The sequence below is a fragment of the Phodopus roborovskii genome, unplaced genomic scaffold (assembly GCF_943737965.1).
Source record: "Phodopus roborovskii unplaced genomic scaffold, PHOROB, whole genome shotgun sequence".
Lineage (NCBI taxonomy): Eukaryota > Metazoa > Chordata > Mammalia > Rodentia > Cricetidae > Phodopus > Phodopus roborovskii.
The window spans coordinates 21,914,401-22,198,073 of NW_026126434.1; the positions used below are offsets into that span (position 1 = coordinate 21,914,401).

The 283,673-nt window shown below is 45.0% G+C and overlaps 13 protein-coding genes across 18 annotated transcripts in view; 7 read left to right on the forward strand and 6 right to left on the reverse strand.

Moving 5' to 3' along the window:
• Nucleotides 1–11,911: 11,911 nt before the first annotated feature.
• Mif (macrophage migration inhibitory factor) lies at nucleotides 11,912–12,763 on the reverse strand. The gene is made up of 3 exons (XM_051186922.1): nucleotides 12,601–12,763; nucleotides 12,239–12,411; nucleotides 11,912–12,100 (listed from the first exon to the last, which is right to left on the reverse strand). Exons 1-3 carry the CDS (start codon nucleotides 12,706–12,708, stop codon nucleotides 12,034–12,036), a joined length of 348 nt encoding a protein of 115 aa, XP_051042879.1. The 5' UTR covers nucleotides 12,709–12,763; the 3' UTR covers nucleotides 11,912–12,033.
• A 23,769-nt stretch (nucleotides 12,764–36,532) lies between these two features.
• Nucleotides 36,533–39,356, forward strand: Derl3 (derlin 3). Of its 3 annotated transcripts, none has more exons than XM_051186926.1 (7): nucleotides 36,533–36,819; nucleotides 36,946–37,011; nucleotides 37,097–37,170; nucleotides 37,286–37,379; nucleotides 37,907–37,979; nucleotides 38,387–38,477; nucleotides 38,582–39,356. In XM_051186926.1, the coding sequence occupies exons 1-7, from the start codon at nucleotides 36,727–36,729 to the stop codon at nucleotides 38,652–38,654; spliced, it is 564 nt and encodes a 187-aa protein (XP_051042883.1). In that variant the 5' UTR covers nucleotides 36,533–36,726; the 3' UTR covers nucleotides 38,655–39,356. The 3 variants fall into 3 exon arrangements, with proteins under 3 accessions (XP_051042883.1, XP_051042882.1, XP_051042880.1); XM_051186925.1 differs by having other exon boundaries at nucleotides 36,537–36,819; nucleotides 36,949–37,011; nucleotides 37,784–37,979; XM_051186923.1 differs by having other exon boundaries at nucleotides 36,540–36,819; nucleotides 37,784–37,979.
• A 903-nt stretch (nucleotides 39,357–40,259) lies between these two features.
• On the reverse strand, nucleotides 40,260–61,045 carry Smarcb1 (SWI/SNF related, matrix associated, actin dependent regulator of chromatin, subfamily b, member 1). Of its 2 annotated transcripts, none has more exons than XM_051186928.1 (9): nucleotides 60,872–61,045; nucleotides 57,308–57,419; nucleotides 55,582–55,711; nucleotides 50,977–51,114; nucleotides 49,848–49,975; nucleotides 47,834–48,000; nucleotides 46,252–46,442; nucleotides 40,860–40,991; nucleotides 40,260–40,573 (listed from the first exon to the last, which is right to left on the reverse strand). In XM_051186928.1, the coding sequence occupies exons 1-9, from the start codon at nucleotides 60,962–60,964 to the stop codon at nucleotides 40,534–40,536; spliced, it is 1,131 nt and encodes a 376-aa protein (XP_051042885.1). In that variant the 5' UTR covers nucleotides 60,965–61,045; the 3' UTR covers nucleotides 40,260–40,533. The 2 variants fall into 2 exon arrangements, with proteins under 2 accessions (XP_051042885.1, XP_051042884.1); XM_051186927.1 differs by having other exon boundaries at nucleotides 57,281–57,419.
• Nucleotides 61,046–62,927: 1,882 nt separating this feature from the next.
• Mmp11 (matrix metallopeptidase 11) lies at nucleotides 62,928–71,902 on the reverse strand. 2 transcript variants are annotated; one of them, XM_051186929.1, is made up of 8 exons: nucleotides 71,749–71,901; nucleotides 67,898–68,127; nucleotides 66,855–66,998; nucleotides 66,634–66,767; nucleotides 66,266–66,507; nucleotides 65,932–66,148; nucleotides 64,937–65,194; nucleotides 62,928–63,777 (listed from the first exon to the last, which is right to left on the reverse strand). In XM_051186929.1, the coding sequence occupies exons 1-8, from the start codon at nucleotides 71,869–71,871 to the stop codon at nucleotides 63,644–63,646; spliced, it is 1,482 nt and encodes a 493-aa protein (XP_051042886.1). In that variant the 5' UTR covers nucleotides 71,872–71,901; the 3' UTR covers nucleotides 62,928–63,643. The 2 variants fall into 2 exon arrangements, with proteins under 2 accessions (XP_051042886.1, XP_051042887.1); XM_051186930.1 differs by lacking the exon at nucleotides 66,855–66,998 and having other exon boundaries at nucleotides 71,749–71,902.
• A 3,232-nt stretch (nucleotides 71,903–75,134) lies between these two features.
• Nucleotides 75,135–76,885, forward strand: Chchd10 (coiled-coil-helix-coiled-coil-helix domain containing 10). Its single transcript, XM_051186932.1, has 4 exons — nucleotides 75,135–75,262; nucleotides 75,482–75,689; nucleotides 76,479–76,626; nucleotides 76,718–76,885. Exons 1-4 carry the CDS (start codon nucleotides 75,222–75,224, stop codon nucleotides 76,735–76,737), a joined length of 417 nt encoding a protein of 138 aa, XP_051042889.1. The 5' UTR covers nucleotides 75,135–75,221; the 3' UTR covers nucleotides 76,738–76,885.
• Nucleotides 76,862–79,010, reverse strand: CUNH22orf15 (chromosome unknown C22orf15 homolog). The gene is made up of 6 exons (XM_051186931.1): nucleotides 78,864–79,010; nucleotides 78,391–78,477; nucleotides 78,177–78,302; nucleotides 77,884–77,958; nucleotides 77,644–77,810; nucleotides 76,862–77,347 (listed from the first exon to the last, which is right to left on the reverse strand). Exons 1-5 carry the CDS (start codon nucleotides 78,979–78,981, stop codon nucleotides 77,671–77,673), a joined length of 546 nt encoding a protein of 181 aa, XP_051042888.1. The 5' UTR covers nucleotides 78,982–79,010; the 3' UTR covers nucleotides 76,862–77,347; nucleotides 77,644–77,670.
• A 4,712-nt stretch (nucleotides 79,011–83,722) lies between these two features.
• On the forward strand, nucleotides 83,723–86,381 carry Vpreb3 (V-set pre-B cell surrogate light chain 3). Its single transcript, XM_051186552.1, has 2 exons — nucleotides 83,723–83,867; nucleotides 84,578–86,381. Exons 1-2 carry the CDS (start codon nucleotides 83,825–83,827, stop codon nucleotides 84,895–84,897), a joined length of 363 nt encoding a protein of 120 aa, XP_051042509.1. The 5' UTR covers nucleotides 83,723–83,824; the 3' UTR covers nucleotides 84,898–86,381.
• A 3,047-nt stretch (nucleotides 86,382–89,428) lies between these two features.
• Nucleotides 89,429–121,529, forward strand: LOC127224118 (sodium/glucose cotransporter 1). Its single transcript, XM_051186934.1, has 14 exons — nucleotides 89,429–89,569; nucleotides 92,799–92,903; nucleotides 93,325–93,384; nucleotides 98,138–98,242; nucleotides 99,473–99,578; nucleotides 100,785–100,865; nucleotides 106,646–106,866; nucleotides 108,388–108,523; nucleotides 110,497–110,604; nucleotides 111,861–112,011; nucleotides 112,471–112,639; nucleotides 117,163–117,378; nucleotides 119,446–119,548; nucleotides 120,994–121,529. The coding sequence occupies exons 1-14, from the start codon at nucleotides 89,435–89,437 to the stop codon at nucleotides 121,317–121,319; spliced, it is 2,022 nt and encodes a 673-aa protein (XP_051042891.1). The 5' UTR covers nucleotides 89,429–89,434; the 3' UTR covers nucleotides 121,320–121,529.
• A 22,324-nt stretch (nucleotides 121,530–143,853) lies between these two features.
• Nucleotides 143,854–154,516, forward strand: Znf280b (zinc finger protein 280B). The gene is made up of 2 exons (XM_051186935.1): nucleotides 143,854–143,919; nucleotides 149,778–154,516. The coding sequence occupies exon 2, from the start codon at nucleotides 149,844–149,846 to the stop codon at nucleotides 151,419–151,421; it is 1,578 nt and encodes a 525-aa protein (XP_051042892.1). The 5' UTR covers nucleotides 143,854–143,919; nucleotides 149,778–149,843; the 3' UTR covers nucleotides 151,422–154,516.
• An 11,211-nt stretch (nucleotides 154,517–165,727) lies between these two features.
• LOC127223865 (solute carrier family 5 member 4A) lies at nucleotides 165,728–206,899 on the forward strand. The gene is made up of 15 exons (XM_051186553.1): nucleotides 165,728–165,889; nucleotides 166,605–166,676; nucleotides 168,598–168,702; nucleotides 171,219–171,278; nucleotides 174,581–174,685; nucleotides 185,756–185,861; nucleotides 186,915–186,995; nucleotides 188,527–188,747; nucleotides 192,688–192,823; nucleotides 195,475–195,582; nucleotides 197,206–197,356; nucleotides 200,217–200,385; nucleotides 201,270–201,485; nucleotides 205,373–205,475; nucleotides 206,603–206,899. The coding sequence occupies exons 1-15, from the start codon at nucleotides 165,761–165,763 to the stop codon at nucleotides 206,815–206,817; spliced, it is 1,977 nt and encodes a 658-aa protein (XP_051042510.1). The 5' UTR covers nucleotides 165,728–165,760; the 3' UTR covers nucleotides 206,818–206,899.
• Nucleotides 206,900–211,873: 4,974 nt separating this feature from the next.
• Prmt2 (protein arginine methyltransferase 2) lies at nucleotides 211,874–238,194 on the reverse strand. Of its 2 annotated transcripts, none has more exons than XM_051186936.1 (11): nucleotides 238,038–238,194; nucleotides 236,842–236,957; nucleotides 229,772–229,897; nucleotides 228,690–228,872; nucleotides 225,576–225,737; nucleotides 224,551–224,715; nucleotides 221,263–221,438; nucleotides 215,257–215,386; nucleotides 214,293–214,429; nucleotides 213,097–213,268; nucleotides 211,874–212,450 (listed from the first exon to the last, which is right to left on the reverse strand). In XM_051186936.1, the coding sequence occupies exons 2-11, from the start codon at nucleotides 236,896–236,898 to the stop codon at nucleotides 212,418–212,420; spliced, it is 1,341 nt and encodes a 446-aa protein (XP_051042893.1). In that variant the 5' UTR covers nucleotides 236,899–236,957; nucleotides 238,038–238,194; the 3' UTR covers nucleotides 211,874–212,417. The 2 variants fall into 2 exon arrangements, with proteins under 2 accessions (XP_051042893.1, XP_051042894.1); XM_051186937.1 differs by having other exon boundaries at nucleotides 236,842–236,953; nucleotides 238,038–238,173.
• A 7,833-nt stretch (nucleotides 238,195–246,027) lies between these two features.
• Nucleotides 246,028–253,012, forward strand: S100b (S100 calcium binding protein B). The gene is made up of 3 exons (XM_051186938.1): nucleotides 246,028–246,191; nucleotides 249,309–249,454; nucleotides 252,277–253,012. The coding sequence occupies exons 2-3, from the start codon at nucleotides 249,317–249,319 to the stop codon at nucleotides 252,415–252,417; spliced, it is 279 nt and encodes a 92-aa protein (XP_051042895.1). The 5' UTR covers nucleotides 246,028–246,191; nucleotides 249,309–249,316; the 3' UTR covers nucleotides 252,418–253,012.
• A 2,762-nt stretch (nucleotides 253,013–255,774) lies between these two features.
• The window catches only part of Dip2a (disco interacting protein 2 homolog A), a 72,792-nt gene continuing 44,893 nt past the window's right edge, over nucleotides 255,775–283,673 (reverse strand). Inside the window, exons 17-39 of the mRNA XM_051186939.1 lie at nucleotides 283,503–283,617; nucleotides 282,080–282,219; nucleotides 280,719–280,855; nucleotides 279,741–279,821; nucleotides 278,966–279,093; nucleotides 275,342–275,456; nucleotides 273,510–273,711; nucleotides 272,666–272,775; nucleotides 272,506–272,586; nucleotides 271,045–271,168; nucleotides 268,838–268,959; nucleotides 268,586–268,697; nucleotides 267,144–267,253; nucleotides 266,304–266,434; nucleotides 265,429–265,597; nucleotides 264,914–265,084; nucleotides 263,624–263,653; nucleotides 262,592–262,653; nucleotides 262,291–262,348; nucleotides 260,346–260,420; nucleotides 259,058–259,232; nucleotides 258,190–258,313; nucleotides 255,775–257,576 (exon numbers count right to left, since the gene is read on the reverse strand). Of these exons, the coding sequence (XP_051042896.1) occupies nucleotides 257,324–257,576; nucleotides 258,190–258,313; nucleotides 259,058–259,232; nucleotides 260,346–260,420; nucleotides 262,291–262,348; nucleotides 262,592–262,653; nucleotides 263,624–263,653; nucleotides 264,914–265,084; nucleotides 265,429–265,597; nucleotides 266,304–266,434; nucleotides 267,144–267,253; nucleotides 268,586–268,697; nucleotides 268,838–268,959; nucleotides 271,045–271,168; nucleotides 272,506–272,586; nucleotides 272,666–272,775; nucleotides 273,510–273,711; nucleotides 275,342–275,456; nucleotides 278,966–279,093; nucleotides 279,741–279,821; nucleotides 280,719–280,855; nucleotides 282,080–282,219; nucleotides 283,503–283,617 (2,825 nt within the window). The 3' untranslated portion in view covers nucleotides 255,775–257,323. The remainder of the gene's footprint in view (nucleotides 257,577–258,189; nucleotides 258,314–259,057; nucleotides 259,233–260,345; nucleotides 260,421–262,290; nucleotides 262,349–262,591; nucleotides 262,654–263,623; nucleotides 263,654–264,913; nucleotides 265,085–265,428; nucleotides 265,598–266,303; nucleotides 266,435–267,143; nucleotides 267,254–268,585; nucleotides 268,698–268,837; nucleotides 268,960–271,044; nucleotides 271,169–272,505; nucleotides 272,587–272,665; nucleotides 272,776–273,509; nucleotides 273,712–275,341; nucleotides 275,457–278,965; nucleotides 279,094–279,740; nucleotides 279,822–280,718; nucleotides 280,856–282,079; nucleotides 282,220–283,502; nucleotides 283,618–283,673) is intronic.

Below are 283,673 nucleotides of genomic sequence, written 5' to 3' on the forward strand. Positions count from 1 at the left end.
CCTAGGGGTGAGGGGGTTCCTCCAGGGATAAAAGCACCTTAGAGACAAAGATAAGCTGAAGACAGAAGAAAGACCTCCCAATCCCACAGGAGCAGTGTAGTGGTGTACGCTCAGGAAGGCTGAGGATGGGACAGGAAGGCTGTCTGCATGGGCCAGGATCCAGTCATGTCCTAGAGATAGGAAAGTGCTGGGCAGCACCTCTGTACAGTGTAATATTCAGCGTACTGCCCGTAGCAGTCTGCTCTTTACCTTGGTACACATATGTGCCTTTTATGTTATGAAGTACGACATACAAAAGATAAACGGTTCAACAAACACAAAACAGGCATAAGAACAACAGAGGGGGGAAATACCATATAGGCTAGTTTTGGCACGCACCTTTATTAGTAAGTAAAAGAGACCTCTGAATTTGAGACCAACCAGGGCTACATAGTGAGACCCTGTCTCATACACACACACACACACACACACACACACCCTCTCATCAGTGGCACCACCATCCTCCTATAAAAGATAACCCTGTTCAGTTGGGTCATAGAGAATGAAGCTAACACAAAAGTGCCCTTCAGAATGAGATTAGGAGAGAGAGCCTTGTGACCATGGGTTACTATGATCTGGTCTTGAGGTGGGAGAGCATTAGGAAAGATAATGCCCGGAGAGGAGTTTCATTGGGTAGGATAGCTTAAAGTGAGAGAATGAAGAGAATTAGTTGCTATGTGCATGATGGGGGCATGAAAGGATTCAGAGAAATCCTTTGCACAAAGGAGAGCTCATGGCCTTCATAAGTTTTGGGGGATTCCACACCATGTGATTTAGTCTGGCTTAACCTACCTGTCAAGGAATGAGGTGCTGGGTAGTCCTGTAAATTTATAAATTTATCTTGGAGCTGTGAAGGGGAGGGGCTGGGCTTCTTTCCACTCCTCTCCTCCCCAGATTAGAGTTCACATCAGGAGCCCAGTCAGCTGCCCACAGAGGCTGGCATGTGCTGGTTCCTAGAGGGGAGGTGGGGAAGGACAGTCAGAGGGGCTGAGATGTAGCTTGCACCCTTTCCTAACTTCGTAAACCTTAACCACCTGCACATGGACCTCTGCACAACGTAGCTTGAGGCTGCCTGCTTTTGAACTTTAAATGAATGGGATCATGTTATCCAAGCCCTCAAGTTTTCCTTCATGTTTGCCTGTCATATCATCCATAGTCACCAAGTTTCTTGTTTATTTCACTGTTATGTTCCAGTTCATGAAGAAATGTACCCACAATTCCTCCAGTATCCTTTTTGGCAGTTACCTGGGTTGTTTTCAGAAACCAATTTCTCTAGTGTTTCTAGACCCTGAAGTGAGCATTTCTTACAACCAACACGATGGGTGCTTGTAGAAGGCTCTTGTGATGGGTTTCGTTCAGGTTCCTGGTTTTTAATGTGGTTGTTCCAAAGTCCTTTGCTCACCTTTATACAGTTGCTGTATAGGCTTCTATAACTGACAAGAACTCCTGAAATATTAACTGTAAGGGGAGAGGCTTTTGAGCGTACAGCTCCTGAGATTTCCATGAATGCTCTGAGTTGTCCTGCACAGTTCCAGAGGGTTCAGCGCAGGACTGCATGACCCCACTGCTTTGAAAGGTCTGTGACATTGTGATGATGAGTATGTGGCAGAGCAAAAGTGTGCCCAACTCCTGGTGACTGAGAAGCAGAAAGGACAGAAGGAACAGGGTGTGGGGGAATCCCATGGGGTCATGATCATGACTCTACTGACCACTCACAAGGCCATTAAAATCCTAAAGGGTCTACCATTTCCTAACCTCCACCAACAACCGAGCCTGCAACACATGAACTCAGGGAGGGCATTTAAGATCCAAATCATGACAGTTGTCTATTAGCAATTTGTTGTTTATGTATTCTTGATGGGGGCCTCCAGTCACTTATGATATGAATTGTAAAGTACAGCAGGTTGTCTTCTTCTAATTCTGGTGTCGATTTTCTTAGCAATATATTCTTCCCGTATCTCATCTAATAAATCAAGATGCTATTCTCCTGACTGACCTTTCAATTCTTATGGTCTTTTTGCTATGTTTTTGGGGGGTTGTTTGTTTGTTTGTTTGTTTGAGACAGGGTTTCTCTGTGTAGCCCTGGCTATCTTGGAACTCACTGGGTAGCCCAGGCTGGCCTCAAACTCAGAGTTTGGCTCTGCCTCCCCAGTGTTGGCTCTGCTTACACTCTTCATGGATTTTAGTGCTGCCTGCTCACCTACCCACCTATCGAGTCAAGGGGCATATTTGATTTTCCTTCCACTGATCTCATTTCCGCCTGTATAACAATTCCACATTTTATTTGGATTATGTAGCTTTATAACCTGCCATGTTTTAAGGAATGATTTGGTGGTTCCTGGTCATTTGGAATTTCATAAATGTTAGAATAGGGTTTTTTAAAGGCTTTGGATAGGTTCCAGCACTCAGGAGGCAGGGGCAGGCAGATCCCTTGTGAATTCAAGGCCAGTTCAAGGAACATAGCAAGTTCCAGGCCTGCCAGGTCTGCGAAGTGAAAGAAACCTTGTCTCAAAATAAAGAAATAAATACATAAATAAAGATTGGAATTTTGATTGAGTCTGTGGTGACTCCACAACTGACTGCCCTCATGACATTGCCTTCTATCCACAAACAGGGTCATCTCTTATTTAATTTGTAATGACCTCAAGTTGTCAGTTTTCTCTCTATGTAGGGCTTTTCTGGGACTTACTAGTATAATAAGTATAGGACAATCTATACTTCTTTCTTCCCTTATTTCACTCCATTCCTCCCATTTCACCTTTCCTATATGCATGGTCATATCTTATTCTGGGAAATGTCTGTTTCTGCGTGTGTGTGTGAGTATGCATATTCTCTTGCTTGTCTAATTCATATTCCACATGCTCTCCCCCTGCCTGTTCCTCTGTTCTCCTTTGACTTTTATTTACTTTTAGAACTTAGGAATACATGTTAATATACATACCCTATGCTTTAAAAATTTAAACACATGCATATTTAAACTGTACAAATATAGGCTTTTTAAAATTCTGCCCCGGGTTGGTGAAATGGTCCCCGTTTCCTCCAGGCCACTCTAAGGTTTGTGTTTGCTTTGATGTTGAGTGTTGACGCTTGCACCTGCTGTAGAACTGATGGTTGCTCTCCATCAGGTTGTGAATGCACATGTGGACCTGGGGAGAATGCACACTTAGCCCCGAGATCAGTACTGCATTCCCTGTGGTCTGATCCATCTGCATAGTTTCTTGTGGAAAAAGAAATGTACTATTGTGATGACCCAAAACTAAAGCTCTAAAGAATCACAGAACAGATGAGGACCAGAGCTAGAAGGCAGGGAAGCTTCTGTCCTTCACAGCCCCTTTGCCCATGGGGCAGGTTCAGCTATCTGTAGTGTTCCTGAAAGCACAGCATCTGTGAGAGAAAAATAGCTAAAATCACACAAACAACTCTTTTTGCAAAATGATTGTTGGAGCTTCCCTTACAGCTTTAATTTACACCTTGTTTCTGAGCTTGAGAGCATTCTGGAATTTATTTAAAACCCTATGAAGTGCTCTTTCCAGGTGAAAACTTGCTTTGATTTGAAGGCAAAAGAAGGATTGCTCTTTGAATAATTGCACTCAGCTGATGACGTATTTGACCATTAGACAGCATTGTCATTAAGCAGTTTAAGTTGTTAATTGAGAACACCAGTGCGATACCTCAGAATGGCTCATATTTTGGTGCATCACAACAAGATGTTACAATAATAAACTAACATAAACTGAGGAAAAAATTCTGCCCTGGGGTGTATAATGTGGAGTGCCCAAAGGATCAATAAAGAATTACGTTATTTAAAAAATTCTGCAAAATGGACTCTATGATCTACCATCCGTAATGTCATGACATCTATAGATGAGTTTTGCAATGTTTAGCTACACCTATAGAGGGATTCTTAAAATTGTGTTTTCGTTCTTCCTTGGCTGTGTTTTCTGTTTTGCCCAGAAACAATTCACTAAGAAATTGCCTCATATCATTCCTGGAAATATCATGTATCCTTTTTTTATTTTTTTATTTTTTCATACTTTGTGACAAGAGGAGGAGTTCTGTAAGTGGATAGGAGTCAGTAGCTAAGGAACATACCTCGTTCATTTGTTTATTTATTTATTTATTTTGTTTCTCTGTGTAGCCCTGGCTGTCCTGAAACTCTCTCTGTAGACCAGGCTGGCCTTAAACTCATAGAGATCTGCCTGCTTCTGTCTCCGGAGTGCCAGGATTAAAGGTGTGCACCACCACTGCCTGATGCATTCTCTCTCTCTCTCTCTTAAAATGAGAAGTTTTGGGGGGGCTGGAATCACAGACAGTTGCATACTTTCCTTGTGGGTGCTGGGAATTGCACCCTGGTCTGCTGGAAGAGCAGCCAGTGCTCTTAACCACCAAGCCATCTCTCTAGCCCACATGCCTTGTCTATTCTAGAGAAAACAAATGTTGGACCAAGGGTTATCTGTCAGACTGCATGAAGAAAGGAGGGGCAGGACAACTTCCGCTACCTCTTGCTGGGCTGCTTCCTCTCTTTTCTCTTTAGTCTGGCTCCTATAATTGAATGCTCAGAGCAACATCAACTGAGTACCATCAGCAGCACCATGCTGAGCTAGCAGGTCCCTTCGTATTCTTCCCAAATCTGTGCACCACTAGGAAGGGTCTGCTGCTGTCACAGACCCAGAGCTTCCACCTCTGCTTGGAAAAGGCATCGGGACAGGAAGCCAAGGGGAGTTGTCACACACAGTGAAATTAGAAGCAAAAAAGGTATCCACTGGGAGTCACTCCCAAAGCCCTGACTTCCTGTTCCCACACAATGCAATTTCCAGCAGGTAGCAGAGCATATTCTGGAGGGGAAATGCACTACCACCTCAAGGGTTGGGGATGACCCTGCATAATTGCTGCATGGCAGCCTGCTTCCCATGTTAAGGACTTGAGGCTTAACTCTTTCCTGGGTGGAGGTTTTAACATTGGAACAAAGAACAGTTTGCCTCTCAGTCACTGACACATGTTCCTGAGGGAAGCTTGGAGACTGCTGTTTAGAGACACAACTGTAGGGAAATTATTAGAAAGACAACTTTCTCTTGAGCCTCAGGGCCATGAAGGAGAGGAGCATCTTGCAGCCTGCCTTTCCCACCGCACATGTTGACTCCCATAACCTGCAGTTTCCCTTAAGATCCAGCAGTGTGGGTGGTCTATATTATAATAAGCAGAACAGGAAAGGACAGTTGTAACAGAGTGAACTTCCAGGGCGCTAGAGGGTCACTTCTCTATGGACAAGAAGGAAAAGGGCTGATCGTAGAGTCAGAGTCCCTGCTTGCAGAATGAAGAATTTTCCCTGAAGAAATGCTGGATAGCTCCAAAGAGTTCCACTTGGCTTCTTTCTGGATGGAAGCCCTGATCTTCTATAGCTTTTTTTTTTTTGTTTTTTGTTTTGTTTTTGTTTTTGTTTTTTTTTTTTTTTTTTGATGGGCTGGGCTTAATATCCAGAAGGTAGAAGGACCACTGATGCTGACAGCAAAATAGCATGTGGCTGTGAAACAGCATAAGGTTGGAATAAGCAGAGACAGACTCCTAAAGCAGGAGGCCTCAGGCCTAAGCCAGCTTTGGAATGTATCACAGCTGCCTTTTTGTTCCCGGTAGCATCCAAGCACTGGCGAACTGCTTTATTTACATGAGATACAGCTGAGGCCCCTGCACTCTGCTAGACTCGTAGAGGCACTTTAGGAAAACAGCACCGGAAGGGTGGGCTTTCACCAGGTGGAGTGGAGGTAGGCGGTGAGAGAAAGTGAAAACAATAGGGAGCAATGAAATAGAGGGTTTGTGGTGGGGTGAGCAAAGCCTGAGTTGGAAAGGCCCCCACGGGGTGATAAACTTTTCACGACCACGGTGGAACCAAGGAGGGGAGGCAAACTACCTCTGCCAACTGTAACTCCAAGGTGGACTGATAAGGAGAGCATTGTCAAGAGTTCAGAAGTAGGCCCAAGTACAAAAGCAGGGGTTAACTTGGGATAAAAGGAGTGTCTTTGAGCATGGGGGTTTAACAAATGGCAAGGGATATGGGTGGCATCCATAATAATAGACGAGAGAGCCATATGTCCCCACAACGAGGAATTCTAGACAGCAGGTCTACCTGTCCAAACAAAATCATCTTAAGTCCTAAGTGGTCTGATGGAGGAGTTTGTGTCCATTGTAGAGGTAATCAGGGAAAACACTGGTTGGCAGGAACTAATGAGTGGTGATAGTGTCCTGTCTACGCAGTCCTCCTTCACAATCAAAGTCCCATGACCATTTCAGAAAATAGCTGCAACTAGTCAAGACCTAAGTCCTTGGATGGATAAAGAACTCTTAAGTCAAAACAATCCAGTGGGAAATGGGCATGAGCATTTAACCAAAATGGTGAGAAAAGGTCTGGCAACCCTCTGGATAAGTACCAACCCCCCAGGAGAGAGACAAAGCTTGTGAGAGACAAGAAGTTCCCCAAATGACTCATGAGGATGGGGGTGGGGGCTCCTGTGCCTCTCCCAGCTGGGCTACTGCCTCTGAGAGGAAAGCAGAGCCCTGCAGAGAGAGCATCTCTCTGAGCATGCAATTTTCTGAGTTCCACATATAGCAAATGGCAAAGGCTGAAAATGTCCTGAACATGTCACTAGGTTGACTCTGTGGCCTGTCCTGTATGGGGGAGGGAGGGAGCTGGCAATCTTCAGGCATCAGAGTAAACTTTTAAGTTAAAAACAAAACAAAACAAAACAAACAAAATAAAACATGTGTTGTATGACTGTCCTACAGAGAGTGAAAAGAAACATTGATTCACCTCCCCCCCCCCATAACAAGGGCCCAGCAAATCAAAGGATGATTCTGACAAATCAACTTTGGCAAAATAAAATTTCAGATTATTTACAATGGCATGGGCTACACTCATGGATGGCTGTACCACTGAAATGCCCACCCTAGCTCACCAAGCTTTGCTTTATGTGCTTGTCCATCTGTCCAGCTATACCCAAAGCAAATGCAAATCTTGGGTCAGAGTGCCCCCTAGTGTTGAAGCAGCAGAGGTGACTGACTGCAGACTACACAAGCAAAGCTAGATCTAGGAAAGACACATTTTTACTACTTATGCACTGTTCTTGTTCTTATCAGGGATTTTGCTGCCTCAGCAAATATGTGGTAGTAAGGATGGCCTATTTTTGCTGCAGTCTGGCACATAGAAGAGCTAAATATCTGGCCAAATTTTAAACAAGTGTGCTATTTGTGAAGAAAACTGGTGTTGGATGGGTGTGAAGGTGTGAGTGGTATGCATGAATTTAAGCCTTCTCTGTAGAGGTCTGAGATAAGAACCACCGTGGGGTGTGAGGGAGAAGGTGGGAGGGAACCTTTTCTCTGGGGCTCCTTGGCACCCAAATTTTGGTCTCCTAAACATATTACCTGCTAACATGAAAAGGGAGTTCTTCTGGGATGGGCCCCGATACATTATCCAATCCCTAGTGGTCAAGCCTAAGCACGTGTACATACCACCAACACTAGAGTGTCTCATCGGGTTGCATTTATAAATGTATGCATATATATGTATGTGTAAGTCCCTCCAGGCATTCGAGTAGTCAAGCCCCTCCCCTGAGAACTTTCAACGGCCAAGTTCCATTTACAGAACACTCTAACTGCCCTAACTGCCCTAACACTCTACAGCGGGACCCTGCACCCACCCTACAGAAAAGCCCAAGCTCTGGACTTGAAATCCCACCAATCCCCACCCTGGAAATATCCACCCTGGAAAGCTCTGTGCCCTCCCCCAAATGCTATATAAACCCTGTCTTCTTCTCAGTTCTCTGTTGCTTCTTGCCCCGAGCAGAGGCAACCACCTCCTGGGTTTTTCCCCTCCCAATAAATCTCTTCTGTAAGGTTTGTTTTGTGGTAGTCCTTGGCTCCTGACTTTTAGAATACATACATACATATATATATATATATATATATATATATATATAAAGAGAGCATGTACATTACATATATACATACATAATACATGTGTATATATGCAATAATAGCTTGGCATACACACATATGTATACATGCTCTTTTACTATGGGAGATGAAACCCTGATTTAAGAAAGCCAAAGAAAAATTCAAAAACCTTTTTCCTTTTAATAATTTGGCCAAAACTGTAAATAAATCCATTTTTTTTCACCAATTGGTTTCCTAAAACCTCTTATATAATACAAAAAAACTAAGGTGGTAGGTTATGAACCCTAGTGTCCAGTTTAAAACAAAACAAACAAAGAACAACAAAAACTTGAGAAACACTCCTAAACTCTCCCAACAATCGAGGCATTGCTTTGGAAGATCCATCCTGTTCCGTTTTTATCCACTGCTTTGAAGGCAGTGAAGCAGACTGGTCATGCTCCCTGACAGCTCAGAGTGGCAGACCCTTCAGCACTGGGCCAGCTGTTGTGTTGGCCCCTGGTAGATGTTTAGCCCTGCACTCCATCCAGGTCTGGCCACCGCATTAGGTGAAGCTCTCTAAGATGTCCCACTATACACATCTCCAAATGCTCATCAAGGCTGGCACACCACCACTGGAAGGGGTTGGGGGAGGGGTTTCACAATTTATCAAGACCCGAGTACAGGCACAGGCAACCTGCGCTATAAAATGTTCTCATCCATCTTCAAGACTGGGTGAATATGGAGAAAAGACCTATGGTGAACCCCGTCATTTCACAGATGGGGGAAACTGAGGCCCAAGGTGGGGTAAAACCAGAGAGATGACTCCCAGGTGAGGATTGGGGGTGGGAAGGGGTGGTGGTCCCTAAGGCTCCAGTTCTGGAGGAGGGTGGGGGTCTCTGAGATGCAGTTGTGCCTGATAGGAGGGCAGGGTTGGAGGGGGTTTCTGGGGTGAGAGTATGCACTGCTGGACAGGCCCTGAGAGGTCCTAGGGCAGCAGTCAGGAAGGCCAGAGTAGGGAGGAGCCCTGGAAATCCACAACCCATCTAAGAGGCTTGGGCCAAGACAGAGGCATTTATGAGTGTCTTCTGCTCCAGAAGGGCACGCATGGAGTGGGCCTGAGCAACTCCATGGGCAACAGGAGCAGGAACAGCACCTGAGGTGGGAGGCCACCGTATAGGCTGACAACCTCATTAGATGGCATGACCCTATTGAACAATGGTGGGAGAACAGCATTCTCTGCCCAACTTTGCCTATCCAACTTGGAGGCTTGAGGCACCACTGGACATGTCACTTAGCTGACACTTGGAAAGCTGACTGGCCCATGTGCCTTGGTTTTGAGAAGGAACCGGCCTCACTCAGTGGGTAGTGAAGGATCATGCTTTGGGGGAAGTGGGGCTGGGCAGAGCTGACTGGGATGAGGGGGGGGGGAGACACAAGCAGCTGCTTCCTGCAACCCATTAGGCTGGCCAAGAAATGTGGAGGGCCGAAGTCACAGGCCCTTGTTCCAAGTTTTTTTTTTTTTTCTTTGCATACTAAAGGTGTGACCACTTTGTAGATGCTCCCACTGGTTACAGAGCCATAAACATTGCGGCTTTTTTTTTTTTTTTTTTTTTTGAGGGAGGCGGCTCCTCTGGCTCACATGATCCCCTCCAACTGTGCCTCGTGCGCACACACTCACACAGCAGGTGTTCAGCTTGCCTCCTCTGCCACAGAGACCTCAATGTTAGGTTCCCACGTGGCCCTCAGGCCAGAGCTTGCCACAGAGACCTTAACTTTAGACCCACATGTGGCCTTTAGGCCAGAGCCCTTGCTGAGGAAGTGGAGCAAGTCCATGACTCTGCCCTGGGAGACAGCAGTGAGACAGCCACGTACCTCAGGGTCAGGGTCCTCATCTGTGAAATGAGGGAGTTGGACTAGAGGCCTGAGACCTCCCTTTCTCTGTGTAGAGCAGAAGGGGGGAAGTCTTGCCGGAGCACACAGGTGGGGCCAGGTACAGCAAGACATGAGATCAGCAGAAATAAGAGGTTCTGAGTTGGGACTCAGGAATTTGTATAAAGTCCAACCTCAAGCCCAACCCTGTGGTTAAGGGTACAATGGAACTAAGGGGATGTGGCAAAGGCCCCGGGCTGAGGACAGAAGGTAGCCTACCACATCAGATTCAAGAGGGCTGCTCCAAACTGCTACTATGGTTGTAGCAAGGGTGTGCCTCCCAGCTTGGAGGCAGTGAGGTGCCTTCATGAATGCAGAATGAGATGGAGGGAAGCTGGAGACTCCTCTCAGGTTATGGTAAGCTAGGAAGGGTCTTGCTTTGGGACCTCCAGGGATGGCTGGCCTCCACACTGAGAAGGGACCTGTACTCCTGCAGATTCAATCTCATGAGCTTTGATTCTCCTTTCTAAACATCACCCCTCCTGCCCCTACTTCTGTCCTGATCTAGTGCTGGGGGCGGGGTGAGGATTGTGTCTGGTAGGGGCCTTCCCTTCTCCCAGGGTCAAGACTGCTAAACCTAAGCACAACAGATTAGCAAGCTGCCTGGGGACAAATATCCTAGGTAGGCACAGCCAAGGCTGCAGCAGGTGCCAGTTAGGAGAGGGTGTGGACCTAAGCGGCCCACGATTTATTTGGTTTCAAGCCTGGTTTGGTGGGTGTTTATTCCACTAATGACAAAGTACAACGGGCAGGGACCCTGGCAATCCTGCCCAGGAAAGACTCTGTACCCACACTAGGCCTGTCACAGTTGTCAGGCTCGGTCAGGCTCCTCACTCCCAGGCAGGAGTAGAGGGGCTCCTGTTCCCAGGCCCCCTCAGCTTCCAAAAGCAAATTTGAATTCTTACCAAAACAAAACAAAAAAAATCACATTTCATCTGGAATGTTGATACCTGGACTAGAAGCTGAAACCCGCAGGAGTCTACTGAGGCAAGATGCCACCTTTCCTAAATCAAGAGTCCCTTTTCTAGGGAATGTCAGACTTCTCTGGAAGGGCAGTCAACATGGGCAGGGTGGTACAGGCTCCTTTTTTGTTTGTTTTTTGAGACAGGGTTTCTCTGTGTACCAGTCCTGGCAGTCTTGGAACTTGCTCTGTAGACCAGGCTGGTCTTGAACTAAGAGATGTCTGCCTCCCTTCAGAGTGCTGGGATTAAAGGCCATGTGCTACCACCACCTGGCCCAGCTCTTTTCTTCAGGAAAGACTCAAGCCAGCCCTGACAGGTTAATCTCAGCTAGGCCTCCATAGCTGGAAGGCCCTCACACTAGGAACCACTGAGAAATTTCTTAGGGAGCAGCAGTAGGCTCCTAAGCAGGGATTCTGCCCAGTCCCACCCACTGATGTCCCTGGTTTGGCAGGAAATACCCCAAGAGATCTAAATCACATTGGACCTTTGCCAGTGGTTTTGCCCTAAGGCAAGTACCTTTCTCTCCTAACGAACAATAACAGCATATAGAGTACCTCCCTCCATCTTCATGCATTTTCCAGGAACTGCAATGGTGGTGGTGGTGCAAGGGGCTGTTTGCCTGAGCAAAATGTTGGGAGTGTGGTCTAGGGAGAACTTCCTATCAATTTAATCCCCATCCTTCTGCCTGAGCAACCTACCCACTCTCCCATGAAAGAACATTGCCATAGCCCTTTGCCGCTCTGGGAAGAACACAGTTCGGGAAGGGATTCCCGCCCAGAGCAGAGAACCTGTTTCAGGATGCAACAACTGCTTAGGAAGCTCTGATACAACTCTTGGTCTGAGGCCCCATGTGATAAGTCAACCTCTTTTAGTTGTAAGGCCACTCTAGGAAAGACTTGGACCAAAGGACATTTAAACCAGTTTTTGGGAGAGCCAAACTGGCCAACTCCTAACCCACCATCACAACCCACCCCACCTTCGCAGCCTGGGCTTCCATTCAATGTCCCCACCCTGCACCAATTCCTCCACAAGTCAAGGAAGCAGACGCCGAGGCAACCGTGGTCGGTAAACCATTTATTTCTCCTGATCGGAAGGTGGGAGTCGCTACGGGTGGATGAAAACAGAACGCTGCGTACAGCAAGGCTCCAAGAAGGGCGTTGCAGGTAAGTTAGGCCAGCACTTAAGCGAAGGTGGAACCGTTCCAGCCCACGTTGGCCGCGCTCATGTCGTAATAGTTGATGTAGATCCTGCAAGAATGAAAGCCTGGCTCAGCCAAACACGCCATCTCGGCGAGCGTGACGTGACGGTGCCCTGTGAACGTCGTCCCCCACCCCCACCCCGACTCCCGCGCCGACCTCCCAGCGCCCCTCCCCCTCCCCACGCACCGGTCCGGGCTGATGTGCAGGCGATCAGCCAGCAGGCCGCACAGCAGTTTGCTGTAGGTGCGGTTCTGCGCGCCGCCGATCTTGCCGATGCTGTGCAAGCTGCACAAGGCGCAGGGATCGCTAGAGCCGCTAAAAGTCATGAGCTGGTCCGGGACCACGTGCACTGCGATGTACTTCGGTGGGAGGGGGAGATGGACACGCGGTTAGCCCGCCTGAAAGACCACGGGGCCACAGGTCTCCCAGAGACCTCCAGCCGCCACCCGCCGGCCGCCCGCCTTGGCTCCCAACCCCATTCTTCCTCTACTCCGCGGTCGGGCGGGCCCGGGCCCTCCCCTCTCTCGTCCTGTACCCTCCCTGCAAACCTGTGCCGGCTTGCCGGTGGCCTGCGCCAGCTGCTGGGTGAGCTCGGAGAGAAGCCCCTCTGGCACGGAGGCGCGGGGAACGTTGGTGTTCACGGTGAACATCGGCATGGTGGCGGAGGGGACTGCACGCGGACGAGGGGACAGTGAGGCGCGGGATGTGGCCCAAACCAGAACCAGGGACCTGAGCTACGTGACCCACTTCAGTACCGCCCCAAGCTGGCTGCGGCTCCTCCCCTCGCTCCGCCTCCGCCGGCGTCAGGCTACGTCCCAAAGGGGACGTGACTGTGCTTCTGCGCAGTGCTTCTGTTGCGCTTGGTGTGCATGGGGTCCTCTAGGAAGTGTATTTGGCTCTTTGTTTCCTACGATAGAAACGAAGGATGCATCATTTAGTAAGCCAGGTAGCAAGGACTTGACTCTAGGAGTAAGTTTGTAGAGGCATTCCGGGTAGATGCTGCAGATTAACAGTACACCGGGAGCAGGTACAGGTCTGAGAAATTTTTGTTTCTGAGGAAACTTCAGCCCTTGATCGGTGATATGCTGTCCGTATCCCGCCAATGGGCCAGAACCGACCGATTCGACTAGTGAATATGATTTAACGTCGAAAAATGAGCCAAAAGCGTGGTGTTTGGAGAAAGAACAGTCCTTACTTGCCTTAGGAACTTGCTCTAAAGCTGTGAACCTGGCGGAGCCCCATCCCTTACTGTTTTGGGCTCTCTGTTATACCAGCAGTCAGCCTTCGGTCCACTGGCTGAGTGCCACCTTCAACCCAGTCACTTTCAATTAAGACTTTTTGTGTGTCCTGAGCCCCCAGGACACGTGTCCACAAGGCTACCATTCTGCACATGTAGGTCCTTCCTTGTAGATGGGGAAGGAGGCATAACGGAGTCATCACCCAGTTACTTCTCTACACCCTTGCTGTTTTACGCAAGTGAGTATACTTGGAGATCTCCAGGGGAGGCACAGGGAACTGGCTGTAAGCCAAAGGTACCAGTTCTGCTCCTCCAGGCCTTAAGGTATAATCCTAAACTGGGCAACTGTCAGCCCTCACAGAAGCTCTGCTCAAATTAAATCCCAGCAATTACCCTCATCAAAGCCCTTGGTAAACTTTGTATAGCTTTCTCATGAACAAGCCAGACATTCAGCAGGTGCCCAGGAAAGTCACTGGGTCATGGTCTCCCTTTGTTTTCCTAACTTTGTTCTTTTCTTTTTTTCTTTCTTTCTTTTTTTTTTTTTTTTTTTTTTTAACTTTTCCAACGACCCAAAAGGATGCTGTGTAGGCAATGACAGTTTTGTCTGTGTCGTCAAGGTTTATATGAGGTTCTGTAACGGTTCTGGCAGAAATGAAGATGTTCTAAAGAGACACTTGTGTTCCTCCTTTTGGCTACCAGACTATTGAAACAATGGTTCCCAAGGAAATGGAATTTCCTCAGGGGTCTCAGGCTGGGGAAAAAAGGAAGGCTGAAGGCAGGTGCACCAGAGGAGGAACTTGTCTCCCTGGAAGAGATTTCACACAGCTCTGGAAGCTTGTCAGACCACCCTGCAGAAGGGACCGGAGCTGAGACAATGCTTCTAGGGGGACCACACCCTGACTAGGATTGCTTAGCTATGCAGTCTTCGTGCTCTTTATGTAAACTTCCTATCACAGGGCCGGAAGATGAGCGTGCGGTGGGGGGGGGTCACTGGGTGTCTTAGTTAGGGTCTCTGTTGCTGGGAAGAGACACCATGACCAGGACAACTCTTAGTTAAGTGAGGTTGGCTTACAGTTCAGAGGTTTAGTCCATTCTTGTCATGGTGGGGAGCATGGTGGCATGTGTAGCACTGGAGAAGGAGCTGAGAGTTCTAAGTCTGGAATTCTACAATCGGGAAGCAGGAGAACTGGCTTGAGCTTCTGAGACCTCAGAGCCCACCCCCTGGTGATGCACCTCCTCCAACAAAGCCACACTTACTTCACGAGGTTAAGTAGCCTTCACCAAGAGGCCTGAGCATTACTTTCATCCCTCTCCAGACTTCATTGTCATAGCAACCACTCATGATTTACCATCAGCTTTGGCCTGTTTCCTCCTTTTTTTGTTTTTTTAAGGTCACACTTCTTAATAGTGCCGCTCCCAGCGGACCTATGGGGCCTTTTTCTTTCAAACCACCACATTGGACTTGTATTTGTTCTTCTTCCCAATGTGGCCACATTGAAATAAATCTCCGTTCTCTGCTTTTCATTATTGTCTCTTTAGTTGGACTAATGAGGATGTGTGCCCAAGGGTATGGTGTCAGGCTCTAACCCTCAAAGTTCCGGAAGCACTGATGGTAAAACGGACAAGTCTGAGACCAACTAGAGCCAAAGTTTTCCTTATTCCGAGGTCACTATCTGGACTCTGGTCCAGGGAGTCCTTGATCTCAGGCTCTCCCATGCTCTTAGGAGGAGGACACTTGATATTTGGGTAATTTTTACTTGTCAACAGTTATCTGCCAATGGGAGATCTTGGTAAGACGGATTTTTTTTGGGTGGGGGGAGAGCACACCTTTCATTTCATTCTCTCTCTAGTAGCTTTAGCTTCTTGTTCCTTCTGTTTGTCCTTTAGATATTGGTTACAGAATTTGCTGTAATTTTGTTTGGTTGGTTTTGGTTTTTCGAGACAGGGTTTCTCTGAGTAACTCTGGCTGCCCTGCAACTTTCTCTGTAGACCAGGCTGGCCTCAAACTCACAGAGATCTGCCTATCTCTACCTCCCAAGTGCTGGGATTAAAGGTGTGAACCACCATTGCCCAGCTAGAATTTGCTATACTTAGCAGGTTATAGATGTTAGGTTTTGGGTTAAGGGCTATTGCTAATTGCCATGGCAGCCTTTTTCTCAGGGCTTCCTATACCAGAACTGACAAGTGCCCTACTGGGAGCCTATCTGTGATTCTGTAACCTTTTAACTGCCCTGGAGTCTGGATTCCAGAGGATTAGCAGGTACTATAATTCTCAACTCCCCAAGGCAGTTTACAGGTCAGAGTACTAGACTCCAAGACATCAAAAGGCAGGCTGCCAGGGACAGCTCCTCACCCACCCACATAATGGATACACCTTAACAAAATGTACCTTTCCTTATCCATAATTCTCAGGGCAACATACTCCTCCCTCGGAATCAGGGACAGCCTGACTACAGGCCTGTTTGAGAACTACCCAACTGTACGGCAGGAAACCTACCACCTCCTCTGCAATCTATAAGAAGGGAAACCACACACACCTGCCTGCCCCTGTGTAGATCTGAATGCTTCTCAGATTTTCCATGCTGTTATCTATGGCATTAATACCTCTATAACCTCCAAAGACAATCTGCTTCAATCTCCCCCTTGAATCACAAACCCAGTAACTTTCTCCTCCCTTCCAAAGTTATGTATGTTTTTCTTGCATTATGTATATGCATCACATATATGCCTAGTACTCTGAAGCATCAAATATGCTGTAACTGGAGTTACTGATGGTTGTGAGCCAGCAGGTGGGTGCTTTGAATTTAACCCAGGTGTTCAGCAAGAGCAAGGAGTGCGCTAAAACACTAAACCATCTCTCCAGCCCCCCGGGAACTTTCAATTAATGGAATTGTTGGATTCCAGTGACAACTTTTTGCAATTTACTTCTGAAGTCTGGAAAATTTTGTTCCAGAGAAGGTTTTCACATTTAAAGGAAGGATAAGGTATACTTTTGGGGGCTGGAGAGATGGCTTAGGGGTTGGGAGCACTGACTGTTCTTCCAGAAGTCCACAGGGAGATCTGGTGCCCTCTTCTGGCCTGCAGGGATACATGCAGGCAGAACATTGTATACATACTAAATCTTTAAAAAATAAAGGATATACTTTTATGGGAGATGGTATTCAGCAGATAAAGCCACTTTTCACCAAGCCTGACATCCTGAGTCCCATCCCCAGAATCCACATGATGGAGAGTTGTCCTCCAACCATGGCATGTTCATGCACTGTGTGTGTGTATGTGCACGTGCATGTGTACTACTAAATAAAAGGTTCCTAAAGTGTACTTTTGCATGTCAAAGTTTCCCCACAGAGCCCAGCTAGTACAAAATAAGTGTCTCAAAACACAAGGAATCACCAATTTGCGTGTGGTAGTACCACCTCAATCTGATATAATGAAGTGACCTCAACACATGACAAAAGAATATGCTTAGAAAAGACTCTATGACCAACAGCCAAATCACAAACATTTTTTGAAAAGGGCACAGATGCACACAGTTCCTGAAGCACAAGCAGAGCAAGAGCCAGACCAGCTGGCAGATGGCTCACATAGAGTTCTTGCTGCACCTGCCTAAAGACCTGAATTCAGTTCCTGGAGCCCATATAAACGTGGAAGGAGAGACATGAGTCCATAAAGTGATGCTCTGACCTCCATACATGCACTGTGACATCTGTGTGTGTGCACATTCACAAGTGACTTGAAAGTGACCTAAAACCAAACACACCTTTAATCCCAGGATGTCCTATTGTCACATGCCCTCGATGAGACAGAAAGAGCTGAGTCCTGGCACACTGCCCATCAAGGCTAGCCTTCAGTTTTCTGAATGCAGTCTTGGTCCTGGGCTGTAGCCTACCCATACTCCTATCACCAGTAAATCTCATCCCTGTGTGCTCTGGCTCAGTTAGTCCTACTTGTGCCTTACATCCATCTACCCTTGTGAGTTAATGCTTCATGTTTAAACAGGCAGAACGCCCTGTGGTGGTGGTAAGACACTCCTTGATCCTTCAACATCAGGCAGATGACCCCAGAGTCATTCATACCTCAATCCTAGAAACTATGCCTATGCAGTGTTCCATGGCCCTACATAATTAGGGGTAAAGACCTTAAAAGGGGGGTGAGCAGAGAGTGGCTGGGTGGGTCCAGTCTAGTCACATGACCCTTAAAACCAGAGAATTTCTTCCAGTTAGTCAGCTGTGATGTCAGATTCAAAAGAGAATGGGAAATGACATTTGTTGTTGGCTCTGCAGATTTACCACTGGTAGGAATGGAAATCTGCTAGTGACCCAAAGTTCAAAGTGAATTCCTCATTAGTGACCTCAGACACTATGACTCATATGAGGGCTTACTCTGAGGACCCCGATGCACAGCAACTGAGATAACACATGGGTGTGGTTTTAAGAAGCTGACCCTAGGATGATACGCTGGGCAAATTTTAGAACTCTGCCATTGCTAGACTCAAATAACGCTGCCAATGAACATGCCCAGGAGGAACCTGCAGATGTAGCAGCTGGCCTGCACTTAGTGCTCACCGACAAGCATCATCCAGGACCCATCTGCTGTCCCAGAGTACCTGGCTGTCAGTATTGCACAACGTCTGAGGTTTATGGGCAAGTTGCTGACCTTGCCATGGAGGCACCATTCTGCCCCAATCATTTACTCTCCTCTCTGTCTGGAAGCTGCACATGGTCTTGGAATGCACAGAGGTATCAGGGAGCCATGAGCTGATAGGGAGGATAGAAAATTGTTTGATGCAGATGACCACAGGCCAAAGAGCATCAGAACCCCAGAGTGCTCGCACAGGAGGACCAGTGGAGGGTGGATTCACACTAACAAAAGCTGTGACGAGCTCTCAGCTACCAGTTCCAATGATGGCATACTAGACTTTCTTGGCCAGCATTCCTGCCCCCTTGGAACATCAGGGAAGCAGAGGCATACTGGGTTTGGGTCAGTGGAGGGGCAGCTCTGAGGCTAAAACCTCACATGACTCCCAGCTAGTGAAAGTCTCACCAGAGCTGAGAGCAGAGCAGAGCAGGAACCTCAGGCATGTCATCCTTCCTACAGAGCTCAATGACACTGCTCAGCACCACAAGGCTGGTCACCAGCCTCTACAGGGTACAGTCCTGGAACAACTTCCATGGGCACCATGCCTGGTAGTCCTGGCACACAGTCTGCTTCTCTTGCATCTCTTCTAGCTCCTTACCCATGTCCCTTGAAAGTGCTGCAGAGCTGAGGTAAATTGTGGGGGAGGTGCAGAGCCTCCTCCAAGCTGAGCTCTGGACTCCACCCAGAGATCTCCCTATCTCCCTCCCTGTCTGCCTCTCCCTTTGAGTGCTACCCACGTTTGTTTCTGCTACATTTTTGAATGCACAAAGGCTGCTTGTTTCAGACCCTGGTTCTGTGTGTCAAAGGCATACAGAAAGCCAGGCGTGGTGGCACATGTCTTAAATCTCAGTACTCCGGGGACTGAGGCAGGTGGATTTCTATAAGTGCCAAGTCAACCAGGGCTATATAGTGAAACTGTCAAAAAAAAAAAAAAAGTGGAGAGAGGGAGGGAGGCAGAGAGGAAAAGAAAAGAAAGAAAAAGGTCTATAGAGCATTAACGTAATCTTTCCAGGACTTTAAGGTTCACAGTGTCTGGGTGGGTGACGCTCTGGACCTTCTGGAGGGACTCAACACACTCTGCACAGGCAGAGACATGCATGACTAGATAATGGCAAATGGTGTGGAGCACCTTCATAGGTCCACCTTATTGGATGTGTGTGTCTTTGACTTTTCAACTCCTACCTTTGAACTCAGAAGCAGGCATCCTTTGGCCAATGGTTAGTGGGCTACTGGTTGAGAGAGCACTGTGCTCTGGTGTGGATTCTCACTCTGCCACCACCACACAAGAATGCCACCACCACACAAGAACATTTCCAGGCCAAGTGATCCAAATCACAAGGGAAAAGACATGTTTCTGCATTATTGACTCACTCCAGCCCAGCCCTGACTGGCCTTAACCCCTAGTGCCATGAATACATAGCTGATATCAACAGATCACAGAGCCAACCCTGATAAATGGGTAAAAGACATGGTAAATGATTGTTATTTTAAGCCAGAGGTTTTGGGATGCCTATAATCCCAGTGTTCAAGAGGCTGAGGCAGGAGGATGGTGATTCCATGGACAAGCTGGGCTATAGAGCAATAGCCTGCCTAAACCCAGAGAAACCAGAGTGATCGAAGGCAAGGGCAGTCTTTGTGTGTGTGTGTGTGTGTGTGTGTGTGTGTGTGTGTGAGAGAGAGAGAGAGAGAGAGAGAGAGAGAGAGAGAGAGAGAGAGACAGAGTGACTGTGTGTATGTGCGCCTGCGTGCGCCTGTACCTTAGTACCTCCCTGGGCTCCCTGGCTAGAAGCAGATGAGGCTGATTCATTCCACTGTTATCCCTCCCCCTCCCTCCCTCCCTCCCTTTCTTTTCTTGAGACAGGGTTTCATTATGTCACTGGCTGTTTTGGAACTCACTATGTAGACCAGGCTAATCTCAACTCACAGAGATCCATCTGCCTCTGCCTCCCAAGTGCTGGGATTAAAAAAGGTATAACACCACACCCATCCCAATCTTTTCTTAGTAAGAATAACAACTCAAGAAGCGAGGACCCTCAGCCTCTGGTGATAGGTACCCCAGTTCAAGGGTGGCTTGGGGATCCAAACTCACCTGCCCAGCAGGCTTCAGTGTTTCCACGGTCAGTGAGGAGGTAGCGTGGAATGAAGCAAGAGTAGAGAGGCACTCCAGGCAGTAGGCAGCTGGCTAACAGCAGAGGGGGCCACCCAGGAGCTCCTTAGAGAGCAGAAGACAGAACAGGCAGTGTGATACCGCCTTAACCAGTGTTACCAGTTTCCCCCAAGCCTCCTACCACCGGGCTTCCCTGCTCATAGAGGGTCACAAAACCTTCTGCTTCTGTCCCCCAGTATCAGCCTTCCTTCAGCCAAAGTTGGGCACTGCAGGAGGGCAGGCCCCTGCCTTCCTCATCCCTAGTAAATCTCCTCCCCAGGGATCCTGTTCTCTTCTCCCCCATGGGATTATCAGGACACACTGCCCTTTAAAAGTCCACATCTTTATTCTCCTCTCAGGAAACATATTTCATTCCCAGTCCTGGGAGAAGGTGATTTGCATGCCCCATGGTTGACTAATGTCCTTTTTTGTTGTTTGTTTGTTTGTTTGTTTTTGAGACAGGGTTTCTCTGCGTGGCTTTGGAGCCTGTCCTGGAACTCACTCTGTAGACCAGGCTGGCCTACAGAGATCCACCTGCCTCTGCCTCCCGAGCGCTGGGATTCAAGACATGCATCACTACAAGCCAGCTGATTGGTATCCTTTTTATATCAGACATATTGATGTATTCAGGCTTCTAATTGCTTTGTGCAAAGCTACCACCAACAAAATAATGCCTTAATTCACTTGGCAGGTAGGTGAGAATTTTATGGATAAAGAAGGTCTTGTTGGGGCTGGAGAGATGGCTCAGAGGTTAAGAGCACTGGCTGCTCTTCCAGAGGACCTAATTTCAATTTCCAGCAACCATATGGTGGCTCACAACCACCTATAATGAAACCCAGTGCCCTCTTCTGCAGGAATACTGTATACAGAATAAATAAATCTTTTACAAAAGAAAAAGGTTTTATTGGCATCCTTGAAAACACCTGAGTCTAACTACCTGTCTACCATCAGTCACAATCCCCAGGGATGTGAAAACAGTTGTCAAGGAGCACTCCACAGCTCCTTGAGGACACTCCCTCCTAGGTTCACTGGCTGGATGTTCATGCTTACACTTGGACATGTGCACATCAGGAGACATCAGTTACCATCAGACACTGTGACACCTCCCTTAGCACCTCTCAGCCTGGAGCCTGACACTAAGGGGCCACTCTCACCCCATACCTTGTGAAGAGTGAACTAGACTCCCCCCACTCCTCCCACACACACACCCCAGCGCAGCCCCTCTGGACTTCATTAAGGAAAGAATTTCTCAAATCAGCTCCCATCACAGCCCATCATCATAGCTCCATATGTCCATGTGCTCTCTCTAGGTGTGAAGGTCTCTTGCAATGGCTTGAATGCTGAGTGTATTGTTTGTGAGAGGTGCTATGGTAGAGATGGAGGCTTTTGGGGAGGTCTTGTGTTAGGGGTGGAGGCTTTGGGGGAGGTCATGTGTTCACAGCAGCTATGCCTTTTTAAGGGGAACGTGAAACCCAGGTCTCCTTCCTGATTGCTTCTGGTTTGCTAACGGAGTCCTTTTCTCTATACACTCCTACTGTACCACGCTGTTCCTCTATTCCATCTGGGGCTGAAACTCCCAGAAGCAGTAGTGGTACTTTTTATAAGCTCATTGCCATAAGTATTTCTCTATAGCAACAGGGAGCTGACTCTTGCAGTCTCTGGAGACGGGTTGGGAAGAGACAGGCAGGACCACATCCCAGATGTTCACCAATATCTAGGCTCTTGTGACTACCACAGCTGCAGGTTCTCATGTCATGACACAACTCCAGGCGGCACATGACACCCACATAGCCTGCGGGGAGTCAGGGCTGAAAGTGCCCTGATGCCTATCTCAGATGGTGACAAATGGCAAAAGCTGAAGGTCATAGGGTTTGAGTGGTTAAGGTCTTAGGCATAGTAGTATTTGAAGACTGGATTCAAGGAGTATAAGGAGAGGGTAAACAGGCAGATCTCCCAGGACCTGGCCCAGTGCCTCCATGTTTCTGTTCATCAGAGCCTCTGGCCAATGGCAGGAGAGGTTACATAATCTCACAGGCCAGCCAAATCTCTCTCACTCTCTCTCTGTGCATGACATTCAGCTGCCTTTCTCAGAGTCTGCTCCATCCAGTCACAAACAGAGCAGGAAGGGTAGCAAGAACAAAAGACGTGCATGGCTTCTACAACAGGTGCTGCCTAACAAACCCGCTAACCTACATAACTGTGTCAAGCAACTTTCTATTACTGTGGCCAAGTACCTGAAAGAATCAACTGAAAGTAGGCTCTAGTTAGCTACTGGAGAGAAGAGCTATCCTGGATCCCTGCCACTGTGGATGACTCAGCAATCTGATGTCATTGAAACAGGCACAGGTGCAGCACTGGAATTTTCCATTTCTTTCGTTCATCTAGGGAATGAATGCCAGTATCGGTAAATGTTCAGACAGCAACTACTGCCTCCTTCCTTTTTATAGGAAGTGCCCCACTTTAGTTTGGAACTGTACCCCTACTCCCACATGGTTTAGATGTTACCCCAATAATGTAACCTATCACTGGGGGTCCTAATCACTATACTAGTGCTATGTTTTAAATATCTGCACCCTTATAAAAATTCATGTTGAAACGGAATCATCAGTGTAGTGGCATGAGAAAGTGAGGTCTTCAAGAGTATTATGTAAGCCATGGGGGCTCAGACTCGTTGATAGAAAAGGGCTAGAGGCAATTAGAGAGATCCTTTTTGCCATTTGCTTATTTATTTGGTATTGGGGGATTAAACCAAGGGCTCGATCCATGCTAGTCACAGGCTGTGCCCCTAACCTCTAACTAAGCTGTACCCCAACCTCTTTATGCCTGTTGTTGTGTCACCCCTCACAGTACTGACCCGACCCTTCCTGACATTTGAGCACGTGGCCATCAGGCACCATCTTAGAAGCAGAAAAAGTAGTCCTTACCAAGCAACGAATCTGCCAGTGCCTTCATTTTGGACATCTTAGCCTCCAGAACCATGAGAAAACAAATGTATGTTCTTTACAAAATCCCAATTTTTTTTTTTAACAGCCCTGGAACTTGCTTTGTAGACCAGGTTGGCCTCAGACTCACAGAGATCCACCTGCCTCTGCTGGGATTAAACTCTTAAGTATTTGGTTCTAGCAGCAGGAACAAACTAAGATGGTGGGTGATCTGAATGAGCCACATCCCCCACAGGCTCAATTTATTTGAACACTTGGTCCCTGGGTGGTGGCGCTGTTTGGAGAAATTATGGAACTTGGCTTTTAGCCCCCATCCCCAACACAAACTTTATAAGGTATCTCAATCTTTCCAGTTATAGTAATTTATTTTACTTCACTTTTTAATGTTGTGTGTATGGAACAAGGGTCAGGAACCCTTTTCACCACTATGGTGCAGAGGCCACGAATGAAACCCCTGCCCATCCCAAAGCTAAAGCTAAGAAGGTGGCACTGAGAGGCATGCCCATTCCCCTATCTGCACTTCCTTCCATTGGCTTTGGAGGCAGCACAAACCCCCTCTCAAGACACACACAAACAAGAATAACATAAAATTCAAAAGGGCAATTTCCTTTTGTTTCCTGCCTTATTATAAAGATACAAATCAGGAACAGCCAGATGAAAGAGACACACAGGGCCAGGAGAGGCTAGTGTCTGAAGTTTCCATCTTCTCTCTGGTCACATCACCTTCCCAGCACTTCATATATTCACAAACTTGCAAGCTCATTAAGTCTCATTATTCAAATAAACAAAACCTTCCCTTCTCTTCTCCTCTTTCTCCTCCCCCTGGGGGGGGTAGGATTTAAGACAATATCTAATTATATCCCATACTGGTCTTGGAATCTCAATCCTACCTCACCTGCCTCAAGAATTGTTTTCTGATTTTTAAAAACAGGGCTTAATGTTCAGTTTCATCTCCTTCCTAGGGGCCAGGGGGTGGGGAAATTCTGACCCTATCACTTGACTTTTCTGTTGACTGGTTCCATTCTGTGGCTGCTAAGGGCTTTCAACCCTACCTAATTCACATCACCAGCATCAACTCAAGCATGATCAGAATGGATCATTCCAAAGAACAAGAAATAGTTCCGTCACTCAGGAAATCCCAAGGATTTCAAACATCGCAATGTCAGCAACCAGGAGCAAGGAGCAAATATAGTGCCAATTACACATCCTCCAAGGCCACCACCTGCTGTCCCCCCACCCTGCCTCTGCCTTGGGAATCACCTTGCAGACTGACTGGCTTTCCATTGGTTCCTCTCAAGGAACCTTGGTCATATGGCCATCAGGTAATGATACGGGGGAGGAGGGGATAGAACTAGTTAGTTTTCCAGACTGCATGACTACCCTCTTCCTTGTGTGTTCTTGCCTCACTTAATCCTTTGTGAATCGTCCTTTGTGGTACCTAAAATGACTTGATGCAACTTGAGGTTCTATGAGGCTCTGTCTGGGCAAGCTCTGAGGAGTGTTATTCCCTTGTAGTCACAGGTTCTGAATCTGTGAGTTCAACTATCTGTAGATTGGAATACTAGAGAAAGAAATCATACATGTGCTGAACATGAACACTTTCTATCACTGCTTCCTATAACAGCTATCTACACACTACTTACATTGTCATTAGGGTATTATAAGTAACCTAACAATGATTGGAAGTCTACAAAAGGGGCTGAAGAAATGGCTCAATGGTTATGGGCACCAACTGCTCTTCCAGTGATCCTGAGTTCAGTTCCCAGCAACCACAGGGTGGCTCACAACCATCTATAATGAGATCTGATTCCCTCTTCACATTAATAAAATAAATATTTTAGAAAGGAAAGGAACAAGGGACACAGAATTCTTGGGCCATTCATATACATAAAATAAATAAATAAAAGGCGGGAGTTGGTGGCACATGTCTTTAATCCCAACACTCAGGAGGCAGAGTTCCCGAGTTCTCTGAGTTCGAGGTCAGCCTGATCTACAGAATGAGTTCCAGGACAAGCTCCAAAGCAATACAGGGTAACCCTGTCTTGAAAAACCAAAAAGTAAATTAAATAAATAAATACTAAAAAAAAAAAGTCTACAAGAGAATGCATATAGATTCCATGCAAAATTCATACCACTTTATAAGGGACTGGAGCATGTACAAGGTTCAGGGCTTACACAACGTCCTGAAGCCAATTTCCTGTGGGTATGTGAGGACAGCTGCATTTTATCCAAGTATTACTTCATTACTTTCCCCTCTGTTTAGACCAGGAATTGGGCTCAGAGATATAATATGAATTGGCATAGCCTCAGGCACAGTCAGGCGGCATACAGGTAATTCAACTTCCATAGAGTGCCACCCCCAGAACTGCCACTTGAAGCTGGTGACTGAAAGCCATGAGGAAAGACCACATGGTGAACGCCTGGACACCCTTTTGGTTAAAGATGAAGTAATAATCTTGGGCTTCCCTACAAGGAGTGATGGAGGGTGGTGGATTCAGATGTAGGGCCAGTCTCTCCTATATCTGTTGCCATGGTTCCCCTTGAATTAAAGTCTTCCTCACTGATGCCTTAATGACCATAACTGATTTTTTAATTTCTTATTTTCTTTAATAGAATATTTCCTTTTTTTGAGGGGGGAGTTCAAGACAGAGTTTCTCTGTGTAGCTCTGGCTGTCCTGGAACTTGCTCTGTAGACCAGGCTGGCCTCAAACTCACAGAGATCCATCTGCCTCTCCCGAGTGCTGGGATTCAAGGCATGTACCACCAACGCCGGTAGAATATTTTATTTAATGGCATCTAAAAGATCTGGGAAAGCCTTGGTACTCGAGAGAGTCTCAATGCTGAAAGCTGGTAATGGCTCATGAGTGCCATCTGATTGGGCCTGCCATGGAGAAAGCCCTCCTTAGTCTGTTGAGTCTATAGTGAAGTTGGCATGCAAGTAAATGCCTGTGGGAAGAGAATAAATAAATGGTGGTATCCTGTGATCCTAGCACTGGGGACCTGGGGAGGCAGAGAGGAGGCAAGAGGACATGGGCTCAAGACAGTTTGGATACACAGCAAGGCCCCATCTCAAAACACAAACAGACAGGATGTGGTGGTGCATACTTGGGAATGGGGACTGAGGCATCTGGAGGATCAGGAGTTCAAGGCCTTCTTCCCCTGCTACATAAAGATCAAGGTCAGCGTGGGCTACATGACATTCCACCTCAAACAACTCATCTTGATTGGAGGTCATATGGGTGACTGGGTCTATCCTCCATCTAGTCCTTTCCATTATGCTGACTCAGCAGAGCGTGATGGGGCATGGCATCAGGGGAGCTGCACCATACTGCTAGGCCTCTCCATGTGCCAAAATATACACAATTACATTGCAGCCACACAAACGAGACTTGCATATATTGGCAAATGGGACCTGCAAGTTAAATTCACAACAGTGCAGCCACCATTGAGCCCTCAACAGTTTCCACCTCATTAAAGGAACATTCTCATTTTGACAATGCCAAGTGTTGGGGATATGACCTGGAGCCCCCAGAAGAAAAGGGGGTGAGCGCACTAGTGTTAAAGATTCTATGAGGCCAAATGACTGAACTTGGAGATTATGGAGTTAAAACCTTGCAAACCCAGAGCCAAATTATCTTGGCCTCTTTTAGACCCTCTGAAAGCCTTCATTGTCTACCCCATGTTTGACCCAACATCTTGGCAGACCACTAGCTTTCAACAGTCCAAAACCTTAGACTGTCACCAGCTACTATCAGAACTGTTCCACTTTGCTACAAACCGACCTCCAGCCTCCACCACAGTAAGTGCTTTGATTTATTGTTTCTTTGTTCTGCAACTAATAAAGTTTCCTGTAACCATGTCCATAGTTTAACATGGTATTAGTACAAACCTAAATCTTTGTTCCCAGACTGTATAACTCAGATTTGGCTGCATAATAAACTACCTCAAGTTCCCCGTGACATGAGGACTGTGGTTTTGTGTCAACAGTAGTAACTGGCTGAAATTACTGCTCTTCTCCTGACCATGGAAACATAAATTGGCACAGCAACACAAGACAGAAGTTTGGGTGTTGGCAAATAGCTCTGGCAAACAACAACCTCAGCAGGTCTTTGGTTTGCCTTCGAGAAACTGTAAGTCCTATGTTCAAAAACTCTTCACAAATGTAGCATTGTTTGTGACATAAGAAAACTAGAAACAATTTAGATGTTAGCAGTCAAGCAAACAGAAGAAATAAATCTTGGTGTATGATAGAATAACCTCCTGCTGGACTAGAGGGAAAGTATGGGCCTGGGGAAAATCCTCATGCTGCCATATGCAGAAATAAATGTTATTTAAAGGGGTATTAAAGTTGGAAGGCAGGCATGGTGTCACACACCTATAAACCTGAGCAGCGGAGAGTGAGCACAAGAGTTCAAGGTCAGTATAGACTATATGAGACCTTGGTTCACAAAAACAGTCAAAGAGAAACTTGAAGAGGAGGTTGTGAAAACGAAGGAGAAACAGCAACATCGTACACTCTTACATTATTGTAGGAACTGCACTATTATAAGAGCACACACACACACACACACACACACACACACACACAAAGTGAAAGAAAAGCTCCGGAGGGGCAGGCATGAACACTTGTCACATTCCCTGTGTCCATCACTGCTACAGGGATAGCTGCTTTCCTTGGTTCTCCCTGAGATGCTTCTTGGGCACTGGGAACCCAGCCCACAGTGTCAGGGGGTCTGATGTGTGCAAGTCCTTTTTCTCCAACCTCTCACTGAGACATGCAAGGTTCAGCCTCAGTAACATTAACTGATAGGGATGTTGAAGTCAAAGTCTTTCTAGCAGCCTGGCACTCACTTCTGCTCTTTGGTTTCTAATCCTCAACTACCCACATGTGGGTGGCTCTGCCTTTTGTGTAGAAAAAAGGTTGAAGTTAAACACATGCCTACACTGCCTCCACTGGTCAGAAAACCGGAGCCAGTCTTATCCAAATGCCATATCCAGCCTGGAAACCCAACTATGCTGTGAGAGCAAATATATGCTGTTATAATAAATTGGCCAGTATATCTATGAATTTGATATATTTAACATTACTAATATTGATAGCAACATAATAATATAGTTAGTTGTACCCCATTAATTCTTCCCTTGTAGGAAGAAGTTCTGTTACTTTCAGCCCTAGGAGTTTGAATCTAAAACAGAAACACCCTAAGTTGAGCTGGCATGGTGGTACATGCCAACAATCCCAGCACCTGGAAGGCAGAGGCAAGAAAGTTGTCATAAGTTCAAGGAATACCTGATCTTCATAGTGACTTACAGGCAGGGCTACACTGTGAGACCCTGTTTCAAAAGAGGGTAAAGACATTTGCTGAGCAAGCCAGTTCCCACACAAAGGAGGAAGGAAATAACCAATTCCAAAAAGTTGTCCTTTGACCACAACCAAAAGTTATAGCATGTGTTTACACACACACATACACACAAATAATAATAATAATAATAATAATAATAATAATAATAATAATAATCAATTGATTAATAGGCTGTTGAGATTGCTCAGTGTGTTGCCATGCAAGCCTGGGTTTGATCTCCAGAATGGCTAATGGAAGGACAGGACTGATTCTAGAAAGTTGTCTTCTTACATGTGCACCACGGCACAGGCACTGGATATGTGCAAATACTAACAAAGACTCCCACTCAACAACCACTCTGACAGGAACGCTCTGAAATAACAGTTCACAAACTATGGTCCTTAGTGAGGGAATAGCTAACAACAGCTCCACACAGACCAGCAGCTGGGAGCCAGACCAAAGTGGAGATTCAGGCTCCAGAAAGTTTGCCAAACTGAGAAGCAAAATGGTCAGTCGGGCACAAAGGCCTATACTGATGCATGGCACAGATTTGGATGATTCCTCTCTTGAAAATGGATGTTCTTAGGTCCCATATTTAGCACCAAAGTTGTCAAAGCATAGCTCTCACCCCAAAGGGAGTGAGGGATTATTCTAAGTCAACTATAAATGACCATGCTTTGGAACACAGATTCAGTTTTCACGAAGTATGTTCTAACAAGAATCTGTTCCATATGTGGCCAGGAGGTGGTGTCACATGCCTTTAATCCTAGCACTCAGGAGGTGGGGGAGTGGTTGGTGAATCTGAGTTCCAGGGCAGCCAGGACTACACAGAGAAACCCCGTTTCAAACAAACAAAACAAAACAAAACAATAAAACACCAAAAAAGTAATAGGAGGAGAAGCCCCCACTGTTTTCTGAACATTTGTAGTGGGAGAACAGAGTCAAGACAGTCATTAAATGTGTTTCTGGGGGAGGCAGATACGCAGGCATTCTCTAACGCTATCCTCCCAAGTGTAAGAGAGCAGCAAGATTACTTGCAAAAGACCCTCAAGACAGAGCCTGTGAACATTCCATCAAAGGAGAAGTTGGGGAGGGTCATTAGACCTCAGCTGAGATTCTGGCCACTTCTATGTCTCTCATCCCAGCTGTATGTAATTTTGCCCCAGCTGTGTGCAGTCTTGGGAGGTGATATCATACATAGGACATGGAAGGTTTTCTGAAGGGGTCTCCATCTCTGCAGCTGTGGAGAAGTTGTCACTCATACTGAGGTGAGACTCTCCAGTGGTCTGGATGCTGTGGGGTCACTATACACTAGTCAGAAGCCCTTCCTCCATGCTCTGTAAGTCAAATGAACTCATTGGTTTGCCCAAATGGGACTCTGATAGGATCTAATTTGGGTCTGCCATTGGTGCCTATCTGGGAGGAATAGACATTTGTTCACATCTCCCTGGAAAGGTTCATGCAACATGACTGGGGTATCAGGAAGTCAGGTCTATGGAAGTTAGCGGTTTGACAAAAGTCATTCTGAAGGGTTTACCTGATAAGAGCTAGGCTAGCCACAGAGGTAAGCAATGGAAGGCTAGTAAAGGAAAGAAAGATAGCCCAGGATAAAAGAGTGCATGAACTGGTTTTTTGAGCCCATTCCCTATGGAGGGACACCTTACTCAGCTAGATATGGGGGGGGGAGGGCCTACCTCAAATGTGAGACTTTGATGATTCCCCATGGGCGGCCTCACCCTCTCTGAGGAGTGGATGGAGGGGGGGAGGTGGGGGGAGCACAAGGACGAGGGAGGAAGAAGGAACGGGGATCGGTATGTAAAGTAAGATTGTTTTAAAAATTAAAAAAAAAAGCCCAGGATAGCCTTGCCTCTAGATGTACAGCTGTTCAAATTCCCATAATCACCAAGTTCTGGCCAATTAGCCTTGAGGAACTGTGGGCATGGGAGAGTTCGTATGCTCAGTATATTATCCCCAGTGCAGCTCCAGCCTCACCACCTCCTCACTCCTCACAGTCTGCTCCATCTTTGTAGTCTGACCTGGCTGGCATGGAGGAGGTGCAGAATAGCAGTCTGTGGCTTCGGGGGCTCAGGGTGCTGGGGCCCTTCCCACTTCAGCCTTCTGTTTCCCCCCACTCAAGGCCAAGATCCTGTTAACCAAGCAGGTGGGGAGCTACCTTTAAGCCTAGCAGGCCAGCCACAGGGCTGGCTGTGGCACTACCAGTGGGGTTCCTACAGCTCTCATCAAAGCTCTTTCTAGTCTGACCTCTGCTCACCTGGAAAATAGGGATGTTGTAAGAGTTGACTGGCCCCATGTGTTGTGATTTTAAAAAAAAAAAAAAGCAGCCCACAAGAGAAAGATGCTATGCGGCAGAGCTTGCTTGGGTAGAGGGTTTCTTTATTGGGGGAAAGTAAATGGGAAAAGGGGGGGGAGGAAAAGGGAGACCGGCCTCTTGGGACAGGAGCAGCAGAAGAGAGAAGAGAGGGGAAGGAGAAACAAAGACAGGCAGAGAAAGAGAAAAATGGGAGGTGGGCAGGGCCTCTTTAAAAAGGAACTTAGTGAGTGTGCACAGGAAGTGTCTTTAGTGACTGCAGCTGAGGGTGTGTCTTGTCAGAACCCCAAGAACAGGCCAGTACAGATACCTGAACACTAACACTGTACAGATGTTATGCCCTCAGGTCCCTATGTGTGTCAATACCAAGCCTTCTGTCAACACCTAGCCCCCCTCATGCCACACTCTTCTCAGACAGACTCAATCCATGGATGTTAACAGTTGTTAGCTTAATCCAGAATGGAGACAGCCATGGCCAAAGCCTGGGGCACCTCTGAACCCAAAGTCAAACTTCCTCTCATCCCTGGGCCTGGCAAGTGTTCACTCAAACTGAATCTTATTTTCAAGTTAATAGCTTAAGGAAAAAAAAAAAAAAGAAAGAAAAAGAAAATAAACTCAACCCTAAGGTTGAGAGACCCTCCTGGCTGTTCTTTGATATTTGCAGACAAAGCAATCGGGCTGATTGCAGAAAGATTTGAAACCAGCATAATTAGGAGAAGAAATGTGGCCTGGCTGTGGTGGTGCACGTCTTTAATCCCAGCACTTGGAGGGTAGAAGCAGGTGGATCTCTGTGAGTTCCAGCCTAGCCTGAACTATATAGTGAGTTCCAGTTAGCCAGAGGTACACAGAGCCTCTCAAAACAAGAATGTCAAAAAGGGATGGGGGATGTCTGAAGGGACACTAGCCCATTCGAGCATGTGGCTTTGGCAGGCCTTGCCCTTCTCTCCCATTCTCTCTGCCTTGCTAAAAACCAATAGATTACATTCCTAAAGCTAGCCACCAAGGTCCATCCCCTTATTTGGCCACTTCCTCCTCCTGAGACTGACTACCAAGGCCCAGCTATTAAAGTGTTGAAGTTCAGCAATCAGAAGCCTCCTTTGTCTCACCTGATTAATGTGCCCAATTAAAACTAAACACCTCATTCTAACTCGGGGCTTCCTTTTTAAACCACCATGTGCCTCTGGGCTGTGTCTATCTTCTCTCTATCCAGAGGCACTCCTTTGTCCTTTGGGACAAATGCCCCTATCCCTTTCCCTTGTCCCCTTCCCCTTCTCCCTTGTCCTCTATCTCTTGTCTTTGTCTCTTATTCCCTGCCCTCTGTCCCTCTGGGGCAAATGAATCTTTGTGTTGAGTAACTTGGTCTTGAGGGTCCTGAACTGATACTGTTTGTTTCAATATCCACTGTGGGCTGTTCTAAAACTACAACCGAGTTTACAATTGGAGGGAGGGGTGGGGTACAGGGACTTGGGATGGCAGTTACAACATTGTCTGTCTGAAGTCCTCAAGCCTACATTCCTGAGTGAGTAACTTCTCTCATCAGACTCCCCAAGAAGAGGAGGAGAATAGGGAAATGGCCAGTTCTGTCACTTGTGTGTGATTGAGGCAGGATAGAAAGATAGGAAAAGTTAAAGGGACATTGGAAGGAAAGGAGCCCTTTAGGCTGGAATCTGACAAAAGCTTTTCACAGCTGATAGTCAACAATTGTCGAATAATTAATGTTTGCTACGAGAGTGGTCACTGTCATAAGAAACACTATTACTTTTTTAAAAATATCTATTCATTTATTTTATGTATATGAGTGCTCTGTCTTGATGCACAACAGAAGGAGGGATCTGATCCAATTGCAGATGGTTATGAGCCACCATGTGGTTGCTGGGAATTGAACTCAAGGACCTCTGGAAGAGCAGACAAGGGCTCTTAATAACTGAGCTATCTCTCCAGCTCCCACAATATCACTTTTATATAGAGCTGTTTCAAATGAGGATGTTAAATAGCAGCAACCTCGCGATTCACTGATGTATAGGCCTTCCTCACCCACAATCTTTTTAAGTATCTCATTGGAAACCCATACACAGTAAAAGACCTGTCTTAACCCATTGAGCAACCTTTGTGGCATTTCTGTTTTGCTTTAGATAGTCTCAACCCCGACTGGCCTCACAATCACTACACAGCCGACAATCATCCCATCATCTCAACTGGGAAAAAAGGGAGAGAAAGAGAGAAAAGGAGTTTCCTAGCAATTGTTTGGAATGTGGCTTGAGAGCCATTGAAATTTATACATGACTGCAGCTAAGATGCTGAAGCCTGTACCTATGCTTGGGCATGTCTTCTCCCGAGCATCTTTCCATCACTTCCTGTTCTGGAGCTGCACCTGTGTCAGAGTCTACATAGCTGACCAATTATGATAGTGGAGATCTGGGGTATTGCAGATCGGCAGCCAAGTTATCTTGAGCTATCTTTAGCACATCTCTGTGTTTGATCTAACAATATTAGATAAGTTCTTCTTGTGGGGTAATAGCCCACTGAGTCAGGCAGTAGCAGGCAATAGCCACTAGCCATAAAGAATAGCTTAGTACCGGCCTGATGGATCTGCTCCACACATGGAAATAATATGCCTGGGTGTGGAAAACCCACCCTGTTTCCAGTCAAACTCCCACATATATATCTATATCTATCTACATTATAACTATATTCATATATTTATATCTCTAGATATCTATTCTATCTATATCTATAATTATCTATGTATCTAATCTATATATCTATCATTATCTCTATAACTATATATTTATCTATAACTATATCTAATATATAACTATCTATATCTATCTGTCCCCAGCCCCTCCAAGTGTTCAGTCTTTATCCTACAGAAAGACTAAGGCCCCTCAATGTTCCAATAAAGCAGTTTTAGCCTGTTGAGATCCAGTCTGTCTGCATCTCTGTCTGCCTCATTTTTCTTACATCTGGTGCTGAGACCTGGGACCCTTTTAGGGTTCTCAGGACAGAGAGCCCTCCTTCTCCTTTCCCTGATGTTATTTCTACAGCAGCAGGAACCCCTATATTATAAGGCTCACTATGTAGGCTAAACAGCCACCAGTTCAACCTGACGCCTCTGGTCTTTTGTGGCCTCTGCCTCAATCAGTAGTGCACTCAGTTAATGCTTACTGAGTTAATCCTAAAGAGAGACACTTAGACTCCTGTTATGGGTGTGGATCAGGTTCTGGAGGCTACCCATGGGATTTCCATGTCTTTTCCATGAGGGTGGTTGACTGGCCACACATACTTTTGTGTGGCATGTCCTGATCCACCCTTGGCCTTGTTAGGCAAGTCCATCAGCACAGGGTTTTCTGGTGGGAGAGAAAGGCCTACAAAATCTTTGTTTCAAGCTGCCAGGCTTCTGTCTCAAGTCAGGAGGGTGAGGAGGAAGTCCACCCTCTTGGAAGTTTACAACCTTTATTACCTGGCCACAGCCCCTGTCCCTATCTGTCTGCCTACCAGGAGTCTATCTAAGCCCAGTCTTTCATTTTTCTCTGTCTGTTGCATGTGTTTCCTCACCTCTAACAAACACCTTTGTTGAACTGTTGATTCTTTGTGCACTGTTTGAGATTTCTCTGCTGCTACCTTTTATGTACAAGATCTCTCCTGCCTTTAAAATTCTCTCTTTTTTAAATGATTCATTTATTTTTATTTTATGTGCCTTGGTGTTTTGCCTGCATGTATGTCTGTGTGAGGGTGTCAGATCTTGGAATTATAGACAGTTGTTAGTTAGCTGTCATGTAAATGTTGGGAATTGAACCTGGGTGGGTCCTCTGGAAGAGCAGTCACTGCTCTTAATGGCTGAGCCATCTCTCCAGGCCATCCTTTTAATTCTTTAGCTGGTAGAGAAAATAAACCCAATTAAGACCCCTAGACTGCATCACCAGGATCACCTACCTGTTCAGGAATCCTTATGGAGGCACTTTCTAAATTAAGATTCTTCCCAGATGTCTCTAGCTGACATAAAGCTAGCCAGCACAGGGTTTTTGCATAGGCTATTCCTCCTCCTACCTATATTACCCAGAGGCTCACACATTCCTGGCAAGTCTGGATCCACCAACCAAGCCCAGAGGGACCTGGCCATGTAATGTAACTGGCCCTGAGGCCTAACTGGCTCTATAGACCAGCCTGGCCTCGAACTCAGAGATCTGCCTGTCTCTGCCTCCTGAGTGCTGGGATTAAAGATGTGCACCACCAACGCTTGTTGAGGCCCAGGTCTCAACCCAGCTTACTTGGACTGTATGCTGCCTTTTCACTCTGGTCTTGTGTGCAGCTGTTGTGCAGTTTCAGAATTTGGTACTAAAAATACTTTGTGGGTTAGAAGGGCCAACAAGGGATCTAGCTACTTGTGGGTGGGGCTAGTTAGGGCTCTGGTGGAGGCTCACTTACCATGTTGGAAGGGGTAGGTCCTGTACACTCAAACACTGAGAAAGGGAAGCCCTCTAATACACAGGAGGGACTTCAGGGAGTGGGGACATTGCCATCACCTCCGTTTCTTCACAGGGCCCCAGAATAAGTGGTCGTGTGGTGAACATCTATTATTTCATCTATTTGGGAGGAAGGTGGGGGGGCCTAGTATGAACCCAGGAATTTAAGGGTGGCCAGCACTGCTTTTGTCCCTATGTCCCTAGGACTTGGGGTTTCGAGAGCTTTCCCTTACCAATAGCTCTCCAGGTAGAGAGTTATTGAACGGGCCAGAGGTGTCTGCTTCAAGCAGTCCAAGAGCGCAAGCCTAGAACCTGCCTCTGCCTCCAGAGTGTCGGGATTAAAGTCATATGACATTATGTCTGGCAAAAGTAGCTCTTTAAGTTCTTCTGGGTAGACTTGCTAAGGGTTACATAGTAATTCTATGTTTTAAGCTTTATTTAAATAAAATGAAATGATTATTATTTTGGTTTTCTGAGATAGGATTTTGTTATGTAGCTCAGGTAGCATGACATAGAACTCACTATTCTGCCTCCAGTTTCTTAGTGATGGGGTTTTAGGCCCATTCGTAATTTTACATTCATTTATTTAGAGACAGGATTTCACTATGTAACCCTGGCTGGCCTGGGACTTTCTATGTTGATAAGACTGGCCTGGAACACACAGAGATCTGCCTGCCTCTGCCTTTAAAGTGCTCGGAATTAAGGCATACAACAACACATCCAATGACTGTTCCACTGTAAATACTAGCTTTACTGTTTCCCATAGTGGCTATGGAAATCTAAATCTGACATGACAGCACTTGTTACTGCTTTGTTTGTATAACCTCCTACTGAGCACAGGCGCTGCCTAGACAGAACTAGGTCACTGTAGTACTGATCTGACTGGACCATGATGGACAGTGTCTTAGCGACAGGATTCCCAGCATTTATCAGAATATCCAACACACAGTAAGTCCTCAATGAATGGTTGATTAATGACGTTTCTCTCTTCTACCAAAATTTCAAGTCCCTTTCTAGTCTGCACTTTTGCTGCAGCCTGGCTTAGAACCCTTGGCCGGGTCCTCCCCACAGCACACATCCAGAAAGATCACCACAGGAGCCCGTACATGTTAGCTGGACTCTGGAACTTTTTAGGGGCCTGTGGGTGAAGTGGGCCTGGGTTCTCAGAAGCTAAAGGGGGCGTCACTAGCAAACCTGTAAAGGGTCTGAGGCTGGCCCAGCATCTCGGGCCTCCCCCTTGCGGATCTCTTTGCGCCTCTTTTCATAGCGCCGCCCCCACGGCGATCTCGTGGGCTCTTGCTATTGGTCCTTCTCTAGATGCTGTCAAACGACAATTTCTGATTGGCCACAAAACCTCCCACGCCTCCATAGCAGCCACAACAACCGCCATGTGCTCTACCGTGGGACTTCCTCATTGGCCAGCCGTCTCCATACACCTAGACTTCCCGCTTCCTCTTCCCATTGGCTTTCCAGTCCCAGACTCGGCTCACCCGACGCTGATTGGCCACCGGGCAGTGAGGCGGGGCTTGGGCGGGTTAAGAGCGCGGCGCTGACCGCGCGCGCGCCTAGCATTTTCAATGGCCGGGCAGGGGCTGGCGGCGGGCTTCCTGCAGGTGCCCACGGTGACGCGAGCCTACACCGCGGCCTGCGTCCTTACCACCGCTGCAGTGGTGAGCGGAACGGCGGGAGGGCGGGCGGGCGGGCCTGGAGGCGCCATGGTTACAGACCCTGGCCCGCCAGAGGGGGTTAGGGAGGTCGCCGGTCTCTGGCGTCTTACACGTCTCCCCATCCTGCAGCAGCTGGAACTCCTCAGCCCCTTCCAGCTCTACTTCAACCCGCACCTGGTGTTCCGGAAATTCCAGGTGAGGTGGCCCTGGCTCTGGCACCTGTCAGCCAGGCTCTGGCCCTCCAGCCCCGGGCCTCACCGCCACCCCCACCTCTTTGCAGGTTTGGAGGCTCATCACTACCTTCCTCTTCTTTGGGCCACTGGGATTCGGCTTCTTCTTCAACATGCTCTTCGTGTATCCTGGGCCACGGGGGTGGGGTGGTGAGGTCGGGCTGGGGGGGGGTGTGTTGGGCTCGGAGTGGGGAAACTGAGGCCCAGTCGACGTGGCACTTCCTATACCAGTGTTGCAGGTTCCGCTACTGCCGCATGCTGGAGGAGGGTTCCTTCCGGGGTCGCAAGGCCGACTTCGTCTTCATGTTTCTCTTTGGTGGTGTTCTTATGACTGTATCCTTCCTGTAGGCTCAGTATTATTGGGCCAGGGGACACCTCCGTCTAGCCTGCCGTGACTCTGGGGTCTGACATGAAGTGCCCAGGCCAGGAGGGACAAACTTTCAGGGCCTAGCAGCTCTGTAGCCTAGATGCTCCAGCTAAGATCTTCAGTGTCCCTGCAGAGCACAACAGGGAGATAACAGGATAGACTGGTAGATTACAGGGACTCTGAAACATGAATGCAAGAGCCAAAAGAAACGAGCAGGTATAGGGGTTGATGGAGACTGGGTACCTGGAAGCCGCAGACAGGGCTTCTTGATATGGAATAGACCAGGGATATGAGGGAATCCGGTTAAAGAGTCTGAGAGGCACTGTGGGCAGCAGATGGCTCACTCCAGAGCGCCTTGACTCTGACCCAGCTGCTGGGATTCCTGGGCAGCCTCTTTTTCCTGGGACAGGCCCTCATGGCCATGCTGGTCTATGTGTGGAGCCGGCGCAGTCCTCATGTGAGGGTCAACTTCTTTGGCTTACTCAACTTCCAGGCTCCATTCCTGCCCTGGGCCCTCATGGGCTTCTCGATGCTGCTGGGCAACTCAGTCCTCACAGACCTGCTAGGTGAGCCTTGCCCACCCTTCCCACTCACCCCAGGGCAGCTGGGACACACACATCCCTTCCCCCTGCACCAGGCCCCTCTCCCACAAACATCCCAAACTCCTCCTGTCCCAACTCCTGTTCTGTCCTTAAAGCCCTTCAAGCAATCCAGCTGGCCACAGGATTTGCATCTGTGGTTCACCTGCAGATATTAGCATGGGTCCTGCCTGGCCATGGTTAGTTTCTGCTTCCTGGCTGCTAATCACACAGTATTCTCAGGCCCCTAGTCCCTCCCCCCCCCCCCCCTTTATGCCTTTCAAAGCCAGTTCTGATCTTACCCTGAGCTGGCAGATAATGGGACTTGTGCTCTGGAACCTGGGGTTATCCTGAGCTGTGACAGATGGCTCTGCCAGCCTTTGCATTTCTTTCAGGGATTGTTGTGGGTCACATCTACTACTTCCTAGAAGATGTCTTTCCCAACCAGCCTGGAGGCAAGAGACTGCTGCTGACCCCCAACTTCCTGTGAGTATTGGACAACTGTTTTCCCTCCCTCAGGAGGTAGTCTACCTACTCCAGGGGGGAACTTGTGTTTACCACAGCTCAGTATAATTGTCCCATCCCCACAGGAAGCTACTACTAGACGACCCTCAGGAGGACCCCAATTACCTGCCCCTTCCAGAAGAGCAACCAGAGCCCTAACTGCAGCTCTTGGAGCAGTAAGCCTACCTGGTCAGCCTGAGGCTTCTGGCAGGGCTCTACCTTCTACAGCCAAACAACCCATCTAGAAGGCTGGTCCCAACGATGGGTGCCTCAGCCAGCAACACCCTCCACTCCTCTGTACCATCTCTCTGCTCACTGTAGGTGGTAGGACATGGGGCCCAGAGTGGTTGACTGCCTACGGATGCCTAGCAGAGCTCTAACTCACCAACTACAGACCCACAGTTCTCATTTTCATGCTGCCAGTGCCTTGAAGGAGCACCGGAACATGTCCTAAGCATCCACGATCATGCCCAGCCTACAGGTACCCTGGCTGCGGTACCTGTGGGCAATGCCCATCCTCCTAGGTTCTGTCCTCCTTTAAAGCAGGTCTTCATGGTCTTCTCTGGGCTCAGATGCAAAGAACAAGTTTGGTCCTCTACTGCTCTGGGAGCCCAGAACCTGAGCTCCATGTTACTAGCACCCTGTGTATAGAGGAAGTTCTGGGACATTCTGTTTGCTGAAGGCCTGAGAGTCCTTCCTACCCGCATCTCCTCTGAACCGAGGATGTCAATGTGGCCAGTTTTCCTTGATGCTCTACATGTGCCCCACTGGGGTTTACTCCTTATGCCCAAGAGCATGGGAGTTCCCCAAACCACTGCCTATTGTTTCTATGGTAACAAAAATGTTTTCTACTGAGTCTGATTCAATTTTGTAGTGAAACCTGGTGGAGCCAAAGCTGTGTTGCTGTGTGGAGTGGAGAAGTTTACAGCAGGCAGGGTCTAGGGGTATGGGGGGGAGGGGCGGGCCACTCCTTAGGAATGACCCACTAAGAGACAGCAGCAGACTGTAGCTGGGGTGCTGGGATCACTATCTTTAATCATAACCTGTATGCCCAGTTTGCTTGGTTTGTGCAGACCCATAAGCCACCTTAATGGGTCCTATGTCCATCCTATACTATACCACACACCAAGGACAAAGGGAATGAGTAGCTTATGGAAAGCACAGCTTGGGGGGGGGTGGAGGTGGGAGGGCAGAGGGCTGTACCTCTTCTCCACATACTGCCAACTTACAAGGATGGTGCACAGCTGGTGTATTCTTTCTCTATCCCTCACTTTGGGCTGGGGATGGAGAAGCTGGCCCAGGCCACAGTGGAGATGAACTTAGATAACCTTTTTTGGGTTGCAGAACTTTGATACAGAAGACTTCCTGTACTAGTGATGCCACTGTCCAGGTGCTACCCACATGTGACCAAGTCCTCTAAAAGGGATACCAGAGCAAGGTCCCCTCCAGCTGGCAACAGCCTGTCTGGATACAGCAGGACCAAGGCCAACAAAGGAAGCTCTGACACACTCCTGTCAACCTCTACAAAGACTTGCTGAGCACAGAGGGTCACAGGGAAGCTGGAAGACACAAGAAGGAACAATGACTGGGCTCTGCTTTGGGGTCCTCGTGGCTGGTGTGGAGACCCAGTGGTCACCATTTGCTGACTTGAGGATTTGAGGGTGAGAAAGGAAGGACTGGCACATCAACCTTGGCCACACACCCCTCCCATCCACACAGGTTCTACCTCCGCTCACATTTTTATGCTATCAATACCAAAGAAACTGAGCTTGCTAGTTTTTATTTAAAAAGTGTTACTAGCCCTGTGTGGGGCTCCTATACAAAAACAAAACACAACCCAAATGAGGCTGCTTCCTGACTCTAGACTTTGGGGATGGTGCTGGGGCTTAGCAAATGGAATGTGTGCTGAAGGAAGGCACCTGGGAGGCCCTACCCCATTCCTCAGGATGGCACCAGCTGTCCCTTTGCCTCTCTTTACCAGAGGAAGGAAAGGCAGTCTTTTGAGATGCTCCGTGGAAGTTGAGCATGGATGACTTCATCACCAGGCTGGGGCAGTGTTGGCAAGACGCCTCATTCGCCTGGAATAGGAGAACAGATGGTCAGCTGGGGCCGGCCACAGGTCTGGGTGGCTACCCTCCTAGGTATGTTACTTTCCTAGAGTAGCTAGGTGTGGGGCCCATCTAGAAGGAATGGTCTCTAGCCTTTTCTTGACCTTGCGAGTCTGCTGCACAGGTCCTGTTTATAGAAACCCTGAGACCTGCTAAAGGATGTTGTTTTCTTCAAGGAAATGTACCTTGGGGCCTGATTCTCCCCCCCCCCCCCCGAAACTGCCTCTGCTAGGGAAGGTAGGTGCCTGTGGTGTACCTTGTGTTCCGATCTTGATCCCGGATTTTCTTCTCCATCTCAGCATCGGTCAGGGTCTCCAGCAGGGGGCACCACTGGTCAGCATCTCCGGTATTTCGGATGGCAATCTCCACTGTGGGAAGTGGGTTCTCACTGAGGGAAGGGAACAAGGAGAGGAACAAGAGCTAGTTAACAGAATGGCAGCTCAGAAGCCCCCCAGAAACCACTGGTTTCTACTCTGCTGTCTCTTAGGAGATGGCCAGGGCACAGCAGGAAGGCCCACCTCCTTGTCCCAGCAGCAATGCTGGGGCAGCTGGGGGATGACTTTTGCCAGGACCTGTCCAGCAGGAACAGTACTACCTCCAGCCTGGACAGCCTCCCTTCAGAACCAATTCTCAATAAGAACCAAGGATCTGCTGGCTATGGAGGTAGTTTTTTTTGGAAAGAATAGCATCTCAGGTTCAAGCCTTTTGCCAAACAGACACAATGGTGGGAACAAAATGGGATGAAGGCTATGAGGGTACAAGTACTGGGGGGGGGGGGGGTGGCTGTACCACTCTGCACCTTGGTTTCCAAGTTGGTGAGGAAGCTAAGGAGGTATCCAATATATTACATACAGCTAACCCTATCCTGGCAGGAAGCCTCACATCACGGTTCTAACCAGGTCCTCTCCTCCCTCAACTGTCACACTGGCCTTCCAGCAAGGCAGCCTCTCTGTCACCTGAGGCCAAACTCCCTACTCTACCTACAGTCCTAATCAAGTGTGTGCCTACCTGCTGTCCTGCAGTATCTTATCAGCTCTGAGAAAGGAGGAGGCAGAGGCCAGGTGGTACTTGGCAGATGAAAATGGGCTTTTTCAGTCTTTGTCTAAAATACAGGAGCAGAGTTTACTATCTGGAGGCAGCCAACATTCATTGCAGAGGCCTCTTCAGAGCCAGACAGGTCCTTACACAGCCTTTCAGGCTTCAGGGATGTGGCCTTCATAAAAGCAAGACCCTACACCAGATTCGACAGCAGAGTTGCACCAAGTTAGTACAGGCCAAACCTCACAGCTGACAGCTCACCGTAGTCCAACTCAGAAAGGCTGGGCTAGAGCCAACTCTTGGCACAAGGGTTTCAGGGACCTTGAGCCTGGATCAAGGCCAAAGTATGGGTGAAGCTGGTTCCAAGGACCAGGGATACCGTGGCTCCTTGGCTGACACAGGTCTGACATACTACTGAACCTCAGCTGACAATATCCATACCCACAGGCCCCACACAACCTGGAAGTCCAAACTCCTGCTAGTGACTCAGAGGCCAGGGACCAGTCATCCCCAACCCTGTGGTCCCAGAGCCAGCCTCTTCTCAGCAGCCTCATTTGGAAATCCAGGAACAGCCCTGGCAGACTCATCCTTCATCTATCTTCAGGTCATCTCCCTTGGGAGGGCAGACTTGAAAGGCGCCAAGCACAGGCAGAAGGAAGCAAACATGTTTTTCTCTGAGCTGGCAAACAGGCCCCTTTGTTTACCTCCCCTTGACACTGGGAAGATTTCATACCATGGGTTTGTTCATAAATAGAACTACCAAGGCTGACCATGGAAGGATGGGTGCAGAGCCAACACTAGCTGCCTCAGCTTTGTGGAGACATGGAAGCAGAGATGCTGCCCTGAGTCCCAAGTCTGTAAGCCAGCATCCATTCTTCCAAGGGAATTCCTACTCATGAACTTTGAGGTCAGGAAGGATCCTGGACACTCTCCTACCATACAAATCACTGTGTAAGGGTGTTAGAAGACAACAGTGAGAGGAAAGACTGATGCTAATGGGGCATATTTGAGTTTATTTTTGATGTAAGGTTTTTTTTTTAAGATTTATTTATTATATATACTGTTTTGCCTACATGTATACCCTCACACCAGAAGAGGGCACCGTATCTCATTATAGATGGTTGTGAGCCACCATGTGGTTGCTGGGAATTGAATTCAGGACCTCTGGAAGAGCAGCCTGTGCTCTTAACCTCTGAGCCATCTCTCCAGCCCTTTATTGTTGTTTTTTAAGACAGAATTTTCTATGTGTAGTCCTGGCTGTCCTAGAACTCATTATGTAGACTAGGTTGACCTCAAATTCAGAGATCTACATGCCTCTGCCTCTCAAATGCTGCAATTAAAGGTGTGCACCACCATGCCAGCCCTGGTTTTCTGTGACGTACAGGCAAGCTAAGAATTAGTTACCATTCTCCCTCTATAAAGAAGAGAATGAAGACATAAGAAAGAAATGACCTGCCTAAGGCTGCTTAACTGGAGGAGAGGAGACCAAATTCAACACTCACCCTAATGTCTGCAAGCCTCAGCTGCCATGCCCCTTAGGAAAGGGCAATCTGCAGGCAAGCTGCTGATACAATATATCTCTGCATTAGCCAATGCTTCCTGACATGTGATACAAACACCTAAGTATATGTTTGCATACATGTGTGTTATCGACTAAGTAAAACAACCAGATGAACTGGACTGTTATTTCATCAAAATAACAACTTAGTGCTGCAAAGGATACTAACAGAAAAAAAAATATTTATAAATCTTACATACTAAACAATGTGTATCCAGATTATATGGAGAATTCTTTCAAATCAAGAAAAACCAGTTAAAAATACAGGCCAGTGAGAGGGCTCAGTGTGAGGTCCCAAGCTCCCACAAGTGGAAAGAACAGACTCCTAAATTTGTCTGACCGCCACACATGTACACCCGAGGCTGGGGTGAGGTGAATGACCTCACAAACACAGAGCCAATAATCACCAAAAAGATACTCACTAGGAAACACAACTCCAGCCTATAATCACTTGTCACTCACCAGAAAAGCTAATCAGAACAGCAAGATAAGCCCTGGCTTGGGTGCAGAGCTCAGACCCACAGCTCTGATGGGTTCTGAAGGATGCTGCAGCCACCGGAAAAACAGCTTAGCAGTTCCTCAAATGCCAAGTGTGACAGCTCATCATATAATACAGGCTTATAGGAGGCTGGGTCAGGACGATTGCCATGAACTATATATTCGAGGCTAGCCTAAGCTACAAAGCCAAGATCCTGTCTCCATAAAACAAAAGTTAACCAGTTACCATATAATCCAGAAATACTATTACTAGATAGAGCCAAGAGAACTGACGAGTGTTTAAACACAAACAATACAAATGCCCTTAGTATTATTTACTATAGCCAAAAAGTAGAAGCAACCCACAACAGAATGGATTAGTCAGATGTATATATTTAACCAATGGAATATTATTCAGCTATAAGACTGGAGTTCTGATAATGTTTTAACATCAATGACCCCTGAACACATTATTCTAAGTTAGTCGTCATAAGTCTGTCCCTCTTTTAGGCTCAGCTGCCAAGCCCTCTGACCAAGTATACCTTTACCTCTCTGCCCAGCACATGATCCTGGCAGGGCTGTGGGTATAAGCAGCCTTATGGGTCAGACACTAATGACCTGAGCTCTACAAAGAGCTTGGAGAGGGCATTCAAACATCTCCTTTGCCCTTCCTGCCCCAACAGCTTCACCTTGGGATCTATGCCCATCCCCACTTAGAGTCAAAGCACACTGGCAGCCACACATAACACACTTGTCTTTCTCCTATGCCAGACAGGATGTTATTTGCTGGTCCCTGGCTTTGGAGCACAGGGACTGGCTCAGGAGGAAGTTATTAGTAATTTTGCTGTAGGCAATTCTAAGAGCAGCAAACTCCCTGCTGCCTAACCTAGCTCTCTATTCCTCATCAAACCCATTTCACCATATTTGTCACAGCTCTTCTTTTAAAAAAAAATTTTTTAAAATCTGCTTTATTATAACTTTATGTGTAAGTACTTTGCCTCCATATAGGTATGTGTACCAGGTGCACACGGAGACCAGAAGAGGGCACCAGATCCTCTGAAACAAGTTAGAGATGATTGTGAGCCACCAAATGGGAGCTGGCAATCATCCTGGGTCCTCTGTAAGAGCACCGAACTATCCCTACAGTCCTTGTCATAACCCTTTTGTCTTCATTCTGGTATGAGATGTCTGTGTTGCTGTATTTCAGTTTTGTACTCAGGAGACTGATGGAGCCCCTTACCAGTTTGTCAACCTCCCCCCCCCCCCATGCTTCTTGTTCCTGCCCTGGCCTTTATCAGGACTCCATCCCACCCCACCCCCCACCCACCCACCACCCCTGGCTTTTCAAGACAGGGTTTTTCTGTCTAACTGCCCTGGCTGTCCTGGAACTCACTTGTAGGCCAGATTGGCCTCAAACTCAGAGATCCACCTGCCTCTGCCTCTGCTGGGATTGAAAGCATGCACCCAGCATCACTGCCTGGCCTTTATCAGGCCTTCCAATGCACAGGCATTGTGGTCTTGCTTACACATGCCCTGTGACCAGCAGCTTTCTCTGCTACTCTGTGTACACAACCAAAGGCCAGGGACTATGGGGTAGGTTTGGAAGGGTATGGGACATGGACATGCAGAGAATGGCAGACTGGCTAGAAGAAACTTAGTGTGCTTCCAACATGAAGTGAGAGAGGCTTAGAACTTAAAACTCCATTAAGAGGTCATGGAACTCAGTGCCTGTCATATTCTGTGCATGGCAGAAATCAGATCAGGGCTCCTTTTAGCAAGGAGGACCTACAAGGATGGCAGGGACAACAACCCTTTCCTTGTGTAAGTGGTTGAGAAATCCCTACTTCCACACATCCATGGGGGAGGCACCACAGTGCTGAGAAAGCAGGGAGCATCAGGGGTTCTGGCTGCCCCAGGCCTCTGCACTTTAGACTCTGATTCTCATGTAGCCTGAATGTCACTGTCAGGTCTTGCAGTATGGGTAGCACCCCAGCTGAACAGATGGTACAACACATAGGACAAGTGTTGAGAGATCAACAGGCCTGCTTGGCTGGGAAGATAAAGTAGCACTTTCTGATTCCAAAAACAAGTGCTTAGGACGTATTCCAGGGATCCAGGCAGATCCCAACAAGCAACTCATGTGCCTACTAAGCACATCAAGGGTTGGGCTGAGGGGGCTCATACCCTTTTGGACAGGCCTTATTCCTTTTCCCTCAAAACATTTTTGTTATTTTTATGTGCGTGGATGTATTGCCTAAATGCATGTCTGCATACCCCTTACATTCCTGGTGCTCAGAGAGTGTTGGATTCCTATGAAACAGAAGCTACTTCTCTCCAGCCCCTTTTCTCTTGCTTATATGGACAGAAAGCCCCAAGGAAGCTGATTCTTGGCACATCTGGTAAACCTAGCTGAGTCCAAAACCCACTAACAAACTACCTGAACTGTACATCTTTGTAAAAAGCCCTTTGTTCATGCTTTTGGTAAGCATTCCAATTCAGTGAAGTCTTTTTCCAACATAGGCAAGAAAGTGGATAAAAATGTGAGACCAGAGGGTAAGATGACCATGGATCCTACCTGAAGGCGTAGGTCTTCTGGTGCCAGCTCAGTTGTCCCCGGATGCTGTATGCAATGGTGGTAACAAACTCCCCACCCAAACCCAGCTCCGAACACAGCTTCAGGGCAAATTTCTCTGGGGAGTTCTCCTTCTCTGACATGTCCCATTCAAACTGGTCCACCAGGGAGATGTTTCCCACATGGATGTTCAGCTGTGGCAAGAACCAATAAATACAGGTGAGGGCAGCCCAGGAATGCTGTGAGGAAGTGGGGACGAGCCATTCTCAACTGCCAGATCAGAATGAATTCTGCTCATGACTCAGGAGCTAAAAACCAAGGCTAGCCCTTGTCGTCTAGTCCCTTGTTTACAAAATAGGATTGCCCTCACACACCTCCTAGCTTGTCACTAGACACTGAGGTTCTGGGCACCTGATCTGATCTTAGCCTCTCTTCTCATCCCCCTCTATCTCATGCTGACCAAGTGTCTTCTGTGTCCTGTGGTAATCAATTTTTATGTAGCTATGCTGACTATTTAGGACTCAGCTTGCATGCCACTCTTCAGACTGTTCCTGAGTCTGTTTTAAGCCACTGTCTCTACCCTAATGTCACTGCTTTACAGTCATCTTGCCAAGCAGCCAACAGGTACACTTGCCCTATCTACTTCCTTGCCCCTTAGAAAGATATGTCTATTTTCAAAATCCAACTCCACAAAGTAGTCCTCTGCCCTCCATTTATCGTGACACACACATACTAGTAAATAGTTAAAAAAAATTCAACACAGCGAGACACATGCATCACAGCATATACACTAATAATAAAGCTAAAAACACTGGGCAGTGGTGGTGCACACCTTTAATCCCAGCACTCAGGAGGCAGAGGCAGGTAAACTTCTGTGATTTGAGGCCAGCCTGGAACACAGAACTAGTTTCAGAACAGCCAGGGATATACACACAAACTCTTGTGTTGAACTGCCCTGCTCCCCCCCCCCAAAGTAATAAAACAAAATATATTTTTCTAAAAATCCAACACAGTAAGATTACTTTATACCCATTAGGATGACTATTATCAAACAAGGAAGTAAGTAAACAAGAGATGAAGCAGAGAAGGGAGGTAGGCAGGGAGGGAGGGAGGCTGATAAAAACAGCTTTTGGTGACTATAGGGAAATACTGGAACCTTTGTGAATTGTTAGAGGGAATACAACTGTTGTGCAAGTTTGGTAGGTCCTCCAAATGAAAGGGTAGCCAAGTGATGTGGGCTTTTAACTTATGAGTAGAAACCCTGAAGAGCTGGAAGCAGGAATACTAGCAGGTGTTGGATCATAAAATATTTCTGGTCCAGCACCTAAGAATATCACACTGATACTGCACATCTCAACTATGGGCTTTCATACATCCTCAGCCACCAGCCACTTTCACCTTCTAACTCTGGGATTGGCTCAAAGCACTGGCTGCCCTACCCACAATGTGACACTTTCCTCTGAAAAGTCAGCTCCCCTTCCTGAGGACAGTCAGGTTGTCCCTGAAGGACACCCTCCCAGAAACTGCATCCCAAGCAAGAAACCCTGATGGACTTCCACCAAGGGCTGAGTCCTCTTGTACCAACCTTGATGATGACGCGCTGGTCAGATTGGTCCTCCAGGATGCTGTCTGTGGGGTAAGACTCAATCTGCTGTCTAATGGCAGAGGCGATAGCTGGTACAAAAGTCAGCGGGTTCAAATCCAGGTCATCACAGAGGATCTCTGAAAACATCTCAGGGGTCATTAGCTTCTCTGAAATCAGAAAATGAAAATATCCAAGCTATTTTTAGTGCCTCATCTCATGGTGCCCACACCTGTCCTGGCTTCTCCCTTGTTCCCCTTTCTCCTTTGTATGTTTACTTTTTAAAAGTTTTTACAACTTGTTCTTTCCCAATTTCATACAAATATGTCAAGTACCTTGGTCACATTTCTATTCCCTGCTATCTTTTTCTTTTTGAGATAGGGTCTCCTTATGTAGCTCTTTATGGCACCTCCACACCTGGCTGTCTTTTTACCCCTCAGACAGGGTCTTTTGCAGAGCCAAGTTTTAGTGTTTCCTGCTCTGGACTGTGCTGCTGGTGCCTTGAGATTCTTTGTCTGTCCCCAAACACTCAAGATTTTCTCTTACACTTTCCCCATCAAGTTTCATGGTTTTGTGTTTTATATTCCAGATTCTAGAGTTTAATATTAGGTGTGAGATTAGGTCAAAGTTTATTATCTTTGGGTATTCAATTGCTCCAATCAACTGAATTTGCATCTTTTTGTTAAAAATCAATAAGGGGTGAGGGTAGAGGCACAAGAGCACATATGTGGCCTTGTGACATTAGAAACAGTGCCCTACAAGTTGAGAACTACTACTCTAGAGCTAACCTGAAATTCCATATTACCGTCATCGTTTTTGTTTATGTTTTATTTGTTAGAGGCTCACAAAAGCAGCCTAGACTGACTGTGCAATCCTTTTACCTTCCCAAGTCCTAGGATTACAGGGACATGACACAGTGCCTGATTTTAGATCACGACATGTTAGCTGGACTATGGAATTTTTAGAGGCCTGTGGGTGAAGTGTGCCTAGGTTCTCAGAAGCCAAAGGGGGCGTCACCAGCAAACTGTGATGGGCCTGAGGCTGGCCCAGCATCTCAGGTCTCCCACTTTCAGATCTCTTTGTGCCTCTTTTCATAGCCCCGCCCCACAGTGATCTCATGGGCCCTGATTTTAGAAATGCACCCTTTTTTTGTTTATTTTTTTTGACACAGGATTTCTCTGTAGCCCTGGCTGTCTTGAAACTCACTCTGTAGACCAAGATGCCTTGAAATCACACAGACTTGCCTGCCTCTGCCTCCCAGTGCTGGAATTATGAACACAGGTTCCCACCTCAAATATAAAATAATGTTTCTCCATGGCTTGTTCAAACACCCTAAGTGTTGTTGATCCCTTTTCCCTCCCTCTGCCTGTTTTGTTCTATGCTGTTATTTTATTCCATCCACATTCTATGTTGCTGACCAGATCAAGCCAGCCATTAAAGCCATGCACAACCACACATTTTATTTGTTTGTTTGCTTGCTTATTTAGTTATCAACAGCTGGAAGCACAAGGCAGTGCTTAGTTTTTGGCAGCTGGGAGCTTACGATAGTGCAGGTAAGCCCAGCCTTCGCTAATGAGTGAGTACCCCTTCTTGTTACGTTGGTTTCACTGCTACATAGGCAGACTGTCAGTGTGTCCTCGTTTTTCTCTAAGTAACTTCATTTCTACTTTTTGCCATGAGTTGAAGCAGTGTGAGGCCTCAACAGAAGAAAACCATACTTAGCAGCTGAACCTTCAACTTTCTGGCTTTCAGACACATATCAGAGGGAATCGCTTATATTTATTTATAAATTGCCCAGGTATTGGGTATCCTGTTATATAGCAAAAGAGAAACAACTAAGATACATGCCTAGTCCACAAGGAATAGCGCCATTGGCCAAACAAGAACCATGTTTCTAGACTTAAGAACCATGCCATAAGGCTTCAAATGTCAAATAGAGAATCTGCCTGACAGGCAGATGCTTGGAAAGTGGGCCATTTTCATATAAAGCCCAGGCAAAGCTGACCCATCCACATACCATTCATGTTCCAGGTAAAGGCATCCCGCAGCTTCTGCCCATCAATCTCCATGTCCAACCGGATGGGTACCAGCACCTCAGGCTGGGAAGCATTCTCATGGATCACAGCTGGATCATGGTCATCAAAGCTGAAAGTGACACCACAGCAGCTGTCAGTCAGGGCTCCAGGGTTTCCTATGTCTAGGTCTCCAGGGACCAAGTTTCTAGCTTACCTTTGCACTGTGGGTTACTGTAAATATGGTTGGAAGGGAAAGGCCATTTCATGTAGACATTTGTCATCTAACGCTGAGACAGCACAGAAGATGTTATCAGGGGTCCCAGTCTAATGGGAGTGCAGAGGGGCAAAAAACGACAAGCTCAAACATGTCTAGGGTTAAGTTCTGTAACAGGGTGGGGCAGTGTGCTTCATGAATGCATCAAGAAGAGCCAGGAAGTTCTGCCCAAGAAAGAAACCCTAGACATGCTAGCAAGGTCTAGTAGCTCATGCCTGTAATCCCAGCACTTGGGAAGCTGAGACAGGAGAATTGCCAGCAGTCTGAGGTCATTGTGGGATACAGAGTGAGATCCTGTCTCAAAACAAAAACTACCCCCTTCCCCTTAAGGCTCAGCAAACATTTCAGGAGAGGGGTGGGAAAACACTAAGGCTATAGGTCAAAGCTTAACGAACCTCTGAAGGGAGCAATGCCCTGCCCATACCTTGGTTTTGGCCTGTGAACCTCTTCCAGACTCTGAATTTTAGAACTAGGAAAAACTAAATCTGTCACTACAGTGCTTCGTTTCAGCAGCCACAGAGAACTGACAGAGTGGGAGCCACATGGCTATTACCTAAACCCCCAGATTGACTGCGGGCATCAGATGAATCATATAGCAGGGAAAGACCTAGGGACTGTGTCCCCAAGAATTACACTGAGAGATTAGGGAAGGGGGTGAGAGAACAGAGCAGGGAGCCAGGGAGGATGGGGAAGGCCAAGAATGACATCCTGGAAGAGAACAGCATCCGAGGCAGTGTCAGGGTAGCAGTTGTGAAACACAGGGTCACTGAACAGTGCCTCTCTGGCAGGAGACTACAGAGCGCTGGAGGAAGAAGGGGGAGTCTGTACAGAGGCTAAGCATAGCAGCGCCTACTCACCACAAGGGGAAGGTTCTCTTCTTGTCCCGACCCATGCGGTTCCTGTTGATGGTGGTAGAACATGGCACAGCATCCAGATGATGGGAGCTGTTGGGCAAGGTGGGTACCCACTGACTGTTTCTCTTGGCCTTCTGTTCCCTGGAGACACACAGAGAGAGAGAGAGAGAGAGAGAGAGAGAGAGAGAGAGAGAGAGAGAGAGAGAGCAGGAGTCATGTTTGCTCACTCAGACTCTACTCATGCTCAGTGGGCACTACTGTGACCTGGGCAGGTTCCAAGCTCCTGTGGAGGACATGTGGACATTTCTTACACTGTGGGACTCCTCCTGGCACCTAGAGGCATCTGTGTGAGAAGAAGGGCACAAAAGTATTAGATACAGAAGGGCATGGTGGTGGCACGTTTTTAATCCCATAGCTCAGGAGGCAGATGGATCTCTGTGACAGAGTTACACAGTAAGACACAGTCTCAAAAGACAGACGGACAGATGACAGATGGACAGACAGACAAAAGAAGGAAGGAAGGAAAGAAGGAAGGGAGGGAGGGAGGAAGGGAGAAAGGGAGTGATACAGCCAGGTACAAGCTGGTCTTAACCATGTCATGATGTACTGCACTATAAACTAGAAATGGCTTGTACAAAAGCACATTATCTAATTAGGGGAAGAAGAATAAGACACAGACTTCCCAGAATGTCCTGGAAAGAGGAGTTAGATGCTGAGTCAGGGCTCAGTGGGCAAAGATCTGCAGAAAAGAGACTTGATACGATTGGGCCAAACTGCTACTCTAATTCCCTCCCTGCTCCACCCTCACTCAAAATGTGGTGATGCTGTCAGACAAAGCTGGGGGCAGCAAGAGCAGCAAGAGTAAGATGTAAGCAGGCTTAGTTAAGGGCTCCTGACTCCCTGGCTTTGAATTAAGCCTTCTGAGAAGCTGGGACTACAGACCTGGCTGGTTGTGATTTTAGATGTGATGGCCATTCCAAAATGCACTGTCTTCTAGACACTAAGCTTACAGAACTATAGAAGCGAGGAAAATTGATTGATACATATATTCTAGGAAATAACACTGGAGATAAATAACCCGTGCAACATGAAAACTTTTTTTCCCCAAATTCCAGGTTATTCTTACTTTTGGGAAAAGTCCCAAAGCTATTTCATACTGAATAGCCCCTGCTGAGTTAGACAAAGGAGAACCCCGGGGAGAACCCCAGTGCTTTGCTGGTTTGTCTTCCCTAGCCAGACCCTGACTAGCAGACAAGAGCCCCTGTGTGCTGCCCACTGGGCTAGTTAGCTTTAACTTTCTATTTGTCACAGCCCAGAATCACAGGTGAGGAGAATTTCCATGAGGAACCCAGATCTAGGCTAGCCTGTGGTCATTTTGTGGGGAATGCTCTTGTCTGTTAGTTGCTATGGGACGACCCAGCCCACTGTGGGCAGCAGCATTCCCTGGGCTTGGCATCCTGAACTGTATTAAGAATGGAGAAGCTAGCTGACCTGGGTGTAGTGGCACACACCTTTAATCTGTGAGTTCCAGGCAAACCAGGGCTACAGAGTGAAATCCTGCCTCAAAAAATAAATACATAAACAAATAAATACAAGAATAAAAACCAAGCTATTGATGGAAGCAGGCAGCATGGGTACATGTTTCTCTTCGTTCTTGACTATGGATGTGAGGTGATTAGCTGTCTGAGTTCCTGCCCGGCTGTCTCTCAATGGTGAACTATAACCTAAAACTAGAAGTCCTTCCTCTAAGTTGCCTTTTGTCAGGGTATTTTACCACAGCAGCACCAATGACAGAACACATACCTTTATACCCCACCACACGGCACTCACAGCTCCTGCAGCAACTGTCTACTAGCGTTCAAAGTGAGGCCAACAGCACGTTCTAAGACAGGTCAGGACTTTGTCTTTGGGGCAGAGCCTTTAACTATAACCTTTATTCTGAAGAAAAAAAGCTAAAGTCTGGGACCAGATGCTGGGCAAGGGTAGTAGGGGCAGGGAATGAAGCAGTTTGGCCAGGACCTTACCAAGTCTGCAACACTGTAGGCCTGGCTCTGACCTTAAGGTCTGCTTTCACCTTTGAGACCTGGACCATAGCCCAACAACTGGGGACTAATTTGCACAGGGCTTAACAGCTGGGGCAGCAAGACCAGTTTCCAACTTGGTCTATGTGGACAAATGGTTCATGAGTATGTGAAATTTTAAGTAGCAAATTCCTAAGCCCCACTCAGATTAAGTGAGTGTCCATCTCTGGAGAGGACTGGCATTCTTTGCACCTTCCAGACAATTCCAGGGTAGTTGGGCTTGTATCTGGAAACTCCAGACCTTTATTATTGACTTCTTCTGTGCTGACCCCACCCACCCCTTGACCCTCAAATCCTGCTCTATCTCCAATCTTTCTTCCATTACAAAAATTTCTCAAGAATTCTAAGAGGGGACAAACTATCCAGTGGCAGGAAAGGTGGATTGACAGGCCCAATGTCAGGCTGACTGAACAGTATAGCTGTTTACTTCTAACTTTGGACACCCCTATCCCTGTTGTTTTGGCTTCCAAGGCAACAGGAATCTAATCCCTCAGCTGGTCCTCATATGACACTATCAAGAAATTGTTTACCACTGTATAAAGGGTTCCCAGCTGACATGTGCAAACATAAAAGTGTCATCCAGATGTACATAATTTCCTTCTGTTACTTCCTGGGAAGGCCTAGTTATCCTTATGTTCTTACCACATCCCTTGGGGAGAACAAAAATCTGCTGAGCATGCGTCTACAGCGCCCACCAGCCTGGATGCATGCCACCTTCTCTGGGGCTGAGGGGGACCAGAAAAGCAATCTAGCAACAAAGATGAAACATCCTCATGGAAATAATTTTCAATAGGCACATCACTCTGAACAATACCTTCCTCCCCCACTATTCTCTGGGTTTTGTACATTAAACTTTTTTGTTTTTTGATAGGGTAGCCTATGCAGGCCTTTAAATCAAGATCCTCCTGCTTTTACTTGAGAGTTCTGGGGTTACAGGTGTGGTCACACTGACTAGCTTTTCTTTTTAAGCTTTGAATTTTTAAAATGACATGAGTGACTAAGGATATAACTCAACGATAACACATTTTAGCCAAGAGGCCCTGGGCTCCATTTTTCACTCCACCTCCAATAGAACAAGATTACAGAAGAAGACAAACATTCTTCCTATGTTTTTTTACCTCTTGTATTTCTAGATATGGACTATACTCTAGTTATTTGTAAACTGTGGTCTAGGGTATATATAGCTCAGTGGTGGACACATCTCATGGAGCCCTGGGTCCAACCCCTATCACAACTATCCATTCACCAAATCTATTAGAGTTTTCAGTTTGCTTTTAAGTCTAGATGTGGAGACACTACATACAACACAGTAAAAATTTAATTACTTGCTTTTTTGTTGACACATTATTTTCCTAAAAGTTATATTCTAGGCTGGGAAGATGGCCCAGTGGGCACAGGCACTTGCTCTACAAGTGTGATGATCTGAACACATGTAAACATGGAGGGAACTGATTCTACAAAGCTGTCCCCTGACCTCTACATGCATGTGCCTACAATAATACACCTTTAAAAAGTTATTTTTAAAAAGTATCTCCAGCAGCAGTGGCAGGCAGAAATCTGAGTTTGAGGCCAACCAGGTCTACACAGTGAGCTCCAGGACAGCCAGGGCTACATAGAGAAACCTTGTCTCAAAAACAATATTTTTTTTTCCTGGCTGGGTGGTGGTAGTACATACCTTCAATCCTAGCATCTGTGAGGGACAGGCAGGTGGTCTGAGTTCAAGGCCAGACTCGTCTACAGAGTGAATTCTATGACAGCCTGGGCTACAGAGAAACCCTGGTCAAAAACAAACAAACAAAAACCAAAGACCTGTTTGGAACTGGGGGCTATGGCTCAGTTGGTAGACTGCTGCCTTGTATGTACAAAGTCCTAGGTACCAGCCCCAGCACTATTATAATCAGGTATGATGGTATTCGTAATCAGAGCATCCAAGAGGTAGGGCAGGAGGATTCTAAGTTTAACACCATACTTAGCCTCACAGCAAGTGTTAAGACCAGCTGGGCTACATGAGACCTGTCTCAGAAAGAAAGGAAAAGATTCTTTCAAAGTCCCACCTGTGTGTACTCAAATCCATAGTTTCTTTTGGAAGTTTATCTGAGTCAAACAAGTCTCAGATTCAGAACATTCCAGAACTCAAGACTTGACCTATGTTTGTTAAGAATGTCAAATAAATAAATGAAATAAAAAATCAGGTGTTCAAGCTGGGCGTTGGTGGCACACACCTTTAATCCCAGCACTCAGAGAAGGCAGAGGCAGGCAGATCTCTGTGAGTTTGAGACCAGCCTGGTTTATAGAGCTAGTTCCAGGACAGGCTCCAAAGCTAAAGAGAAACCCTATCTCAAAAAAGAAAAAACAAACAAACAAAAAAACCCAAAAAAAAAGAATGTCAAAGATACAGAAAAAACTTAGAAACCTAGGTCAGGCAATTATAAACACACAATGAATGAGTAACTTTCACTTTACCCCGCTCTTCAGTATGAGACCCCTGCCCATGTCCCTGAAACAACCCAAGATTATGAAGGCATACCTGAGATAGGTGGGGGGCTCTGTGCTGATGGACACAGCCTTGTATTTCTCATCGTTGCCATCCAGAATCTCTTCTACCTCGGAGGCTTTCAGGAGCGTCACGCTGGTGGCGAGGGTGGTGTACCCATGATCTGTAAGCAGAGAGACCCACTGTGGTCATCCTGCAGTGGTGTGAACAAGCTGACAACCAACTTGCTACAGCACATGAGGTTTTCACATGCAGGAGGTGGAGAAAGCAAGGTGTCAAACTCACTACTGCTGAGTGCTAGCCTCTTCCAAAAGGGTAATCCGCACTGGGGCTTTACCTAGACATCCCAGTGGAGAAAGCCTCTGGTGGGATGGATTTGGACTAATTTGCCTTTTAAGAGCACTAGCTCAGGGGCAGACATGTTTGGGGTAACTGCAGCTTAGGAGTAACACCCCAATGGGAAGAGGTCTGACACCACCACAATCTAAAACACAAAGCAAGATGGGAGACAGAATGAAAGATGAATCCTCTTCTTTTAAAACAAGAGCCCAGAGAGTTGGAAAGAACTGTTTTACACCAGGCAAAAGTTACCGTCCCTGAGTCAGGCCAGATGTGCTGTCTGGAAAACAAGACAACTTCATACCATGTGACCCCCAGCTCTTCTAGAGAATCTTTGTCAAGCGCTGCTACTCATCAGCTGCTTAGCCATGCTGGAGGACTCACTTGGTTATAGGGAAGGAAGGTACATGTAGAAAGATCACTAGGACTTCATGGGAACTCAAGGAAGGGTAGGCAAAGCTAGGCAGCCACCATGCTAGTGACTGCACTCCTCTTGTGGCAGAGGGGACACAAAGGAAACTGTCTCAGGTAATAGTGGGTATCTCTTTCAGTAGTGAATAAAAAGCAGCTCTGGCTCCTGCATTAAAAGAACCCCCAATATACCACAACAGACAACTACGTTAGCACCTACAGACAAGACACACTACAGACTGCTCGTGAGCACGCATGCATGCAGGTACACACGCACCCAGGCCCAGGGCAGCTCTCTACAGGGTGCCTCTGCTAAGTGGAAAGCAGTTTTGCCACCTGCCAAATGGCATGCTGTACCCATACCCAAATGTTCCTGCTAGAGGCCCCAAAAATGTATGAAGAGCATCTTCACTCTGCATAGAGTTGCCATTCCCAGAGCTTTCACTAGTTTCAATAGTGCCAGGTGGCTCACCTAGCAAGTCCAGGCACAGGGCAGGCCACGCGCAATGGGCACATGCACATGAGCTTAGCACACTGGTTGCCAAGATGAAGTATTATGGGATGAATGTGCTCTAGGAGGGAAGCAGTGAAAGCCCCAGAGGAAAGTGAGGGCTAGGGCCACCATCTGCTACTAGGGCTGCAAGGACAACTATGGTGACACACTCACAGCAAATGGTAGCAAATCACGCATTCCTAAAACGTTTTGAAACCATTGTGTCTTCACGGCACCTGCTACCACCCTGGCCCTGGCCCCTCACACACCCACTGGCCCAGCCAGGAACACACAACGGTGGAGCATCAAAGGCTCCCTGAGCCACTCTCACCTGAACCATGCATGCACTGGCAGGGTGGCCCTGCCCCTGGGGTGCTCCCTACCAAACTAAGGTCAGGCTGCAATGAAGACACTGGAGTGAAAACGTTTTATCTTCATGACATAAGCAGTGGTTTTGAAACAGGTTTACAAACCCTCGTGAAGACGCACCCTTAGTGTTAGGTTTTGTTTTTTTACCATGTGACGATGCAACTATTTTCTTCCTCTCTTCCACAGTGGCTAGTCGCCTCCAGAGCGAGGGGTATCTCTTGTACAGAGAACCTCGGAACATACGGAGGTAGTTCCCCACCTATGAGTAAAGCAAGAAGGCTCATTATGAGGGTCAGACCATCCATCACTATGCCAAAAGGCTCTGGCACAGAGGGCTTTCTGGATCAAGTACATGAGATACAAAGCCTCCAGACGCCAGCCTGTCAGCAGCCATAAAACGCTTTCTGCTGACATCAAGGGTTCAACAGCAGTGCACATCTGGCTGGAATCTGTGTATCCTAACATCAGAACCAAGTTCCAAAAGGCCTGACCACATGTCTATTAGGGAGGATCCCAGCCCTCAGTAACGAGCTTGTGATGTTGATCAGGACGAGAAATTTCTTGGCACTTTTCTGAAATCTGAGACTCCTGTGACCTCCTTTCATCTTAAGAAGCAGACTTTGATATTTTTACAAGGCAATAAACACCAAAATGTCTTTAATTTTAGACAGATGCAAGATAATTTGCCCTGCTGCCTGTGTTGCTTTGTTTAGTAACAAAACTCAAACCAGAGACACCAAAAGAATTTTCTGAGTCTAAAAAGCCCTATATTAGTAACTCCTGAACTATCATAGAAATCACTACTTCCCCCGAGTAATAGCTTAGTTTGCTCGTAGCAACACTTAAGTACAGCCTTCATGAAAATCTAGTCCTGTGATTTTTATGAAGATCCATGGATTCACTGACTTATCAGAAATGATGTCTGCAGAGTCACACTGTGGGGACAACCAGAGGATACAGTGCAAGGTGCTGGCTAGCATAGAAATGGCTATATAGACCAGGCTGGCCTTGAACTCACTGGGATGGGCTTGCCTTTGTTTCCCAAGTGCTGGGATTAAAGGTGTGCATTACCACGTCAGGCCCTCCAGTCTGAATTCTGCTCTAGAGAGGCTCACTTCCATTATTCTTTCACCTTCTCTACCTATCATAGTGTAAGTTTATTAAGAGAAAGTTGTGTCTCCATTTTTCTTCAGGAGAGATTTACAACAGCCAGAACTGCTGAACAGACTATACACACACAACAAAGACTCCTTGTTGCTACTTAGTTTGTGGGTCATTACCATCCAAGGTAAAAGTACAGTTTTCATTCATTTTAACAAAGAAGTCAGCAATGTTGTCTTCCACAGCTACTGAGAGGGTCCTGTAGGGTGTCTGTACCACAGAGCCTTCCTAAGGTCCCTTCAGAGCTTAGCATGCTAGGGCCTGACTGCTTGGCTTTTCCTAAGTCAATCTTTGCCCCCTCTGGAATACAAAAGAAGATTCTGGATTTGGGTATTCATTTCTTCAAATTTTGTGACTCAAGTGGCACGTGGTAGAACGATGGTGACACAATCATACCACTGTAGATACCCTCCCAAAGGAGCTCCACAGATTTGAGAGACACTGCTGGTACTGCCATGTCTGGCCCACCTGTCAGAATACTGTCGTCATTTTCAGAGGAAGGGGACAAGGACCATCATCTAGACAATACTGCCAACAGGAGTCATAGGATTTAGTACCCCAAGAACCTAAGTTCTCCTCAAAGCCAAAGCCAGGCCCCAAAGAGCAAACACCCGATCCATTTTGGTCTCAGGGTAATTATTCCCATTCAACTGGGAGGGCCAAGGCTGAAAGCAGGTGGTTTAGCTTTCAAAAACTTAAAACATGCTATGATGACAATGACCTCAAAAAGCCATGCATCTCCAGTTTAAGCATCTCATATACATGAGGAAAACGGAACCAGGCCAGCCCAGAGTTCAGTGGATGAGCGTGTGTTTAGCACAAGGCTCAATTCCCAGCACAAGAAAAAAGAGGGAAGTTGGGGAAGGCAGAGGGAGAGGGTAGGAGGAAAAGCAAGCTGTCACTTAGCCTCCCGGTGTTTTCCCCATCTGACCAGATGTCTTTCAATTGCTCCACCAGATGAGTATTTTCTTTTCAAAACTACCATCACCCACTTCTAAGTTGAGGCCGGATTTACCTTTTCATATGTTAGACCAGGTATACGTTCCTTTCAACAAGTTGTTCTGTATGGAATGCTGAACCTTACATACCTGTCATTTTGAGCAGATGCCTACTGGCCAACAAGGACCATTCCCAGCACAGCCACTGTGGGATAGCAGCATTGAAGTGATGGTTCAAACACATCATGGCAGTTCCCACTTTTGTTTAGTGACAATGGGAACTCCTAAGTCCTGATGCCTCTGACTACATTGGCCCTGTTACCTGATACAGCTACATCAAGAATGCTCTGACTACATTGGCCCTGTTACCTGATACAGCTACATCAAGAATCATGAGGTGTCCTGAAAGCCTCGGTCTGCGGGGAGGTTTTATTCATCATGCAGCACTAAGCTGTCAAAAAACAAAATAAAAACCTAGCACGCAACCAAAAACCAACCACACACTAATGAAATGGAGTCTAAAACACAGAACATGGCGGTCAGGAGCTAATTGCTGGCATCTGAATCAGCTTTAGTTCTCCTGTATGGGGAGCACTTACCTCCTTACTGACAGACATCCATACATCTGAATTTTATGCCCACCATCTTTTTGTTTTTTTTCTTTTGAGACGGTCTCACTATGTAGGTCAGGCTGGACTCAAACTCACCCTCTACCTCCTGAGTGCTTAAGGGTGCACCCCAATGCCTGGCTACCCATATCTTTTCTTTCTTCTTTTGAAAAAGAGGGACATAAGCAGGGTGTGGTGCACATGCCATTATTGATCCCAGAACTTGGGAGTCAGAGGCCAGGTGGATTTTTCTGAGTTCAAGGCTGGCTAGCCAGGGTTACATAGAGAGACCTTGTCATAGACAACCATACACTAGTTGGTGGTTGACCTTGGAAGGAAAGCTAGTTTGAGACAATTTGTAAAAAACAAACAAAAACAACAACAAAAACATCTTAGGTTTTCCTAAGAAAACTTGTCCATCTGATTCAACAGAGGCTCTCTTCTAGTTATGGATTTGTATTCCCTATAAAGTCAAAATCGGCTCACAGATATCCAAAGTTTTGGTGCTTCTGGTCTCGGGGTCTCATCCACCCAAAAGCAAACATCCTTCTTAGATAATGAAGACCATAATGCTTCTGTGGCCCACCTCTGAGGCAAGAGACAAAGCGGGGGGGGGGGGGGAGAGGCCTTCCTAAGCCTCGTGCAACTAGAGATTTCAAGACCACGGCAGTGGGGTACACGAGAGCACCAAAGGGTTCAAGAGCAGTACCGCACCTCCACCTCCAAGCGCCCAGGGGCTTCCCTAATGTCCTTTTTGTATCTGTCTGCAGTGTAACCCTAAGCTTGGGCAGATGAGCTTAAGGTTTGAACAAGTGGGTAAAGCAAACCCAGAGGGTCCAGGAGGCTAAGGACCCGGCCACGCCCAACAGGCCACGCCCCAAACGCGAGCACGCGCCCGCCTCTGGGATGAATGGAGGCGCGCACTCGGGGATCACAGGCCCGCTCCGGGCTCGAGCCGGCAAGCCGCTTCCCTGCCGGGAAGCCGAGAACGCGCCGCGGGCTACCTCGGAGCCGATCATGTAGAACTCGCCGTCGTCCTCCAGCTGGAACTTGACGGGCTTCTGCCCGAAGGTCTTGCTCAACGCCATCATCATCATGGCGGCGGGGGAAACCGGCAGCCGGGGTCGAGCTGGGAAGAATCCGGTGGGCTGGGGCGGGGCCGAGGTGCGTTGTACTGAAGGGAACGGAGGCCGGGAGGTGAAGGGCGGGCAGGGAAAGCCAAGCGGGCGGGCGGGCGTGCCACTACTGGGCTCCTCAGCGGCCGCCGAAAACGACGAGCAGGCCGCCCTCCGTGCGCAAGCGCGGAGGGGGGTTTTCGACGCTAACGTGCGCGCCGCCGCCTGCGCAACACAAGGCTGAGCGCGTTCTCGCGGGCCCTTAAAGGAACCCGAGCGCTTTTCGCTCCCGGGGCTACCTCACTAGTCCGGTATGGAGGAAAGACTCCTCAGCGACATAAATAGCTACCGAGGCCCCGACTGGGCGGTGACTTTCCTACTCGTACAGCCAGGGCTGACGGAAAAAAAAAAAAAAAAAATGAGACGATAAGCGGAGAGAATGGGGGAGTCTGGCCATGGCAACCCCAGGCTGGCATCTCAGGTTCTCCACCCGAAAGTGCTCTAGGAACAGCTGTGTCCGCTGCAGGTGGAGGGGAAGAGTAACAGTGCTGGATGGAGGTTGGAACTATTCAAAATATCAGGTGTTGTGCCAAGTGGACAGGAAGGACCGCTTGCATTCTCCCCTTAGTTCTGTGCAAGCTTGGTGCCTGAAGCCCAGCCCTGCTCTGTGCCTCTGCCCCTTGGGCCTTCACAGCCCTGAGAAAAGACAGTGCCACTGGAAGATGTCCACGCAGTCCACCATCTATTGAACAAAGCAGCGACTCAAAAATGTTTTGAGTAATGTTTATCGTAACCCAACCTAGGTAGCTTTTCAGCAGTAGAAGAATGGATAAAGAAAATGTGGTATAGGCCAGGTTTTGTGGCGCAGGCCTTTAGTTCCAGCACTCGGGAGGCAGAGGCAGGTGGATCTCTGTGAGTTAGAGGCCAGCCTGGTCTACATAGTGAGTTCCAGGACAGCCATGCCTACTTAGAGAAACTCTTGTCTCAGAAAACAAACAGACAAACAGAAAAAGAAGGAAAATAAAATGTGTTGTGTACATGACGGATTTTTTTTTTTTTAGTCACAGAAACGAAATTATATTGCTTGCAGAAAAACGGATGCAACTGGAGATAATATTAAAAAAATTAAGCCAGTCTTGGAAAGATAAATGTTTTCTCTCATTTGTGGTTTCCAGATTTTTTTTTTTATGGATACATAAATTGTGTGTTACATAGAACATAAAACTAAAAGTGGCATTGTGTAAATGAGCAAAGGGACTATGGGGCTGGAGAAGAGATAACGGGAAGGGGGGGTGTCATGGGGGGGATGTACAAAACAAACACTTTAATGAAAGTTGAAAATCAAACAATTGACCAATTCGTGACCCTGGTGACTACTTCATGAAGGTCTGTCTAATGAGATTGCAGGTATGAGAGGAGTCATTATAAAGGAGATGCTAAAGATCTAGGAAGGGCCATGGCAACTGTAAGTTGTATCCACTGTTCTTACAGCCATGGGAACCAGAGTTTTAAGTTATGGGCCAAGCATGTTGGCTCATACTTTTAAACCTAATGCTCCAAAACCCCAGACCATAGGCAGGCAGATCTCTGAGTTCTCTGAGCCAGGTATCTATGAGAACATGCCTTCTCCCCAAAGGAGGAGGGGGTAGTTTAGGCGTTATCAGATAAAATGGCCACTGCTTTGGAGGATAACATAAAGGGACAAATGAGGTGCAGGCAGCCAGTTGAAAAGCCACTGCAGGTGCCTCTCCCTACTTGTGCAGGAATGAAGTAGGAGAAACCCTAAACATGAGTCCTAGCCCCAGGAAACAGTCTTGGCTGATGAAGGCTTTGACTTTAGCTCCCAAATCCTGACTGCAATTGCAAAGAAAAACCAGACAGACATTTAGAAAACACTCATGTTTAATGACAGTCTTGGCTTTTAAAAAAAAAAAAAAAAAAAAAAAAAAAAGGCTTTATACACTATACACATTTACATGGCTTTGGAAGGTACCTGTGCTAGGAAGAGCCCTCCCACCAGGAAGAAATGGCCAGGCAAGGCTGTGAGGTATGCGGGGCCTCTGAGGTTCAGTGTCTCTAGAAGGAAGTAGCTGCCTCCCTGGCTGGCTGGCTGTGTATCTTTTGGCTGAGAACTACATCTCTGACTCTGGCTGAAGGCAATCTGTTCAGCATCTCCCCAGAGCTGACTTATTAACAAAGATACTGTCCTGAGGTCCAGCTGCTTGGCTGAGGCAGAATGGTACCCTGGGCATCTCATCACTACCACCACTACCCACAGGAACCTCATTACAAAAAATGAATGGAGGTACTGTGGTCCCCACATTCATGAGGGAGTTCTGTTTTGAGGGGCACAGGTGAGACCTTGGGCAGCCAGGTTGACCATAACCTACATAAGTGGTATATTATTGGCCCAAGAACTCCCTTATTTTTAAGTCATGCCAAAGCCTTTGCCCAGTTTGAGACAGTTGCTGACCGATGACCATGACCAGCATGGCCCTCCTTGCAAATGGTGCCATACTCCAACCCACTCCCCTGAGGAGACATAGGCTCTGTCTATCCCATGCCTGAAACCCAGAGCCCCAAAGATGGTGGCTGTGGGTCTCTTTAATGTTATAAGTGGCCTGGCAGGAGTCAGTAGCTCTGAGTGCATCCAAGGTGTTGTCAACGGAAAGTATTGGCGGGTTCTGCACAGTCAAAGAAGTCAGGGCCTATAAGACGAGGAAAGCCCTCCAAAACCTTCACCTTCACAGGGTCAAACTTCCAGTAGAGATGGCCACGCAGGAAGTAGGCATAGCCTGAGGAGAGAAGGAGGTCAGGCTGGGTAAGTGGGTACTGGGCTCTGCATCTGCCTGTCAGGCTGGGCCTGGGGAAGGACACTGCTGTGTGAGCAGGCCATTGCCACTGGATACCACTGTATCATGTCTGTACTTCCTGCACTCAGGAGGTAGAGGCAGGAGGAGAAAGAGTTCAAGGGCATCCTTGGCTACATAGAAAGTTTGAAGAAGCCAGCCTGAGCTACATTTATTTACTTCCTTTGCCTTCGAAACAAGGAAGCAAATCTGTAGATGCCAGAGCTGGCTTACCAGAACCTCCTTTCCCTTCAGGGAACCCTTCTGCCTGCCCCCCCTCCCCAGGGTCTGGTCCAGTAGGTCCTGTGAACCTTAGCTCAGGAACGCAAGTGCTGTTCCCTGCGCCAAGCTCCCCATCACTTCTATGCATGCCCATAGACCACAGAAAACAATACCACAGGTAGGGAGCTTGATGCTATTCAAAGTTGCTCTCCCAGTGAATTCCCCAGTGTACATGGGCACAAAAGCAAAGGAGAGTAGCAAGCAAGAGTGCCCTGGTCTTGGGGGAAAGCCAGTGGTTAGGAGCAGTGACTGATGGGAATCCTGGCTCTCCCATTGTTCATCTGGTATGGATAGTAACCTCACTGATGGTTTTTGTTTGCCCCTCTGAAACTATGCCAGTAAGAGCTATTATGGCCAGATGTGGTAGTGCACTCTCTATACCACCATGTGGAGGTAGCAGCAGGCAGATTTTTATGAGTTCAAGCCCAGCCTGGTCTACAAGTCCCAGTTTAGCCCAGGATACATAGTAAGACCCTGCCTCAAACAAATAAACAGAGCTGTTGTGATGTCAGAAAGCTGTTCTGAGGATTGAGATAAGTAAGGACTTGGTGCTGTGTCTGAAGCATTGTCCTTGTTAAGTACTGGCTGTGGCCAAGGGACCTGGGCAAGTCCTTGTACCTCTAGACCTTCAATCTCATTTGCAACATGGGTTGGCCACCAGGAGGGGAGATGGTGCTAGACAAAGGACCTGTGAGGATGGGGGAGCCCTCATGAAGTTTGGGGTGGGGGTGGGAGGATGACACACAGGATGATAGCCACTACTGTATAGAAGTGTGGTGGCTACTACACCCGCTTCCCTCTAGCTACCTCATCCCTAACTCACCCTCAGCATCCTGGAAGGCAGCATCAATCTCAGAAGGTACCCCTCGCCAGTCAGTGGCACGTCGGGGCACAGGATTGTCCACATGTTGGATTCTGGGGTGGAAACGCCAATAGTCTCCACCTCGGAAGAAGTAGATCTTGTTCTTCTCAGGACCCCAGACTAAGGCAGCATGAACCGGGGAACCTTGCAGGCCCAGCTCGGAAAGGGGTGCAGGGCCTAGGAATGGCTTCTCACCATCATATACCCAGTACTGAGCACCTGCCAGAGGGAAGATACTGTCAGGAGCTGCCAAGCCACCACTGCTATGCCCAGCCACTGTGGATCTGCTTGGCCACCATCAGGAACTCTCCCAACCTGCTTCTTTTGTCTGTAAAACATTGCTGGCCAATAGTTCCTTCCCAGCAATCGTACCTCCTAAGGGATGTTAGAACCAGCTGGGTTGAGATAAGCTTGGGTTCAATAAGCCCAAGCTAAGGTTATTTTGGTCAACAGAGGGCTGCCCATTGCAGATGTTTGCTGACCACCCCTGGACCCCAGCCCCTCCTGGAATAGGCCCCTTGGCTGCCTTGGAATGCACATACAGGGTTCCCATGCCTCACCTGTGTTTATGAAGTCCTGCCACTTGGAATGTTCTAGGTTGTCACCTCTGCCAGATGAGAATTGAAATCACAGACTCCAGGGTCACTGTGCCTAGATCAGTTTCTTGCTCTTCTTTATTCAAGCGTCACACCTCGTGTGAGCCATTCTACCTTGGAACCCAAGTCCTTCCTCATCGCTAAAGCCCCACCGCACACGACTTTGGGGGTTGAATATATCAGCACGAAGCTGCAGAGGGCAAGACCTTCAATGCTACTCATCTCAAGAGCTACCACCTCTGGCAGACACTCAGCTGTGCCCAAGAAGTGAGCTCCCAGTCTCCCTTGGCTCTAAGTCCTCTGCCTCCCTGCCCCCTGTGTCCCTGAATCATCTGTCACTGACTTCCAGTTCCCACTCACCTTGGAAGAACCAAATATGACCCTGGGCATCCTCAAAAGCTGCATCCACAGGGCTGGGCAATCCTCGCCAGTGCCGAGAGGCCAGGGCAGGGTACCCAGGCTGCAGCTGCCCACTGCGCAGCCTCCACACAAAGCCTGCCTTGAAGAAGAAGAGCTCTCCTCGGATGGTGGAAACTGCATCAAAGGAAGTCTCACAGATGTCCGGTGGGGCTTCTGGCTGGGATGGGATAGAGGAGCCAGAAAAAAGCACATGCTGGAGCCATAAAGCCAGCAGGGGTACAAAAGGAACAGAGGCAGTACCTTACCTCTGTCTTCCTACCCACCTCATTCTTACCTCCAGCAGGGCAATCTCGTTGGTATCTATCCCAGCCTGGAAGCCTGAGGCTGGAGCGTGGGAGGTGGGGGTTGGCTTGGGCCGGCCATAGAGGTGTTGGATGCCCCTTCGGTCATCTGGGCTGAGGCTCAGTGGGTATCGGAAGGTGTAGAAAGGGGACATAAGGGCCTTAGCTGCTGTGGTGTGTTGCAGCCCCAGAACATGGCCAAATTCATGAGCTGCCACTTGTAGCAAGTCTGTGCCTGGAAGAGGGGGTGGTGAGTTAGCAACCTCTACCTCCTGCCACCAGTTGCCAAATTAATCTGTAGACCCCAGCTTAAGTGCTCCCTTAAATTGCCTCATCTGGAAGACGGGCCTCCAGCACATACCTTGGTTGTCCCCAATAGTCCAAGTTTCATCATAGTCAAAGTGAACATCTCCTTCTCGGTGGGTCTTAGGGAAAAAAGCATGGGCTAGAATGCCTCCAGGCCCATCAAATGGCAAGTTGTCCCCATGCCAGTACCTGGGGGTAGGGGGCGGGGCAGAACACAGTTAGAGGCTGCTGATAATGGGCTGTGTTCCCAGCAAGATCCCAGGCCACAGGTTTCACCTGGTGAAGTCAATCATGATGTCGGCGCGTCCCTCATGCACCTCGGTGAAAGTGAGTGGTGTCACCTCACTCCATACCTGGAGGGCCTCTGCCACCGTCTGCCGTACCTGCTCCCTTACAAGCTGCCATGGGAACTGGAGGATCCTGGGGGGAGGTGGAGGGGCCTGGGCATGGGGCAAGGAAGCCCCTGAGGACTGAGGAGTCAAGCTTCCCCTGGAGCTGAGAGTGGTGACTCATGCCTGTCCTCCCAGCACTGGAGAAGTGGAGGCAGGAGGATTTCTGTGAATGTGAGGCTGTGTGGGCTGTTATGTGAGAGCCTGTCTCACCACCTCCCCACAAGAAAGATGTGTTGCCTTTGAATGATCAATGGGCATGTGCACTCAGGGTTGCAGCCTGGAGTGTCCTGGGTCTCAGGGTTAGGGAACTGTTTCCAGACATGGGTTCACCTTTGTATGTAGGGCTATACACACTGAGTGGAAAGGATACAAGACCAGGGGTCCCAAGACCCGACAGTACAACTCACTCTGAGGAGCCTTGTAATGGAACTTGGTTTCCCAACCGGGAAATTCTGCACCCCTATCCCAGCTCCAATGCCATGTGACCCTAGACCATTGTCTCTCAGGCTGTCTTGGCTTCTAACCACCTGCTGAGGGACCTACTACATCACTAACAAGGAGTCCACCATCACTTCTGTCCATCTACAAAAGGCCCAAGTTGTTATGACAGATTTGAACAATCTACCAGGGCTGTGGCTCTGTCCCATTCACTACCAGTCCAGGCCTGAGCCTTACAGGTACTTACTTAAGCCTGTCTAAGTGTCTGAAATCTTCCCCCAGGCATGCACTGAGGCTCTTTTAGGCTGCAAGAGGGCATAATCTGCATGTGTCTAGACCATGGTTCCAGGTTATTGGTCCATGAATGGCTGGGGGATGAGAGTCAGTGGGCATGCAGGTCTGTGTGCTGTGTGAATGTGGCCTTGGGCATTTCCGGATGAAAGGGTAAAGGTAACATGCTGTCCTGCTCCCCTGCCCTCTGGTCCTTACCTATAGGTGAGGTCTGTCTTCTCCCAGCGCCCTCCTGATAGTACGAAGCGCTTCTGTCGGTTTCGGGCACTCAGCACATCAGGTGGGTCAGGCACACCACATCGTGGAGGTCTGGAGCTACTAGCAGGACTAGGGGCCCAATGGGAGGCAGGGGCAGATGTCAAGCTATTAGGCAGAGCTGCATGCCAGAGCTGCGGCCCTCTCTTCCCAGGGTGGTGATGGTGGCTCTCCTGGGCAAGAAAAAAAACGACGCAAAAACCAAGTCAGCTCATCCCTGGGATGGCGTTCTTAGCCCACTGAATTGCTGGGTGAATGGAGGAGCTGAAAGGTATGCTGGCTGGCACAGGGCTGGGTCCATTGCCTTAGGTCGAGCCTCTAGTTTCCTGATACTTGTTCCAAGGCATCACACTCTCTCATCTTCCTCCTGCCCTCCTGGAGGGTGCTGGGCTGTCACCAGCTCCTGCCAACCAGGTTAAGGAGGTCTAGATGGAAACACACTGAGACTAGGGGAACAGGAGCCTATGAAGCCTTAACTGCAGTCACCAAACATATCCAAAAGTTCCTGAGGATGCTCCTATGACCCTCCCCCAGCCTGGAGGGGCTGCAGTGTGGCTCTGGGCTAGCTTACCTAGCAAATGGGGATAAGACTCCCATTAAGTGCTGCCTGGAGAACACAAGGGAGGCATGTTGAGAGCTTAGCGCAAGCGACCTTGGGCACCAGGTAACGGAGGTCTCATTTCCCTTTCTGTGGTGTAGGTGGGAGTGCTGGTAATCGAATTCAGGGCTGACTGTACTTGTGCTCTACTATTGAGAAATACCCATCCATGTGAGGTCCCAGTTCTAGTAGACACTTTGCCCATACCCTTCCAGATCGGTGAACTCCTGCCCCTTTGACACAAGGAGGCTAGGGCCAGCTGGATCCCACCCTGTCAGTGTCTCAGGGCGACTGATGGCAACAGCGACCAGAGCTGCGTTTTCCCATGTTCTTCCCATATCCTCTTCCAAGGGATGAGATTGCAATTCTTTTCTTTGGGAAAGTTACAAAGCACCTGCTGCCTCCCAGGTAATTTGCACAGGTGAGTTACCACCTGGGGACCCCAAAGTGTCACAGTCAAGATGTGGATCTGGCTCTATATGACCAGCCACAAGGACCTATCCAACCTGGCCAGCCGGAGAGACAGATTCTTCTACCCAGGTCTCCTAGAATGGCAGGGAGCCCCCACCAACTCAAAATCTAGTCTTTCTGCTCAGTGTATGTGCTCTGCCAGAAGCTGGCAGAGCCGCCATGACAGCACAAAAGGTTACGGGGGTTGTATAACCCATCCCATCTCCACCGAGGTCCCTTCAACATCTCTCCCTTCCCTGTGAGACACCAAGGGCATGGCCAGAAGCTGCAAGCTTCTGAAAACTGAATTCTATTCACTGGTGACCTGGACATGTCACGGCCTTTGTTGAGCTTCAACTTGTCAATCTTTCAGATGGAGCTGAGAGGCACCCTCTCACCTGGAGGGGTCCTTCCGAGACTCTACTCCCTTAGGCCCTGTACTCCCACACTTGGGACTCTCTTCCCAAATTCTCAGTACTCCAGGGTTCCTGGGACCCAGTGAGCTAGACTGGTGAGCTCAGAGAACCTCTGACCTCATCTATAGCTCTGGAGAGTTTGGGAAACAGTTATTAATTTTATCCTAAATGCCCAGTATCCCAGAGCAGGAACAGAGTCCAGAGAGGTTAAAGACTTAGCCCTGTATCACACAGCAAGCCAGACAGGAGCTCAGCTCTGACCTGGGGCTTAAGCCTCTCCCCCTCAGAACTCACCCGCACCCCACCAGCTTGGCTCATCTCCAAGACCCACATTCCTAAGAAGCATTTCTGTTTCTAGTGCACTCCCTCTTTCTCAGCTAGCAGCCTTCCTTTGGCCTGCCCTGTGGAGGGGACTGACTCACTCTGCCCCACCCTCCTCTGGCCTGGCAGCTGCCAATCTGCAACCCCAGACACACTCCGGGAACTTTAGGCTGACCCAGTCTCCTGGCATAGCTGAGACACTTAAGGTCAGACCTAGGAGTACCCTCCAATCCAGACCATGGGAGAAACCTGGTGGAAGATAGATAAGAAAAAGCCCCAGACTAGGAAGCTACGGGGGTGGGGAGGGCACAAGCTGGTGGTCCCTTCCTGAACCTCAGTTTGCTTTTGATGTCAGCAACCTTGAATGAGAAATAGTCACTTAGGCTGTGATGAGGCAGGAGAGCATCTGAGAAGGCAAGGAAACAGCCACTCAACGGGTACACAGACTACTCCCCTCACACACACTACTCCCCTCCCATCCGCCGACCCTTGGGCTTCTCTTCACCCCTCCCCCACTGGCTCCAGAAGGGAAGGCAGCTTCCGGGGCCACTAGGTTGTGGGGCTTTCAAAAACTCAGAAAGCTGGGGGCTGGGCTGAATAAATATTTACAGAACTCTTTTGGCCTGGCTGGTGGCAGGTCTAGGGATAAAAACGCTAGCGGTGACCCTCTCTGTGCATCTATAGAGTAATGGATCCTCAGCTGAGATCCTACCCCAGGCTTGCCCCCAGTTCCTGTGCAAGCATCAGAATGACTACAGCTGACAACTCTGTCTCTCCAGTGTGCCTGACCTTGCCTTGTTTTATACTAAATGCCCAACAGTAGACACTGGGGCTCCCTCCTTCTTTGTCCCCTTATAGATAAAGGAGTCAAGGTTTCATGGTTCAAACTCAGACCTCTCCAATTCCCAAATGCATGAGTTCAACCCCTGGTGGCTATGACAAGTAGTGTGTGTGTGTGTGTGTGTGTGTGTGTGTGTGTGTGTGTGTTGGGGGGGGGTTGTTAGGGATTGTGCTCTAAGTTCTAGGGCAGGGAACTCCACACTCTGCCTGAGGAGCTCCTGATCCACAATACCCACCCCCTTCGATACCCACCCCCCTTTCCAAACCCTTTTGTGCCCAAGGCCAAATCTGGCAGGTGGACCAGTGTGTCTGGACCAACGGACCAGTCCCAGAACACCTGGCTGTCATACCTTCCTCCCATCATTCTTTGAGCTGGCTGGCTGCCTCAGCTGGCAGCTGAGGGCAGGGCAGGGTACCCAGTGAGTATTGCAGGTCTGTAGTGGTCCCTGTTCCAGCCCCAACCTAGCTTAGTTGCTACTGTGGCAGGTGCCTCAAAGACCAGTTTGGAAGAGGCTGTGAGTCCCTCAATCCCCTTTCCTCACCCTTTACCTCTTTCTCTGCACCCACTTTCTTTTCTCTCCCCGTGTTTTTGTTCCCTGAGGGTCTACAGCATCCAGTTTCAGTGCCCCCTTTCATGCTGATGCCACCTTTTGCTCATACACACTGCCTCTCAGGGTGCATTCTCTGTTGGCTCCAAGTCTCCCAAACTTGCCTCCTACAGGTTGAGGCACCTCTCTCAAATTGGGCCCCATTTACTCCTTCCCTAGCTTTTCCTTTATTCTCCAGCCACTGTACACACCTTGCAAAGGTGCCCACCGGAGGCTGCCAGCTCCCCCAACCCCCGCCCCGATTTGCTTTGCTTCTTTCCTGTGATGAATTAGGGGCCCTGGTACCCACTCCCTCTGCTACCTCCACCAACACAACACTCCAGCATCCCTAGCTGAAGCAGGTCAAAGCTGAGTACTGCGTGCACATTCGCGCTTAACCAGATAGGCTCCACTTGCACACCGCCAACGACGGGAAGCTCATTATCCCGGCCAGAGCGACCCAAAAGGCATTTCAGGGACCGACTGCGCTAGGATAACTGGGGCGCTCGGTGGGTCAAGCTCAGCAAGTGGGCCCAGCCCGCGTGCCCAGCCCTCCCTCGGGGAGGAGAGGCGGGCACTCACCGGTGGCCTGGCCCGGGCCATCAGCGGCGGCGGCAGGAGCAGCAGCAGTAGCAGCAGCAGCAGAGGCAGCTGGAGCAGGAGGGCGCGCGAGATCGCGCGGAGGAGACAAGCGGCCCGTGCCATCCGCCCCGGGGCTGCTGGGCCTGCTGGGCCGCGCCGGGCTGCCGCCCCTTATAGAGTTCGCCCCGCCCCCCGCCGGCGCCCGGACCGCACCCCCCACTGCCCCGCCTTCCCCGGCCTTTTGTTCTAAACTCAGCCAGCCTGCAACCCCAGCCTGGGTTAGGCAGGAGTCCCCAGAGGGGTGAGAGTTGCAGAGAAATTATTCCTCCTGTTCTCCAACCCCACTTTCAGAATTCCCATCCTCTGCCAGGTCTCCCTGGTGGCTTGACCTCTGTCTGACTTCTTTTAGTCTGTGACAGGTGGTCAAATGCCCCTATCCTCACAGCCCTCGCCAATCCACTAGGAAGGTGGCACAATAGTTGCTGAAAGGAACAGGAAATTGAAATATGACCTCTGGGGAAACTAAGGCATATGTCAGAAGCTGGCCAGCCCCTCACCTTTAAACAAACCAGAGACAGGTCCAGAAAGATGGATTATCGGTAAGAGCACTGTTGCTCTTGCAGGAAACCAGGTCCCATTCTTAGCACCCACATAGTGGCTGTCCTAGGATCTGATGTCTTCTTCTGACCTCAAAGGATACTAGGCACACAATGATGCACATACATACAGACTTCCGTGGCTGGGAGAAGAGGAGCATAGGAGGACTTTTGAGCGGGTCACTGGAGCCCATGTTGTTCAGGCCCTGGCCAACGGGCTTTTCCTGACCAGTTAGGCCCAGCCATCTGAGATGTGAAGGAGAGAAGCAAGGTCTAGAGTGAGGTATAGATGCTGGAAAGGTTCATCCACTCTCATCTCTGCAAGGGGTGCCCATCTGTGTAGGTGGACTTTCCCTTAGGCCACCAGTTCACAAATAACAACAGGGGTATTAATTATGAAAACTCAGCCTATAGCTTAGGCTTGTTCCTAACTAGTTCTTATAACTTAAATTATCACATTTATATTAATCTACATTCTATCACATCTTGAACCTCCTGTTTCCTCTCAGTATCTCCTGAAGTCTCCTTCATGCCTAGATTCCTACTCTTCTGCCTATCTCTCCTCAGAAACCCCTGATATACCTCCTGCCTTGTTATTGGAAGTTCATCTTTTCATTACATAAATCACAGCAATATACTTCACACAGTGTACAAATATCCCACAACAATGGCAACCTGCAAAGCTAAGATTCAGACGGGCAGGCAGACAGGGCCCTGAGTTGCTGCAAGCTGGAGGCCATAGAGTAGTTCGTTTTACTTGGGCATCTGTGATCTTTTAAAAATCCTCACCTTTTGCCAGGCAGTGGTGGCACATGCCCTTAATCCCAGCACTAGGGAGGCAGAGGCAGGTAGATCTCTGTGAGATTGAGGCCAGCCTGGGCATAATGATGCACACCTTTAATCCCAACACCTGGGAGACAGAAGCAAGTGGATCTCTGTGAGTTTGAGGTCAGTGTGGATACACAGTGAATTCTCAGACAGCCAGACTACATAGAGGGACCTTGTCTCAACAAAACAAAACAACCCCCAACCCTAAAACATTTATTTGTGCAGCACATAAACAGCCTTCAGTGTTGCCAGGAATGCATGGCCATATTTTGAGAAACCAGCAACTTACCAGCCAGCAGCTAAGGCATTACTATCCCGGTGCAGGATCTGGAAGGCAGATGGGTGCATTTATATAGGTGGGCTAGACACAGATGCCTGCAGAAGAAGTTGAACCTGGAAGGATGTTACCACTTGCCCACTTAATTCCAGGTAAGCAGAGACCAGACCTATAACCCAATGGGTCTGGAGCAAAGCCTGACGTTTCTTTGGTGGCGGGGAGGGGGGGGGGAAGATGAGTGGCTCATCTTTTACTTGCAGATAGGTGATGATTCCATTTCAGAAGAGAACTAAAGTCCTGGTAGAAGAGGGTTGACCACAGAGGCTGCTGAAAGAATCAAGGTTTGGGCCAGGCAGTAGTGACCCACACCTGTAGTCCCAGCACTTGGAAGTCAGAGGCAAGAGGATCTCAGTGAGTTCAAGGTCATCCTGGTCTACTAAGCTAGTCCAGGACAGTCAGGACTGTTACACAGAGAAACCCTGTCTCAGAAAGAGAGAAAGGAAGGAAGGGAGGGAGGAGGGAGGGAGGGAAGGAAGGAAGGAATGAAGAAAGAAAGAAAGAAAGAAAGAAAGAAAGAAAGGAAAGGAAAGGTTTGGGACACAGGGATGGTCATGGCCTTCTCATCCAGTGTGTGGTCCTGAATAGTTTTGACCCCCTGTTCTTGAAACTTTTACTGTTGAATGTTTGGTGCTGGATGATTCTGCTGTTACAAAAACACTGACAGAAGGGGGGGGGGGAATCATGATCCCTCTGTGCCCGCCCTACTCTGACCAGCCGTTACTTTACTATTATCATTACTACTACTATTATTATTTTTTTTCCAAAACAGGGTTTCTTTGTGTAGCCCTGGCTACACAAATTTCCTCTGTAGACCAGGCTGCCTCAAACTCACAGAGATCTACCTGCCTCTGACTCCTAAATGCTGGGACTAAAGCATGCACCAGCACCACCCAGATTTTTTTAACTTTTTTTTTTTTTTTTCCTGCCAGAGGTTATGACATGACCCCAGCGCTCTCAAACAAAGGCCAAAGGTGCTAAAAATGCTAAAACCTAAGTTTGGCTTGACCTCTGCTGGCAAACACCTCTAGGTATTCAGGTCACCTCTAGGACGGCTTGTATGTTTCAAAAACACTATCAGTTTTTGGCTCTGTATCCCAGGGTCAAGGGGCCTGTGGTAGTGTGGTCTCAGGGTTAAGGGTCTTGTGTGCACCTGGACAGGCATAGCTCAAGGATGCCAGCGCAATGTGAGAGTCGAAGAAGGACCGAGACACCTCCTGGCTCGAATTCTGATAATGGATCACTGAAGGCCTTTGGGCTCCAGTCCTTTGGTGATCCTGGAATGGCTATTGTCAAACTCTATCTTGTGACAGGAGTCAGGGGGCGAAGCCGGGCCTGGAATCTCCGTTCCCTGTTCCGCTGATGGCCTAAGTGTCTCTTCTTCCCCTCGTGACAAACCCCTTGGGTTCTGCGATGGGCTAACAGAAAGCCCTGCACTCTCTGCACCTGCTTAAGCATAGGGGTTTGCAACACTGACCAGTGTCTCCTGGACCCTCATAGCTCCGCCCCGCACTAGGATGGCTCACCGCCCTAATCCAGAAGGTTACTGGAAGGGGGAGGCTTGCCCCTCCCTTTTATGGGCGTGTCCCGAGGCTCCGCCTCAGATTCCACCCTTTTCACCTGACTCGTCGCACGCTGCTGCGTTTGTTCCCCGCACCGAGCGAGTGCTACGGTCCACGCTTCTTATTCTGATTCTCCTTGGTCCTACTACTGTCATGCCTCGGGGGAGCCGCAGCGCGGCTGCCAGGCCGGCCAGGTGTGAGGGGGGACAGGGACCCCGTGGGGAAGGGTGAGGGAAGCTCGGGGACTCTCCCAAGGGCGTCCGCAGAATGACCTTGGAAGCTGCTGCGCCATGTTGGCTTGGGGGAGGACCGGGGGTGCAGAAACACGAGTCTAAGATGAAGGTCGCCCTGGTCCTCAGAGCAGAGGAGCTTTTCCCAGGAGCACTAACCTTGCCTCCCCTTGCTTCCTGCAGCCGCCCAGCACACCCTCCTGCGCACCCACCACCCTCAGCGGCCGCCCCAGCACCTGCCGCTTCGGGCCAGCCGGGCCTTATGGCTCAAATGGCATCCACCGCTGCTGGTGTAGCTGTGGGCTCAGCTGTAGGGCATGTCATGGGTAATGCCCTGACCAGCGCCTTCAGTGGGGGAAGCTCGGAGCCTGCCCAGCCTGCTGTCCAGCAGGTGAGCGAGTGGACTAAAGAGAAACGGAGGCAGAATTTGCTCAAGGAGACAAAAGGAACCGCTTAAATGTCCAGCGAGGGTGATCCAGTGTGTTCAGAGTTCAAAAGAGGGCCCTAACCCTAAGTTAAGCCTACTGTGAATGCCTGGAAACCTCGCCCCAGCAGCCAAAATGTCTGACTGCTAGAGACAGATACCCCCTAGACCTTGAAAGATGGAGAAACCCAAGCTCAGATTAGTGCAGACTTGTCCCAGAACATCTAACCCTAGCTGAGCAGAGAGAGATGCAGTATTTCCCAAGCCCATGTGATCACCAGAGCCCAGCCTGCCATCATGGCATCTGTTCCCTGGTGACCTCTGCCCCACTAGGGTTCTGCCACTTCCCACCACACTTGAGCCAAATCCAGATGCTAGTTTGCGGTGTGAGTCCTGAGTCATGAGATTCAGTGTGGCTGCGCCAGGATAGTGCTGTGTCTTGGAAGTAGGTCACTCTGTGTATACATGTAGTGTACAGCTTTTTCTAGAGCCTTCTCTTCCCCCTCCTACATTTGCCCAGCATGTCCATTTTGAGGCAGAAAGAAAACCGTTGTCTATCCGTTAAGAGACAACCTGTGTCAGGGATGCAGCTGAGGCTGGAAGGGCAATCTAGTCTTGGTCACTCAGCTTGCCTTGAACCATCCTTGGGGGACCAGGGGTGGGGTTATGCAGAGAGGCAGGAAGCCTCGAGCTTTAGTATTTGATGTTGGGTGCCAACCTTGAGCTGACAGTTTTGCCTCTTATACTCTCCCCTAGGCCCCTGCCCGTCAGGCGTCTTACCCCCTACAGATGGGGCCCTGCTCCTATGAGATCAAGCAGTTCCTGGATTGCTCGACCACTCAGAGTGACCTAACTCTATGCGAGGGCTTCAGTGAAGCTCTGAAGCAGTGTAAATACAATCACGGTGAGCAGTTGGGGTGACACTGGTGGGGTTGGGAGGGGTGGACACTCTGGTGACAGCTGATCACTGGTTTGTCTTCTGGTTCCCTCCACAGGTCTGAGCTCCCTGCCCTGAGGAGGCCATGGGCCTGCTCTTACCCTTAACCCCTCACCGACAGCCCTGACCAAGATGAGATTGTACGTGGAACTGGAGTAAGGAGGGTAATTCTCACCCTGCTGATTAACAAAAGACATAAATGTTCAATTAAAGAGTTTACTGTAGACCACAGCCTGCTGTGTGCTCACTGACTCCCTGTCTGGTGGGAGATGTGTGTGTGTGTGTAAAGGGAGGGGAGAATGTCTCTTGCTGTGTAACCCTAGGCTGTACTTGGACCTCTGGGTGGGGGTAGGAACCCTGTTATAATCTGCTTTGTGGGTAGTTAAGGACAGATTACTGTTTTTGCCCCACAGGAACATCTGCCCCCTCACTCTTGTTTTGGTCCTTGGATCCTTTTCCCTGCCCTCAAATGGGGGAAGGGGGTGGGAGGGGGGCTCTCCCATCCTGTCTGTGACCTTTCCCTTCTTGCTGATGCAACTTCTTAGTAATGCCAGGTTCTGAAAGAGGAGGTGCTGTTGGACCGCTGTCTGTTTTGCAGTTGATCATAAATGCAGAGGTCAGGGCCAGTCCCCTTGGATCCAGGTCCAGCTGGGCCACTTGTCTGTGGTACGCCAGGTCATAGGACCTGCTGGAAAGGAAGTGGGCCCTTAAGATCCCAGCACAGACCACTTTATCACACACTGGGTTCAGTCAGCAACTATGCATAGAGCACCTATGCTGTGCCAGGCTGGAGAAATGTGTACCAGATTCCTGACTCAGAGCATTTCTGCCTTTAGGATGCTTATATTCCAGCAGTATAGTGGGACTTATCTCTAGGTACAATGTGTACTGCTCTGGGTGTGTATATGTGTGAAGGCTGTACCCTTCAGCACCTGTGTCCCTTGGGAAGGGCTCCCTGTTTTGGATGTTCCTGGGTTTCCATACCTCTTCTGTACCTGGCTCTGGCTCCAGTTAGCGGTTTCTAGGTGGTAGGGAGGCTACCCTTCGAGACCTTGAAGGGGGACCATGTTCCCGGTGGCCACGCCGAATGCCTGTGCGTCTTCTCTGACTGTTGCTTGTGCCCGGAAAGCCGGAGAGCCAGCACAGCTCCTCTGGAAGGCCCAGACAATCCTGTTGCTGGGAGCTGAGTAGATGGGCCCTACCCCCACTTACCTTGGTACTTACCCGCTAACTCTGGACATTGGTCATCTAAGTTGTCCAGTAGAGACTCATAGTGGGTGGGAGTCCCATCTTTCCCTTCTGCAGAGTATAGAGAGAGCAAAGGACCCTAGACTGGCTTAGTGGTCCCCATACAAAACTAGCCTAGGCTTGGGGTCAGGACAGGCATTGGATGAGGATGGTTGGGTATAGGACCCAGCCAAGGTTGAGGCTGAACAGGATCTTAGCTTGTCTGTGGCCTGCTGTCCCTCCCTTATAGTCCAACATAGCTACAAAGGAGAATCTTGGGCCCCACTTACTAATGACCTGTACCAGGACATAGGTCCCTTGCTCCTGTAGCAGGGAATAGGCCATGGAGGGGGGCTCGGCGATCCCCTCTTCCAGCTTCACCAGGTGCCCGTCTTCAGCCAGAAGAGCAATGGTTACTGGGCAGAAATGGGAATAAGCTGGGTAGGCTGCACCCCGGCACGGGGCCTTCAATCCTTCCTCACCAGGCCCTCCAAGTCTCCTCACCTTCTGGGGGAACCTGAGCCTTCTGTTTCAGGTGCCTAATGAAGGTCACCAGGCTGCACCAGGGGTTCACCAGCACCTGACAACCAGCTAAGGGAGGGGCATAACTGAGTGGGTAGGATGTCACAGCCTCCCCCAACTAAGAGAACTTCCACTCCCATGCCTAGAGATGACAAGAGGATTATGCCACTAGTACTGTGCATCAGGCCTAATACCCTCTGCAAATGCTGCTTGAACCGATTGGACCTTCCATCCATCTCTTGCTATGTAGTGTACAGGAGACCACAACTGAAGTCCTCCCAGAGTCTGGCCCTGCTCCTTGTCCTGGCATTGCTTTGCTGCCTCATAGAAACAGCTTTCTCAAATTCCCCTGCCCCTCCCTCCCAGCCTGTATCTCTCCTTCCTAGGTCTCTGGGGTAGAGGGATGAACAACTGTGAGTATGCCCCTATGTTGCAGGACAGGGGACCCTGCTTACCTCCAAACATCACAGTGACAAACATGGTTGCAGAAGGAAGAAGACAAACAGATCGTGGACCTTTGAACCCCCTCCTCCGGCTACTCCCTTCCATAGATCCCACCTGGGAACTGTGCATCTGAGGCTTGCTGAGTAGGTGGGCTTGGCTCCTGCTCGAGTCTGACCCCTTCTTACCACTTGCTCAGCTAGTCCAAGACTACTAGCCTCCTCTGCTGCTGCTTTCTGGGTGCCAGCAGCTCCTTCAGCTCCCAGTGGTCTCCATGGCAGTGGGAGCTGCCCAGACATCTAGGCAGGAAATGCTTTATCCCCTGTATCCTGGTAACTGGACCTTCTGGGGCGGGCCTTCAGGTGGAGCTCTGGTCAGGCCCATGGTAGAGGCTCCAGACCGGGGTCTCTAGGATGCCTGGGTACTGTTTCAGAGATCACATCCCCTACCAGGGAGAGTGTGCAGTTGCAGGGATGTGAGTATCCTCCCTCACCAATGACCTCTTCCCTGTGGCTTTCTTTTCCTCGCTCCCAGCCTTCCAGTTATTTTCTTCTGCCCTTGTTTGTCACTGCCCATAAAGATGGCTACGCTCCATCTTGGCACAAGGGCAGAGAGTTCAAAACTGTCCTCAGCAAGTCATTAGACCTATAGGTCAAAGGTGTGGCTACAGTAGGATGTTTGGCTGTCTTAGTCTAAATAACAACAGACCTGAATCTGAGGTATGGCTACTCCTGCCCTCAAGGCTAGGGAACAAGAAATTGGATCTAAGGTGTCATTACTGAACCCTTAGAATAAGTGAGGAAGAAAAGGCTGTTTGTTCCATACACATGATACCATGTTCCCCTTTTTGATTAAGATATAAAAGAGTGCTGAAAAATGAACTCGTGGTATTCAGTATTGACTGACCTGCCCTCCTGATTTTATTCTGTGTCTCTGTCTTTTCTTTATCGTCTATAGCTAGCCTTTCCCTCATCCACACCCCTCCACTCAGGTACGAACTTGGGGCCGCTCGGCTGGTTCCAATTGCAGCCCCACAAAGACAGCTTCGGACACTTGTTCCCTTTTGTCTTCTGTTAGTCACATTTATAGAGGTATAATGTATGTCCCCCTTTGGAATGCTTTCAAATTAGGAAAACATTTCCACTTATTTACTTTGTATGTATGAACATGTATGCATGAAAAATATTTACACTTATTCATTTTGTATGTATGTTTTTGTATGTATGAATGAACCACAGTGCATATGTGTGGAGGTCAGAGAACAACTTATGGGAGCTGCTTCTTTCCTTCCACCTTGAGGGTCCTGGGGATTGAACTCAGGTTGTCAGGCTAGGTGACAAACTCCTTTCCCTACTGAGCCATCTTGTTGAAAAATCTCCAATTTCCACAACCAAGATACAGAATGTCTCCATCACCCCTTTCCATAGATAGTGACTCTTCGAAATTGTGAGAATAAAAACAGTCCTTGAGCTGGGAGGTGGTGGCCCACACCTTTAGTTCCAGCACTGAGGAGGTACAGGCAGTCAGACCTCTGTGAGTTCAAGGTCAACCTGGTCTACATAGAGAGTTCCAGGGCAGCTGGGGCTACACAGAAAAACCTTGTCTTGGAAAACAGAGAGAGAGAAAAAGAAAGAAAGAAAGAAAGAAAGAAAGAAAGAAAGAAAGAAAGAGGAAAGAAAGAAAGGAAGAAAGAAAGAAAAGAAAAAACAGTTCTTAGCCTCCGTCCTCCTCCAAATAACTAAAGCTGGATGGGTACAGTTGGGAATTTTATGCATGTATGTCTAATGACAAGAATTAACCACAAAATACTGCCACAACCACATCTTTGCACAAAGGCCACCACAGCGTCACACAGAAACATGCCTACTAGGCCATCCACCCAGCAACTGTGTGTTTAGCCTTGGACTCGGGCCACCCTTGTTATTGATCCTTGTAGCCAAGGATTATTGTTTCAAAATACCTTATGTAATTCACTTCCTCGTGCTTCAAGCCTCCTCGAATGGCTCCTAGTGTGCTGCTGCAGGTTATATCTCTCCTGCAATGTTATGTTAGCTCCCAAGCCCCTTCATCTTTGGAGGCTCTCTGTCTGTTGTTGGTATTTGTATAATCAGCGCTAGTCCCTGGCATCCACAGCTGTTTCCTATGTATCTTTTCCAGGGTGTCTCATAAGTGGGCTCAGAGCAAACGGCCTGCAGTATCTTCACTCATTGCTGAGAAGTGTTGTGTCATTTGTGTGTCCGGGAATTGACTCACTCCTTCACCTGCCATTGTTTTGGAGTTTGGGGAGATTATGAATAAAGCTAGTATAAACTTTTGTCTACACATTCTTGTGGGGTTGGTTCTCATTTCTCTAGCGAATATCACGGGAGAACTGCAGGGTCATCTGCTGAATGTGTATTTTCCGATGTGTGGCATTGTCTTGCTTTTCTGTCTTTTTTTTTGGGGGGGCGGATCTGGACCTCCTAGCTCTATAGCAGGCCAGAAACACCTGCTTGTTATTCCTCACTACTAGTTACTGCCTCTGCTACCTTCTTTCGTATCCATCCAGGGACTCACGAATGCTAAGAGCTCCACCACTGAGTTATTCTCTGGGCAACCCTGGCTTTCACTCAAAGTCCTATATCTGCCCATCTCTCATGCCCCACCCCCACCCCCCTCTTCGGCATTCTACATTCTCACGATTAGTGTTATGTTCTGGTTTCCATCTCGGTGGTTATCCTTTAATTGGTTTTTAAAATTCTGTTCCTCATTCTTTTCCATTCTCTCATGTTGCTTCCCATCTCTCTGCCTTGGTGTTATGTCTTTTCCCCACTACACTCCCCCAAGCATAGTGTCAGAGGGTAGCCCCATGGTTAGGCTGTTTGTTCTGCCTCCTGCAGGCACATTTCTGGATGGGTAAGTTGGAAGAAATCTGCGTCCTCTATCTAGCTTACCACTGACCCATTTTGCCCCTAGACAAACACTCTTCTTTTGTTAGCCTATTTTCATTTGTAAAAGGGAAATAGACATCAGGACCCGCAGGCTTGTTGTGACTTTGTGGTTACTGTGGCTTTCACAGTACTTTTTTTTTGTTGTTACTGTTATTGGAGACAGGTTTTGTATGTAGCCCAGATGGTCTTGATTCATGATGTCGCAGAATTAATATGCCTTCCCAGTGAGAAATCACTCCGCCGCTTAGAAATAAATGACGGAAAAACTCTACAGTGATTGTGCACGGTTGGCTCCAGCTAATGCACAAACAGAAACCAGCCGTGGACAAAAATAAATCCCTTTCTACTTCTATAGTTTCATGGCCCCGATTACACTTTGAGCAATTAAACATCTTTTACAGAGACAGAAATCCTAAGGTTTGATTGTTTGGACAAATGGGGAGATTTCCAATGTAAGAGTATTGCCAAAGTTATCACGAGACAGACCACAGCTGCATTTCCCAGGCAGCTGTTAACCAGGATCATCCTGCCTGGCTGGCAGAATGATGCTCTTTCTGACAGAGGCATGCATGGGGCTTAGTGGGCATTGTCAGCCAGGGCCATCTTCTCTAGACTGCCTGGCAGCAGCATACTCCTTTAGCTACATTTTACCTTGGTTCAACTTAGTATTTCTGAAGTAAGTTTATTGGTAAATCCCTTAGAAAAAGAAAGATATAAACATCAGTTTCTTTTACTTCTTCCTTCAGAATTCTTGCTTCAGCCTGATAAGTGCTTGGATTAGAGGTGGGTGTCACTGTGCCCATCTTAAATGTCATGCATAGCACTTTAAAAACCACTGCAGTCCTCAGAACAGCACTGTGGAAGCAAGCATTCTTTTCAAAGCTTACTCGCTTCCTTACTATTTTTGGAGGACCTATGTCCACAGAAATAACTTAGATGCTTTAAGTGTGGGGATGGTGGCAGCCAGAGCCAGACTCTGGCTGGAGGACGGGAGCCTTTTTAAGCTCTGAGAGTTGCCTTTATCTGTGCTGGGTTTTTTCTCTCCTCCGCCTTCCTGTCTCAAGAGTCACATGACTGGTCTAACTAAAGGTAGGCATTACTGTGCCCTGCCCACATGGTTGACTCTTAATATTGAACAAAAGAAGCACACACACACATACACACACACACACACACACACACACACACACACACACACACGCTCTACTTATAGTAGAATTTCTACAGCAAACAGAAGTAATCTAGTGTGCTAAAAACCAGCATGACTGTCCCTTGGGAGGTTATGTTATTGGTCAGGTTCCCATCACTGTAACAACCGCCTGAGATAATCAGCTCAGAGAGGAAAGGTTAGTTCTAGCTCACAGGTTTGGAGTTCCAGTCCCCAGCGCCGTTGCTTCTGGGTCTGTCGTGCAGTGTGTCATGGCAGAGAGCATGGGATAGAAGTCACGGCAGGCCACGTAGCAAGAGAGAAAAATGTGCCCACTAAGGCCATAGTCTTCTTGATCTAAAGACATCCCACTAGGTCCCAACAGTGTCAAGCTGGGGGACCCCTGGACCTTTTTGAGGACATTCTAGAGAGCAGTGGTCCTCACCCTTCCTAATGCTGTGACCCTTTAATACAGTTCCTCATGTCATGGTGACCCCCAACCATAGCATTATTTTTGCTGCTACTTCATTGCCATAATTTTGCTACTGCCATGATATATTTTCTGATGGCCTTAGGCAACATCTGTGGAAGAGTCAGGACCCACAGGTTGAGAACCACTGTTCTAGTGAGTAGACACTGTTAATGACTAGAAAAGGGTATAAGGGGGCTGTCTGGGGGAATTTCAACTTTGGAAACTAGGGGTGAAGGCCTCTGAACTTCTGATCTCCCGCTGGCTGTGTAGTCAGGACGCATGGAAGACAGGACCTGACATGCCTCCTTCAGTCAGTGGGCTGATTTGCATGCTCTGTTGTGGTCCAGAGGCTTCCCATCCTTGTACCACAGGCACCCAGAGCACAGCAGAGCAGAACAACTCGAGGACAGCCTTCTGCCTCTGGCCATGGCCTGTCCTGGCCTCCTCCTGACTGGAGCCTTCTTGGCAGGTAAGACTCCTCCGGGAGTGAGGTGGGGGTTGGCAAAGAAGCAAATCAGTAGTCAGTGAGGTGGGTCCTAAGAGAGGCATGGAGTGGAGTGCAGACCAGGCTCCAGGAGGCACTTTCCTGTGTGGGCCTTGGTTTCCCCATTTGTGAGTCCCCTTATACTATGACCCTTTGGAGTCTGAAGAGATGACAGCTGGCTACCTTTGTTTCTCACAGGGGAAGTTGATATGGACAGTCCCCTACTCCATAGACCCTGTAAGGTTGTCCTCTATGGTCAGAAGCTTGAAACGAAAGGTGATGGTTATGCATTCGGGGAGGATCCTGGGGGGGCAGTTAGCCTGTAGCCAGGGTTTGGAAGAGCTCGAAGATTGAGGGGCAAGGGTCTACAGAGAAGGGGATAGTGGGTACTGGGGGCCTAAACGGTTCCAGTTTCATGCTTGAACACTAGGCTCTCAGCTGAACATGGATTCTTGAAGACAAGACGATAATGCTAAATTAGGCATCACCTCCTCCAAGGCCCTCATTCACAGAGGAAAATGGAGCTGTGGAGAGCATACTAACTCTCATGGAACCAGGCCCTCCATGCTCCATCCAGGTCCAGTCCTATGACAGTGGGCCATGAAAATTTTGGGAGTCTCCTTGGGGATCTAACAAAATAGAAAGGCAGGAAGGAAGGGGCCCAGGCTAGCCCTCAGTGGGTCTGTATCTTTCAGTCTTCCGGCCAGCCCTGACCTATGCTGATGCACTACTGGTCTTCCCAGGCCAAGTGGCTCAACTCAGCTGCACAATCAACTCCCAGCATGCCACCATTGGGGACTTTGGCGTGTCTTGGTATCAGCAGCGCCCAGGTAGTGCCCCTCAACTTCTCTACTATCACTCGGAAGAGGAGCACTATCGGCCCGATGACATTCCTGGCAGGTTCTCAGCGAGCTCGGATGTGGACCACAATGTCAGTGTGCTGACCATCAGCCCTGTGCAGCCCGAGGACGATGCAGATTACTTTTGTTCCATTGCGTACACCTTTGATCCCTAGGCCTGGGGTATGGGGATGAATGTCTTCTGTGTGTCACCTACTTCTGTCCTGTCTGCCCTGACCTCGGGCCTCTCTTCTTCCTGAGTCTTGCCCCCCCCCCCCGCCCCGCACCTCCACCTTCCCAGCGCACAATCTGAGTTAATAACATTCAGCATCCAACCACAGACATCATAACCTCAAGATCCTGGAAGAAAAAAAAAATTACAAATCAGAGGACGAGGGAGTTGGGATTCTGATGACTGCTGTCAAAAGAGGAAAAGCCTGAGACCCTGATGAAACATGGCTCAGCCTTTTCCCTATCCCCAGGGGTTTAGCTTGGTGCCTGACCTTCGGGTTTAGCTTGGTGCCTGACCTTCCAGTGACCTCATGAGCTAAAGGGAGAGAAAAAGGAACTAACCTTCCCCCCCCACAACCCCACCCCTGCCCCTGCCAGCTCCACATGGCTGATTGTGGCCCAACGATCGTTGTTTTTGGGTGGCTGGTCCCCATGGAGTTCATGCTGGTGGCTTGGGGGCTAGGACAGCACCTGCTGCTCCACTCAAGTCTCTGGACAAGTCTCCAATCTTCACTGATCCTTGATGGCCAGGGGCAAGCGTTCTCAGAAGAGCCCTGAGGGACAGGGATGGGGACATTGAAAGCAGGTATGCAGCTCCCTCCCCCTCAAAGACAGTGTGTTCTATTGGTTTCCCCTTGGGGAAGCTTTCCCACAGATGGGCGACTACACCTGAGGAGTCAAGGGGTGGCACAATGAACTGTAGGGCCAGTCTTGTTGTGAGAAGCTGAACTGGGTGGGATTGGAGACCTCAAAAAGATCCCTGAACCAGTGTGATGGCACATGCCTTTCATCCCAACACTCGGTGGATGTCTGGGCCTTTAAGGCTAGCCTGGTCTACATAGGGAGTTCCAGACAGTCAAGGATAGACACATAGACCTTGTCTCAAACCCAAACAAAATTCATGGGCAAGGGGTTCCAGATCAAGGAAAGTGCATTTGCTTAGTATAAATGGTGTCCCTGGACTCAGTTTCCAGGATCGCAGAAAAGCAGACACACATAACCCCTAGTTATACCTAGCTTCTCCCCTGGTGTCTCTAAGAAGTGCCCCATTCCACCAAAAGTCATCAGGTTATGGCGCACACCTTTAACCCCAGCACTGGGGAGGCAGAGGCAGGCAGATCTCTAAGTTCGAGGCCAGCCTGGTCTACTTAGTGAGTTCCAGGACAGGCAGGGCTACACACACAAGAAAACCTGTCTCAAAAAACAAAGAAACGCCTCGTTTCCGGAGGTGAGCACCTAGACGCATTTGGGGGATCCAGAGTCCCAGGAGGAGTCAGCTTACAGTCTTGACTATCTTTGGGCGCTTCAACCTTTAACCCCCACTTCATTTCATTGTGGTCTTATGTGGGTGGCGAGAGCGCGGAGGGTAGATGCGTGGGAGTTTGGGATGAAGGGACAGGCAAGGCCAGGGTTACTGAAAGGAGCTTGATTCGAGCCTGGGGGGGGGGGGGGAAGTGCAGCAGTTATCTGAGGCTCTAGACTCCCCTTTTCCAACCTCAGCATTTCCCAGTGCACTCTGTCCAACGCGGGCTCCACTCTACTCTCCCCACCGCCAGAAAGAGGCGACACCCTGCTAACCAACCAGGAGCCTGGCTCAGCAGCAGGAGCACAGATGCTGAGACCTCCGTGAAGCCTAGAGTGGTCCCGGAAGTTTCCACTGACGAAGGGGGGAGGGGGACAGGGAGGTGGGAGGTGGAGTAGGGGAGGAAGAGGTGGGGGAGAAGGTCGGGTGGGGACCCCAGGCCCTCCGGAAATCCGGTACAGCTTCACCCCAACCCAGATGCCCCATCCCATCCCAACGCAGTCCACCGGACCCACCTGTCGCTCCGCTGGCCCAGGGTGTGGGTGCCCCAGTTGGCTTAAAGTCTATATGAGGAGCTGTGTCGCCACCTTGTAGAGGATCTGGGTCCACTTGCGGACCTCCAGCCAGGAAACCCTGACCACACCAAGCATTTGTCCTGTTCTCAGTCCCTGTGGATTCCCGAGAGAGTTGGGAAGTTTGAGGTTTCAGATCTTTGAGTTTTTCTGTCTGGCAACATTTAACACATTGTTGGGGGGCAAATAAAGCACCTTTTGATCATCTCAACTCTTCTTACTCTCCAGCTGTTTACCATCTCTAAACTCCCGCATTAAGCGTGGCACTGCCGGCCTCACTTTCTCAATCAGTGTTAGTTACTAGATGGTCGCTATGACTAGTGGTGCACTGGTATGTTTAACAACCAATTTAGAACGTTTGCGGGGTATGGGGAACCCTAAGCACTTGGGACGCTGTGACAGGACTGCCATGTGTCCTCAAAAGTCAGTTTTGGGCAGGGTGTGGTGGTGCTGTCCCAGCAACAGGTAGGCAGAGGCAGGCAGATCTTTCTGAGTTCAAGAACATTCTAATCTAAATAGCAAATTCCATGCCCGCCAAAGTTACGCTGTGTGATCCTATCTCAAAATCCAAATAAATAAGTTGATTAAAAATAAAAAGGCAAGCGTGGTCTTTTTGTGCTTATTTATGAGTAGACAGTGACACCTAGTGCTGAAACTAAGCAACTTCAGGCTGTGTCCTAGAACTTGGGAAGAGGAACAGGAACGGGAACATCTGAGCGTGTCTCTCCTTTTAAATGTGCCCATTCTTTCTATGGAAGACTCAGTGCTTACAGAGAGCCCACAGGTGTCCCTCTATGGTAGTATGGAGTGGCTCCTGGTTTAGAGTAAGAATCTATCTCCTGGAGCAATACTACCCAGTAAATCTTTATCAATAATAATAATGACTGAAAGAATGTCTAACACTTGGCTATTATTGGGTGCCAGACTCCTTTCTACGAATTTTACATACATTAATCCCCTTAGTTCTCAAAATAATCAAACAGTCTGTGTCTATGACAAGGTAAGGAAAGCCTTTTTAAAGCCAATTAGAAACCCATTATTTCATTCATATCTGATGCAGAGGAAAAGATAATCGCGAGATTTACTAAGGCAAGCTTTTCTCCACTTTTATTAGTTCTTTGAGTTTCATACAGTTCATTTTGTTCCTGTTCATTCCCTTTCCCGGGTCCTCCCATATCTATCCTCCTTTCCTATCCATTCACTTCATGTTCTCTTTCCCCCTTCACCCATCAAGGCTAAAGTAACACTTAACAAAGAAATGTACCGATAAAAATAAAGTTGGGCATATCAGTTTGGAACATATTTGTGGCAGAGTCCTTGCTTAGTATGTACCAGGTCCTGGGTTCCATCCCAGTACCTACCTACACACACAAAGGAAGAAGAAAAAGTTTTTTTCTTTAAAAATAATTTAAAGTTGATCTACAAGGGCTAGAGAGATAGATCAGTGGTTAAGATCATTGACTGGTCTTCCAGAGAACCTAGATTTAATTCCCAGCACTCACAGATTGGTCCACAACCATCCATAATTACAGTTGTAGGGGATCTGACCCCGTCGTCTAGTCTCGGAGAACACAAGGCATGCCAGGGGTACACAGGGTGTACGTGTAGGCAAAATACCCATATAGAGAAAATAAAAAGAATTTCACAAAACTGAAAAGTTCTTGTGATCAATCCTGCCACCCAGAACTGTGACTGTCATAAAGAGCTGAAGAATTCCTTGGCCCATAGTTTAAGGAAGTACAGAGAGAGAGAGAGAAAGAGAGAGAGAGAGAGAGCCTCTGAAATTAAGGTAGATACCATTTTGATATGACATTTTAATTAAAATTAATGGAAAAATCCACTAAGTTCAAAACACAAACATTGATTTTAAAGATAGGAGTGATGCTTCTGGTTTCAGTCTCTGCTCCAGAATCCAATACAGCTTGTAAAGACACCATTAATGCCAGCACTCGGGAGGCAGAGGCAGGTGGATCTTTGTGAGTTCGAGGCCAGCCTGGTCTACAGAGAGAATGCCAGGACAACCTCTAAAGCCACAGAGAACCCCTGTCTCGAAAAACCAAAAACCAAACAAAGATACCATTAATGACCCTGCTTCAGTTGTCCTGTTAGTCCCACCTGAACCCAAATTTAGCCAGGGATGACTGCTTGTAGTTAATGCAGAGACAGCATTGGGACTGACCTGGCAGCCAAAAAGGTCTCTCTCTCTCTCTCTCTCTCTCTCTCTCTCTCTCTCTCTCTCTCTCTCTCTCTCTCTCTCTCTCTCTCTGCCTCTCTCTGCCTCTCTCTGCCTCTCTCTCTCCCTCCTGCGCGTGCGCGTAGTGCGTGTGTGTGTGTGTGTGTGTGTGTGTGTGTGTGCGCGCGCGCGCGCGTGCGGGCGTGCGTGCGTGCGTGTGTGTGTGTGTGTGTGTGTGTGTGTGTGTGTGTGTGTGCATGTTTAATTGGAATAAAAGAAAGGGAAGTCTATGCTTGAGAATAATCAGGACTGGGAGAGCCTACTGGCTGTTTCGTGGCTCTTCCCAGGATGCCTTGCGAACCAGGAGTGGAACTGGGTCCAGAACCGTTGCTGCATTCTGGCTGCAAGTGCTTACCTGTCTCAGAAAGGCTGCCATGGACCCCCCGGAGAATTACCGTGGCATCTCCTTCATCAGGAATTATAGCACCATGGGCTTAAGTATTCACAGCACCACGGACACACTGGTGATGACTTCGTACCTCTTTTTGGTTCTGTTCTTCGGGCTGTGGGTATGACATGGACTCTGGGCTGTTGTGTACCACTTCCCCAAGATACCTGGCCTCCACCAGCATCCTGGCGCTCCCGAGGGGATGGCCTTGCCCACCCTTTGCCTAGCCCCTCCCCACCCTTCCAACCAAGCATCAGCCACTTTGTCCATTATCCCTTCCTATGTCCTATAACTGTCCCCACCCCATCCCCCCTGCGCAAAATAATAGTCAAGTAACTCAAATGTGCCTGCCTCTGCAGCCTAGAACCCCAAACCTTAATGGCATTTTGAAAGTCCTTGTGAGGAGTCTCGGTGATGACAGCAACTGATACAGACATGCTGCTGTAACCCGCTGAACTCTGTCTCCAGGAGCTCCCCAATCTGCAGATCTAGCCGATCCTGCTGAACGTATTTGAGATTTTCTTTCATTTGAACTGGATTATTTACAGTAACTAAGTATTATAACGCCTAACTTATACTTTTTTTTCTTTAGAGACAGGGTTTCTCTGTGGCTTTGGAGCCTGTCCTGGAACTTGCTCTATAGACCAGGGTGGCCTCAAACTCACAGAGATCCACCTGCCTCTGCCTCCAGAGTGCTGGGATTAAAGGCGTGCGTCACCAATGCCCCTCCTAACTTATAATGTCGAGGCAATGTGAAGTATACAAAAGGATGTACTAGAGATTATATCAAAATTTTATGTCTTTTTTATAAAAAAGATTTGAGCTGAGAGTGTCTAGGAGCTAATTCTCCAGGCACAGCAAGGCCAGACTCTACTCTGACTTGAACTGAGACTCCCAAAGGTTAAGTAAGAAGCAGAAGATAGTGCAGTTCAGATGCAAACCTTGAGCTGTCTGTTGTGTGATGGATTTGAACATCCTGGGGTCTCATATTCCCGAGGGTTCCTGGAACTAATTAATCTCCCTCCAACACCAAGGGAAGAGAGCACAGACTCTATCTACTGCAAACAGGAAGGGGAACCCTGAGTGTGCACCCATAACAAACAGCATCTATCTGCATTGGGTCCTGTTTCCAGTCGCTGAGCATCAGTTCTGGGGTCCTCCCCCCCAGCACTGTTACTAGGAATCCTCCCTGCACCCCAGATTACTCTTGGCCTTACCTGGGTCCCATGTCCAACCAAGATTTGAGAACCAGAATAGTAAGACCAGCATATATCATCCAGCTCTTCTCCATGAATGGGGTTTTCCACCAGTGTTTCTGTTTCAGGCAGTACTGTCACATAGCCGTGGAACAATAAAAGACTTCTTCCTGGCTGGCCAAAATCTAGCATGGTGGTTGGTGAGTAAACTCGTCCGTGGCTGTCTGCTTGGGAGCTTTCTTTGTTGGCTTGTTTTTTGTTTGTTTGTTTCAAGACATGGTGTCGCTGTGTATCCCTGGCTGTCCTGAAACCCATTCTTTAGATCAGACTGGCCTCAAACTCAGAGATCTTCCTTCCTCTGCCTCCTCAGTGCTGGAATTAAAGGCATATGTCACCACTACCCAGCCTGTGTTGGCTTGTTTATTATTTTAACTTATATACCTTAAGCTCAAAATAACTTAAACTTGCTAAATCAGACCTCCTTTTCCTCCTCATCCTCATTCTCCTCCTCAGCACAATCTTACTATGTAGCCCAGGCTGGCCTTGAATTCACAATCTTCATGCTTACAGTTCCTGAGTGCTGGTGTAACAATCGCTGCAATAAACTACCAACTGTATTTCATTGATGATGTATTTAGTGTCTTAAGTCTTTTCTTTCCTAACTCTGTCACATGAATGGAAGTAGACTGCATCTGAAAAATTCTAATTGTGTGTGCAGGTGTGTAAGTACCTGTGTGTGTACATAGAGAAGGACCCTGAGTGTTCCTGCTTCTTTGCTCTTTGCCTTTGACACAGGGACTCTTACTGAACCTGGAGCTAGGCTGGCAGTTAGTGAGCTCCTGGGAATTCTCTTGTGTCTGCTCCCCAGAGTGCTAGGGTAGAGAAGCACAGCAGCCACACCTGTTTTTCTGTGCAGTTGTTGAGGTTTGAACTCAGCACCCACGCTTTTGCAACAAGCACTCTTACCCATCGAGCCACCACCAGTCCAATGTTCATATTTAAACTAGTTACAGTGCATTATAGTGAATAGGTCTATTGAGAAGTACCTAGGCCAAACACAGACGAAAGCTAAACTTGGGCCTGTGGGTTTAGCGACACAGAAAGGATCTGTTAAAGGCAGAGTCATGCATGTTGGGTTTGAGGTGCAGTATGCCCTTTCCAGGCAGGCAGAGTGTGGGGTGTTCAGGGTAGAGGGAGCAACAGTAGTGGTACAGCATAGCTTGGTGCTGGATGGAAGGAGCAAAGGGACGATAGAATCATTGTTTGCATGCTAAATAGTGATTCGACTATTGTATTTGTTAAGGTTCTCTCTCTAAAAGAACAGAACTGATATGTATGTATGCATGTATGTATATGTATACGATTTGTTAGATAGGCTGACACGAGGCAGTCCAACAATGGCTGTCTCACTCTGGAGAGTCTGAGGATCCCGGAGTGTCTTGGTCTATGGAGCTGGAGTTCTCAGTAGTCCCAATCTGGTGCTGAAGGCCTGGAGGGTTCCTGTAGAGCTCCTGGTCTTCTGTCCATGTTGGAATCCCCCAAAAGAAGGCTGTAGCAACAGGAAAGGACTTGCTAGAGGGGGTGAGGGTGAGCAGGCAGCAAAGGGTTCCCTCTGCCATGTCCATTACCTGAGATGCCACCAGAAAGTGTCTTTCACACTTCCTGCTTTAAATAATCAGATCAAGAAAAATCCCTCATGGGAATGACTAGCTACTTTCCTTTTAGATGCTTCCAGGGTTACCCTTGCTGTGATGAAACAATGACTAAAATCAAGTTGGGAAGGAAAGGGTTTATTCAGCTTACACTTCAACATTGTGGTTCCTCACTAAAGGAAGTCAGGACAGGAACTAAAAAAGGGCAGGGACCTGGAGGCAGGAGCTGATGCAGAGACCATGGAGGATGCTGCTTACTGGCTTGCTCCTCGTGGCTTTCTCAATCTGCTTTCTTACAGAACTCCGGGTCACCAGCAGATTGAGCAAATAAACCCTTTCTTCCTCAACTTGCTTTTGGTCATGGTGTTTGGCCACAGCATAGAAACCCCAACCATGACACTAGGCGAGTGTTCTATGACTGAGCCCCACTCTCAGCCCATTAACATGAATTCTTGTTATGTGTGACAAGGGCTCTGACACAGTCTCATCTTCTGATTTTCAGATGGGCATTTCCATTTATTCTGCAAATATCGGCAGTGGCCACTATATGGGCATGGCTGGGATAGGTGCGGCTTCAGGAGTTGCTGTTGGGGCCCTTGAGTGGAATGTAAGTAATACTCCTTAGCAACTGATCACTTGATCCTTGTCCAAAGAAGATTCACAAACACAAAAGCTTGCTCTCAACCTCAAGTGACTATCAGAGATGTCTTGAAAAGTAGAGATGAAGAGCATGAAGTCTTTGGTTTTTCAAAAGGATTATGCTGTTTTTCATTCTCGTTAGTTCATAGGGAATACAGTGAACAAAGAAATGTTAGATCAGCCAGATAGGAGGAAGATGACGCTGGCATTAAAGTGTGTGTGTGTGTGTGTGTGTGTGTGTGTGTGTGTGAGAGAGAGAGAGAGAGAGAGAGAGAAAGAGAGAGAGAGAGAGAGAGAGAGAGATCTTCAGACAGTACCTGAACCTGCATCTCTTTTAGGAAATTGACACACATGGGCCCCTGATTAATTCTGCTTTTTCTTGGTTTCAGACTATCTTTATGGTCTTTGTTCTTGGTTGGATATTTGTTCCTATCTATAGCAAGGCTGAGGTAAGTGTACATTGTGAGTTACTCTATAGTTTATAATATTTTTTTTTTGAAAAAAATAAAGGTTGCTTGTGTAGTAAAAGCATCCTAAAGGACAGATTATACTGTCAGTCTTTTGAACCTGTCACTGACTTCCCTAATTTACAGATACCTAAAATATACCATTCTGTCTTGGGTAGACAGACACAAGCAACTACCCGACTACCTGGGAATTTACAGATACTTTGCTGAAAGTGTAGAAGCTGGTGTAGTTTTGAGGGTTATTTATGATGTATAAAATCATATCATCTTCAAATAAAGGTGATTTGATTCTTTCTTTTCCTTGATCTCCTTCAATTGTCTTATTGCTCTAGTTATGACTTCAAATACTATGTTAAATAGGTATGGAGAGAGTGGACATCCTTCTCTTATTCCTATTAAGTGGAAATGCTTTGACTTTCTGTTGAGGTTGGATGTTGGCTTGTGGGCTTGCTGTAAATCACCTTTATTATGCTCAGATATGGCCCTTGTATACCTAATCTTTCCAGTACTTATATCATGAAGGGATATTAGGTTTTGTCAAAGGCTACACCTAGTAAGATGATCATATTTTTTTTCTTTTAGTCTATTTATGTGGTGTGTTACATTTATTGATTTCAGTATGTTGATCCATCCCTGTATCTTTGGGATGAAACCAATTTAATTGTATTATATAATCTGGTTTTTAAAAGAGTTTTTGGATTTGCTTTGCAAGTATTCTTGAGAAATTTTGCATTTATGTTCATAAAGGAAATTGCTTTGTAATTTTTTTTCTTTGCTGGATCTTTGTGTGGTTTAGGGCAACTGACCTCATAAAAAGAGTTAGGTAACACTCCTTCTGTTTCTTTTTGCAGAGTCATTTGAGTAGTGTTGGCATTAATTCTTCTTCGAAGGTCTGGTAGAATTCTGCCCTGAACCCATTTTTTTTCCCTGTGAGGGAGATTTTAATTACTGCTTCTATTTCACTAAGGGTTTGGGGCTTGTCTAAGTTGCTTATCCAATCTTGATTTAACTTTGGTAAGTCATACATACATTTCTTTTAGGCTTATCCAGTTAGGTGGGGCACATATTCTGAAAGTATGTCCTCATGTTTCTCTGGGCTTCCTCGTTGTCTGCTACGATGGCCCCCTTCTTCTCTGCGTTCCCTCATTGTCTACCGTCATGCCCCCCTTTTGTCTGTAATTTTATTGATTTGGATCTTCCCTTTCCATTCTCTAGTCCCATTCCATTTGGTTAAGGGTTTGCCAATCTTATTGGTTTTTCTCAGAGCACTAACTCTTCATTTCCTTGATTCTTTGTATTTTTTAAAAATCCATTTTATCGATGTAAGCCCTGAGTTTGATTATTTCTTGCTGTCTACTCCTTTGGAGTGTTATTTCCTCTCTTTGTTCCAGAGCTTCAGGTATGCTGTTGAGTTGCTAATATGAGATCTCTTCAATTTATTTTTATTTTTTTTAATGTGTAGACATTTATACTATGAACTTTCCTTTAGAACCTCCTTCATTATGTCTCTAGATTTGGATATGTTGTATATTCATTTTCTTTTCTTTTTTTAAAATTCTTGGTTTTTTGAAATAGGACTTCTCTGTAGCTTAGGAGGCTTTAGTGGAACTCACTCAGTAGACCAGGCTGGCTTCAAACTTACCAGACTTACAGAGATCTGCCTGTCTCTGCCTCCTGAGTGCAGGGATCAAAGGCGTGTACCACCACCACCCGTTTCTTTTCTTTTTTGTTGTTATTTTTTAATTGTTTTATTTATTTATTTATTTATTTATTTATTTTGGCTACACATATGTATGTGCACCATGTGTGTGCTGTGCTCATCGGGGTGAGAAAAGGTTTAGGGGAGTCAGCAAAGAATGAAGGCAATGGAGAGGAGAGGCCCCTGTAAGCATTCTGCTACAGGAAGAGAGTGGAAAGATTGTGACAGAGGACAGTGGAAATGGCCTGAGTCCGTCTTGAGACTGAGCTCACGGGTCCTAGGTAGCAAGTGTTTCTAGGTAGTGGCAGCTGACACAAAGAAATGGGAATGGACTAAAGGGGTAGTGTGAAGGGGTCCACAGAAAGTGAAAATATCCTTTTTTTGAAAAACTCTTAAAACTCCGTAATAAAAAGAACTAATGCTTTAGAAAAAACAAAACAAAACAAAACAAAAAAAAAAACAAAAACAAAAACAAAAACAAAACGCCACCTCCCCTAATGGGAATAATCTCAGGAGAAGATTTTTGTCCTTAATTACAACAAATGCTAGCTTTAAACCAAGCACAACGTCTGACTCCTCCCTCCTTCTAGTCTCTCATGAGCTAGTTAGTGGGTTTCAGTCATATGAGGAGAAACAGGAGAGGCCCAAGAAAAACAAGGAGTGCTATATATACCTGAAGGTCCCAAAGATAGGATGGGCCCAGAGACAAGCTGCCACACACACCCACGAAGAAGAGACATCAGTGCCATCAGGAAGCAGAAGATGCGAACGAGGCCAGGCCTTTGTTGGGGTTCTACGGGAAAGGCAAGGCACAGCAGAATCAACAGCTTTGGACTAACTCCAACAGGCTTGTGTTGGTCCTGAGATGATTACAGCAGAGGACTATTGTCTCCAGGTACACAGGCTGGGTGAGGAGGTCAGGCTCTGGACTGGTTAACCTGCTGGCAATGCTAATGCTCTGGCCTGGGCCCTCTGTTACCTGTGGAGATTGGCTAGTCTTGCGGAGGGCAGTTATTCCCAAACAGAAAGACTTAGAAACAATTCTTCTTTACATTTTTGTTTTGTTTTTATGTGTTTGAGTGCTTTGCCTCTATGTATGCATGTACACCACATGTGTGCCTGGTGCCCAAAGAGGCCAGGAGAAGGCATTGGATCCCCTGGAACTGGAGTTCCAGATGGGTGTGAGCTACCAGCTGGTGTTGGGAACTGAACCCAAATCCTCTGTAAGAGCAACAAATGCTCTCAAGCACTGAGCCATCTCTCCAGCCCCTAGAAAGATTTCTTTTAAAGATGTCAGAACATTATAAACAGAAATGTTGAAAAACTATCTGCAGCATGCACTAGGATAGCTAAGAGGCAGATAGAAGTGTGTGCTGTGGTGTACCCTATAGAATGCTAGATTAGCTAAGCTCCACACTGAATGTCTTTGACAAGTCTACGAGCATGAGCTGGAAAAATGTGTCTCTCAGCCCTGGGGAGGGGGCAGACCTTCTGACTCCGTGAACGTGTAGCCTCTACAACTGACAGCAGTTAACCTGTTGTTTAAGGCACCTAAACCAGTATTTCTCAATCTGTGGGTCTCAACCCTGGGGTGAACCCCTTTCACAGGGGTCGTGGAAAACCATCAGAAAATGGGGTGTATGTTACGATTCATGACAGTAGCAAAATTACAGTGAAGAAATAGCAACAAAAACAATTTTATGGTTGGGGGTCACCACGAAGCCCAAACATCAACTTAGAAACATCTTGAGGATGTTTAGAACTTTGCTGGGAGAATGCTTGACATATGGCAGAGTATGACATAAAACCAAGTAAAGACAAAGAGAAGGAAGCCTGCAGCTGTGCTGGTCCCCATGAGGAGTTGTCTCTGTTGAGCAGCTGCAGTCTGAGTGGGCGCTCACACACAAATGCAGGTAGGTAGGACCAGAGCTATGTATTAGCCAGGACAAAGTGAGGCAATATCCTCTCAGTGATTCACTTGAGCCAAGGACTGTTGGGGCCAAGGGCATTGTGAGCACTGTGAGCTCAGACCCTGTGCTCATGGCGCACACTGCCCGCCCGAGATGATGTAGAAAACAGGATGCTTAGGGGCGCTGCCATCTGACTGGAGTGTTCGCCCAGAGGTGGCTGAGAACTGACTGCATAGTCAGGTTCTATCTCCTGCCAGCCATGTTTGACAAAGCATGGCTCCATAATGAGTAATGTATCATAATTGCACATTTCCAGTTTTCTGGGTTTCATTCTGCATTCTTAAGGTCGGGCAGAGCCCGGAATCTCAGCTCCTGGAGGATAGATGTCCTGTCTCCATCTTTACTGTTCTCCATCTCCACTGGTACCAATCACGATGTGCCCCCACATCTTGTATCCCTGGGCTATCTCCACCATCTGGCAGCATCTCTTTACAGAAACACTGTGAGGAAGGGCCATCCAGTGACCAGCCTCTTACTGTAAGACCCTCAGGATGAGGAGTCTCCTAGTTTTGGTCGGTACCCCCAAGAACTCAATGTCCAGTCCAGTTGCTGCAACACACAAGAGGCTTTAATGAACAGGAAACGTTTGCACAAATGGGCTCCCTTAACACGCAGGCTAGAGAGAAGCCTCATACCCCAGGCACAGGTGTTTTTAAAGGCAAAACCCACAAGCTTAGGGAGGGGGTGGGACCCTCTGTCCATTGAGTATGCGACCCTTTGAGGCCGGATGGTCTCCCTATTAGGGTCAACAGACCTTAGGGCCTCAGGGTGTGCTAATTAATCTTGTCTGGGCAAACCGGAGGTACAGTTATCTCTTTGTTTCTTAACAACCCTATTCACCACCTGCTGACTCACAAGAAAGGAGGGGCAGTGTGAATTCTTGGTATCTTGTTATCTCAGGGCCTTGTGAGGGGAAGTTAGCAAATTCCAAGGAACAGATATTGGTCTGGGTTAGCTTTCCAGGTTAGTCTGTCCTTCATTTCAAGTGGGGGGTTTCTTTAACTTTACTTTTTTGTCTTTCATTACCACTCACCCTGTGACAGTGACTTGTCTGTTGCTGGTGCAGGTGGTGACGTTGCCGGAGTATTTGAGGAAGAGGTTTGGCAGCCTCCGGATCCAGCTGTGCTTCTCTTTCTCCTTCTTACTGGTTTACATCTTCATCAGGATCTCAGTGAGTCCCTGCACATGGAGTAGAGATCAACCAGGCGTTTCATTGGAATGCCCCTCCAAAGAGGCGACCTTGCTCCTCCAAGGAAAGATGGGGAGGGAGTGTCACCTAAGCAAAACTGTGGCAGTGCATCCCACAGATGTGCCCTGTTGTCTCTACTGCGTGTTTCTTTGTTATTTTCTTTATAATGGTTCCCGTCATGTGAAAGCAATCTATTGGTGTGCTTGCTTATTTCGTGTCTTCTCCACTTCCATTCAAGTGACCGGAGACTGTGAGTCTTTTCTGCAGCCCCCACCTCCACCCCTGCCTCCCCAGAACACGTTTTGCACAAATAGCACAGCATAGATGGTTTTCACTAAGCAAATGAATGGCATTTGAAAATGAGCCATGTTTATTCAACATAAGCTCAGTGAGGGCAGAAGCTAGGCTTGGCCATTCCTCATGTCTTCTGAATACTGCAGAGTGTCTACAGCATCATGGAGCCACAGTAATCATTTGGGGGAATAAATGCTTGGATGAATCTCTGCCCATTTTATCCCTGATTTGGGAGGTCAGCCAGGTAAATTACGTGCAGGATGCCTCAAAGCCAGTGTCCGCTCAGCCTGGGTATGTCAGATCTGGTCAGCAGGTCAGGCCAGTGAGACTACTTTTTGTAGCTCTTGAGCTGAGACTGATTTTCATATCTAATTTAAAGGGTTGTAAAAGCTAGAACCAGTGTGGTGTATAGCCTTCAAAACCTGTAATATTTAATGTGTAGTCTTGAACAAAAAGTTTGCCAATCCCAGAGCTTGTTAAATATATGGATTCAAGTGAACTTGGTAGTGTTCTAAAAGTACAAAGAATTAAAAGTCTCCAGAAATTGCAAAGATAACACAAGGTATTTTCCAGAATAAATGCTTACAGGGGAAAAAAAAAAGCCCATGGTCTTTCCTAGTTGCAGAACCACATGCAACAGCCTCTCTGAAAATAACCCCCACTCCAAGACTCCGCAGCAGAGTTGGCTAGGTAGTGTTAACTGGGTGCCTCTGGTTAACCCAAGCCCTTGGAGGTACTAACTTTGGTTGAATTCAGAGGGCACAGAATTTGAGCAGATTTCTCTAGGCGTCCATTAGTGGCTGGGTGCTGCCCAGAGGCCACCTGTTCTATGTAGCTTCCAAGACTCATTTCTTTCCTGGGTGGTTGTTGATTCTATTGGCCATGAGGCTTCAGCTGCTAACCTTGTGCCCATTTCAGATGGAGATCGGTTTTGGTGCCATGTTCTTGAAGATGGTCTGGGACACAGATATTTACCAGACAATGCTGGTTGTGCTCACCATTACTGCCATTTATACCATTACAGGTGAGGCAGCTCCAAGCACACATGAATTTACACTGACACAAACTCTCAGCAGAGTCCTAGGAGCTGCCAAATTTTCCCAAAGTCTGTTGATCCCAGGAAGTATGATGGAGGCAGAGGTACCACCAGGGATCACACTGGGTTGGAAAAATCTCTTTGAAGAGTGATAAGTCAGCAGTGATCATGTTTATCACAAAATGGGGCATGCCACTGTGGGTTACCAGGTAGCAGAGTGGGAGGATACAAGGTGAATGAGGGGAAAGCAAGGGCAGGCCCTTGAGGAGGCCTCCTGGCAAAGCCTTCAGATGGGATCTGTTAGAAAGGCAGGTCTCATGGATTCAGCCTCTGCCTAGGGTCGGGGCTCTCATCCCTCATTTTCTTCTACTCATAGTATGACTAGAGGTCAGGTAGAGCTAATCAGAGGGACAGAAGTTGTCGCTAAGTTGCTCATAGTGGTGAGGAGTCTAAATTGGGTTTTTCTTCCTGGTGATGTTGGGTGATGCTCGGAGACAGTTTGGGTTGTTAAAACTGGGCGGGGCTCAGGGAAGGTGCTCTCCAGCTGGTGGAGACCAGGGACAGTACTGATGATTACTTCCAGACGGAGTTTCTGGGATGAAAAGAGACTACATTTGATTAGGACAATGGAAAAGCATGGAGAGTAAAGAAAAACTGGGGCTTAGGAAGTCAAAACGTTCTACTGCTTTGATGCGTCTTCTGTTGTTGTCTGAGGATGGGTGATATCCTGTGAGCATATAAAGAAGGAACAAACACACCTGAAATAAATGAGCATGTATTAACATGTTAACAATTCACAACTTCATTTTCATGGCATCTTAAAAACCTATTTATAGCTACAGGACAGTGTGTTTTCTTACACAGTATCACGTGTATAACTTCAGAATTAACTTCATTATTATTAGTTGGAGTTTTATTGGTTCAACAAAATTGGCAAAACTGAAAAAAAAAAAAGCCAGTATCCTATAAAAGCCCATGAAGAACAGTAAAGAGAGAAAACAGGATTTGTTAGGCAAAGCAAGTTTAAATGGATGAGAAATCTGAAAGGAGGTGGAGTGAGGGGAGGGTGTAGGGAGCAGGTGGCTGTGCGGGAGGGGCTTGCAGAGCAGTGGCTGTGGAGGGGGGAGGGCATACAGAGAGGCTGCTGTAAGGGGAAGTACATGTGACTTCCTTTCATTTCTTCTTCCTCTCCAGGTGGCCTGACAGCTGTGGCTTATGTTGAGACCTTACAAGCTGGTATTATGATTCTGGGCTCAGTCTTGTTAATGTGTTATGGTGAGTAAGTGGGCCACAGAGGTGCCATCTTTGAATCTAGGGTTACATGGGGGCCGTCAGCTGCCTCATCTTACGAATGAAGTGGTGGAACTCCTCAGAGCCCAAGAGCGCACTCAGAGGTCATGCTGAAAGTTCTGAAGGCAACCTCACTGCCCACGAGAGGAGTCAAGTGACAAAATGCTGGTGAAATCTGCAGAGCTGTCGTCCAGCATGCTCCCCACCCCCAGCCATGCCATCCTTGTTCCCCAGCTGGAAGCCCCTTTCGTTTGCCCACTCAAATCTGCCTGTCAAGGTCAGCAGAAGATCCATTCCCAGCAGTGAGATTCTACACACGCAAATCACAACTGCACCACATCCCATGTTGTAACATAGATCTACATGATTGTTTCACCAATAAATCACACACACCCCATCCAAAAGGTCTGGCCCTCACACAAAGTGGCCTTTACAGAAAGCACAGCCTAAAGAATTAAGTATGTAGTAAACTAGAGTGGAAATAATAGCTGATGTGTAGGATGCAGTAGAGTGAAGGGGCAGGCATCCTTGTCTTACCCCAGCTTCAAAGAGAAGACATTATACATTTCACTATTCAATATTAGCTGTAAGTTGTTTGTAGTCACACAGCCTTTTGCAGTCTTGTGGTTCCTACTTTGCTCATGCTGTATATCTGTTGTGCCCAGACTCTGAACCCCCCAAACCACCCAGAGACCAGGTCCAAAGCAAAAGCAAAGAGTCTTTTTAATTTACGAGTTAACTCAGGTCCTCCTACTCCAACACAGTCACAGTGGGTGGAGTAGGAGAGACTCAGAGCAGCAGAGGGACAGGGCATATACTGGGGGTAGAGCAAGGGGGCTGTCTGGGAGTCTGCTAGTTGCATAGTAACAGTCTCAGGATTGGTGCACCTCTGGGCTGGGGGAACCTGATTGGTCAGCTGCAGCTGCAGTTGCAGAAAGGTTGCTATGCCTGGAAGCCATCCCAGGGCCTGGGTTGTTGCTACCTACTGCATTCCACCATTATCAGTAGAGCACATCCAAAGCCCGCCAACTAACTTCTGATTGGTTACTTACTACAAAGAGGGTATCTGGTGGTTTATTCCCAGTAATTAGGGCAAGGTCCAGCAAGGTATGTGGGGTGGGGGTGGGGTGGGGCCTCAGCACATCCTGCTGAGTCAGGGTCCTACTTCTTCTGGGGTCTTTTCTGCAGCCTGTCCTGGCTGCCATGGGGACTGGGTGAGGGTCTGGGTCCTTCATATCATGAGTGACCTTGAGTTGTAACAAGTTTTTCCCCTATACCTACTTTCTTTTTTAAAAAGTTTTTAATTTATTAAACTTTATTTTATGTGCATTGGTGTGAAAGTGTCAGATTCCCTGGAACTGGAGTTGTAGACAGTTGTGAGCTGCCATGTGGGTGCTGGGAATTGGACCCTGATCCTGTGGGAGAACAGCTCTTAACCACCAAGCAATCTCTCCAGCCCCACAACTGTATTTCTCAACCCTGCTCCAGCCAGGGAGTGACATTTTTGAGGGTTTTGCTCATTTGATAGGCTAAAAAAAAAAAGTCTCGATGTTGTTTTACTTTTTAGTCTTCAGGTAGGGTAAGATTGAGCACTTTCCAGTTAATTTAGTTTCCTTTTTTAATGAATTACTTGTTTGTGATGCTTCCTCTATTCCTTTCCAGAACTGTCTTTCGGCCCATGACGTAAAGGGCGCTGTAGAAATAAATGAATGTGTTCTTTCAGGCTAAGAGCCACAGGCTCTGTGTGGTATGTGCGCATGTGCGTGGATGTGGGGAGAGCCCGGATGAGCGCTCATTCTGAGTGAATGTCTGTCATTCCACTCTAGCACTTTCCGCTCTTTTTTCTTGCGGTGGGACTCGCAACTCTAACTCCCCTCACCATAGGCAATCTAGACAGCAAGCCCTAGAAGTCCGGGTCACATGGCCACACCTGCCTCTTACAGCTTTTATTTATTGTTTTCGGGGAACTTCATGTATGAGTACTGTATTTGATCATTTCCTCCTCCTTTCTCTCCCTCCAGCTCCTACTGTGTCCCCTGACATGCCTTCTCAAGTTCATCCCTCTTATTCTTTATTATTCTCACATGCTTGTATATGTAAATGTGTAAACATAAGAATGTTGTCATATGCATCTGTGTTTAAGGCTGACTGAATAGGATTGGGTCATCTACCAGGGGCCTTGGAATAGACTGACTCTCCCTCTCTCAGCATCCATTAATTGCCTGTAGCCACTCATCTAGAGGTGGAACTTTGACCTTTGGAACCGAAAAGTCAAACAAAACTGAGAAATTAGATTATTTTTTTTATCCTATTAGATGAAGAAAATTCTTGAAGTCTTAAAACATCAGGTACTGCCTGAGCAGGGTTAGAAAGTAAATTAGTCTTATTTTCCACATCCTCACAGGCATGCCAACTGGTGTTGTCATGGTGCAGGCCTTGTTTAGGTGGCCATACTGTTGAGATTTCATGGGTGGGTGCGGCTTCCTTGCCCTATATAGAAGACACTATCTCACTGAAGATGTTGCTGTCTTTGGGTTCTTTCAATGTTTCTTCGCCTTCTTCTGAGATGTCCCTTGAGCCTTAGGTTTAGGGGTTGCTCATAGGCATATCTATTGGGAGCCCAGACACCCACAGATATCCAGAGAAAATAGGAATGTTAAGCACACAGGATTGTCTTTCCATTGGGAAGCATGAAAAACCTGTTCTTTCATCCAGAAAGCTAAGAATCTGGAGAGATTAACAGAGGGGCCGACCTGTGCTTATCTGTTGGGCCAGGCCGTATCAAGCTCCTATAACCAGGACCAGAGGTGGCTAATAATCTAAATGACTCTGATAGCCAGAGGCTCCTCCAAGCTCCCATTGCCAGGACCAGCAGAAGTAAATAGTTCAAAATGACTTCTTGTGAGACCCAGACCAGGCCAGACCCTTAGGCCATTAAGCTAGTACAGGCAGCCCATCTCTGGAACCCATCTTCTTGGAAGAAATGACATGTACCCTGAGTTGAGTTTCAATGTAATCCTACTTTCTTGTGCATTGGCAGTTGTATTACACCTGGAAACTTTTCCCTCAAATTATACTAGGATTAAGTACATCAGGAATACACGGCCTGTTATTAGACTCCCCAAAGTCTGATCCAGATCCGCACTGGATTTTCATTCTTCTTCGCCCAGGTGGGTTTGCTTTTGTGCAGGGACCACTATCAATAGGGGCTAGGCACCCTGCATACTAGAAGGTACTATGCAAGGTGACAAGGGGGGAAAGTTATCAATAGTCCTGCCTGTAAACTTTCCAGCTGGCCCATGCAGATCTTGTCTGCTGGACCTGGGATCCGAGAACCTGAAAGAATGGGGTGGACTACAGAACAATACTGTAGGCAACCTTACTTCAGGCTCAGTGTAATTTTATACATGAATGTAACAAAAAAACGCACTGATCCAAGGAAGATTGCTTGAGTTCAGAAAAGCATGTAAATAAACATCAGTAAGCACATAGTAAATGTTGACAGAGCAGCCCTTTCCTAGAACCTTCTCAGGACAGACCAGTTTAAACAGGGTTGCCTGACTCGTACTATAGATTAGATCTGGGCAAGCATGAAAGCAAAGCAGAAGGCTGTCTCCTGATTCAGGGTACACCGACCAGATTGGGTTCTGTAGTTCTGTTCAGACGTTCAACAGGAATAAACAACACATCTTATAAATTGAATGTAAGTGTTTGTATAGGAGGCATGAAATTACATCCAAGAACAATCCAGGGAACAAAATGCACCTGAGGTAAAAGGTACTTGTCTTTTTTTCCGGGAGCCTCTCTCAGTTCCCCAAGGCATCTTTCACCATGGTTCATCCTTTTGTCTGTGTTCTGACATTACCTAGCTATAATTTGTATGGACCTCAAAAATGACAAGAATGGCAAGATACCCCCAAAAGGCAATAGTGGCACTTATATCTTGGGGGTAACCAACGGACACCTAGCTAGACTTATGGCCCACTTAATAGGAGGGAATTCATGACAGTACTAAAAATGTAGCCCACTTTTTATGTTTGGGGAGGCCATGGACCCTAGAGAAGAACTTCTCGCTGCCACTGCCTCAAAGCAGTCTAGTTTCCAACTACATTCTAAACACTAATCCTTACATCAGAGACAAGGGTCACTTTTACTCTTCATCAAAGCTTCCTTTTGAGAAAGGAAATGGAAACCATCACAGAAAGTCAAAAGGCAAAGAGGTACACAGCTGGCTTCTCACATGGGTGCTGGGAATCTGCACCCAAGACCTCTGCATGAACAAGAAACACTCTTATCCACTGAGCCATCTCCCTAGTCCTCGGTCTAAGGTCTAAGAGGTGTTAGTGTAATTTGTGTTGTAAACTTCAAATTTTGAGTTCAAACTTATCACCTTTTATTTCCTCTCTTCTTGTTATAAATGTTTTAAAATTATCCAATGTCCATAAAGATATTTGCTTGTTACAATTTTGTATTTTGTCTTTTTTATTGGACATGGGTTTACTTTCTGTAAATGCTATGATATGATATTTTTGTTGATTTTTATTAATTTTATACTCTTTCATTGACTAGTATTATTTATAAATAGACATAATTCATGTAAAAAACAGTCTGTTTCAAGGCAGCATGCTTTTACATGCCAAGAGAAAACAGTTAAAACACAGTAGATGTTTTAGTAGATATCTACTAAAATATAACTACTTTAATGTTAAGATTTTATAATACCTAGGACATAAGTTCTGAAGGAAAGTTTAACTAGGATGTGTTAACATTTTATTGGCATCTAAGGAAAAAGAATATTAATCCATTTTAAAATCAAGATTCTTTAGATAACTTTTAAAAATAATTTTTTTTAAATTCATTTTATGTGTATTGATATGAAGGTAGCAGATCCCCTGGAACTGGAGTTACAGGCAGTTGTGAGCTGCCATATGGGTGCTGAGAATTGAACCCTGGTCCTTTGGAAGAGCATGCAGTACTCTTTACCACTGAGCCATCTCTCCAGCCCTCTTTAGATAATTAATGATAAAATTTTAGTTAAAAACTGGTGAGAAATAAGTACTTTTTCTGGGTAGCAGTGGTACATACCTTTAATCCCAGTCCTTGGGAGGGAAAGGCAGGGAGTTCTCAATGAGTTTGAGGCCAGCTGGTCTACAAAATGAGTTCCAGGACATCCAGGACTGTTACACAGAAAAATCCTGCCTAAAAAAATAAGTACTTTTAGCTTTTATGGATGAAAATTCCAGGAGCAGATTACCTTTAGGTATGGCTGGATTGAGGGACCACATAGATAAAAAGACCTCTAAGACATATCACTAAGTGGAACCCAGTGGAAGGGAATAGTACACCTTCAGTAGAATTCTAGAACATATTCTGGGTAGTCCAGCAGGGGGCTCATGTGTATTCTCCACTTACTGGTTGGTAATCAGGAGCCAGGGAATGTCAGTAAGCCAGGGTCCCCCAGAAGACAAGGGGACACTATGATTCATTCTACTTAAAGCACACACACCTTAGAAAGAGAGGTTTGAAGCCAGATAAAGGGGGTGGGGTTCTAGGCACATAACTCAATGAATTTCTTTCCCCTAGAAGAGCTAGTCTTTTCTTGCACACATGAGGGTACTGAGAGTGTGTTACTCTGTCACATTTTACAGTGAGAGCCAGCAGGCCACACTGCGTCTTATAACCAGTCTTGGTTTCTTAGTTGTGTTGTTCACTGTACTCTTCAAGGAACTGGTAAATATCATGGTTTTTGTTTGTTTGTTTTAAAGCTTTTCGTGAAGTTGGAGGATATCGGGGGCTGGTGAAAAAGTACTTCCAAGCCATCCCAAGTAGGACCCAAGAGGGAAATTGGACTGCCAAGCCACAGTGTTACATGCCTCGTCAGGATGCTTTCCATATCTTCCGAAGTGGTATCTCTGGAGACATCCCCTGGCCTGGACTCATCTTAGGCGCCACTACTGTCTCTTTATTCTACGGGTGTGCTGATCAGGTAATTAAATGCAAGGTCAATGAAGTGACTGTCTTTTAATGTCCCTGTGGACATAGGCCACTGTGGCTTCTTCATGGTTTGCCTTCTAAATTGTATTTGTTGCCTCAATAGTATCCCCCCCCCCCACAGTTGATATAAACAGTGAGATTTATCCTTGTTTAAGTGTTTATAATACTTTAACTTTGATAATACCCCTTTAAACTATTCTCTAGCTGTTGTGATTTGGAGACTGTCCAAATCATGACCAGTCCCTGGTACCAATTTCTGTTTTAGTTAAGGTTTCTGCTGCTGTGAAGAGACACCATGACCATGGCAACTCTTATAATGGAAAACATTTCATTGGGGCTAGTTTAAAGTTTCAGGGATTCAGTTCGTTACCATCATGGTGGGACATGGTAGCATGCAGGCAGATGTGCTGAACAGGGAGCTGAGAGTCCTACATCTTGCAGGCAACAGCAAGTGGTTTGTAACACTGGGCACATCTTGAACATAGAAGACCTCAAAGCCTGCCCCACAGTGACACACTTCCTTCAACAAGTCCACACCTAATCCATCATGGTCATATCTCCTAATAGTATCACTCCCTTTGGGGGGCATTTTCTTTCAAACTACCACAGAGACTTTACCTTTATATGAAATTTTCATGTACTTTGAAGGTTGGGGGAATTTCTTTCTTATAGATTACTGGTATCTTTTATGCCTTTAATTTTTTTTTTTTTGAGAATTTTATACATGAGTACTGTATTTTATTTATTTATTTATTTATTTATTTGGGTTTGGTTTTTCAAGGCAGGGTTTCTCTGTATTGCTTTGGAGGCTGTCCTGGAACTCGCTCTGTAGACAAGGCTGACCTTGAACTCACAGAGATCCACCTGCCTCTGCCTCCCAAGTGCTGGGATTAAAGGCGTGCACCACCAACGCCTGGCTAATTTCCACCCCTTCCTCTCTCCCCTCCCCACTCCTCCTATGTCCCCCACCTCCCTCTCAGTTCATGACCTTTTATTTAATTATTATTGTTACACACACACATACACACATATACATATGTATTTGTAAATATAACCTGCTGGGTCCAATGTTGCTCACACATGTGTGTGCATTTTGGGTGGACCACTGGGATTAGATAACCTATTGGAGGGCTTGGGACTGAAGAATGGCTCTCCTTCTCTCCATAGCCATTGATTGCTTAAAGCCCTTCATCTGGGTGTGGTGCCTTGTGAAATTTCCTCCATCTACCCTGGCATGTCATCTGGGAATATCATTCTGCAGGCTAAGCTTAAGCTTAACTGTATTGTTAAGGTTTTTGTGGGTGCAGCTTTCTTGCCCTGTATAGAAGACACTATCTCAAAGCAGATGTGCCAGCCCTTTGACTCTTAACCATATTTCTGCCCTCTCTTCTCCAGTGTTCCCGGAGCCTTGGATGAGTACTTTTATTGGTTGCCCAATGCAGAGTAGTCAGTTTTCAAACCATATATACACCTTACACACCACTGACTCCACCTACTTATCTTTCCCTGGCAGATTTCTGTTCAGAGGTTCCTGGCAGCAAAGAGCAGGCTTCATATGAAAGGTGGCTGTCTCTTGTATGGGTACCTGAAGTTGCTGCCCATGTTCTTCATGGTAATGCCAGGGATGATCAGCCGCATCTTGTTCTCAGGTGAATTCTGGATCCTGACACGCTGTCTTAGAGATCTGGAGGATATTTGAAGTACCGGGTCTCCCGTGGTATACTAGTTATTGGAATTGCCTCAAGTTCCTCTTTAGAATGTGTTTGAATAGAAGCTCTTGAGATGCACAGCAATACAGAAACTCCCAGGTGATAAGAAGGGCAAGGGCAGATGGAAGCATTTTTCCCCCATGAGACCATCGTGTTCCTCCCCAGCAGAGGCCCAGCCACAACTATGGGACAGTCTTCAGGAATTTGGGTTGCTGGGCCACTTCACAGACCGAATGCTGTGTGCCTCACGCACTGTGCCGGGATCTCTTGGATGTAGTTTCTCACAGGCCTAAACATATAGGCTGAACATATGAGACAGTTTGGAAGAGGCTGATGTGGAGGGAAAGGCTTGGAGAAAGACCTTCATTCTTTCTACTAAAAGCTATTAACAAATCTCCCACTTCTTCTAATGAGTGATTAGAATTCCATAATGTATTTCACCCCCATATCAATGTGCTTGGCTAGCTCAACCTGTCTCTCAGGCAAAGAGTCTACTTACTCATTAGGCAAGGGAACAGTTATGAGTCTGGTATTTATAGCCACAAGAGTGGTGTCCTGGCTAAGTTTCTATTGCTGTGATAAAACAAACACCATGGCTAAAAATGACTTGAAGGAGGAAAGGGCTTATTCACCTTATACTTCCAGATAACTGTTTATCACTGAGGGACATTAGGACAGAGACTCAAGGTGGGAATGTAAAGGCGGGATCTGATGCAGAGGCCATAGAGAAAAGCTGCTGCTTACTGGTTTGCCCCTCACGACTTGCTCAGCCTGCTTTCTTATATAACCTAGAACCTCCCATACCCAGGAATGACACTACCCACAGTGGGCCAGATCCTCCCCCATCAATCATTAAGAAAATGCCTCATAAGTTTGCCTGTGGGCCAATCTGATGGGGAATTTTTTTTCTTCCTTCCTTCATTTCTTTCTTTCTTTCTTCTTCTTCTTTTTTTAATTGAGGCTCCCTCTTCCCAGATGATCCTAGCTTCTGTTAAGTTCACAAAAAACTAGCAGCCCAGGTAGGGTGGGTGGCTTCTAGGACTGTGTACTGCCAAGGGCTTTTGACAAGGCCAGAGGAATGCAGAACAATTTTTTCATGCCAAGTAACATGAGCAGTGACCATATCTAAGTCTGTTGCACCCTGTGGTCTACCCTGCGACACAAGCTTCTGGACCTGTGTCCATTTCCCCCCAGCTTTAATAGAGAGGAACCTCAATGTTTATCTATGTGTTCTTAAAAAGCCAAGCAGTGCTGTTAGATCTCACAGATGTTTCTTTTTGATAAATTAGAAAATTGGCCCCTCTCCTCTCCAAGACTTGGAGTCCAATTTATTATGGCAAATCATATCTATCTTGGGGCAAAAGTGTGAGATTCTGGGTGGTTCCAATGTTAGTACATGATGGGTGGTTCACAGACTTCCTTAACGCTTCATTGGGATCTTTTAAATTTTTTCTTAGAAAAGATTTTTATTTATTTTTATTATGTATACAGCATTCTGTCTGCATGCATGCCTGCATGCCAGAAGAGGGCACCAGATCTCATTACAGATGGCTGTGAGCCACCATATGGTGGCTGGGAATTGAATTCAGGATCTCTGGAAGAGGAGCCAGTGCTCTTAACAGCTGAGCAGTCTCTCCAGTCCCCTCACTGGGATCTGAGGGGACCTCGTAGAGGTCCCATGATTTGCCCTTGGGTCAGGAGGAGGATCAGGTCATTTGACTTCTAGGATCCTCAGTTCCAGCCATTTGTCCATTTGTTCCAATATGTAGAAGGATCACAAATTGGATAAATCTCCAATGGACCAGGACTTCTGCCCTTACACACGTGGTCCCTAACCTGCATCCCCTCTCCCGAGTTCAGATCTGAGAGCTCCGGAACCATGATGTTGATGCCAACATTCCTTCTTGCTGCAGATCAAGTGGCATGTGTTGTACCTTCAGAATGTCAGAAGTTCTGTGGCAGACAAACCGGTTGTAGTTCCCTGGCTTATCCAGCGCTGGCAATAGGAGTGATGCCTTCTGGTAAGAAGTGGACCTTTCCACCAAGACCTACATGACTCCCACTGGAGTGACGGGTAGGAGTGGGAATGCCGGAGTGGCTTCCTTACCAGCTGGCCCATCCTTCTGCTTGTAGTGGCAATCTGCATGTTGGGAGTGGTTAGCACTGGAACAAGCTTTGTTTACTCAGGTAGGCGCCTAGGCCTTGGCTCTCTTCCCTCTCCACATCCTCATGGAGGCACAACCTACACACACCGATTGTGTTATTTATGTTACCTGCTCATTTATTCAGAATATTGGTTCCAACAGCGCTGTCCTCAAATTGCTTATCATACAGTGATGTTAGTTAAAGAGCCAGGCAGTGGCCTAGCAGTCAGGTGATGTGCGTTATTAGGTGGGCATTTACCTCACCTTCTTTTCCAGACTCCATTAAAATTCGGAAATAAATGTTTTAAAAGCAAACAGCGTCTGTGTCAGCTCTGGAGAGCAACTTTTCCATAAACTTCAGTACAGACTGAGGCAAATACTGACCACACTACAGTCTGGAAGGCAGCTGACCTGAGTCTTGGCCCATGCCCTGGCCTAGAGCAGCCAGGGCTTAGACTGGGGGTAGTGCTCGAAGGAGGGCAACTTCTAGATCAATCTGTGTCTTCCAGCCGTGGAGGGCCTATGAAAGTCAGTCGGGGTACTGCTGTGTGGGGCTTCCAGGTGAGGCCCTAGTCATCTTCAGATAGCTTTAGATGTTTACTATCTCCTGATAGCACAAAGAAATTGTCAAACAGATCGGTCCCCCTCACCAGGCAGCCTCCCAGGCAGTGGTACCAAATTGTTTCTATAGTGTTGGGCAAATGCCTCCTGTCTTTGGACATTGTGTGAACTCATCTGCTTACTTTGTCTGTACCTTAACAGCCTCATGGTAGGTACCATAGCACACTTCACCTATGAAGAGTTTAATTTCTTGCTTATAGCAAGGACTTCTCCAAGCTGGGGCACACGCAATGGTGTCCATTGCACAGGGCTGTAGTAAGGATGATATGACCTGACACAGACCAACCCTCCAAGAGAGAGAGTAGCTCCCATTATTCTCTAAGCACCCAGCAGGAAGCTATTGCCCCATCACAAACCAAGGACAGATGTAGCACAATGTCTTAAATGGAATACCACTCCAGGTAAAAGCTGCATGTTTTAAAGGTGTTTGGAAATGTGCCTTAGGAGGTCAAGGCCTTCTCTGGCTTGCCCAGAGAGCTGGCAGTCCAGGGAATGTTTTCTCTTTCTTCCAGGCCTAAAAGGCTTCATGCTGTCCACAGTCTGTGCCTCCATCATGTCCTCACTCACCTCCATCTTCAACAGTTCCAGTGCCCTGTTCACTCTGAACATTTACACCTGGATTCGGCCCACAGCCACTGAAAAGGAGCTCATGGTAGCTGGAAGGTGAAGTGTTCCAGTCACATTAGTTAGTAATGTCAATGACTGCCTGAAAATTAGGCTGTGATACTTGACATAGAATTTTCTTCTTCTTCTTCTTCTTCTTCTTCTTCTTCTTCTTCTTCTTCTTCTTCTCCTTCTCCTTCTCCTTCTCCTTCTCCTTCTCCTCCTTCTTCTTCTTCTCCTTTTAATCTGTGTGGCTCGGGGCTTATTTTTATGCAGTTTTGATATAATAATGTAATGTTTTGATTATCACAAAGATAATCTTCAGTGTTTGGAAGATATGTACTATAAATTCTCAGCAGGCCATGAAACTTTCCCTAAATAGACAATAATTACAACAATATTAGTAGAAGTAATAAATATAAGCAACTAAGGAAAAGCTATCTAGTTAGGATTTATAGGTATTTTTTTTTGCAGGAGAAAAATCTTCAAATTATCACTGAGTGTTGGTTTGATTCACAGGTTTTTTGTTATAATCTTACTTGCTGTCACCATTGTCTGGATCCCTACTATAGAAATAGCATCCAGTGAGACACTGTTTGAGTACATGCAGGTTCTTAAGAGCTGCCTGACACCAAGCATGACTGCTGTCTTTCTGCTGGCTGTATTCTGCAAGAGAGTCAATGAGCAGGTGGGTATTCAGGTGGAATGGTGTAAGGGGCTGTCTTCACACTGTGGAAGAGTTCAGAACATTGCAAGAATAGCAGGGATATAAGGAGAATACGTAGCTAGGGGGAAGGAAGCCCATGAGCTGTAGGGAGTTTAGGGTAGGGGAGGTGAGAAGGTCTAAGATGCGAGCATGGACTTTGAAATATCAAACAGGTTATTTGTGGTACTGAGGGAGTCTGGAGGCCAGCATGAGCTGATAGGCTAATAGGCACCACAGGTAGTCATACGTCTGTTCAGACTGTCATAAGGGGAATGACTGCTTTTGGTTAGAGAGGAATCAGCTTCATAAGTTCCTGAGTGAATGAAAAGAAGAAACAGAAAGTAAAAAGGACATGAATGCTCCTAGGTATGGTGGAGGTGAAAGTTTATTGTAGATAAAAGGGGGGAGCACAGGGCTGGAGAGATGGCTCAGAGGTTAAAAACACTGGCTTCTCCTCCAGAGGTCTTGAGTTCAATCCCCAGCAACCACGTGGTGGCTCACAACCATCTGTAATGAGATCTGGTGCCCCCTTCTGTTGTGCAGACAGAACACTGTATACATAACACATCTTTTTTTTTTTTTTTTTTTTTTTTTAAGTCTGTAAAATACAGATTTTAAAAGCTGAGAGATAGCTGGGAGAGCCCAGAGTGGACTGAACTGGGCCCTGTGAGGAGAAGGGGAGAGAGGAAAGGGGAGGGAGAGGGAAGAGAAGGGAAGAGCACCCAGGTAGAGCACCCAGGAGGACCAAAGAGGATGGATGAGTCACCAAAATGATAAAGGGAAGGGCAGCCCAGCACTCTGGGTTGGAGAGTTCAGGGTAGGGGGCAGGGTATGTTAGTCATACATTGTAACAGGTAGGAACTGAGGGATGCTGAGAGAACCTGGCAGCCAGGTCTGATTTAATGTGTTAAATGGGCACCTCAGCCATTTGTCCTGGGTTTGAGATTTAACAGTGAGGAACGCTGTCTTTTATCTAACTGCCAGAAACCCTCCTATAGCCTAGGATGAGCTCATTTCTGGATATTTAGACTACCTTTTGCAGTTTGGGGAATTGAAATTTCCTTTGGACCTGACACTTTGAAGACATAATTTGGGGAATTGAAATTTCCTTTGGACCTGACACTTTGAAGACATAATTAGTCCGAGTTCTCATGCTTTTTTTTAATTGTCTTTAAGATTTTTTTGAATCATGTCTTAAACTTTCTTGTTACTCTGAATGGAAATGAGTAGCATGGCCTTACACAAGTTCCCATGCACATACCCCAGGTCATTTGTGACCCAGTCCTTTCCATGCACAGTCCACGGGTCCATGCTGCTCCAAACTGGCGATTGCTGAAATATCTTCTACCCCCTTGACCCTTCCTTCATGGACGACTTGCTTTGCCAGGAATATATTTTGGCTGCTCTATCTGATTGAGACCCAAGTGCTCAGTCACGTAGACTACCTGCCAGTCCACTCAGGTCACAAAGACTTAATTTAGTAGCAATAGTGTCTGAGGATAAACTTGGTCCCCAGAATTGCTTCACTTTGCTCTCCTTGGAAAGAGATGGGCAGGCACTCATGGAAGTCTGCCTCTTTCTAAAGACAACACCTGAGGATATTGGGACATCCCCAAAGCTCTCCTGCTGTCCTTGGCTCAAGGTTGCAGGTATATTGTTTAACTTTCACTACCTCTTGTAATGAGTTCGGTTTTTCTGCCCGCCGCCACGCCAGCCCCAAATAACACACAGAGACTCTGTTTTTGATATTATGCTGTTGTCCAGTTCCTTGTTTCTTATAGGCTAGCTCTGTCTTAAGTATTAACCCATTTCTATGTATTTCCACATGGTCTCCTTACTGGGGAGTGAGGCAGGCATCTGGTCTCCCTGGTCTCTCCATGCTGACTGACTCCTCCTTCCTACTTCCTCTTTCCTCCTTGTCTCCTAGTCCCTCCTATCTTCCTTTCTTATTGGCCAACAGTGCTTTATTTATTAACCAGTATGAGAAACACATACAGAATGACATCTCCCATCATCTCCTCTTTTCTGTCTAAATAAAAAGAAGGGTTTTAACCTTAACATAGCAAAATATATCACATAACAGTCATCAAATAAGAATCACAGTTAACACTATTTAGTCCATTAACATTTAGCAAGATTTGAAGAAAATATTCCATCATCTATTTTATCTTTGTGAGTCTAAAGTCCTATATGTAACCTCTGTTAACTTGAAGCACTTTTCCAGACCCTTCTCCTACCCACTTTTGGATGGCATAGTTACCTGCTTTCTGCATATCTCCTTCTGGAAGTGACTGCTGTGGGTCCTCTGCCTGGCCTGAGGCTGAGCCTTTCCTCTGTTATGCTTCCCTACATTCAGACCCTGTCTTACACCCATCCAAACTTGAAAGAGTCTCTAGATACAACTCTTGGGCCAAAACCTAGTCCTTACTCTTATAAAGTGGGCAGTTTAATTGGGGGAGGCAGATGACCCCAAATGAGCAGATAAGTATTTGTGTTAGTAACACAGAGTATTTAAAAGACTGTAGGGTAGGGTGGGATGGGTTGGATGGGGTTGGGTGGGGTGAGAGACAGCTTCACTTGTTAAGAGGATACAGAGTTGCTCACCAGGTTGCTAAACCTTCACTTGCGGAAGGAGCAAAGGGATTCATTCAAGCCTTCTTGGAAAAAACTTGACACCCAGCAAGCTCATTCCTGTTACTCTACTCAAACATATCCAAGGTTAATAGGGGTGGGGAAAGGTTCCAACCACCCAAGTCATCTTACTCTTGCTGCCCATGAGAGCAGACAACCCATGCAAATCCCAGCCCCCTTTGATTACAGCAACCATAAGCAAAAGTAAGCACTCCAGTCTGACAGGAGTGTCTGAGGACCCAGGTCGGTGCAGCTGCAAGCTCTCACATAGTACTATGAGCAGATCCTCCAAAGAGACAGTTCTTCAAGACTTAAACAGTCTCAGAACAATTTTTCAGCCTCTATTGACTTATTCAAACATAGCAAAGGCTTTGCTGAATCATTTCTCTCAAAACCAGACACAAAGGCCTTCCTGTACATTTCCCTTAAAGCCAGACATAAAGGTGTTACTTACATATCGCTACACATTTGCAAATTTTATGTCAACTTGACAGGACCTAGAGTCACCAGAAAAGAGGGAGCCTCAGTTGAAAAAAAAAAATCCTCCATAAAATCAGTTTGTAAGCAAGCCTCTAGGGCATTTTCTTAATTAGTGATTGATGGGGGGGACACTCACTCTGGGCAAGGCTATACCTGGGCTGGTAGTCCAGGGCTCTATAAGAAAGCAGGTTGAGCAAGTCATGAGGAGCAAGGCAATAAACAGCACCCCTCCATGGCCTCTGCATCAGCTCCTGCCTCCAGATTCCTGCCCTGTTTGAGTTCTTGCCCTGACTTCCTTTAATGATGGACTCTGATGTGGAAATGTAAGCCAAATAAACCATTTCCTCCCCAACTTCTTTTGGTCATGGTGTTTCATCATAGCAATAGTAACCCTACCTAAGATAGACAGATACACATAATTATAAATAATAAAAGTAAATATTTTTAAAAGAGGGCTGGAGAGATGGCTTAGCAGTTAAGAGCCCTGGCTGCTTTTTTGGAGGTCCTGAGTTCAATTCTCAGTAATCACATGGTGGTTCACAGTCATCTAAAACGGGATTTGATACTCTCTTCTGGCATGCAGGGGTGAGGTTTGATCCTGATGGATAAGGACAAAATACATAAATCAATAATCTTAAATATTTTAAAAAGAATATAAAAGATGATGGTGATTGCAGGGTGGACTGTGAGTGTGGGACAAACAAGGACTCAGATCAGCAGGAGACCACTGTTAAGGAAGTGGCCTGGAGTCAAAGCCAGAAATTCCAATATGTGGGGAGAATTCTAAGCAGAAAAAATGGAAAGTGCAAGAACTCAAGCCAGAAGCAGAGTGGGAAGCTTGTAGCCGCAGAAGCAGGCTGAGAAGGAATGAGTGGAGAGTAGTGAGGTCAGCCATGATGCAGGGGTGAGGCTTGGTCTTGATGGCAGGTCCTGAGAAGTCACTGGAGAGTCCAGGACAAGGCTTGGCATTCTCGAGTAGAAGATCCTGCAGAGCCAGTGGACAGTTAGGAACAAGGAACCCCCACCATGAGAAAAGATGGGTGTAAGGGTCATGGTAAGGGACTGGATCCTGGACACATTTGGAAGCAGAGGCCAACAGGATTTGGAAAGAGAAGAGCTGGAGGTGGCTCCTGGGTTTGACTTGAGCATCTCGGAGTTGGGTTCCTACTTAGGGAAACAGGGAAGATAAAATTTTTTTATTGGGCACAGGTTGAGATGTCTATTCCTGGTCTCAGTTAAAAGCACTTCCGATTTTTCCTAAGTCCCCTGTCTGATGTAAGAGAGAGTGCCAGGGTCTGGCGTCCTCTCATTACAGCTCATCAGCAAGGGGAGGAAGACGCCACTTTGTCTTATCTCCCTCTGCCCGTGTAACTCTTGTCTGGCTTCTTTGGCAGGGTGCCTTCTGGGGGTTGATTTTGGGAACTTCAGTTGGTGTCTTTCGACTGTTGGCTGAGTTTTCCTATGGACACCCGACCTGTGAGGAACGCAGCAAGTGTCCCATGTTCATCTGCGGCCTTCATTACCTCTATTTTGGTTTTTTCATTTTCCTCATTACTCTCCTTACCATACTGGCCATCTCCTTAGCCACAAAACCAATTTCGGATAAACATGTAAGTGCCACTGTTGGGTTGCTCGGGGAGGAGTCCTAATGGATGGTAAATCACAAATGAAGGGAGAGCGGCTGCATCCCTGGAGAACTATGGGAGGAATAGATCAGAAACAGGCAAAGTACCACAAAAAGGGTTCTGCCTTAGAAACATGAGAGATGGGGCTGGAGAGATGGCTCAGCGGTTAAGAGCACTCACTGGTTGCTCCTCCAGAGGTCCTGAGTTCAGTTCCCAGTACCCACAAGTGGCTCACAACTGTCTGAAACTCCCGTTCCAGGGGGTCTGATGCCTTTACACCAATGCCCCCCCAAAAAAGTTAAATAAAGTCTTAAGAAAGAAAAAAAAGTAACTTTAAAAAAGTTGAGTTAGAGATAACCAAGGCAGAGAACTTGCAATTTTAGGTCAGCTGGTTGTACAGAAAATTCCAAGACAGCCTAGGTTACTTAGGGAAAATCTATTTAAAAAACAAAACAAACAAACAAACAAAAACCAAAACAAACTCCAAAACCGAAGCAAACCAAGCTGAGTCTATTTGGAAACCTGTAGGCTTTAGGAATCCCCAGTCTACTCTTCTTCCACACCCAGTCCACTTGGAAGAGGGACAGCCATATGAGGAGGTCAGGATGCTCACATCCCTGCATCATCAGTGACCCTGCTCCTAGTGCCTCAGGTAGCTATTTCCTATGGCCCAGTCTCTTCATCCTTCATCTTGTTGGCATTCTTTCTGGTCCTCTTCTTTCAACTCATGTCCATTCCTCAATTTGCATGTTCTGAGTGTCACTCTACCTGCCTCATAGGCTTGCTGAACCCTGTTAAAGACAAAGGAGCTGTCTATCAGGGAGGGAGCTTAGAGGGTTAGTGACAATGGGCCCTGAATTGGCCTAAGCCCTCCTAACACAGACCTTCTGGTCATATAACCTGGAGAGATGACACTCTGCTCTCAACTCAGACAAGCTCAGGAGCCCAAAGATACTGCACAGTACTGAACACATCCAGAACCTCATTCATGAAAGGCCAGCATGCTGTAGGGCAGGTATGAAATGTCACATACAATGTCATCAGGTCACCATGCCAAATTTTATGTGGTGTTGGGGATCAAATTGAGGGCTTTGTGTAGGCTAAGCAAGCAGTCTCAACAGCTGAGCTATACCACAGCCCACCAAAAATGTTGTTCGAAGAAATGGTTAGGAAAGGGGAGGGAGTGTCCCTTGGGCATGTGAAGAATTCTGTTGAACTTGGGCCAGGCAAAGGGACCCTCCCATCCTAGCTTGTGTCTCTGCTCTCTAATGGCCCATGGAGGGCTTCTAGTATGACACAGCTCTGATCTTTCATGATGTCCTGCTCAGCAAGATGCTAGTGCTCCCCCACATTGTCAAAAGAGGTGGAGCAGAAGTGGTGTGTAGGGAGAGATGACTCAGTGGTTAACAGCACTGTTTCCTCTTCCAGAGGACCCAGGTTCAGTTCCCAGCTCCTACATGGCAGCTCACAACTGTTTGATTCCAGTTCCAGGGGATCTGACACCCTCACACAGACATACATGCAGGCAAAACATCAATACACATAAAACAAACATATACCAATGCACATAAAATAAAAATAAATCAATGCCAGGTGGTGACGGCACATGCCTTTAATCCCAGCACTCAGAAGGCAGAGGCAGGCAGATCTCTGTGAGTTTGAGGCCAGCCTGGTCTTTAGCTTGAGTTCCAGGACAGCAAAAGCTAAAAAAGGGGGGGGGAAAAAGCAGTGGGTAGCTTATCCTATCCTCCAGGGGATGTGAGAAACGCATATTCCTGGCCCCTCCAAACATGAAGATCCCTGAACTCATCGCCTCCGACCTTTGGGTTTAGGCTGAAGAACCCTGACAGGTCACACTATCACATGTGACCCGAGCCACAGCTTAAACCCAGGTTTCCGGACTCCTGTCACTTCCCCTCTCGTCTACCTTCCACCCTCTGTTAATGTCGGACAAACCTACTGGGACATGGCTCTCTGTAGGCTGTGGTGATACATGTCTGCAGGCCAAGGTCCCCAGATGACACCCACCTACCCTGCTCTCTCCACACCCAGCTCCATGGTCTCTGCTGGAGTTTACGGAACAGCCGACAGAGGAGGGTGGCTTTGGAGAAACAGTTGAGGTGGAAGATCTTCCCAAACTCCACATCCCAGCAAGGTAATGGAGAGCACCCCAGCCATTGGAAGCAGTCCTGTGTGGACCCTGAAGCTGGGCCAGTGGCCCCAAGCTCCTCCTTCCCCACCATTCCTATCCTTAGAAACATTCTTTCAGACAGAAGTGCCTGCTTTCTTCCCCCCAAATGCTTCCTGGAGTTGTTAGAACACCAGTTTATGAGGCCTAGAAGGGAGGGAAAAAAAAGAGAGAGATTAGGCTTACAGTGATGAGAAAGCCAGGTGATGAGACACAGGAAAGGGGGGAAGAAATCCAAGAATGTCTGGCGTTCTAGAAACATTTCACAGCAAGGGGTGCTGGGTGAAGTCTCAAGAACCACCAGCCCTTGGGTTTAGCCCCCACAGACACATGGTGTGCCTCCAACAGAGCAAGTGGGAATATGGTCTGAGAGAGGAATAAGCGAAGGGCAACAGTACAGAATTCTAAAACAGAGGACCCTGAGAAGGGGCAAGGAGGGAAGGGCACTTCCCCACCTGGAAGCAGATCTGCATGGGACCTAAGTTTCAGTTTGAGGAAAAAGGAGAAAGTGTCCCTGGCAGGGGAGGTGGGATGGGGTGGGGTGGAGGGTTAAGGCCTGAGAGAGACTTTCAGCAAATAGCATCAGAAAAGGAGTCTGCAGGCCCATAGGATGCAGGGAGTGAGACTGTTCAATGATTGACAGTCATCAGAAATCGCAGCACAACTGCCAGGATCCAGCTCTGACTGAAATGGGGTTGCCCTGTTCCCAGGAGTGGCTGGGAGGTCACATTCTAGGCAGTGGCTGGGCCGAGAGTAGTGGGATAGAGCTTAACATGGTGCTGATTCTGGCCAGCACAGGCTCTGAGGGTCCAGCCTGCACCATCAATGCAGACAGTCACTGGAGTAATGCACAGCTCCAGTTAGGAGTCCTGGAGAAAGGAAGTCACCAGGCTCTCCTCACAGAGAGTCGTAGAACGTTCCTCCAGGGCTCAGGGATCTGCAGATGCTCTGCTGGCCAAGCAGAAGACTAGAGCTTCCTGGAGAAGACACACCCCAGATGTTACTGAAGAGAACGATGTCTGTTTCCAGGACCCACAGGGTTTCCTCTGTCCTCCGAAGCATAACATAATGACCTCACAGGGCCACCACTTGCTCTAGACCCACAGCAATGGAGGATGACATTGTAACAGCATATTGACATATGTAATTTAGTGAGTTACAGTTCTGTAACACTTACTTGGGCTGCCTAATCAAGAGGATCTGGGCACAACTCCGAACTTCCAGCCCACTCAACACTTCCTAAGCCCCTTTCTCCCCCTCAGTCTCATTGTTTTCTCTGAGAACGTTCCTTGGATAGGCTGACAATGGGCTTTCCTATTAGGAGTCTAAGGAATTTCATCCTGGTGAAGGGGACCTCCCTTTCAAGTCCTACCTTCTGCTTGTCCCTTGACCTTCTGCTCCCTGTCTTCCAGGTATGTTTGGGGAGGCCCAAAACTGCTTCTGGAAGTCCTGGGACTTGTTCTGTGGTCTCGACAAACAGCCAAGCTCCAAGATAGGCCCTGAGAAAGCCACTGGGGAGAAGATAAAGGCATCCTGGGAGCAGATGGGGTCCAGTGACACATCAGCAGGCTTAGAGGCTCTGGCCAGGAAAATAGCAACCAGAGAGGAAGAGGAACACAAAGAGAAGATGAGAGACTGGAGTGACATGCCGGAGAGCCCCTTCTGGAAGAGAGCTGTGAATGTTAGCGGGATCCTTTTGTTTGCGCTTCTGATTCTTGTTCATGTCTACTATGCTTGATGTCAGGGGTTGTGGCCTCCCCCAGACCACCTCATCATGAAGAGACCCAACAGCATAGGGCCAAAGACCACACCAACGAAAGCACCCTCTCAGTGTGCGCATCAAGCACTGACTGCCAGTGAGAACATCTGTTCTTCTCACGTGAGTCATTTTCTCTAAGTGACTGCACTGCAAAAACACTAGATTTCCTTTCAAATTTAATGCTGGCTTTTTATCTCAGAGATTTGGATCTTCACACACACACATGCATACATGCACACACTCACACACATTTTGCTTGTGTCAAACTGTCAGCACCTCTTTCCCGTTCCCACTCAGTATCATTTTGCTGTCTACTCATCTTGAATGCACAGCCCTACTGAAATGATACCAGTGGTCATTTCAAGTCCAGCCCCACTTTTGCCGTGGGCTTTTGCCCGCAGGTGTTGGGTCAATGCTTGTGACCACTCAGGTCAGGGAGCAACAGTCGATTCCTTCAGCTGGTTAAGCACTGCTCGAAAAGAACTGGTCTCATACCATTTGCTGCCAATTAGCTTCTGCTGCAAGGATCTCTAGAGGACAGAGGAAGGGCACACTCCTTCCCCATGAAATCCCCCTAGCCACACCCCAAGTCTGACATTAAAAGAGGGGCCTATGGGTAAGGTTATTTTTAGCCAACAGGTCCAGACACTCCTGGGCTATGTCACTATGGGAATTTCCTAGACCTCTCTTTCCTCTTCTTGTTTCTTGGACCATAATAAATGACCTGTGTCTTTAGCAAAACTTCCAGGTGTCTTGAAGTGATGTGGGGGAGGCCCACTCAGAATTGTGAAAACAACACCCTCAAGGTATACTTACATACCCCGTCCCTCATTCTTTCCTTAATTCTTCAGCTGATAGCTCTGAGTGTTAGTTGTGCCCCCACAATGTGTGGTGCTGTTAGAAATGGATATGGGGGTCCCAAAAACATGACCACACAATCTGAGGTATTTCTACAAGGCAAAAGTTTTACTTCTGTAGATGGATGAACAGATATACTTCAGCAAGTATATCAGTATAGGTCCTATGCCACACTGAGTGGTCAGAACCTGACCTCAAATTCTTTATGTAACTAATTCAAAACAGCGGAGCTGATCATAAAAGTGCAACTTCTGAGAATATGATTCACTCCTGAGCACATGCTTTGATTAAAAACAAGGGAGACTCGGGGAGGTGTTTTTGCTGGCGGTGTCTTCACAATCTTCTTTAAAGAAAGAACTTCCTTTGCCTACATTTAATCCTTTGATAGGAAAGATAGTCCACATCATTACCACTCCCCCTAATGTCCCCTTTATAACACAATTCAGTTATTTTTAAAATTCATTTTGTATTTTAAGAACCATCTCTTCAAGGAATGGAGAGATGGCTCAGCAGTTAATAGCAACGGCTGCTCACTCAATCCGGGTTTAATTCCCAGCACCCACATGGCAGCTCACAACTACCTGTAACTCCCAAGATCTGACACCCTTGCACAGACATGCATGTAGGGAAAACACTGATACACATAAAAATAAATACATTTTTAAAAATTTGGCAAAAAAAAGTCTTTTAAAAAATCTCATTTATTAGTCCTTGAGAATTTTATGATATATTTTGATATATCCTCTAATCCTCTAACTCCTTCCAGATTTATTATAGTTTCCCTACATGACCAACTTTGGATCCTCATTTTAATTTTTAAAACCATCAAATCCAATTTGTACTGCCTATATAGTCTTGAATGTGGGTGGTCAACTCACCAGGAGATAAAACAAAAAGCAATGCAGCTGGGATGGAAAGGGATCCTGGCAGTCAGGAGCCAGGGAGTACCACAAAGTCACGATAAATGTGGCAGTTTATGCCCTGCTCCAGATTTCCTGAATGTAGCAACTCTGCTCCTCCAATGAGCAGAGGAGGGCTTCCCTAGAGAAATTGTTACAGTTGTGTCTGGTCCCCCAGAGTACAACAACTCTTCCCCAGGGACCAGTTTCCCCAGAGAACTTGTTACAATTCTGCTCAGATTCTCTTGAATGTAACAATTCTGCTTGGCTAGGGGAAGGTTTCCCCAGAGAAAGTGTTAAAATTCTGCTCTTCTTGGCAGCAGGGAAAAATAGTTACTTCCTTCTCCTCCATTCTGGTGATAGGTCTCACCCAAACTTCTTTCAAGAAATTTATTGGGAGGGAGGGGTCCAGGAGTGTGGTTGTCCTTGCCAGGATGGAAAAAGGCAGCCCCCAACTGAACAGGCACGGGGTGGGGGTGGGGGTAGGGGATGGGAGGGTTATGTAGATAGGGCTTCTTAGAGGGTGAAGATTTTCAGGGTGGGAATCTGTGGAATTTCAATCCCTGAGTTTGAGCAAGCTCAGTGATTGGCTGGATTTTGTGCTCAGTGATTGGCTGGTTTATTTGTTTGTTTGCTTGCTTGTTTGTGCTGAGCTGGTTGGGGACAGAGTATATTTCATTGGCTCTGGTTTCAGGGTGAGGATGTATTTCTTTTACTGGTTCTGGTTTCAGGACCAACATGTGTTTCTTGGCTCTGGTTTCAAGGTCAGGGTGTGTTTCTTTGGCTGGCCCTATAATAGCCTTAAAGAAAATTCACTTTTCTCCCAGAAGCTATTAGTTGCCAATAGTTCCTCAGCTAGGGGTTGAACTCTGTGCCCAATTCCTCCTTGTAGGCTAGGATTTTGTCTAGCTTGAGGTTGTACAGGTCTTGGAAGGAGAGGGTATGATGTAGATGTTCCACTTAGGGCAAGGCACTCTGAAGGGTCTTATTCTCTGTGTTGTTCACCATCTGTTGCAAAAAGAAGCTTCCCTGATGGCAGCTGAGAGATGCAATCTATGTGTGTTAACTGTTCTAGAGGCATTGGGACCTGGGAGAATGGAGCCTAAAAACAAGGTGGACTAAAGTCTCATGTATTAGCCAACTTTATTCAGAGCAGCAGACAATTTACATGAGTAAAATCACAAGGACAAGCCACATATGGCAAAAACATGTTTATGCATAGAGGCATATAAACAGATAACAACTGCCAGTTGTAATGAATAATATAAACTCACTCTTATCTGCTATACCGAGGAGAGGCATGAAAACACATTCCAAGAAAAATTCCATGTTTTTAAAGAAACTGAGGCCACAAAGACTCATGTCTTGTTTTCTTAGAATTTTCTCACAAGCACTCTGAATTCTCACACTACTTCTTTATTGGACTATGTTCCAACATTCGGGTATAGTGACAAAGCATTAGGAGTCAGTTTAATATTATGCCCATTTGACAGGATAATAACGGCAGGTTCTCCCCTAGGGTCAATGTCCTGTCTATCCATAATTTATTAGCCTGATAATTGCTAGGTATGGGTTTCATCTTGTAAAGCAGGATTCAAATTCAGCCAGAAAATGGCTGGTTACACCTGTGATGTTTGTGCCACTATTGCCCCATTGAACATACCTTGTCAGATCAGGCAGTATTGTAGCTCTCAGCATACACAGATGGATGGAACTGATGATTAGTTTTCTCCTCTTCAGCTTGCATAGCACCTTAGAGTTCCATAAAAGCTAGGCAGTAGGGATGAAGCTTCCAGATCAGCACAAGGTGATTTCTCCATGTTCTCTGACTCAAGTGTGTGGTATCTTTAGCAATAGGGTCTTTCTGTCAAGTTCTGGAAGATAATCAAAGGCATTGGCCACAGCCTGTCACGTTCAGAGTCTGAAGGGACTGTAAGACCTTAATTTCGGGGTCCTGATGGGCCGATGGGAGAATCCCGAGACACAAAACCAAAATCAGGAAATGCAACAAGTAAGAGGTGTTTATTGAGCAAGTGCACACTCAGGAATCAGCAATCTTAGGGAAAGCTTCACACCCCTCAAAGGGTTCCGGCTCTTTTTATAGGGAAAAACCGCCAATCAGCATACATGCATGGGACACAAGGTGATTGATTACAAAGTATAATATCATGTTTGAGAGATCACCCAGGTGTGACCTGTTTTTCTTCAAAGGAAAAAGGAAAAACCATAGAATGTACCTTGGAACCAGTCCATTGGCCATGAGTGACCCAGACAGGGCTGTTCATCTGGAACTATTTGTTCCAGGGTTGGGGCCTATTTCCTTGTTGTGGGCCAAGACCTGTGAGAAACCTCTTATCCCTTTTTTTCTTTGCAAACTAAAGTCTTTCATACTCTGGTTTTCTCTTGGCTGTACATTTAGAGCCTTCAGTTATTCCACAAAGGTTTGATGATTCAGTAACTAGCCCTATTTTACAAGATCAGCCTAGCATATAACCACTAGCCTCATACCATAGCAGCCTTTCTTGTTCTCATAATTACTGATCTTTCCACCCATGTCAACATCCATTCTTTGTGATTTTCTATATTCTGCTTGCAAGAACTATTCTCCTGCCCCTTTCCTACATCCTTACTCTTGCAAACTAAAGTCTTTCAGGATCTCACTAGACAATAACTCCAAAAGAGGTATTCCATCCCTGGCCATGGGGTTTTGTTTGAGTATTGTTACCCCATTATAGGGTAACTCCATTTAAACTGCTTTTAGCTGGGCAGTGGTAGTATATGCCTTTAATCCCAGCACTTGGGAGGTAGAGGCAGGCAGATCTCTGTGAGTTCGAGGCCAGCCTGGTCTACAGAGCGAGTTCCAGGACAGGCTCCAAAACACTACAGGGAAACCCTGTCTTGAAAAACCAAATAAATAAATAAGTAGACTGCTTTTATAAACATGTATGCATATGTTTTTAGGAAGCTTTTACAGTAGTAGCTTTCCAAATGACTTTTCCTAAAGGTCTTTAGTTTTTGTTACTGTCTCCATATTCCCTCTTCTACAATTCCCCCCCTCTTTTTTGAATTACCCTAAGATTGAGTTTCCTGTCATGAGGTTCTTCAATATATATTATGATAAAATGTAGGAATTTTGCCAGTTACAAGTTTAATCAATAGCAATTACTCTGTACTCAATATGTCTCTTGAGCTGGCATGCGGTACAAGGTAATTGCTACTTGTCTGCCTTCAAAGTATTTGCTTTAAGGTATTGTGGTGGTTAAAGTTATGTTTTAAGTTTAGAAAACAAAAATGCCTCTAATCTGTAAGCCCCTCTTGCTCAAGGACAGATAACTTCCTGGAATTCTGGGGGCTGTTCATGTAAGATAACTGTGATAGAAAAATTAATAACTAATAGGTATAAATTAGAGCTTCTGGCAAGATGGAAAAACTAGAGAAGATAATTTCCTGACTGCAGAGTATGGGACCAGAGCCCAGGAGATAAGGAGAAAGCCCGAGCTCACCACCAGCATCCTCCCTGCCCCATTATTTTGAGAACAAGGCCACTGAGCCTGCTGACCTTGTAAAGAAACTCTGTACTGTGTAAAATCTTTGTAACCTTGGAAACCTTGTGAGCTGAGACTGGTGGCCTCAAGCCTCCATTTCCCTTTTCCCGTTTAAAAATGCTTCAAAATTGTAAGCAGGGGCCTTACTCTTCTGATAGAGTGAGGTCCCAGCTGATTTGGTTCTTAGCAATAAAAACCTTTTGCTTTTGCCCCTGTCTCTTGTGCTTTCTGTGTTCATTGGTATTTTTGCTGCATCTGCAGCCAGCTTCCTGCCGCTGCCACCACTCCTTACACAGCAGCCTCAATGGACAGGGCTCAGGATTTCTTATCTTTGAGCTTTCTGGTCACTGGATCCAGTTTAGCAGGGATTCAAATGTCTTTTGGGTGTGAATAATATTGAAGTTGTTGTATGCTGTTCTACTTTACTGAAAAGCCTCTGGAGTTGGATTATGAGTCTTCCTTCTCTAGACCCAAGCACATGTATTTTAAAAGCTTCCTCCTGATCCACCTGATTTTGTGACAGAGAAAAGAGAACAAAGCAGAACACTCCCTGAAAGACCCGCAGAGTGTGGACCTTCACACTTCCACTCAGGAAAGGCCTCCTCACCTCCCGGGGTGTCCCCCACGGTGGCACTAACAGATTCAGACACACGTGACCTGTCCACGTCTTCTACCATTAGGCAAAAGAATTACACGGCCGCGGAGGAAGTTTCCACTTCAACAACAGAGCTCGGTCCTACCGACCGACAGATGGAAGCTAACAACTGGGTGTGCCCAGGCCTCCTATACCCTCTCTGGGGGTTCCCCCAGGGCAACAGCTTGTGACCCTCCTAGCACATCTGCTGATCACGGTCCCCTGGTCCTTACGGCCCAAGAGGACAGCTGCAAACCGAAACCAAAAAATGTGCATTCCAGAATACAGATACCAAAAACAGATACTCAGAACAGAGACGCCAGCCGACACACACACATACACACACATCAGAGGGGATCCCTGTACCTCCAAGTCGGTTCTCAGGTGAGAGGGGTGGCCGTGGTTTTCCGGCCAATGTACCAAATGAAAGATCTGTAGAGCGTGGACCTTCACACTCCCACTCAGGAAAGGTGACACCCAAATCACTCACGAGAAGCGGTCTTGATGTAAAAGCATGAGGTGTCTTATATTCCAAGTGCACTGGGGTCCACAGTCATGCGCCATGCAGGGATAGAGGACTGAGGACCCTGAGTAAAGAATTGAGACAGCTTTTATAGGGTTACAACAAAGCCGCACATCTTAAACCAATCATCTCATAGCATCCAGACCCCGCACGGTGCAGACCAATCAATTTAAACCATCCAAGCCCACACTTTACAGACCAATCAGTTTGGGCTCCTGGGTGGGGTGACAAAGCTCATTTCCTGTACTCACATACTCACAGGCCCTGCAGTAAACAGCAAAGAATGTGACCTTTTGCCTATTTACTGGCTGAGGGCAGGGTCTGGAATTTAAGGTTTAAACTTCTAGCTTCCTGGGGTCATTGGAGAGTTAGGCTGTATTTTTCCATTCTTACATCCCAACATTTTAGACTATTGGTTTCATTTAACTGCCTAAAAGTTTTGCTAAGATATAAACCTTATCTTGGGATTTGTAAGGCTATTTATTATGTGTACCTCAGGATTTGTATGTTTATTGGTTATGGTTAAAAGTCTGTAATAAAGGGGGCTGGAGAGGTTAAGAGCACTAATTGCTCTTCCAGAGGTCCTGAGTTCAATTCCCAGCCACCACATGATGGCTCACAACCATCCATAATGAGATCTGGTGCCCTCTTCTGGCCTGCAGGGCTACATGCAAACAGAACATTGTATACATAATAAATAAATCTATAAAAAAAATCTGTAATAAAAAGTTAACTTAAAACTTGTAATGGAAAAAAATGTAATGGAAGGGGTGTTTATAATTAAAAGTATAGACATAGGTAATTTCTACCCCCCACACACTAGACAGGGTTTCTCTGTGTAGCCCTGGCTGTCCTAGAACTCACTCTGTATACCAGGCTGGTCTTGAACTCACTGAGTCCCTCCTGTCTCTACTTCCTAAGTGCTGGGATTAAAGGTGTGCACCACCACTGACTGGCAACATAGGTAACCTTCAAGTAACTATGTAGCATGACACCATTTTAGCTGATGACTCCCATTGGGATGAATGCAAACACATGATTGGCAGCTATCTTTATTAAGGTGATAGTGGATAAATGCCATGTGACTTCACCACCATCTTGATCAAAGGTGACTACTGGTATAAACCAACCAAAGAGACAATGACAAGTCTCCAAGATATTTTAGATTAGGATGGATTTTTGTATGATAATTCTTATCCAGAAAACAAAGTCAAAAAAACAAAGTTTATAAAAGATGGGACTTAAAAACAATGCCTACCTAATAAGGTTTTAAAGCTACACTTCCATGTGTTCATATACAAGAATGTACCTGGTGCTGGCAGCTAAACTTTGTAATGCAGGAGCTACACAAGTGGTATTGGCTTTAAAGGCATGAAGGGGTCAGGGAGAGCAGCCAAGGCTTGGCACCATGTGGTAGGACTGGGGTTCCTAAAGCAATCCCAAAAGAGGCTATTAGTGGAAATGCATAGTTGCAATGGATGGACCACAGCTGTTTTGGAGATACTGGTGCCATGTGATGGCCACCAGGAACAACCACTCCAATGAAATGGAGCCAGCTGAAGCCGAGGAAACAGGCTGAGTGTGGTGCCAAGGGCAGAGCCAGAGAGGTGACCTGAGCCCCTTGGGGAAGCCCAGAGAATTGTGAGCAAATCCCAGATATTGACCATTGAGTTGTTTGCTCTGCTGGAGTTTGATTTTTCCTTGTCCAGTTTTGGTTGTGCCCTGTTTCTTCCTTCTTGAAGCAAAAAAAAAAAAAAAGAAAAAGAAAAAAGTACTTAATTTACATTTTGATATTGTAGGGGCCCACAGTTGAGATTTTAAACCTCTTTAAAAAGGAAAATTTTAAGAGTTATACAAAGAATTTAAATTTAAAAACCCTGGATGTCTTCTTTAAATATTTAAATTTATAAGGCTATAGGACATTTTAAAAAGGTTTTATATTTATACCATGATGTCTTTATTAATATGTAATCTTAAAAAATAAATAAGAGGCTAAAGAGTTAGGGCTACAACTATGATCAGCAAACACTAGAAACTGGATATTTTTATCTTATGACACAGCAAGGCAATGATCTAAGCAATCTGGCAACGGGCATCTCCTTAAAATCTATCCAGGCTAACAGAAACTGGCTTAAGAATGTATGTCTAGCCTCCTTGTCTTTGCTAACTTTGTTAAGCTCTAGCTATTTGGAGAAAGTGAGTCATTCTGTAATGGTGTACTATGAGAGTAAAGTTGCCAGTCTCCTTGTGGGCTGTATTTATGATTTAAGGCTTTGATACTAAAAGAGCTTCAATTTTTAAAAAAAAAAAAAAATTGCTTTTTTTTCCCCACTTAAGGCTAAACCTAACTGGGATAAAAATGCAAATCCTAATCTTAGAAGAACAATTTATTGCCAGGTATGGTGGTGTACTCCTTTAATCCCAGAATACTGCAAGCAGAGGCTGGTGGATCTCTGTGAGTTTGAGGCTAGCCTTGTCTACAGGGCTGTTCCACGAGAAACCCTGTCTCAAAAAACAAAACAAAGCAAAACAAAAACCCAGTTTATTGTAAATGGTTAAAGATGATTAAGACATGAAGTTGGTGGCCAGTCACCTTATAAACGATCAAATTCTTTTAAAGATTTATTTATTTATTATGTATGCAGTATTTTCCCTGCATGTATCCCTGCACCAGATCTCATTACACAATGTTGTGAGCCGCCATGTGGTTGCTGGGAACTGAACTTAGGACCTCTGGAAGAGCAACCAGTGCTCTTAACGTCTGAGCCATCCAGCCCCCAAATTCATTAATGTATTCAAAACTGTTCTTGTAGTCATGCTAAATTCAAATGTAATTAATTATGGAAATAAGCCTTATTTAGATTCCTGTACATGTTCAAGGTTAAGCCTAAAGCAAATTAACTAAAAACAGGTAACATTTATTTAAAATCAGGTGTACTTATTAGATGGTGCTCAAAACTTTCCAGAAACCTGCTGAATATGGCATTTAAAATCTTTAATGGAAAAAGCTAATGTTTCCAAAGAAGATACATGGGGCCCATACCCAGATTGTGGTGACGCTTACTACTTGGGAAAACTGCCCCATGCCATGCCTGCTGCCAGGACCCTGCACAAACTGCAGACACTATTGGGTTGGCTGCTCTACTCTGCCTAAATGATTTCCCCAAGTTCCTCATCCACACGAAGATCTCTTAGACCTTCTGGATCTGGCAGTCAAAGGCCTATGTTGTCCTGTGCATCAGTGAAGATGCTGGATGTCCTATGTGATAGCCCAAGGCCAGGAACTCTGCCCCCCACTGAAGCCATTGAGAGCACATGAGCCTACTAGGGTAATTGTCTAGGTATTTTGTAAGTCTCTGTCATTTTAATTGACACAGAGGCTGGTGGGTTCATACTTATTGCTGTAACTTATACTCAGAAATCTGATGGTGTTGATGGATAACTGTAGCTTTGTCAGTTTAACAGTAGCAGGCATCCAGCTCCTTCCTCAAGGCTACAGTCCCTAGTTAATTCATTTCAGCCCTCTTGCTGAGAAAGGAAGACAAGTTTGTCTCCCTAATAGGCTTCATGTAAAGGATAACAGGTTTCAGATTTAACTTTTTACTATTCTTATTTAAAGGAGCTTGATTAGTAATGGCCACTGTTAGAAATCAACCACTTCTATCTTATGGCAAATAGTTAGAAAGAAAAAGTTTAAAGCTTATGTCAGTTACAAGGGTCTAAGAAAGTAAAAGCTTAAGCAGAAAAAAGCTTAAGCAAGTTCTGAAGGTCTAAGGAAATGATTTAAGGTATGAGAAAAATGAGAAATATTTCAGATTCGTTTCCCCTTCTATGCTCTTGTTATTGTTGTGCCTACCAAGTTTCCTCAAACTCCAAGGAAGTGACTCCCGACTGCAAAAGCAAAAGGTTTTTATTGCTAAGAACCAAACCAGCTGGGACCTCACTCTATCAGAAGAGAAAGGCTCCTGCTTACAGTTTCGACACATTTTTAAACAGGAAAAGGGAAAGGGAGGCTTGAGACCCCTAGTCTCAGCTCACAAAGTTTCCAAGGTCACAGAGATTTTACAGAGTACAGAGTTTCTTTACAAGGTCGGGAGGCTCAGTGGCCTTGTTCTCAAGATAATGGGGCAGGGAGGATGCTGGTGGTGAGCTCTGGCTTTCTCCTTTATCTCCTGGGCTCTGGTCTCATACTCTGCAGTCAAGGAGTTACCTTCTCTCTAGTTTTTCCTTCTTGCCTTTGAAAGGATGAAAATACAGTTTAACTCTCTAATGACCATTAAAAGTTAGAAATTTAAAAAAAGTCCATCAGCATGTATTTAAAAACATCCTAGCTGCATGCAAAGCTCAGGAAAAAAGAAAAACATGAAATAGCTTGGTCATGACAACTGGTTTCTGGCTCAACAGGTCTTTCATCATAAGCCCTAATTTATACCTTTTAGTTATTAATTTTCCATCACAGTTATATTAAGATTTTAAAGGTTTAGAGTTTTAACATTGATTAATGGAGTTCTGATAAGCTGGTAGGGTACTGAGTCACACGCTCAAGATTTTAAATTTCTTTTGGTTGACTTCTAAGTATAGACCTAAAGGTGATTATCACTGTTCTGTTATTAGCTCTGACCAGTCTATATATGTAGCCCTCTGATCAGGAAAGAGGATGTTCATGTTTTTTAACCCAAAGTCATACCTTTTGCTATTTCAAGGACACCTGTTAGCCATTTTTTCTACAGAGTGGATTTTAGTGCAGCTTACAAACAGTGCTTTGATGGCTATTCTTGGTTGTCAATTAGACTATTTCTGGAATGAACTACAGTCCAGAAATGGAGGCACATCTGTGATCCAGTTCTTGAGGCTGGAAAATAAAAACCTTTAATCCAGATCTTGAGTTAGGAAGACACATCTTTAATCTGGGCCACACCTTCTGTTGGAAACCTATGTAAGGACAACGGAGGAAGGAAAGGCTTGTTCTATTGTCAGCTTGTCTTTACCTTGCTAGAATATCCACTGGAGCCTGCTTCCTTTATACAGAAAGCCACTGAGACATCCAGCCTTGTGGGACTGAGCAACTACCAGATTCTTGGACTTTCTGTTCACAGCAAGCAATTGTTGGAGTAGACTGCAGACTGTAAGTCATTTCAATAAACTAGATCTATAAAACAAAAATGCTCTAACCTGTAAGCTCCACTTGCCCAAGGATAGATAACTTCCTAGAATGATAGGGGCTGTTCAAGTAAAATAATGAGTCAAGTGTTTTCACTTTGGTAATCAAGTTTGGTTGCACAGGATGTGATTGATCACACATAGGCAGGATGTAAAGTACATAGCCTTGTGGGTTTTGCCTTTCAAGCCCCTGACTAATACAATTCGGGTACCATGCTCTAGCCATCCCAGGTATGGGGCCTGAGCAGTATTTTAAAGCCTGCTTCAAATTTGGCTAAAAATGTGTGGTAGTGGTCTTATTCTTGCATAGTAGATTTAACAATATATGGTTTGTTTGCTCTGAAAGGCTTTTGTGTAGCACTCGCACTACGATCTGTTCCATGAATTGGGAGAAGGCCTAGAGATTAAGACAAGACAGCGGGTCATTCGTTCAATGGCAATGTCAGAACACCGAATGCTGAATGCTGTTTATTGAGGGGATGGAACGGGCTTAAATACTGACTTACAGCACAGTGGAAAATTACAGGAATTTTAGGCTTAGCTCCTCTCTATGAGGTGTGTATAGTCACGAGGTATGTGTTATCAAAACGGGAAGAGTACCAACAACAGGTTTGGGGCAAGGAGTTCTGGCCAACAGCTTCAGGCTTGCTCAAGGTGCCTCAGGGGTTCGTGCAGGGTCCTACACTTTTGGACTTTTGATTTTTGATTTTGCTTGCTTGCTTTCAGGTCTGTAGGCAGCTTAGATTCTGGCTGTTTAGCCTGTTGCCAGTATTTTATTTTTGGAACATTGAAGGCATTTCAGTTTTGTTTTGTCTTGGTTTTTGTTTACTTCGAAACCGGGTGTGGTGGTTTATACCTTTAATCCCAGCATTGGGAGGCAGAGGCAGGTGGATCTCTGTGAGTTTGAGCCTGGTCTACAGAGCCTGGTCTACAGAGCAAGTTTCAAGACTGCTAGGGCTTCCCTGTCTCAAAACAACAAAAAGAGGCACTTGTTATGAAAGACCTGCAGAGCATGGACCTTCACGTTCCCACTCAGGAAAGGCGACACCCCTAATCACTCACGAGAATCGGTCTCTATGCAAATAGCATGAGGAGTTTTTATTCCAAGTGCACTGGGGTCCACAGTCATATGCTGCACAGGGGTAGAGGACTGAGGACCTCTAGTGCAGAATTGAGATAGCTTTTATAGAATTTACATCAAAGCTAACAAGGTCAGTTTCAATGCTAGCCTGTTATTTTCACTAGGCCTAAAATCAAGGTCATGGGACAGTTCAAAACTTGGATGGTTAATAAGGTTTCCTAGGTTACAGAGATTTAGTGCACCTGCAAGGTTAGGGGGTTTTTCTTTCTCAAGGACCAGCAGGCTCAGTGGCCTTGTCCTTGAGTGGTTGGGAGAATGTACTCTCCAGTCAGGGAGTTACCTATATCTATTGGCAGAGCACTTGTTCTTTCTAGTTTTCCCTTCTTGCCATGAGTCTCGTCTCTTTTAGTTATTAATTTTCTTTGTAGACAGGATGCCCCATAACAATTCCCAGACTGCTGTTGTGGATAACAACATTCCTAGAAACTAGGTGGTTATGAATAATAATAATGATAATAATTATTATTATTATTTCCAGAAACCGGTCATGGTGACCAAGCTATTTCATGTGTTTTTCTTTTTCCTGAGTTTTGCATGCAGCTAGGGTGATTTTTAAATACACGCTGATGGACTTTTTAAAATTTCTAACTTTTAGTGGTCATTAGAGAGTTAGGCTGTATTTTCATCCTTTCAGTTACCACTCACAAGTGTAGAGGTGTCAGAGAAATACTCTATGACATTGAACCTCTTCATAAAGAAACCCAGCCAAAATACACATTCCCTCCTAAGTGTGGACACAGCTTTTCAGGAGAAACAAATGTATACATGGGAAACAAAGTTTCCAAAAGGAGTAAGTAAATGTTTAGAGATAAACTGTCCTGGGTAGTATAGCATGCTTTAAGTGTGTTAATTATTAACCTGTACTCTAGCTGGCTGTATGTGTGGTAATCATTAATTTGTTTGGGGGGGGGGGAAAAACAGATCTAGACATAACCATCTCCAAACCTGTCTATCTTGAGTGCTTAATAAAGCTTTAGGCAATAGTGTTTTTTTTTTTTAAATTTATAGACAGCTTACTTTAATTAAAATGTAAGATAATCTGTGAACAACAAGTACAAACTGATAAATTGGAAATGCATAATGAAAAGCTCTTCAAAAAATTATATGTGAGTTAAATTAGTGGCCAAATTAAATAATAAGAGTTTATCAACTAAAGGTAAAAATCTAAAATATCTCCCAACTTTTTTCTTCCTCTCACCTTGCTTTGTCTTTTTGTCTTTGATTTTTAGTTTTCCCTGAGCAGGTTTTTTGTTTTTCTTTTGACTGTGCTTAAGGTGAACTGTCTTAGTTATACAAGCTGGTCATAAAATTCCTTTTGGGTCTTAAAGGGAAAAAAGAGGAGAGAGAGAGAGAGAGAGAGAGAGAAAGAGAGAGAGAGAGAGAGAGAGAGAGCTCAGCTTGAGCTGCGTTAACTACCCTGAGGTTTAGGAGGAACTTCTGAAGGCTACTAATGACAATCATATGAAGTTGAGTCTGTGTCCTCCAATTCCCCACATTCCTGGAATTTTTGCTGAGATCCATCTTCAAGTATTTAAGTTATTATATAACTGTTCCTTTATTACGGTTTTCCCCTCTCTAACAAACCCACTGAATCTTTTAGTAACACTAACATCCATAAAAAAATTAAAAATTTTCCCAGAACCACTCATAGTCTGCTCTTGGGTCATACACACGAACACATTGTTATGGGAAACCCACCAGAGATGACGGCTCAAGACACGGTTTATAGCCGACTGAAAGTCTTTATTCCAGCTGATTGGGACTACACTCAAGTGTTTGGGACCTAAATGTAGCCCCAAATGTCCAGAGCACAGGGATTTTGAAGCAGGAACCACGTTCTGGCCTTTTGCTTGGCAGCTACAGGCAACAGGTTTTGCAAACAAGCAATTTGACAGAAGCTGAGATAAGCAGTTAGCTGGTGGGGTTCTGCACAAGCCAGCAGCTTAACAGAGTCTAAAGAATTTTGACCTTGGAATCTGGTGGTTGGAATGAAAATGGCCCCCTGTAAACCCATAGGAAGTGGCTTTGTGGATGGAGTTGGTTTGGCTTTGATGGATGAAATGTGTTACTAGGGGTAACACAAACTAGGCTTTGAGGTCTCAGAAGCTCAAGCCTGGTCAGTGTGTCACTTCCTGCTGCCTGCTGATCCAGATGTCAAACTCAGCCTTTCTCCAGCACCATGTCTGCCTCTGTGCGGCTAAGATTCCCACCATGGCAATAATGAACAGTAAGCCAGCCCCAAGTAAATGTTTTCATGGTGTCTCCTCACAGCAATAAAACCCTAACTGAAGTCAGGGTCCTAGACTAGAGTTGGGTAATTTCCCCATGGATTCTCCATCAAGGAGATCAAATTCTAGTTAAACCCTCAGCAAGTACACATGATGGGGGGACTTCTTCTGCACTGTCTTGCCTTGTCACAGTGGGTAGGAAGGCTGTGTGCTTGGCCTTCCCTCTTTCCAGAGTTGATTTACACTGCTGTTGCTGCTGCTGATTACTTTGGTAATATAAAAACCCAGCAATTTCAGGGTTCCATCATTGACTAAGGGCCAGCATCCCTCAAAAATGCTCCAGCTTTTAAATAGATTTTCTGTACTCTGATACTAGATTTCTCTGCAGGTGCACTAAGCACTAAGCAAGATCAAGCCAGACTTAAAAAGTAAAAGAACAGGTCATCCAGCCCCCAAAGATAGAAGTTAGAGAAGGGGCAGGAGAAAAATCACATGGCTGAACTAAAGGAGGGAGCTTAAATACCCTGTAAAATGTGCAGGGGGGTTAGGATGGGGTCAGGGAGGGTGATGATGTGTCCACAACAAGCTGGGTTTGTGCCCAATTTTTAATGCTTTAGGTGGGTAGGTGGGGATTGGGCTGTTGGCAACTTTAGGGGAGAAGCAACTGCTGCCAAGAACGTGGAACTGGGCAGATTTTTTTTTTTTTGTTGATTCTCTGAAAGGGTGGGATTTGGAAAGAGAGGAATGCACCTTCCTCCAGGGGTGAGCTGGAGATTCCGGCCGCATAGTTTTCAGTACCATATTGGGACTGCTTAGTAACCAGCCTCATGGAAGGAAAAATTACGTGGTTTTCAGCCTCTCAGATAAGACAAGCAGTTGTAACTATTTCAACATAATTGGATTTAATACATTATTTATGCATACATACATATGTATGTGTGTATGTATGTTGTGGGTATTCACCAGAGAAGATTGCTCGGACATGGGGTTAAGGCAAGGGAAATCTTTAATAGCTGGCCAGCAACTACACTGTTTGGGATCCTAGTGTACCCCCAAGCCCTTCTCAGGGTGAACTTTTAAGCAGTTGTGTTAAGGTCTAGGAGCCAATGAGGTCTGGGGCCAGGTTACATGTATTCATTCTGTCAGCACAGTTCTGTTCCTCTAGAGATCCCCAATTAATACAGAAATCATCTCTGAACTTGGTTGAAGATTTTTTTTTTCCCCCTCTGAATCAAAGTTCCCAGAAAAACAGCCACATCTACTTGAAAGATTCTACAAGGCTTACTGGTTAGAAGGTCTGATTGTGGCGAGCTGGAATGTTTCCTTGATCTGTCTTTAAGCTCATAGCAGCCACTCATTGTTTGGCTCTGGGCTGAACTCACAGTCATCCTTATTATAGCTATTAATAACACTCTTGGAATGTGCAAACCAATCCCTATCTTCTACCAGCCCAAAGGCAAAGGATGCCTTCAAATAACATCTGCGGTCTATAAAAGAAACTTCATTTTCCTCTAATGCCTTCTACCAGTTAAATTTCAAAACACCAGACTTATGATTTTTTTTTGTCCTGTTACTATAAAACATTTGTCAAATTGTTACTGTATTGGAACACAATATTTGGGGTAGCTTGAATCTGTGCTCTTGGGCTATATTCACCCGTACTTGGCTCCAGAACATAACATTTCTCACTACCTTTGAGGTGAGAGTTGTGTTTTTGCATTAAGACTTCAAAAGTTTTCTGTGAGAGAAATGGTGTTTGCATTTTCAAATTATGTTTAGTACAGTGATCAGAAAAGTCAAACTTAATTTGTGTGTTGCTTAACTTGCATTGATGACATCTCTAATCTCATACACAGGAATGAGAAGGGCCTTGTGTTTTGTTTTAATGTGGTTTTTGTTCTTTGTTTCTTGGTTTGTAGTTCAGGTTCGCCTAGAACTGAAAATCTACCACCTTTCAAGTGCTGGAAGTCCAGGCCTCTGCTACCACATCTGGTTAGCATTAGCCCTGGATATCCACTTGGTAAAGGGATTTTGGGAATCAGGTTTGTGTTAAGGCCCTTGGACATTTTCCCAGCCTGGTCTCTTGCTTATGAACTGTCTGGCTGTCATAAATACCTGTCCAGAGAGATACTCACCCTGTGGTAGTGTGAATGAGTGGCCCCCATAGGCCCATGAATTTGAATGCTTGCTCCCCAGTTGGTGGAACCTTTTGAGAAGGATTTGGAGGTGTGGCTTTGTTGAACAAGGTGGTCACAGAGTTAGGCTTTGCTATTTCAAAAGCCCATGCCATTCCTGTGCCTACCTAGCTCTCTGACTCCTGCTTGTGCATCTGAGTTAAGCTCTCAGCTATGGCTGTAGTGCTATCTATGCCCGTCTGCCTGCTTGCCTGTTGTCATGCATCCTGCCATTATGGTCATGGACTCACTCTCTGAAACTGTAAGCTCCAATAAACTCTTCTGTCAGTTGCCTCGGTCAGGGTGTCTTATTATAGTAATAGGAAAGTAACCAAGACACTTCCTTGTCGACAGACAGTTGCCTCTCTTAGACAACAAAGACTCACTCGTTTATCTTCCTTTTTTCCCCAAGATGCCAATGATAGCTCAGCTCTCATCACTCAGATGTCATTTCTCTGAGCCTGTGTGCTTTAAGAAGAACATGTTTAACCACTATCACCTGACTCCTCCTCAGCCCAATCTCTACATTTGATTATCTCAAGTCAGTTTCCTCTCTCTCAGTTTTTTGGCAAGAATATCCCCACCCCCCAGAGGGAAGATTGAATCAACCAGTGATTCCACCAGGTGTCTTCTTGAGCCAATCCTCTTCAACCCTTTTCTGAGCCAGGTGTTTTTGCTGCTGTTTGGTTTACCTATGGTGACTGAACCTAGGGCCTCACTCATGCTGGGTAAGAGTTCTAAGTCAGTGTTATATCCCCAGCTCTTAAAAAATTCTTTTGTTTGTTTAAAATTGTGAGTCAAGATCCACCAGATTGCCCAGGCTGGCATTTTGTTCTTAGCTCCAGCAAGCCTGAAATTTTGATCCTTTTGCCCCACCCTCCTGAGTAGGTGGAATTATAGGCTGGTGCCATCAGAGACAGTTGAAGACAGTTTTGCTATTCATCCCAGGCTAGTCTCACACTCCTAAGCTGAAGGAATCCTTCAGGCTTGGCTCTCAGGCTTCAGTTTTCACCTTGTAATGTCTCAAGTCCATTTTGGCAAAAGTCTTTGAGTCTAAAAAAATTTTTTTTAATCTGCTATGTAACTTCTACATAGAAGTAGTCTACCAAGGGCACTGTGTAGATTAGGTGTGGGACTGTTTTGCCTACCCTGTCTTAACCTAGGCACTATTGACATTTTAGGTGGAGTGATTTCTTGTGGGAAGGAACTGTCCTGTGCCTTTTAGGGTATTTTACAGAATCTCTTGCCTTCTACCCACTAGTTGCTAGTGTGACAAACAACAAGATAGTCAAAGCTGCCTCCAGACATTTCTAATATCTCCTGGGGGCAAAACTGAGACAAACTACTAAGACAAGGTTCAGCTTCAATTCCATGGATGATTTCATTCGTTCTGACAGGAAACACTGAGAAACATAAAAGTCCATGAGGACAGAGTGTTGTGACAGTAAGGTTGCTCATCCTTTTGGATTCCTCTGAGATGGATGGCAAAAATAATGGTTATTGTTTAGCCATCTGAGGAGGTGTGTTCCTGTTCTCAGTACTCTTTCAAATTGTCTCACTGTTTAGTGCCCCTGGAAGACTGTATGCCCTGGGCCAAGCACTGTAAAAATAGCTTGAAAGTGGAAAAAGGAAGGACTTTCTCCTGTCAAAGGAAATGGATAGAGGAACTGTCACACCTCAACCACTAGCCTTTTCCAGGTGGAAGCTGTATGGTCATTTAGAATCTGGTAAGATGGAGTGAACCTGCTACTGGTGCCTCGTAAAACTCCCAGGGTAATTCTAAAGTACAGCAGGACAAGAGCCACAGTCTAAAACCTGGTACATTAGAGGTTTTACAAAAATCATATGCAGTTATCTTTGCTGGACCCACAGGGAATCGGTTTCAGGTGTCCCTTGAGGACATCAGAATCCACTGATACTTAAGTACTTATAAAGTTGCATAGTATTTGGCTTCTATTCAACGGGGCATGGTGGCACACATTTTTAACCCCAGAACTCGGGAAGCAGAGTTAGGAGAATATCTGAGTTTGAGATCAGCCTGGTCTACACAGTAAGTTTCAGGGCAGCCAGAGCTACATAGGGAGGCCTGTCTCAAAAAACAAAACAAACAAAGAAAACAAAAAACAAAGCAAAACAGCAAAAAAGAAAAAAAAATAAATGAAGAAAGGTGTAGAATAACTTAGGAAGACATTTACCTCTGGTCTTTACATGCATGCATATGTGCACACACATACAAACACAATCACACAATCATACCTTACACACATCACATCTGCTGTGCCCTTGCAGCCAGAATACTGAGCTTGGCAGAGGGGTGTTGGGATTGAAACACTTAACACCACCACGAGAAGTTAAGAAGAAGCTGCTGCCACTGTCACTGTTTATTACAGAGAGGAATGGGTTTATATACCCAAGCCAGGGAATGGGCGAAGTATAGGAGGAAGTCATGTACCACCCACACCTGGGGTCAAGGCATGGGCATTGCACACTGGAAAGTTATGAGAACCACCTTGCTTGATCAACCTTGAGAGCACAGGAGTTCTACAGCTGGGTGGAGAGGAAGACAGCTGTAAGGGACAAGTACTTAAATTTCCCAACACACATCTAGGGCTGCAAATAAACTGAGAGTGAGCAAACTTTTCTTTTTGGAGAAAAAAATTTACTTATGGTATGCATTTGATGTGTGCATCTGTGTGTGTGTGTGTGTGTGTATGCGCGCGCGCGCGCGCGCTCGCGCGTGCGCACGTGTGTGCGCCTGTGTGAATGTCACCATGCATGTGGGGAGGTCAGAGGAAAACTTTTTTTCTTTTTTATTAAATTATTTTTCTTGTGAGATGGTATCTCACAGTGTAGCCATGGCTGACCTGGAACTCTCTGTAGACCAGGCTGCCCTTGAACCCAGAGATGGGTATGCTGTAGCCTCCTGAGAGATGGATTTAAAGGCTTGTAGCACTATACCTTACAGAGGATAACGTTTGAGAGTTGGTTTTCTATTTCCACTGTGAGATCTAGGGACGGAGCTCAGGTTTGTGAGATCTATGCAGCAAGTGCTTTTACCTAGTGAGCCATCTCACTGGCCCAAACTTTTACCAGATAGTAAAAAGTTCTCTGGTCCATGTGGATTCCTGTGGTTTGTGCTGTCACCAAGAAACTATGTGCAAGTCCATGATCTTAAAGGACAAGGAAGCTACCTTTGCTATGGTATCAATGACTGCAGACTTGAGAAAGAGGGATATAAAAAGCTGTGACAAACCCTACCACCCCCCTCCCCCCAGCTTAGACAAAGCCATCAAAAAGAAAGAACTCCTAAAAACTGTGATAAAGATGCTGAAGTATACCTCTCCACAACTGATGGCTTCTGGGGTGGGTGCAGGTGGGGAAGGACTCAGCTTTCCTTATAGGGCTGATCACTGGGAGTCTGATTTCTTCTTTTGGGGGGGGCCTCACAAGGGTGGGGTCAGACTTGGGAAGTCTGGGAAGTGACTGTGCTCAGGGTTCATGATGTGAAATTCCCAAATAATCCATAAAAATATTATGAAAAGGGAAAAAAATCTCTGGTAATTAATAAAATTTTCTGTTGTAGTAGGAAAACAAGCACAGGCAAAGCATGCTATGTTTTATTTTTTTATTTTTTTTAAAGGGGGACATCTGTTCTGAGTTTTCTTCCAGTTGGATTAAAACAGTGGCAGGCTTAGCTGGATGGGTCCCAGAGGCCGTTTCAAGCTCAGTAGCTTGGTCAGTCTCAAAGTCTGAGAACTGGCGGGTGAGTGTGTTTATGCAAAGAGTACACAGTTGAGGAATGTCATAGCTGTACTACAGGTGGCAAACTATTTCCTAACAGACTAGGAGGCGTCTCTGGCCCTGGGCCCTGGCTAGCTGTAGTCTTATTTTTTTCCCCTTTATCTCTTATCTATTCCCCTCCCTGCCCCCTCTCTTTTTTGAGACAGGATCTCACCATGCAGCCATGTCTAATTTGCAATCCTCCTGCCTCAGTCCCCTAAGTGCTGGAACGAAAGAGCTGGTTTTGGCTTTCAAATATCTTGCAGGGCCAAGAGCTCAGGCGTGTATCATCACTGCCTTGTCCGTCTCAGTTTGGCCCCTTCGCCCGCTGTAGCCACTAGGGGTGCCAGAGTGGGAGAGCGTTCCCAGGGGCCTTGCGACCAATCAGATCGGCGCTACGCCTGGAGCCGAGCGGCTTGACCTCGCGTCCACCCTTGGCAGCCAATCACAGGTCGCCGTGGGCGAGTGTGTGGCGGCCTGGGCTTTGCCGATGAAGCGGCGGGCCTGGCCGGTTGTGGTGCGGGGCTCCCCGCGCAGCGCCTCGCGGGCCAAGGCGATCGATCCGGGAGGCTCAGGTATGCGGGGGAGGTAATGGCATGGGTGTGGCCCTGCTTACCTCTGGGGGGGAGACGGCCGGGAGGGGCCGGTCGCCAGATCCCGGGGTGAGGGCTTTCTGCGTGCTCTGCGGAAGGAAGCGCGGGTAGGCCGGCCTCCCGGGATCCCGCCTGGCAGCCCCGGGCACACACGTGCGCTCCCCCTCCTACGATCTCTCCCCTCCCCCCATCCCAGGGCTGGGCCTGCCCCCCCCCCCAACTGCCTTCCCCAACACGTGGGCCCTTGTGGCTCCTAGGGTGCCTAAAATCCTGCCACAGGGCGCGGCGGCGCCTGCCTGTAATCCGGGCCCCTAGGGAGGCCGTGGGAAGACCACATATTGAGACGGGTTCAAAAAACTAGGGAGCCAAGTCAGTGAACAAAAACTGTAAGCCAGTTTTGTAAATTGAGTCCCACTCGCAGTTTGGAGATCCACAGGCCCTTTGAGGCTTTTTAAAGTACTTTAAAATCCATTTATTTGTCTCTTTACCATACAGCACCATCTTGTTTGTGTATTCTGTTGACTACGTGCCTTCTTGAACTCCAGGGTAGCTCTCAGAGCTCCTAATAGATTCTCTCCTAGGTAGCTGATTTTAATTTGAACAGGGCTCAAGTGAGCTGGGGTTTTTTTTGTTTGTTTGCTTTGTTTGTTTGTTTACAGAGGTGTGGTACATTGGATGGTTGCTTGTAATAAGCATCCAAATGACAGAGTTGGGGGTTGGGTAGCTTAGTTAAATCGAGTGCTCGCACAGGGTGGACAAAGCCCGCCACTCGATTCCCAGTACTTCACAATGAGGTTGTGGTGGTCCTCACCCAGTACTTGGTAAGTGGAGATGTGAGGATCAAATGTGTTTTGTATCAAAGCAAACAAAACGAAAAACTAAAGTATCTAAATAGCTAGTAAGTAGTGAAATAGAATAAAATCGTTTAACATAAAATGTAACTAAATCTTGAGTTTTTGTTTTTTTCTCTCTGATTACCTCAGGCATGTGACTCTCACCTCTTGGACTCCCAGAAGTTATTAAAAGTTACAGTGCATACCTGAGGTAAGAGAAGGGTCCTTTTCTCCTTTGTTTTCTGTTTCCTGTTCGCTCCTTTGATAAAATAAAAATTACCATCCGGTGATGATGGCCCACGCCTTTAATCCCAGCATTTGGGAGGCAGAGACAGGAGGATCATCTGTGAATTCCTGGTCAGCCTGGTCTACAGAGTGAGTTCCAGGACAGCCATTGCTACATTGCTGCCCCCTCCCCCCCAAAAACAAAACAAAACAGAACAAATAAAATATCAGGACAGCCTAGGGCTGCATAATGAGATCCTGCCCTCCCCCCAAAAAACCCAAAACAAACAAAATAAATTGTTTAGAATTTCCTGAGAGACTCAGAATATTCTGAGTATGATAAATTCAGGCCATGTATTATTGTAAGTAATTCTGCAACCTTCTAAGTTGCTTGCTCAAACAGGAAGAAGTGGGATATATGATGGTTTCACCTGAAATCTTGAAAAAGAAAGTAAACATTATGGGCGACTCTGTGGGAAGCAAAAGTGAGTTGAAGCAGGTATCTTAAGATTCTGCTAATGTGCCAGGTGTTAGTGGCACATACCTTTAATCCCAGCACTCAGGAGGCAGAGGCAGGCGGATCTCTGAGTTTGAAGCCAGCCTGGTCTACAGAGCTAGTTCCAGAACAGTCTCCAAAGCAATACAGAGAAACCCTGTCTTGAAAAACAAAAGATTCAGTTAATGCAGTAAAATGTTGAATTGGTTTAGTCTCTACCCTCTTTTTTTTTTTTTTGAGAAAGGATCTCACATATCCTAGACTGAGAATTACCTTGAACTCCTGATTTTAGACTTCCCTTCCTAAGGGCTGTGGCTATAGGCATCCAATGGGATGCCTGTGTAACATAACATTATATCAGTGAGCAAGTAGGCACATCTCATCTGTCTAGTACTGTAGCTTGCAGGCAAAGCTAAGAATGACTTGTCCTGTGGCCTGTGTAGTACCTTACAAGTGCTGAAAGCTAGCCATCAGAGAGGAGGATTCTAGGTCAGTTTGAGCATGGTTTTTGTGTATCCTGTTACCAAACTCTGGGGTGTCTTCAGCAGTAGGTCTTACCATCTAGCTATGGCAAACAATCAAGCCATGGCTGTAGCCTGTGTTGTTGGGGAGCCCCTGGAGCTTTTCACATCAAGAACACAGGGACGAGGATTTTTATTTAATAACATGTCTTCTAGAGGAAGTATTATTTGTCCCCCCCCATGTAGTAGGATGCCTCTGTTTAAACTGAACCTACATATATATTATTTAAAGAAAAAATATGTATATATCTATATCTGTATCTCTCTCTCTCTCTCTCTCTATATATATATATATATATATATATATATATATATTATGTGTACAGTGTTGTGCCGGAATGTATGCCTGCATACTAGCAGAGGGCACCAGATTCCACACTAGATGGCCCTGAGCCACTATGTGACTCCTGGGAATTGAACTCATGTGAGGTCTATCTGTGTTCTAATGTCTTCTGCAATTTCTTTGGTGTTTTAAAACGTTCATTGTTGAGGTCTTTAGAGTTAGGGTTTTTGTTCATTTGGAGGCTATTATGAATGGAATTGTTTACTTGGCTTTTTTTTCAGTATGTTTGTCATTGGTATATGGGAAGCATACTGATTTTTTTTTTAATGTTAATTTTGTATCCTGCACCTTTGCTAGAAGTGCTTATCACTTCTATAAGTTTTCTGGTGGCATCATTAGGACCTCTTATGTAATAGAATCATATCTAAACTCAAATTCAAGAATCATGTTTTTTAGGGCTCTGTGAAAACCCTCAATATAATAAATTTTGGGGTGCTACAAAATTTGTTCTTGCCGAAGCCTAATAGCCATATTAGTTCTCAAATTATTTTCTGATATTTGTTACACCAGGGAGAATGTGATCATTCTGATTTAGATTTGTATTTGTTTGCAGTCTTAGGCTTACTGTTGTTGTGAAGCAACACCATGACCACAACAACTTTTATAAAGAAAAGCATTTAATTGGGGGTGGCTTACAGTTTAGAGGTTTAGTTCATTATTGTCATGTCAGGAAGCATTTGTGTGTGTGTGTGTGTGTGTGTGTGTGTAACTGATCTTAAATTTTAGTTGTAAGTCATACTATGTATCACACAACAGACTGCAAGTTTCATGCCTTCACTGTTTTCTTAGTGCTTTATATGTATTTTACCAGCTTGGGAAAATAGTAATAAGGAAATAAGTAGTAATGAGGAAAAGAGCAGATAATTTTTATTACTCTTAATAGGATATATTTTTAATTGACTTCCTAGGTGTTTATAGGAATAAATGATATGTAACAAATTAGATATTAATAATCAAGTTAAAATAATATGTCATGCATGATACATATTAGATGCTACTTTAATTTTTATAGATTATTTATAGGTTATGCTGGGCCTGGTGAGATGGTTCAGTGGGTAAAGATACACACTGGTGCCAAGTGTGACAATCTGAGTTCAATTTCCAGAGCCCTTATGGTAGAAGGAAGTTCCCCGCAAGTTTTTCTCTGACCTCCACATGTACACCCACACAAGTAAATAAATAAAAATGTAATTGAATAAAAGATAATGTTGGTTTGAAGGGTACACACTGGGTTAATTTTTTTTTTTTTTTTTGAGATCTTCAGAAATTGCTGGTTTATGCTTGCATTTTGCATTGCTTTGTGGCAGTTTTAAAGAGGAGTAGTAGTAGTAATTTATTGAAAGCTTTTATTTTTCCCTCTCACAAGAGGGTCTCATTACGTAGCTCTGGCTGTCCTGGAATTAACTATGTAGACTCTGTAGACCAGGCTGGCCTCAAACTCAAAGAGATTTTCCTGTCTCTACCTCTTGAGTGCTAGGATCAAAGGTATGTGCCACTAAGCTTGGCCATTGAGCAGCTTTTTAAAAAAAAATTTGTTGCTTTTTATTTTATTGTGGCAGATCTTACTTTGCTAGCCTTGACCTCATAATTGCCTTGAGTGCTAGAATTACAAATGTTTACCCATGCCTTTTGTAACCATTGTTTGTGTGCTTGTGTATACTAAGGCTTCATATAACTTGCTTTAATATCTGTTTTGTTGAAGGTATTAAATGACAGCTGCTGCAAATCATTTCTTAGCCTCCAGATTTCCTGATTTAGACAGAGCTCTTCAAATTAAGTCTGTAGAAAAAATGCAGAACTATTGGAACATAATCCCGGTTTTACAAATCAGATAGATTATGACCTGGGAGATGTAAGAGGAAACAAACCTCTTCCTTCCTCAAGTTGATCTTAGTCATGGTGTCTGTCACAGCAACAGAAAGCAAAGTATAATACCACCACACACTTGGGAAATAGGACCTGGAGAAACTCTTAGGGTATCCAAGGGGTTTTCTTATTTCTGTCTTCTTGAAGTTCATTGAGGTGTTTGCTTGTGGCCTGATGGGAAATGTCATTCTTTATATATGCTTCTCTTATTGGTTAATGAATAAAGCCCTGTTGACCAATAGAAAAGCAAGATAGGTGGGACTTGGAGACAAGGAGGACTCTCTAAGATGTAGTAGAGAGGAGTCAAGATGTAGGACGTGAGACAAGAGGTCTGGACCCTCTCTCCGGTAAGACCACGTGGAAACACTTAGCTTGATAGAAATGAGTTAATACTTAAGATAGAGCTAGCCAATAAGAAGATCTAGCCATTGGTCAACAGCTTTATAACTTTGTGTGTTATTTTGGGGCTAATGTGGCTGTGGTTCCAGGCTGGCAGGAAAGTGCTCGAAATGGCTCATAACAGTGGCCTCTTTGGATTTGTCAAATTCTTTGTTTATAATTATTCTTTTAAATTCTGTGTCCCGAGTTTAGTCTTGACAGTTCCTTTTGGGACATTTCTTACAGAACTGGTAGCTTTTAAGAGGTCTATGTTGTCTTTTTGTTTTCTGTTTTTGTTATTGTTGTTTTGTTTTTTGTCTTTTTGAGACAGGGTTTTTCTGTATTGCTTTGCAACCTGTCCTGGAACTCTCTCTGTAGATCAGACTGGCCTCCAACTCACAGAGATTTACTTACCTCTCTGCCTCCCGAGTGCTAGGGTTAAAGGCATATGCCACCAACACCCAGCCATACTGTTTATTTTGTAACAGGGCTTGAAAGTGGGACTTCTTCCTTCCTTCCTTATCGTGGTTAAATAAGGATCAGGATAAACAAATAGGCCGAATAGATGTTTATTCAGGGAGAAATAACTTACAACCTAGACAGATGAACACCAGGAAATTCCACTCGATGCTCTCCTGTCCGAGTCACGCCAAGAAGAGAGCTTTTCCGGGCTCTTCCTCCGACCTCCTTCCACAGGTCACTTCCGCCCATGGCTCCACCCCCAATGGGCGTGGTCAGTGCTGAAGACAAATAGTTATGGTTATAGTTTTCCTTAGTTAAGATTAAAGATAAGTTACATATAGGACTTTAGACTCAAATATATGATAGATGATAAAATAGTTTCTTAAATCTTCCTAAATGTTAATGGACTAAATAGTGTTAACTGTGATTCTTATTTGATAACTGTTATGTGATATATTTCGCTATGTTAAGGTTAAAACCCTTCTTTTTATTTAGACAGAAAAGAGGAGGTGATGGGAGATGTCATTCTGTATATGTTATTCATACTAGTTTAATGAATAAAGCACTGTTGGCCAATAGGAAAGCAAGATAGGTGGGACTAGGAGACAAAGAGGAAAGAGGAAGTAGTAAGGGGTCAGGATGGAGAGTCTGGAGAAAACAGTATGCTGGCTGGTTCCCCGGTAAGAGAAATACATAGATCAGCAGAAATGGGTTAATACTTAAGACAGAGCTAGCTGATATGAAACTAGTACCGGGCCAACAGAATTATATCTAATACAGAGTCTCAGTGTGTTAATTGGGGCTGGTGCGGCGGCGGGACCAGACTGGCAGCGGGAGGAAAAACCATACTCCTTACACTTCCTTCCTTCCTAGACTTATTTATTAAGTATACAGTGTTCTGCATGTATGCCAGAAGGTGGCACTGGATCTCACTGTAGATGATAGATGAGTGTGAGCCACCATGTAGGTGCTGGGAATTGAACTCAGGAACTCTGAAAGAGCAGACAGTGCTCTTAACCTCTGAGCCATCTCTGCAGCCCTGGGAATTTATTTCTTTATTGTGTGTTTGATGTGAGATTCTAGACTTCGTGTGTGGAGTAGAAGTTTGATTCTGTTTTTGCTTTTATCTGAGCTTTGTGGATTTCAAGACAAGTTTGGAGTGAGCAGGTTAGTTGGGATACCCAGTGTTGATTGTTGCCTGGAGAGACTGGTGTAATGCAGTGTGATGTAGAGATCTAAGGGTAGGGTAAGATTGTTTGGGGCATGAAGTCCAGGAAAGTCCTCTGGTGTGTGAGATTCCTGGCTGGGCCTGGGCCTGGAGGGCAGCGCAGGTTCAGTAACTGGCTCAACCTCAAAGAGCACATAGTGGGCCTGGGCTAAGATAGCTTGCAGATGAGGCCCCACCTGGACTTAGTGGCATGTGGTAAAGGCCCTGGGGCAGACTCACTAAGAGAAAGGGCGGATTTGGCTCTTTGCTGAACCTATGTCTGGAGGGTGGGGGCTGTGAGAGGAGGCAACTAGGGGTGAGAGGACTCACCCAAGAGACTGCGCAGATGGGGCTACTGCTTGGGTCTGGTAGCTGCTTAGAGATAGGTGGCTGGTTGAGATTCCTAGGCAACAGCGCCCATGGGTGGTACACCTCCTGCCCAGGTTTGGGCCTGAAAGGTTGGGGTAGAAGGGTAACAGTGTCCTAAATGTTTATAGCCACCTCAAAGTCTTTGATGAGAAAAAGAAGTCCTTTTTCTGTGCTTACTGATGTGTAATGTGTTTGTACTCAGGTGACACTGTGTATAGAGAAAGCACTGGACCCTGTGACCACACCTGTCAGGAACCAAAACGTTAAAATGGAGCGGTCCTTCATGCTGTGTGGTGAAGGGCAGGAACCCAGCCAAGGCCACGATGAGGATGCTGAGCTGATCTTTGTAGGGGTTGAGCATGTAAAAGAAGATTCTGAACTGATATTCGTTGGCGTGAGTTCAAATTCAAAACCTACTAACTCAAACATTTTGAACAGAGTCACTCCAGGTTCACGGTTGAAAAGGAAGCGAAATCGCCTTAGAACAACTGCTACTCAAAGACCACAGCCCTCGGTTCCCGCAGCCCCCAGCTCGGACACAGTGATTGTCTTGCCGGCATCTCCAGCTGAGTCAAGGTCAACAGATAGTCCTATTATTATTGAGCCTTTGTCCGAACCCGACTATAGAAGTAATTCACCACAAATTGTGCCTGATAGCTCTCCTGAGAGCTCCCCTTTGGTTACGTTCTCAAGTTCGAAGCACAGTCCCACAAGGGCAGCACTTTCAGTAAGAGATATGAATGAGAGTTCTTACGTATCGAAGTGCCATTCTACTTCTGGAGTGAATGTCGTAAATCCACAGAGGCCTGAGCTTATTGAAATTATAGATGACCATTCTTCAGCATCGTCCCCTTCAGGCACTTTCCTTACCTCGAATCCTCAGCCGAGTACACCTGCCAGTCATGTTCCCATGCCCTTAAACCATGTTGTGAACGGAGAGCACTCTGTCCATGCCAGTCCTACAAATGTATGCCCTCAACAGGAAAATGGATTGGCACAAGTGGGCTTTTCAAGTCTAGCAAGTCAAGAGACCTTTGATCCCAAGAAAGGAAGTTTGACTTTGCTACTTAGCGACTTTTATTATGGACAGCATAAAGGAGACGGGCAGCCAGAACAGAAGACTCACACGACCTTCAAATGCCCCTACTGTTTGAAAGCTCTAAAAAATGTCAAATTTATGAACCACACCAAACACCATGTGGAACTTGAGAGGCAAGGGAACGACGGCTGGGAGAATCACACCACTTGCCAGCATTGCCACCGGCAGTTTACCTCACCCTTCCACCTGGAGTGTCATGTTGACCGCGTACACACCGCCCCCAACCCGGCTACGGTCTGCAAAATCTGTGACTTGTCATTTGAAACAGATCAAGTTCTTTTACAGCACATGAAGGATAATCACAAGCCTGGGGAACTGCCCTATGTGTGCCAGGTCTGTAAGTACAGGTCATCCATCTTTGCTGACATGGAAACACATTTTAGAAAGTGCCATGTAAACACTAAGAACCTACTCTGTCCGTTTTGTCTTAAAATTTTCAAAACTGGAACTCCATACATGTGTCATTATAGGAGCCACTGGGAAAGGAATGGTCACCAGTGTTCTAAATGTCGGCTACAGTTCTTAACCTTCAAGGAAAAAATGGAGCATAAAACCCGGTGCCACCAAATGTTTAAGAAACCTAAACAGCTGGAAGGGTTGCCTCCTGATACGAAGGTTGTTATTCAGGTATCAGCGGAGCCTGTTGAGTCGGAATCTGTGAAGGTAGCATCAATCACTGTGAGCACAACTGACTGGGAACCATCTTCCCCCAAATCTCAAGGCAGACCTTCAAAAAGGTCCCACTAATTCTAACCTAAGTGAGCACCCCAAATTCTTATCTTCAATAGAGATAAGAGGACAAACTATACACTTGCTATTCATTAGGAACCAAGATGATGAACTTACTTGTAGGTGGACTGGTTTGTTTTTTTTTTTTTTTAATTTTGTGATAATGCAGGGTTTTTGTTTGTTTTTATTTTGTGAGGGTTTGTTTAGTTCTGTGTTAGTGATGGGGGCTGGATCCAAGGCCTCACAAGTAATAAGCAAGTTCTCTACCACCCCATTCTCTGACCTACAGTATTTTCTGAATGAATAGTGAGTGTTATTTAAAATATATCTGTTTTCATACTGTTTGGATCAACACAAGCAAGGTCTTTGGGCCTGTATCCTTGTGAATGGAAAACAGAGGTGAAACCTATTTATTAGTATTTCATGTGACACCTAGGCTTGAGAGATCTTCTACATGAAAGTCTGGGATTTGGTGGGGCTCACAAGGCCCTGCTTCTCCGTGAAGATCTATTGGTAGTTAACATTTGCTACAGGATGGAGAGAGCTGTCTTTTTTAAATAGTTTAGTGCGGATAAGTAGACAGGCACACATTCATTCCAGTCTTGGAGCCAAAGAATGAATACTGCCTGATGTCTTTACCCAAAAGAAGATCCAAGTAGGCCAAGCCCTTCTTGTAAAATTCCCTAGTTTTGTGAAAGGCCCCTACAGACAAGAAAAGCACAGCTGTGTATCCTTAGTGCCATGTGAGGCAGCAACAGTAATTAGTAGACTGGGAACCGGTGTCCATGAACTCCCTATCCCCTAATATTTAGGGAGTTTGGATTCATGCACTCCTCCCCGGTTTTGGCTCACTGTGTTTGAAGAATGAACTGGCCATACTCTAATGGGTCACAGCAGTAAAGTGTGCTGTCTTTTCCTGGGGAAGAACCCTTGGCATTTGTAGCTTGAAGTGTATTGAACCTTAGTTGTTCATTGAAAAGGGTCAGAAAAAATGGCATCTGTCCAGTTTATGGCCTGGGCTGAATTCAGTTTCTACTTTTAAGCTGTAATAGGGACTTGCCCAATGGTATTAGACATAGCACAAACAAACAAACAAACAACAACAAAAAAAAAAAAAAAAAAGAAAAAAGGAAAAAAAATAACCCAGGGTGACTAGAATTTACACCCACCATGGAACTTTTTCACTACATTTTTCATAGTGTGTGTAAGTTACAGTTATTGAATATGTGAAGCTTGAAGTTTGGTGATGTGGTGCTTTTTTTTTTTTTTTTTTAAACTTATCCCCAGTTGGTGCTAGGGATTAAACCCAGGGCCTTACATGTGTCAGGCAAGGGCTCTGCACTGAACTAGATCCCTAGTCACAATTTGTGTCTTGCCTCATATTCGAGTAATTATAATGAATAGCTTTCCCTTTGTTGTATGTATAATCTCCCAGTTGATGACACTAATATTGCTTGGATCTTACTTGAAGCACTTTTTGTGCAAGATATGTCCTAAATGAAGATTTGCTTTCCCCCATCTAATATAGCATACTACTTAGCTGGTTAGTTACTAGGAGGAACAACTCTTTGTCGAACTGTAGGGCGCCCTCTGAGGATTGGGCCTCAGCAACTTCAGTAGCATTAGTAGTTTCCAGAGCTGTCTGTTTGAGCCTGGTCTAGCGCCACCTACTGTTCCTCCATGTCTAGCCCAGGTGCCCAGCTTCTGCTTTTCATCAGTCAAGGAGTCTGGATGCATGCTGGTTATAAACACGGGTCTGGAGAAATCTCCTGTGTTTCCCTTTGTTTAAAGGTACCTTATCTTGCTGGATGTGGTAGCACACACTGGTAATAACTGCTCCTGGGAGCCTGGAGCAGAAGGATCTGGAGCTCAGGGTCAGCCTGGTCTGTTGAGCAGTTCCTGGACAAACTAACTACACAGCAAGATCCTGTCCCTTATAACTGAAGAGAAGAAAGAAGAAAGGGGCAGCAGGGATGTGTCCCTTAGATGTCTCTATTCCACTTTTCCTCCCTTGGTCTAGTGAAGTTTCCTGGGATGAGGTCATCACCAGGCTTTGGCATCTCTGTTAAGACTGAGGGAGCTGAGAAGTGGCCAGTATCATTTGTTGTTTTTATTTGTTCTGTGCTTGATCCATTGATCGATTGTGAGCTGCATCTTTACTGTTTTGATAGGCCTTTGCAATGAGTTTCGTTGAGCCAAGGCACACTAACTTTTTACCCCTGTACCTTGCCTTTAGACGTGGTAAGTGTTGTTTGTCCTACTGTGTGTGAATGAATCTGCAGATTTGTGTACTGTCTATGGTAAAAATAAGAACCACCTTAGGCCTGTGTTTAGCAAGATCTCAGTGTCACCAGCACCATTGCTGTAGTTTGCTGTTCCACTAAAGCATGCTCCTAAGGAGTAGAGATTGTTGTTTACTGCCAAGGGAGGCCCCAGGGGTCTGGCTCCTGCCTACCTATGGCTACCATCTGCTGCCGCTTCCCAGCCCATCTCCCCACTGCTTCCCAACCTTCCCCGCCACCCCCACTGCACTATTCTGACCTATTGTATCAGCCTTGTTCCTCCTGATGCCAAGGCTGCACAGGCTGCTCCCTTCCTCACGGTTCTCTCCCCCCCCCCAAGCCTGCATGGCTGGCTACCTCAGACGTGGTTTATCAAGCTTGTCAGGGTATTTTAGAGTGACTAGAAATTGCCCCAGCTTTTGAAGTCCTATTCATCTCTTCTCCCTGAGGGCAGAGTACCTCTCGCTGCGCCTCTCTTCTTCCCTCTGCAATCTAGCAAAGTTTCCTAGTCACAGAACTTCAGGAAGAAATATCATCAGCAAGAGCTTTGGTTCTGTCTTAGAAGTGAGCTAGCTTAAGTCCATTTCTGTGCCTATAACACATAGTTAACTGAGTCTTCAGAAGCTTTCTGTTTTATATTGATAGCTCTGTATTTTTAAAGCAATGTCACTTTGTTTTGTTTACACATGTACAAAATACCTGTCAGGATTACTATTTTGTTACTCTGTGAAGTCTGTTGCTTCTCTTTCAAATAAAAGTTATTATTTTGTTAATGTTGCCAAAGTTATTTATAAGAAATAGCTATTAGAGAAATAAAGCATTTTGTGGAAACCTTTTGCTTTGTTTTTTGGAACATTATGTGTTTCAGCTTAATTTTTATTACTGTGTTTATGGTTTGTGTGTAGGGGTATGGGTGCACGTATGTCACTACACGTGTATGGAGTAATTCTTTGAGACCTGTTCTGCACTGAGATCCAGGAATTGAACTCAAGCCATTAGACTTTTACCTACCAAACTGTCTCATTGACCTATTGTTCTTGGTTTTAAAGAGACTTGCCAAGTAAGGTTTATGAATACATTTCCAGGATGGAGAATTGACTCAGAGGTTAAGAACACTGGCTGCTCTCCCAGAGGTCCTTAATTCAATTCCCAGCAATCATATGGTGGCTCACAACCATCTGTAATGAGATCCAGTGCCCTCTTCTGGCCTGCAGGCATACATGCAGGCAGAACACTATACATAATGAACACATCTTAAACATTTTTCAATTTCCATTTTAGGATCTTTATATAAATATCCCTTTTAAGTTAATATATGGAGTGTATAAAACATTTTCCCCCCCTATGGTAAAAATAAGTTAATTGTAGAAACCCTTCAACCTTAATAAATACAGTGTAAAAACTGACTTGTATACAAATCTTTGAAATCAAACTGACTGAGGAGCAGACACGTTTTCCATACACACAAATCCTACGATCAAAGAGTTAGATCGATGATTTACAAGAGCATTGGAAGTCGGTGTGATAGGGCGAGGGGAGGAGCTAGGACAGCAGCATAGACTCTGAAGTGTGTGACAGGTACTTGTGATACTGAGGGAGCCCTAGAGACCTGCACCAATAGGCACCACAGACGGCCATTTATCCCTTCTTCCAGTGATAGGGAAATCCTTCTAGTAGAGGGGAACCAGTTTTACATATTCCTGAGGAATGCTGGCTTTTATCCAACCTCCAGAAATCCTATGGTCCAGGTGGAGTCCATTTCTAAATATTTGGACTGCCTTTTGGAATTTGGGAAAATGAGGTTTCTTCTGGACCAGACACTAGTCTTGTTTGCAGCTATTGTAAATAAAAATTGCTTTATAAATTCCTACTTCAGATAATTTGTTCTTGGTGTGTAGCACCATTGTCTCCACCCTACTGGGGGCAGGGTACTGAGATTTGAGTTCAGGGGCCCTCACACATACTAAGCAAGGGATCTACTACTAAAATAGAGTAATCTAGCCATCTTTTTCTTTTTTGCTCTTTGTTTACAAATTCTTAGGGTTGCAGAAGTCTTACCCTGTCTTGGCAAAGTTGTGCAGTCAGTTGCTTTTCTTTGTGTCCTGCATGTCCAGTTTGGACATCATTGTTAGCAGTCGAGGCAAGGGCAGTTTCTTTCCCAAATGGCTAGCTTTTGCCCATCATCCTTTTTTGAAGTAGATCAGTGCTGGTTGCTGCCAGGAGCAGATGTGTCTCATTGTCAAGAAAAGCCTTATGCTAGTAAAACATTTTAAATGAATATTCTATAGTCTTTGAAGTGTTTAAAGGTCACCTATCTAAAATATGTCTCTGTATGACCTTGAAAACATACCAACATGACTGTAAATCTGATAATTATGGGTGACTATTAACTTGTATTTCTTATTTTAAATAGCTTTCAAGGACTAAAAGTTTACATTACATAACCAAACTAGCTGCATAGATAGACTATCTTAAAAATAAAAACATGTATAACAAAAATAACCTTAAATTTGTATCAGTGTACAAAAATATCTTAACAGTAGAAACATATACAGTATAACAAAAATAACTTTAAAATTTGTATCAATATATAAAAATCCATACCAATGTAAACTTTTGAGATTAATAGTTATTTTTAGGATTAAAGTAGATTCAGCAATCTATCCTTTTCCCTGTCATTCCTGTATTCCCCCCTTTTTCTTTTCAGAAAGATCCCCGAATCTAACCTCCTTTGAATACACTTTCTTGATCATGATCAGTAACAACTTGCAACCAACCCCCTTAAACAATGAGAAACATCTATAATCCATTGAACAACCCAAAACCAGCCATCCACCTCTTTGGAATGTGGGCAACCTTGGGGTGTTGGAATCTTTAGGAGACTCTGAGGAAACTGAGATAATGGTCAAGTCCCAGGGGATCTAGCTATTGTCCAGTCTTGGTGTGGCCAGCAGAGGGAGCAATCACAGGAGGGGAACTGGTACTGAGAGATCCAAGTACAAGAGAAGCCAGCAGCTCAGGCTCAGCCTGTGGAAACACAGGAACCAGTTAGGAGCAAATGCACTCCAGTGGCTGTGACCTACAGCTGGCCTGCAGTGTCGGGGGTTTGGCCAATGCAGCTGGATTAGCTTCTGCCCCAGTGCTTATGAATTGGCCTGAGAGGAGCAGCTGCCTGTAACATCTGCTCTTCACTCTCAGCCATTTCTAATAGCTGTTCCTCTTAACATTTCCTTACAAGATAATTCAAAACCGCCCTTTCTATAAAAGCTCCATCATCCCTCCCTTTTAGTTCCTCCCACCCCTTCTGCCTTATGGAGCGCTCTTCTAAATCAGATCCCATGTGCTCTTCCAACATCACAGTTACTAAAACAATCTGTGCTAGCTCCCCTATCATTCTATGATGTCAAGAAACCATAGCCCTTGCATTAACTCATCCTTTACAGGTTTTTATAACCCTGTAATGATTCTCCTACAGACTACCTGTATGAATTTAAGAAACTTCCCTGGCTATAAGCTACAGCCACAACAGCCTTGAGTCTCTTCAAACAGATAACCTCATTAGCAGGAGTTGTACAACAAAACAAAATGACCCTAGTTTTAATAACTTCTGTATAGGGTAAAAGGACCAGCCAAAGAAACCCTCTGAATCCAGAGCCAGTGAAAGAAACACCCAGGATCTGAAACCAGAGCCAACTCTGTCCCTGATCAACTAAACTATCCAATACCTGAGCAGGAAAACTAACTAATCCCTGAGCAGAAAAACTGCTCCCTGGGAAAACTAAGAAGCCTAAAAGTCCCTCTGCTTGTTTGGTTGCTGGATGTCCTTTCCCACCCTGGCAGAGACAGCCACTCTCTTGGACTCCTCCTTCCCAAATCTTTTTGGTGAAGATCTTCATTCACCAGCATGGAATAGAAAAACCTTGCTGAGGCATTCCCTTGGGGGCTGGGGGTTGTTGAGCAAGGCAGCAGAAAAAGTAACACCTTTCCCAGGAGCCAGAGAAGATTGCTACATTTCTGCAGGGGCTTCTATTTTAGCAGAGTCTAGCGGAAGTAACATCTCTGGCAGAAGCAGCACATAGCTCTGCTAGGACATTGCCTTAGAGGAACAGAGCAGAGCTCAGCGATAACTGCTTTCTCTAGGAGAGGAGTAGGATTGCTTTAGCCTGCGGGGAAACCATCCCCCAACGCAACCCAGCTTCAATTAGCCTGGCTTCCTGACAAGTCAGGACACCTTTCCCTCCAGGGCTGAGCTGTCCTATTGCAGCTCCAGTCTCCAGAGCTGTCCTATTGCAGCTCTAGGTATAGCCTGGCTTCCCGGTAAATCAGCTCCAGAACTGTAACACTCAGACTCACTTACATTCTGAACAATGGGTAATATATTGTCCTGTGGGGAGAATGTTGCTTTTATGTTAATGAGTTTGGCCTCGTGGAACAAATATACAAAAACTCCCAGCAGCACCTGCAGGCCGGCTACAACCCTGATACCCCCACATCTTGGTATTCAAATCCCCTAACCACTTGGATCCTTCTCCCTTTTGGATCCATCCTAGCTATTGGGATCCTTCTTGTTCTAGCCCTGTCTTATTCAATTCCTACAATGACACATAAGCAACATCACCAGGATTGCCACTAATCAGGCCCTAGTCCGATACCAGACCCTCCTGCAAATGGAGGCTGATTATGATGATACCCCCCTTATAAAAATAGAGGGGGAGCTGTGGGGCTAGTATGAAATAAGAAGGAGTTTAACATTCCTAAAAACCCTGGAGATTTTCATCCTCAGAGTGGCAGGAACTTGGCTGCTCCCCCACTTTGCTCAGAGGGCAGCAGACCCCAGCAGTGAGGCTACCCTGAGTACAGATGAGCCCCAAAGCACACAGCAAGCTCATGCATCTCCAAGGCTACAGGGACTGGTTGTGCTTATCTGACCACATGGCTGGACTTCCTATGACCTTATAAGGTTCCTTACCTCTGGCCTCTGTTGCCTCTGAGTATACAAATGGAGCACTCTTGATATTCTTGCTCTCTGGGTCACCAAACTGGACTCAATGGGGGAGGGGGGTCAAATAAATAAAAATCTCAAATTGTGTGGAAAGGGATGGGTGAGAAGAGAGGGTGACAAGTGGAGGAGTTGGGGGTGGAGGGAGATATGTTCAAACTACATTTTATGAAAATCCTCAAATATCAAAATACTGATTTTAAGCCATGTTTAAAAGTGTTCAACATCTGTGGTGGCTTAAACGAGAAATTGTCCCATAGAACCAGTATTTGAATATTTGGTCCCTAGTTGATGTTGCTACTTGAGGTTTACAAGGTGTGCCTTGCAGGAGGAGCATGCCATTGAGAGCAGGCTTTGAGACTTCACAGCCTTGCCCTGGATCTAGTTTACTCTCTCCTCTTTAGTCTTAGCAGTAAAATGTGTTATCTCTCAACTTCTTATCTTCATGCTCCTTTTGCCAAGCCTGTCTATTGCCAGGCTTCCCCACCGTGTGGACTTTTATCCCTCTGCAAGCATAAGCAAAAACAACTCTCCCTTCTCTAAGTTGCTTGATTATAGTATTTTATCACAGCGACAGAAATGTTTATACTGAGAGTGAGGTGTTACTGTAAAGAAACTGACCATATTATTCTTGGAGGAATATAGAAGATGTTGGAATTTGGGGCTAAGGAGAGGTTAATAGCCCATTGTAGTAGAAGCCTGGAAGACAGTAGTGTCAAGAATAAACTGGAGTCTAAAGCCCCAACTGAAAAGATTTCAGAAGGAAGCCACAACTTTAACAGAAACAGGGCTAAAAGCATTTCCTCTGATATTTTGTCAAATCATCCAGTCCCTTCTGCCTTTGTCCTCAGAACTTTGTCTGAGGTTCATTTTTTGACAGATGAAATTTCAAGATAGTATATCTTGAATGTGTCATGGTTTCTAACTTAAAATATAGATGCAAATCTATAATGAAAAATAGCAAGTAGGGCAGAAAGAAATACAAGATGTACAGTTTGGAGAGAGAGAGAGAAAAAAAGGAAGCTTAATGTTAAGGTCAAAACAGTCCAGGAAGAGATGCTGTAATTGCTAAGGAGATTAATAATATTAAGGAGAGGACTTCTCAGCATAGAACAATGACAAACAATAAGAAAAGTACCCAAAGGGCAGGATCCCACCCAGCTAGGCTTCCAAATTGTGAAAGAGAATCCAAGAGGTTTTCCTCTTCCAGAAAAGAGAAATCAACAAAAGCTACTAGGAACATTATTCAAGGAGGCCATAGTGTAGTGTAAAAAGGACCAGTGAAAGAAAACTCTGGCTCTGAGACCGGAGCCAAAGAAAGACACCCTGCCCAACTAATCCCAGAGCACAAAACCAACCAATCTCTGAGCATGAAATTCAACCAATCGCTGAGCACATCCCAAGCTCAGAAATTGAAATCCTACCAATCCCTGCCCTGAAAATATCCACTCTGGAAAGCTCTACCCCAAGAAATCCTATACATACTGGGAACCCGTTCAGTTTGGGGCTGTCCTTTTTTACCCTGGTAGAGGCAGCCACTCTCCTGGATTCTTCCCTCCCGATAAATTCCTTCAGCAGAAGTTTGTGGCGACAACTTTCTGTTGCCAGAACAGAGCAGAGATGTAGCAACTTTCATCAGAGCAGAGCAGAACTGCTGCATTTCTGGGGAGAAAATCCCTCAGCAGAGCAGAGCTTTAATAGACTTCTCCCGAGCATGGCAGAACTGTAACGCTTTGGCTGGGAAGGAAACTTTCCCTTGCAGGAGCAAAGTGTTATACTCTGCGGTACAGGTATTCTTTGGTTTCTGACTGTAAGGACAACTTTCCCTTCAGAGCTGTGGATAATCATGGGCTTTCAACTGCCAAAATACCTTTCCCCTCACAGAGCACACCCCCAAATTAGCTAGTCAAGTTAATGTGCGTCTTTAATCCCAACACTTGGGAGGTAGAGCCGGACTGCTCTACAAATCGAGTTCCAGGACAGCCAGGGCTGTTACACAGAGAAACCCTGTCTTACAAAAACCTAAACAAACAATAAACAAACTTTTGTGTAAATTCTTTATTCCAGGGTTTGTAAAGTCATTGCATATGGTTAAAATCTAAAAAAGTCTTTTGTAAGATGTTGACTTAAAATTTGTAATAAAAGAGCAATAACTAAAAAAAAATCTATGCATAGGTAATCTTAATTTGCTGTAGTACTATATATATATATATATATATATATATATATATATATATAATTCAACTCTTGTTTAGAAAAAATAGATCTGCTGTAGCATACTGTATATGTGACTCGGATTCAACTCTTACTGATGAAAGCATATGTTATTAAATAGAAACCATGTGACTTGCCTCCAACTTGGCTGGTGACCTCATGGGGATGGGAGAAACCATGTAGCTGGCAGCTACATTGTTAAAAGAGAGTACATGACATATAACCTCACAACTACACTGATAGGATGACTGACTGCTATAAATCAGCTAAGACAGTATCCATAACATTGCTTAGTCCTAGCAAACCCTCTGCCTATCTTGGTCTTTTAGACCAAGAAGGCAACAACAGATATCCAAGATATTTTGGATTAGGATGGATTTTTGCATGATGAATTTTGTTCCAAGACTAAAAATTTTAGATAAGGAACAACATATGTTTGGATAGGTATTTTTGATAAATAAGGTTGATAAGTACCTGAAATTATAAAGATCTACTCAGATTAACAAAAGCTGACATAGAGATGTATGTCTAATCACTTATGTCTTTACTAACTGTATTCAACATCAGGTTTTATTAATGAGGTATGTTTGATAAATAATAACTATAAATTCCTTAGGTTATAAAGGTCTATTTAGATTAGCAAAAGCTGAGTTAGAGATGTATGTGTAACCACCTACATTTTGCTAACCATGTTCAACACCAGCCTTCTAGAACACCTTAGGTAAGGAACAACGTATGTTTGACAAATAAGGCATGTTTAGTAGAAATTCCTAAGGTCTGCTCAGGTTAACAATAATAGATTTGAAGATGTATGTCTAGTTTTTTTGTCTTTGCAAACTTTGGTAAGCTTTAGCTATTTGGATAAACTGAGTCATAAAATAAACTGTGATATTCTGTAAAGGTTCACTGTGATAGGACCAAGAAAATAAAGTTTGTAGCATCACTGTGGGATGTATTATGGCTTAAAGCTTTATTTTGATGATAAAGGATCTTCAATCAAATCTGCAACTTTTAAAGCTCAAACTTAACAGGGGATAAAACTGTAAAATCTTATAAAAGCTGTTAACTTTTGTAAACTGTTCCAGATAATTTAGACATGTAATTGAATGGTCAGTTACCTTATAAATAATTACATTCTTTAATGGGCTCAGAACTATGATTGTAATCTTGCTATTTACAGATATAATTCATTTTAAAGGGACAAGCTTTATTTAGCCTTCTGTATATATTTTCAAGGTTAAGCCTGAAGCAAGTAACTAAAAACAAGTAAACTTTATTTAAACTCAGATAAACTTAGTAGATGATAGCCTTCAAAATCTTTGAAGATCTGTTGAATATGGCATTTAGAATGTTTCATTAAAAAGCTGCCCTTGGCAAGACAAAAATTCTAGCTCCTAGCAGTGACCCTAAGGTCTCCTCCAAAAAATACGATGGGACACAACTGACCCCACCTGCAGAGTGGTAATATTAACCACTAGGCAAAGAACTGCCCCATTCCTTACCCACTGACAAGACCCTGCCCAAACTGTGGACACTGTTGGGTTGACTGCCCTACTGAGCCTTACCACAGCAGGGCAGTGTCTTAGTGTTCTCTCACTGTGGAAAGACACCATGACCGTGGTTTGAATGGGTGTGGCCCCATAGACTCATATGTTTGAATGCCTGACACATAGGGAGGGGCACTGTTGGAAAGTATGGCCTTGCTGGAGGACGTGTGTTACTGTGGGGTGGATTTTGAGGTCTCAGCAGCTCTTCAGTATTCTTCTGCTGCCTGCAGATCAAGATGTAGACCTCCCAGCTCCTTCTCCAGCATCATGCCTGCCTGCAGGCTACCTTACTTCCTGCCCTAACAATAATGGACTAAGCCTCTAAAACTGTAAGTGAGCCACCCTATTAAATATTTTTCTTATTAAAAGTTGCTGTGGTCATAGTCTCTTCACAGCAATAGAAACCCTAACTAAGACAGATATGAAAACAAAATTTAACAAAGAAGATAAAATACTGAAGAAAAGTCAAACTGAAACAATACTGGAAATGAAAAATCCAGCCAGAAGAAAAAGAAAGCCCTAGTGACTCACTAATAGATGAAATAAGTCAGGATATCACAGCTTGATAATGAGGAGTAGGAGCTGGATCATTTAACTCATTCAGGAAAATCAGTGAATTTTCTTTAAGAACATATGAATGGGTCACCCACAGGTCCCTTTTGAACTACATTCGACCTCTTCACCTCCAGACCTCACACATCCTTTTCTAGACTCTAGCCCAGTGACTATCCCTGAGCTCCCCATTCACAACTTCTCCCCAACACACTGTGTCTGTCCCAGACCCCATATCCAGTGAACAACAAGGCATACTCTGGATGTCCCCCATCTTCGTTGCAACAATGTATTAGGCTTCTACAAGGACCTTTCCTACCTGCTGCAGGTCCCTTCTGTAGTGCACCTAACCTCTTTGTTCAGCCAGAGTTCTGGTTTCTTTCTCCAGGATCTTGACTAATGATTCTCTTTGACCTCCCCATCCACAACTTCTCCCTAACGGCCAGATCTAGACTAGATCCCAACATCCATTACCCAAGTCTACTCTGGACCGCCCTACCTGCACCCAAACCTATCTCTAGGCTTCTGCCAGGAAACTTGCTATCTATCCCCCAACCAATAGACCCTTCCTCTTAACATCAACCTTTTCATCAAGCCAGATTGACCCCCATAATTCCAGATTTGGATCAAGAGACATCCTGCGCACCAGCCCAGCCTCCTCTGTCCACCTGACTTCTCTCATGTCATTGCCAATCTCTAGGCAAAACCAGCTCACACAGCCTTTCTTCTTCCCCAACCTGTTGTGTCCATGTCAGACTCTGAACTAACAAGAGAAGTCCACAGGCTCAGACCTCATCGCAAAAATAGGATCAGTGTGAAAGCTCAAGCGCGTGTCTTCTCTCAAAAGGGTCTGCAATGAGAATTGCCCAGATGAACCCCAGGACAAAGAATTTAAAAGAATAATCACAAACTCCATTAAAGAATTCAAAGAGTTTAGTGAAGACACGAAGAAACAGCTAGTTGAAATTAAGGAGAAGGAACTTAATGAGAATAAGCGCCAAGTGATACTCAGGAAAACAGAAACATAAGGGTGACGGAAGTGGAGAAGACTCTCCAGGGCTTGAGAACAAAATTTACTAAGGAGATAGAAACAATGAATCAAGCAAAAGATAGGCTATCCAGACTCAAGCATGGCATAGGCAAGATCTAGACCAAATAAGCAGGAAATATGAAAAATTAATTTAAAAATACCACAGGACACAAATATACATGAAATGTGAGAACCCGGGGGGGGGAGGGAATAACACAAACCTTTGAATCATAGATGTAGATGAGGGGAAAAAATGCCAAATCAATGGCATAGGCCAGGTCTTCAGGCATTGACAACATGCACAAGACCTGTACATGTCAAAGCAGACAAAATCCTAGCTCTGAGAAGCAGAAATAGACACAGAGTCCTATTCCTAACTGGGAAGCTACTTGCAAATGATACCTGCTGGAAAGAAAGGAGTATCTCAAATGCAGTGTTGCTGGGTGTATCAACCACATTGCAGAGCAGCCCCATGCCCATTAGTCTCTCAAAACAAAATGAGCTCGGTTTTGTTGTTTTGTCTTTTGGTCTGAGTTTTGTGGTTTGTTGTTGTTGTTGTTGTTTTTCCTGATTGTTTTCTTTCTTTCTTTTTCTTAAAGAGAGATGGAGAGACACAGAGAGGGAGAAAACATGAAGTTGAATGAGTAGAGAGATGGGAATGAGCAGTGAGAAGTGGGCCAGGGGAAAATATATGGCCATAATATGTTGTATGAAAAAGTTACTAAATGTTTAAAATGGCTCTGGGGAGCTAGATCCAAATCTCTCTTACCCTGCACAAAACCAACCCCAAATGGATCAAAGACCTCAACCTAAGACATGAAAGTCTGAAACTGCTGGAAAAAATGGCAGAGCTCAGGTAAGGACTTTCTGACTAGGACTCTCCTTAGACAGCAAATACGGTGACATAAAGCAAATGTGAACTCTCGAAATTCAAGACCATCTGTGTAACAAAAGGAAGTGAGTTGAAGAGGTAGCCTATAGAATGAGGGAGAAACCCTTGTCAGCTTCTACATTTGATAGAAATAAGTTTTATGTCAGGTCTTTTAAATAGACCACCATGGAGGAGAATGCTCTGAGATTTTACTTTTAATGCCAAGCAGGTGTCTTCCCAGTAGCCAGAATCCTGAGCCACGAGGATCACCAGCAAGTCCTTGTAGGTTCATTCACTCCACACCCTCTGACTCACACACCTCCCAGTCCTGGCCACACCCTTCTGCATAAGCAATTTGCCCTTTCTGCACAGGCTGCTGGGGTCTTGACATGGCCTATGACATCCACTTAGACCACCTGTTCTGGATAATTTCAGTTTCAAGTGACAAGTTTAGCCAGGAATCTCATATTTGATAAGGAACTGTACCATATATCCTACCTGACTTTGGGCTGGTCTCTTAATGTCCTTAATGTAGCTATTCCCTTAATGTCCTTTATCTCCCCCTGTGTTCCCTTGCGCTGATCAATGGTCTGAAATGCTCTTTTCTTTCTTAAACACTCTGCACGTCATTTTCCACCTCTAAATCTGCTTCTCATCTCTGGCTTTTCTCCTTGATTTCTGATTCTAACTGGAGCCTGTCTAACTAGTCACTGTAAGGTGAGAGCCTGAACATACAGGAGAGGTTTAAAGGTCTCCTGTGGACAGAAACTGCTCTGCTATCTTCCTGAGGCTGATCATTAATGCAGTACTTATATATACAGAAGTGCCAGTGCTTGCAACGGAGATAGCACTGCCTACAGCCATGGCCAGCACAGTAAGCTCCAGAGCCAGCACTACTGAACTGTCTTCATTGTCAGGGAGCATCAACAATGCCGCTGACATCTCCGTCATTGTCATCTATTTTGTGGTGGTGATAGCTGTTGGAGTGTGGGTATGTGGAAGTCCAGTGAGGTTGCAGGGAGGGCACAAAAATTGCAGGGGAAAACATCTCCTACTGGGAGCATGTGGGAGCCAGTGGGATTTCTGGGTGGGCATGAAGGTTGCAGAGAGACATATGGAATGATGAGACAACAATCTTCCAAGTATCATTGTGGTTTTGTCTGAATAGTTTGCTTGTGTGTGGCATGAATAGTGTTTGCACCAAATGAATTCTTCCTCCCAGAAAGCCCATTCTTTCAACAGGACCAGGGCTGGGTGCTTGCTCTGCTTGGCATGTCCAGCACCAGACACAACATCAAAAACACAAATGCCATTTCTCTTGTCTCGTTTTAACTCTTTCCCTTGTTGCTTATTCACATCCTCACTTATTGAGTGAGAAGTTTACCATAACTTGTTCATTCTTTCTTTTCAGGACTGAGTTTGAGGCTCTGTATCTTTCAAAGACAGCTTTAGAGATGAGTAACAATTTTCCATAAGCTGAAATAAATACTTGGTTTTCAGATATAGTTTCTTGAAGTTCTCCATCTGAGTCATCAAAACACCATGACTTTTATGTCCATTAAAAACTGATGCTGTGTTACTCTATCCAGAAAAGCATGTGTTGCAATATCAATGTCAGCATGCTGTATGGAGCAGCTTCAGGCTCTCCTTGATCTTGGGGATGAACCTATAATTTCTAATCTTCCATTGATTTCCTTTCTGCCCAGGCAATGTTGAAGACAAACCGGAGCACTATTGGAGGCTTCTTCCTGGCAGGTCGAGCTATGACCTGGTGGCCAGTAAGTGGGTCAGAATTTCCAGGATATATACATTGATTGACAAGTTGTGGTGGTGGCAGGGGTACCTGACAACTTGCTTCTTTTTTTTAATAAATCCTGTACTTTAAGACTGCTCTCTGGGATCCCAGAAAGATGATAGTATATAATCAATCAAGAAGCAGGTTTAGTCCAGCCTTAGGAGACCTACCGCTTCAGTTATTTCCTGTGCCTCTCCGTGGTTCTCATGGAAAACCTTCTTAGCTTCTGTTAGCTGTCTGGATTCTGTTTCTGCCCCCAATCCCGAGGTAAGGCTGCTCCTCTCTGGGAGATTATTTTCTCTTCTGTCACTCCCTGCAGAGCCAGATCACTCCCTGATCACTCTAGGCCTGCCTTGAAAATAGTGCTTACTGATTGCAGCCGTGTTGACTGTGCTGTTGTTTATAGTTATCCTCTTGGACAGTTGCCCATGAGAAAAATTTTTTTCTGAGTTTCACTATATGGCTCTCTCTGTCAGATTTTTCATTGCAGTAGAGGCTGCATATTCATCTGTGAATCCAGAGAGTGTCGGCATTGGGTGAGGCATACAGTGAGTGCTCAGAAAGTGTTTCCTTCAACAGATCTTCTGTCTTGTCTAAATACCATAAAAGAAAATGGAATTAATAAACAACATGGAAGGAATGGTAGTGTGGGTGAGATTTTCTGTCCTTCCAGCCTGCTCCCAAATAACCACACAGAGACTTATCATTAATTATAAATGCTTAGTAGCATAGGCTTGTTACTAACTAGCTCTTACAACTTAAATTAACCCATATACTACACTCTACCAAGTGGCAGTAGTTTTTCTAGCATGGTATGTTCATGTCCTGCTTATTCTATATCTGGCTGGTAAACTTACCTTCTCTTCCCAGCTTTCTCTTAGTTTGATTCTCCCACCTAACCTCTTCCTGCCTAGCTATTGGCTAGCTCTTTATTGAACCAATAAGAGTAATACATATCCACAGCATGCAAAAGGATTTCTCCACAGCACGGAAGGAATAAATTTACTCACAGCACACAATCAACCAGACATTGTCTTCCTGCTACTCTTTTTGTGAAACATGGGATTCTCAACTAATCCGAGAGTCACTAACCAGCTCCATCCTCCCCCTCATCCCATCCCCAAACACCTTCATACAAGGAGTGGTTGAAAAAAGGGGTAATAAACAGAGGTAAAAATAGCCCTTCAGGACCCCACATTCTGATTGTTTTCAGAACTAGAGCTAGTCTCGGCTCATTGAAGAGCTTGCTCTCCTTTGAACTGCAAAGACAGAAATCAGTGTAATGAAAATGAAACTAATGGGAACAGGGTGCTCTGGCTGGGAGGATAGGAAGAAATTCCCTCTGATGCAACTTTGGAATCTGTTACTGTCTCAAGAGTCAAGATGCTAGCAGGAGATCTGGAAGTTTGAGGGTCCACTCAGAACACATAGAGGGATACCAGGATGTTCCCATGAGATGGGATTTGTCAGGTTTTTCTATAAAGGCCTAATTGTAACTATCTTGTGCTTTAAAGGTCAGAGTGTATTGTGACCACATAACAATGTCACTGCCACACAAAGCAACTGTGACTAGTATGCTGTGGCATATGAAACCGATGGTTGTGCTTTAGCACCCGTATGATGGACACTGAATTTAAATTTCACCTAATTGCAAATTTGCACATTTCACTCTTTAGATGTTTAAAAACCATTTGTAGCTATTCACAGGGGTCAAAGTGTTCTTGTATCATGGGCCAGAAAATAACTGGTAACAGACTAGTTTTTGTCCATGCATGATCATTTGCTACTTTTTGCTCTGAGAAGTATCAACTGAAACATCTCAACACCCACCTGTCTCCAAGGAGTCTTATTTCAATCATTTCAATCTTCTGCATCTAACCGTATTCTGATTGCTTGCCTTGCAGATGGGTGCCTCCCTGTTTGCAAGCAACATTGGCAGTGGCCACTTTGTGGGCCTGGCTGGGACAGGGGCAGCTTCAGGAATTGCTGTTACAGCATTTGAATCACATGTAAGTGACAGCAAATGTGTGTGTGTGTGTGTGTGTGTGTGTGCGTGCGTGCGTGCGTGCGTGCGTGTGTGTGTGTGTGTGTGTGCGTGTGTGCGCGTGTGCGTGTGCGTGTGCGTGCGTGCGTGCGTGCGTGCGTGTGTGTGTGTGTGTGTGTGTGTGTGTGTGTGTTTTAAGGCTGGGTATTTGCATCTGGGTATACAGCCCCAGTTTTCCTGGGAATCTGTATCAGATGTACTCCTTTTGTTCTGGTTTTTATTTTCCCCTCAATTAGTCCACTCTTTGTTTGTCCTTTAACACTTATGTGGCCTCATTCTTTTTCTAGGTAGTTATTCCTACAAGAGATTTCATTTTGTATAATTTCAAGCCCCACTTTGACTTGGTCCCTGTAGTTGGTTGAGCTCATATGTCTCTTTTCTGATATGTCACACTGTATATTCATTCACCAACCAGAAGTAGAGATTAAAAGTAAAAGAAACCATGCTGGGGTTAGGCTCCAAGTTTAATACACTTGACACACAAGCGAGGGGACCAATGTCCAAATCCCTGGAGCCCACTAGTATACTGAGGAGACATGGCAGCCCACCTGTAATTCCAGTCTCAGAAGTAGAGACAAGGGTTTTGGCAAACTGGCTAGTGAGACTAGCCATATTTGTGAGCTTTTGGTATGATTAAGAGCCCCTGTCTCAAAGAATAAAGTGTAAGAACAATTTAGGAAGATTCCCAATACCAGCCTTGGGCTTCTGCATGTATGTGTGCACGGCATAGACACATTGAAAAGTAAATAAGTAGGTCAGGCATTTGGGACTTTAATCCCAGCAGAGGCAGAAGCAGAAGGAGGGGCAGGGGCAGGCAGATTTCTGTGAGTTTGATGTCAGTCTAGTCTACCCAGTTACAAACAAGGGAGACTACATAGTGAAACTCCATCTGAAACTAACTAGGCAATTAGCAGGAAAAACAATGTCTTCTTCTTGGCACAGCTTATGATCAAGGGGGACAGACAAGTGTGCACTAACTCTGGTGTGGAAAGCAGAGACAGGAGCATTGACCATATTGAGGGATCACACTGTGTAAATGTTTCCCTGTGCCTTTTTCCCTGGTAGGTTATACAGTTCCAAATGGACAGCATTAAATGCACATACACTACAGCAATGCTGAATGGACTGAGAGGGAGTGAGGGGCACAGGAGAAGTTAAGTTGAAGAGAGAAGAGGAATTGACTTACTACTGTATGCATAGGCAATTCTCAAGAATCATTTTAAAAGAGATATCACCCAGGAGGTGAATCCCTCATAAACTACAGGTGTGCTTGGCCCATACCATGAGGATTATGGATGCTTGCTTGTAGTGGAAGGATGAGTAGAAACCCAAGTGAGGCCTGAAGAGGCCGTGGCACTGCAGTAAGGAATGGATGTTTGGAAAGAAGGAATATCAAACCTACAGAATTTTAAGACTGAGCTATTACCATTCTACAGAAGTTGCATCCCTTAGCTAGACCCTGAGTTCTTAAGAACAGAGAACACAGCTTCCCTCCACCCACATCACTTTAGCACACAGCCAGAAATGTGGTAAGAGCATCATACATGTCTGAGGAGGAGCCTGCATCTCCTCTCTTCTGCACAGTGCATGTCAGAGCACATGTCTCAGGAGTCTGTTCTTTTTTCCCCCTGTGGGCTCTGGGGATTAAACTCTGGATGTGGGGTGTCTACAGCTGGTACTTCTGCCAACTAAGCTTTCCCACAGGCCTGTATCTTATCTTTTCTCAAGTTTTTATATATGTGTATATTGGGAACATAGACAAAGTTGGGACTATGGTGTCATAAATAAACCACTCCAGATGGACTCTGGAAGTGATGCTGGGTCGCTCACAAATACCTCTGCCTTTCTGATGCTGAAGGTTGTTTTGTTTTGCTTTTGCCTATTTTTACCTCAGAAATATCAGGAGCATACCCAGATTTTGGCCTAATATGCCTTGTGTCCTAGGATTTGATCTGATAATGGCATGAACTGTACAATGAAGGCAAGAAGAAAAAGGCCTTTAATCCAAAGTATATTGTATCACATTGTAGACATAGATGCCTTTATAGCATATGACATTGAATTTCTTTAATTTTGATGAAGCTCATATCTTTCTGTATATGACCTTGATAACATTGCCCATTAGACCCGCTTAACTAGTTGTGGCACGAGCAGTGCTTTGTGCAGCGATGTCATAAAGTCTGCACTTTGATACCAGACTATATTGGCAGCTGTGTTTGGTAAAGGGACCTGAGGATGGTCTTCCTTTTCAAAAGTTTCTCTCATTCCTGTATAATTTTCCAACTTTAGTTCATTACTTTTGACAAAGGTTGTACAATTTTTCTTAGTCCAGATGAACTCAAAACTATCTTTTGCTTGTTTTGCCAAGGAGCTAAGAAAAGTGGTGGGGTTTGTTCACTGATTTGTCTTGAGATTCAGAGGTCATAACATAAAATCAAAGACAAACTCCTTTAACTCCGTGCTGCCCTTGGTTTGTTTCAGTCGTTTCTCTTGTTGCTGATTCTGGCGTGGTTTTTTGTCCCCATCTACATCAAGGCAGGGGTGAGTATCTGATTTTTTGTTTATCCACCCATTCTTTATGCTAAATCATGAAACCTGGTACTTGGCTCTCATTGGTCCTGTTGCTAATAATACACAACAGAAAAACTATCAAATCGCTTGCGCATAGGTTTCCCTAGTAGAGAATGTATCTGTTACCATGCTACTCACAGTCTTACCTAACAATCACCAAGGTACATATAAGCCCGAGTCGGAAGCAAAGTTGGAGTCCCAGGTGTGTCTTAAGGGAAGTGTTTCAGTGTTGATCTGGCTTAAGTGTTGGGGGTGGGGTAAGGCTGACTTCTTCAGGTAGAAAAACCACATGATGGAATCAGGTACATGGAAGGTGAAAATCTTTCTTGGGATATCTGGAGGTCAGTAAAAATTAAGGCTAATTAGAGAGTTATGTGGCAGTAGAGGGGCGAGAAATAGAGTGTCAGTAGGCTCAGTGGGATGGATGGGGTTCAGGTGGGAAAGTTCCATGTGTGACCTTACCTGGGAAGAGGAACGTGAACAGACGAGAGGATGGGGGCGGGCAAGAGGAAGTAATCGAGGGGAGACAGTCAAAGTATGCTTGTATGCTTGTGATAAGATCATAGTGAAACCCACTGTTTTATAGAATTAAAATGTGCTAATAAATAGACAATGATATAGGGGCCCTATTGTTACGAGCAGTGGCTGCTCTAGCAGAGGCTCCAGATTGAATTCCCAGCACGCAGGGGGTGGCTCACAAACATCTGTAACTCCAGTCCCAGTCTCCAACACTGTTTTCTGACCTCCTCGGGCATTGCACACAAATAGTACATGTATGTAGGCAAACAGTCATACACATAAAATAAAAATTACAGTGATACAGTTAGTATATTCTTAGTTCAATGGCTAACATTTTTAAATGATGATACCATTTTAAAAGGAGTGTTCTGGAATAAGAGAGATGTCTCAGTAGGTAAAGGCACTCACTGCCATGCCTGATTGACTGAGTTCAGTCCTAAGGATTCATGTGGCAGAAGCAGAAAATCAATTCTTGTTAAGTGTTCCTCTGACCTCCACATGCACACGTTGGTGTGTGTGTGTGTGTGTGTGTGTAGGCTGGAGCACATCCATGGATGTTGCCCTAAGGTACCATTCACCTTGTATGTTTGAGACAGGGTTTCTTACTAGCCTTGAACTAGGCTAGGTTCCCTGTCTAGGAAGCCCTGGGGACCAGCCTGTGTCTGTTTCCTCAGTGCTGGATTACAAGCATGGACTATCATACCCAGCATTTTTACACAGGTGCTATGGATCAAACTCATGTCCTCATGTTTGCAGGGCAAGCACTTCATGGCTAAAGTATTGTCCCAGCCCATTTGCATGAACTTTTTATCCATTGTCCACTCAGATGCTCAAGTGAAACTTCATGAACTAGGAACCTGATCATGACCCTTGAATCCTTGAAAGTCCTGAACTTCCCATTTCCAAAAGATACAAAACACTTCAAAGTTTTACTAACTTTATTCATATACTTTTGTGTACACACACACACACACACACACACACACACACACACAGAAGCAAACACAAATGTTCCTGAAATCTTGACCATGAATGGTAGGGTATGCCTGTAATATCAGAATCTAGGCGGCATGGGCAAAAAGATTAGGACTTTTAGGACTTCAAAATCAAACTTGGCCATGCATCAAGTTTGAGGCTAGCCTGGGCTATTTGAGACAGTGTCTCAAAAATAATAAAAGTGGTTGGGCGTTGATGGTACATGTCTTTAATCCCAGAACTTGGGAGGCAGAGGCAGGCGGATCTCTGAGTTTGAGGCCAGCCTGGTCTACAGAGCTAGTTTCAAGACAGGCTCCAAAACAATACAGAGAAACTCTGTCTCAACCCTCCCCCAGAGAAGATAATAATAATATTAATAAATAAAGTAAAAGTCCATACTATCCAAAGTGAGGCTCAAGGAAGAAAAACAGGGAGGAACGGAAGACACTTCTTGGCTATTTGTGACATGATTGTTAGCAGATTAGGGGTAAAGGCAGTATGAGCTTTGAAGGCTTGAAGTTTTAGGGTCAATGCCTGAATCCCTCGTAAATGGAGCAAGAACTACAGAAGGGGGCCAGAGATGGAGATAAGACTATAATGAATTAACAGTTTAACTGTGTTGTGTGTGTATGTGTGTGTGTGTGTATGTGTGTGTGTTGTGTGTGTGTGTGTGTACATGTTTGTCTGTGAGTGTGTGTGAATGTGTGTGTCTAAGTGTGTATGTGTGTGTGTGTGTGTGTGTGTGTGTGTGTGAATGTGTGTGTGTTGGTATCTATAGGACAGACATGCAGAGATGTGCAGGTTAATCAGGAGGGAGATCTGTTTGAGACCCACTGTAGGCATACTACTCTTTGAAAACGACCTTGTATAGCTTTAAGGATGCCTCAGAGAATAAACACCAATGATTCAGCCGGCCTTTCTTCAGCATGGTTGTGTGAAAATCCACCCTGGATGAGGAGCCTCTCCTTTACACTTCTGCAGAAGGTGGAAGTTTATTTGTTCCTGATATCCCTGTGGAAAGATGCTATCCTTGGTTCAAGAGTGAATGCCCCAGAAGATACCTGTGTGCTCTTGGCTGTAGCCTGCCTTGTCTTCAGGACTGTTCTTCATGGCTGGTCGGCTAAGAATGCCTCATCTTGTTCTTGACAAAAAGGGATGTATATGTGTGTGCTTATTAACTTTTTTGTGTCAGGAGAGATTAAGTAATGAGACTAATCACCCTGAAAAACACAGAAAGCTGGATTGCTTCTTGTAGATGTCCCATGAGCAAACACTAACTTCAGTAAAGAAAGTCCAGACTTAATATATAAATCTTATTTTCAATAAAGGGAATCATATAAATACATGCTCAAATGTATATCTGCAATATTCTCAATAATCAATTTGTTATATAATCATATTACAATTTATTATTTATAAATATTATTTTTGCTGTACTGTAACATTAGTAAAAATAATAAAAACGATTCATTGAGTACCATCTGTGCTGTAGGTACTTTATACTTTTGCATTAACTCCCTACTTTAAGAAAAGGGAAATTCAGAGACTGTCATTTGCAGAAAGTGTCAACATCAGAGCCTGGAACAGATTGTCATCCTGCCTCCAGTGCTTGAGTTTATTTCAGAATCATCACTCTACTGGGGCATTGTGCTTTTTTGACCTCTGTATCCCCAAGATATCTTGCATATTGCTTAGCTGCCTGAAGTCATTTAGTAAATGTAAACCCATCTGAATGCATGAGGCTTTGAGGTGAATTCCTGTTGACATCTCCTCTGCAGGTGGTGACCATGCCAGAATACCTCAGGAAGCGGTTTGGTGGGCAGCGGCTCCAGATCTACAACTCAATCCTCTCCCTCTTCGTCTGCATGGCTTTGTCAATCTCGGTGAGTTCCCTGCCTCTTGGCATTGGAAATCCCACAGTTTCCCTGTTGGGGCCAGCTACTACAATCAGAGTCTAGTATGTATAGACTGTGGATAGCAATAGCAGGATCAAAACCTCTAGATGCCTACAACTTCCTAGGGCTTCCCTCACAAGTCTTCCTGGGTGGGAAAATGCTCAAGATATCCAAATGCCTGGAGCAGCAAAATTCCCCATCAGGAGAACCACAAGAGTATAGATCCAGCCTCTGAGAGAATTCCATGTGTGAAAAAGTAAGTGTGGCTGGAGCAAATGTCAGACATGACAGTAATATCTGCTTCCTAGCTTTTGTCCTGACCACTGCACAATAACTTCCCTTATATTTTCTCTGAGTCAGCTCTGACTTGCATTTTTCTTTTCAGTTTAATTACCAAATAAGAAGGGAAGTACTTTGCATCATTAAACTGACTTAAGCTGGCCTTATCGAAGACTGCCCTTGTAAAATCTATCATAAATGATTGGAAATCATTTCTGATAAAAGACAAGAGACATTTGAACTTTGAGCAGTACATGAAGAAAGAATAGCTTATTTATCCATATGTATCAATGCCCAATAAAACAATGGAATTCAGAGCCCAAGCACATGTGTCAGTATTTAAGAGAGAAAAGTTGCCTTCAGCTGTTGCTATTCTGTTGGGGAAGGTTACTGTCACAAGTAAACCAGCTGCTGGACCCAGATCCTATGGATTTTCCTAATGCCATGTGAGCATTAGTACTCCATATTGAGCTGTGCTTAATGTTAACAAAAATTCCCAAGCAAGTAGGAGTTACCACATATCAAGGAGATGAGAATATTCACATTAATACTTGGATACTTGCACAGCCAGGAAAGATATTAAGACCTGACAGGTGGAGTTGGAAGTGGCCTTTGGATTAAACAGTCCCTGAGTTGGGAAGGTTAGAAGCAGAAGACCTTGTTGCCAGAGACTTTGTGTTTATGTGTTCTACAAGTGGGTAGGACTTCCTAATCTCTGAGGTCCTCTCAGCTTTATGGTTCCAAAGATCCTGAGGGTGTCCTGAAACTAAAGGGCATCAGTTACAGGATCCCTTTAAAGATTGATCCTTTTGGAGTGCATGGTTCTGACTGGTAAATAAGGGACTGGATAGAGGTAAGTTGGGTGGAAACACGTGAATGTTTTCCATGTGTGTCTGTAACCAGCTAATGACGCAGCACCTGTCCTTTTGTGCCTACAAGGTTAAGTCTTGAGTGATATTAGTGATGATGATTAACCTTAGACATGTTTGTTTATACACACATACACGATAGCCAATTCTATCCTGGCTACTTATTAAACAGATCATTACAAGAACTTATGATGGGAGAGTTTTAGAATTTCCCCTGCCAGGATGGAGAAAAGATGGATCCCAGGTTTCAACCTTCAGGAACATGGACACTTGGGTTCATTAGTGGGTGTGATGTCCTGTAATCCCCAAGTATTTTAGATCATACTTCCAAGAAGTACTGCTGTGATTCTGGAGAACAACAAAACTGGAAATTAACATAGCAACAAACTACTACTTTCCTGAGATATTAGCAGTTGTTTCAAAATAGCAAAATAAAATCCCATGTCATTAAAATTCTTTATTAGAAATGCTCCTTTTTCTCAAAACTTTTCATTACTTTTTTTTTTTTTTTTTTTTTTGCATATAGAGTATTTTTTATTTAATTTTATATAACAAAGTCCAATTAAATGAAAACAAACATTTATACACAATATTTGGGAATTTGGGCGTCGTTCTTTCCAAACTACTTCCTGCTGGTAAGGGGCGCTGTCTTGGGGGATTCGAAGAAGATTCAGATATCCTAGCTGTAGTCTGTAGGGCTGTTTTGTCCAGCTGTTTGGAATGTAGGATCAGCTTGTACTCTGTTTCAGGCGGTCTGGTGTGATCAAACCACATTAGTCTGGAAGGAATCCACATCTTTTCATTTTCTGTGGAAACAAAAATAGAAATACTTTTCCCCAGTAACTTGTTCTTCAACTTAAATTTTGGAGTCAAAGCGTTATTTTTTTTTTTTTTTATTATTATTATTTTACATGTCGATCCCAGTTCCCTCTCCCTCCCTCCCTCCCTCCCCCCAAGCCCTCCCTCCCTCCTTCCCTCCCTTTTGCCCTCTCTACCCTCTCCCATGCACTCTAAACACCCTCCCCTCCCAACCCCCCACCACAATACAATATGTAGGGGAATGCCATCCAGTTGGGGTCATGTAGATCTGACAGGTCCTGTGAAGTAGGGACTAGGGCTTCTCTCCTATCTCTAGAATAAGGCAGTTATCCCTCCATGGGGGATATGTTTGCAAAGTCCTTTTGTGCACCAGGGATACATCCTGGCTCCACTGTCTGAGGTCTCTTAGACTGCTCAGACCTTCTGGCTGAGACCCATATTCAGGGGAGTCCGAGTCAGACCTCTGTTGGCTTCCCAGCTATCAGTCTAGTGGCCCTTAGCTCCTCCTTGTTCAGGTAAGCTGTCTCTATGTACTTCTACCGCATGGTCTTGTCCTCTCCATCTGCTTCTGGGTTCTAGTTTGACTCAGTGTTTATGTATGGGTGTTTGCTCCTGTTTTCAACAGGCATTAGTTGAGGACTCCATGGAGAAGTTAGTTGTTGATCTCACTCTCCGGGAAGGGCATTTATGATAGCCTTTCCACGGAAGCTGAGATTGTTAGTTGGGAGCAGTCTTGTAGTTCCCTCGACCTTTCTTTGTGTTCAACTTTATCTTCAAACCAATATTGGCTCCCTCTTTTATGTTCTCTCTCTCTGTCTCTGTCTCTCTCTCTCTTTCCTATTTTCCATTCCTAACCAGGCTCAATCCTCCTAGTCACACATGCCTTCCTCTCCTCCCTCTCATTTTCTCCTACTTCTCTCTCCATTAGCTGTCCTCCCCCACTATACCTGAGGTCTGGGGGACTTGTCCCTTCCCAGTTCTGTGAGGGACTTTATATGAATCTCTTAGAATACAACTTGTATCCTAGTTCCTCTGGTGATGTGAATTATAGGCTGGTGATCATTTGATCTAGGTCTAAAATCCATATATGAGTGAGTACATACTGTTTTCCTCTTTTTGTGACTGGGTTACCTCATTCAGGATGGTTTCTTCAAGTGCCATCCACTTGCCTGCGAATTTCAAGATACCATTATTTTTTTCTGCAGAGTAGTATTCCATTGTGTAGATGTGCCACATCTTCATTAACCATTCTTCAATTGAAGGGCATCTAGGTTGCTTCCAGGTTCTTGCTATTACAAATAGTGCTGCTATGAACATAGTTGAACAGATGTCTTTGTTGCATTGATGTGAATCCTTTGGGTATATGCCTAAGAGGGGGATTGCCGGGTCCTGTGGTAAACTAATTCCCATTTTCCTGAGGAACCGCCATACTGATCTCCAAAGTGGCTGTATGAGTTTGCACTCCCACCAGCAGTGGAGGAGTGTTCCACTTTCTCCACATCCTCTCCAACATAAGTCATCACTGGTGTTTCTAATTTTAGCCATTCTGGCAGGGGTAAGATGGTATCTCAAAGTTGTTTTGATTTGCATTTCCCTGATAGCTAAGGATGTGGAGCATTTTCTTAAGTGTCTTTCAGCCTTTTTGATTTCCTCCATTGAGAATTCTTTCTTCAGTTCTGTACCCCATTTTTTAATAGGGTTATTTGGTGTTTTGTTGACTAGTTTCTTGAGTTCTTTGTATATTTTGGAGATCAGCCCTTTGTCGGATATAGGATTAGTGAAAATCTTTTCCCAGTCAGTGGGCTGCCGTTTGGTCTTGTCAACTGTGTCCTTTGCCTTACAGAAGCTTCTAAGTTTGAAGAGGTCCCATTTATTAATTGTTTCTTTCAGTGTCTGTGCCCCTGGAGTTATGTTCAAGAAGCGGTCTCCTATACCAATTTGTTCAAGGGTACCTCCTACTTTCTCTTCTAAGAGGTTCAATGTGGCTGGATTGATGTTGAGGTCTTTGATCCATTTGGACTTGAGTTTTGTGCATGGCGACAGACATGGGTCTATCTGCAGTCTTCTACACACCCTCATCCAATTGTGCCAGCACCATTTGTTGAAGATGCTGTCTTTGCCCCATTGTATCATTTTAGCTGTTTTGTCGAAAATCAGGTGTTCATAGGTGCATGGATTAATATCAGGATTTTCAATTCGATTCCATTGGTCTACCTGTCTATTTTTATGCCAATACCAGGCTGTTTTCAGAACTATAGCTCTGTAGTAGAGCTTAAAGTCAGGAATGGTGATGCCTCCTGATGTTCTTTTATTGTATAGGGTTGTTTTGGCTATCCTGGGTCTTTTGTTTTTCCATATAAAGTTAATTATTATCCTTTCAAGGTCGGTGAAGAATTGTGGTGGGATTTTAATGGGGATTGCATTGAATCTGTAGATTGCTTTTGGTAAGATTGCCATTTTTACTATGTTTATCCTACCTATCCAAGAGCATGGGAGGTCTTTCCATTTTCTGGTATCTTCTTTAATTTCTTTCTTTAGAGTCACAAAGTTCTTATTATATAGATCTTTTACTTGTTTGGTAAGCGTTACACCAAGATACTTTATGTTGCTTGTGGCTATTGTAAAGGGTGATGTTTCTCTGATTTCTTTCTCTGCCTCTTTGTCGTCTGAAAAAAATAGGGCTACTGATTTTTTTGAGTTTATCTTGTATCCTGCTAGTTTGCTGAAGGTGTTTATCAGCTGTAGGAGTTCCCTGGTAGAGTTTATTGGGTCGCTTATGTAAACTATCATATCATCTGCAAATAGAGACAGTTTGACTTCTTCCTTTCCAATTTGGATGCCCTTGATCTCCTTTTGTTGTCTTATAGCATTAGCTAGAACTTCTAGTACGATATTGAAGAGATATGGAGAGAGAGGACAGCCTTGTCTTGTTCCTGATTTTAGAGGAATTGGCTTAAGTTTCTCTCCATTCAGTTTGATGTTGGCAGTTGGTTTGCTGTATATTGCTCTTATTATGTTTAGGTATGTTCCTGTTATCCCTGACCTCTCTAATACCTTTATCATGAAAGGGTGTTGAATTTTATCGAAGGCTTTTTCTGCATCTAGGGAGATAATCATATGGTTTTTCTTTTTCAGTTTGTTTATATGGTGGATCACGTTGATAGATTTTCGTATGTTAAACCATCCCTGCAATCCAGGTATGAAGCCTACTTGATCATGGTGGATGATTTCTCTGATGTATTTTTGAATTCGGTTTGCCATTATTTTATTGAGTATTTTTGCATCGATGTTCATCAGGGATATTGGTCTGTAGTTTTCTTTCTTAGTTGTGTCTTTGTGAGGTTTGGGTACCAAAGTTATTGTGGCCTCATAAAAAGAGATTGGCAATAAACCTTCTGTTTCTATCTTGTGGAACAGTTTGAGGAGTAGTGGTATTAGTTCTTCCTTGAATGTCTGGTAGAATTCTGCACTGAATCCATCTGGCCCTGGACTTTTTTTCGTTGGAAGGCTTTCGATGACTGCTTCTATTTCATTTCGGGTTATAGGTCTATTTAAGTTGTTTGTCTGTTCTTGATTTAATTTTGGTAAGTGATAGTTATCCAGAAACTTGTCCATTTCCTTTGAATTTTCAATTTTTGTGGAATACAGATTTTCGAAGTATGACCTGAAAATTGTCTGGATTTCCTCTGTGTCTGTTGTTATGTTCCCCATTTCATTTCTGATTTTGTTAATTTGCATGTTCTGTCTCTGCTTTTTCGTTAATTTGGATAAAGGTTTATCAATCTTGTTGATTTTCTCAAAAAACCAACTCTTTGTTGCATTGATTTTTTGTATTGTTTTCCTGGTTTCTATTTTGTTGATTTCAGCCCTCAAGTTGATTATTTCCTGGCGTCTGCTCCTGCGGGTGAATTCGCTTCTCTCTGTTCTAAGGTTTTCAGTTGCGCTGTTAATTCATTTATGTGACTATCCTCTGTTTTCTTCATATGGGCACTTAGTGCAATGAACTTCCCTCGTAGCACTGCTTTCAAGGTGTCCCATAAGTTCGGGTATGTTGTATCCTCATTCTCGTTGAATATTAGAAAGTCTTTAATTTCTTTCTTTATTTCTTCTTTGACCCAGGAGTGGTGCAATTGCACATTGTTCAGTTTCCATGAGTTTGCAGGTTTTCTGCTATTTGTATTGTTGTTGAATTCCAATTTTAAAGCATGGTGGTCCGATAAGATACAGGGGACTATTTCTATTCTCTTGTATCTGTTGAGGTTTGTTATGTCTCCTAGTATGTGGTCGATTTTAGAGAAGGTTCCATGTGGAGCAGAGAAGAAGGTATATTCTTTTGTCTTTGGATGGAATGTTCTATAGATGTCTGTTAGCCCCAGTTGAGACATAACTTCTGTTAATTCTTTTGTTTCTTTGTTGAGTTTCTGATTTGTGGTCCTGTCTAGTATTGAGAGTGGTGTATTGAAGTCTCCCACTATAAGTGTGTGAGGTTTTATATGAGCTTTGAGTTTTAGTAGTGTTTCTTTTTACGAATGTGGGTGGCTTTGTATTAGGGGCATAGATGTTCAGAATTGAGACTTTGTGTTGATGGATTTCTCCTGAGATGAATATGAAATGACCATCTTCATCTCTTTTGACTAGTTTTGGTTTGAAGTCTAGCTTGTTAGATATTAGGATAGCTACGCCTGCTTGCTTCTTATTTCCATTTGATTGGAAAATCTTTTCCCAACCCTTTACCCTGAGGTAATGTCTATCTTTGGAGCTAAGATGTGTTTCTTGTATGCAGCAGAAGGATGGATTCTGTCTTCGTATCCATTCTGTTAATCTGTGTCTTTTTATAGGTGAGTTAAGACCATTAATGTTGAGGGTGAGTAAGGACCATTGATTGTTGATGGTTGTTTGATTTAGGTTTGTTGTTGGCAGTGGTATTGTGAATATATTTGTTCTGCTTCACCCTAGGTTTCTGGTGTAGTTGGATTATCTGTTGCCTACATTTTTGTGGGCGTAGTTACCTTCCTTGGGTTGGAATTTTCCTTCCAATACTTTCTGTAGGGCTGGATTTGTAGATACATATTGGGAAAATCTGGTTTTGTCATTGAATATCTTGTTCTCTCCATCTATATTGACTGAGAGTTTTGCTGGATATAGTAGCCTAGGCTGGCATCCGTGTTCTCTTAATACTTTTAGAACATCTATCCAGGACCTTCTGGCCTTGAGGGTTTCCATGGAGAAGTCAGGTGTAATTTTGATAGGTCTGCCTTTATATGTTACCTGTCCTTTTTCCTTCGCTGCTCTTAATATTTTTTCTTTATTCTGTATGCTAGGTGTTTTGATTATTATATGTCGAGGGGTCTTTTTTCTTTGGTCCAGCCTATTTGGGGTTCGGTATGCTTCTTGTACTTTCATGGGCATGTCCTTCTTCAGATTTGGAAAGTTTTCCTCGATGATTTTGTTGAATATGTTTTCAGCACCTTTGAGCTGGGCTTCCTCACCTTCCTCTATGCCTATTATTCTTAGGTTTGGCCTTTTCATGGTGTCCCACATTTCCTGGATATTGTGTGTTAAGGATTTGTTGGATTTATGGTTTTCTTTGGTCGATGAATCTATTTCTTCTAGTTTATCTTCTGCGCCTGAGATTCTCTCTTCCATCTCTTGAATTCTATTGGTTATGCTTGTGTCCGTGGTTTCCGATTTTTTGCCCAGCTTTTCAATTTCCAGCTTTCCTTCCATTTGTGTTGCCTTTATTTTCTCAATTTCGGTTTTCAAATCTTGAACCGTTTCCTTCACCTGGTTAATTGTTTTTTCTTGGCTTTCTGTACTTTCCTTAAGGAATTTGTTCATTTCTTCCACTTTTTTGTTTGTTTTTTCCTCTATTTCTTTAAGGGATTTTCTCATATCTTCTTTGAGGGCCTCTATCATTTTTATGATGGTGATTTTTAAGTCATACCCTTCTGCTTCCTCTGCTTTGTTGTTGTGTTCCATTCTAGTTGGTGTAGATTCCCTAGATTCTGGTGGTGTCATGTTTGTCTTTCTGTTGTTAGGTGTTCTCTTGTATTGCCTTCTTCCCATAGTTTCTTCCTGTAGGTGTTGGTGGTGTCTCTTCCCTCTCTCTATGGTCCTTCCCAGATGGGCTTATGTGGATCAAAGCTTCAATGTCTGTATCTCTGTGTGGTCCAAGCTCTCTAGGAGGCTTCTCTCTGGCCAATAGCCGGGAGAAGAGGACGAGGGCTGGACTGGAACTTGAGAAGGTTTTGCAGGGTAGTGGGATCTCACTGGAAACTGGCGCTCTCCAGCTGAGACTTCGTTCTTTGGCAGGGCCCGGATTTGGGGGTCAAGGATCTTGCCTGCAGGAACTCCAAGTGGACCCGCAGAGATAGGCGGATCTCTGGGAGGGGCCTGGGACTCCAGCAGAGGACTGGAGGCGGGGTCAGGGACCAAGCCGGTGGAAATTACAGGTGGTCCCACGTGGATAGTCAGGTCTCCTTTGTTCGGAGTTGCTCCGAGAGGTCTCCGAAGTAGGGTGGACTGTTGGCTCCACCCTCTGTCCCAGTGCTCAACCAGAGCGGCAGGACCGTAGGTGGGGTAGGGCACAGGGTGGGGGGGTAGGCTGGAGGTTGGGATGGGTGGGGGTGTATCAGAGCTCCAAGGGTGCTCTCAAAGGGGACCGGAGACAGGAGCAGCAGGATCAGGGGCCAATCCAGGGAGTTCAGGCGGGGGGAGGGGGGTAAAGAGGTTGAAGGGGACAGGCAGCCCCGATTGGGCCCAGACTCACCTCTGGCCAATAGCCGGCAGAAGAGGACGAGGGCTGGGCTGGAACTTGAGAAGGTTTTGCAGGGTAGTGGGATCTCACTGGAAACTGGCGCTCTCCAGCTGAGACCTCGTTCTTTTGCAGGGGCCCGGATTTGGGGGTCAAGGATCTTGCCTGCAGGAACTCCAAGTGGACCCGATGAGATAGGCGGATCTCTGGGAGGGGCCTGGGACTCCAGCAGAGGACTGGAGGCGGGGTCAGGGACCAAGCCGGTGGAAATTACAGGTGGTCCCACGTGGATAGTCAGGTCTCCTTTGTTCGGAGTTGCTCCGAGAGGTCTCCGAAGTAGGGTGGACTGTTGGCTCCACCCTCTGTCCCAGTGCTCAACCAGCGCGGCAGGACCGTAGGTGGGGTAGGGCACAGGGTGGGGGGGGTAGGCTGGAGGTTGGGATGGGTGGGGGTGTATCAGAGCTCCAAGGGTGCTCTCAAAGGGGACCGGAGACAGGAGCAGCAGGATCAGGGGCCAATCCAGGGAGTTCAGGCGGGGCAACTTTTCATTACTTTATTTTTAACCAGTTAGTTAATGTTCCCACCCACAAATTTGTTATTTCTATTGAAAATAGACTTTTTTTCACACAATGAATTTTCATTGTGGTCTCTCCTCCCCCAGCTCTTCCCTGATTTACCCACACATACCCTTTATTTTCTCTCTCATTGGAAAAAAGCAGGCATCTAAAATAATAATGAGAAGAAGATAAGAAAAAAAAATAAAAACAAACAAACAAATCAGAATAGGATAAAACAGAAAACAGAGCCAAAGAAAATACACAAGAAACACATAGAGATACCAAGGCACACACATTTGCACACAAAGAAAACACATTAAAATATAATTGGGAACCACAATGTATCAGGAAACTATTTGTAAGAAAAACTTAAAGAAATAATGCTCAGATGAAACATTATAAGACAAAAAAGAAAAGAAAAACTCCCCCAAAATACCATTGGGTCTGTATTATTTTGGCCATGGACCACTGGCCCAACTCCTTGTAAGTGAATGCCTACTGAGTTTTGGTGTTATATAATTCCAAGGGCCTCAGTTAAAGTTTCATTTCTCTTTGCTTCCTCTCTGACCTTATGCCATACAGCTCTTATAGCTGAGGTTGGTTCCTCCCATCCATATCTTCTATTAAGGACCTCATGGACATACCCTAACACTGTATTTTGTCTGGTACATACTTGCTTTTTTCCATGTAAAGATTCACAGAGGTTCACAACTCATCCTGCCAACCCTACCATCTAACATCTTATATCTTAAATTAGCCCATATTTCTTATTTATGTTCTTTCTTATGGTGGTACCTTTTTTCAGCCTGGAAAGTTCTTCTCTGTTCCCCCTGCATCTCCTTCCAACTCCTGTGACCCTGTCCTTCTTTTTCCCAGCATCCTTTGAGTTTGACTCTCCTGCCTAACCTCTTCCTGCTGAGTTATTGTCCAATTAGCTCCTTTATTAAACCTGTCTAGCTGTACTTCTTTAAAAGATCCTTTCTCAAGGAAATAAGGTGGAGATTGATAGAGCAGGATATTTGATATTCCCTCTGCCCTACACACACACACACACATACACACACACACCACTCATACACACTACACTCAAACACACTACCCTATATTTTTTAAAAAGACTATATATTTTGCTTTATCACAGTCAGAGATTCCCATAGGAAACTAACAGCCACCCCTAATCCCCATGATATAGAGAATTCTCAGGTCATGGCACCTTATTTAATAAGGGCCTCAATGGAGCAATCAATGAGTTAATTGCTTTGAAGATAAATAGTGAGTATTGATGGGGGATGTCCTTCTGTATATATGTTTATCTTATTAGTTGTTGAATAAAACACTGGCCAGTAGCCAGTAGAGGTGGGATAATGAGTGGAGCTAGGAGACAAGGAGAATTCTGTGAAAGGTGGGCAAGGAGGGATGCCATGAGTAGACCAGAGGATAGGATGTGGCAGGCATTCTCTGGTAAGCCAAGACCACATGGAAATACATAGGTTAATAAAAATGGGTTAATAATTAAGACAGAGCTAGCCAATAAGATGCCTTAGTCATCGGCCAACAGTTTTATAATTAATATAGCATCCGAGTGTTTATTTGGGGGCTGAAGTGGCGGTGGGACCTGGTGGGACAAGAGAAAATTCTGCAACAGAATATCTTCCCATGGGAAATGTATGTAGTGTTTTCATGGGTGAATAGGAGTTCACCAGGAACAGGGTGGGGAATGGAGCCTTGAAAAAAAAGTCTGAAGTTCATGCCTTCCCCATCTTCAATGTTCCCTTTCTAGTCAAACATATTTTCTGGAGCCATATTCATAAAGCTGGCTTTTGGGTTGGACCTTTACCTGTCAATCTTCATCCTTTTGGCTGTCACTGCTGTTTTCACAATTACTGGTGAGTCTTCTGCATCCTTGGATGAGTTGTGCCACCTTCTGCTGATTCCACCCAGGTGTGCCCATATGTGTTTGTCCTGTATCGTATTGCAGAAAACATGGTCACTGAATAAGCTATCCAATTAAAGAAACAATGATATATTCCCACACTGGAGCAAAACTGGTTTTACTAGATCGCTTGGCACAGGGACCAGTTCGATGGGAGAAATCAGATGATAATTTAGGAAAACTAAAGTGATATTAAACTTTTGTCCCTTTTCCTACTTGATATTTGCAAATAAACATAACAATGAAACTGTACTGCAAGAGAAACTTTGAATCAGACTGATACAAGACAGGGGCTATGCATGGCGTTGTGTCCCATTATCCCAGAGTTAAGGAAGCCGAGACAGGAGGACTGAGAGTTCAAAAACAACCTGAGCTACAGAGAAAGGCCCTGACAAGAAAGAGACAAAGGTAGAGGGAAAAGGGAAGGGGAGTTGAGGAAAAGGGAGCAAAGGGGGCAGAGAGGCAAAGGGAAGAAAACCAGAAGAAAGAAAAGAGTTAGAGGAAGATGAGAACTAATGAAGGACATACTACAGAGATAATGCTATGAGGACAGGTTTATTTAGGTGTATTGGCTCATACGTGTAATCCTAGCAACTGCAAACCGAGGCAGAAGGATTGCCAGGAGTTCAAGACCATCATAGCAAACCTAGAGATTCAAGGCCAGCCTTGGCTAAAGAATAAGAACCTATCTCAAACAAAGTCAAAACTAAGCATCAAGTTTGTGACTCAGACAGAAGCTTTTTCATTTTCTTGCTTGTTTTTTGGTTACAAAGTCAAAGCTACCCAGTCTGTCCTTGGACTGACTCTGGATCTCAGAGGACCTTGAGGCTTACAACCTTTTTGTCATCACCTCCCAGGCAGCTGGACTAATGGGTTCATCCCTCACAGCCAGAGCCTTTGGATGGCTCTTCCTGCCATTTTTAATGTTTCTTTAGGCATTAGGCTCTACGGGAAAATACATAAGTGCATGTGAATTAAACTATGCTTACTTTCTTTATCTCCACAGGGGGCTTGGCATCTGTGATTTACACAGATACCCTGCAGGCCATTGTCATGCTGATTGGATCTTCCATCCTTATGGTATTTGGTAAGATGGGACTGCACCTGCAGATCCCTAGGTTCTTGTTCCTGTCTGTCTGCTCATTAGTGCTTCCTCTAAATTCTCCTGAGCCATGTTTTCCTGTCAGTTATCTAATCCCCACCATGGAAACATTTGCATGGCGCCTTTCTTGCTTTATTTTGTCAAGTAGAAATGTATGGGTTTATTTCCTTTCTAAAAATTGCTTTGGTTAATTATGTTATTTAACCTCCATTTCTTTTTGATCAGAATGGATGAACCCCCTTGGTTGATAACTTTAGAGAAATAGTGGTGCATTGGATTGGAAGTATAAAAACTTTTGGTTTCTGTGTAGTTGTATCAGTAACGTAGTAACTATTAAAGTAAAAGAGGCCATTGTAGGTGAGTGCAGCAAACTCCTACCTAGCTAGACTACTCCATGGGTAGAAAAAAATTTATTGGGGAACAAGCTGTCAGATTTTGTCACAGGAATAGAGAGCAGCTGTTTATCAGTGAAGTCAGCAGGATGTTGGTCCTGATGGAGGCTGTTCTGGGTAATCAGGAACTAGATGCACTTTGAAGTCAGTTGGCCATTGGGACAGAGAAGGGAAGTAGTGGCTTTTCTGACAAATAGAAACCTGACTTATAAAGTTACCCGAGGAATGCTGAGTTTAGGTTTCTCTTTACCTCGTTTGAATGCTTATGTTTATCCAGTAAAAACCAGACTGGATTGGGCCTGGGCCCTCTTCTTAGAAAATTGTCAGCATCGCCATTTGGGGGGCCTGCTTTGTGACCTAAAAGCTATGAATTTGAGAGAGAGAATGGGAGGGATTGGAGAGGGAAATAAAGCTGAGTGAAACAATGTTTCAATTTCACAAAACAGGTGAGCAATGGTGGCACACACCTTTAATCCCAGCACTTCACTCTGGAGGCTGAGGCAGACAGATCTTTGTGTTTGAGGCCAGCCTGGTCTACAGAGTGAGTTCCAGGGCAGCAGGATTACATGGAGAAACACCATCTCAAAAAAAAAAAAAAAAAACAACAACAAATCAATTTCAAAAAGCAAAAACTTACTAAAATAAAAAAAAATCTTTTGATTTATCTAGAACTTTCTCTATAGGGAGAATTAAATATTAGAAACTTTCAGGTAACTATTGACCAGTTGTGCTATTTTATATAACAATCTATTAAAATATGGACATTCTCTGACTTTCCTTCCTGCTCACAGGACCCTTTTCCTCCTACTGGGTTGCCTCATCCAGTTTGATATGAGAGTTTGTGCCTGGTCTTACTGTATCTTGTTACACCATGCTTGTTTGATATCCCTGGGAGGCCTGCTCTTTTCTGGGGAAATGGAGGAGCAGTAGATCTTGGGATGAGGGGTGGTTTGTCAGGGAGGGGAGGTACTGAGAGGACTGGAAGGAGGGGTAAGCTATGGTTGGGATGTACATCAGGAGAGAAGGTCGCTGAGGTTTGCACCGACTCCACTTCAGGGGGCAGTCATAAACAGAAGCTGTCTGCGGTGCACAGGAGACATTTTATTTCTCTGATGTTTTTGCAGCATTTATTGAAGTTGGAGGCTATGAAAATTTTACAGAGAAGTATATGAATGCCATCCCATCTGTAATCGAGGGGGACAACCTGACGATCAGCCCAAACTGCTACACTCCTCGGCCAGACTCCTTCCACATCTTCCGAGATGCTGTCACTGGAGACATTCCGTGGCCGGGAACTGTATTTGGAATGGTTATTACAGCCATGTGGTACTGGTGTACAAACCAGGTTAGTAAGCATGTGTGTGTGCTTGTGAGTTTTGGGAGAGAGGCTTTTGTTGCTTCATCTCATCTCATATAAAAGCATCTAGGTTCTGGTTTCTATACACAAACATAGTTTTAGAACCCAAGCATTTCCACAAGATCTATGAAAAACAGTGGCCTGGTGCCACACCAATGTGGTATCATGTCCCACAGAAGCAAACACAGTAGGCTCCTTCAACTGTTTTGCTGTTTGTCACATTCTCCTTGTACAGAAAGGGTGGTCTGTGAGCCATAAGCACAGACATGACCTTAGACCTCACTAGAAATCAATGATCTCTGACTCTACCCTACCCTTTACTCAGTCCAGTTTTAGAAATCAGGCTGGGAAAGCCAATAAGCAGTATTCCTCCATGGCTTTAGGTCCTGCTCCCATGCTCCTGTCCTGAGTTCCTGCCCTGGTTTCCCTCAGTGACAGATTAACACATTAAAATAAAGGCTTTCTTTCCTGCATTGTGTTCAGTCATTGCGTTTTATCTTGGCAATGGAAAATCTGACAACAGAAATTGGTACCAGGTCATGTAGTCTTGCTATGATGGGTCTGGCTGTGTATTTTTGGGAGGACTCTGCTAGCATTTGAACTTTGGGCTGGAAAACACATTGAGTGCTCAGAGTGATGGCTGTTCTGTGGGAGGTTGGAAGATAAGGATATGGAGAGAAGGGCACACAAGGAGGCCTGCCTTCTGAAGTTCCAGAGAGAAGTTTGAGACTCCATACGAGCCATTTGATATTTTGAGTTTAGCATCATTTATTGAAATGAAATCTTTGCTTTACTAGGACACTGGATAATGGTCAGCTGGGGCTGAGGAATCAGTCATGATTAAGAAGCAACCAGCACCATTGAGGTGAAGTCTTCTGGAAAAATCTTTCCTTAGGGTCAACACACAGAAATTGTGGCCCAGAGGCAATCAAGGCTGCACCCAGTACTGGCAGCAAAACTTAGTAACATGTAATAGGCTTCTAGGTGGTACTGGTTTTGAAGTCATAAAGGGGTTGTGGAGAGCTGCTAAGGCTTGGCACTATGAGTATCCAGGAGAAGGTGTTGGTGAAGGTGCAGCCTTAGTTGTAGTAGAAGCCCTAGGATTGAAAAAGTCATGAAAAAAAGTGGAGGAAGCCGGGAGTTGGTGGCGCATGCTTTTCAATCCCAGCATTTGGGAGGCAGAGGCAGAAGCAGAGGCAGGTTGATCTCTGTGAGTTCAAGACCAGCCTGGTCTACAGAGCTAGTTCTAGGATAGACTCCAAAGCAATAGTTAGAGAAACCCTGTCTGGAAAAAAAGAAAGAAAGGAAGGAAGAAAGGAAGGAAGGAAGGAAGGAAGAAAGAAAGGAAGGAAGAAAGAAAGAAGTAGAGGTTTGGTGTGATGTGAAAAGTCAGAGTCCCCCAACAGAGGCCAAAGCCTGATCCTGGTGAAGGTGCAGTAGGGACTACAGTATCTTGAAGCTGCCAGAATCAAGATGACCACCAAGGAGAGAAGCAGGAGTCGGGTGAAACCTGCTTGAGCCTAACAGTCAAGCAGCATGTGCTTCCGTCTTATCTTGTCTTGGGATTTCTATTTACTGGGATGAAACACTATGACCACAGCTGTTTGGTGAGAACAGTGTTTATTGAGCTTATACTTCCACTTCACTGTCTGTCACCAAGGGAAATCAGGGCAGAAACTTAAGCAGGACAGGAACCTGGAGGCAGGAGCTGATGCAGAGGCATCGAGAGTGCTGCTTACTGGCTTGCTTCCCATAGCTAGCAAGCTCAGCCTGCTTTCTTGTAGAACCCCACTAGCCCAGGGATGGAACCACCCATAATGGGCTGAACCCGCTCCCACTGATCACTAATTGAGAAAATGTCTTACAGCTGGATCTCATGGAGATATTTTCTCAACTGAGTCTAGCTCCTCTCTGATGACTCTAGCTTGTGTCAAGTTGACATAAACTCAGCTAGTTCAGCTTGAGATGGCAGGTCCAGTGCAGAATTGCTGCTAAAGCCATTTGGAGCTCAGAAGATGATGATGACAAGCACTGAGCTTGTTATACTCTTGACTCTTAGTTTTGCTTTGGTCTGATTGTGACTGTGATTCTTTGTGCTCAGGTAAGAACTACATGCTTTTGATTTTTGGGGGGATACCAAGGTCAAAAGACTTTGGAATTTTAGAGAGACTTTGGATATTTTAGAGAAACTTTATACTTTCAAAGAAACGTTGGGGAGGATCTGGGAGGAGTTGGGAGGAGGGGAAACCATAATCAGAATATATTGTATGGGAAAAAACTAATTTTCAAGGAAATATTGAAGGAAAAAAGAGACTTTGACATTTTTAAGAAACCAAGTCTTTAAAATGTTTGAAAATTTTAAGGACTGTGGGATCTTGGGGATAAACAAGAAAGGAAAGGTTATAGTTTAACAGTAATGTGTTGTGTGTCATGTTGAAAACGGGTCACTTTTACTACATAGTTTTGTGTCAACTTGACACAAGCTAGAGTAGTTTTAGAAGAGTGAACCTCGGTTGAGAAATACCCCCACCAGATTAGCCTGTGGAAAAGCCTATTATGCATTTTCTTGATTGAGGATGCATGTGGGAAGTTCCAGTTCACTGTGGGCAATGCCTCTGGGCTGATGGTCCTGAATGCTCTAAGAAAGTAGGGTGAGCAAGCCATGTGGAGCAAGCCAGTAAACAGCATTCCTTCATGACTTCCACTCTACTTCTTGGCTCCAAGTTCCTGTGTTCTGTCCCTGCCTTCCTTCGGTGGTGGACCTATAAACCATAAAATAAAATAAGTAATTTCCTCTCCAAATTGCTTATGGTTATGGTGTTTTACCACAATAGAAACTCTAATTAAAGGCAACTAATCAGAATAAAGCTTCCTGTTTTTTTGACAACAATTTAGAAGAAAATACCAAGAAGTCATAGTTTAATGAAGAGCTTGGGATATACAGTAGTATGTTACCTGCCTGGCATATACAAAACCCTGGGTTTGAACCACCAGCACTGCAAAATTGGGGGGGGGGGAAAGAGAAGTATACAAGATGGTATGGAATTGGTTTATAAATCCTGCTTTTCTACAGAATTCTTAAGAGATTTGCATAAATTTGATAGGAATTTAAAATTTTTTGACTCTTCTCTGAGAAACACAGTAACTCAGTATGATTCGTAGCTAGGAGTTCTCAGAACATTCTGAAAGTCATCTACATGAATGTCTCAGTGTACTTGATGGTTGATTATCGTGTTTCCATATCAACAGGTGTGACTAGTCAAAGAGGCAATTGCCTCATAGCAGTAGGAAGATCCTGATGATGCCAACAGTGTTAAATTATAGCTTAAAACACTACTAATCAGCACTGTTGCTATTAAAATGAAGCCTGGACACTCTATGCATTCTAATGAATATATTCATGTACTTGTCACAGTCCATCTGTGGAGGTGTCAGTCCTCACATTCCACCTGGGTCTCTTGGTCACTGCTTCATACATCAGGCTAGCTGGCCAGCAAGTTCCCAAGGATTTTCCCATCTCTGTCCCCCATTAGCCATAAGTGCACTGGGATTGCAGACACATGTCACCCTACCCAAGTTTGCATGGGCTCCATGGACCCAAACCTGAGTCTGTGGGCTTTCACAGCAAGTGTTTTCCCCACTGAGGCATCTCCCCAGGAGCTTCTACACATAACTATAGCTTACATGTATTGACTTCCATGTACCAAGAGGCTTTCATACATCGATCATATTCAGAATGTTATGAGGGGATAAGACTGCTTGAAGAATGAAGCCACACAATATGCAAATTAAATGGTACCCCAGATCATAGCATCCTTCCAAAGCCCATTAGTTTCCACCAACACCATCATTTCTTATTGAACATGAACAGACAACATGGACATCATTTTCTGGTTGTCTCACTCACTGTATTGTGTCTTCCTGGCAGGTCATTGTACAGCGCTGCATATGTGGCAAGAACATGTCCCATGTGAAGGCTGCCTGCATTGTGTGTGGGTACCTGAAGCTGCTGCCCATATTCTTCATGGTAATGCCAGGGATGATCAGCCGCATTCTGTACACAGGCAAGCCATGGATACACATAATTTCGATTTTATGCTTGAATCTTTCTGTGTGTTTTTAATTTTTTAGATTTATTTTCTGCGTATGGGTGTTTTGTCTACATGTATGTTTGTGTGTTACAAGCATGCCTGTTGCTCACAAAGGTTGGGAGATGGCATCAAATCCTCTGGAACTCAAGTTCTGGATGGTTGTGAGCTGCCACGACGATACTGGGAACCAAACCCAAGTCCTCTGCAAGAACAGCAAGTGCTCTTGATTGCTGAGCCACCACTCTAACCCCAAGTATTTTTAAGATATAGAAAAACTTTAATAAAACAAGAAACCCATTCTGGGTAGAAATAAAAGGAGAAATCTAGGATGAGAAAACAGCTTGAACTGGGGTGTTAGAGGTAGAAATATTTGCCACTGTTTTTCTTTACACGCTTCTTACATCCGTTAAGACATTGGAAGCAGTGAGTCCTGTTTCCAGAAGTTTGGAGAACATGGTGGAAGGGACTCTGGGATGTGGTGGGATTTGTATGGGATGAACTTGGTGAGCTGCTGCTGATGGTGAGTGTGGAAAGGTACACAAGATGGACCTGTTTCTTGGATCTCTGAAACAGATGGATTTGAATAGCTTTCCTCTGCCATGGAAACAAGTGTTGGTGAATAGAGCAATTTCTGAAAAGCTGAGGATAACTACACATTTGAATTTTTTTTATTCTTCTATTGAAAATATTTTTTCCATAAAAATATAATCTGATCATGCTTTCTTGGCCCCTAGCTCCCCTCAGTCCATCCCCATTTCCCCTCATATCTGAATCTGTACCCTTTCTGTCTCTTAGAAACAGGCATCTAAAGCATAAGATAAAATAAAAACCAAAAAATTGGAATATATCAAAACAAAGGAATAGTGAAGAATTGTGCTGGTATTTCGATGGGTATTGCATTAAACCTGTAGGTTTTGGTAGAATGGACATTTTATTATTATTATTATTACTACATTAATCCTACCCATCCATGAGCGTGAGAGATTTTTTTCATCATATATCTTATTCACTTTCTTCCTTCAATGTCTTAAAGTTTTTATCATTCAAGTCATTCACTTGCTTGATTAGAATTACCCCAACACATTTTATATATCTTAAATCTATCATGGAAGGTTTTGTTTCCTTGATTTCTTTCTTAGTCCCTTGTCTCAGTATAGAGGGCTACTGATTTTGTGAGTTAATTTTGTATTCAGCTACTTTGCTGATTTTTAGTTGATATAGGAATTTCCTGATAACACTTTTAGGGTCACTTATGGATATACTATCATAAATTGTCAAATAAAGATATTCTGACTTCTTCCTTTCCAAATTATAGTCCTTGATCTCCTCCTTCGCTTGATCTCCAATAGCTCTAGTTAAAACTTCAACAACTATCTTGAATAAGTATGAAGAGAGTATACCCATGTCTTGTGCCTGATTTATTGGGAATGCTTTGAGTTTCTCTCTATTTAAGTTTATGTGTCAATTGCCATTATGATGTTGAGGTATGTCATTTATACCCTCATCTTTCTAGGACAGTGGTTCTTTACCTATGGGGTCTTGACCCCTTTAGGAGCCAAGTGACTCTTTCACAAAGATTGCCAAAGACCATTAGAAAACACAGAGATTTACATTGCAATTCATAACAGTAGCAAAATTACAATTATGAAAGTAGCATAAAAAATAATTCTATGGTTGGGGGTTACTATGACAACATGAGGAACTGGATTAAAGGGTCTCAGCATTAGGAAAATTAAGGACCACTGCTCTAAGGGTATTAGATCTTGTCAAAGCTTTTTCTGCATCTAATGAGATGATGTTTGAATGTTTATATGGTGGATTAATTTTTATAATTTATATGTGTTGAGCCATCTCTGGAACTCATTAATGAAGTCTACTTGGTTATGGTGGATGATATTTTTTTGTGTTCTTGTATTTGGTTTGTAAATATTTTTTTGAGAATTTTTGCATCTACATTCAGAATGGAAATTGGTCTATAATTCTCTTTCTTTGTTAGGTCTTTATGTGGTTTGGTTATCAGTGTAACTCTGGCCTCATAAAAAGAATTGGGCAATGGTCCTTCTCTTTCTATTTTGTAGAATAAACTTGAGGACTATTTGTGTTAATTCTTCTTTGAAGCTATGGTAGAATTCTACACTGAAACCATCTGGCCCTGAATGTTTTCTTTTGCCCTTATGAGGCTTAATGACTGCGTCTATTGCACTAGGAGTTATATGTCTATTTAAATTGCTTGTCTGATCTTGATTTAACTTTGGTGGTTGCTATATACTAGGAAATTGTTTTTAAAGTATGTCCTTCTGATTCGTTCTCTGGATTTCCTCAATGTCTACTGTTAGGTCCCCCTTTTCATCTCTAAATTTGTTAATTTGTATCTTCTCTCTCTGCCTTTTTGTTGTTTTCATGTCTGTGGCACAGTTGCTACACCTGATCTTATTATTGCCTCAGCTGCTGACCGGGCCTCCATGGTCATGGTCTGGATCTTTGACATAAAAATTCAAAAATGAATCTCTATTTCTAGGCAAGTGATTTTGCTTCCATCCATGAGCTTACCTCTTTGTTTAACGGTTACAAACTATGCTTACTTAGGTCTAGCTCACTGAACTCATCTCTGAATATCTCCCCAGATATGGTGGCCTGTGTTGTGCCTTCAGAGTGTGTAAAGCAGTGTGGTGTTGACATTGGTTGCACTAATTATGCCTACCCAACAATGGTACTGAAACTGATGCCCATGGGTAAGTAAAAACTGGGCTCAAGTAGTCTCAGATGCTTGGTCTGTAGATTAACATAGAAAGGGTTGTGGTATAACCCTCAGAAATTATTATTTTACTTCCATTAATTCAGCTCTGTGCAAAGACATTTCTTGGGCACCTTTTACACATTGCCAAACATATGTTGAGGCTAGACATTCCAGGGATGAACCAGATATTTTCTGTTATGAGAATCTTACCTCTTTAGGCTCAAGACTCTTCGAAGTAAATAAAGAATATTTTAGTTGTCTCTTTGCTAATAAAAAACATTGCTTAAACACAAACCTATATATCCTAAGGAGTCAAGGTTAATTATAGCCAGTGACACTTGCACATTAGACCTCAACCTATTCAATTTATAATCATTTATTGAGTGTTTATGTCCCAAACACTAGTTTGGGTGTGAAGAAACATTGGTGAAGAAGTTCCAAAAATGAGTTCCTCTACCATTTAGAATTCACATTTTCATTTCCTGGGATATAGAATACGCTGCACATGTGAAGTAAGTAAAGTATTAAGATGCTGGGAAGCGACTCTGGTGAACTGAATCAGACCAAGATCGAGAACTCAGGTGTGACCAGAAGAAAATGTAGGTTAACATTTCCATGGCCCTCTCTTCATCCTGACACACACACACACACACACACACACACACACACACACTTTCAGAATGAAGGAAACACAGCCCACAGATCTGACTCCACATTCCACCATCCTCTGTTCTAGCAGATGTGGGACCAGAGGGAGCGAGAAGATCAGGTTCCTATAAGGATTCCAAATTCTTGGCTTTTCCTCTACAGAAACAGCTGAACCATTAACTAGATTTTTCCATTAAATATTTATGACATCAAGAGATCACTATAAAGAAAGATGGCATGACAGAGTTTATTCTATTTGAAGACTAGGTTTCAATAGACGACATCTGAGTTTGTACTAGGGACTAAACTCCCTCCCCATTGTGTGATACTGAGATCTCCAGGAATTATGAAGGAAGTGCCACACACATTTCTATTGTATGTGTATTTTGTTATCTACTCAAATAGTCAGTGTTCCAGACAAATCCATTGTCTTGAAGCAACACCCTATTTTTAGCCTGGTACACACAGAAAAGGGTATGCAGCCACTGTTGTTCTTTTGTTACAGTTATAGGAATAAAGCTGGAGGTGGGGGTGGTCCCGAGCGGGGGTCCCAAGGAAAGGGACCACGTGGGAGAGCATAGCAGGCCCTACAGCAGGTGAGGGTGACCAAGCTGGAGGGAGTAACACGCCAGGCAGATAGAGCTTAAGTGAGAAATTTATTTAGAAAGGGCAGTGAGGGGGAAGGGTTAATAGAGGCAGCGGGAACAGAAGAGGGGGGAGAGAGAGAGAGGGAAGAGCTGAAAGAGAACAAAAAGAGCAAAGAGCAAAAGAGAGCAAAGAGTAAAGAGCATAAGTGGGAGGGGTCTGACTTTTAAAGGGGTTATTTGCACCTGCCTGCAGACTAGTACTCATGGAACCCTGGGCTGACCAGAGTACTGCCTGAGTGCATTCTGCCAGCTAACAGGGGGAGGCCAGCATAATGCCTGAATCCTTATAGCCACTAACCGAGCCTCACCTCTCCTGACCCCAGGACTTCGAGGGCTGATGCTGTCAGTCATGGTGGCCTCTCTCATAAGCTCCCTGACCTCCATCTTCAACAGCGCCAGTACCCTCTTCACCATGGACCTCTACACCAAGATAAGGAAGAAGGCGACTGAGAGAGAGCTCCTGATAGCTGGACGGTGAGGGAACCTGCTCTCTGCCTAGAACTCCTCTCAGGAAGGGAAGACATAAGTGATGAACTAGAGTTTGCATACCCTTGGCTTTAGTGAAAGTGGGAGAAGACACACCATCTCTTTACACATACAAAAACTGAGGCCAACTAAATGAGACATTTGCTTTTCCATATTTTAAGTGATTTCTTTTTGTTTTAACTTTTCTTCTCACAACACCCTCTAATCACATCTTCATAAATTACCACCCACTCTTGGAGCTTCATCTTTAGACTCATCCGAGTATATCACGTGCAAGGGATAATGAATTAAGTTATTACCACAAATGAGATCATCAACTTCACATTCATTAAAGATTAGATATTAGATAGGGACACACTTGGGTAAGGGGCTCATTCAAGAAGTTTTTAAAGGGTCGTGTCAACCAATCAATCCCTAAGTAGCCTGGGAGTCTGGAAGACAAATGGAGTAAAACCAAACAAGCAGGAGTGTAGATAAGGAAAACCCCATTTTCCTCTTCATTACTATGAAGTAGACCCATCACTGCCAGCATTTTGTAAAATGACTTAAAGATTAGTGTATGACATACATACAGAGGACATGGAGAGCATAATTATATGGTTTAATGATGTATCTCAAATGGAACACACATGTAGCTACTGCACACCTTAGTATTAGTTACTAATAGTAATACACACAGTATAACAACAGAAACATACGATAATCCAGAACTCCCCTCAGTTCCTCTCTTTCCAAAGTTAACCTCTAGAATTTCTAATGCTATTGAGTCTCCCTGCTTGAGACTATCATAAATATACTGAATAGGCATACATTTCACAATATTTGGCTTCTTTGGCTCATCTTATTTTTGTGACATTGTGCCATGTTTCCATGTACAATTTGTTTCTGATCCTTGCTGTATGGTAACCCATTAGTTAATGCTGCAGCATTTATCTGCTCTATTGTCCATGGTCATATTGCTTTGGTTTAACTTTCTCAGTAATTGTGATTTATTATGACTTACAAAAAACAGATTGGTTAAAATAGGTGGTAAAATAACAGATAGTCATTTTCTTTTTATAGTTACCGATATTGAATAATATACTTAGGATATATTTTTTCAATAATGAAAACAAGTTATCATTTACCTGTGGGGTACCATTTCAAGTTAATTTCCAGACTTCTTGGCTAGTTAGAAGAGAACCTGGAGTTCTTTCTATTCTTCCCCTTTGTGTGGAATTTGTGTGTTCCTCATGGCTTTCTCACTGTGGTTTGGGACTACAAACACTCTCAAGAATACTGAGAAGTGCAGTGTCTATAAAGACCAGTCTTGGAAGGGCACTGTCTGTTTTCTTGTGAAGTTGGCATCAGGAGAAGCTCACCACCTATTTGCATCTTCTTCTATGCTTTTGACAGTACTAAGTTAAACACTTGGAGATGGACACCTCAAGGACCTCACTTGGCCCAGATCTTGACTGGATAAAGAATGTAGGAGAAGAGAATGGAATGGCATAATGTTATTTCTTTTTTTCTTTGTTTTTCTGGGACGGTATTCAAGATATAGTGATCATACTAGTAAATACATCATCTTGGACACAAATTGTTTTTAAGTCTTAATAACAAAATAATATTTGTTTCATCTTTCTTATCAAATATCAATCTCCCAAAATATAAATGAGGAAAGACACACATTACAAAAATCCTTCCTTCATGTAAGCAAGCCACGTTTCTGTACGGAGGTAGACAAACACAGCTACAGCTGGTGAAATCTTAATCAGAATGTATAATTTATGAAGAAAATCTGTTTTCAAAAAAAGAAAAATAGGGGCAAAGAGTGACAAAAGTAAATCAGAATGAAAATGGCAGTGACCTAATGAAAAATGCCAGGAAACTCTTCCTGTGGAGGCGGTATCTGAGAAACGTGTTGTAGTGGGGGCAGGGGAGTATGTGATGGGTCACAAAGAATAAGGCTGTCCCCAGGAAGCAAGTGAGAAAACAAAATGAACACAGCTTACCAAGACATCCAGAAGCCAGGCCATGCTGGACCACTCGAGCGAGCGTGTGACAGGAAGCAATTGAAGTGGGCTGGGAAGCATCTAGTTTTCTGTCCAATGGTGTACTTTACTGAACATTTACCATGTTCTGGGTTTCATCTTTGCCTCACTTAAGTTTTGTTGGAAGGTGGAAGAGATTTTGTAAAGTTTAAGTGGACATTTGATGTCTCATTCTTCTGCCCAAATACCTGTTCCTCCATTGACCCACTGCCATGTCCATACTTCAGATGAATCCATGCAGAGTCGTGTTCATTATATTTCCACTCAATACACAAAGCATAGAATCCCTTGGGTGTAGAAAACCATACAGCTCATTCTTATGGAACCCGGGATCATCTAGTCAACATTTAACCAATCATTTCTAACAGGAAAATACAAGAACTAATATTTCTTCACAATTCATCTAGTATTCTAGGAAAGATAGAGGCTATTTTAATCTTTACTTACAGAAACTCATTTCATTTTTCCTAGATAAGAAAAAGATAGAAATTGGATTCTATTGTATTACACAAATAACTACTAATTAGCAAAACGAATACAGTATTAATTTCTGAGATATATTCATTGAATTAAAGTAATTAAACAATAGATGACATCTGACTTATTAGGAAGTATTAATCTTAGAAGAAGCCTTTATGACAGGTGTAGATAAATGTTGTTGACATTGTTAATTGATGGCTAGCACAGCATGGGTTCATATCCACTCAAGAAATTTGGTTTTGTTTTGAAAACGAAGAATGACATGATGACAAATTCTAAAAACTCAATAAATATGCCTATGGTGCTGTTGTTTAATGTCTAAATTATTTTTATAGGCTGTTTGTCACTGTGTTAATTGTCACCAGCATCTTGTGGGTCCCCATAGTAGAAGTTTCTCAAGGTGGACAGCTGATCCATTATACAGAATCAATTTCTAGCTACCTTGGGCCTCCTATTGCAGCTGTCTTCCTGCTTGGCGTCTTCTGTAAAAGAGTCAATGAGCAAGTAAGTGAAAAACAGGACTTTTCCCTGTGGGTGTAAGAAAATTTGTTTCTGCCACTGGTATCACAGGATGTATTCTTGCTATTCCATGTGTCCTCACAAAACCTGTCTCAGTTTCTACTGTGGTTACCAAAATGTCTGATCCTTACGAAAGTGTGATTTGACACTTGTGCTGTCCATTCACAGTACAGCCTTTACATGTTTTATAAAGCGTGTGCACAGTGCAGTGCTGGGAACAGTTTAGGAGATGGCCAGTCAGTGTCCCATCAGGACACTAATATACTGAGCTGAAGCAATCGATTCAACTCTATCCAATGAAGGTGATAATAGTACTGACTTTACAGAAGTTGCTAGAAGGATCAAATGAGATAGTATCGTAAATACTTTTTAAAAAGCTAGCAAAAAATTAAAATATGTTCATTGTTAATGTGATAGGAATAGTTGATCTCTTTACTTCTATGTCTCATCCCTTATGTGTTTCTAGCTATTTACTATATTATGTGATTTTTTTCGGGCAAGTGACAGGTTAGTAGCATTTAGTGTCTAGTGCTTTCTTGACTCATTAAATTGTGTGGCATGAATATTGTGATCCTATTTGTTCTACAAGATAAAGCATAAGCTTTTATTCTACATATGAAGGACATGTCAGAAAAATTTTCATTTGGGGTCAGTGTTGACAGTAGAGTCCTGTGGTGGGACAGTCAACAGAGAGTGGTGGTGTTTCAAGACCACAGAGGACAACGTCCTGCTGATAGCTTGTATTTGCAATCTTCCCAGTTTGTTGGCCATTACCTAAGAGCTCAGTTGTAATTGATTATGACTTATCTGAATGAGCATCTCATATTTCCTAAACATTCTTGGTTGTGTTCTTGTTTTGTTTTTAACAGGGAGCATTCTGGGGTCTGATGGTTGGACTCGTGATGGGCCTTATCCGCATGATTGCAGAGTTTTCTTATGGGACAGGGAGTTGTCTGGCTGCCAGTAACTGTCCCAAGATCATCTGTGGAGTGCACTATCTGTATTATGCCATCATTCTTTTTTTCGTGTCTGCATTGGTTATCCTGGGAGTTTCATTCTTAACGAAACCCATTCCTGATATACATGTGAGTAATGCACAAAGTTTTGTGCTTTCAAAGTTTGCATAATGGGATTGTTGAACTATTAGATTTAGGAAGAACATAAAAGATAACCAATCAGTAATTCAACCGAACAATCTGTTGGAGTATGTGTGAAGCAATAGCATATTGCTAAGAGAAGACATGAGATGTTTCCACAGGTAAAAAGGGCTTGCAAAGCAAGACAAGCAACAACCTTAGTCCAGTCCCTGGAACCCACATAAATGTGGATGGAGGACAGCAACTCCACAAAATCATCCTCTAACTGCCATTCATACCTGTGAATGCACCCACAAACACATATCACACAGAAATAATAATAATAAAAAAAAAAACAGTGAGCATGGCTGAGCGTTAGTGATATACACCTTTTATCCAAGCACTCAGGAGGCAGAGGCAGGTCGATCTCTGTGAGTTAGAGGCCAGCCTGGTCTACAGAGCTAGTTCCAGGACAGACTCCAAAGCTATACAGAGAAACCCTGTCTCGAAAAACCAAAACCAAACCAAAACAAAACAAAAAACAGTGAGCATACTATTTCAAAAGCTTTGAGGTACAGCTGGAGAGCATATCTGTGCCATTGTTATAGATACTGGGAAGGGACTAATCACTTTGTTCAATAGATGGAGCATGATCTTACAAGAGACCAGGCAATCTAGACTAGAACTCTCTAGGATGTACTGTTTTTTTTTTGTTTGTTTGTTTTTGTTTTTGTTTTCTTTGCCCTTTGAGGACCCACAACCCAGCTCCCAAGTGAATACATGGATACTTATTCTTACTTATGAATTCCCAGCCTTAGCTTGGCTTATTTTTAGACAGCTTTTCTTAACTTAAATATCCCATCTACCTACCTTCTGCCCTTGGGCTTTTTTACCTTTCTCTATTCTATATACCTTTCTTTCCTTCTTACTCTGTGGCTGGCTGTGTGGCTGGCTTGCCCCTGATGTATTCCTCTCCTCCTTTTCTTGCTCCTCTCTTCTCTACATTTACCCTCGTATTTATTCTCTCTGCCTGCCAGTTCCATCTAGTACTTTCTCTTTCTAAGCTATTGGCCATTTAGCTCTTTATTAGGCCAATCAAATATTTTAGACAGGCCAAGTATCACAGCTTCACAGCATAAACAAATGCAGCATAAAAGAATGCAACGCATCTGTGCACCATTAAACAAATATTCCATGACATATATGCATATAACACATCTTAATATTCCATATTTCCCCCTTTTGTCTAAACAAAAATTAAAGGTTTTATCTTTAATATAGTAAAACTATATACAATCAAGTAAGATTCCAAAGTTGTTTTTTTGTTTTTGTTTTACCTGATTTACCTTCTAACATGACCCATTGCCCATATACTCACTGGAGCATGGTCAAACTCCCAGAAGTCTTTCCCATCCAGAAGCCAATAACTGAAGAGCTATACTGTAGCATCCTTTTCACAATTTTGATGCATTCTCTTCAATGGCTTCTAGTCTAGACTGTTTCTTTATTTGGGGAGTGAGGGTAGGGGAGAGTTTGTCATATATATTCATATATTATTATATTCATTCATTTACTAATATTATTGCTACCATATTTATGCATTTTATAACCTTTTATGTATTTTTTTATTCATCACTCAATCTTGAAGCAATACTTGTTTGCATCTTTTAAGGAGGGGCTAGTAGATGATATATGAAGGGGAAACTCAATGTCTATGATTGTGAATAACTTTATCAATGACATCACCAGAATTCGTAACTAAATCTTTATACTGAATATTGGCTATTGACTGAATGAGCACAAGGAAACGTCACCATTTCCAAACCAATAAACATAATGTTGAACTCCTTTCTGCTAACATAAATAATCATAATTTATTATTGATTTTAAATGAAACTTTTGTCTAGAGTTCCAGTGAGACTATTTCATTTATTTTTTGTTTTATGCATATGCCACAAGAGTTAACCTTTGAAAGCAGGTGCATAATAAGTATCAACAGATATTTCATAGATGGTGAAATATTGTGAGCTTCATTTAGTGATAGCCCAAATTAGAGTAGGATTCAAAGAGTCTCAAGAGGATAGCTTTAATTAAAGGAGGGTATGATGATGCCTTAACCCTAGCATTTGGGAAGCAGAGAGAGTTGTGTCTCTATAAGTTCAAGAACAGCCTGGTCTACATATGACTTCCTGACAAGCTAAACTACACAGAGAAACTCTGTCTGAAAAAAAGAATAATGAAAAAGGTGGATTTAATAGACAAAAGATGCCCCAAGCTTCTGGACCTTTGGTAAGGCACTCTAGTACTGAGGTGAAAGCCTGTGTCTATAAGTAAGAAGCCATTAGCAAATTTCAGTAGAGCTGTGTCAAATTCCTGGAAAAACTAAAGCTAAGTGTGACTTTGAGAATATTATGGGTTGTAAACCTATCAACATTTGGACCAGTTTCCTCAGAATAACTTTGGTATGTGTCTTAATTACCCATTGTATTAAATCATGTATTTTCAAATGTTTTAATCAATACACAGAGCAAGAGAATCTTGATGGACAAATGATAGTCAAAGTTTCATAAAACTTAAAAGTTTAAAATAACAACAGTGGACAATTTTGAGTCATGAAGGGAAAGGGATGTGTGATTATACTTAGAATTCAAGAATTGTCCCAGCACTCAGGAGGCAGAGGCAGGTAGATCTCTGTGAGTTTGAGACCAGCCTGGTCTACAAGAGCTAGTTCCAGGATAGCCTCCAAAACTATAGAGAAACCCTGTCTCAAACAACAACAAACAAAAAAAAAAAAAAAAAAAGAAATTCAAGAATTGAACATAAATAGCTGTCTAAATACAATAATAGATCCAGATCTAGATCTAGAACTTACGATATGTCAAGTGACAATGACCCCTAGTCATCACAGAATAGGAAAGGGAACAAGGAGGGAGGAAGGTCTGGTGACAGTTTCCAACACAGACTGTGTCAGAGAAATAACTGCTGGTATTCTAACAGAACAACAAAGTGATGATACTTCACAACAATTTGTTATGTAATTTATGAGGAGATAGAGGAAAGGGGTACAAAGGCTTTCAACACACTCACAAAAGCAAATGTTTAAGAAAATGGAACTGCTAATTTCCTTGATTTAATAATTACATGTTGCATATATGTATCAAATTAGTGCTTCATACCACATAGATATGTATAACAATTGTGTGTTGAGTAGAACCTCTAATCAAGGAACGATGGTGCACCTGGGAGGTGGGAGCAGAAAGATCAGGAGCTCAAGGATATCCTCAGCTACATATCAAGTACAAGGTCAACCCTGGGCTACGTGACAACCTATGTAACAATAACAACAACAACAAAAAGGACAACAAAAAACTAAATGCCAAAAGCAATCTCCAGACAGACTCAAAATAACAATGAAGTTACTATAACAATTAGACAATAAGAACAAGGAAATTATGCTAAGTCACTACTCACAGTTAAACAATAAGGACAATGAAGTTACTATTGGAAGAAGGACAATGAAATAACAATAAAGTTACTACTGACAGATGATAAAGACAATGAAATAACAATGAAGTTAGTAATAACAGTAGACAATAAGGACAATGAGTGAAGTCAAGGTATAATTTAGTCTAGGTTAATTTCCTACTTTTTTGAAACATAAAGCTCAAAGTAAGAGACTTAGAAATTTCAAATTTTTAAATGTTTCCCAAAGAATTAAAAACAAATGATTTGAATGGTTCATGTGTTTTGGAGAGTGTGAGATGGCAGGAGGGCCATACATTACAATTCATAATACCCTTTTGTGCAGTCTGATTTTTTAATTATACAAAAATGAGAATATTGTTCAGTGTTTGCAATGTGTGCCTTCTGCTAAAGCTCCCTCTATCTCCCCTCAGCTCTATCGCCTGTGCTGGACTCTTCGGAACAGTGAGGAGGAAAGAATTGATTTGGATGCAGAAGAAAACAGGGAGGAAAGAGCTGATGACGACACTAAAGATGGTAATGTCTCACTTATGTATTGGTTTTCCTAGTGTGGCTTATTGGGATTTTTATATATACTTTTAATTAAAGTGTAATTACAGTACTTTCCCCTTCCCTTTGTTCCCTCTTGCCCCTCCCAATCCCTCTCTCCCCCAACTCCTTCCATCAATTATAGTCTCTTTTCTTTTAATTAATTAATATTGTTACATATATATGTGTGTGTGTGTGTGTATATATATATGTGTGTATATATATATGCGTTCACAAAGACATATGTACAGCCTGCTGAGTCTGTTTTTATTGTGTGCATATGGTTTCAGGGCCAACAGCTTTGTGTTACAAAACTAGTCAGGGGTTCATCGATAGGAGAGGTTAATTTTCCCATTCTTGGCAGTCATGGTTGCCTGTGTTTTTTTTTTTTTTTTTTTTTTTTTTTTTTTGCCTAGGAGTAGAAAGTAGTGAGATTTTTATGTTCCTTCCACGTTAGCAAGTCTATTAATATTGTCAACCTTCTTGTCCTGTTTATACAGCCTGTGATGGCTAGTTTTATGGCAACTTGATACAAACTAGTTATCTGAAAGGAAGGAACCTCAAATTGAGAAAATGCTTCCATAAGATCCAGCTGTAAGACATTTTCTCAATTAGTGACTGATTGGGGAGGGCCCAGCCCACAGTGGCTGTTGCCGTCCCTGGGTTGGTGATCCTGGGTTCTATAAGAAAACAAAGTGAACAAGTCATATAAGCAACCCAGCAAGGAACACTCCAACATGGCTCCTGCCTCCAGGTTCCTGCCATGCTTGGGTTCCTGTCCTGACTTCCTTCAATGATGCACTGTTACCTGGAAGTATAATGAACTATAAACTCTTTCCACAACTTGCTTTTGGTCATGGCTTTTCATCTCAGCAATAGAAATCTTAACTAAGACATAGCCATTTCTGTGGAAAAATGTTTCACAGCAGATTTTCTGGTATTCTGGCTCTTACAATCTTACTTTTGGGGATATGTTTCCGCTTTTATATAGTCAAACTTTCTCAGGATTCTGACTTTTGTATAAATTGTGATCACTGTTTATATACATTTCTAGAGCATTGACCAAATGTTCTACCCATCTTTGGTGACAGTTTATTTTTCTTTCTTTGTTCCAGACCAAACTGAGAAGCCTCGTGGATGTCTCAAGAAGACTTATGACTTAATCTGTGGTTTGCAAAATTCAGGACCCAAGCTGACTAAAGAAGAGGAAGAAACCCTGAAGAAGAAACTTGCAGACACATCAGAGGAGCCCTTCTGGAAGACTGTTGTGAACACCAATGCCATTGTCCTTCTGGCTGTGGCAGTGTTTTTCTATGGCTATTTTGGCTGAATTCTATCTCATCCACAACAATCTGATTAAGCAAAGAGTCATCTTGTATATTTTCATTTTATAGTTTGTTAGCTTGGGAAGGAATATCAGCAGTTGGTAAATTTATCTTCTGGTAAATAAATCAGAATTTATTTTTTTTTGTCCACCATCCATGTAAATAAAATAGTTTACAATGTACAAAACCACTGAAGCGACTTTATCTAAGAATGTGAAGTAGTCAAAGAGCCTAAAATCCCTTTTTTTTACTTTTATAAAGTATGTCAACTCAGTTTTTAAAATTTAAGAAATATGTGGTTTTATATATATATATGTGTGTGTGTGTGTGTGTGCGTGTGTATATATATACATATGTGTGTATATATATATATGTTGTGAAAGTATTACTATAACCAAGTCAACAGCTATATCCATCACCTAATATAGTTGCTCTTTTGTATTATATACAGTATTATATATAGTGAAAATATTTTCATGCTCTCTCAGCAAATTTGAAGTCAGAGTACATTACTATCCATAGGCACAATGGACCTCCATAACATATTAATCTCACAGCCACACATGCGCAACCTTTAACCATTTCTCCTTTTTATCCCATCCCTGGGCTCCTGGGAGTCAACACTGCTTTAAGTGCTGCTGTAACAAATATGCAATATTAGGAATCATGAAGACCACACATTTGCTTTTTGTAGTTCTCCAGGAAGGACAATATTTAAAAGTCAGAATCTACAGAGGACATTTTCGCCACAACATTTCATGGCAGAAGGAGGGTGGTCAAGGGAGTCTGTGACAGAAAGGGGAGGTAACCAAATTTGTCCTATTACCCCTGTAAAAACACTAATTCATTCCTGAGGGAAGAGCCTTCATGAGCTGCTCACCCCCTAGAGGTTCCTCCCCTCTGCACTGATGCTTATGAACTCTGGAGGATCTACTCAACCATAGAATTCTCCCCATCCCTCTTATATTCAAATATATCCATTTCACCAAAGGCAAAAGGCATTAATTTGATTGCAAAACAGCTTAGAAGAAGAAGAAAGAAAAACCTCCTGTAAATCAGATATGAATGAGGCTCAGATATAATCCATTTTAAACACCCCCCTACTGGCATCCTGGGAAATGAAACAAGCTACTTCCACAGCACAAAGGTAGGTGTGGGATAGACATTCATTCCAAAAGGGAGGCAAAGACATGAAGAAAAGAGCCACGAGTTCCTAGTTGATCTTAGCCCCAAGAGATAATGACTTTATGCCCTGCTTCCCAGGAACCCTTGGGCAAAGGCTGGGCCCCCAGGGCCTCAGGCAACCATGCCCTGATAACTATGTCCATAACCATCCATAGGTATCTATATATAAAGCTCATTGCAGCTTCATTTGTGTCTTAAGATACTTGCCATTGTCTTCCCTTTGGAAACAACTCACTTAGTCCAACCCACATTAAGAGAAGGCATTGCACTTGGCCATAAAGAAAAAGGAGAACAGACTATCAGGACCTTTTACAGAGATGTGAATCATAGCAGTAACACTCTAAATAGCCTACCAAGACAGAAAAGAACTAAACAGTTCTCAGCAAGCGGTTGAAAAAAACAAAAACAAAAACAAAAAACAAAACAAAACAAAAAAACAGAAAACAGAATGTGGCAGATACCTAGAAGGTATTAAAACAAATCAGTATGGATGGATGTCAGTCTTACATAAATGAAAAAAAATGCTTTTATTTCTACTATGTTATAGGTGAATCAAAATTAACCTATAACGACAGTGACTGAAAGCCTGTCCTTGGGAACATGAACAAAAAGGTTTTCTGGGGCTGAGAGCAGGGAGTACTATAAATGTTGATTATACTGCAGGCCATGACAGAACATACCTTTGTAAAAATTCATTGAATGGCACAGTTAAGGTAAGTGAATTCCATTGTTTGTATTATTTCAATAAAATTCAACTGCTTATATTTCAATAAGAAAATAAAGCAATTATCACACACACACACACACAAAAAAAAACCAACTCAGATTTTTCCACCAGTGTCCTGGTATTACAGGAACACTAAAGACTGGACTTTGAGAACATAAAAATTGTCCAGTAAGCCATAAGCAAGAAATACATAGTGAATAGAGAATTGTAGGTAAATATATAAATTAATACATAAAATAAGAGTGACAACAATGTCTGCTGATGTTTAAATAATGAGCTATGATATTTGGTTCTGGCCTAGCAAATTCTGTCTTGCAGACAATGAGTTTGGTTCCTAGCAGACAGCTAAGGTTGCTCATCCATGTCCAGAATATGTGACATGTGCACACACTCACATGCACATAGTAGTTTTATAAACATAAAAATATATCTTTAAATAATGCATGTGTACACATGGTGATCTTTGTGTGTATACATGTGAATAGGTATGGAACATGCAAGCAAATCATTGTAAGCAAATAGTTACAGTTGAGGTTAAAAGTACAAAAGGTTTTGGGATGGGTTCATTAGTTCCTTGAGTAGAAGAAAATGAGTAGAAAAAAATATTGTGTAGCACATGAAGAAGTGGGCATCATTCCACTCGGATGGTAGGAAGCACATTGAACATACAGGAAGGATGTTTCACAGTCAAGAAAGATGTTGCACAGGCAGGAAGGATGGCCCACATGCAGGAAAGATATTGCACAGACAAGAAGGATACTGGACATGATGGAAGGATGTTGCACTGGCAGGAAGAATACTGCACAGGCAGGAAGGACATTTAATTGACAGGATATTGAGCTGGCAGGAAGGGTGTTACACAGGCAGAAAGGATGTTGCATATTTTAACATTTGGATTTGGTATATCGTTCAGAGTCATTGTGATAAAAGATGCCTCCTCAGGGTATTAATTTGGGTGTGGTAAGACTTTGAAAATTGAGGTCTAGTGTTAAGTCTTTAGGTCATTAATAGTGTGTCCATGAAGAGCAGCGTGAGGCCCTGATCCTTTCCTTTTTCTAATTTGTTTTCTTGTCCTGAGATAAATATCAATCTTGCTCTACCATACACTGGTCACCTCAGACTGAAAGCAACAAGGCCATCCTATCATGAAATGGAATCTCCAAAACTGTGAACTAAAGCAGACCTTCCTTTTTTATAAGTTGATGGGCATTTTATTATGATGATTACCACATGAGACCTTCCTCTTCCCAATATAACCAAGGAATTCGGAAAGTTGAATAAGTAAGGATAACCACACACTTGACTTGTTGTTAATGACAACAAAGAGAACAGTTTATTCAAAATCTATTGCTTTGTGTAGATTATTTACAAAAGGAAAACAGATGCAAAGTACCATGCAGAGAGTGAGAGCAGGGGCTGGTTGAGTCAGTAACTGACAGTCAGATCGAATGCTCTCCATCCCATCACGCTGTCTTCATCCTTCTCCTTACTAAATAACTAACTTCCTCATGAGAAAGTGGGGTGACATGATGAGTAGGAGGGTGACAGACCTGAGATTCTGATAGACATTCAAAATACTTCTCACTGTTTTAAACATGTCTAGATGACAAGTAATAGCATTTAACCACTCAAATGGATTTTCATCCGTCACAATCCCTAAATAAAGCCTCACCTTAATTCAAAGAGTGAAAATTGAAAGTCTGAAATAATTGAAAGGTTTAAGAATAATAGCACTGGTTTATTCTATAAGCATTGTCCACACCTTAGCCTTTAGGAATCCATCAATACAGTTCAGCATTCCCTCTACTGCCTTGCTTCCTAAAGAGGATTCTGTGTTGTTGTCTTGTGGTTCTCTCTAACAGGATTCCTAAAGGCTAAGGTGTGGACAAATCTAGGAGTGAACACAAAGCCACTAACACACAACCAGGTTTGTTGTAGGGGAACATAGTATGGCCTACCTTGGGGAAAGGGGCTGGGTCAGAGAAGCAGAGGGAAAACACACCTTTTTACAGAGTTCTTCTACAACACAGCACTGATGGAACCTTGTGTCTGGGGTGTGGGCCTTGATCTCCCTCCACTGCTTTCTCTTTAACCCTCCCAGCCAGCTTTGTCTTTGGTCAGCATCACTTGCCTCATGATTGCAAGATCTCCCTGGAGTGGCCATTTCTCTTAATATATTGAAAGGTTTATGATCAGGGCAGAATTCCTTTTTGGACACTCCCCAGCACTCTGCTGAATTGAGTGAGAATGTGTGATGGCATCTAAGGTACATTTGGGAAGGATCGTTCCTGAAGAGAAAAGGAGGCTAAACAAATGAGTATAAAGTCACAACCTGAAAGAATAAACCCTGGTGGCCATCAGTAAAGTGACTAGAGTTAACAATGGTGTATATCTCAAAATCACTATGTGATTTTAATTCTTGTACAAGGAAATGATAAATGATTAAGATAGTGGATATACTAATTTTGATTATATATATGCATATATGCACAGTACATGGTTTTAAACATCACACAGTGTACCCTTATAAATTTGTACAATTTTATCTCAGTAGCTTTTTGTTTGTTTTTCAAATTGGAAAAAAAAAAACAAAAACAAAAACAGAATGGGAGCTATTCATGACAGAACTTGCACTGGCATTAGGACTACAAGGTATGGTGTCAATTTGTCAACTTGACACCCAAGAAACATTACTATAGTAAGTAGTGTCCAAGCCCATATGTCTAGTTAGGATTTTATTGCTGTGATGAGACCATGACCATGGGAACTCTTATATTTTTGGTTGTGAGTCTAGCCTTTAATGGCTGAGCCATCTCTCCAGCCCCATAGGAACTCTTGTAAGAAAACATTTAATTGGGGCTGGCATACAGATCAGAAGTTTGGTCCAATATCGGCATGACAGGAAGCATGGTGGCAGGCAGACATAGTGCTGGAGAGGTATTTGAGAGTTCTATATCTGGATCAAAGGCAGCAGGAAGAGAGTGACTCTGAAACCTCAAAGCCCACCCCCAGTGACAAACCTACTCCAGCAAGGCCACACCTCCTAATAGTGCCACTCTCTATGGGCCTATGGAGGGTCATTTTCACTCAAACCACCACACCACACTCATGAGAAACAGTGTATATACATAGAAATAGGACACAGAATATCTGTTAATTAAAAAATATTTATTGAGCATGTACTATGTCCCACATATAATTTACCCATAAAATGTCATACACGGTACTACCCATGCAGAGCCCATTGCACGCACTGCCACTGCCAGACCTTGCACTGGGACACAGGGATTCAGTTATCTCTCACACCAAATCACAGCTCTGTAAGCCACAGTCCACAGGTGGAGCAGTTGAGCAAGGACCTCAAGGACACCACAGACACATGTGGACAGCACAGTCACAGGTACACAGGCTGGACTGTGTGTCTGAGGAGTCTACAACTACTCCCAGCTTGGGAAAACTGTCACAAATGGCAGTTGATGGGCACCGAAGGATGAATACCTATAGACACAGCCTACAAGAGGGACAACACTGGGAGTGAGCCCGGGGGCTTATCTGTGAGGGGTCTGATGTCACCTGCTAGGTGGAAGGGGATCAGCATGGGACAGGTGCTTATGGATGTCACAGCTGGTGGCCTGGTGCATCTTCTTCCACCAGGTGCAAACCACACCCATACTCCCAAGCAGTGCCTAACAGTCACCTCCAGATTGGAAAGACTTTCTCGCCAACCTGTAAAGCCAGAAGAAACAAGAAGCTGGTCAAGTAACTCACCATTTCTGCTTGATTAACACAGTATTTAACACTGGATGGAATGGCATCCTGAGTGCACCCTTAAATGACAAACATCTTGACACCGAATACAAAATTACCACAAAGTAAAAGAGAACCATTTGAATATTTTTCTTTTCTCTCCTATATTAACCCTGTATCCAATTTCTAGTAGTCCCTGAAACTTGAGGCCCGACACCCCAGCCAACTCTGTGCACCCCATGTCGTTCATTCCACACATGGCATCTCCATACCTCACACACCGCTCTTCCAGGAAAAGGACAGGTAGTGGACCCAGGCAGACACAACACTCCTCTGACAGCTGTGTTCCATGAATATGGGACATTTACCTTCTTTTTTTTTTTTTTTTTTTTTGACACTTACTTTCTTAAACCTTCCACCTCCTATTAAATGGAGGGAGAGACTTTATAGAAATCTAAAAGTAGCACATCTGTCCTGTGTGAAGATTATAATGATACAAGACAGGCTGGGCCAACCATGGCAGGGTCACACATTTGTCACGGTTCTGGTTCTTAATAACCACCCAGAGTGGTCTCCCAGAGATCCAACACCTACAACAAAATGGTTTTACAAATAAATATCTTACTCTTTGAGATGTAGGGTCAAGCGTAGACGTGACAGACCAGCTCAGAGAGACAGACATGTGCCTTCGCCACACTGGATTTCTTTGTAACACAACAGAACCGGTGACCACGTCTCCTGTGTGGACGGGGACTGGGTCGTCCATCATAAACAAGGTCTGCTTCCAGTGTGTGGGGCTGCGAGAGAGGCACAGTCACCTACAAGCCTCACCTGGCAGCCCCATGGCCCTCTGTACTGACAGCCTGTGCTGCCCAGGAACCCAGGGGACATGAAGCCTAATCTCGTTCAACCAGGCACAGTGCCACCACCCTCCCACAGCTGACCCTATGATCTGAAGTCTATGGGGGAAAACCACAGCAAGGGGCTGACACCTGCTCCAGGTGCAGCACAAAAGACATTACAGAGGTGGCTCAGGTTGCAGAAGTTGAGGAAGGTTCAGCTGGGTGGCCTGCTGGAGGGGAGCACAGGGTCAAATGACTACATTGGCTCTGTGTCCCCAGGCCAGGAGGACAGGAGTCCACTCTGTCATCGTGCCTTTTCCTAGGCTCCTGATGCCTGGCTGAGTCACTACAGTTAGTCAGTGGCACATACAACCAGCACATACCAATCGCTCATTTCTGGAAGAGATGTGTTTAATGCGAGGCAGTCAGCTGGCACACCACAGGCAGCTGCCACAGGCTGTGTCCGGGACTCACTTCTTTCCTTCGGTGCTGTATCTAGGTCTTTTGGTCTCATATCAGCCCATGTGCCCATAACAGACATCACCCCAACCCCAACCTGTGCTGTCCTTTGGTTCCACTCACTCTTCAAATGTTCCTGTTCATTCTCTCCTCCCTGATCTGGGTCACAGGGGTTGGGACAGAGCACACCCAACTAATCCAACCTATCACCATTACAGATGAGTAAGAGGCTGGATGGTGTCAGGCCAAGCACAGCATTTACCCAAGCCTGTGGGCTCACAGGCCAGGAGAGATCAGGGCAAAGCCCCAAATCTATGATGCACTTCCACACTAGGGAAACTTATCAGGAAGTGTAATCTTCTGGCAGAGGATAGCCAAAGCAGAGGCAAGAGGCATCCTTTACCACCCCACATGTGGGCCAAGGGTACCCGGAGCACCGTAAACCAGTCTGTTTCCACCCACTCTTTATCCCCTGCCCTGCCCCACCTCCTTCCCCAGACCCTCCAGTAGGGTCACTTACGGGTGCAGCGGGCCTGTGCTGAGCACTTGTTGGGGCTGGCCCTCCTCTAGGCTCTGAAATTGCACACTGAACCAAGCTGTGAAGCCATGCAGGGTACCAGCCTTTTGGATGTCAAACTGCAGCTCACCACGCATGGTCTGCACTCAAACATAGGATAACATGTTGGTGGCACAGGCCAGTGCCAATCCCAATCCCAACCCTAACCTCAGCCCAGCAAGCCACCCTGAATCAGAATCACGCAGATCGTGTCACATGGCTTGGATTCTACTTGGTTTCTACTCCAAACTCCTATGCCCACACAGCAGTCACTGGACCTAACTCTAAACATAGGAAAAGTCACTGATTGTACCTGTAAAAAACTGGAAGAATTTGTTACTCAATCACTGTACTACAATAGATGGAATATAATTTGTATAGGTTTTAGGATGCCAAGAATATAATATAAAAATAACTGAAGACAGAAAAGAGATTAAACAGAAGTCTAAAAAACTGAAAGATGCCAGGCGGTGGTGGTGCACACCTTTAATCCAAGCACTCAGGAGGCAGAGGCAGATGGATCTCTGTGAGTTCAAGACCAGCCTGGTCTACAAGAGCTAGTTCTAGGACAGGCTCCAAAGCTACACAGAGAAATCCTGTTTCAAAAAACAAAAACAAAACAGAACAACAACAAAAAAAAAAACCCCAAAACAACAACAAAAGAACCAAAACAAAACCAAAACAAAAACTGAAAGACAAAACCAAAAAAGAAAAGAAAGAATAATAGTATTACAATTCGCTAATAGAGTATAACGGTTCTGTTCACTCATTGGTGTAGCAGTCTCACTGAGAGTCCCCCCTCCACACACACAGACACACAGACACACAGACACACACACACACACACACACACACTTGTTGCAAGTCTGCTATCACTGCCCAGTGTCTCATGCAGCAATTTAATATCAGCAGCAGGTCGGTTGCTCACCTCCAGGTCGGAGATCTGTACAGTTCTCATGTCCAACTGCAATATGGTGCATGGTTCAGACAGACAGTCTTCTGGCTTCAAGATATGATTAGACTTTGGCTTCGAAAAAAACTCCTTGATTGCCAAAGACCTAGGGGTTACGTTAAAGGAAAGGCTCAAGGCATTGGCAAGGACTTAGTCTTAGAGATACTAGTGGTGGTAACATTTGAGCACCGAAGGGGCCCCCCCCGGAGGAGCACCCCCTGCTGGCAAAGCTCTTGGCTCCTCAGCCTTGCTGAGCCTCATAGTAGGCCCTCAGAGCCTGCAAGGCGGCAATTCTTCCTTATCATATCAAATATAGGGATCTGAGCAGTTGGAAGCTGACCATGACAAATCAGAGGATTCTCGTGGACATTTTGGCTCCAATGCTTTCTGTGGATGTCATACTATGTAGAGGACTCAAGAGATACTCCGACATACAGCTGCTGCCCATGCATACTAGCAGGGCTGGAGGTGCCCAGGCCTCAGTCTCGGGAAGAAAAAAAAAAAAAAAAACACACACACACACACACACAAAAACCCTGTGTGTTGTAGCTAAGTGTGGTGTGGTGCCCATAAAGATGGCTGCCTCCATCTTGGCACAAGGGCAGAGAGTTCAAAGCTGTCAGCAATTCATAAGACCTAAAGGTCAAAGGTGTGGCTATAGAAGGATGCTTTGGCTGTCTTAGTCTAAATAACAAGACCTGAATTCTGAGGTGCGGCTACTCCTGACCTCAAGGCTAGGGAACAAGAAGTTGGGAGTGGGTCTCAGCACCTGTGGGTCCTGCCCTTGGCCTCTTGCTGCACTGCCTTAGCTGCTTGGAGTGGTCTTTGTAGGGCTGCAATCAGAGCCAGCTGAGCGGCCCCAAGTCTAAGTAGGGGAGTGTGGATGAGGGAAAGGCTAGCTATAGACGATAAAGAAGAGACAGAGAGAATAGAGGTCAGTCAATACTGAAATGCCACTCTTGTATACCATAACCAAAATGGGGAACACGGTATCATGTATACAGAACAAACAGACTTTTCTTCCTTACTAATTCTAAGGGTTTGGTAACCATACCTTAGCTCCAACTTCTTGTTCCCTAGCCTTGAGGTCCCACCGTCTCCATGCATGAGCGCCTTCATATCACCCCCTCCCACCTGTGCCCAATACCCTCACTACACCTGCATCGGCCCACTGTGGTATCGCAACAGCACCTGCAGTATTTTTTTAAATTATGCACAGCAAACATGCATTTCAGATATCCTGAATATCAGATATTTACATTATGATTCATAACAGCAGCAAATTATAGTTATGAAGGAGCAACAAAAATAATTTTATGGTTGGAGGTCACCACAACACCAGGAACTGTATTAAAGGGTCACAGCTTTAGGAAGGTGAGAACCACTGGTGTAAACAAACCTCAGTGACTTCAGTGATTGGTGATAAGATGTGGCACTGCCATAGATTCAAATGGCTGTGACTGGTCTCAACTCTTTCTCAAGCTATTTACACTTAGGCCAGGTTCTTATACCGACTCTACTGCACTGCCCTGACTAGGATTGATGCAGCATTAAAAGGCTACATTAGACTTTTTTTTTCCTTTTTCTTTTTCTCTAACTTAGAGTAATACAAACAAGCAACAGAGAAAGCAGAGTGGCAAGAACAGCTGAACAGTTAGCAGGCCAAAATGTGTGGGAAGCAAGGCAGCCAACTGCTCAACAGCTAAAGAGTCACTTGTGACAGCAGACACCAGATCCACAAAGGTGCTGGTAGGTGTCCCAACTCCCAGACATCCTCAACAGGCCTCCCCCAGGGATATACAGCAGAAAGGGCCTCCAAGGAGTTCTGGGATTGGTCATGTCAAGCAAGGGGCCGGGAAGCTGAAGCAGCAGAGGGACAGTTGAAAGTGCAGCCAGGACAGGAAGAAGGGCAGGATTAGAAGAAAGAAATCAGGAAAGAGAGCGGAAAGCTGAGTATAAAGAATGCTGTAGGAAGAGATTTCAGGTCCTGATCACCAGGAAAATTCCATTGACTTGTCAAGTCTTCAAGGTTGAGAGCTGAAGCAATGACTGCTGGCAAGGTCTAAGGGTCCCACACAGGAGGCCCGCATGAGGACTATAACATAGAGGGCACCTCTTCCTGCTGCGTCCACCTGCCTCCTGTCACCATCCACTGCTGGGAAACACTAAGGGAAAGGAAGCTGCCAGAGGCCAGCACTTGAGCTTCTCCTCACCTGTCTACCCATGACTCCAGCCTGGGTACAGCAAAAGAACCCTCAACCAGGTGGCTAATAGCATTTTATCATGTTTTTCCAGAACAACTGTAGAACCTCAATATACAGGATCCTCTCTATTCCCTTTGGGGATGAGGGAACAATGGTTCCATATATCAATTAGGGAAGACATCACACTTTTATAATGCTTTTTCTATTATTTTGACATTTTAATTTAAAAAAAGTGCCTGCAGCACCATGCTTTACCACAGGTACCCCACCCTCCAAAAGTATGATCAGGGGCCAGGGCCGATTTGGCCCTCCCTGAAGAAATGGGTAAAGGGGCTTATTCTGGAGGGGAAGGAAGCAGACCCTTCTATCAGAGGCAGCTATAGGAGACCAAAGGCCTCATCAGGAAATCACCTGGATCAGCACCCAAGGGTCTGAGTGCACTGGTGTCTACCTGGCCAGGAAATCAACTATCTTGAGACATTTCCATGAACAGCATGGGTGTATCTGCTAATGTGTGTTACAAATTCAGAGTGCTCACTGGGAATGAGTGAGTGTTTCAACATCCCACACACCATTAAAGACTTCACTGTTACAAATGAGCTTCCCCCTGTTAAATCTAGGAACTTGAGGTTGTAAGACATGTCAATCCCATCTTTAAAGATACCTGTGGTTATGAGGCAGGTGCTGCATTAGTTTTCTTATGCTATGATAACACACCAGGACCAAGCAAACCCCTGCAAAATCCAAAAGGCAACTACATGCTTCCAAAATAATGGCAAAGAATATACATTGCCATTCCAGATGGAAGGAACAGGAGCATGGTAAAATACTAGACCAGAACTCAGCAAAGCAAATGCCAAAATCCTGTAGCTCCATGACCAATGTCTGAGACTCTAACTGCAAAGGGACTAGATGACTTTACCTTTCCAGTTTTGCTGTATGCAATATATATCTCTCAGGCTTGTTTCACTCCCTAAATGCAGCTCTACTCCAGCATCTGGGGTCTCCCCTTCAACCCAGGCTTCACATTCACAGCTTCACACAATGGCCCTCAAGGCCTTCATGAAAGGACGCCTCTGCCTGGTTTCAGCATCTCTCTCAAACTATGGAGGAAGAATACACAACCTCTTCATTCTTGCATCCTTCGTGCCTGTAAAGCCAGTATCTTATGGACAATGTCTTAGCTACTCCTCTATCTTATAAAAGGAATCATTTAATTGGGGAATTGCTTACGGTTCCAGAGGGTTAGTCCATGATCATCACAGCAGGGTGCATGGCAGCAGGTAGCCATGGCAATGGAGCAGTAACTAAAAGTTTACATCCTGGTCAGCAGGCAGCAAAGAGGATGTGACAGCCTGGTGTGGGCTTCTGAGACCCCAAAACTCACCTCAGTGACACACCTCCTTCAACAAGGCCACAGCTACTCCTATAAGGCCACACCTCCCAATCCTTTCCAAACAGTCCCACTAACTGGGGACCAAACATTCAGATATGAGCCCACGGGAGCCATTCTCATTCAAACCACCGAGGTGGCAATGCTAAGTTTAGTCGCCAGCTTGGGACAGGTCCTGACTCCCGTACACCACATTAACAGGGTTTTTTAAAAATTCGCTGTTGTTCCCTCTGGACAGAAGACCCTAAGCTGTCCCTCACAAGTTGGAAGCTTGGCTCGTTATTGTCCTGAAGGCACCCTGGTCTTTGTCCCAGCGCCAAGCAGGCCTCTCCCTGCTGCATTAATCCTAACCATCACAGCCTTTCTTCCAGCACCGCCTTAGCTCTACCATGAAGCTTAAAGGGTTACTTTTTGCTCTAAACCATAGTTTTTATTTCTTTCTGTCCTGCTTGCCCCTTTGCATCACAGACCTCCATAAGCACTATCAGGGACATAAACACTATCATGCCACAGAGTCAATGCCAGACAATCTTGAAATTTCCTCCACCAAGGAGATTAGTCCATTGCTTTTTATTTTAGCTTTCGGAAAGTTCTTAGGACAAGGGCAAAAAGCAACCAGATTCTTGGGCAAAGCATCATCACAAGAATGACCTCTGTTCCCACACTATGAAAGTCCTTCCCTCTGAAACCGCTTCAGCCAGGCCCCTGTGTAGTCTCCTCTGCTCCCATCATTACAGCACTACTGTCTTCCAGGCTCCAACGGAGATGGCCCTTTAAGCTCTGCTCACAACATTCAATTGCACTGCTAGTTCAAAGTTCTAAAGTCTTTCACATTCTCAAACAAACAGAGTCAGGCTCTTCACCCAAACAGCCACTCCCCAGTATCTTCAGTGTCATTTTTCTGTTGCTGTGTTCAGACACCATGACCAAAAGTGACTTATGGAATAGAGTTAATCTCTGGGTTTACAGCTCCAGGACTAACAATCCATTGTGGCAGGAAGGCATGGCAGCAACTAACAAGAATAGCAGCAGGATCAAGATGCTGAAAGCTCACATCTTCAAATGTAAACATGGAGCAGAGAGAGTAAAGCGGACGTGGGGTGAGGCTGTCAACTCTTAAAGCCCACCCCCAGTGACACACTTCCCCCAGTAATGCTGCACCTCCTAAACCTCCCCAAGCAGTGCCACTGATTTGGGCACCAAGTGTTTAAATACTAGAGCCTGTGGGGGACACTCTCATGCAAACCCCCACAGGCATTAGTAGGTTTGTCTCGGAGGCTGACTCTGGGATCCAGGGCCTGTTCTAGAGCAGCCTCATTCTTAGTGGGGACACTCGCCCACTTCAGAGTCCTCCACGGCAGAGCCTCACTCAGGAGGTCTTGATCCCTGTGTTTCAGGCAACCTTGTCTTCAGAGGGGCTCTTCCCACCCCACCCACCCATGTCAAGGACTGCTCCTCTTGTTGTATTTCCCCTCAATAGCAAGGAACTGCTTGCTGCATTAGGTTTCATTATGGTGAAAACAAGTGTTAGAGTCAAAAAGGCAAGGCCTAAAATACTGAGAAAGGTAAGAAAGAACTTGCAGCTGAGTATGAAATAGCCAAGATGACCAGGGGAAAGAACAGAACAATGGGACAAACAAAGCCATTTCCAGCATGCTCTGACCAGCACATGCAATTGCACCATTGCCCTTTCCTCTAGTAAACTGATCAACTTCATGGGAAATTCCACCTCTGTACTTACTCTTTTGGGAGCAGGCAGGCTAGGCTTGGCTAGCCTGGAACTTGTCATGCAGAGCACCCTAGCCTCAAACTTCACCGTCTCCTGAGTGCTGAGATTACAGGCATGCACCACCACACCCAGCCTCTTTTTACATGTTCTTGTATCTAATGCATCTAATAATAACAGATGAAACTGTGGGTATGGATGGCTTCTAAGATATCCTCCACCCATTTTAGGAAAGGGATCACCTCAGGCCACCCCACGGGTGGGCAATCCAGATATTAGAGGAGCCCTTTACCCTAGCCAGTTGGCTCAGTGCATCTGCTACCCAGGAGGGTGAACTTCCCACCTACAGTAGGTTCCCTGGACACATAACCATCTCAGGGGTCAGGAGGGGCAGGCAGTCAAAGGAGATAGAAGCAAGAGAAACCTCAATGTTCCTGAGTACATTCTGGGTCAATGGAGGATGCATAAGGCATCACATTCATAGAAGAGGAAAAACTGCATCTTCCACAGATTAATGAGACTGTCTCTGAGAAGGATAGGTGGCACCTGGGTGGCACAGGCCAAGACCCTCATCAACTGGCTGCCCACCCAGCTCCTGCCCTCCTGTCAGGAGCCCACCTACACAGTGGCCAACCCCACAAATGGTCACGAACACCTACTTGAGTGCACTGAGGTTGAACTCGTAGGCGTTGTCCCAAAAGAGCACTTTGCTGTGGTAGTCTTTGTCAGCACTGCAAGGCACCAAGTGTAGTGCAGCTGTGGTTGGCCAGATGACACCATCCTCCTTTAACCACACATCCCGGGCATAGAGGATGGACTCGATCATGAACTCAAACTGCATGGGAGGAAAGGACACAGGCATTTCACAAACAGAGACATGATCTTTAAATTTTATTTTCTGTTATCAGACAGAAATGCCCTGTCATGGTATACAGCCTACATGAACTTGGGTACCCATGTGATGTGTCTCTACAGCCATGTTAGGACAAGCAGTAACTCCATTGATACAAACATCTGCTGGTGACCATGCCCTCCCACCCTGGAGCTCAGGAACCCCTTCTAGTGATCTAAATTGAGTCACACACTGAGAGTGGCCTTTGGAGGCTGGCCTTCTTCGCTCAGTGGCAGGTCTCTGAGACTGTCCACAGGACCACGTGCTTTGTGGTGGCTTCCTTGTATGGATTTGCCAGCAAATCCATTAAACCTCTGAGGGGCATATGGGCTGTTTGGAGTTTGAGTTAATTATAATCAGAACTTGTAGAGTTGTGCCTACATAGGGTTTTGTGTGAACACAGCTTGGACTGCTCTCGGCTGACTTAGGTTATCTACTGTGACTTGGTGAACCATGGGAGAAGGCAACTTTTGGAGGAACAGGTCTGCTTTGCCTAAACTGCTGAATCCCTGTACCCAAAGGAGAATGCTCAGTCAGGGCTGGCTCAGAGGTTCTTTAGCTCAGTCCAGAGCAACTTTCCCTGTCATCTGCCACTACAGTAGAAGGGACAGTCAGGGGCTCCCTGCATCATATCAGCAATCGAAGCCAGGTCACTGCTACATATATTTCAAAGAAGCAAAGGTAAATGCAGTTTGCACACTGTCTTTTTAAAAATCATGTTATTCAGCTTATTTTTTAAAAATTCTAAAATATTTTTAAACATACGGATTTAAATCACGTGGATTGTTATAATTGTTTCTACTGTTTGTAATTGTTTCATTTGAACATTTTTTTGGTGAATATTGTCTAATCTAGCCTCAAATCCTTCTGTTTCCAGCTCCCATGCATTGTGATTATAGATGTATGTGCCACATCCAGCTATCACAAACATTTCTGAACATAGACTCCTGATCATATTTATTTCTATATGGTAATCTGTTACAGAATATTTGTTTAACTATGTAAAGATGTGTTGCACTTATTTAGCTATGTAAGGATGTATTGCTGTTTTACCTTGCCTGCTTAAGGCACTTGATGGGTCTAATAAAAAGCTGAACAGCCAATAGTGAGTGAGGAGGTATAGGCGGGACTTCCAGGTGGGGAGAGTAAGTAGGAGGAGGAATTTAGGCTTGGGGGAGGAAGAAACAGAGGCAACAGGGGTCAGCCAACCAAACATGAAGGAAGCAGGAAAGTAGGACATCCAGAATAAAAGAAAGGTAAAAATCCCCCAGGGAAAACATAGGTGAATAGAAATATGTTAAATTTAGTTAAAAGAGCTAGTGGGACAAGCCTAAGCTAAGGCCAAGCATTCATAATTAATAAGAAGTCTCTGTGTCTTTATTTGGGAGCTGGTTAGTGACCCAAAGAAAATTCCAACTACAATAATCTGATTCAAAGAATCTTTAAACTAATGCATGCATTTGTGTGTGGATACAGGCAGAGGACAACTTGAAGGAGTTAGTTTTCTCTTTCAACTGTGTGGGCTCCAGGGATCAAACTTAGGTCATCAGGCTTAGAGGTAGAACCTTTATCAGGTAAGCCAATTTGCAAGACAATCATTTAAAGACATACGTGTGTGTGTGTGTGTGTGTGTGTGTGTGTGTGTGTGTGTGTGTGGATTACAACTTGATATATCCTGGCTTACTCTGCTTTAAAGAACTGTACCAATCTACACTGCTGAAATCTGAATCCTTAGAGGCCACCCCAACACTCCCCGAGTCATAGCTGGCCATCCCACTGGCCCCCTCCAGCTGCAACCTTGCTGCCCTGAGAAAAGCATTCTCCATCCTCCATCAAAATGGTAAAAATGCCCTACCTAGTGAACAAGCGGAGTCCAGCATGCCCTCCTTTCTCTGGTCAGCTGCAAGGCATGGCCTCCTCATCACATCCCATAAGAGACCCTGACTCCTGAATAGCCTCCATGCAGGTACTCAAGACACAGTTCCAAGTCTTTGAACCAAGCATTGGTCCTCCAAGATGCCTCCTCTCTCAGCCCTGCCACCCAACCCCAATGAAAGCTAGACTGTAGCAGGAATCTCCCTGGCACAGGGTTACTCTCCTTTCTTCTTGCCCTTACAGTTGGGACAGCAGCAATTGGTAAATGAGCATTTACTGGATTAACATGGCTCTTAGGGTGAAGGCTGATGTCCACTTCGTGGGTTAATGGCACCATCCTTCTTTTTCTTCACCATTCTATGGATCTACAGATGCTATTAATGGGTCAGAACACATCGTAGATATCATTCTCCAAATGCTTTCATCTTCTGACAAAATGACTGCAACAGGCCCAAGGTCCAGCACCATTCCCTCTATGTCTGCACTGTGAACAGTGGGGCAGCTCCCAACAACCATTTTCTATTCACAGGGATCTTGCCAGAGGCTTAAATTACCATGTAGAGACGGATTTTCTGGACTTCAATACACAGGCTACATTTCAGGCTGAGAGACAGAACAAACTGCCCTGGGTTTCAAATGCCAAGCCCAGCAGGACAGAGCCAGACACATAACCTCTGCTGATCTTGCCTCCTACACAGATGTAACACACTGTAGCACTTGGCTGGTGGTATGAATGGCAAGGACATGAAGGATATGTGAACAAGTAACCAGGTCTATGACGTCTTGGGGACATGACAGCCTCAGTGATAGTCTCACAGACAGTACCAGGGCTAGCCCACAGCAAAGGGAGTCATGAAGATGGAGACACTACTGACTGAAGAAATAGTCCCTGACTTCTGACGATTGCCCAGGAAAGAGCAGATGATCCAAATTGCTCAGGAGAAAGTCACATTCATTTCCGACATAAGCTTCATGGGGTTTGTTTGGTTGGTTGGTTTTTGGTTTTGGTTTTAAGATTCCAGACACTGAGCCATTATCATTCAATAAATTAGTAACACCTCACTCCAGGGAGAAAAAAATTAATCATGATTTTTAAAGATTCCTCAGATGGACCCAGGGTGCTAGGTCCAGAAGAAATTAGGCCCCTGCCACCCACAGACCACCACAGGCTAGGCATTACCAATAGGCAGGTCCCCATCCACTCAGACACCAGCACGTCCACCTTCTCGGGCAACACCACGTCTTCCACCTTCTGCTGGAACACAGTGATCGTGTCAGCAAAGCCGTTCTGCAGGACCAGCTGGCCTGTGTGCTGTGCCATCTCACTAGCTTCCACAGCATAGACCTGCAGAGGTAAGGACGCCTGTGAGCCCATGTCCGGCCCCACACCACAGGTCCGTGACCATGATGACAGGGGACGCTACGCTGTGAATGGAGGCCTATGGTATGCCAAGCCATAGCCATACAGTTCTTGTGGCCTGGACAGTATTACTGAAGAATGCACCCGCTGCTGAGTCTGCCTCCTGTCTGGAGCCTCCTCAACTGAATGCAGGCATGACTGCAGGTGGGCGGAGCCTCAGCTCTACATGGTGGTGCCTACATGCAACACATGTACCCTGTAACCGCAAAACAAGCCCAGAACAGAGTGTGTGTGAGAATCTATGGCCTGGGGACAACCATATCTGGGGCTCGAGGGGGAACAGGAAGAGGATCTGAATGCTGCTCCTGGACTGGCAGTGTTTAGCTGCAGTCATTACTGCCCTGTGCATTGGCTTTCTGTCCACCTGGTCAGGTTGTCATGAGGCCATAGCACAGCTCAGCACAAATATGCCATAAAAGGTAGGAGGAAGAGGTCTACATAGAGCGCCAAAGGCTGTCCTGCAGCAGGTCAACTATGAGGCCCAGCACCGTCAGTCATAGGCATCCACCTCTATAGTGAACTAAAGGGACATCTCACCAATGCCCCACTAACAGAATCACTGACTTCTGCTCTGTCTTGCTCCACTTACATTGCTCATGGCCAGTACAGAATGTCACAGTCTCAGCCACAGATGGACCAGCTGCCTACTTCCCTCCCACGAGCCTAAATCACATAGCTATATAAAGGCTAAAAAGTCATCCTGAGAGCGAACCATGTGGTGGCCGCTGCCATGCCAGCGTCACTGTGGCTCACAGCTGGGCACAGGTGGAGGGCCACACACTTACTGCCTTGGGCCGTGCATGGTGTGCGCAGAAGAGGCTGATGATCCCAGTGCCACAGCCCACGTCCAGGATGACCTTGTCCTTCAGGGACTCCTTGTTCTGCAGGATGACATTGTGGTATTTTGTTGTGCGAGGTTGGTCGGCCAACATTTCCAGGTGAAGTTTCTAAAAACAACACATCAAGAATCACTGCAGGGACCTGGGCTCGAACCACAGACCGTCAGAGAGGCAGCACATGCATCCACCCCTAGTCCTAAAAGTATTAGCAACAAACTGGCTTTAACATCAAAAGATAAAATATGCCAAGAGATAAAAGTAACAGTAGATGGTGAAAAGAAGAAAAGTTTCTGGAATTATCCTGGATCAGAGCAGAATCACTTCTCAACCTTCAGTGTACTCTTCCCCAAGTCAGTCAGATGAGTGAAAATTTGATGTGGATCATATCTAAGGGAAGAGAAAACATCCCCATACAGTACTTCCCAAGGCTGGAAGGACTTTGAATCCTCACCAGGTATCCATCAAGAGAAAACACTGGATGTGTTGTGGCAGGTGTCAGTGGGGTAACAGGGTCCCCCCACCTCCAAAAATATCCTTTATTCAAGCTTAGCATCAAATTCCTAAAAATAAAATTGTACTGAGGGGGTCAATGATGCTCTGGTCAATCCTCTGAGGTAGGAAAACATCCCATGCTGGAGAAGCACAGAGGGCCCCTTCAGGGCTTAGGAGAACCCTGGCTACAGGCAGGCACCAATACAAACAGCAGGTCTGGAGGAGGCCTTCAGAGTCCCCAGGGATCCTCCTAATGACATGACCATAAAAGGAAAACAGGGATAGAGCCTCCCTCAGGAGGCTGTCTGTGTGGATTAAAAAGTCAAAACCCACTCTCCTGCCTACAAGCACTTCATTTTAAATATAAATGCTGTGCTAAAAACAAAGTGATGGAGAACATAACATCCCAAAATCAATCAGGTGGAGCTGCAGTGGCTGCAATAACATCAGACAAGACACTTCAGGCTGAAGAATGTTCCAAGAACACAGGCGTTGGTTCTTCAAACGGGCATCAAATTCTAAATACTTGTAGAGACCATGACAGAACTTTAAAACACACAGGACAACCAAAGGAAACAAAAGGAGAGCAGCTGAGATGTGGGGCTCCCCTTCGCCAGCTGGAGGAGATGTGGGGCTCCTCTTTCACAGCTGGAGGAGATGTGGGGCTCCCCTTTCACAGCTGGAGGAGATGTGGGGCTCCCCTTTCACAGCTGGAGGAGATGTGGGGCTCCCCTTTCACAGCTGGAGGAGATATGGGGCTCCCCTTCACCAGCTGGAGGAGATGTGGGGCTCCCCTTCACCAGCTGGAGGAGATGTGGGGCTCCCCTTCACCAGCTGGAGGAGATGTGGGGCTCCCCTTCACCAGCTGGAGGAAATGTGGGGCTCCCCTTTCACCAGCTGGCCACAGTGGGCAGGACAGTAGGTGGTCATGAAGACCATCAAGCAACAGTAACAATGAACCAAGCGAACCCAAAGGTAAACCTAGTAAGAAAGTATACACCCATATGATAAGTGCCTTAAAACGCTGTAACACAAAACAAGACCTACGCACCAGTGGAGGGGAGGTCAATAAAAGAACCACTGCTTCTTTTTGAATTATGTGCCCATCTACAAGGTACCATAATTGCCACGGAGAAAAGCACAAAATAGTCATAACTGCAAAGCCTTAAATACCTAAGACTACAAGGAAAACACAACAGATGGGAGCTTGGACCTTATAGAGAGCTGTGTTGGTGGTCGGAGCTGTGAACTGCAAAAGCATGAACAAGGACTCCAGAAACAGACCCCAGAAAGGCAATGTGAGATAAAGTCAGCATCAGTCCATACCTGGAACGGGATGCAGATTGTTTATAGGAAAACCTAAGGCAAAATACTTAACTCTTAACAACAGATTAATTGCACATTAAGTTGTTCTAGTTTAGCACTGAATCCCAACTGCTGCTAAGGAGCTGCTGCTAAGAGGAAGTTGAGCAGCTGCTGAGGTATGTGGGGCCCAAAGCTAGTGAAGTACCTTTGTCTTTCTTTCATCATGTACCTTTCCTGAATGGACTAAAAGCTGTCTTGTTTTGCTTATGTGTGTGTTATAGGTTGTGTGTGTATGTGTGGGGGGTTCGTTTGTAGTATTTTAGTGGTATGGGTGTTTTGCCTGCATGTATGTCTGTGCCTGTTCCCCATCGAGGCCAGAAGAGGGTGTCAGAATCCGTGGAACTGGAATTACATATGGTTGTGAGTCACCATGAAGATGTTAGGAATCAAACCTGGGTCCTCTGGAAGAGCAAGAGATGTCTGCTGAGCCATCTCTCCAACCCATGGACTAAAAGCTTTAATCATATTCATACAACAGTGGTTTTGAGATTTAGTCTTGAAATACAGCATGTCTAGGCAAGCCCCCAGTTCAGTGTGTTATTTTAAGAGTTGCCTCAGACAGAGTCTCTCCACAGCAGTAGAAGAGTGACTAAGGCAACAGTCCAGCTCTTTCTTTTTCTGCTCAGCATCCTATCAGTAACATTCACTTATGAGTTGCTGGTTTTTAACCTCACTTTAAGCAAGGTTGCACCTTGGGCCACAGGATTACTGACCTTCACAGTGAGAATAAAAAGACTTTAAGTAGTGTTACTGTTGGTTGGAGTCATTCAATTTTTCTATTTCAATTTTAAAGTGAAACAGACTTTAAACACCAAGACATCTGGAACACTGAGAGAAGGGAAGTTCAGGATTTCTTGCTCTAATAGTTTTTTTAGCCAAGTCAGAAGATGACAGCTCACAGGTCAATTAGGCCATCAAAAGAAGAAGGGATTTTATGCTTTTTAATGTTTTTACTTTTAAGGAAAAGAAAAACATATTGAGATATAAGACAGGCACATGAATTTCAGACGTCTATGTCCATATGTAACATTCTGCCCATATGCAAGCACACTCACATCAAATATTATTCATGTGTAGCTGCGTTCACTCCATGGCTGAATGTTCTAGTAAGGCCCTGGCCTTTAAATGGACAGGAAGATCTGCATCTCTGCTCTGAACACTAGGAGGAGCCACCAGCTCCACAGAGAATTTTGAAAGCAGTACCAGAGTTCCATAGCTGTCAAAGTACTCCTCATCTTGCCAGGTGTCCTCTGGGTCATACTCCTCCACCTGCTTCCCGAGGTGGTTCGCAGGGATGTACCCACAGCAGCCCGCACGTTCACCCCACCACCAGTCAGCCGTGGTTTGTCTCAGGATGAGAATTTTTTCTCCTCTCAGAAAACTAAGCTGGAAAACAATCACCAAGGCAGACAAAAGTTACAATTCCAGAGGCAATCCAGTTAACTGGCATCTCACTGATAGCTGGGTAATAATGACCCCAGTGGTTACTGAGAACCTACAAAAAACAACAGCAAGGAAAAAAATGTTAGCTGGGTGGTGGCACATGCCTTTAATCCCAGCACTCAGGAGGCAGAAGAAGGCAGATCCTTGTGAGTTCAAGGCTAGCCTGGGTTACAGAGTGAGTGCCAGGACAGGCTCCAAAGCAATACAGAGACACCCTGTCTCATTTAAAAAAAAAAAAAAGAAAGAAAGAAAAAGAAAAAGAAAAAGAAAAAAAGAAAAAAAAAATGTTATAATGTTATATGGTGCCTCCATAAGTAAGAATACAGCCTAGCCAATATTCTTTCCTTACATGTTCGTGTGTATGTGTGTGTGTGTGTGTGTACATGGACACACACATATACCACAGTATATGTACTAAGTCAGGAAAACTTGAGAGCCAGTTTTTCCTCTACCATGAAGGCTCCAGAGGTCCACCTCAGGCTGTTAGGCATTATAGTCATCACCTTTACCCACTGCCCTATCTTGCCAGGCCTTCCCTAACACTTTTAAAAACAAAGAGAGGCATCTATGTGTGGCTGATTCAATTAGGCGACTCTACAGATACGCTCCTACCAGATCCAAGAACATGCAATGGGTTTGATAGCCTCGGTGTCCTATGACCAGGAGGGCTCTACACCAAGTTCTCCAAGCAGGGAGGTGTGTCTTCATCCCCCTGCAGTCATCTTTGTATCCTGCTGGGGAGATTTGTTAGGCTAAGAAGTGAATAGTCATACACAGATCTTGTTTGTGTGAACGTGAATTTGAGACTCACAAGTCAAGGTAAGGTGAGTAATCATAGATACCTGGGTCTCATCGGTGGCAGTATAGTCTGCAATGGCCACAAACTCCTCTGGCTGCAGCTGGAGCTGCAGCTGTGCCCCGTCCTGCAGGAGCTGCATCTCACAGCCATGATCCACAGGGTCTTCCTCCTACCACCGCCAAGGAAAGACACAAGCACAGCTAGAGAAAGGCCTGTGGATGCCTTTCTCTAGCTACCAAGTGATTGGGGTTGTTCCAAATCAAGATTCACGTGACCAAGTGTTTATTATTCAAGTCATCTAAGTCACCTTCCCTAGCATGCTTGAGTGCTTTCACCTTCAGTCCACCGTTGTATTTCTAAGACGGGATGACTTGCATCCTAGGAGAATGTCAACAGAAGCAGCTAGAAAGGGAGCTGGTCTTCAGCTTCACTAGCTCTGCCTCCTGAGAGTGACACTCCATTAGTGATGGAGATACAATGGCATGCTGGACCCCAGGGACCTCTTCAGACCAAAGGGCAATGACACTAGGCAGATATATAAAGGGCCTATAAGTGGTGCTGGAAACTAGCATAAACCTCCATCCCACCAACAAACACAGCAGCCCAGCTAGGATCCATGCAGCTAAGACTTGGGGAGTCTCTGGCCTGTGCCCTGTGGCCATCTTCTACCAGAATAAACATGCCTTAAAGACACAGATGGGAGGGGGTGCGGAGAGATGGCTTAGCAGTTAAGAACACTGGCTTCTCTTCCAGAGGTCCTGAGTTCAATCTCAGCACCCACCTGGAAGCTCACAGCCATTTGTAACTGTAGTTCCATGGGAGCTGATGCCCTCTTCTGGTGTGGACATGAAATACCAATATTCATAAGCAAATAAACCTGAAGAGAGACTGAAGGTGACAGGTTCTCAAACAAGCATTCTAGCCTAATAATGTAACCTTGTCCCAATATGTATACCCTAGCCTAAACAAAGGAGTGATTTTCTTAAGCAAATTATGAAAACACAAAACAGAATAAAAGGCATCTTGTAACCTCACTCCTGGTAAGAGATAACAATAACAAAATGATAATTGTCCTCCCTGACTCAGAAGCACCCATCACCATGTCCCACATAGAACATGATGAAATCACACACCACTGAGACCGTATGCAATGTTTCCCATGGAGGCAGCCCTGGAAAATGAGAAATTAGGACTTGGGAAGGAAAAGCAGCCCCTCACTCCAAAATCTGGCTGAGTGTCAGAAACTTAAATACAGGGCTAGAGAGACAGCTCAGTGGCTAAGAGCATCGGTGAGCCACATGGTGGCTCACAATCATCTGTAACACCAGACCCAAGAGATCTCAGACCTTCTAGCCTCTGAAGACACTGCATGTAGGTAGTACACACACATACATGTAGGTAAAACACCCATATACATGAAATAAAAATAAAGGAATTTTAAAAAGACAAAGTAACTTCAACACAACCAACAAAATCAAAACTTCCTAACAGTAACAGACAATGGTTATCTTTTCAAAGGTACTTCAAAAAATGATATTGCTTAGGACCTGAATGCTCATGGCCTCTAAGTTTAACCATATTAGTATATTTCTGTCAACCCTAACTATAAACAGTGTGCCTCATAAAAGCCACTATGGTTCCAGTCACAAACAAAAACTCTTTCAAAAAGAAAAAAAGAAAAGAAAGTACACCAGTTCCTCTCTTTTTTTAACTCTACTCAATTTTTAAACTCCTTAATCTGTAAACTTCCTCATAAATTACACCCTTTAAACAATGTGACTTCAAAAGCCCAGATGATCACACGTCCCTCTCTCAAAATGCCATTGCTTTATCTAAAGCATGCACTTTTGCCTGTGTGTATTCAGTAAAATCACTAACTTTGCTTTACTCTGACTCATCCTGAAATTCTTTTCTGCGCCAGTCACCTGTGGATGTACCCAATGCAGAGCAAAACCATCCCATTTATGGTTAACTGTGTAATATTCAATCCATGGATTATCAGAACTTACTTATTCAATCTCCTACATTTGAATATGCAGACTCCTTTCAGTTTCTTCTACTATCAATGATTAATTTTCTTAAACACAAATTATCCTGCATGTACCTTAGAAATTCCTTATGATAAATTCCAGAACTGTAAAACTGGTCAAGATCATCATTTTTTTCCCCTTGTTGTCTGGGATTTTTTGTTTGTTGTTTCTTGTTATTTTGAGACAGGGACTCATTGTTTAGCCCAGGCTGGCCTGGATCTCACCATATAGACCAGGCTGGCCTCAAGTGTCTGCCTCTACCTCCAATGTGCCAGGAGTAGAGGTGTGTACCACCACACCCTGCCAAAGACTTTCATGTCTGTGTCTTTCATCAATTACCAAATGACACCAGGATGATACCAAGACTCAGTGAATCTCACACCACGGAGCATAGGCATGAAGGATCCATTTCCCTCATTAATAATAGGCACAGATCATTACCTCTGCCAATGTGACAGATGACAATTACTGTTTTGCATTTCCACACCTACCTTAGTATGGCCATTCATGATTCTCTATGCATTTATTGGCCCTATTTTAATTTTGCTATTGCCTAGTTGTACTCTTTGCATTTTCCCTATTGCAGTACCATGGTGTGCTTTAGTATTGTCTGTTTTCCATTGGCTTGCCCTCCACCGACCATATCACTCTTTCTAAATTATTAATCCCTATTAAATAACCCTTGGGATCTTCTCCAGGCTCTGTCACAAGTGCACGTGACCCTCCCTGCCTCTTCCCACCCATTTCCTTCCTCTCTCTTCTCTTTTTCTCACTCTCCCTCCATCTTTCCTTCTCTTTCGTTCTCTAAGTAGATTTGTTTCTTTTCAATATAGCTTTCTTGTGAATAATACCTTACCCTTACACACACACACACTTTTTTTTTTTTTTTGCAATTTACTTTTCTTATACAGTGTCTTGAATTCTGATTGACTGTTCAGTCATCCTCTGACTTTTTTTCTTGGCATTTTCTACCATCATAAAAAAAAAATGCCACAAAAAGTTTGTGCATATGTGTGTCCTTATACAAAGACTTTATTCCTGGGGACAGACTGCCAGGCTCCATGGGTAAAGCTTTTTCAAAGATGTTATACTCTTCCAATTTAAGGGCCCACCATTGCCTACTTTGCCAGCAATGGGTACCTTTGCCTCAACCCTTGACAACCACAGCCATCATCAATGCTTCAACTTGTGCCAGAGACTGACAAAAAAGGTGTCCCAGCTAGTTACTTCAATTCTCTTACCATCAGGTTCTTGGGGCTTTTGTTTTCTGAGTTTTGTTTATATATTCTGACTGTTGCTTGAGTCTGCTCTTCTGTAAAAGACATATTTACTTATTCTACCCTTTATTTTGGTTCCTGATCAAATCTCTATGAGAATGATACTCTTTTTTGCATATAGAGCTCTGAAATCTTGAACAAATGTTTTTCCAAATAGATTTTTCTTCTACTTATTTTGTTCAGAATTTGAAACTCAAAGTCAGGTCAAGAACAAGAGAAATGGCTCAGAGAGCAAGATCTCTTGTGTAAACAGGAGGACCCGAGTTTGGAAACCAACCACCACATAAAAACCCAGGTATGGTTGCGGGTACCTGTAACTGCAGCACTGTAGGGAGAGAAGACAGCTGATACCTTAGCCCCCAGTTCAGTGAAAGACCTTGTCTTAAAGGAACAAGGCAGAGGACCATAGAGCAGCAAACCCAACAGAATCGGCAGAAGACAAGGAAACACAGTCTTCAATGGAAAAGAATATAAGCTATCTTCAAAAATGAAGGCAAGAGCTAGGTATTGTGATGGACAAATTTAATCCCAGCACTTGGGAGGCAGAGGCAAGCAGATCTATGTGAACTCAAAGTCAGTCTGGGCTACATAATGAGTTTCAGGCCATCCTACAACATGAGTCCCTGTGTCAAAAAAAATTAAAGCAAAACACATTTTCATTCAAAACAAGGTTACCATATCACATATAACATATCACAATAAACTCATGCTACTAACCACAAAAACAGGCTGTTGAGGCTGAAGGAAATGAGCCTGCATGGAAACTAAGAATGCAGACACCACTTCATACTTCATTAGAGACTTTTTCTCAGTGAAAAACCACAAGTATTAATCTCTCCTGGGGTTCACAACACATGTGAATTAATGTATGTTACCCTGTACTGGGAACTGGAAAAGAAAACTAATGCTAAGATTTTTATACTGTGAAGTAGAAAGTCTAAAATAGGTTAAGAATGTACAGGGCAACTCTATGGAGAACAACCATGTCAATAATTAAAAGGTATAGATAGCAAACTGATAACTGCAATATATAAAGTCATACCAATTGTCTTATTAACCCAAAACTGGGCAGAAATGGGGAAATGTATGGACAGGAACTGTAACAAACAGAAAACAAGCAGCAATATGTTAAAATTAATTGTATCACTCACTGCATTCAATGTTAATGAACTAAAATACTCCATAAGAAGGCAGATACCAACAACAAAGGCCCCATAATCAACATAAAAATGCCAGGCTCAGTGGTGTGTACATGTAATCCCAGTGCTCAGGACACAGGAGGATTCTTGGATTCTCTGGTCAAGCAGATCGGGTATAACTGTGAGCTCTGGGCCAATGAGAGATCCTGCATCAAAGGGGTTATCTAGTATACCTGAGGATGATCTCCAAATTTATCCCTCTGACCTCCACAAACATACACGTATATACACATACACATATATGTATATATACACACACTCATAAAAAAGATTTATGATCAAAAATCATTTCACCTTAGTGGCAATGACAGAATACTATATCAAGTGCAGAAGACATGGTGTTTGAAATGGCATATACATCACTCATGAAAGACAGCTAGGCCCACAAGGCAGGCTGGAATAAATTTCAAAGGCTAAAATTATAGCACATGTTACATTCTCAAGCCAAATGCAATCAAGCCAAAACTTAGTGGTAAAAGAGTAAGTAAAATCTCCCAAATGTGGGGTTAACAAGATGGCTCAGCAGATAAAGGTGCTTCCCACACAAGTCAGACAATCCGAGTGCAGTCCTCAGAACCTGTGAAAAGGTAGAAAGAATAAACTATTTGAAAGTTGTTCTCTGACCTCCACATAAATGCCATGGCATCTGTGTGCCCACACATGCACATGCATGCGCACAAATCAATAATAGTAATAAAGATAATTCCTTAATATTTAGAAATCAAGATACTTCTAATAGATCAGAAATTTTCTAATTTCCATTGTGATGCATTAAAATATTTTAACAATAATGAAAACACAGAACATCTAAATGGAGCAGGTTCAGATAAAGGAACTTTTCAAGGAAAAGTTCATCTTTAAAGCTCAAGTTAAAGAAGAAATATTTAAACTCAGTGATACAGCCTACCACCTCAAGATGTCACAAAATTAAGATTGGATCCTAAAAGAATAAGAAAATACAGATAAGAGCAGAAATCAAATAGAAAAAAGAGAAATTCAATAAAAACTGATTGTTTAACAAGATCAAACTGATTAGCCCTGATCTACAGAAAAAAAGAAAATACCTTTTCCCTAGGGGGCAGTATTAACAGGATTGCTACAACACCCTCACTAAGACTCCCAAGTCACTTAGAAGTCACTTAGGAGACACCATTTCTAACCCCCAACTGGCCACAACTAAAATATTATCTATGGCACCATCATGGGCTACTGAAGATCTGTGTACTTGTGATATCACCTGGAAATTCTAAGTATGTGGTCCCTCCACCTCCAAAGCTCCACAATGCTATGGCTGGGAATCTAATTGGAAGCACCACATAGGGCAACAGGTACTCATGGCAGCACCATGGGGAAGAGGGATGTGACTACATCTGAGTGCCCAACAAAAGGGAAACAGGGAGACGTAAACCCACTGCATAGACATAGGGCCACGGCAGAACTACACAAAACTGGGATATAAAGGCAGAGAGCATTTGCAGGAGGTCCAGCAGTAGCAGGGCCAAAGTGATGTTACCTAGCTGCAGAAACAGCAAGACCACGTACACAAGCCTCAGAAAACACACAGAGCAACTGCAGACTTTGTTCAGAGATCCTATGTTTTGTGTGTTTGATTGATAAAGGATCTCAGTGTTTATTTCTCGCTGACCTGGGGACCCTTGTAGGTTCATAAAGGAACCTACGGGGAAGTGGTTGTTTGCCTCTAGGCAAGGAAGAAATGGGTCTGGGGTGAAAACAGACTACAGTGTTAAATCTTATTTGTGTGTGTGCTCTGAGGCAACTACGACGAAGTGTTTTCATCTCCGAGACAATATATGCTCAATGTCTACAGTATTATCTTGTAATTGTCAATATTTACATTTACCAAAAGAAAAATTAGTCTTCATAGAATTAAATATTTTGATGCTGAAAATGAGAAATGATTAACAAATTAAGCCACTATAAATAAAATTCCTACATATAAAAATACCCAATATATACATACCCAGTAGCTGGGCATGGAAGCACCTTTAACTGCAGCATTCAGGAGCCAGAGGCAGACATAACCCCGTGAGTTAAGAACATCCAGAGATACACAGTAAGACCCTGTCTCAATAAGTCATTAAATAAATTAAAACCCAAGCAATGTAAAATCATTAGAATGGAAGAAAATACTGAAGCTCACACCACAGACATGAAAATATTTGATTTTTAAAAGTGTTTTTATTTGATTATTCATTTTGTTAATTGTACATAATCAATATTCCTTAAAATTGAAGGGGACCTTTTCTCTGGTAACATGAATCAAACTGAATATACATATCCAAGGCAGAAAACAGCATGCAAACACAGAACTTCCAGAGTACCAAGCATTTTCCTATGCCTAAAACCAACTAAGCACAAGTATACACCAGAGGACCTTGGTGTCTGAGATATGCTAAAGAGTCCCCTGAAGGGTTCACATCACTACTCAGCATGATATCTACAGATTAGGCTCATCTGCCTGCCTCTGTGCTCACTAAATCCAAGCATCCTCCTCAAGGCCATACCTTGAGAGACAAGGAAAATTGCATCACACCTGAGACTGGTGCTTGCAACTCTGTATGATTGTTTCACGTGGCTCTTACGTACCAGGACTGGGATGACCTGTGACTCATTTCCTGGACAGTCACCTGATGTTGTCTCCATAGTTCAATAAGATTCTGCCTCATAACGGCTTGTTATTTCATTTTCCCTTTCATGTCTTACTTGAAAAGAGAGAGAGAAACACAAAGTGCTTGTTTATTTGAAAATTAAATTCACATCAGCTCTACAGTTCACTGTAGGTGGAAAGAACTGCACAGAAACCGAGTTTATCATCACAATTCTTTAGATCAGAGCTTCTCAACCTTCCTAATGCTACAACCCCTTAACACAGTTCCTCGTGTTGTGGTGACCTCCCAACCATAGAATTATTTCTTGTTGGCTCACAACTGTAATTTTGCTACTGTTATGAATTGTGATGTAAATGTCTGATCTGCGACCCCCAAATTGAGAACCGCTGCTTTAGAGGGTTCTAAAAATCAAAAACTTCAAATACTGTATGTTTCCTTCTTTAGTCTGCTAAGTATCAATTTTATTCCCTGGGACCCTGTTTTTACTTACAATAAATCACTATCATTTTGTTCTTAGGAACTCTTAACAGCTTAAACTCGAATTTAAACCCCTTGCCTAGTTCTTGACTTGCTCGTCAAAACTGGAGTCTGCATACCCGGGACACCCTCCTACTCTTTAATTCTCTTTCTTCTTTAATTCTCTTTAGTTCTTTAATTCTCTTCCTGGCTCTGAGATTAACTTCAATCAAAGCAATTCTTTGTTTAAATGCCTGCTCTGCTTCTAGGTCTGGACTTCATACTTCATAATAATTAGAATTACAAATATTTTACAATTACATCTTCAGTGAAAAGCTTGGGAACAGGATAAGGTGGGTGCCTGGGGAAAGGAGGGCAATGAATTAGGAGGGTCTGCCAGGCCAAGTGGATAAGGAAAGAGGAGTAAAGAGGCATGGGGGGGCGTGGCTCGGGATACATAAGGCAGGTGGGCGTGGCTCTGGGAGCCAGTGGAGAGGTGCTGGGGAAGTGTGGGGCGCCACGAAAGGAGCGGGGAGAGGACGGGCGCTGCTGAGAAAGGGTGAGGCTGGACTAGAACCTTCGAGAGGGCACTCTAAGTCTCGACAGGGGGCGGAGGCCTCAGCACTCTAGGGACACACACGCACGGCAGACCTTTTGCCTAGCATGTCCGGCCTTACCTGCGGTCCAGCTGCCTAAGCTGTCCAATAAGAAACCTACCTCGGCCGTGTTTCTCCGCGGAATTCTAGGCTACACCGAGGAGGAAGGGATGACGCCCATCCGAAGCCTCAGCCGCCGCCCTAGACCTGCGCAAGCGCGGAGCGCTCCGGCTGGCCGAAGAGCACGCCCCGCCCAGGCCTCCGAGTCCCGCGCAGGCGCAGTCCGTCTGAACCCGGGGTGCTGCGTGTGCCCTGCCAGAAGTCGGGGTTCTCTCTGAGAACCTGCCACTCAGCGCAGGCGCACTGTGTATCCCTGCGTCCGGCCGCGTCGGTCCCCAGCCCGCAGTGGGGGAGCAGGCTCACCAGGAGGGACGATGGGAAGACTAGACTTGGGGTGGGTGGGAGGCCCCAGCGGATTCGAACCCGGACAGCGGTCGGCAGGCTGAAGCAGGAGTGCATGCCAGCGCTGTCCTGACTGCTCTTGGGACTGCTGCAGTGTTTGGTGCCCTCTGCCTGTCAAAAAAGCTGGTTTTGGTTCGAGTCAACGTCCGATGAATGAGGCCTTTTACCGCACCTGAACTAAGTTTGGCCTGAGGCCTGAGGAGGTGCGCCCGCCCCCCTTCCCGTGACCAACACAGCCACTGACCTGAAGATCCTCTACTCAGAGGGCCACTGATAGTAGGTGGCTGAGCAAGGGCTTTTTCACTGCCAACCCCTTTCTACGCAAGAAATTTCTATGTGACACTAGGTATCTAAAATTGGCATACAAATCAAACATCATAAATCATAAAATAATTTATCTTAAAGCACCTTTGGTATACACTTAATTTTACCATTAGACACAAAACAGATTTGCATACTAATTAGCTGGATGTGTTTGTCCACTATAATCCAGGCACTATGATGTGATACATGCAGAGGAACGATGGGAAAATACTAAAACACCTTGTTTTCTGAAATTAAGCCATTACAGTAAAAACACTGCAGCTCATAATGGTTTCAAACCCGATGGGAGGCATCTCAGGCAGCATGGCATGTGCAGAGTAAACTGTACGTGTTGCGAGTTCAAAACCAAAGCTGCAGTGAAGATGCGCAAAGCACCATGGGTGATGGCTGCCAGAAACACCTTGGAATCATGACACTTTTGAGTTTGAATTAATTTTTGGTCATTGTGTGTTTGGAAGCCTTTTACCATTTCCCAGTTTTTGTGACTCCAGCGTTAATTTTAAGTACAGAACAGTACTGTGGACCATAGTTTAATAAGTTTTCAGTTAGAACATTACAGGGTGAATGAGAATCCCCAAAGGAGGCCAAGTTCTGGCTGATTCTAGGGTGAAGTTGGTAAGATTGAGCCTAAACTGCGGTGAGATCACAGCTATTGCCAAGGAGGTGGATCTGAAAAGGTTTTTCCACAAAGTTTACCATGAAAATGCATTAACAAAAGAGTTGCCACTAAAGGTGCCTTCCTTGCATGGTGGCTAACAAACTGAACTCAGTATGGTTTCCGGGGCTAAGTTGCAAGAGCTCATAAAACGTGTACCTGGTCTTCTTCAGGTACATCCCATATGGGGCAGGTCCATGTACAATGTCCTACAAGGGACCACATTCCAGCCTTCTCTATTGTTCAGACCAACTCAAGTCCCAATTTAAGTACCAGTGACTTTAGTTGACACTGTGTGGAAGAAAGCAATGCAACCCAAATGCTAACTCCCTGAATTCATGAGCTTTATTACATGTGATAAGCGTTTTCTTCTCTCTATCTATCCATACATTTTGGAATAGCTTGCAGCAAAAGCAACTGTTATGTGAATGTATGTTTCTTATGTGTGTAGAACTGGACAATGTAAATCACCAGATGACAGAGTTCTGGAAAGTTCTTAAGGCCTTTAACCATTCCTGAGAGCTATGAGTAAAACTACACAAAACTTATTAAATGGAAGATTTGACCATTATTTATGAGGGATCTGACAAAAGTTCAGTGATTCAAATTGCCATGCAAAAGTCATCCTACTAATCTGTAGAAATGCTCTTGCAAAAGTAAGGGCTGACGATTCAAACACAGGTCCAATGTTTTAGTAACTCATATGTGATCCTAGTTTATTTGGCTTGTGGTCCTGGAGGTGGGAAAAGCCAACAACAAGGGCTACATGGAACAGCCTTCCCGCTGTGTCTCAACAGCAGGAGAGAAAGTGAAATTCACTTTCCTAATGAACACACTGTGGCAACACAAATGCATCAGTGCTTTACATATAGATAGTGGTAAGGGCTGTGAATGTAGTTCACTTGGGAGTGTTTGCCTAGCATACACAAAACCCTAATTCGATTTTCCCAGAAACTGCACAAAACCAGGTGTATAGTGGTGTATGCCTCAATCCAAAGAGTAGATAGATTCAAGAGAACTAAAAGTTCAAGGAATCTTGGCTACATTAGACCCTGAGGAAAAATTAAGTAAATAAGTAAATACAGAAAGCAATTCAACAACTATGCACACACATAGTTTATAAAAAGAACTATTATCAAAAAGTTATAACTTAAAAAAAAAAAAGTCAGATGTGGTTGTGCATGGTTTTAATGCCAGCACTTAGAAGGCAGAGGAAGGTGGAGGATCTCTGAATTTGAGGTCAGTCTGGTCTCCATAGTGAGTTCCAGGACAGCCAGGGCTATGTAGGGAAATCCTGTCTCAACACACACACACACACACACACTTTTTTGTATGTGCTTCTGGAGACTAGACCTAGGGTCACAGATAGGCTGAAAAATGACTGAGTCCTGGCAAGATTTTGTGTTAACTTGACACAGGCAAGAGTCATCTGGGAAGCGGACCATTAATTGAGAAAAATCTTCCACCAGATTGCCTTCTGGCAAGTTGTAGGCATTTTCTTGATTGGTGAGGGCCCAGATCACTGTGGGCAGTGCCCCTCCTGGGCCGGTGGTCCTGAGTTCTATAAGAATGTAAGAGCCAGAAGATCAGGGAGTTTTCCGTGAGACTGTGTCTCCTAGTAATGGCAGAAGCTACACCAAAAAAGGCTCACCAATGTGGCTGGCCAAATGTGAGCTGAACAATGATGAAACCAATGGACATGCCATAGAGGATGGGGAAAAGCCCAAGGTACCACAACCCTAAAGAACTATAGGCAACTGAGGAAAGCTAGGAGTGGACGAGGTGGTTTTCCTCAAAGAAGAGCACACAAATTAGTTGTCTAGCATCAAATGATCAGCCCTGAAAATATACAAATAACATTATAGGGACTGTGTAAGTTATATTTAGAATATATATGTATATACATACATGCAAGCAATACAGTTAAAAAAAAAAAAAAGAGGCCATGAATTTAAAGGAGAGATGGGAAGGGCATATGGGAGAGTTTGGAAGGAGGAAAGGGAAGGGAGAAATTAATTATGTCACAATCTCAAAAATAAAAGTGGAAATGAGTTAAAGAATTGTATATAAAGAATCTGTAGTGTTTGAATACTAGAGTTGAAGAATCAGATGGAATTAACAAAGACCAGATCCACTATAGTGAAACCTTTGCTGGCACAATTGATGTGGTCAGCTGGAGTTGAGAAATCAGCAGTAATTAAGAGACCAACATCATTGAAGTGAAATCTTCTGGTGATATTTCCTCAGGGTCTGCACACACAAGCTGTGGTCCAGGGTGGGTAAGGCTACATCTCATGCTTTATATCAGAACTTGGTAATGTATAATGGTTACTCAGGTGGTGCTGGTTTTGAAGGCATGAAGAGATCATAGAAAGCAGCTGAGGCTTGGCACTGTCAGGCCTTTTGGTCCTGAAGAGAGGCCAGGAAAGATCAATGGTAAGGGTTCAGCCTCAGTTGCAGGGGACCTTAGCATGTTGGAGACACCAGTACCATAGGATGACTACTCAGGCCAGCAGTAGCCGTAGAGTGGAAACTAGCTATGAGGTCCCAGACACCAAGCACTGAATTCTTTATACTGTTGAGTTTTAGTTTTGCTTTGGTTTAATTGTGACTGCACCCTGGTTCTTCCTTCTTGAAGGAAATATTTAACTTGTCTTTTATTTTACAAGAGCCCACAGTTGAGAGACTTTGGACTTAAAAAAAAAAAAAAGACATTGGGTTTTTAAAGAGAACTTGGACTTAAAAGTGTGTTGAAAAAAATGTTAAACTTTTAAAGTTATGTCTTATATTGTGATATTAATATGAGATTGTGGGGATAAACAAAAAAGGAAGGGTTATGGTTTGACAGTAATGTGTTGGTGTGAGATTTTTCTGAGACAAAACAGTCATCTGCAATTGAAAAAAAAATGTCTCCATAAGCTTGACTGTGTGTAAATCATTAATTAAAAATGATTACGGTTTTTGTATGTATGGCTATTTTGCCCAAATGTATGCCATTGAACCACATGAATGCAATGCCTGCTGAGGCCAGAAGGGAGTGCCATATCCCAGCCAGCTGCAGTGTGCAGAGGCAGCATCACACCACAGTGGGAACGTGGACTCTACAGGAAGCCCAAAGCTCACACCTTAGCTTTGACACTTACCAATGATACAAATAAGCAATCTGCCTCTGAACCTCAAGTTCCCTGGTGCATATCAGACATTTCTACTTTTTGGACATAGAGCTCTGAACTCTTGATCAGCTCTATGACCACTGGAGCAGTCAGGCCTGACTGCTAGCCACATGGTCCCTCCAGGAGTTCCCTGCCTGGGGTATACAGGTAGTCATCATGCTAGGTGCGAATACTGGTGCATATATGTCACTATGCCAAAGGTTGGTGGGGGAGGGGAGGGGAGGGTCACTGATACCTTGCAATCTGCCTCTAAAGACATCTGGCTCCTTACTGGGTTCAGTGACCTGACTTGTATCCCTATTGCACTGCCTAGTGACAGGACACACACACACACACACACACACACACACACACACACACACACACACCACCTATGACCCAGCACACTGACTGAAAGTAAAGCTATTGATACAAGGGCTAATCAAGCATGTGAACTTTGTTGTTATTAGGGCAGCAGGTGGCCTCTGGGAGAGTCAACAGGCATCTGACTCTGATCCCAAGAGGCTGCTCTGGTTACATAAATACTATCTTGGACTTTCTTTGTGTGCAGTGGCCCATCTGGAGGAAATCCTGCACATACAGGAAGCAGGTGGGTAGTACTGGGGGCAGAGTTTCAGGCCCTCCAATGGGGAACAGTGCCAGCCAAGCCAGGGACCACGCATGGGCTGAATTCAGAAACTTGTTGCAAAAATCCTGCTCAAGGAATCTTGAAAAAACGGCTTCAACAGGTAAAGATCACATTAGCTAAATAACTGACTTAATAAATATTATATGAATATAATCAAAATACATAATGTGCATGAACAAAATGTCACAATGAAGCCCATTGTATGTACTTAATGTGTGCTAATCCAGGTTCTAAAATATTACATAAGATAACATTCAGAAGCATAATAATAGTTCTAAATGTTATGCATGTTAACACATCACGAAGTATATCAACATATCCAATTTTATTCCTTTACATTTTATTTTCTTATTTTTTGGAGACAGGTCTCACTAAGTAGCTCTGGCTGGCCTAGAACTCACTTTATAGACCAGGCTGGCCTTGAACTCAGAGATCTGCCTGCCTCTGACTCCCAAGTGCTGGGATTAAAAGCATATACCACTATACCCAGCTGGCTACTTTAAATTTTAATTTCAAGAAATAGTTTATCCTTCCTATAACTTTGAGTATTTTTCTCATTTTTTGTTTATATTAACAGTCAATTGCAATTTTAGATTCTAATTATTTTGTATTTTAACCTCTAAAATAAGTTAACTTATTCCCATTTTCAAGATTCCCATTAACAAGATTAATCTCAATTTTCATAGGTCTAGCAATCAATTGTTCATTTGGAAGGATGTAGCTAAATGCTGTGTGTGATGTTCTGGCTCACAGCATCCTAATGGGGTGGGGGGGAAACAAAGTCACAATATTGAGTGAAAAATGTTGCTTACTGAGTTTAAAAAAAAAAGATAGATGAGCCTGAGTTTCTCAACCTTCAACTTGCCATAATTTGATGGATCACCCATATTCTTTAAAAGTAGAATTAAAATAAGTGCTTGCAGGAGAGTTGCACGAAGGCAGAGCACAGTTTTCCAGCACTGGCTGAAATATTCCTCTCCCATTTTGAGAAACTTTTGGAGCACCACGCATGACAAGGCAGCTTCACATGGATGTGCCTCACACTCCCACCTCCATCTTTCCCCAAAACTTAGAAGGTTCAAACGCAAACACAAAAACAATAATCCTGTTGTTTTTGTACTGGGTCCTTTTGTTTCCCTGGATCTGTGGATCCAAAGCAAAGAAATAGCAGGGTCCTGCTTTCTGCTCCAAGCTCCTCACTGGGCTCATTCTTCTGGAAGGTTTTTACTGACTTCCTAATGAAAACAAATATTTGGCTGGAATTTGGTGGGGTACAAAATAATAAAATGTGATACATGTGAAATACTTGCATTCTACAACAATTTGCCAAACAGGAGGATTCCTGGACTCAAGATGCTCAAATTGGGCCGATGATTTGGCTTGCATGATGGAGCCTAGTGTCTCTGCCACAGGATGCCATTATTTGTAGCTCTTTGCTTTCTCTGACTGCGGAGTTCACTTGGTTCTGGAACGAAGTCCCAGGTTCTTCTGACAGACATGAACATTAACTTGCATAATATTAATGACCATCAACGATGGAGTGTACCAGGTAGTTCATATTACACATATGTTTGTACCACTACATGTGCATGTGTAAAGTACTACTAAAAGCAGACCAAAATGGTGGCATGAGAATTTTGAGCCCAGCTTGGAGATGCTGTGGCTCACAGGCTGGGCAGTGGCATCCTGCTGGGTAGGAAGGCAGTTGATTCTTGTGTTGACTGCTCTGCACACAGGAGCTTTTTGTCTTTTCACTTACTTCCTCCAGAACACAGATCCTCATTCTCCTCCATGGTCACTGGGCATTGTAACCAGCCTCATGAGCAGCTTGGCTGGGGGTCCTTTGTATGAGAAACAATGCTGCCTTTCCTCCTGCAAATACCAAGCAAGGGCAACCTCTTCCTCCAGCTGCTCAGAGCCAGTGGCTCTCTGAATGTGTAGGAGGTAGGAGCAGAAGGGAGAGAAACCGGAAATGATGGTGCCAAAGGTGGCAGAGGTTCTGAATAGCCAAAGAAGGCTGCCTACTGACCCAAGTCACCTGGATAGACAAATGCTGGCCCTGCAGGAAAAGTCCCTTTTTCAACATGACAGCCCTGGATCCTGTAGTCTGGGTGCCTGAGAGTCAACCCCCACCCCCATTCCTCAGGTCAGTATAACTTCACTACTCAGAGGCTACCTGGGTTCTTTTGACATCCAGACAGGTTGCAAAACAAAGTGGAATCTGAACCTTCATCACTAACTCCCAACTGTCCCCGAATGCCACAGACGGAACATGAGTCAGTTCTCAATAGTCTGTTGACTGGCATGACTCTTTGCTGTGTGGGTAAAGAGAGAGATCCAAGACAGACCTGGCAAGTCTTCACCCTTAACAAGGATTTTCCCCAAGGTGCAACAGTTACTGATTTACTGCATGCTGGTCCTTGAATACACTGGGCTCAGAGGAGCCCAGGTATAATAATTGATGTCCAGCACTAACATCCACCTGGGGTCACACCTGTGGGAGGGGGCCAGGAAGCTGGCAGGCAGGCAAGATGCTCAAGCCTCCTTGGAAGCCAGCCATGGCCATAGTCTCCTGAGTCCAGCACTAGAAGCTTCTAGTTGTTGGCTGCATTTCTGCTTTTTTTTTTTTTTTTCTAAAAGAAAAATCAATTCATCCACATCTTACTCCTCTTTCCACACCCCATCTTTGCCTTTGGAGTCACATCAATATTCATGAAATAATACTTTTAAAAGGCACAAAAAAAAGCTGACTCTGCACTTCCTGCCCTCCAGGCCCATTTTCTTCTAGATCATACCCAGTTGTAGCTGCCCAGCGAATCCCCAGGGTACGCAGTCAATGGGGCCCTTGTGCAGGCCTGGCTGTCCAGCACCTCCCTACCCTTGGCCCCCATTGGCAGCCTCAGCCTGCAGTGGACTGCGCCAAGCCAACACCCAGTCCTCTCTGGAGGAGGAATAAGAAGCTGCTCTGTCCACACTCCTGCCACTTGGACACTGAAGTCAGAGAGGACACCAGCAGCACAAGGTGACCAGGAGGTGAGAAACAGCCGCTGGCAGAGGACCAAGAAACAGCACTCTCTCTCTTCTTTCCTTGGAGGGTGAGGGGTGGAGGGGAGAGCATGGAAACTGAGCTTTAAAGTGGGGGGGAGGTGGGCTTTGGGGACATCTGGCAGCATTTCAGAACTGCCGATGACATTCTGTGATTTAAGCCTGACTTTCCTGTTTTCTTGTGACTGCTGTTGACATTGACATTGTCTCGGGTTTTATTTTCATCATGCCAGGGAGAACCTTAGGTCCTTCTGAATGACCCAGAATGACTACCGACATTTTCAGAAGTGGCATGTACAGTGCTTCTTTTCTAACTCGGGAGGGAAGGTTTGTCCTTCCTGGTGCACCATTAGTTACCCCCAATCCTCACCTAGGGCTGTCCCTTCCTGGCAGCAGCCCCCTTCACCCCTCCCCAGCTACCCCTGTGGCCATGAAGCATGCGGTGGCATTTCTAGTTTCTCTATTTGAAATGCCAAGCTCCTCCATCCCCAGACACCACAAAAAAAAAAAAAAAAAAAAAAAAAAAAAAAAAAACTGCAAAAGTTGAATTTTTTTTGAGATAATTATGAATTGGGATAAAGAAACGGGGTTAGAAATGGATTCGATTCTGATTTCCATTATATCCCCCTGGGGCCTCTGTGAGGACCTCTCACCTTACAGGCAGCATCTTTCTCAGAAGCTCGAGTCCTGTGCTTTCTTCACAAAAAACTAATGCATAATGTTTACATACAAATGCTTCCATTTGTCTTAGAAGATACACTACAAGCCAATGTTTCTTTAGACGAAAGGAAGAATCAGGGAAATTTGAACTTGTAATGTGGTTATGAAAACAGTCAAATTTCTGGGAGTTTTCTAACATGTGGGATACGTGTCACACCTTTTCTTTTAAGTCCTAGTCCCCATGCCACAAAAAGACCCTTCAACCCTTCCCACCCCCGGCCAGGACTTTGAGTAGTGTCAGGCATGATATAGCATTTCTCGAGATTTTTTTTTTTTTTTTTAATCAATAACTGCTGGGTAAGGACCAACAGTTAGGGAGCAGAGAGGCAAGAAGATTGTGGCTTAGAGGAGAGCCAGGGGGTGGGGTCAGTGAAACCTTAATCTTAAAAGCAAGCAATTCTATTACTGTCCTCTCCACTATTCTTTACAGGGCACTAAACTAATTTTCTTTCATTAAAAAAAAAAAAAAAAAAAAGGTAACTGGGGCTGGCCCAACATCCACATGTAGCTCACAGTGCCTGGAATTCTAGTCCCAGAGGATAGGATACCCTCTTCTGCCCCCTGCAGGCACCAGGCTTCACACCTTTGAGACATACGTGCAGGCAGACCACCCATACATAGCTTTTGTTTGTAACTAAAACACCATAACTGAAAAAAGTGAAGAAACTAAGAGAGAATAAAATATTTCATTTTAGTCCAGCTGAGGCCCTTCAGGTGCCTTTGGAATATATGAGCAAAACAAAGTTCCTTTACTTTGTAGAACTTCAGCAAGCCAGAGAGTAAGTAAGGGAAAAGAAAAAAAGAAGGGAAACAAACAAAAACCTTCAGTCTGTTTCCTTTGGGAAATCATTAATAAAAAATCTTAAATGTTATTAAAATTTTGTTCTAGTCTATTCTAAGATGCAACATACTCAACATGGGAATGAGTTTTCAAGCATTTTTTGTTGCTTATTTTTAATTATGACAGTGCAGGTTCTGATTTAAGGATCAGAACTCAAGGCCAGGAGCTGTCACATGTCTCTGCCTAAGTGGCTGTTTTCTGAATGGAGCCTTCAGCCGCCTTTGTTAACTGAGTTGCTTGGAGCAGCCCTCCCTGCATCCCCTCTTCAGGCCCTGGCTGTGCTGCTGTGAAGAAGGCTGCTTCTCACTGGCATTTCTGCTCACAAAGACACCACTGTGTGAGGCCAGGCTGATGAATACTCGGCCAGCATGGAACGCCTGGCTGTGCCTTGGTCTCCCTGTGTCAAGACACCAGCAGAATCAGATGTTTCTGGAAGATCTTCATTGCGATTTTTCAAAAAGTTGGTGCAGTGTTACCCTTATTTTCCAGATGAGTTTTACAGTTTTTACATTTGTCACCTATCCAAAAACAAAAACAAACAAACAAAAAAAGAAAGAAAAAAATCTAACTCATTTTTTTATTTAAACAGCTTAAATTTGTATATTAATTTAAATGAAAATAAGCTCCTTGTTAGTTAGGGGTTCTATTGCTGTGATAAAACACCATGACCATGGGGAGCAAAGCTTTTATTTATTCAGCTTCTGTACCACAGTTCATTGTTACAGGAGGTGGAGACAGGAACTCAAGCCAGGCAGGAATCTGTAGGCAGGAGCTGATGCAGAGGCCATAGAGGGGTGCTGCATACTGGCTTTGTTCAGCCTGCTTTCTTATAGAACCCAGGACCACCAGCCTAGGGATGGAACCACCCACAATGGGCTGGACCCTCCCCCATCAATCACTAATTAAGGAAATGCCCTACAGCTGGCTCTTAAGGCCGCATTGTCTTAATAGAGGCTCGCTTCTCTGAGACAGGACTTTTCTTTGGCTTGGTTCAAATTGATAGAAAACCAGCCAGGTCGCTCCTGTTCTTGTTCCTCAGAATCTTTTGGAAGCATCTGCATTTTTCTTCCTAACCCGAGGATGCTGTTTACTGAATTTAAAAATTGTTCTCTGATGTTGATACACACACACACACACACACACACACACACACACACACACACACATACATACATATATATATATTCAATAGCCACTATTCATCTCAGTGTCTGTCCTCCTTAAATCCACCAGCTGATGCTACATCCTCAAGACCTTCAGGACTGGGGGGTGGCCACGGGGGAAAGCCGGAATGGTCCCCTAGTGCTCTATATCCACACCCACAATAGTTTCTCATTGACTAAATCCAACCAGAAGCCAATCAACTCAGAAACTTAACCCTGTGGCCCACAGGGACATAGAAGGGAGGTGGTGGGCCGAGAAGGCAAAGGATAAGCTGTGGTCAGTGTGGAGTCACAGGGTGCCTCTCTTCCCCTCATGTGGGCTGAGGCATTAAACTGTTCAAAGAACAGGGCAGAAACTGAAAAAGTGTCTTTTTTCTGCAGCCTCCAGGATGTCTGAGCTGGAGAAGGCCATGGTTGCCCTCATTGATATCTTCCATCAGTATTCAGGACGAGAGGGTGACAAGCACAAGCTGAAGAAATCAGAACTCAAGGAGCTCATCAACAATGAGCTCTCCCACTTCCTGGAGGTAAGTTTACAAAAGCATCGTTGATCGGCACTAGAAATGGTTCCCTGGGTTGCTTCTGTCTGTTTCTGTCTCTGGATGCCCTAGGTTGCTTCTGGAAGCTGTTCAAACTCTAAGCCCTCCACGTATAAGCTTAGATGGGCTGATTCTGTCCCTTGAATCTAAGGACCCACGGATGATGGCAGAATGGGATAATAAACCACTTAGAACTAACACTTAAGAATGTCAGCTGGTCATGGTGGCACACATCTATAATCCTAGGGTGAAAGCAGGAGACCAGCCTGGGCTATACAGGGAAAGCATCTCTCCTCACAAAAACAAAACAGGGCCAGGGAAATGGTTTAGAAGGAGAGAACCAACACCACATGTATGCCATGGCATGAGAGTATGTATGCATGTACAACACACACACACACACACACACACACACACACACAAAATTTTTCTTTTTCAAGAATGAGATGTTTTGGGGAAAAAGAAATCTTTTGGCTTTGTCCAGCTGTCTGGTGTTGACTACAGAGGTCAGAAATGTCAGACATTAAATAAACATTTCCTGACCACTCAGTAATTCAACACTTGAGAGACAGGACCCAACCTAGCATATCTATGAGTGAACACTTGACTGAGGGAAAGAGAGTTCTCCCCAGAATATATGACGTTGACCAGGTACAAGTTTAGTTGGGAGTCCACTTAGGACCCTGAGAAAGGGCTCCTGGCAAGCCCTGTTCTTCTGTGGTCCTTAACATTCTGGTGGCGAAAACACTCACTTTCCACTCTCTCCTCTGCCCTTGAATCAGGTGCTAGCGTTTCCACCACCCATAAACCAAGTGCTCCCATGGGAGTGAGCTGTAATCCATCTGCCACCCGATGCCCCCTTGGCCCCCTAAACAAAGGCTGGCTCATGGCACACATTGAATAGGATGGAAATACCGGAGATATACAATGTGTCCTGCCACAGGAAGCTTCCTGGGTCATGGAAGTAGCAAACCCCACATTCAGAGGAAAACTAATCAGTGTTTGATCAAGTGCCAAGCCTGGGTATAACTATAGGGCACAGTCCTGTCACATGGTAACAGGAAACCACATCCTAAGTTAACTGGGTACATGTTGATACTTAGTGGCTGGATGTCTGGTGAAGTTTTCCTTCCTGTTGTTCAGCCAATTACTTCACCACCATGGAGACAGCAGCAGCACCACTGGCTTCCTGGAGAAGTCTCCAAATCTGCTTTGGGGAACTAATTTCTCAGGCATTCAGATCCCTGGGGGGGGGGGAGTAGACAGTTATAGTCCCACCCATTCTACCTTTCAACTTAACCTGAGTCTTACCTCTTCGACTTGAAAGGGGAGTACACAGTGGTGAGATGGGCATGTCTGGCTCTTCATATAGAATGAAAGCTCTATCGGTAGTAGCTTAAAATACTCACTACCACCATGATTTTAGAACAGGAAACAATGAGCGTGTGATGTCACGTTTATTAACGACAGCTCATGTTACAATATCGAGGTGTCATACATGTTTGCTGGCCTGGTTTAACAAAAGCACTAGAGAAAAATCAACCCAAAGGAGCGAAGGTTTGTTCGGCTCATGGTTCCAGCCCATGGTTGTCAGGCTCCACTGTTTGAGGGCCTTTGGTGAGGTCAACCATCGCGGTGAGGAGCAAAGCTGCTTGCCCAGTGGAGGGAACAAAGGAAGGAAAGGCATGGCCCAGTGACCTCACTTCCTCTCACAGGTTCTACCACCTCCCAGTGGTGCCCGTAGTGGGCACCAAGCCTCCTGCACAGGAGCCTCTGGAGGACATGTAGGATCAAAATCACAGCCTCTGTGGTGTAACCCGAAAGACCTACACTGTGCCATCTATATTTTGGAAGATATTTAAAAGTCCACATGAGCCCCTCGGAATCACCATCTTTCACACCCCAACCTATTGTATTTAGGGAAGCACGTGTGACCTCTCCACAGAGCTCTCCTGTTGGGGAGGGAGTCGGGGGAGTTGTTAACTGAAATGGTCAGAACTGAACTCTTCAGTGCTCAGATTCTGCCTCCTTCCCACCTGTCTTCAGGCCTGCACACTTGATATATTGGTAGCCTGACCATTGTTCTGGTTGGTGCGTCAGTTAGTGGTAGACTTATCATTCATCAGGCTTTGGCGTCAGAACTGTCAGGAAAAAGCCTACCGACATCTAGGAAATAACCCAAGAAGCAAAAGAACAGAACAAATAGCAGCTCTGACACATTCTCAAGTGTTATTTTAGAGACTGTTAAAATCCACATGGCTCCTAAACACAGGCATGCTCTTGAGCACTGGGTTCATTTTTTTTTAAAGATCTATTTATTAGGTGTACAGTGCCCTGTCTCCATGTATGGTTGCATACCAGAAGAGGGCACCAGATCTCATTACAGATAGCTGTGAGGCGCATGTGGTTACTGGAATTGAACTCAGGACCTCTGAAAGACCAGCTAGTGTTCTTAACCACTGAGCCATCTCTCTAGTCCCCTTGAGTTCATTTCTTTAAGTTACTGACTCAGGTTGAAATGGGCTTCACACATATTCCAGGTGTAGTTTTGTTACTTCTTGTTTTCCTATTTTAAAGTAACCCAGGTCCACCAAGACCAATGGGAAAAGGAAGAGGCACAGACTCCACCCCATTTCCCTGTGGTGAATGTCCCTCACTCACAGAGGACTCCTAGAATTTTTCATTTCCTATATTGGGTTTTTTTTTTTTTCTGATGAAAATTATCAGCCTAGTACTTTTAATAACATCCTGAGAGCCCTGTATCCCATCTAAAAAGGACTTTATCAACTCTCTCTCTCTCTTTCTCTCAGGAAATCAAAGAGCAGGAAGTTGTGGACAAAGTCATGGAAACACTGGATGAAGATGGAGATGGAGAGTGTGACTTCCAGGAATTTATGGCCTTCGTCTCCATGGTGACTACAGCCTGCCATGAGTTCTTTGAACATGAGTGAGACAAAAAACAAAACAAAGCAAAAGAGCCAAGCTTACCTGTGGCAGACATGAAGGCTTGCAGGCTTGAAGGAGCTGTGCTCTCCAGCCACATAGAACAACTAATTAGGAAGCTTGATTTGCTTTGGGTATGAGAAACTGAAAGCCTCCCCAAGGGCTGCTGTAAATTAGTGCATCATTATTTCTGCTACATTAGGCATTCCTGCGAGCTGTCTGGCCCCAGGAAACATTGGTTAAGAATCACTTAGGGAAGAAAATCAATGCTCAGCAGTACAGCATATGCGGTAAACCACCATGACCCTGCAGATACATGACCCAGAAGAATCACAGCAGACCACCAATAGCAAGCAGTTCTATAGGATAGCGTTCTTTATGCTTCCAACAGACCCCCAAATCCACAGCTGCATCCACTGTCACAGGCAGAGGCTGCTTTTCCTTACATCTTCCTTACACTGTTGGTACAAATATGCCCAAGAAAGCAGACAGTCTGATTACAACACCCTCCCCCCCCCCCAGCCCAAATGTGCAGGGGCACTTAAGTCTCTGCTTCCAGTGAGCAGCCCTTACTAAATAAATATTTAACGCCAACAATTCTAACTGGGGAAAAAATGGTTCTTCCAAACTAAGTGTTAATGTCCTAACTCAGGACTGAGAATTGAAACTCTATTCAATAGACTTCTTTTAGGATGGCACTGTTGTTCCTGTAGGACATGTACAGGAGAAGAGAAGGGCCACAGCATAATGTTGTGGAATACTCTTTTTGTGCACTCTGAAGATGCATTGCTCTGATGGGTTAAATAAAACGCTGATAGCCAACAGCTAGACAGGATTTTCTGGGCAGAGAGGATACTGGGAAGAAGAAGGCAGGAGTCATCAGGCAGATGGCAGAGAAAGCAGGATGGGGAGTACAGAGAAAAGGTAACAAAGCCACATATAAGAACATAAATCAAAAGTTATAAAAACTAGGTAAGAACAAGCCTAAGCTATCGGCTGAGGCTTCATAATTAATGAGTCTCCATGTCGGTGTGTGTGTGTGTGTGTGTGTGTGTGTGTGTGTGTGTGTGTGTATGTGTGAAAGAGAGAGAGAGACAGAGAGAGAGAGAGACAGAGAGAGAGCTAGTGACCTCCCCCCAAAAAACCTCATCTTTCTAGCTAGCTGTATCTCTGCAGTCTATAAAGCAAGTGACCACAAGGTTGAAGTCTGTAGGGTGAGTTGGTGGGGGAATGAAGGGCCCCTCAGATATGCCCTTCAGTGGCTGGAAGTCACTTATGACCTGCTGTGCCTAGGGCCTTCTTATCACTTGGTGAGGCTGAGAGTCAATGGTGGGAAGCTGAACTTAACAATTTTTAAACTATATATTCAAATAATGAAGGTTCAAATAATTCAAGTTACAAATAAATAAAAATCACATCATAAATGTTAAAAAGCCATTCTAGGAAAACTCTAATTATTCTTACCCACCCCCTTTTTGGTGCAGTTAGTTTTAAGAGAAGAGACTTAAAAATTCATTAAGTCAACTGAACAATGAATGCACTTGCACAAAACAAGAGCATTGTTTTAAAAAAAAAATCTCCCAACACTGAACAAGAGATAAAAATAAAGTACTCACTAGACCAGGACACAGACTAAAAGTCCCTAAAGTGGGACTTCCCAGACCTCACCCCATCCCTCAGGCACAGCCCAAAGCTGGGGCTGCAGGAGGCTCTAGGATGTTCAAAGGCTGCACAGAATCAGACTTTCCATGACTAGAGGATACCATGGGGCTCTTGCAGGCAATTTTCTGGACTGGCTGGGCCATATGTTAGCTTTCTTGCCACTACGACACAATGTTTGGCATAATTAAAAAGGGATAAAGGTTTATTTAGCTCATGCTTTTGAAGGTTTTGTTGTAGAAGGAAGGGTGTGGTGGAGGGGCTCCCAACTGGCAGACAGAAGGGGAGTGGAAAGGACAGGAGATTATGTATAGGTTCCAAAATATGCCCCAGAAACCTACTCCTTCTAGTTAGCCTCACCTCCTAGAGACCCCGTGTTCTAACACACGAACCTGTGGAGAATGCTGAGTAGAGGGATACAGGACAGCATTGGAAACCAGAAGCCGACAACTGGCAATGAACTGAGCTGGACTGCAAGGGGCACATGGCAGGTATTCTGGGGCACCCGAACCACCAAGACAAAAGACCAGCAGTTATCTACAGGGCTCCTGATGTCCTTTCATCCCAGCCACATGGTATTGTCCTCACACTACACTTTCCACATGGTCAGGGACATCTGCTTAGCCAGGCCTGCCTCCCAAACCTTCCCTCCAGAAGGGCAGACATAACTGCTTTCTCTTCGAGAACCTTCCAGGAGACTACTGCCTATGTGACTAGAGTTGGGCATGAACACCATGCCAGTGCAAGCTCCCATACTATTTATCACCTGCATGCAAATGACACTTTTATTTGCTGGGCTGGGGCTGGGGAGATTCTACTCTCTGGTGAACTGTGGTCCACACTCACAGAGGCACCTGAGTCAATCTTGCTGAGAAGCTGCACTCTCCAGCCTGGCCCTCTCTAGGGAGATGCTTGAAGGTAGCCAGATCTCTGTAGGAGTCCTAAGATCCTCTCCAAGCAGCTTGAGGCAGAGTAGAGCCAGGAGCAGCTCAGGGAGAAAACTCTAGTCCTGGGCAGTCAAAAACAACCCAGGAGGAGAGATGAGTGAGCTGAGGCCATTCCCCAGTACAGTGATGGTGTTAGAGGGGAAATTAGTAAGTACTGCTGAGTGGCTAAGGCCAGACCATGACCTCTCCCACATGGCCCTACTGGAGGGGGTGGGGATATGGGTATGCAGGTACCACACCCACCACAAACTCTGACCTACCCGTGTTACCAGCAGGACAGAGGCTAGGTGGGAATGCCACTGTGGAAATGAAAGTAGGCATCAGGGAGGTGACTCAATGCACAATGGTGGTGGGGGGGGGGTGCTGGTTCAACAGGCCAGGAAGTGCTGTGTGCAGGCATGCACACCACACAATGTCGTCATTAAGACATGTACAGAATGTATGTGACAGTCAAAAGTCTGCAATTTATTAAGTACAAGAGCGGATTGTAAAATAAGTATATGGTCCTAATTTTGTTAAAAAAATATTTTTTTAAAGGTTAAAAAAGCCCTGAGATTCAAGGCAATACTAAGACTGCTATTACTCATCAGTAGGCCTGTAGAAGATTTTAAATTTCCTTTCTTACACGTTAATGTGTTTTCCAGATTTTATATGATAAGCATAATTGTTTTTGTATTTCTGAGAGAAATAATGCATAATAAAAGACATCCTAGTTGGAGAAATTTTTAAAAACCCTTTCACACATTTCAAAATGCAGAATTACAAAGTCAATAGCTTTTATTAACATGATATAAAAATTAGTGTGATATACAGAATTCCCAGAGAGTAACTTTAAAACATTTTAATACAATTCTTAAAATCTTAACTTACCAGATACGTTCTTACTGCCACTGATTTTTTAATACAAAAAGTTGACAAGCGCTGTTTGCTATAAAACTACATACAATGTTGAGACCATGGATAGGTAGTCTGTTCTCAGTCGTCTATTGTGAGCCTTCATCAGTCTTGCTAAACCTCTGACGCCAAGAAATAACTGACATGGATTCTGTACACAATTATACCAGGGTTATTAAGATTCCAGTATGTTTCCACATACTACAGCACAGTTTGATACAATGAGAAAAGGGCTCCTGCACACAGTGCTTTCTGAGGGTTAGCTGTGAGAGGAGGGCCAGTTAGCTGGGCTCACTGAAGCACAAGTCCAAGCAACTCTAGAAAAATCTAGCTGTTTCTGTGAAGAAGGTATGATTCATAAACTTCTCTACCCTTCAAAGTCCCTAAACCCCAACAACTTGATAACATTAATCTTTGATTAGTCATATAAAAATAATCTTAGATTCATGCTTGACTTCAAATTCTTAGAAGTATCTAAAAGATTTTACATTCTCTTTTCTGACTTAAGTACAATATTAGATCACTTGGATTTCAAGTTTGGGTAAAATAACTAAAAATGGTTTGGCCAAATTTTATAGGCACATAACTAAAATGCAAAGCCAAGAGGCTGCAGTGGCTGAGAGCCAGGCTCCCATGGCAACTCAAGTGTGTAGGAGACCTAGCTGGCACATGGGTAAGACCTTAGGATGTCACTCATGCTTCCAGACCTGCTCATGAGAATAATACAGTATACTTCATGAGAAAAATTAATATTGCGATGTTATGAGAACTTTCAGTTTAAATGTCACTAGGAAAGTGATTTTAAGTTAAATGCTGCTGGTTTATCTTTCTGAAATAGATCTAACTAGATAGTCCAGCTGGCACTTACTGAGCATTAGTGACAACACACACAGACAAACAGGCACACCTGCTCCAATAATCAACCAGAAAAGGAAGCTGTGTGTCTGGTGAAGTCTATGGGTGGGGGTGGGACTGCTTCTTTCATCAGCCTCCTAGGCAGGCTTGGCTCAAGAGTCCTCTCCAGCATAGAGTTTACATATAAGCTTGTTGTTACAAGTGGGAATAAATAATCAGGAAACTATATATTTAAAAATCAGGAATACTTTTTAGCCTAAAAAAGTGCAAGCTTGCAGCATAGCAGAAAACAGCCGTGATGTCAGTAATGTCCACAGCATGACACCAGGCCTTTCCTTCCCTTCCCAGGCACCCATGTTTTGGTAAATATACCCAGCGGACCCAGAACATTTCTTTAGTTGGTTCAGACGTGTCAGGACACTGTTGAGAGGATCTGAACAGCACACACGGGGGGTGAATGGAGGAAGCCTGAAATCCCTTCTCCCGGGGCATCAACAGTGCAGCTCATCTTTGCCTCACACCTCTGCTGGCTCACACACCCAGCTCTGTGCAGCCACACTCACATATTGTAGGCCACATAGATGGGGTCCAGCTGGTCAGCCAGGAAGCCATCACGCAGGTGCATGCGCTGCTTCTCACCCCGAGAGTTGATGGGGATCACTCCAGGGTCCACGATGACCACCACCCCGACCACAAGGTAGTGCTCCTCCAGCACAACATTGGTCACCAGCGCTACTAGGTCCAGAGCATCCTGCTCCAGACCATCCAGCTCTACCACCACCACCAGCAGGTTGGTCCAGGTGAACACAGCACTGAAGGAGAGCAGACAGACAGTCACAGAGATGGACAGCACTGGGAGCAAGCAGATGCTCAGAAGTATGGCAAAGTTAGCAAACACACCTCTTACATTCACAGCACAGCACTGCTATTTAACATCGTTTATAATCTTAAAGCCAGGCTAACTGTACCTTATAGGAGTATCTACTCTAACTTTCTTGATAAGAATCAAGAACAAAGCTGTGCCTGTCCCAGGGCAAGCTCCCTACATAGAGAAGAGATCATGGCTCATTACTGTTTAAAAAGGAAATCACATTTAACCCAGGAATACTTTTGAATGAGAATAGCAGCAATCTCGTATTTTGCCTCTATGCTGAAGATGGCTGTGAGACTTAACCCTGACCAGGAAAAGGAAAAGGCAGGGAGGCATTCTCTGATGCTGTTTTGCAGAAACGTATCTAGAATAGGTAAGAGGTGTAGGCCCTTCTGGGAAAAAGGTGAGGGTAATCCAGCTCAGCTCACCAGGGACTGCAATTGTGTAGGGACTGCTCGTGGCAGAATAGTGCCTGGTGCTGCCCTTGTGTGAAGTGCTCATGCCCAAGGAGGGGCTGGATGGACAGCACAGGAAACCCCTCTGTCAGCTCTTACCATTCTGCAATGCTCCTGTGTGCACGGATCACAGAGGTTTCTATGTCGATGGGATGATACCGCATGCCTCTCAGTTCTAGTGTTTCATCCAGGGACCCAACGACATACAGTGCATCGTGTCGCTCTGTGAACATGAGCATGTGCATGCTTAGGAATCAAATTACACAGTGTGTACACCAAACCCCTGTGTATGAACCCTGCCGGCTGCCCTGTGCCACATGGAGACCATGACACCAATATCTCTTGCTTCTTGTGCTTTGGGCCAAGAGGGCTGGTGGAGATGCCAAAGACTTAATCTCTCCTGTGTGGTGGTCAATAACTTCAGCAGTTAGAGCAGTGTGTGTTAATATATTTTAAATCATGTTAGCCACATCATGGGAGAACAACCACAAGATACAAAAGTTCTGACTCCAGCTGTGAGGCCTGAAAGGGCCAGACCTTCAGGCAACCATCACAGCTTGGCCTCATCAGGGTGGAAAGGGCACCATGTATGACTGAAGAGCCACATACTAGAGAGTACACCATACTTATAAAGAATGAAGTTTCTTGGATGGCTGTCACTTGGGAGGACCCCACAGCATACGGCCAATAGCTGCCGCTACCCTCACCATATCCTCTTCAGGGGTCAAGAGTCTAAGACTGTGAGGGGCAGCAATAGAAGGAGGAACAGCAACACTCACAGAAAAGTGTATTGGAGCCAGTGCTTTACCCCACACTGAGCAACACAAATTACAGCCAGTGGTGTATGCATGGGGGGTATCAGGTAATTAAGGGCTCCTGCAGGGGAGGCCAGGCTCGCAGGCTGTAGCAACAGCTCTCCCAATCCCCAATCCATGCCGGGGCAAGCCCTTCACCAAGGAGCTCTTACCGCCACTTGCATCGGTCAGCTCTGTCCTGCGAAGAAAGCCAAGATAGCCAGTCCTTGCCCAAATGGTCTGGGTGTCTCCAAAGCTCAGCCGGGCACTGAAGTGGTCAGCATGGAGTGTCTCCTCCCCGTAGACAGTGTAGTACCCAGTAGCATTGTGGGGACTGCTCACCCAGATCTAGTGGACAGGGGTAGTCAAGAAGACAAGTAAATCATTGGGTACTGATTCTGTCCTGCATTGTGTGGGAAATAAGATTCACTGGGACACAGTATAGGTTGAATGATGTTTATTCTGGGAGAAATCACTTATACCTGAAACAGATGACTGCCGTGGATTCCCACTCCACGGATGCCACCCGGACGCTCTCTGCAACCTGACCAGGAAGTAAGAGAGCGAGCAGGGGTCTAGGACCCCAGACCTAGCCTCCCCTGTCATGTCCACACTGTCCACGCCTGAATGGGTGTGGTTAGTGCAATCAGTGTGGGCAGAGTGGATAGCTCTCACTACAGTACACCTACCTATTACCTGAAGTGAGGGGCTCTCCTGCCCCTGTGAGCAAGACACCCTATCTACTTAATACCTATGGCAGGCTGTGCCTCATATGATGGAGTCTTTGTATACCAAGGATCCTGAGCCCAGAATAAAGTCCCGTGTGGCCTTGATCCTGGGGCCAGTGTTTAATTGCCACAGGGTCTGTGATTTTGGCTTGAAGGCAATACCAAGTTTTAAGGAGTGGCTGACCAGTTCTGCCCAAAGCAGCTATTCCTGTTCTCTGGGCTACTGATGGTCCCTTGTGACTGCCCTGGCACCCCAGTGTCCTCATAACTTTGTTGGTGGGGTGACCCAGTGAGAGGCCTCTTTCCCACGTGCTGCGGAGCCCTATATGTCAGCAGCGTCTGAGAGTGCAAGAGAGGTAGGGAGGAGACGGTTTCTAGGATTCTCAAAGACACGGAAGCTGGAAAGCAGTTGAGATCTGCTTGCTGTTCCTCCCAAGGACCTGAGTTTGATTCCCTCCATGTACCTCAGGTGGCTCACAACCACCTAAAGTGTCAGGAAAGATCCCAGCCTCTAGCACCTACAGACACCTGCACTCATGTGCATACACTCACAGAACACACACACACACACACACACACACACACACACACTAAAGAATAATAAAAATATATCTTTTCAAAAAGACACCCAGAGTTTCAACAGTTTAGAATCTCTGAACTCCAAGGGAATTCTGAGAGGAGGGGTCTGGCAGGCTCTCACACTGGTCCACACTCAGCCTCTGGCAGCACTCACCTCGCCCAGATGTGAGTCTCCGAGGGGCCCTTTGGTCTCAGTGTGTGCAATAATGACCTTCACTCCTGGGAGGATCTGCAAGGAGGGAAGCTGTTAAAGGCCTGGGAAAGAAACCTTCTAGACTTCTGATTTGGTGGCACTGTCAAGTGCCATTTCTCATGCACCCTTCCCTTTCTGACGCTGAAGCCGAGGAAGCTGATGAACAGGACTGGCTACAGATCAGGAGTTTAGTAGCGTTTTAAAAGAAGAGGCATGAACAGAAATACAACGTAAGTCTGAACAAAATGGCCCCGGTCCTGAAAATGGACCTGTCTTCTTTATTGGGAGGGCACCTCGGGGACCCTGCGCCCATTCCTACAGGGGCTCCTCTCTGCCGGAGGCCCACTATGGTTGTCTGTTTCACTGTCAGGCAGGAAAGTCTGCACTTATGAGTTACTCTGTTCAGACACAGGGCTGAGTAGTCATGTGCCCCGCTGAGCTTACACTCAGTTCTGGGTCCTCTCTGTGCTTGGATCAGTTCACCCTGAAGTTTAGCCACCTGCTCTGTGTCCCCAGTCTCCCCTTGAATGAAACAGAGGATGGTAATGTGGTCCTCAGAAAGAGGAGGGGCCGCAACGATGCATGAACTGATAACAGGTTCCAGGCATGGCCTTGCGGGACACAGCTGAGCTGTCTGTCTGCTGACACAGATGAGAGAGTCTCCCATCTTCTCTGTGTCCCACCTGCGTCCTGAAACCATTCCACCAGGCCCACGTCACTGCTGTAAGGCAGTGTGTAAAATAGCTATGGTACAGCCATATATGAACAAGGTGGATACAGGTATAAAGATGCTTCTTAAAGGTAATGATTGTTAGTATTCATGCATCTGTACCAGCCTGCCCTTGGGGTTCTGACAGGATATGTCTCAGCTGCAGCCACTAAGAGCACCACGTGTGCACAGTCACTATGCTCCCTTTTAAAAGGGGCCTGCCCTCCTCCCATTCTCTCTTTTTCTTTCTCTCTCTTTCTACCCCTTTTTCCTCTCTCCTGTTGTTCCTGTCCCTGGAGGCCTGTCTCTCCCTTCCTCTTTCCCTTTTTTATGATCCCTTTCCCTAGTTAAACAAAACAAAACAAAAACACAAAACCCTCTGCTTGAACCCTGTCACATGGCATCTTTGTCTCTGATGCTTTTTTTTTTAATTTTTAATTTTAATGACGAGGGGAAAACATGTCAAATAGCCGTCTTTGATCACCTCCTTGCTTCCTAAAAGACAGCCTTGGCCAGGGCAGTGGTGGTGGTGGTGTGGGGAGATAGGGGTTGAGGTGGCCAATTCCATTTCCTGCCTCTGGGGCTAAGCAGCCATGGGAACCTCTGATAAGCCTGGATGCAAAGAGGCTGCTGTGCAGTTGGGCAAGCAGCATGCCTAATCACTGGCCTGGCTGATTCTCTCCCTGCCTAGTCATCCTTCCTTGACCTCTCCTTGCTTCTGAGGACAGTGGTCTTCCAGGCTTTGCTTTGCCGACCTCACACTGGCTCACATTTCTTTGTGGACAGTCTCAAGCACATTTAGCCCTTCCCAGCCCTCTGGAGGCTTCTGGGGGCCAAGACTGGCTTCGATGGCAAATCTCCTCTGCTTGTGCCCTGGCGGTGTCTCTTCTCTACTGTCACCCTGAATCAGAACACGAATCCCTGTCACCTCCAGTCCCTCAGGACTGCCCTTTGTGACTGAAGTGTGAGGGTCCTTGACCCGTAGCCTACCCACCCCACCCTCTGCCACTGTTTGCAAAGAGGCAGTTCCTTTTCTGCTTCTGTACTTTGGCACTCCACCTATGGGCTCTGTGCCCCGATTACTCAAGTATCTAATTTCACATTTAGAAGCTCTTCAGTGGCCAGTCCCACTCCCCAGACAGTATCATTTTCACGAGGAGCATGCATTCCAGCATTGCCCACACCAACTTCTACTACCTTTCCAGACTCCATCAATGGTAGACTATGCGGAGAGCCCCGTTCCACCAAACGAACTCTAAAAGTTGGCAAAGAAAAAAAAAATTCAGAATAAAATTTACTCCATGGTAATTTCTGAAAGGGCAAATCACATGTGTCCAAGTGAGCCCACAATGTCCTTTTCTGGTTGCAAGTGTCCCTGCCTTGGCCAGCATCATTACCACACAGGATGCTGGAGATACTCAGCTTGGACAAGCCCAGCTGACAGCACTTAGGCAGAGTATGCACGAGGGAAGCCATGCGGATGGGGAGGGGGCAGTACCTGTCGTGGCGCAGTGCCCGCATGTCCACATAGACCGTCGTGGGATCTGGGCCTGTTGTGCCCTGGAAGGAGAACAGCAGAGGCACTTCTTTCAGAATTCTTGTTTCTGCCCAGTTTCACAAGCGTGGCCATGTGGTAGCTCCTCCCCAGATGTTTATGACACCTGGATAGGAGCTGTGCATCCTGCAACCAGTCTGCGTAAGGGCTCATGGTCCTCATGGCAGAGCTGATGCTGCCCATCCAAACATCTACTTGTCTACATGACAGTGAGCAAAACACTTAGTAACTGAATGAAAACATCAAACCCTAGCATTTCTATGTCAGTTCTGATTAGTTTCTGTCCTGACTGGTCTCTGCTGAAACAATACTGCAGATTGGGGACACTGTCACCCAGCATCGAGTCAAGGCCTCGAGTCTCATTAACTCTACTAAGGACTAAGTTCCACAGAGGCTCAGAGGAGCCAGACAACTCGAGCGCTGTGCTGGCACGATGTACTGGACAGTACTGTCCCTTACAAGTTTGATTATTATTATTATATTTATATTTATTTAATTGTATGTGTTAATGTACATACCCATATGCCTACAACATGTATGTGGAGGTAAGAGGACAACCTGGAGAATCAATTCTCTTCCTCTACCTTGTGGGTCCCAGGGACTAAACTCAGGTTGTCAGGCTTGGTAGCAAACACCTTTACCAGCTGAGCCATTCCACCCGCTGGCCTAGTATTGCCATTTTATCGACAAGGAATATAAAATTAAACGGATGCCCTGGTCTACATCGTTCCCTGAAGTGTCTAGGCAGCATGACCTCTCACCAGCCTCTGAAAACTTTACATTTGGCTACAAAGCTCATGTAGAGTCAAATACTTGTCATTGTTAATAAACTAAGACAGTAAGAGAAAACATGTATTCTGGAATCCACCAGAAGATCACATGAACTCATGGAAGCAGGGTGGGGGTAAGGAGCAGGAAATGGGGATGACAGACATGGAGACGCCAGCAAGGTTGAGGGCTAGGGTGAGGTCCTACCTGCTCAGCTAGTTTTCCCAGCCTGTTGGGCTGACAGAGGCCAGGGCGGCCAGCAGAGGGAGACAGGGAGGAAATAGCACAGGAAACAAACAGAAGGCCACAGGCCACATGAGAAACACCGTGAGAGAGAAGAGCACATCTCTGTATCTTAAAGAGCGAACACAGATCTATCATTACAAGTCCTGCCATTGCACATGGCACTCACAAGCTGACAAACAAGGCCAATGCCCTCCCATACGTGGGGGGAGGGGCTTCAGAGGTAGAATCAGGTATTTCTTAACCCATAGTCACCAGCTTACACATCAATCACAGTGGTACACCAAGCCCGGGCCCCCTAGTCTCTTCTGGCTACACAGTCATCTGAAACTTACAACAGTTCGAGGCAGAGCCCATTCATGGTTGAGAGGACATTAGCAAAATGAGGGTGATACCCACATTAGACAGCCAAGACCTGCCCTGCACATGCAGCCACCAAGAGAATAAATGGGCTACAGGCTAGGCATGTGTTTTGGGAACCCAGAAAGGGTTATGGTGATTACAGCATTTGATATGTCAGACATCTGGCCGGTATTTGCCTTTAAGAAAGTGGAATAGAGACTAGTATAAAAAATCAGGAAATGGGGTAGCTACTGAAAAAGCCTTGTGATACTCATGTCGGTGCTAAAACTTCTGAGATTACTACTTTAGTAACAGTACTAAACTAAAGCAGCCAATATGAATTCTCACCCTTATTAGTGCTCCAATTTAAAATCTGCACATGTATGATATGTATGTAAGTTATGTGTATATGTATGTGTGTATATACACATACATGTGTATATAAATATATACTTGTTTTTTAAAGGCAGAGTCTATATAGTCCCAGCTATCCTGGATCTCACTGTGTAGAACAGGCTGGGCTCAAACTTACAAAGATCTGCCTGCCTCTGCCTTTGAGTGCTGGGATTAAAGGTGTGCACCACCACACATAGTTTCCTATAGATTTCTTAGGAAAGCAATCTTGCTTTTAAAAATTAGCTGCCTATTACATTTAACTTAGAAATGCTCATAGATACCAGTCACTGCTCAAAAACAAACCTTTTCTTCTGTCTAAATATTCCTCTTCATCACATAGAATGGAATATCTTTCTAAACAAAGTCCTCGTGGTCCTCAAACCTGAACGGTTACATAGAAATATAACATCCACAAGTCCAAGGTGCAGACATAGATAAAGCCATGTGCTGGTGTCAGTCTAGGAACACGTTATTCTCTGGTGCAGGGTCCAGGGATCCTGGATACAACCAACTTACCTGAAGGCAGATGGCCACATTGACCCTGCACCCAAAGGTGGTGCTCACAGCACGTGCAGGGAGGCCCAGGTCTTTGAACAGCTTGGAAAACGACTGTGTCAATGAGATCCGGGGCCGTTCCTCAGCCACTACCATGCATGTGCGCACACATGACAGGTTCACCCCCTTCATCTGCAGAAGAGCAAGGTGTCATTCCACAACACACACAGTCTGGGGCCCTCAGCACTGACTAGGAGTTTCTGTGGGACCCCCATGGGCTCTGGCTGTAGATCTGAACACAGAGGCAGGTTTGAACACAAGCCTGTTTCCTCTAGTTCTGCCAGCATCTGGGGAATTCAGAGCGCAGAGGCACTGGCGAGAACCCTGGAGAGCCTATGGCCAGAGAGAGGCTCTGTCCTGCCTCCTCACATACCCTCCTCTCCACTGGGTTCATGGCTAGCTGGGAAAGAGACCTCATCAGATGCATGTGGGCTTGGAAGGACCACCGAGGCTGTGTAGCCCAGCTTGGCACTTACCCTGAGGGCACCCGTCTGTGCACCCAGACCCTTGGTGCACATCTCCATCACTGAGTAGGAACAGAAGGTAACACGGGCCTTATACTGGCTGACAGCAGACAGCCAGAGAGACACGTTGCTCTCCAGCTCCAGTGGGGGAACAAGCACTGACTGGTGTCCGGAGTACACGCTGTGAGGAGAAAGGCAGCGGGAAGGGAGTCAGCGTGCCAAGCCCTGGGCATACTTGCTCCTTCCTCACACATACGGTTTCTCTAGCCTGAATGCGCACAAGTCTGTTCTGAAGTCCAGTGGGAGTTCAGCAGAAACACACTGTGTGATGCGGGCCTGCACTCCACACAGACGATCAAAAGCATCAGGAACAATGTGTGGAAGAGGCTTCCAACTTAGGTAGAGTGCTACTTTTAGCGTCTGAATGAACCACAAGGTTCTTCCTTTTACTTTTATGCGGGTTCCAGGGATCAAACTTGGGTTGTCAGATTTGTATAGCAAGTGTTTTTAACCTTCTGAGCCACCTTGCTGGCCTTTACTTCTTTTTCTTTAATTCCTTTCTTCCTTTTTCCTTCCTTCCTTTTTTTCTTTTCTTTTCTTTTTTTGGAGACAGGGTCTTACTATACCGGCTTAGCCGGCCTGGAACTTGCTATGTAGACCAGACTGGCCTCAAACTCAGAGGTCCACCTACCTCTGAATACCAAGTGATGTGACTAAAGGCATATATCACCATGCTTGACTACTTTTATTCTTTTATTAAGTGTAAACCCAGATTATAACCAACAAACAAACCCATTCACACTCCGTAGATTCCTTGACACTCACAGAACCACCTAAGAACCAAACATGTCACACAGGCCCTGGGGGCAATGGCTTTACGCTCTCACCTGCACAGACACCACAGAGCAAAGCCGAGGCCACAGTAAGGGTCCAGGCAGATGGCGATCTGCCTTGAGGGGTACAGCTCACACTGAAGCTTTATGGAACGGCACAAGGCACTTGTGGCTGCATGTGACATCTGCAGGAGTGAAGAAAAGGCCTGCTCAGGGCTGTGGAGGAAGAAAGGTTAGAGGCCGTGTCTGCTGTGCACCCTGGTTGGCTGGGCATGCAGCTCCCCAGCACCAAGCACCATATGACTCTCTAAGGAGATAGTTGGCTCAGATCCCCACAGAGCCTAAGTAGTACCCACGAAAACTGCACATAGAAACCTCTGAAACCAGATTCTATGGCATTAAATAACATTCTAACTGCACTATTACAAAATGGTTTTTTTTTTTTACTTATATATATGAGTTTATGTATGTGGCTGGTGTCCACAGAGGCCAGAAGAGGGTATGGAATCCCCTAGAAGTGGAATTACATGTGGTTGTGAGCCATGTGAAATAGGTGCAGGAACCTGGATCCTCTGCAAGAGCAGCAAGTGCTCTTAATGCTGAGTGCTCATACCAGTTGCTTTATGTTCATTCCTAATCACATCAAATAGATTCAGCAAATTCACCTCAATGTAGAGACCAGACATCACCATAAAAAATGTTCCCAGGTGTCTCATTTTGGCTCCATCAATGTTTAACATAAATTTTAAGACATAATATTATTGCTTTGTGCTTTGAATAAGAAGCATCTGCCTAAAGCTACAACCCACATCCTTCCTGTTTGTAGCCTTACTCCTGCCCGGTCCCTCAGTGTTGCCATGAGGTTGAGGCCAACAGGAACCCATGAGTTCCTACCTTTACTCCAGCTAAGATTCCTGTTGTCGACACACTGAAGTCCAAGTATGCAAGCACATCCGGGGAGGGTGGTCTGAAAATGCTAGCTACCTTCTTTTTCGGAATGTCATCTGTTAAGTAGGAGATACCAGTAACTAATGTCACACAGTCTGCACAAATAAAAGCTTCAACTTTCTCAGAGACAGATCTGTCACAAAAGATAGGCTGCCAGAGAGCTGGAGGGGTACTCTGTTTGCATGTGTGAAAGATCACTCTATGAAGAGAGATCACTGGTACGGGCTAGCCAAGTCTATTCTGTAGCTGTGGAACCTGGACACTGAAGGGAACAGGAGAAGAAATCACTTTGCTGCTGAATGGGAAAGGCTGCTGAGGATACACCGATATTGCAGAAGCCATGGCAGAGTCAGGAGAATAGCTAGGCAGACAGGCTCTCGGGGTCTGTGTGCTTCAGGTTTATGAGGCAAACACTGCTACTGCAGGCTATACAAATTGGCACACGTTCAACAGGGCAGGGCTGAGCTCTTTAGAATGAAGGGTTCTGGGCAGCTGGAACTCAGAGCCTGACCCTGGCCTGTGTCAACTGCCCCAGTACTAGTTCCTCACTCCTGCCACAGTATCAGGCACACAGTTCTATTAGTCTCTGGTTTCCACAAAAAGAACTTCAGAATGATGGAAAAGGAAAGGCTCCTATCACCCAGAAGCCAGAACTCAGTCCCTAGTGATGCTAGGGGCCTGCTAGGCTGAGCAGTCTACATCTGTAAAGCAGAGCTGCCCTTAGGCAACCCTGGTAACTCAACCATAAGACACAGTTTCTTCTCAGCTGGTGTGAAGACATCTCAGGGGGCGTGACGGCATTCACCAGTGATAGTGACAGGGATTCTAGGAGGTGCACAGTGAAGACTGTGCCAAGGGATCAGCAAAAATACGTAGACAACTGACAGCTAATTATGTTGGCAGGATGCAGTGAGAAATAGGATTTCAGCCCCTAACAAGAGCATGGGGACTGCTGATGGTGAGCCCAGAGTGGAGATCTCACATCTTAGATAGGGAGCCAGGCCATATAAACAACAGTGGTACCTAATGCCTCACTAACACTGCGTCTGCTCTACCATGTACAAGAAGGCATCTACATCTGGCTATTTACACAAGCTCTGAACATTTATTTTTTTCAATGTTATTTTATTATGTGTATTCCCGTGTGTGTGTGTGTGTGTGTGTGTGTGTGTGTATTCATATTCATTCAGAGGTCAGAAGAGGGCACTGGATCCCACATCTCAGTCCTCTTTAAGAGCAATGAGTACTCCTAACCACTGAGTCTCTCTCCAGCTTCCTAATGTCTACTTTCTTGCATGTCAACAGCATAATGCCAACAACGGCAAGCCTTCAGGAAAGAAAGCAAGCAACGGTTTGTCTTTGCAGGGGCAGCTGTTGGAGACACGTACCTGTGTCTAGGATGGTTGGCCAGGTCCTGACATCTACAGCGGCAGCTGCTTCTTTGGACTTGAGCAGGCGGGTAATGGCTTGTGTGCTAAGGACACATGCAGATTTGCTGACCTAAGTCACATGGAAGCAAGAACTCAGGTAAGCTGTAAGCCTGGACACTCGTCAGCACATCACTCTGCAGAGAAGACCACGCATGACAAGCACAGTGACTCCGCCCAAGAGGACATGGCCTGCTAGGAGGGAGAGCATACCTCTACAATCATCTTCACAGTGGGTAATGTGGTGCCAAGGTTCTGGGGGTGTGGGGGTCGCACAGTGACAGGCACACAGCCACAGTACAGACAGCCATAGAATGCAGCGATAAGATCAACCCCTGAGGAGATAGGGCAACACTGTCAACACTGGGTTCAAGAGTATAGGTATACAATTTCAGATCTGATGAGGACAACTTAGAACATCCGTCCACAGATAGAAAAGGGACACGCAGGCAAGATTTCCTTCTGATACAGCCATGGTTAACTCCAAATGATAAGGATGGAATCTACAAACCTAGCACTGACAGTATGTACTGAAAGGAGGGTACCCCTAACCCTGGGAGGGGGGTCTCAGGAGGGGCCAGGAGGATGTGGGGCTGCAGGGGGTACATCAGGTGTTCACATACTGCAGCAGGAAGACCCTTGCCCTGTACAACAGCAGTAGACCTTTGGCCCATCAGAGCCAGGTGTTAGAAGGGCTGCACAAGCCTGCATACACAGGCTTAAAGTACAACCTTGGAGATAAACTGCTTGTAATGGAGGTTCCCCAGACACCACACTAAGAGGAGCCATTCCTTCAGATTCCTATGAAAACTTAACAGTCTATCTCATAACATATTAAAATGCACTAGCAAATGGTATTAATAGAAACCAGAATTAAAAAAAACAGACATGAATAGAAAGTTTAAAAATATATTTCAAGATAAAGATGCAGCTTACAGGAGCATAAGACCACAAAGCCTTAAGATAAAAGATGAGGATGGCATTTAGAACGTTGAGTGGGAAGGAGATAGGAGAAGAGGAAATGTCAGTTACTAAAGGCAGATAAAGACACACAGTTGGAAGGAGCACAAGCACTGAAGAGAAGCAAGGGATCAGAAAGCACGGTGGGAAGATGATGACTCAAGAAACTTCTCGAACTAAAAGGCACGGAAGACTCACAGTCAGAAAGACCTTGGACATGAAATTACTGAGCAAGAACTACCAACATTAACTCTGCGACATACCAGACTCTGAAGACAGGGGAAAGTACACATTTGCCACAAAGGCAAGCCCAGCAAGAGGTTTGCACCCACCAGAGAAATGGGTCTGTCGCAGGTGGAGGACAGCATTGCATTTATTATGCTAGGAACAATGGAGCAATGGTTGAAGACAGCAATGGCTATGAGGCTTCCTAAGGAATCCTCCAGGAGAGGAGTTTCAGAAAATAACTTCCCAGGTACTGAGACAGATGCGCTAAGGAGAACGCATATATGGCTAGTATAGTATTATAAACATGGGACGATGTGACGGTAGCAACCACTGTCTGAGAATAGCATCTGTCACCTGCTGCACCCTAATAGGAGGCTGAGACAGAGCACTTGCCCAGCTTGTTCAGGGTCCAGGCATCACTCTTCAGTACCATCAAAAAAGTGGGTGAAGGTTGAGTGAACACAAGCCAAGAAGTTCAGCTTGTTCTTTAAAACAATCAGCAAGGTGCCTGAGATACTATCATTTTGAGAATGCTGTATGTAATGAGGGACACATACACACAAAAAAGTATAATAGGATATTCCAATCTTACTAGGACCTAAAGCAGTGATTTTGAACCTGTGGGTCTTGACACTCTTGGGGGTTGAATGACCTTTGCACAGGGGTCACATATCAGACCTCCTGCAGGACAGAGTCATGTTTACATCATGATTAATAGCAGTAGCATAATTACAGTTATAAAGCAACAATGAAAATAATTTTATGGCTGGGGGCCACCACAACATGAGGGACTGTATTGAAGAGTAGCAGCATTAGGAAGGTTGAGAACCACTGTCCTAAACAATCAGGGGCTTTAGAGTGGGAAAGCGATCTTAGAGAAGAGGTTTAGGTAAACCCTATGGCTTGAACTTGACTTGGAAGGGACAGTATGAACCAGGAGCTCTCTAAGAAACACACGAAACTTCAAATTCTAGCTCTGCTCACAGCAACCAGCAGCAATGGCTGCCCCTCACACTCATCCCTTGTCCTGAGGAAGGGTGAAAGTCTAGCTCTACAGTAAGACTTATAGGGTAAGCCTGAGTACCTGCCAGCCACCCTGACAGCAAAAAAAGCTACCAAGGCTACTAGGGACAGGCATCCCACCCAGGGCTTGTGGCACTGGCATCTCAAGAGTAAGGAGGGTCTGAGCTCGGTTTCCAAAGGCTGGGAGAGGGTCTTGGGTGTGCATTTACCTGGGGGATAAACCAAAGCCACGTGGTCCCCAGCATCCAGTCGCCCCTTCTCCATCAGAGCAGCGGCCACTCTCTCAGCCCTTTTGTGCAGCTGGATACAGGTTGCAGTGCTGGTGACTGTGCCCTGGGGAAGAGTCAAGTTCATTGGTGTGCTGACATCCTCTGACCCAACCTGTGCGCATCCATCTGCACACTGGGCTCCTGTGGTCAGGAGTCAGACTATATCAATGCTAGGCAATGCTGGGGTCTGTGTTACAGATGCTTGTAGTGGAGGGCTGGGCATCTCTGAGTGGCCCAACCTGAGCCTAGAAGGGTAGATACTTTAGTCATACCTGACAATGCCCAAGACTGTAAAAATCCAGAATGCGCATGCCTGGGACCCATCTGAATCCTGAATCTTTTCTCTGAGACCTGTCTCACTGGCTTCCTCACTTGGAGCCTGCAGGACATTGCCCTGACCCCTGCTCAGAACCAGTGCTCCGACACTCACACTTCTCTCTATTGATCCCCACAGCTGCCTATATCTTTGTTGGCAATCACTGTCAGCGTGACTTAGAAATCAACTATCGGGATAGACACACCAGGAAGCGAGACAGCCTCTTACATAAGAAACTTGAGTTTTTAGCAGAGAAGATTTTTCTAGTGTGTAAACAGAGTGGGCATCAATAAACGTCTCTGAATGGCTTGAGCATGGTGGCACATTCCTGTGCATTCGCTTGAGGCTAAGAAAGGAAGATGGAGAGTTGAAGGCCAATCTGGCATATATACCAAGAGCTCTGTCAGATAAAATTAAATAAAAAAGTAAATCTCCGAATGAGCCAAGAGTACCAGGGTCTAACTTGCAATGAGCCAAGAGTACCAGGGTCTAACTTGCATTTTCCATGATAGTGGTACCTGCCCCTTGTGACAACAATTGACAACAATTGAGGTCTCTTAAAACGTGTTTGAGGTGGCTGGCAGGGGAGTCATACAATGCCTTCACAATGCTTGCTTCTGTATTCTTGCAATGTGAGGGTTACAGAGTCTCCTTCCAGGCATTCTGAGTATGGTTCAGGGCATTAATGGGTGTTCAGACCACATGGCACTGAGTATCTTAGCCACAAAGGAGAAGCAGTTGGGAGCAGCAAACAGTGTTTGTCATTTCAAAGATCTAAGCAAATGGACCAAGTCTGAATGCATCGATTTTACCACATAAACATTTCCTTTTAGCTCATAAACCCAAATGTTTACACAGATACAGTTCCTAATAAGAAAGTGGAGCTGATGAGAATTTTCCAGATAAATACAAAAATCAATGGAAAGACTTTGTGTCGGCTGCACAAAGTGCAGGTCTCTACAGAAAAGAAACAAACAGAGAGAGCAATGCCACATCAGGGACCAAAATCTAATAGCATTCTATTGTCCCAACAAAAATAAGGAGGACTTGGAAATGACAAGCTTGAAAGACAGTCCTGCACTTACCTTGGCATTCAGCAGCAAGAACAGTGGATGGTCAGGAGTGGTATGAGCTCGCCACTGCAGGACATCCGCCAGGAACAAGAACTGCACACAGAGAGGATGGTGTGGCATCTGCAGCAGAATCTTGGATGCCACATACTCCCCACCAGCAGCTGCCCAGTACCTTCCGAGCCTGGTCGCTGTCCTCCAGGTGGGCCAGCTCTCTCCCAGAGGCCTGAGCAATCCTTTTCCCAGCAACCAGGTTCCCAACAATCATCGAGGCTGGTCCAACTTCTACAAACAGATTCCAGATGACAAGCTGGGACCTTCTAAACCATAACTGTTGTGATGCTATTTATTTATTAACACATCTTATTTCAAAACATACCTGCATTTGGCACTTAACTCTTTTCTTAAACTGTAAATATTCAGATCACTCTTAAAATACAAACTATGTCATGTAACATAGTTCTTGGGTTACCAAACTATTAATGTTTTATTGCTTTACTATAGTTTATGTATAAGTCAGAATTCTTGAAGTGTGATAGTGATATTTTATGTGTTCAATAGTCAATAAAAGAAACTTAGCTTTTCCTATTTATATAACCAAAGCAATGACAAACTGAATATAATAGTTACACTGGTCTTTACACTTAGTTTATGTTAAATCAGATACAGAAAACTGGCCCTTGAGAAACTTCTATTCCAGCAATTTAATGGCCATCAGAGGCTCTTTGGATACCAGAACCCATGTCTGCTTATAGATATCATTTCTACCTCCAAGGAGTCATCCATGAATTTATCATTAAAACTGGTTCCTAACAGGCAGATAGAAACCAACAGGCAGGTGTACCAGTAATATCCCCTTTTGTGAACTAAGAGCTGGTGCATACATGCTGATCCTTAACCCCAGGCCCAGAGAGGAGGGGACTTACTATTGCAAGATCCAGTGCAGCCATGCCCCTAGCCAGGACTGCAGTCAACATCAATTTTAAGGCCAGATGATCTTGTTATTAAGTACAACTAACCTGGCTGCTTCTGGCGAGGCTTGGGAAGGTTGGTGACACACGTGTGAGGGCACATCAACACGTTACACGGGTGTAGCATTCCTTCTAGAAAGCGCTGTTTGGTTTCAGAGATGTGAATTCCTCCAAGAGGAGCCTTGGGCAAGGTGTTGGCAGGAACCAGGGCCAAACAGTACACACCCACCTGGTGGATGCTGTCGATTGCCTGGAAGGCAAGAACTCTGCTGAGCACATGCCGCCAGCCCACTGTTAGAGCTGGAAGGGGATGCCACACAGCACAGAAAACTGAAGTGCGGGAGGCCCAGGAGGTGGAGCGATCTCTGAAACAGCTCCCTAAGCAAAGAGAGTGTGCCTATTTCTACCACGAGACACATACATGCAGACACATAAACTGTCAATAAATGCTTCTATTGAAAACACAAATCTCAGCAGCCACAAAAGCATGGTGAGGCCTCTAGGTGGCAAGAGGTAAACCAAAAATGACAGAAGTGACACATCCTGAACTTGAAATTATGTTTATATTTCAAATATAACCAACTTGGGCATAAAAGGCAATCCCTAATACCTGAAAGTAAAAAGAATTTAGCTAGCAGCACAGTTCAGGGGCTCAATTTACAGTGGCTTTAAACAGACTTGATAGCTGGTCCACAGGGAGACATGCTCAAAGGAAGAGAACTGCAAAACCATGTGAGCTGTTCCCAGCTCAACTGTCTGGGTCAGCACAGAAACCACACTTGGGAGACACCAGGGCCCAGTGCCCAGAAGTCACTGAGGGTTACTGCCTAGCTGTTGGCCATTACACTGACAGGAGGACAGAGACTTTGGCTTAAGAGAAAATGTATGGAATTGAGTTTGAAGAACTCTCAGCATAAATCCAGAATACAGAGAATCTTACAAACAAGCTGACAGATACTATTTTCTATTCTGTCTTCTGAAAAGGGCCCAGGGTGATGACTAAGCAATAACTAGTGATGACTGAGTGATAACTAGTAAGGCCAAGTTTACAGACAGTGGCCTCCAACATCCCACTTAAGACTGCACAAGACAGGTACTCTTGTGTCTGACCTATCTGTTCCTATTATGGCCCCAGAGACCTCAGGCTGTGTCAAGAGGCAGCATTGACCCCTGAATGATAACAGTCATAGCTACAACCCTTTGAAACAGACATTTAAAACCACTGGTTCATGATGAAACAAACAAGTCAACTCAGGGTCACCCCCACAGCATTCATTCATCTGAAATCCATTCACCATCCTTCCTTCCTGTATGTTCTAGTTCGTGATGAAGCAGGAAGGATGAAAAAGTCACAGTGTGACAACCACAAAATCAATAGATCACAAGCACAGGACATAAGAGTGCCAACAAAGGGGCACCCGGGCTCCCTGAGCCACCTTCAGTGGAGTCTCGTCAGAAAACTGGCCTATGCCAATACAGTCTCCAGACCCACTGAACATGGGCCACAGACACAGACAAGACGTGACTGGAAAACCATGGTCAAGCCGGACAGAGGAAATGCCACTCCATAACCTGCTTTCCTCAAAATCGCCACAAAAATGACAGGGGCATCTACAGACTAGAAAGACCTTGTCCCTGCCAATGTTGTGACTGTGTCAAACCGGATAATTGCTAGATAGATGAGGAAATTTGAACTGTTAATTTTAAGAGGTGTTAACAGTTTTTATGCAGGTACACAGGAAGCAGAGTGATGCAAATGTAGTTACTTTGTTTCTACTTGACAAATCTGAAACACTCTTTAACAAAACAATGCGATCCCTTTTTAACTGTCATTTTAAGTCTCCTTGTGGCGAGAACAGTGACCATTGCAGCATGCCCACCTGCAGCACACGGCTCATCCACTGGAAACTGTCTTCCTCTGAAGCATCAGGCCGCTGTTCAGCCACCAAGACAATCCTGTCGTCGTGTAGCACAGTCACAGAGAACACAGCGATCCTGAGGGAGGACAAAGGCAAAGTTGGCTACACAGAAGTGCGGTGTTCTCTCGCAATTAGGGCAACATGAAAACGGCAAAGTTCTGGGTAGTGAACACATTACTTATTGTAAATGCACAGAGTGACCTCGTTCTAACCTCGAGTATTTAGCTAAAACAGTTTCTCAGCAATAACAGTTTCACAAAATGAGAAGACTGTAGTACTAAGCACACATTTTAAATTTTCTCTTTTTTGTATTTATGTTTTTGTTTTAACATCCTGACTGCAGCTTCCCCTCCCTCCTCTCCTTCCAGTCCTGGTCACCTTCCCTCCTCCAGTCCACTCCTCTGTTTCTCTTCAAAAAGGGCAGGTCTCCCACAGATATATCAACTGCCACGGCGTATCAAGCTGCAGGGAGACTAGGTACCTGCTCTCCTATTAAGACTGGACTAGGATGCATACATCTCACTGTGAAGGGGGAGACTTCTTAATTCTAATGTTAATATAATATTTCCTTGTGAATAACTCTTTTAAAAGTTTTACTTTGTAAACAAAAGATCAAATACTCCAATAATGAGTTAATATTAATTGTGACTGATTTAATTGGATTTGTTCTACTACCTAACTTTACAGATTTCAACAAGTGCTCTTCTATGTAATTTTTTTGTTTTGTTTTGTTTTTGGGGGGGGTAAGGACTAAAGAAATGGTCAGAGGTTAAAAGTACTAGCTGCTCTTCCAGAAGACCTAGATTTAGTTCCAAGCATCTACATGGTAGCTAGTGATCTGTAACTCCAAGTCCCAAGGAATCAGATGCCCTTTTCTGGACTCTGTGGGCACCAGGCACACATATGGTACATAGGCATGCATGTACATAAAAATAAATAAATTTAAAAATACGTTGTCTATGTTTTCCTACATCATGTGCATCTGGCAGCACTTGTGTGGTCAGAGGAAAACTCTCAGGAATCAGTTCTCATTGCCCACCATGTAGGTTCCAGGGTGTGTGTGTGTGTGTGTGTGAGAGAGCACGCCTGAGCCTTTTCCTTGTTTGTGTATGGATCTGCCTGTGTGTGTAGCACCTTTCGCACTGTTTTGGACTAGCAAGGCTATCTCTATCTTTTCTCATCGAAGTTAAGAAGTTGGGTTTTCCCACAAAACCCCTTAATACTGGAATATCTACCACTCTAATTCTGTGTCATCACAGATATATGTTTTCTTTTCTTCTCCTTTAGCTAGTATGATCACAAATTCTATAACATAGCATATACAAACCACTAACACATTATTTTATTCAGCAAGCTTTTCTCACTGTTGTTTTCCTGTCATGCTCCTTGTAGTATTCCTAAACTTACTTCCCTAATACATTACATTTCCCAGCATGGAATTTATTGTGACAAAACTTCCAAAATCCCTATGTCCAAAATCCCTATGCCTGAAAGTTCACAAGTTAAGGGACAATATAGATAGGTACTGTGCTGTTTAGTTTTTTTTGTCAACTTGTTACAGGCTAGGGTTATCTGGGAAGAGGGAACTTTAAATGAGAAAATGTCTACCAGATTGGCTTGAAGGGGAGTCTGTTGAACAATTTCTTGATTAATGATTGGTGTGAGAAGGTCCAGGCCACTGTGGGTGGCACCATCCCTATGCATGTTGCCCTGGGTTATAGGAAAGCAAGCTGAGCAAGACATGGCCAGCAAGCCCGTAAGCAGCGTTCCTCTGTGCTCTCTGCTTCAGTCCCTGCCTCCAGGTCCTGTCCCTGAGCTCTTGCCCTGACTTTACACTGGGACAAACTGTAAGGTGTAAGATGAAAGAAACCATTTGCTCCCCAACGTTGTCTTTGGTCATGGCGTTTATCTCGGCAAACTAGGGCAGGCATAAAATTTAGGTTAGAACTTGAAAACATCCATGCTCCGCCATCTTAGCAGATCAGTTCCAGGGTGACTAGAAGTCTGTCACATTCTGTTTGGCATCCCCAGAGCTTACTAAGTAAGAACAGCTGGCCCGGCAGTCTAGAGTGTGCCAGCTTCCTGAATCTGCAGACAGCTCTTCAGCACACCTGCCTCCTGAGCTGCTAACTGGATTCCTTCCTCTCCCCCATCCCTTCTCCTAGTTCCTTTCAGCTTTCTGCTTCGTTATTCTGGAGTAGATCCTTAACCTGACTTTCGACATTATTCATAACATCCATTCGCTGAGACACCTATATTCCTCAGGTCCCAGGAAGGGACAGGCAGGCGACCCTGTCTGCAGAACAAATTCACCCTGCATCAGTGAGTCACTTGGGCTGGCCTGACCTTATGAAGGCATTCACCCAGGTACAGTAGAATGTGAAGAAGCAGTCTCCCCAATTCATTCAAAGGCAGGGAGCATATACCCCTAACAAGTACCCACCATGGACGTCTCTATCTACAGCATGTGAGCTTCTGATTTAAGGGGCAAATCACTGGTGAGGTATTTGTGCCCCAGGCTACTACCACCATTTGCCCACCTGGTATATCTCCCTATGTATTTCTTTAGTGCATGTTCAAAGGTAGGGCCTGGCCTGGCTCACAAGTACACTAACTGAAGAATAAAACTTTGGCTGGCCAGACCAAAAGAAAAGAGCTTCCTCCAGGGCAAAGAACTCAGGAGGTAAGACGAGCTGGGCAAAATCCCTCCTCAGTCCATTCCCTGCTATTCCACAGGCCCAGAGGTACAGTCATCTGCTCAATAAACACAGAAAAAAAAACTGAGGACACTTATTCTAGGAGCAATAGATATGTTGTGTCTCCCAAGACCTTATTAGAAAAAGAATCTGCCTTCAGTAGTTCACAGGGTGGCACTGTCCTTTCAATTAACATTTATGAGACAAGAGGAAGCTAGCAACCCCTCACTTCTCAGCAGCTAGTATCGCTTTGCCCTTTTACCCAATCGTGTGTTTGGACCTTACTCTCTTTTTGGAAAAAACAAACAAACAAACAAAACCTTTTGCTGTTTTTTAAGACAGGGTTTCTTTGTGTAGGTATGGCTGTCTTAGAACTCACTCTGTAGACCAGGCTGGCCTCCAACTCACAGGTCCACCTGCCTGTGCACCACCACCACCCAGATTCTTTTTTCTGGAACTTTAAATAATTAACTTGTTTGTGTTATATGGATGATTTGCCTACATATATGTCTATGTACCATGTGTGTACCAGGTGCCTGAGGAGGCCAGTATTGGGTATTAGATACCCTGGAACTGGAGTTACACCTTCCTAGTGGGTACTGGAACCGAACACATGTCCTCTAGAAGAGCTCTTAACCTCTGACCCACCACTCTAGCCCTAGACTTTATTCTCTTAAGGAACTGAACAAACTCTGGAAAATGAAGACATTTACCTCTGCTAGCACTAATGCAAACACTTTTCTCTTTCTTTGGGTAGCTTTTCTGATAAACATAAATTTTTAAATTTTGCAAATTCAGGTTTCCTGGCTTTTCTTTACTACACAGACTTCCAAGATTGTTAAGTATAGAAGAGATCTGAAACCCAGGTGTAGGGTCTACAGTGCATCACCTGCCTCTGTAGACAAACTTCATGGGCTCCACAGCCAGGGCAGTAGCTACAATGTCATCTGCATTATGTCTGCGTACTCCTACAACCATCAGCCCGTCCAGCTTGCCCACGACGAAGACCAGGTTATCCTGAGAAAAGGGTGTGGTCAGGCCTCATGAGAAGGATTTGATAGGACAAAGAATCCAGCCCCTCATACAGGGTCTAAAAAGGGACTGTACTTCAGTGCTCAGTCAGGTGGAAGAGACTACGTGGGTTAAGGGTGACACTGGAGGGTGGGGAAAGGGTGTCTAGGCAAAGGAGCTACAAAGTTGTGGGTGAGCAGGTGAAGGCCTCTGAGACTGCAACAAGGCAAGACTCCTGGTGTGTTGTGTGGCCTGTGAGCTAGCTGGAGCTACAGACACGGCCACATTATGCTGCTGATACTGAGCAGTCCTCAAATGCAGAATCCCCTGAGGGAGCACTCCCCTCCCTGAGCTGTGTTTCTGGGAAAGGATAAATAAAATCATCTGAGAAAAGGTGGGCCAAGGTGCTACAGGATGTATTTGTTTTAACATATTTCAAACATCAAAACTAGAAAAGAATGATAAAAATGAAAACTTTTGCGGCTGGATAAGCGCTACATGCAGGTAAGGGACAGGAATGGGTGGTCAGCCTGAATGACCAAGGCTGTACAGAGAAACAAGGGCACCAGGGACGAGACGACATTTGCAATGAAGTGTCCCTTTTCCCCACCGACACTCTCTGCTGATGGACGGGTACAGGGGGTCACACTTACAGGCCCAATGAACCCCAGAAGGCCTGTCCTGGTGAAAGGCCGCTCAGACACAGGGACTCCATCTGCAGTGACCGGGACAGTCTGTCAGGACAGGGAAGAGGACATCAGGCAGCAGACAACTCAGTGACTACTAGAAAGATAAGGTGGGCAGGCAGTAGAACTCAACAACGTCCAGACCAAGAGTAGGTGCACACCTTCAAAATCCTTCAAAATGTCTCTTGGTGATAAAGCTGGGGGCGGGGGTTACAGGGTTTTAAAGACAAAACCCACAATTGCATCAGAGCTCGAGGGGGGGAGGCATCAGTAAGGGAGAGCCAGAGTGACCTGGTAGCAGCTGTCTTCTTGAAGAGCTCAGCAATATTTTCCAAACACTACACAGGACTATTTTTTATTTATATTTCCTCTTAGTTATTTTGATTTTGTAGCTTGCACAAACATTAATTGTTTTGGTTAACACATTTGGATCACAGTCTGGGTCATGGACAGTTCCAAAAGCATTGCCAAGGTAGATGTGGCTATTGGGGGGGGGGGGTGGAAGGCTGAGAACTGCCTAAGCAGTTGTTCTAACTCTGTAGAGTTAGAACAAGATGGTACTACTTACTACCTTACTCATTTCATAGTCATTTCAAATAGCACAAACCTGGCCATTCACAGCCCATTTTCTCATCTTGACTGCTCTACTGAGTAGATACATCACCTAAGCAGGACCCGAACAACCCTCATGTATTTGTATGCTTAGTTCCTGGCAGCACCTGTCCTTTCAAGACTTATGAATAACAAGGATCATAATGTGAACCCTGTTGAGGTCCTATTAATATCTTCTTGATGGCCAAAGCCATCTAGGCCTACGAAACACATGAATAAATTGCTCTGGGTCCCAGCAGCGTCTAATAGGCCTCCACTCCACCCTGTAACTTTGTGCCCATCAACACTCATGGGATTTGATTTCAAGATAAAGATCAGGAAAAAGATACAAACCTCAAATGTGTTCTTTGTGATTCCAAGCAGTCCATAATATGCTGTCCCAGTTGCAACAGAATTGACACAGATTTCTCCGATTTCATCAGTTTTACAAAGATAAGGGACACCATCTACCTTCACAACACATGCACTAGCTAAATAGAGAAAACAATTCAAAATCATTAAGGTATATTTAAACAGATCATTCCCAAAGGTTTACTTGCTTATATATTTGGGTTTATTATTATTATTATTATTATTATTATTATTATTATTATTATTATATTATTATTATTTGTTTTGCTGTTTTTGAGACAGGGTCTCAATATGTAGCTCTTGCTGGCCCAGAACTCTCTAAGTAGAGCAGGCTGCCTGCAACTCACAAAGACCCTCTGCCTCTCAAGAGATGGGATAAAAGGTACATACCACCATGCCTGGCATTGTTGCTATACTTAAAGTTACAGAAACAAGACATTGTATGTGCAGCAAATTCTTATAAGGAGTGTTATGGCATGGATAGTACCAATTAAATACTCATTATAAGCAGTGTGAGGACTAGGGCTATAACTCAGTAGTTGAGTGCTTGCCTAGAATGTAAATGTCCTGAGTCCACTGCCAGCATTAAACAGACACAGACACACAGACACAGAAAGACAAACAGACACGCACGCATGCACGCGCGCGCGCGCGCGCACACACACACACACACACACGAAGGGTGGGGGAGTCAGAGGTGATTAAAAAGTAAACCACATCTATGTAATGTGCTCTTGACCAACAGAATCTCATTTTCCCAAGCCCAAGGAGATGAGTATTTGTTTTCCAGGTATGTACAGAAGAGAGATTAAAAGTCACAGAATAGCACAAATTACAACACATCCAGCTGATACTGTATAAGGACTAATGCTATGAGCAGGATCCCTGCTTCCAAGTGTCACTGAGGGCTTGTGAGCCGGGCTCTGGCCCTATTCCTCAGTGATGCTTTTGTTTCTTTGAGAGGGTATCTTAACACCCCCTTCTCACTGCCCTGCCTCAAACTAGCAGGAAGACCAATTTTTGCAGGAGGAAGGTGCAGATGCACCTGGTTTGGTTTCTTGTTTTTGTTTTGAACCTGTAGACATTTCTGGAGGTTTCTACACCTCCTGTCACCACAAGTGCATGCTACAACTTACTCAGGTGACCTCATCATCCAAGCATTTTACAGCACCAGCTTTTCTGAGGCACCGCTTTAGAGACTGCAGGGCATTAAATATCTTCAAAAGGTATGAGGCTGAAGGAGTGCCTGGTACACAGTGAACACTCTAACGTACCTGGTGCACTTGTGTCTCGCTGTTGTGTAAGTCAGTGCAGGGTGTAGATGCCCTCTGGTTGTTTCTTACCTCCAGGCATCACCTGGCCAACATCCTGAACGGTGAGGACTGACAGCTTCTCCTCGGTGTCAACTCTGATCACACCGTAGCTCAGGCCATTCATCGACAGGACAGCTTTTCTTGGAGGAGGTCCTCCCAGGTCTGGGGGCCTAGAGAACAAGAGCACCGGCATGCCTGTTGACAAGAGCTGGGGAAGATGGCACTGAGGGCCAGCCTTCATTACTAAAGCATCTGCTCTGTGTAAGGACTTGTCAGGACAGTGTTCTAAAACTCACATACCTCTCTGCAGCATGGCCTCTTCTCACTAGAGGTAAGTCCATGCTACAGGCCATGCAAGTGACACTATGTGACTTCTGAGACAGGTCATCAGAGGTGACTCAATTTCTATCTGGTTATCTTGTGACCTTCACATGGAGCCCTAGGATAGCCAGGAGGGAAGACTAGCTAGTCGAGGCCACTATGTTGCAATGGGCTATGATACTGTGCCTGTGTGGAGCTAGCTTAGCCCCCATCATACCTACAAAAGCTCCTCTGCACAGAAGTTGGCCTGACGGAGCCCTTCCCAAGACATGACTCATTTAGTTTGTGAAAAATGAATGTTGCTTTTAATGCTATTCTTAAAATACAGTTATTTAAAATTTACATATTTGTAAGCACATACTACCTTTAAATTATGAACACAATGAATACATGACCAGAGTTGAGGTAATTCTATTGCAATGTGTTGAGGGTAGAAAGTTAACAAAGATGTCCTCAGCTGTAAGCATGTGACCTGAAGTCCCATAAAACTGTGCTCAAGGGTAGCAATAACAGGTGATTCATGATCGTGGAAGAAAAGTGCCTTTGAGCCTAGTAGTGATCTGGGAGCAACACGGTGTGTGCAGTAAACACAGGAAGGAACCTGAGGCCCAGATACTAGGATGGGAATGGGAGGCTTTCCGGGCAACCTCAACCCCCCTACTCCAAGTTGTAAGATGTGACACAAGGGAAATATCTATGGAAGCAGCTTGGGCCTTCACCTTCAGAGGTTAGGAAGGCTGGATGCTTCTCTTGGCAAGTTAAAGGTCCTCTGCAGTGGACCTCCACAGCTAGAAGAACCTCTCTCAGAATAAGAGACTGTTGTTCAGTTAGAACTTTTACATGTGACCCGGCATGAAATGGCAAGATCTTGATGTGGGAAGAAGTGTAAGGAAAATGACATTGAGAGAATCCAGTGTACTCCAGGAACCCACTACCAACTCGCAGCACGGATCTAGACTGGTAAGGGGCATGGAACTGCAGGCTGCACCTCTGCTATCCAAGGGAGACTGGAACGCTGATGGCAAGTCCTTCTACAGGACTCCCAATGGTTATAAAGCGATGACAACCCTGGGGCCTTAGGCAAATCTGTCTCAGATGTGAGTTCACAAGAGACAGCATGCAATCTAGTTACCTCCGGATGGCTACTGTTAGTGCTTCGGGAGAACTGGCACAGGGACAGATGACCTCCGGCCTCAGACCTCTGGACTGGAAGACGTTGAGGAAGGCATCACAGGAAGATATTGACCCTGTGTAAAGCAATGGAAGGGTGGAATGTGAGAGGTAACTGGAGGGCCAGAGAGGC

Bases quoted from the DNA above. Each gene is read 5' to 3' on its own strand.
- CUNH22orf15 (XM_051186931.1), bottom strand. From the start codon at position 78,981: ATGCACAGTTCCCAGGTGGGATCTATGGAAGGGAGTAGCCGGAGGAGG. The intron at 78,478-78,863 runs GTAAGCAGGGTC...CCCCTCCCTTAG, and splicing joins TGTCACTGTGATGTTTGGAG to CTGGTTGTCAGGTGCTGGTG. The intron at 77,959-78,176 runs GTAAGTGGGGCC...TATACTCTGCAG, and splicing joins TGTCCTGGTACAGGTCATTA to AAGGGAAAGATGGGACTCCC.
- Chchd10 (XM_051186932.1), top strand. From the start codon at position 75,222: ATGCCTCGGGGGAGCCGCAGCGCGGCTGCCAGGCCGGCCAG. The intron at 75,263-75,481 runs GTGTGAGGGGGG...TGCTTCCTGCAG, and splicing joins GCGGCTGCCAGGCCGGCCAG to CCGCCCAGCACACCCTCCTG. The intron at 75,690-76,478 runs GTGAGCGAGTGG...ACTCTCCCCTAG, and splicing joins CCCAGCCTGCTGTCCAGCAG to GCCCCTGCCCGTCAGGCGTC.
- Mif (XM_051186922.1), bottom strand. From the start codon at position 12,708: ATGCCGATGTTCACCGTGAACACCAACGTTCCCCGCGCCTCCGTGCCA. The intron at 12,412-12,600 runs GTTTGCAGGGAG...CTCCCACCGAAG, and splicing joins CCACCGGCAAGCCGGCACAG to TACATCGCAGTGCACGTGGT. The intron at 12,101-12,238 runs GTGCGTGGGGAG...TCATTCTTGCAG, and splicing joins CTGCACATCAGCCCGGACCG to GATCTACATCAACTATTACG.
- Mmp11 (XM_051186929.1), bottom strand. From the start codon at position 71,871: ATGGCACGGGCCGCTTGTCTCCTCCGCGCGATCTCGCGCGCCCTCCTG. The intron at 66,768-66,854 runs GTGAAACCTGTG...CCCTACCCCCAG, and splicing joins ATCATGATTGACTTCACCAG to GTACTGGCATGGGGACAACT. The intron at 66,149-66,265 runs GTAAGAATGAGG...ATCCCATCCCAG, and splicing joins ACGAGATTGCCCTGCTGGAG to CCAGAAGCCCCACCGGACAT.
- Znf280b (XM_051186935.1), top strand. From the start codon at position 149,844: ATGGAGCGGTCCTTCATGCTGTGTGGTGAAGGGCAGGAACCCAGCCAA.
- Derl3 (XM_051186923.1), top strand. From the start codon at position 36,727: ATGGCCGGGCAGGGGCTGGCGGCGGGCTTCCTGCAGGTGCCCACGGTG. The intron at 37,012-37,096 runs GTGAGGTGGCCC...ACCTCTTTGCAG, and splicing joins TGGTGTTCCGGAAATTCCAG to GTTTGGAGGCTCATCACTAC. The intron at 38,478-38,581 runs GTGAGTATTGGA...CCATCCCCACAG, and splicing joins CTGCTGACCCCCAACTTCCT to GAAGCTACTACTAGACGACC.
- Smarcb1 (XM_051186927.1), bottom strand. From the start codon at position 60,964: ATGATGATGATGGCGTTGAGCAAGACCTTCGGGCAGAAGCCCGTCAAG. The intron at 55,712-57,280 runs GTGCGTCTTCAC...CTCTGCTTACAG, and splicing joins AACAAAACCTAACACTAAGG to ATCATGGGTACACCACCCTC. The intron at 40,992-46,251 runs GTAGGATCCATG...CCCTTCCCTCAG, and splicing joins CAGAAGACCTACGCCTTCAG to TGAGAACCCACTTCCCACAG.
- S100b (XM_051186938.1), top strand. From the start codon at position 249,317: ATGTCTGAGCTGGAGAAGGCCATGGTTGCCCTCATTGATATCTTCCAT. The intron at 249,455-252,276 runs GTAAGTTTACAA...TCTTTCTCTCAG, and splicing joins AGCTCTCCCACTTCCTGGAG to GAAATCAAAGAGCAGGAAGT.
- Prmt2 (XM_051186936.1), bottom strand. From the start codon at position 236,898: ATGGAGACAACATCAGGTGACTGTCCAGGAAATGAGTCACAGGTCATC. The intron at 225,738-228,689 runs GTACTGCTTTCA...TGTTGTTTTTAG, and splicing joins TTGACAGCTATGGAACTCTG to AAACTTCACCTGGAAATGTT. The intron at 212,451-213,096 runs GTAAGATATTTA...CTGGCTTTACAG, and splicing joins TTGACCCTACATCTCAAAGA to GTTGGCGAGAAAGTCTTTCC.
- LOC127224118 (XM_051186934.1), top strand. From the start codon at position 89,435: ATGGACCCCCCGGAGAATTACCGTGGCATCTCCTTCATCAGGAATTAT. The intron at 110,605-111,860 runs GTAAGAAGTGGA...TCTTTCTTCCAG, and splicing joins AATAGGAGTGATGCCTTCTG to GCCTAAAAGGCTTCATGCTG. The intron at 117,379-119,445 runs GTAAGTGCCACT...CTCCACACCCAG, and splicing joins AACCAATTTCGGATAAACAT to CTCCATGGTCTCTGCTGGAG.
- Vpreb3 (XM_051186552.1), top strand. From the start codon at position 83,825: ATGGCCTGTCCTGGCCTCCTCCTGACTGGAGCCTTCTTGGCAG. The intron at 83,868-84,577 runs GTAAGACTCCTC...TGTATCTTTCAG, and splicing joins GACTGGAGCCTTCTTGGCAG to TCTTCCGGCCAGCCCTGACC.
- LOC127223865 (XM_051186553.1), top strand. From the start codon at position 165,761: ATGGCCAGCACAGTAAGCTCCAGAGCCAGCACTACTGAACTGTCTTCA. The intron at 165,890-166,604 runs GTATGTGGAAGT...CTTTCTGCCCAG, and splicing joins TGATAGCTGTTGGAGTGTGG to GCAATGTTGAAGACAAACCG. The intron at 174,686-185,755 runs GTGAGTTCCCTG...TTCCCTTTCTAG, and splicing joins GCATGGCTTTGTCAATCTCG to TCAAACATATTTTCTGGAGC.